The sequence below is a fragment of the Conger conger genome, chromosome 1, assembly GCF_963514075.1.
Source record: "Conger conger chromosome 1, fConCon1.1, whole genome shotgun sequence".
Classification (NCBI taxonomy): domain Eukaryota; kingdom Metazoa; phylum Chordata; class Actinopteri; order Anguilliformes; family Congridae; genus Conger; species Conger conger.
Window position 1 is genome coordinate 72,643,897 of NC_083760.1, and position 221,861 is coordinate 72,865,757.

At 41.5% G+C, this 221,861-nt stretch overlaps 7 protein-coding genes across 15 annotated transcripts; 6 read left to right on the forward strand and 1 right to left on the reverse strand.

Moving 5' to 3' along the window:
- The first annotated feature begins 660 nt into the window (after positions 1-660).
- Positions 661-20,203, forward strand: paqr6 (progestin and adipoQ receptor family member VI). Its single transcript, XM_061243271.1, has 8 exons — positions 661-805; positions 10,215-10,462; positions 10,846-10,973; positions 12,580-12,785; positions 13,163-13,289; positions 13,487-13,583; positions 13,902-14,046; positions 15,353-20,203. The coding sequence occupies exons 1-8, from the start codon at positions 769-771 to the stop codon at positions 15,628-15,630; spliced, it is 1,266 nt and encodes a 421-aa protein (XP_061099255.1). The 5' UTR covers positions 661-768; the 3' UTR covers positions 15,631-20,203.
- Positions 20,204-25,014: 4,811 nt separating this feature from the next.
- LOC133131319 (relaxin-3 receptor 2-like) lies at positions 25,015-26,265 on the forward strand. The gene has a single exon (XM_061246663.1). The coding sequence runs from the start codon at positions 25,015-25,017 to the stop codon at positions 26,263-26,265; it is 1,251 nt and encodes a 416-aa protein (XP_061102647.1).
- A 7,211-nt stretch (positions 26,266-33,476) lies between these two features.
- On the reverse strand, positions 33,477-58,394 carry ntrk1 (neurotrophic tyrosine kinase, receptor, type 1). Its single transcript, XM_061243257.1, has 17 exons — positions 58,341-58,394; positions 52,905-52,979; positions 52,031-52,102; positions 48,545-48,613; positions 48,276-48,430; positions 47,934-48,076; positions 47,384-47,522; positions 45,718-46,050; positions 45,570-45,587; positions 43,401-43,459; positions 43,070-43,172; positions 41,091-41,258; positions 40,656-40,786; positions 39,900-40,072; positions 37,669-37,909; positions 36,371-36,529; positions 33,477-35,085 (listed from the first exon to the last, which is right to left on the reverse strand). The coding sequence occupies exons 5-17, from the start codon at positions 48,292-48,294 to the stop codon at positions 34,900-34,902; spliced, it is 1,872 nt and encodes a 623-aa protein (XP_061099241.1). The 5' UTR covers positions 48,295-48,430; positions 48,545-48,613; positions 52,031-52,102; positions 52,905-52,979; positions 58,341-58,394; the 3' UTR covers positions 33,477-34,899.
- Positions 58,395-87,715: 29,321 nt separating this feature from the next.
- rbm8a (RNA binding motif protein 8A) lies at positions 87,716-92,673 on the forward strand. 5 transcript variants are annotated; one of them, XM_061253344.1, is made up of 6 exons: positions 87,716-87,845; positions 88,710-88,769; positions 89,930-90,010; positions 91,304-91,440; positions 92,026-92,162; positions 92,304-92,673. In XM_061253344.1, the coding sequence occupies exons 1-6, from the start codon at positions 87,785-87,787 to the stop codon at positions 92,347-92,349; spliced, it is 522 nt and encodes a 173-aa protein (XP_061109328.1). In that variant the 5' UTR covers positions 87,716-87,784; the 3' UTR covers positions 92,350-92,673. The 5 variants fall into 5 exon arrangements, with proteins under 5 accessions (XP_061109328.1, XP_061109330.1, XP_061109331.1 ...); XM_061253346.1 differs by having other exon boundaries at positions 89,933-90,010; XM_061253343.1 differs by having other exon boundaries at positions 87,754-87,851; positions 89,933-90,010.
- Positions 92,674-94,970: 2,297 nt separating this feature from the next.
- otud7b (OTU deubiquitinase 7B) lies at positions 94,971-135,513 on the forward strand. Of its 3 annotated transcripts, none has more exons than XM_061262275.1 (12): positions 94,971-95,140; positions 117,473-117,707; positions 118,155-118,325; positions 118,634-118,861; positions 119,287-119,388; positions 119,866-119,993; positions 120,633-120,745; positions 121,582-121,709; positions 122,047-122,196; positions 122,546-122,660; positions 123,669-123,753; positions 129,702-135,513. In XM_061262275.1, the coding sequence occupies exons 2-12, from the start codon at positions 117,623-117,625 to the stop codon at positions 131,172-131,174; spliced, it is 2,778 nt and encodes a 925-aa protein (XP_061118259.1). In that variant the 5' UTR covers positions 94,971-95,140; positions 117,473-117,622; the 3' UTR covers positions 131,175-135,513. The 3 variants fall into 3 exon arrangements, with proteins under 3 accessions (XP_061118259.1, XP_061118266.1, XP_061118277.1); XM_061262282.1 differs by having other exon boundaries at positions 129,705-135,513; XM_061262293.1 differs by having other exon boundaries at positions 117,645-117,707.
- Positions 135,514-142,966: 7,453 nt separating this feature from the next.
- mtmr11 (myotubularin related protein 11) lies at positions 142,967-181,275 on the forward strand. 2 transcript variants are annotated; one of them, XM_061220005.1, is made up of 18 exons: positions 142,967-143,499; positions 154,593-154,662; positions 161,259-161,395; positions 161,854-161,923; positions 162,126-162,265; positions 163,228-163,312; positions 164,352-164,499; positions 165,357-165,444; positions 166,050-166,138; positions 166,431-166,555; positions 168,905-169,021; positions 170,572-170,650; positions 171,098-171,168; positions 174,052-174,224; positions 174,524-174,694; positions 175,423-175,641; positions 177,740-178,042; positions 178,607-181,275. In XM_061220005.1, exons 1-18 carry the CDS (start codon positions 143,443-143,445, stop codon positions 179,018-179,020), a joined length of 2,556 nt encoding a protein of 851 aa, XP_061075989.1. In that variant the 5' UTR covers positions 142,967-143,442; the 3' UTR covers positions 179,021-181,275. The 2 variants fall into 2 exon arrangements, with proteins under 2 accessions (XP_061075989.1, XP_061075996.1); XM_061220012.1 differs by lacking the exon at positions 168,905-169,021.
- Positions 181,276-202,887: 21,612 nt separating this feature from the next.
- Positions 202,888-219,475, forward strand: sv2a (synaptic vesicle glycoprotein 2A). Of its 2 annotated transcripts, XM_061253321.1 has the most exons (12): positions 202,888-203,485; positions 211,550-211,730; positions 212,238-212,389; positions 212,816-212,949; positions 213,831-213,920; positions 214,333-214,440; positions 215,042-215,130; positions 215,768-215,932; positions 216,131-216,264; positions 217,596-217,799; positions 218,293-218,452; positions 219,267-219,475. In XM_061253321.1, the coding sequence occupies exons 1-12, from the start codon at positions 202,888-202,890 to the stop codon at positions 219,448-219,450; spliced, it is 2,199 nt and encodes a 732-aa protein (XP_061109305.1). In that variant the 3' UTR covers positions 219,451-219,475. The 2 variants fall into 2 exon arrangements, with proteins under 2 accessions (XP_061109305.1, XP_061109314.1); XM_061253330.1 differs by lacking the exon at positions 217,596-217,799.
- The last annotated feature ends 2,386 nt before the right edge of the window (positions 219,476-221,861 follow it).

Consider the following 221,861-nt stretch of genomic DNA (forward strand, 5'->3'; position numbering starts at 1 on the left):
ACCCAATTAATCATCACTTGCATGCAATTAATTAATCCATGCAATGACTCTTAGTGGATTCAGACCTTGAAGAAATGCTCTTAGACAAAAGACGTGCATATTCTGTAGTTCGACGTGAAACCGCAACAGATCGCTATACATTGGCTGCGTTACGATACTGGTGAAACGTGACTAATTTCCAATTGTTTTCCAAGAAACTTTGGGGCTGCTGTGGAACCATGTTTACGTTACCCAAGCATTCGAAATTATTTTATCTCACTGGATGGTTCTATGAAAATTGGCAAAAATGATTTTTAAGAATAAGAACTATGGGTTAGGCGTTAAACAATGTAGCCTAAACCTACCGTGCAAATCATAGTTGCAGCAGTTTGGAAGCATTCGCTGGCATGTTCTACAGTTTGCAATTCAAAGTACATGATTAAAATCCAAATAATCTCCAATGTAACTGAGAGAGGGACGTCATCATCATCAAATAAACCAAATCGTGCGTTCATTCTTTTTTTTTTCTTCTTGACCGTCTCCTGATTCCAAAAACAATGTTTCTTTCTCGTTCCTATCCAATGAAAAGGGCGATGTGTTTCGGAGGGTGGGATTTAGACGACGGGACTACAGTGTTTTCAATTTTCTTGCAGAGGAATGCAAAGTCAGACAGTCAGCGAACCGCTAGATGATAATTTACACTAGCTACATTCAGTGTTGTGATGGAACCGTAGTTTCACAAAAAACCCCGAAGTTGACATCTTGATCACTTCTTCTGTCCGTCAAGATATGCGGATATCATCTGGTGGACAAAATAAAGTAAAAGGTTTGTCTTTGCTTGTTTTTATTGAGGCACGATGTGTCTGTTATATTTTACAACATATTTGTGATTAATTGCATGCATGCTTTAATTCAGTTACGTGTTTCGAGACAGTTTGCGAATCAGGCTACTTCAAAGGGCACTGTATTCTGTTCTCATTTTGGCTCGTCTTCCTTTTTCAAAGCACGTTTTGAGACAGCACTCTTTGACCACTCCCACTGCCACTGGAAAACAGTTCTTATATATAGCCTATGTATAATTTAATAATAATAATAATAATAATAATAATAATAATAATAATAATAATAATACTTCGATTAGTAGCCTATGGCATTTAACTCTGTGCATTTGTGTCCCCATAGCCTAACTGTTTAATCTAAAAACAAAACACAAACAAAAAAACTTTGAGGGGGATGGAATGATAAAGAAAACGCTTTTTTGTCAGTGATATGCTTTCTATGGACACATGTAAATTGTATGTGCGACGAAACCACATGGGAATCTCGCAGAGTAACCAGGAAAACCAGTTTCCCTGGTTGATTTATGATGTTTCAAGGATATGGTGAGCATGCCCTAAAGGCTAAAGGGAATTGATTAAATTCACGAACACAACAGTCCTGCGTTTATTATTAGTGCAGCTGTCCTTGGGGATGTCTTAATTTCATATAAATGTACTGAAAATATTAATGTACAGCGTGAGCAGAATGGGTAAGACCAAACATTCCATTGTACTACCACTGCTTTGGTTCTGATATGGGGAAAGCATCGAAATTTGGGACTGTTACGTTTATTCTTAAACGTAGCATATTGTTATATTGTTTTTATTATGTATCGCCGAATAGGCTATTGGTCGATACGGATTCATTAGTGGCTACGGATGACAAACTGATCTAGCAGTTGTTACTGGCTCTGTTCTTTCAAGATATCCTAATGAAGATCCACAACCGCCTATACATGTTGGTTGTCAAACGGTTGTGTTTCACTTTACGAATCGTTGCTGCCTATGTAACGCATTTCACTGCTGCAAACAAGCGTGCTAATCACTTGGGCTACATCCCATTCTGAAAAGAAAGAGTTATCTAAACCAAGAAACATAGCCCCTCATTGATCCGAATTATAATGCGGTGTGTGTGTGCGCGTTGGAGACAAATGGAGAGTAACCGTAAATTTCGTTGTCGAGAAGGAATAACGTTCGTGCTCTGGAATGGCTGAATCACTCAAGTCGACGCACATGGACCGTGTTGTTATTGTAGCAACAGTCCACGTGAGCATAGAGGGATACATTGTCTGAATCCTCCAGGTTCCTTCGGTAAATAAGTTGATGGGCAGTCCCGATAGTTCCGCAGTCAGGGAGCGAGGCTGGCCCCTCGGTTTCCTGTCATTCCAAGCCTCCTTGCGCAACCCCGCTCTCTGCATGTCTGACTCCCACGTTGCCGTGTTGCTGGAAACTTGCTCCTAGCACTCACCAGCAAAATAGGAGGCCCATACCGAGGGATTTACGGCACGTTTTTATTTCCAGGGCTAGCGCTGTGTGTACAGTTGGGTGTGAAAAATGAGCTCGAGGGAAACTTCATGGCTGTTGTTACAGGGCTTAAAGAAAATTGCTCTCAAAGCCCAGACGGGGAAGGCTAAAAGTTGTGCCATTGACATGTTTTTTTTCTCTCGATTGCTTCAAGATAAAAAGCGAAATGGCGTGTGAATATTTTTTTCGATAGCGCATAGTTGTCAAGCCGTCAATGTAGTTTATGACCTATACTATTATTCAAACTGATCATTTAATAATTCGTTTTTCAACGGATTTCTTATTCGTTTGGAACGTTACACTTCTAAAAGTTACACCTTTTTGTCTGTGTGCAGCAGATGACGTTTCTGCTCATGACTAAACGTTACAACTCACATTACAGTATATGAACTGGAAGTAGAATATGTAGTATTGTCATTTGAATGCTTTTGCCATAGTGTCTGTGATGATTGATCAGTCTTCTTCTTTAATGCTTGCAAAGTAAGTCCACAAGATTAAACACTGATTATCAATAGGCTACCCAATTCAAGCCAGTTATAGATAAGACGAATATTAACTTGGAGGTTTACATTTATTTTGCACGATAGACTATCCCTGCTCATTTAAATGATGATACATACAGTAAATGACATTTCTGATGTATTGTAACAGTTCTGATGAAGATGTAAGATGAATGAGTTATCTGAACAGACGCAAGGTTTGAATTAATACATTCTATTTTGGAGTCTGACTGTCCTTTAGTTTATTCGGTGTGAATTTAAGAATTACATTTTTGTATTACATTTTTGTATTCATGGCCTCTGAGTCCAAAATGCCAATTGATTTGCTAGTTCGTGTCATATCAATGTATCTGTGTATTTCATTTATTAATGACCAAGCATTATGTCCTTGCAGCTAGTTTACTTGCTGGTGGTTTTTGGAGGAGTTGAGGAGGGAGGTGGGGTGGTGAGGCAGTCCAGACCACGCCCATACAATCCTGACATACAGAATTTATGTCTGACTTGAAATGTGTGTTATTATAGTTATTTACATTACTCTGAATATATATTTGGTGGATGTGTAGTGGATATATCCCTATGTGATCATTTATGGTTATTTAAACATTTTCCAGCCACTTTACAGTCATTTTAAGCTTTTGTGTACCATTTACATATAATTATGTAACTTGTTGTTGAAGGTTCAAGCTTGCCAAAATGAACTGTACCATGTACCATGATATAGAGTATATAAATGTGGATCAGAATGTTGGAGACTTTGTTCCATAATTTGGGCTACTATTGTGCCTTTGAATAAAGTTAATAATTTCAATAGCTTCAATAAATAGTTATCTGTTTATTTGTGAATGAAGGATGTGAACAAGCCTAGATGGCAAGCAAATATACACTCAGTTTAGGTATTAGGTACTAGGTATTTATTAGACTTATTGGTCTTCTGCTGCTGTTGCCTATCCACTTCAGAGGGTTGATGTGTTGTGTGTTCAGAGATGCTCTTCTGCATACCACTGTTGTAATGTGTGGGTATATGCATTATTGTACCTTCCTGTCAGTTTTTACCAGTCTGGCTCTTCTCCACTGACCTCTTTCATTGGCAAGGCATTTTTGCCCGCAGAACTGTTGCTCACTGGATGTTTTTTTGTATTTCACACCATTCTCTGCAAACTCAAGAGACTGTTTTCAATGCTTGAAAATCCCAGGAGATCAGCAGTTTCTGACACATTCAAACCACCCTGTCTGACACCAACAAACATTCCACGGTGAAAGTCACTTAATGTTTTACCTCCATCTAATTCTTTACACCAATCTGTGCTCAAAACTGCAGTTATCTGCATGCATCATGCTGAACCCACGGACGAGTGGCTTAGGAAAACATGAAAATGAACTTTCAGGTTCTGTGACGCATTATTTTGAGTTTTCTGCACAATGGCAAATAGAACAGCAGCGTGCTTAATATGGGTTTATGGTAGGTCAGAATTCAACCTGTGCTGTTGGGCTCTGTCACCTTCTGCTATTACTCTACATTAATTTGGTGTATCTGCTTGTAAATCCAAAAGTCAATTTCAATTGACTGTTTAATAACACATTTATCAGTTTATATTGTTTAATGTCAGTTTATTGTACATTGTTTAATGACTAAGTAGTATGTAGTTACGGGTACACATATTTCTCATTACTGTAGACTGCAGTAATGTGCAGTGGCACATTAGTATGCACTGTGCATGCACACAGATACAGGCATGCAGCTGTGTTCTGGGCATTGACTTCTCATTGTCAGTACTGGCTGATAAAGACAGCCATTGACAAAGTCATGTGATGGAGTCACGAGCAAGGAAAGAAATTTCAGAATTCAGGAGGGAGAGAGTGGGAAGGCACACTAGAATGATGGGTTCAGGACAGATGGAAAGAATGTTAGAGAATATACTGAGAACAAGAAATAGATTAAAGCAAATACAGTACGATTTGTGTGATGAGAAAGTATTGCGTGATCATGAGGGAGACTAGAATCAATTAATTGATATTTGTCTTTTGAGACAGCAAGTTATTATTTGTCCATTATAGCAAATATTGTGCCTATTTAATATTGTCCTCCGAACGTACTTGTGATGAAAATGAGAATATACAGTACTGTGCAAAGGTTTTAGGCAGGTGTGAAAAAATGCTGCACCCTTTGCCTTCAAAACAGCATCAATTCTTCTAGGTATACTTGCATACAGTTTTTTAAGGAACTCAGCAGGTAGGTTGTTCCAAACATCTTGGAGAGCTAGCCACAGTTCTTCTGTGGATTTAGGTGGCCTCAACGGAGGAGAGGTATTGCTTTTTGGCCACAGTTCTTCCAGGAAGACCACTTCTGACCAGACTTCTCCACACAGTAGATGGGTGTACCTGAATCCCACTGGTTTCTGCCAATTCTGAGCTGATGGCACTGCTGGACATCTTCTGATTGCAAAGGGAAGTAAGCATGATGTGTCTTTCATCTGCTGAAAGTTTCCTTGGCCGACCACTGTGTCTACGGTCCTCAATGTTGCCCGTTTCTTTGTGATTCTTCAACAGAAGTCCTGTCTTGAAATTTCTGCCTGGGAGAGACCCTGCTGATGCAGTATAACTACCTTGTGTCTTGTTGCTGTGCTCAGTCATTCCATGGTGTATGACTTCTGACATTAAACTGTCTTCAGCAACCTCACATTGGAAGCAGAGTTTGTTCCTCACCAAGTTTTAACCCTCCTACACAGCTGTTTCTGTCTCAGTTAATTATTGTGTTTCAACCTACATATTACATTTATGATCAATAGCTCCTGTTTGGTATAATTGGTTAATCACACACCTGACTATATGCCTGCAAAAACTTTTCACAGTACTGTATTTCTTTGCATTGCCATTTCCTTGCACTGCCATGGCTATTTCATAGATGAAAATCTAAAATCTAATAAATCACAGCACAGTATTTGCATGTGAAAGATCATTTTATTTACTCTTGTCATTGAATGATCAATTAAACAGGCAATGCACGCCACCGTTAATTGGGCAGTATTTCTCCTGTCTTAGCACATGGCTTTACTCTTTTCTCCAAACCTTTTATTTCAGTGTTCAGAAATTGCTGGTGTCCATTCAGCACACAGGTTCATAAGTGTTAAAAAAGGAATACTAAAGTATGCAATGTCTGGCTTTCAAATGTTTTCAGTCACTTTACAGACAGCTTTACAGTTGAAAAGTGTGAGAATGGGTCTCAATGGCAGAGAATCAAACCTGTTGATCCTATAAACTCTGCAATGAGATTTGTGTACTTAGTGAAACATGTTTCCTCACATTCAAAAGTGACCTCACTGCTGTGGGCACAATATTTTGCTTTTAGTAGTTCACATAACATAGCCCATGGAATAACAGGATTTTGTGGTTAATTGATGGGTGAGTGGGTCTTATTTAATTTTGTTGAGGATATCACTAGGGCTCGAGTTCATTGGATCCTTATGTAGCCCAGTGGAATCTACTTAAATTCCCTCCAGTCCAAATGTCTCCTCTCAAAGTCTTGATGAAATAGTGTCAGGCACATAGCAGAGCAGACTTATTCTAGTAGAAGACACTGTTCATGTTTCAATCCACTGTTAATCGACTGTTGGATAAACTCTCTGGCCAAAATATTAGTAATTTATTAGGTAAGTATCTGGAAATTCTTCATCATAACATTGTTGTAATCTGATAATGATAGAAACCGTGGGAAGATCTGTCTGTGTAAATTGTGCATTGTCTTGAATATGAGTGAAAATTTGATTTTAGCAAGTACTTATCATCTACATACTCAAAATATGAAATGTCCTTTTCTGTTTGGCCTTTCTTCTCTTGCTCTTCAGTATACATGATTGTAAGGGATTGTACAGCGGCAAAGCATGACATATGGGGATACATCCTTGAGAAATTGGATGAATATTATGCAATCAATAAGTATTAGCATGTCCTAGTGTTGTGTGGCATACTGTAACTAATCGATATGCACTTCATAGAATATCAAAGAAGCTTGGCAGGACTCTTGGCTCGGCAGTCTTGGTTAAGGTTCACCAGTCCCACCCAGCACTGGGTTGAGGCATGGCACAGACCATTTCCCTCCATGCAGCAGTAAATGGTTCCTCCCATAATGAATTCATCCAGAGACAAGCTTCACAGATCCAAGACTGAACCCTTTCCCAGTAATGCACTGTCACAGGATGCTCTGTCCCAGCAGTGAACAGTATTTACTTTGTGCCGTTGAGATTTCCTTAACCATCATTTGTCTCTTGTTTGGAACCAGTTATCACATTAAAATGCTTTCTGAGCTGCTGCTGGTACCAGTAGGTCAGTTACAAGAGTCTGAGCCAGGATTAACTGTTTGTACCTCATCCTCTCTTGTATGTTGTGTTACTGAGCAGCTGTGTGAATAGCTGCTCTTGGGGGGAAAAATATTATTGATTTGGCAATACACTCTGGGGAAATTGTGTTCTAATGTTTTTTTTTTTTTCGTTTTTTTTTCTACTGTATTATTATTTTTCTGCCATAAAAGTGTTTGTACAGCAAAAACTATGCATCATAGAACAACCAAATTTAGCAGGTTCCTATTCACACCTGTTACTGAGATAATAAAACTTTCAAAACCTTTTTTTTTTTTTTTTGAGAAACATTTCAAATGCTGCTTCTGCCACAAATAGTAGAATCAGCGTGCAGGTCAGAGCAAAATCTCTGGACTGACACTGGATACTGCTGATCTTTCTGTAGGCTATAGCAGGGATTCCTTCATATTATTCCATGTGGATATTTCCACTTATTCAGATCAGTGCCCTTTCAGTGCATTACTGTGGGGGTATGGGCAACAGTCAAGCTTCATGCCAAGTGTATGAGTAATAATCCCAGAAATAATAATGACGAAAGTAGAATCTGCCGTTATGAGCCTGTGTTAATGCAAATATACTATTTTTATCCATGTAATGACACCCATTGGGGGATCGCCGATGTTATAATGTTGACACGTTAAAATTACCACCGTACATGACGACAATACCTCTGATAAACGGAACTGTTTGCTCTGAGGTCGGACATCGGCAGTTAATTTCCCGAGGCAACGTTTGAAATCTGTATGCCTCTTTTTAATCGTTTTTTTAAAGAAAACAACAAATCTGTCCAATTTTTTGAATTACGGAACCGGGTTTTTTGTATTATATGCGTCATTTTGTGGATGTGTTAATTATACTTAATTTGATTTAAAAAGTTTCCCTTTGCTCGTGTGGAAACTGTGCTTATTAGTATTACTTATATAACCAAAGCTATTTCAATTATTGAAATAAAGATGGATTTGTAGATATGTAAATATGGTGTACACCTTTTCTGATGTGACTACTGTATTTTAAAGAATGACCAGTAAAAGATACCCTTTCTATGGGCTCGACAAGCTCAACTGGATCACCCACTATTCGGCTACATGTTAACATAGACGAACTTCTGGCTGTCACGGACCATTGTCCAGTTTTTGCATGTGCTTTGTGTGTGGACGGGAGCGCCTGCATTCCGTTGTTTGAGTCGCGCGGCTCATTTTCATATGGCGTAGCGCGTAACAGTCGCCCCTTGGCCCTTGTGTCTCTACAACTCACACAAGGCACACTTTGTTCATGAAAACAGGAGAAACGGCTTCAGCTGCAGTGACTCTGTGGAGTGAATCTTTCACTGCACCCACCAGTGGCTTAGGTCTGTCTAGTGATGGCAGAAAAAAACAGGCAAATGATGTCACAACTTGCTGGGGAGGAGGTGGCTCAAGCCTGTTTTGTAATACCCAACAGTAGTTCCCAACTTGGCCCGCCCCAGGGGTTATGTGTGCCAGTTATGTAATGTTGTCTAATAAGTGTTCTTTTCAGTATGCTTAAACATATATAAATGAAATCTAAACCCATTCTGGTTATCTGCTTTCCTATCTGCTATCTGTCTGGTATATCATCCCTGCTGATAAAAAGCTCAAGCTATATTTTGAAACAGCTGGTAGCTGGTATTTAAAGCTGGACATAGCTGGATTCTACACCAGGGATGTTTGCTTTGCAGTACAGACAGTAGCCTATTTTAATATTTGGTTCATTCCAGCTAAAATTAAAGCTGTTAATTTGTACTAAAGCTGTTAGTGTGTATGAAATGGATGGTTCTAGCCATCCGTAGGAAACAAACACATCTTGAACATAGTGTAAATTGCTGAGGATATTGCTCACTACACTCAGTGAGCACTTTATTAGGTATTTATTAGACTTATTTGCACTCTTGTGGTTATAGCTATGATAAAATCAACCAATTCTGAACTCCCCACCCCCATTGATATAATTGGACACATTGAAAAGTTGACTTTTTACATGTGTAACAGACACGTGAGCCCTCAGGCCTCTTCCTGTCTGCATGCATGAGAACATGTATTTGTATCGGTGTGCTTGCCCCTGCATGGTTTTGCCTGCTATTTATGTATGTCACATTTCCTGTTCTCCACAGATACACCAACACCCAAGTGTCCATATAATTGTTTTTCTTTAGGTGCTTTCTTTAACTGTGTTTGATTCCCTGTGCATTTCTATTAAGGGTTTACAAAAATTACAAATTGTAATTACAAATTACTGTTGGCTGCAACTTATTCATTTAAACACATTTATTGTACTCCTGCACATTTTCATTTTAAATGAAAATGTACAATTTAAAATGTATATTAAATAAATCAAAATACAATTATTCTGCATAGAGGCTGTAGCTTATAACAATGGCCAACAAACAGTAAAAGTGTTGGTGTCAGTAGACACAAAGAAATCCCTGAATGTTGTTTTGTTGCGCTTGCTTTGTCACCATTGCCACATAACAATGTGCCGTGCTGTCTTACTGGGAAGTGGTTACATCACTGAACAGACTCGCTGGCTCTCAGGCTGTCTGCCCTTGCCATCAAGTGTCACTTTATAAAAAATGTCAATCTCAAACAAAGGACTTTGATAAGACTTTGTTTTAAATTGCTTTTTTACATTAATTATTCCCATGTGTATATTACAGTATTATTGGTATATGTGAAAAAAAACTTGCCTAAGTTTCCTGATTATTAGAATGACTCATCAATCACTACCTACTGGCTACTGGCAGAAGATATGAAAATGTTTATTCTCCCGGCCAAAAGAGAAAAGAAAAAAATAAATGAATGGATAAAATACAAAGCTATGCATGTCTCTAGATTCCTGTGCTTTGGGATGTTAATAGCAATGCATAGTTATGATTGATGCTTTAATTTAATTCCAGAATGTTCACACAGGGGAGAAAATGAGTCCCCATGCATCATTGTGCACAGGGCATAGTGTATGAGTGAGCGTTTTAGAGAGACCCCTGCGTGTGCTCTAATGTGCTTGTTTTTGCCCCATTTCCCCTGCAGTGTTTCCTGAGTGGCGGGGTGGCTTCGGGGGCCAGGGCTGGGCCTGGGGGCGGTGCATGCAATGGGAGGATGACGGGGGAGGGACCCAGCCTCCTGGGTTTGAATGCCCGGTGTGGTGCATGCTCTGCCGAGGTGGCAGGGCCCGGCTCAGGCAGGCTTACCAGAGAGGAAGGGACAAGTTTCGGCTGCCCACAGACATGCTGAGCTTCAAACTCCCAGAGCTCTTTGACATCCACCAGGTGCCACGAGTGAGTGTGATCTGCTGTTCCAGATGACCAGCATGAACACAGCAAGCCAAACTCTGTCCAGATCATAGCTCAGTAGCTCAATACTGCTCCTGCTGATATGGTCTCTCTGACCCAGCATCCTCTATTTCTGAACATCTGCCATTACGTATATATTTAAAAAAATCTTTTGCATTGGGATATTCTAATCAACCACAAAAAGTAATTTATGTGCCGTACAGTACCTTCATGCAAATTATTAACTTCTGTTTCCTGTGCATGTTTGTTGCATGATTTGCACCCTAGAAACTTACGTGAACATACACACATACATGAAAAAGCCTCTTGTGCATGTCTTTGGTCATTCATAGTATTTGTAGTGAGTTATGATTTATTCTGTTCTGAAGGTGTTTCAGGAGGATGGCATCATATCTGGCTACCGTCACCCTCACAGCTCTGCCTTGGACTGCATCCTCAGCAGTTTCCAGATGACCAATGAGACTGTCAACATCTGGACCCATTTTCTGCCCACATGGTAAGAGCAACATGTACCCTTTTCCCCCGAACCACAGCACAACACCGTGGGCCTATAGGTTGTAGATCCTAAATAAACATGGAAAGCAAGGCCTGCTGCCATACCCCTACGATCCTACAGTGGAGCGCAACATCTGGACGCTGTGTGATGCTGTCTGTCTCGGGTAGTTTATAGCATTTTAGTTTTCAAGGAGAGCATATGCTTTGACTACTTCTGATCCAATCCCCCCTGACCAGTGACCGGCACCTGGTTTTTTATGGGATAATTATTTTAAATGGTTAACGAAATATATTTATTTTGCTTGAGGTTAATTTTGTGAGGCTAAACCTCCAGTTTGCCTGTGTCTTCTCTACAGACTTGAACCCACAGAAAGTTGCACTTAATGCAGAGGATGATGTCATTTCAATTACCTTGAAAGATTTAAATTGCAAAGATACTATGTATGTATTATGATGTATTATGAAGTATGACTTTTACAAAATAAATAGATTTAACACAGTGGACTCTTGTTATGTGTAGTGCTAACTGCTATTTTGTAAGTTATTTTCATCTCCAGCTTAATTTAATTTAAATGTACAAATCTGCATTTGCACGTCCATCAGGCTTTGTTCATTCAAATGCTTTTTAAAAAATTGTGCAGCTGATTTGGATAGAATTTGTTTGGTTAATTTTAATATGTTGTTCAGGAAAGAAGCCTACTATGTTCTGTGTCATAATGCTTGGCTAAATGAACTGTCCCTTTGACCCAGAGAAAGACTGACATTAAGGAAAGGCCGTACTGATACTTTGGGCATTAGTTTGACCTGCTTGTGAAAGAACCAGGCCTTAATTTCAATCACCAGATACCTACAGAAATATCGTTTACACTCATGTAAAACATTTCTTAAGATTTAACATCACATACACTAACAAAATCGAGAATATGATTATTGACTGTTTCTAAAATATAGTGGTAATATGCCTCCTGTGAACATAATAACTATTATAAATATATTGAATTACTCAAGTTAACTTTATGACATCATTGAATTTGAAATTCCATCCATATATCTGTCTTGTCCTATCATTATGTAGTAACAGTGTTTTTTTTCCCCAAATAGAAGCAGACTCACTGATGGGGTTGAACTTTGTTGTTATTCTTTTGTTTGTCCATGAAAGAATGTTGGACTGTACAGTACCTGCAATATCTCCATGGAGATATGTGGATTTAGGGGGGGTGGGTGTTCATCTGTTGCCAATAACAGCTGAAGAGACAAGAAGGAAATTATTTTCGAGTTCATACATCCTGCTCAATAAGGCACTAAAAATGAGTACCATGACAATATGGCCACATGATAACTGTACAGTATGTGTACATTTAATGTGTGATTAAAACAACGCTCTTGCAGTCCAAGATATTCTTATTCTGGACTGGTTTCAGTTGGTTTTACTATGAAGTTACTGTTCTGGTGCATAAACGGGCCCCGCCATAAAACCTTAGAGTTGGACGTTTATTGCTGTTCCATCTAAACTTTTGTCTGTTTCCCCTGCTTGGTTCTACCATTGGTTCTACCCCAGTTTTTGTTTTCATTGGTTAAACACATTAAGCTCTGTTCTTTGAAAACAGGTACTTCCTGTGGCGGTTCAGTCTCCTCTGCTCCTCCCTGGACTTCCTGTCGGAGAGCTACACCTGGCCTCTGCTTGTGTACATGCTGCTGATCTGCCTGTACCCCTTCACCTCCAGCTGTGCCCACATCTTCAGCACCATGTCTGCCGAATCTCGTCACATCTGCTACTTCTTTGACTACGGCGCTCTCAGCCTCTACAGCCTTGGTATGGGCTGCACACACTTAAACCTTCAGTGCTGCTGTAACAGAGCATCTCTCTGAATACTAATGCTGCTGTTAGTGTTACTGATACTGCTGCACTACAGCCAACACTACTGTTTGACTACTGCTGATGCAGCAGTAGGCCAATCTCAGCTGACCAACAGCCGTTTGCATGTTATAAAATATGTGATTTCTCACTCCCAAGATTTCAGCTTCAAAGAGCAAGGCTTTTTTTGCAACATAACATTTTAGTGTGCAGTGGTGACTCACAGATGTATGTGTCAATTATGTGTTAATTGGCACATACATTACAGCATTTCCTGCACCTGAGGTTGCAGCAAAAGTTGTCACAGATAACTTGTCCCTTGTTTTTGTGACCAGGTTGTGCCATTAGCTATGGGTCCTACGCCATTCCAGACTGCTGGGTTAACACTTGGCTTCATCGAAATTTTGTGCCCATTGCTGTCAGCAATACACTGTTCTGCACCAGTCTTTCCTGCTACTCCAGGTGAGGACAACAGTTACAGCGGGCGAGCTATACAGGCATCAGGGCCACTGCTTGGCCCCTTGCCTGGGGCCTGAGGCCTGATGTCCAGCTGCCACGGCGGGTTTGGCCCAGACATAAAGAAGACTGCTTCTGTATGTTTGAATGAAATGTGTGTCATGTTTTTTCATGTTTTTTTCATGTCTCTTTTTATTTTTTAGGTTCCTTGAATTGCAGTTCCCTTGTAAGAGTAAAGTTCTTCGCACAGCAGCATTCGTCTATCCTTTCATCTTTGACAACATCCCTCTCTTCCATAGAGTGAGTGTTCTCCGTCTCCCACATCTGTACGTTTACCTTTGAATACATTTGCTTAGGTCATTAGGATGCCATACTGTACATTACAGTATTACTAGCATACACTACAATGCAAAGGGTTAGATGCTATACAGTAGGCTCATCTACAAAGCACAGGAATGCAGCCGTCTTACTCTGTTTGTTGAAGCATGGGGACACACTTCTGTTACGTCAGCATTTTTGTGGTTGCCTGTTTTGAGCATAATCAGTGTTAGACTTCTCGTGTTTAGCCCAAAGTCTGACTTTTGGTCAGCAGTCTCTCCTCCCCTTTGCCCTATGCAGCTCTTACTATGCTGTGGTGGCAGCTGCAGCCATAACGAGGCCCTGCCCATCTACCATTACCACCTGATGTTTGCCTTCCTCACCTGCTTCCTGTATACCTCACACTTCCCAGAGCGGCTTGCTCCAGGTCGCTTTGACTACATTGGTACGTCTGTCCACCCGTAGCTTTTTAAAATTTGTTCATGCATGCTACTGTGCTGTTTCTCGCTTTCAGATACACAACCTATTCTGTAGCCTATTGAGGGCAAAATAAGGCTCCTAAGGCTGTTCTAGGAGTTTTACATACTTTAAAATATTGGAAAATATACAGTATGTTTTTGAAAAAAGTTCAATAGGTATTTGGTAAGGGTTAGTGAGCAAACCAGATTTTATGCATTTTTAATGTTTATTTGTACCATTGTGCAGCCACAGAAAAACTGTCGCTCTGCGACAAAGTTTCCACGTTTCGGTCAAGCTAAAGCTCTCGCCTGCCTACTGACACAAATCTCTCTCGTGAATCAAGACCCGCATCCAAAGAGTGTTTAAGAACATAGAGTTCAGTGCCCGCATCTGATAGTTTCTGAATCGCGTGGATGCGGATGCACTGTGTAGCTCTGCGTCGCTGCTTGCTCGCGAATTTTGGGCTACATTGTTGATAGGTGATTGATGGGCATCGTCCTGCATCGAACGGTTTTTCATTTTGACTCGAATGGCTGCTTTGCTGTGGAGTGATACTTGAAATAGAACAGTAAACAAGGATTAGAACGCGCAGCCGCAGAACACAGAACATTTATCACTGCTATGAACTAGATTGCGAGATTTGTCCCACTCGTTTTATAAACATTTATTCATGCTATATAAACATGAAAAGACATTGAATGACTTCCATTTTATATGCACTTCCTGTTCAGCTTACTGAAATTAGTCTCCCATAATGCATTTTCTTCTTCTCCGTGGCAACCCTCTCAGCGCAAAAACGCATGCATATGTTTACAAACAGAAAGGGGCCAAAATAGATTGCTCTCCATCTTGTGTAAAATGTAAAGAAATATTGCAGTAATCACTTCAATTGAAATTCCACATACAGTACATGTCAAGAAACCCCACATTGTAAGAAAGCAGCGCCTATTCATAAAGTAGAATGCAATTGCAGCTGTCCAGAAATGTACACTTATGCATTGCATGTTCTCTCAAAATTGTGTTTCTGGATTTTTGTATGAATTGTTTAATGGGGGAAATGGGGTTTTTTTTGTGTGAACTTGAGCCATGTTTGTCCAGATGTTTGTCAATCGCAGATCTTGATAGAGCCAACACACACATCCTCCCCGTTCTATTTAACCTTGTTGCCTTTTTAAATAATCATATTTTGACCATCCTCCTCCCTTTGAGTTTATCCATGCACCTATCCACCCATCCCTCCCTGCCATCCTGATCTTACTCTTTAATCTACTCTTTCTTCCCACCTCTCTTAGGCCACAGTCACCAGCTTTTTCACATCTGTGCTGTTGTGGGCACACACTTCCAGATGGAGGCGTTGCTGGCAGATATGACGTCACGCAGAGGCTGGATGATCACCCACTCGGCCATTCCATCCTTCCTGGGCAGTGTAGGTGCCCTGGCCGTGGGGCTCCTGCTCAACATGGGCCTCATTGGTTTCTTCAGTGCCATTTTACTATGGGCTCCTCAACACGCAGCTCTGTGCCACAGCACTAACAACCAGAAGCACTCCACTGACTGTAAGGATCACTAAAGGCTCCGACATCAGTTGTCAGCCATTTTTGAGAATTTGAGGTAAATCCTTAAATTGGTGCAGTGCTTGGATCAGTCTAATAGTTTGGATATCACTGTAGCCAGCTAATGCAAGGTTTCTCTAGAACAATTTTTTTTTTCTTTCAGCCATGGGTTTATTGGTGTCTATTATTTGTATACTAAGAGTAAAGAAGAATGTTTTTCAAAACACTTAATAACAAAATAGGCTCTTTCAAAATACCGGGATATTAGATCTCTAATATCTATGTTAGAGATGCTATGTGTTTACTGTTTTCTTTTCAGCTGAAATTTTGACATTTTTGAGCCTGTAATTAAGGAAACTTTTTTCTGCCTTTGTCCAAGAGGATACCCAGTTAAGTTTGTCTAAATTCACAGTAGTTTTAGAAACATATTGACACCTTTTGAGGCTTTGGGTTGAATGAAGCAGATTTAGAATAAAGCACATAACTAGCCAACCCTGAGCAGAAAAATGGCAACTGGTTGCCTTGTTGCCTAACTTAAAGCAGGGGTTTTATATTTGTATCCAAGTATCTTACCAAATTAACACCACTGATGTTACTGTTATTATTATGTTAAGCCCTTAATACATAACTATCATATTTATCCTATTAAATATAATTCAGGAATGTCCAAGTACATTTTTTGCTTCAGGACTATTGTGCCTTCAACAATAGAGTTATGTACTCTATGTACTAAACTGTCTGACATGTTTAACAGTTGACTCCATTTTGTCTCATCTCACCATTCTCTTCTACTCACCATTAACTCAGTTGGACTTTGACAGTTATATTGGCAAAGCATTTATTATATTTAAAGTATTTAGAAGATGGCACTTAAATGTAACTGGAGCTGGTGAGTTTCGCACTCCTACAGTTTGAATGCTAAAACCACAGTTAAGCATTCCGACAACCACCAAAGACCACAACAGAAAATGTCCATCACTGAAAGATGCATTTTTATTGTCATTTGAAATGACACCATTTCTTATATTACCTTTACAACAGCGTTACAGTGTGAATGTTCAAGGGGGTTTCTATAGAAACAATAGGTTGGAACAATGATTCTAAAAAAGCCTTTTTCCCAAAAAACTCATATTATCTGCAATTATTCATGCAGCACACTCCATTCATGAAAATCGCATTTGACCAAGGGGGGTTGATTTTTGGAATCAGGGACATTTCTTGTGGGATTATTTAAAAAGTTATTTGAATTAAAATCTTTACAGTAACTGTTGCTTTGATTCTCTTCTTCGAATGTACTGTGTATGTAAAATGAACATAGCAGAAAACGTATTGGGGTGATTTCTGAGTATAGCCATAAGTGTTCTTTAATTGTTTCTCATTCCAAGTGCATTCACATGGGAGAACTGGGTCACTTTTTAAACTGTGAATTCCTTTCCTGAAGATGATAGAACAGGTATTATTCCACATTTTGTTATTCTAACAAAGTATTATATAATCAAAATCCAAATAATGGATGTGAGGACCAAAGTGGTGGTATAGAGTGAGATTAAAATAACAAACACTTTTGTTTCTCATTAGGCAGGGTTATTAAGTTTTGTGATACTATGAAAATACATTATTATTATTATTATTATTATTATTATTATTTTATTTTTTTGCTGATCAGCATATAGTTTACATTGCAAATTTGACAGGAGCTTACATTGAAATTTGGGGAACTACTGGAATGTCCTGGCCCATGTCAATACATCTCACAGACCGTATCTGCTTTATGCTGGATTTCCTGGCTAGTGAATGAGAAATAATCATGTAACAGGACTTGGGTTTTATCATACAGGATCTGTTAACATACAAGGAAGGGTGAGAGGAAGAAGCACCTGCACATAATTAATTTTTTTCACTCACTAGCTTTATAAAGATTACAGAAGTAACATCCCTTTAAGATTAAATTTGATATCATATAGATATGCTCTCAAATAGGGCTACAACAATAAAGCCCCCTGCCTTGGTTCATGGTGCTGCTACTATGCTTTCTGTGTCAGGTTTACAGCATACAAAACATAACCATTGTTTTCTGTTTGAATAATACAATAGTCATTTGTTAACATTTGTCATTAAAAGTTTTTTGATATTCATCTTTGTCTCAATAGTTTCCATCTGCTGTTACTATTCAGTAGCTTTTCACACTACATTTGTCAAATGTTCAGTGTCCATTCTCACGGCTGTACAACTAATATATAATTCTGACATCATACTGTATGTACATACTGTCATCTTTATAGGGCTGTAAGCTTCTATTCTGTCACTATGTTATTTAAAACATTTTAAAGTCTAAAGTGAACCATAACTGGGAACTTCAGCTTGAGGGCCTTGAGACCTGAGGATGTCAAACTATGCCAAAACATTTGAAATCAATCAATTCGCAGTCCATAAAGTTATACTGTCTCATTGTTCATGTTATGTAAAGAAAAGGGCATGTACACTATTCGAGGTAACTAGAGGTTTCTGTACTGTAGTAAGTTAGTCAATATTTGTGATTTCCCTTAAAAGAGTTGAACTAGAAGGGCACTGAGAGAAAGATTTGACCCTGTACATGCTTTCCAAACGAGGTTATCTATGGAATAGTACTGGAATGACACATAAGACACTCATTTTTATTAATGATCAAATAGGTCCATTGCCATCAAAAACACATTCAATACTCTGAGAAGTGTTAAACAAGGCAGCACTGACACAGCATAACACTGGGCCTTAGAGCCACATTTTCTTCAATGTCTTGTAAGTTCTTTAGCTACTTGTTGCTTTATATGCATTCATTTTCCCAAATGATAAAAATGTCCCTTTGAACAAATGTTTCCCTGAGGAACTGTGTTCTTGGAAATCAGTTTTGTATGCACAAATAGATAAAGATAAAGATCCCTCCGCGTTGTGTAGTAAGATCTTGAAAGAGTCAGTGGGTTAGAATGGAACAGTATGTGTAGTAATGGTCAGTGAATGAGATGTACAATAAAGGTCTATCCTTAGTTTCTTTGTTATATCCAAAGTGGCAGTAGATTCAATACAAATATTATCTAAAGGGATCGAAGCCTTGCAGGATGCCAAGATGAGGGGGAATTGAACTGCTATGTGCAGAACCTAAGAGAGATGCATTTATTGAATTTCCTATAGACATGGTCAATGAAATGTGTTCATCTTCTTTCTTCTTCTTTTACTCAAGTTTGAGGAAAACAAAGACATACACTCAGTGATCGCTTTATTATAATATTTATTCAGCCAATCATGTGGCAGCAACTAAATGCATAAAAACATGCAGACATAGTCAAAGATTCGACTGTTTTTCAGACCAAAAGGTGACAGTAATGCAAATAACCACACATTACAATAATAGTATGCAGAAGAGCATCTCTGAACACACAACATGTCAAATCTCTTAAGTGGATAGGCTACAGCTGCAGAAGACTTAAGTCTAAAAAATAAGTAATAAATACCTAATAAAGAGCTCACTGACTGTACATCCAAAGGTTACATATCATAACACTAGCATTCCATTGCAATATGTGCAACTAAACTGCTTGCATACAACTGTATTGCTGTGAATGGAATGTCTTTGAAGAAGATGTATGCATGTAACATCACAGGTTGAGTGGCAGTTATTGGAACAGAAGACAACAACGTATGTGGGTGTCACAATAAACGTTCATTAGCACCCTGCTTTATAGCAAGCCAACAGTTGTTGATTAGAGATTGGAGTTTAACTGACTGCCTACATATGTATACACTGGACAAGGTAGACAAATCTACAAATCTAGTCTTCCTTTGTCCTACTGAGTAACCAGGGCCAAAGTGTTGTCCTAATGTCATGTATTGGCTGCATGTAACTGTTCTCTGAGTATGACCTAGATATACTGTGTACTAACTTCTTACTTAATCGTAAAATATGTAAAGTGATATGATTGGCCTTCGCAGATGGCCAACACCAGCCTGGATTTCCCTCATGTAAATGTTCCTGTATGTTCTGTTTGGACAGGGGCCTGTTCCAGCAGGAATACTGAGTTAGGCAGATAACGGCACTGAGTAAAACCTACACTCCACCCAAATCTCTAACATGGACGGGAGTAAAGAGAGCTGTTCTGGGTTTTAATTTGTGTAGTTATCCGGCTAAGTCACGCTACATTTGCAGATTAAACAGCATCCATTGATTTCCTCTAAAATAAGACACGTCATACAACTTGGAAACATAGCTTTAGTTGTCTTCAGTGTGCTTGCTCTTAGCAAGTATAAACAGAATGTATCTTATGACTTATATTTCAGGTGATGAAGATTCGTTAATTTTACCTTCCACAAGCCTCTTTTCTACTAATTCTGAAGCATGTTTTATCCAAGTCATATATGAGTTGAGCTGTATGGGCGCAATAACACAGTGCCTTACAGTGGGACAAAACATGTCAATGACAGTGGATGAATCTGTCTTTTTTATTTTATATTTGCTGTGTTGTAATAACATATACTAAATTGTATAAAACACATGTTTACCTCATAAAGGAAAAAAATGTAACAAGTTCTTGGAATAAAAACACTGACGACAACGTTGATATTTGTATGTCTGTCTGATCATCTTTTTAAGAGGAAAAATACTATTTTTGTACAGTGCTTTTTACAGAGAGACTTGGCTCATTCCAATCACTTCTTTTTCTATACTTCTGTTCTTTTCCTTGCTCCTGACCAGGAAATTGGATCAAGGTCCACCGTCTTTACAAACATTCCAACCCATTAAATGTTCTAGGAGCGATTCCCCTTCTTGACTTCTTTTTCTTGCCTCTTTTTCAAGCCAATCCCAATGAGTGGATCTATGAGCAGGAAAAGGAGCAATGAAAAATGAAAAAGAGCCCACTGTCACTAAGTTGCTTTATTGAGGGAACAGAAAGGAAAATTAGCCAAGAACTGGGCAAATGCCTGACCAGAAATAGGGTCTGGCTCCAGGATACAAAAACACATGTGGTGTCAGGCCACATACAAAGTAAGACATTTCTCAATTTCAACAATTAAAAAAATAAAACGACTGTATTTAACCTGCAAGACCTGCAGTACTTGCTTAAAACACCAGGTGACAACCTGTTTCCAATATGAAATGTGAGGACTTAGGCCACAGTGTAATCATCAAGTTTATTAATACCTACAGGATCACATTCAACTGAGGAAGATTTCAATAAATGTATACATTTAAGAAAGCTTTCAACAGGACTCAGTTCTTTCAGAATGGTCATTCTTATGGTTGTGTGACTTAGAATAGTGACATGAGTATAATATGAACTAATATATACAGTGGGCTGCAGAATTATTGGCACCCTTGATAAATCTGCAGAAAAAAATGATACAGTTATTGACATAAGCTTTGTTAACCAACATGCGTTAAGTTGTGTGCCTTATTAATGAATCAGTGGAACTAAGTCTTACATTAATTACATAACTGATTCCCCAATAATTTATGGGAAAGATGACAGCCATGATTCTTTTCCCATAATTTACAATAAGGTTAGAGAACACATATGAGCCCACTATATATGGAGGAGCCACATGATAATTATTAAATAGACCCAGACCCAAACTGGTAAGTCAGGGGTCTGCAACGTCAGTGTTGAGGTTTTTGTTCCCACCATAATCACAATCGCAGTATTTGAACAAAAACCCCAGGTCTGATGTTGCAGACCCCTGATTAAAGTAACCCGTGTGGGTCTGACAAGGTCAGACATACTGTTACAATCAAATTATCTTTGGGAATACAGTAATTGAATAAGAAAGCATATTTAGTCATTCGTATTAATGTGGTTAGCATTAATGACAAGTATAGACTTGTTAAACATCCACATTTACTTTTCATATTTAATTTTACCGTAATACAAACTTCCAACACAAAATAGACATTGTGCAACTGGGATACAACAACTGGTGAAAGGAAACGGGATTCTAGTTCAATGGTAAACCATAACAGTGATGAGAAAACCCAGAAATCTCACCACTGAAAGCCAGGCAATCAAATTACATGCGAGTGTGTTTGCAGGGTGGTAATTTTGAACAGACAGCACCTTAATAATGGAGTGGATTCTTTATACAGCTTCGCATGTTTGCATAGATAAGATAAGGAGATTGCTACAATGAAAAACCGCCTCATCGTCTCTCAGGGAATATCAGGAACTACCAGCGATTCAAATCCCTTTCAGGGTTTGGGGTTTTTTTATTATTTATTTGTGGGTTAATATTTATTTGGGACGGTTGTTATTTATTTATGGGTTATTATTTATTTGGGGGTTATTTATTTTGGGGGTTATTATTTATTTGGGGAGTTATTATTTATTTGGGGGGTTATTTATTTATTTGTGGGGTTATAGATTTGTGGTGTTATTATTTGTGGGGTTATTTGGCAGTATTATGGTTTAGGACAAACTGCATTCCTTAGCAGTTTAATCCTACTCTCATCTCAGTTATAAGGCAACTATACAACTATACAATATATTCAAATATTATGAAGTTTATTGTAGAGAGGGGCAATATACAACTTTGTATGTGTGGAGGGATGGGGGTGGATGTGATTCTTATTTTGCAAGCATTTATAGTTGTTTTACAGAAAGAACTGGGAGGGGGTCAATTGGTCAATATTGAGTCATGTATTTTACAGGCTTTTAAAAGAGTCTCAGATGTTCTCACAGCAAAGAAATCTCTGACCTGTGGGCCACCCAGGTGCAGACAAGGTCTGATATTTTATTATCTCCTGACTTTAACGAAGTAGTTGACCAAGATAATACGATTTCATGTTTGATTAATTAGTACAAATAGGTATTATTGTGCACTTTAATCTACGTTCCAATTTACAATGTCAGACTTTCATTAGTGGTTTACAGCGGAGAGTGATGAGTCCAATTAGTGTGCTAATCCCTCTGCTCATCCCCTCTCTTTATCCTTCCGCTCCCCTCCCTCACTCTCTCTATCTCTAATCTAATCAGCTCCAGTTGTTGATGATGACCTTTACAGTATCAGCACTGGCTCTCGCAATAAAGAGTCACCAAGCTGCGCTTTGTTTGTGCGCTAACTAATAAAAGTCAGGGCAATCTCTGCTAATCAAAAATAAATACATAAATAATCAGGGCTGATTGACAGTGGGTGTGAAGTGCATGTGGAAGAGTACTGTGCAAGCAGAAGTTAATTTTGTTTCATGGCTCTGTCTTATGAGGTGAAAGCGTTTGCTCAGCTGTGAAATACGTGAAAATGGATACATAAACATATATAAGCGGAATGTTACACATATTATTGTTGCCTTCTCGGACGCATACAGTCAAAGTACTTGCCAATTCTTTCCTCTGTTTTGATTTGTTGTTCCAGCAAGCATGATGAATTGGCTAATCAAAGCACTGATGCAAACTGAAAAGTTCTTCAGTGTTTAAAAAAATAAAGAAAAAGAAAGCTTTTTATGTCATGTCATGTAATGTAATGTAATATAATGTTGAGGTTAAACATAAGAGTGTGAGCAGACTTGATTCAGCCTGGAGTGGATTCAATCCATGGAAATAATGAACAAAGCTACCTTTTTAAACCACTGCATCATGTCCATTACAAAATAATTACAGACCTGTTATTGTGACATTTATTCAGAACCACAATATTAGCCTAGCATCCCAGGAGATCCAAGACAAAACATAAAAAATATTTTAAAAAGTACATTTTTATCATTAACTTTTTCCGTAGGAACTTGAAAGTCTGCTGTTTGTGCATTTCTGCCATGTTTAGTTGTGGTATTGCATGGTTGCAAAATTAAAAAGGGAACAAAATATGTTTCATTGTCCAGTTTTTGATATTTTAGTCAAAACACTTCCTTGTGGTAACTCTGTGGTAACAGCAATTAAAGACTCCATAGCTCACATGATACAGCCTACTACAGTTAATGGTACCTCACTGTCTCTCTTGTTACTGTGGTACTATCAGTGTGCTTTCTGTGACATCTCAGCTCAGTCGAACTCAGAGTGAAATAAGGCAAACGACAGAAGCAGTTGAAGTGTTGTGAACAATTACTCAAATGAAAATCCCTTCAATTTGATTTTAACAGCTAATTTTACAACTTTGCTAAACTATACATTACTGCATCTTGTAGCCATATTTGCTCATGACATATTACATTATTACAAACCTTATAATGAATCACTTTTTTAAAAAGAAATTCTAGATGTAAACACGTGCTACTAAGTGCTCAGGCTCAAATCGCATTTCCAGTTCCCTTCATCTCCGACGCTCGTGTTTGAGGGGGAGGGGACTGAGGCCAATATAAATCTGTGACACAGTTGCAGTAAAAATGGAATTTACTGCTTAACGTCCGTGCAAACTGAACAATGTAGGCTACTTAACGCAATGCGAAGACTCAACTCCGAATCTAAGGAAATTATTTGGAACGTCGAGCATTCCGGAACTTCGAAACCAGTCAGATAAGGTGATCATTTGTTTGTATTATCGCTACAGCATACTTAATTGCGACAATAAGTATACCGCTTCTGCGACCAATATTTGCACAATAGTTATATCTCTACAATCATTATAGATCATACTCTCCAGAAAAAGTATTTATGCTTCACTTCTTCTGACAGGACCGATTAAATAATAAAGAAACACACTGAAGAGCAATGAACAAATATTATTTTATCAAATTCAATGTGTAGTTTTGCCAAACATAAAATGTTAATAATTATATATCTGATAACAATAACCACTGGCAATCAAATCACAAGACAAACTAAAACTTTGTGTACACTTTTAGTATTCCATTGAATGGAAATGCATATTCCATGCTTGAATATTTTCGTATGTAGCTATTCATTGACATATGGTTAAACCTGTACTAAATTACAGTACAAATGCAGTGTAGTTATAACCAATGGACCATAGTTTGTTATATTTTTATTGCATTTGGGGAAATAATAATAATAATAATAATGCATTTTATTTATAGTGCACTTTACATTTGGAGACCAAATCTCAAAGTGCTACAGGGTAAAAACAGAAATATCTTAGTTTAGCTTTTTTCATTAGGCATTGGCAAACTTATAGTTTCTTACTAAGAAATGTCTAATAGTAAATACTCAGAACAAGCTGGTCTAGCATATAACAACATATTTCACATTTAAAGTAAAAAGAAACAAAAAATGTTTTTGGTTAATCCCATCTACAATTGAAAAAAATTACTCTGATTTTTGTTTCAGGAATGAGTGATGAGAAATAAGTGTGGAGACATGCTGCAACGTCATTTGTAACTGGTTAAAACACTTACCGAGCTACGCACCCCTATGAACCTATTCCGAGACTAGAGAGGCAATACGTCTGGGAGTTGCAACCACGAAGAAACAGCTACAGGGGATGTGAAAATGTCAGCCTCATATATTTTACAATTAGAACTGTTTAATAGGTCTCTCCATCTTTGCAAGACCAACCCACTGTGTGACCGCACACTTTTGAGGTACCACAACATCACCAGCCTGGACAGTGTGAACCTCCCGGGGGATGGCTCTCTTTTGATCCGTGGCATTATCTCCATGGTGATCATCATTGTGTGTGTCCTGGGGATGATCGGCAATATGACAGTGCTCTACCTTCTGCACTGCAGCAGGAGCACAACCAAGAGCACCATAAACGTCTTTGTCTTCAATCTGGCGGTTGCCGACCTGCTGTTCTCGATGATGCAGCCGTTCTGGGCTGTGGATGTGGCTCTGGACTTCAGCTGGCCCTTTGGGCTGTGTATGTGCAAGGCGGTGTCCCTGCTGACGGTTGTCAATGTGTACGCCAGCGTCTTCTTTCTGACGGCCATGAGTGTGACGCGCTACTGCGTGGTGGCCAGGGCGCTGCGGCCCGGGCGGCCCCAGTGCCAGAGGCTCTGCGTGCTGAGGCTGGTCACCTGCCTGATCTGGGCCGGGGCTCTGCTGGCCGCTGCCCCCAGCCTGCTTTTCTCCTCCGTGGCTGAGGTGAGCGGGGACAAACTCTGCCTCCTCCGTTTCCCTGAGGGCACCTTCTGGTTGGCCGTACACCACCTCATCCGATTGGTCCTGGGCTTCCTCCTCCCCTACGTCATCCTCATCGTCTCCTACCTGCGTCTGCTGAGCTTCGTTTGCAACCACAACCTGAGAGGGGTCAACCCTCGCCGCCAGGCACGTGTGTCCAACTCGGTGGCCGTGGTGGTCCTGTCCTTCTGTGTTTGCTGGTTCCCCTACAACATCATCACGTTTTGGGGCGTCCTGATCAAGCTGGACGTGCTGGAGTGGACTTCCTCCTATTATGTGACCCACACTTACGTCTTTCCCCTGGCCACCTGCTTGGCCCACAGCAACACCTGCCTGAACCCTGTCATCTACTGCCTGGTGCGCAAGGAGTTCCGCACAATGCTGAGGCAAACATTCTGGAGGTCCAGCCAGTCGTGCCTATGCAAAGTCTGTCTGGCAGAGGTGAGCTATGGCAACGTTACAACTCAAGAGAGCAACATCACCATTCAGCTCAAGAGAATGAAAAGCCAGACTGGACAGTCCTATACAAGGAAGTCCTTACTTTCCTCCACCACTCTCTCTGTAATGCCAACTCACAAAAATGCTGGTCCTTTAACTGACATAAGAGATGTTCCAATATAGGGTCTTTCATCAACATAATATCATTTCAGATTATTACAAAACCACTTAAGTGCTAAATAGATTACTCTGTCTCTCTCTCTCCCTCTACAGTATGTGTGTGTGTATGTGTGTGTGGTGTGTGTGTGTGTGTGTGTGTGTGTGTGTGCAAGTGTGTTACAATTTCTATGAAAATTGCCAAACAATACTGATGTACCAGTATAGTGCCATGAAAAAAGTATTTGCCCCCTTTAATATGTGGTGAGGAAATATGATTTCCTTACTGCATATTTGTTACACTGAATGGGTTCAGATCCTTAGAAAAAAATGTGTAAACCCAGTGTGCTATGGAGGGTTGAGAGCATGCAGGTTTTTATTCTAACCCATCACTACACCTGCTGAGTTCACTCATTTCAACCAGAGGAAGGAACTCATTTGTGAAATCAGCTGGTGTAGTGATGGGTTGGAATGAAACCCTGCATAATCTTGCCCTACCATGGTACATGATTGGGCACCCCTGACCTATAACATCAGGAGGAGGAGATTATACTTCCTTTAACATGTCTCTAATGTTAACAGTTGTGTACAGTTGGTTTTTTTTTTGTCACATACTGTATTTGCTCTGAAACATAAAAAAAAAAAAAATTGATATAACAGTATGGTTACCTTTTATCATAGGCAAATATGTCAGGAGGAAACATATTCAAAAATAAGTAACTGTTTTGTTGTGTCTGAGTTAACTACAGTGCAACAGGGGTGCGACCTACTACCGTTGTTTGACCTCAATAAAAATACAAGCTTACAATCCGTTTATTTTCATTACCTGTCATTGCTATGGAGACAGGGCAAAGTTCTTCTGTAAAACCTAACTTGGAGCCATGTAGCTACTCCAAGAATGTACAGTTGTGTTTTACAGCTGCAATATCAGGATTATGAAATACCTTTTTTTGGTGAATGAGTTACGTCAAGCAGATTTCATTGTTGCTGCTCATGTTTTAACAACGTTGGTCATCTCTATCTCTATCTGCTTTGCATTTAAAATATATGCCTTGTCTCCCATATAGTGTAAATGACAAATACAATTTGTTTATAATGAAAACATTTTGACATGCAATCAAATTTTTGTTGTCATTGCATAGAACAGTGTGTGGTGGAATTGCCTATATTTCCTGTTATGTCATGTTATTTCCACTGGAACTACCAGTCTACCAGTCTTCAAAGTAGTATCTCATTCTGTGTACATAGCAATGGGGACATATCTATGATGAAGATGTATGGTACATCAGCCTTGTCTTAAATATTCTGATATTTCCATCTGGAATGTTTAAAATTATTGATGAAAGAAGGAACTGAATTTGACATATGGATGGTCCTGTGGGCTTTCCTGATGTCAAATCATCAAATCAATTTTATTTATATACCTTTTTTTTTACAGAGATCTGTTGAAAATATGTACAACAGAAGGAAACAAAATAAAATTAAAATTGGGCAAAAAACAACATTGAGCCCCCAAAAGAAAGGTAAAAACAATTGTGTACTGTACTGCTCTGTACTGTACAGTGCTGTACAGTACAGTAGAGTACTGTAGAATAGATGGTAACAGAAAAGTTTCACAGCAAATAATGAAATGGGTTGACCAGGCACAGTTGAGGTATTCATCTAATTGGTAAAGAGGGGCATCAGGGACTCCAGGTGATGTCAAAGCGTGGCCATGAACCAGTGAACCAGGCTCAGGACTGGGCTGGCGTAGTCTGTGAACTGAGGATCAGGGCTTGGGACAGGGCCGGACTGCTCCTCAAACTCAGCTTGAGGGATCTGCCAAAATCATGACCATGGCTTGTTGTTCTGTTGTGGTCAGACATATCTAAGACTGGGATTATTATATTGCTCTAACAAGTACTAAATCTAATCTAACAACTGAAAGAAACACTGCCTGGATATAGGAACAATAGGTGCTCATTGTTAGGGCAGGTAGGCAAATATGAAGCAATATTCCTTGACAAGCTGCCTCTAAAAAGTAAATTAACTCAAAAGGTCCAGCACCAGGGAGATTATACCTTTATGGTACTTTTAGACTAATTCATACAGTACATTTTGTGCTTCAGTATAATGACACATTGGATTTTAATATGTTGGTAAACTCATTATTTATTTCTCAATTACTGCATTATTGTTCCATGCTGAAAAAAATAACCGAAGGCAAGCTAGGTTTTGAAATAACTGGTTGACAAGTTCAGACCAGCTCCATACTCAACAAGCTATGTTTGAAACAGCTGGTAGCTGGTCTTTTACACCAGGGTTGCCATCATTAGCTGAACAGGTATGCAGTTAATGTTTATCATTTCCAAGTCAAAAGAACAGGATTTTTGGATGTCTATGATGGATGGTTGCACAGTAGCTACATAATAAATCTATTAAATACTGTCTGAACTAGGCTCTGTTTTATACCCCACAACTTATTCAAGACTCAACTTAGTATTCAAGAATTTGCCCCATTCAGTTACTGTAGCAACTTAAATTATTTTACTCCTGTAGTCCCATGATGGAAGGGCATTGAAGGCTTTAGCCTGCCCTAAGTCCCCCAAGAGTCAGATACAAATCATTTTGTAGGGAAACAAAATAACCGTTTTTCTCCAATCCCTCAAGTGCCTGGCATAATTACAGTAAAAACACGACATTCAAAGTTCATACTGTATCTCCAGAATGATTTACTCAATCCCATCAAGTTATACCTAGTAGCTCTCATTCTATACGATAAGATGAGATGATAAATTGAAATGGTCACTTTTTTCAAAAACATGTATGTAATTTCTGAAGCATGGCGCCGGTCATATATTGCCTGCATTCACTGTATGTGGGCTAAAGGTATTTAAAAGGCCTGAGTGTGGCATATTTATGGACATAAACAATAATAAACTTGCATGAGCCTGCCTTGGTGTGTACATAGTCCTTCAAATAATCAACCTTCCCAGTGCCACTCTGTTTTACTGCCCAATTCTAGAGTGAAACATCTCAACAAACGATGCCACGTAAGTGCAGTTTTAGTCTGATGGATTTACAACTGTTCAGTGCAGGCTGCTTTAAATGAGTGATGTACAGATCCATGTGATGACCCATTACATCACACTCCTACAGTAAGTAAGGCTCATGCATTTCACTCAGTTCTAGATCCTTCCATTCCAACATGGTCACCACATGCTTGACATAAAGTAGCTGCACATAATAAATGCTCCAGGTCAATATCAATATCAAAGGTCAATATCTGCACCACGATCACAAATGGTGGCAAACAATGAAAAATTAAGCACTCAAGAATATACAGTGTATGAGTGGTTATAAAATAAGATATAAGAATAATCATAACATTTGAATAAAAGATACAGGTACAGTATATTTGTATTGTGTTCTACTCTTTGGATATTTGTAAATGCCCAAAATGTCTTTAAAAATTTATTTTTGAAGGAATCCAGCTTTACTCATTACGGTTGGTAAAATTGTTTTATCGATTTATTAGATAACTGCAAAAAAGCAATATTAATAAAATATTATATGAAATGTGAAATGTGGTTCATTTATATGTATTAGACATTATATGCGGACTGCCTCCTCTGCTCTTCAGCATCTAGATTTAGTGTGCCACAATGCTTTATAACCAATTCTTACACATCACTGTACCCTCCTGGTCATCCAGGAGACAGAAACATTCATATTTTTTTATTTATACAGCCATTTTTGGTAAACTCCCCTTGCCTGTCCAGTCTCCTATTACCCGCCACCATCTCAGATGTCTGCTCTACCGGGTACCCAGGGTCTGTTCAGAGTTTGAGAACACAGCCTTTTTCTTTTGCACCCTGGCCATGGAATAATATTCTGAAAGCTCTCCATTTTAATAATCTTGTGACTTTAGGCAAGTTCAAAGCCATTAACAATGTGTCTCATTAACAATGTGTTTCTGCCCGCACTGGATATATATATTTTTTGCACCATTCTCTGCATACTCTAGAGACTGTTGTGCTTGAAAATCCCGGGAATTACTCAAACCAGTCTGTCAGGCACCAACTATCATTTCATGATCAAAGTCACGTAGATCACATTTTTCATTTGGTCTGAAAAACAACGTCTGCATGCTTTTATGCATTTAGTTTCTACCACATGATTGACTGATTAAATTGCACTAACAAGCTGGTGTACAGATCTACCTAATAAAGTGGTCACTGAGTGTATATACAGTGCTTTCCAATGTACACCCTCATTTGATGCAAAAAATGAAGAAAACATGCTGGATAAAATTCACTTTATTATTTATCAAATATGCTATGCTCAGAAATATAAAGAAATATATGATCTTATGCTTCCATTTGCTCAGAGGGTAAAAATGGTGATACGGCAGGGATAGCCATTGCAGAAGTGTGATTCTGTGGACTTGGAAGAATGCCTTGGATCAGGTTCAGCCATGAACCTGTTTTAGCTTCCTGGCATAGGCAACCAGATTTTGCAGGGTGTGAACAGGAGACTGAGGCAGATAGATAGCTAAAGTGTTTGACAGGGTGGGGAAGCAGCAGGGTGGAGCAGGGTGTGAGCAGGGGGAGAGGAAGCTTTATTTGTTTGGATGGAGTGAAATTAAATAGTGAGACAGACATGAAGTGTCCCTGAGAGGTCTTGGCCTGATCGCTTCTGAGAAAAGTAATGAGCCAATGATTGCATTACTCAGAATCCATTACAACTCCCCAGGGCCTGTGAGTGTGTGTGGTATACGTAAAGTGTGTGAGTGTGTGTGAGCGTATGTGTGTGTGTGAGAGTGTGTGTGTGTGTGTTGTATGTAAAGGGTGTGAGAGTGTGTGTAAGAGTGTGCGAGTGTGTTTGGTGTATGCAAAGTGTGTGAGTGTGTGTGCGTGTGTGAGTGTGTGTGGTGTATGTAAAGTGTGTGAGGGTTGGAGGGAGGGGTTAATTGAGAGGGATTGTGACAGTTTAGGCTATGTTTGTGGGTATGTCTCAGACAGTAAATTAGGAAAGTTGCAGAAGAGAGAAATAGTAAGATAAAAATAGAGAGAGAGAGAAAGAAAGAGAGAGAGTGAGCAAGAGAGAGAGGGAGAGAGAGAGCAAGAGAGAGAGAGAAAGAGAGAGGGAGAGAGAGATGGCAAAGTGCAGGCACTGTGAGTGACAGCATGTAAAAGCAAAGCTTTCAGTTCTGCATTAGGCAACTGTGACTGAGACAGTGTTGTTGCTAAAGCATTAGTGAAACACTAACAGAAGATGGAAAGTGTGGCACTCTTATACATAATTCACCTCACCATTTGAAGCACTTCAGAAAATAGAAAATATCATTGAAAGATACTGAAATCTCGACCAAATGGCCATTGCCTGTTATTTAAGGCTGGACAATTTTCAAATGCCAGAGTTTGTCAGACCACAGGTTTTTAGAAAGTATTACACAAATAAGATACAAATGATCACAATAGTCAATGCAGTTCTTGGGGGTAGGTTCCTGTGCTGTGATATTATTTCAAACTGAAAGGATAACTGGCCGTTTTGAATCTGTCATATGTCCTATACACAGGAATGGTTGATGAGGCATGCAGTGGAATAGATCTGTCCTTCCTGCCCCTTTCTACTCAAAACAGAGGACTCCATTCATATTCATTTTTCATTTATTTTCATTCATCTATATTCCCACTGAAATTCCTTTGTCTTGCATTTGCTTTGCAGTCGTCGTTGCAAATATCCCAATTTCCAAATATCCAAACCCCAATATCCAGTGGAAATCAACCTTGCAACTTGCAGTTGCAGTTTCACCCTTGAGCACTAGATGGAAGCAATGTGCCATTTCTCCAAAAGTGGGGGTGAGAATAATTGATCAGGTTTATTTTCCATAGTTCTTCCTGGTAGATGAATATCTGTCGCAACTATTAAGATACATACCTACATTGTATCAGATTCAAGCGAAGTGGTGCTATTGGACAAAGCTTGACTGTAATTGTTTGTGTCAATGCACTGGATTGCAATAAAAGTAGCAAAACCATGGATCATTTTTTCAGGAAATACTTGAAACCTGCTGAATATATTTTATTACAGTGGCACTATTTCCTGACTGAATCAGAAAATCAATCAAAATATCAATCTGTTTAGTGCCCTCTCCTCAGCCATTGCATTCTACATTGATTTGTTCATTAATTTAAGTCCTCTTCCCTTCTTGGTGAGCCCACTGCCGACATGGCTCGGGCAGTAAGAGCAGTCGTCTGGCAGTCGGAGGGTTGCCGGTTCGACCCCCCGCCCGGGCTGTGTCGAAGTGTCCCTGAGCAAGACACCTAACCCCCAAAAATGCTCCTGACGAGCTGGTCGGGGCCTTGCATGGCAGCCAATCGCTGTCGGTGTGAGTGTGTGTATGAATGGGTGAATGGAGAAGGACCAATTGTACAGCACTTCGGATAAATGTGCTATATAAATGCAGACATTTACCATTTTCATGTTTGAATGTGAAATAGGTACAGCTCATAAGTGCTGTAAAAATATGTATGTGTACAGCAAACACGACAATACATTACCAAATGAAAGTAATTCCCCATTCTGACATTCGGTCTAAAAAAGCTGAACCTCTTGACCACGTCTGCATACTTTTATGCATTTCATTGCTGCCACATGATTGGTCGATTAAATATTTGCATTAACAAACTGGTGTACAGGTTTACCTAATACATTAACATTTTTGTCATTTGGCAGACGCTTTTAATCCAAAGCGACTTACAAGTGCATAGATTCTTCCACAAGTTAAAGCATCACATCCATAACTTGTGAAATACACATGAAGTGTTGTTCTCAACATGTAGTCCTCATAAGTGCTATTTTTTTTTTTTTTTGGGGGGGGTTAGACAAGAGGGATAGGGATATCAGAAAGGGGGGCGGGGGAAATCAGGAGAGGGGACTAATAAAGTGCTTGCTCACTGAGTGTATATTTCCCCTCATTAGATATCGAAATTAACTTATGTACAGAATATTACCACAGTTCATAACTGGAAGAATTGAAACTACTAATATCATGAAACCACATTTGCGAGCAAATATGCAATATTTTCAAATTTTGGGCTCTTCGAAGCGACCATTTTTGACAGCTGCTTCTGTATAATTGGAAATCAACTGCTTTATAATGACATGGAAGGGGTAGGCCCATAATTATTTAAATTGAAATATATTTCAATATACTGCTCATTGGACAATAGCCAGAAATGAAAAGAAGAGAATTCAAAGAAGACATATTGTATTTATTTAAAAAGCATATGGGCACAAAGCAGTCTTTACTGCTAACATGACAGGTGTGTAATATTAGAACAGTACTGTGTTTTGTTAGTAAATACCTCAGAAAGTATCAATAAATGTAAAGCACTGTTGTAAACAATATCAAAGCGGTAATATATACAATTGTTGCCTCCAACAGTTACCTACATTAAAAACACAATGACTGATGAACTCTGCTTGAAGAAATATTTATGATTCACACACGAGTAGGCTTTATGTACAGGTCCCTTCCGTTCAATATTGTAATTGTCATTAATAATCACACCGTAGATACTGAAACGATGCACTTCACTTGAAACGACTGACCTCTGATTTGCTTTTAAAAGAATCAGTTTTCAGTGGGAGAGTTAAAAGCAAAAGGATCGGGCATTTAAAAGCTGCTGTATCAAAGCAACAATATTGGGTTGCTTTGGAAATATAACCAAAACAAATAATTGATTGTGTGGTAGCAGCCGAATCATAGAAAATGATATATAGAAGACAGAGTGGTCCCTGATCAAAACCACACATCAGCAATGATGCTCTGTGGCACTAAAATAATTCCCTTATGCATGCAATAATTTCATATTCATATTACAAATTAAACACATTCCATAAATGCAGCTTGTCAAAGACTGAATAATAAATCAGTTTCAATGAAAAATGTTGGAGCAAGTTCAGTAGTCTTGGCACAAAACAGGGAATGTTATATCAATATGTACAACTTAAATGTACACAAATGCTTTGGCTATTTTCATAAAATTATTTTCAAATAAAAATGTATCATCATGTTGGGCCCTGTAGAAATTCCAACTCATTTGTAGGAACGCAGTGAAGTTGAAAATGCACTGTTTTATACAGATTGCTAGGAGAATGCTTGTATAGAACAGGGCACCATTCCACAAAGTAGGACTACTGAATTAGCTGGATAGCTGCACAAAGTAAAAGTAATTTTTACTGAGGTCCATCTCCAGATTTGCGCAGGGTCCAGATTTACACAGTACAGTTATCTGGCTAACGCAGTAATCCTGCTTTGTGGAACAGGCCCCAGATCACTGAGAATTTAGGGGGCGGTTTTTCACTCCTGTCGCAGTATGCCTCTTTTACACCTTCCCAAGCATTCTTGTTTCCTCCCGCAGTTTCAGATGGGACTTATAACATAAGAGTCTAAATAAACCAAACTATTACATCTCACAGTATGGAACTGCCCCCTCACACCTCCCAAGCACAAAGCCCCACACCATGTCTGGGACATGGAGGGGGTTCGCCACAGTGAGGCTGGAGCAGCGTGGGGGTTCCGTAGTGTTTGTGCATTGGGGGTCGGACCAGGGCTCAGGACCAGGGCTACCTCCTCACCAGCCCTGCCACCCCGGTCCCCTCGAGCCACTCCTATTCCAGGATGTCCAGGTAGACGGGTGGGTTCTTGACCAGGGCGATCAGCCGGCTGTGGATGTCCTTAATGACCAGCCTCTGCTGGGGCTCTCTCTGCCAGCAGCCCTGCATGAGGAGGTGCACTTCTTTGGGGCAGGTGCGCGGTCTCTCCAGCTCCCGGCCCTGCGTGATGCACTCTATGGCCTGCAGGACAGAGGAGCACAGCACAACCCAGCTCAGACACAGCACCTCCACCAACGCTGAACCAACACCAGCAACATCCTCATGTGTCTCCCATGTCACTCAAACACTGTGTGGCCATGGCGCGTCAAAGGACAGCAATAGAGGAATAAAGACACTTGCATCAATCATGAAGATGCACTCTGAACTCTTTGACAGGTGATCAAATTGATTGAATTCTATTGAATCAATATACAGTATATACATTTGATTATAGAATTAAATGGCATTCCCCTGTCAAAGGAATTGTTTTCCCTTAAGTGGATCAAAGACAACCCTCCTTATTTAACAGCAGTGAATCAAACACTGTCATCGGCTAAAATGGGGCAAATCATATTTCTGTCCAGGCTAATCCTGGGGCTGCTTGAGTACCCACTTTTGGGTATGGGTGACCTCACCCCCCACTTCTCCTAATCAAATAATCTGAAGAGCCTGTCAGCAGTAGACTGCATTGCGCTGTAATAGGCTTTCAATCACCGCAATGAATTTACAGAGATTTATATTGACTCATCCCAACATCCTCCGCCCCTCCCACAGATGAGTGTCTGAGGCCATCTATCTGCGCCCTCTGTAATTAGCCCGGGATGTCAATCATGGGCCGGGAGGGATTAGACTAACGAGGTTAAATAAAGTCGACCCAGGGCGAAGATGAGGGGAAATGGGATTAGAATGGAGTGTATGGGAAAGGTGATCTACCCCCACTCTGCAGCAGAGAGGCCCCTATTTCTATAATGGCAGTGCTGTGGTTTCACTGGAGTCCGCTCTTCTGGTGCCAAAACTCAACAGACTGGATTGTCCACTGTCCCTTCCACTGGTCACTTCTACCATTTCTGCCAAGCAATGCTGTGCCTCAACACTAGAAATACCGCTGCATTTTCTCAGCCTACATGTTTCCCTTAAAACGTTTCTGCCATTCATAGAACAATAGATGCAGGACCACAATACATTTATAAGCTATGTATTCAAAGTTAATTTGTATCATTGGATACATATAAAACACTGTCTGTTGGATGAACTTTATAAAATTGACCTGTAACGGTTTTATTGTGCCTTTGTCTGGTCCAACTGTACCCTTTCCTGGAGTTTTCTGTGACATTTTTTTCTGAAAAGTGTCAAGCTGAAACGAATGATGAAATATGTACAGTAACTTGCTTTAGATATACAAAGTAAAGCATGCTGTGTTCTCTATGCTCCTGTTCATTCAGAACATAAATCAGAAGTATTAGAGTAAAGAAACCATCTTGGGTACCTCGCTATTGGAGAGCTGGTACCAGGGCTGTTTCCCGTAGGTGAAGATTTCCCAGAGCACTACACCAAAGCTCCAGATGTCGCTCTCTGTGGTGAACTTCCTATACATGATGCTTTCTGGTGGCATCCATCGAATGGGAAGCATAGTCCGGCCTCCCACCTGACCGGTAGAGGAATGAGTGTGTTACATACTGTTTCTGTAATACGTAACGACGACTTCACACACACAAATTAGCATGAAGTGATTACTGAAAATAGAATATTACGTAAAGTATCGTAGGTACGTTTCAGTGTAAAACCTTTGCACTAATGATACCAGAAATGTCTGATGTTCTGTCTGCTTCAAGCACGCACTCTTAGTACACACAAATGGATATGCGTGCATGAATGTTCATACACAGAAGTACCCCCACACACAAAAGCACAGTAACTTCCTTTACGTGTGCATACACATGCGCACACAAACACGCGCAAAAAATAAATAAAATATACCCTGGTACGTGCCACGGGTTGCTATCATAATATCAAGTGGGTCAGTCATGTGTCAGTGCTGGAACAAGATCGGAGCAAAATTATTATTATTATTATTTTGTATTTAGCTGAGATCAGGCTACTAATCTCTGTACAGTGAATCCTGGATTGGTTCCCTAGACTATTCGGGAGTTCTGCAATACCTAGCCCATTTTAAAAGGAGAGCAAAGCTTGAATTTCAAGTTGCCAATGTTACTCACACTCATCTTCATTACCGTCCCGCAGGCTGTGGTGAGGCGAGGTAAGGCAATGCGTGCTCGCTATACGTATTTCGTTAACATTTCATTTGGATCCTAAAATGATAGCCTGCTATATCATAAAAAATCACCTAGTCTACCGGTTCAAATGAGATATCCACCGTAGATGTAGCTTGCTAGCGTTGCATGGGTTAAAAGACTGTAAGACCATCAAAGTTTTTTTCGAGTGTGACATTTAAAATTCAAACTACATGGTAAATACCTCATGTTCGTGCAGGCTCCCAAGCAACTGGGTTGCAAAAATGAACCTGTCAAAATAGCCTAGTAATCCGTGGTTCGTCTCATATAAATATAATTTTCTATGTAGTATAATGTACTGATAGCCCTTTCGGTTTCGGAGAGTTCGTAACTGCCGGGTGTGCAAACTACGAATTTGTCTTTTTGAAATAACGTTTATGGTCCCGTGCATGCCATATTAATTCTGCCTGCACGCGCAAATATATTTGCACTCATTCGCCCAAAAAAACGTATTTAATGTTTTATTACAGTATGCCTAGTATGTATGCCTCACCCTGTAGTAGTCAGTGCTGTATATGTCACGGGACATCCCAAAGTCTCCAATCTTCACCACCAGACCCTCTCCCACCAGGCAGTTTCGGGTGGCTAGGTCTCTGTGCACAAAGTGCAAAGAGGCCAGGTAGACCATCCCTGAGGCAATTTGAGCAGCAATCTGCAGCATCTGTGGCAAGGTCAGCTGACCCAAGAGTGGCATCTTGACCTCATCCAGAATCCGGGCATCAGGGCCATGAGCTCTGAGAGATGCAGGGAACATTACATTACGCTTTTATCCAAAGCCACATACAAAACAGTGCATATCAAGGTCATGCAACAAACAAACAAACACACCAGAAAAGGTACAATATAGCATAAAGCATTGGTTGTACCAAGACAACTACAACTTGAGGAACTGCACAAGAGTCCCAGATTAAGGTATAAAATGCAAGGGGTAAAGATAGACAAGTGACAATAGGTTAGGGGACTCCTGTAATGGGGTCAAGGTACAGTGTGAAGAGATGAGTCTTCAGACTGCGGCGGAAATGGACAGCGAGTGAGCAGTTCTTATGGGGATGGGAAAGTCATTCCACCACTGGGGAGCAAGGGTGGAGAAGCTCCGCAGTTGGGACATGGCTGGCAGGATGAGCAAGTCGGCCTGTGGCAGCAGAGTGGTCAAGGTGGCATGTGGGGCTGAATTATGTCCTGGAGGTAGGGAGGAGCCATCTTGTTGGTGGCAGCATAGGCCAGAGTCAGAACTTTGAATATGATACTAGCAGCGACTGGTAGCCAGTGGAGTGAACAGCTGGTCAGTGAGCTGCAACATCAGACCATGTAAACATGGCCATGTACATCGTTGACCAATGAAAAGCAGTGTCCTGAGGATTACGTTAATTAACATAATGCATTGCATTGAATACAGTTGTTATCCGTAATTGGGGTGACACGACGATAGTAATACAACAGGAGATGCTTCATAACCAGGGCTGCTCCTGCTTTCAGTCACTGTAACTGTCAACATGTGCTAAAAGAAAAAAACCCCCACAAATGAAGGTCATGAAAAAGGCACTTAGCTTAAAGGCATATGGTTTGTAAGAATACATTTTTATGAAACGTAATTACTTAAATTCACAGATTAAATGTTGGCTACTTAATAAATTGGCCCAAGTGTATATATCATATGTTACCCATCCCACTTCCATCAAACTTTGATACGCAAATGCATGTTGACCCATTTCCATTTGTCCTAATGATGTGCTTTCTGGCCTGTCGCTTGCGTGCTTCCCTCTGGTGTATATGGTGTCGGCCTCTTCTGTCAGGAAGTTGAACGTGTAATCACTATTAGTTTAAAAGGCAGGTGGCAGCATAGGAGCAGCTGCAGGAGCTGGAGCCACATCCAACTGTCTGCTGGAAATGTGATTTCTTCCATCGCACGATTATCATATAGTTTGTGAATGTTGCTCGTCCTCCCTATTTCCAATCTGGCCCTATGGACACATGGCACCCAGCTCTGGTCTGGATGCGTGTTGCTCTTTTGAGCCATGTCTCTAGACCCCACGCAGGTGCAAAACTGTCACGTGGACAGCTGGGTGCATGGACATGCCCTGGAGTGAACCGGACGCTTCCTAGCCAAAGTTTGCCTCTGTTCGTCTGTAGAATTTGAACTGAAAAGTCTAAAAAGCCTTTTTCAGCCATGATTCTTTCAGTTATTTATTCCTTTACTTTTTTAATAAGCCCCTTGCTTTTTTCATTTCTTCAGTGTAGAATCACTGGTTGTGCCACTTGGGCCTCCACCCACACTGTTGCATGGAGCATTGCAGCTAAAATGTGTGCACCCCTCAAATGTGCTGAGCCTGGGACAATTTGCCCCAGAACAGGACATGCAGCACTACAGGAGAGCTAGTTTCTACATTAAGAAACATATATATTTCCAAATAGCTGAATACACCGCTCACTCATGCATTTCCCCAAATTTCTTAAAATGGTAACTTTCAAAATCTTTATCAACGGGAAATTATTTTACTTGTTATTTCTAAATAATATTCCTTACTCAAGGGGAGATACAGAGCTACTTCATTTAAGGTACTGGCCACTTGTATTAATCATATTGCTGTGTGTTAGAAGACACCTATGCAAGTCAACTTGTTTTAATGCTTTAAATATGTGCATTGTACAACTTAGAGGATGTTCAGATGGCCACACTCATACACTTGGTCACAAGAGGGTGGATGCAGTTTGACAGTACAATACCTGAGGAAGCGGTTGAGGTCACCGTGCCTCATGTACTCAAAGACCATGGCCAGGGGCTCTCCGTCCGCACACACCCCGTAGAAGCGCACAATGTGCTCGTGCTGCAGGACTGTCAGCAGTTCTGCCTCGCGTTGGAAGTCCTGCCGAGTCGACTCATTGGCATCCTTGAGAGTCTGAATACAGAGGTACAGCCACAGAAGCACTAAGGTCTGGATTCAGCACACATTTCAAATAGAAGTGGATTGCACTCTTATTTCAGCCATATAATCATGTTACTGATGAAAGCTATGATAAAATGAATACTAAGAATGAAAAAAAGCAGTGTGGCTCTTTTAGGAACATCATTAATTTGCCTTTATATCTTACTTACAGTGTAAGTAAAGTAACTTCACATGTATTTAGTGAGTTAATGCTTGTAATTACAAAAAAATGTTTGTGAAGAAATGAAATGATGCACTTTACATATAGTTTGTATTTATATAGTTAAGGACACATTTTGATTGAATCAAGGACTTATTGTGCACAATACTTGGTGAATAACACAGCTCACATTCTTATATAGTAGTGTCACACCTGGGAATCAAACGGCAATTTATGGATCCCAATACCAGCTTATTGAGCACAACAGAATGTAACAATTGGTGGGTTCAAATGAATACAATGTGTAATATTATATAGCATGAATGTATAATGTATAGGGTTGTCCATCAGTATCATCATCTACTGCGGGTTCTGCATAACAGGGATGTGCTGTACCTTGATAGCCACCAGCATTTTGTCGCTGTCAGGGCTGAGGTTGGCACACTCTGCCAGGTAGACCTTGCCGAATGCTCCCTCCCCCAGCTCCCACTTGAGCACAATGTCCTGACGCTTAATGTGCTGAACACCTGTGGGCACATCAAGGTCTTGTTCACTGCAACATATTGTTCCATAAAAGAAGAGCATTGTGAAGTGTTACACAAGTTCTGCTAAAATGTTTGGTTTGTTGAAGTACCATGAATGGAAAAAAATTAAACTACTTCTAAAAGACAACTAGATTCATTAGGAAGTGGTAGAGTATTTGAGGATAAACTCATCTCAAATGGGCAGTGACATTACAACACTTCAGAGCCCTCATACTAAACTGTTTGCAGATAGTCAGGGACAGATATGAAAAAGTTGGATGAGCTGAGGATTTTTCTTTCCACTCACACATGTCCTTGTCCTTGATAATGCCACAGAAATACTGTGGATTCTCGACGAAGCTCGACAGCCCGGAGTCTAGGGTGCCCTCGTCTGAAGAGGGAGGGCTGGCCCCAAAGTTCATGAAGCGGAGGGAGACTGCAAGGTCATCCTCAGTGCCAAGGACAGATGCCTCTGCTTGTAGAGAGAAACATCTTGAATTCAAATTTTCTTCCTTAGTTACAAATGAAACTCACGTACATAAAAGCACTTAGAAATTAAAATGAAAAAAAGATTATGATGTATAAATAAAATCCATAGAATGGACTAAGCATTGAAACCTGATGATATGTATGCACTCACTGAGAACTTTATTAGATAGACCTGTACACCAGATTGTTAATACAAATATATAATCAGCCAATCATGTGACAGCAACTAAATGCATAAAAGCATGCAGACATGGTCAAGCGGTTCAGCTGTTTTTCAGACCAAATGTCAGAATGGGGAAGAAATGTGATCCAAGTGACTTTGACCGTGGAATGATTGTTGGTGCCAGGGTGTTTTGAGTATCTCAGAAACTGCTGATCTCCTGGGATTTTCATGTGTAACAGTCTAGTGTTTGCATAGAATGGTGTGAAAAACAAACAAAAAAACAGTGAGCAGCAGTTCTGCAGGCAAAAACACCTTGGTAATGAGAAAGGTCAGTGGAGAAGGGCCAGACTGGTCAAAGCTGGTAGGAAGGTGACAGTAGCACAAATAACCACACATTACAACAGTGGTATGCAGAAGAACATATCTGAAGACCAATAAGTGTAAAGAATAAGTCTAATAAATACCCGATCACTGAGTGTATATGGAAGTTGACATATAGTGTAGTACTGCTTGTCACATAGGTGGCTCTTTTTCAAACAATATAAATTCTGTACACACACTGTGTTCAGTGGAGCAGACAGGAAGAGCACTTAACACATTGATTTTCTATATTGGACACTGTCATTTTGATACAAGCTGCAGCTCTGAGTCTGAATTCACACTCTGAAACCATAAAAATGACAACACCTTACTTAATACATGTGCATGCTTGGTGATACATTACATAAATACCATATGTATTAATGTAGGGTATAGCTAAACTTCCAAGAAGTATTTGCCGTCAGCCTCTTTAGAAGTGTTTGCCTGAAGCAAACTTTTTTCAGAAGAGCAGTTCCTGAAATGGCTAGGATTGTCTCCACAGACAGGGTGGACCGCAAATGTTGCCCGTTTGTCTCCTTGTTGGGTTGCTAATGCAAAACAAGAAGTGAGGATGTCACTAACATGCTGCCGTTGTCTTGCGATGAAAAACCATTGGGTGGACAGTAAAACATTCTGCAACCAATTGAAGCTCTCGCTGGAACTATTAAAAGCCAAACTGGTTCCCAAATCCACTCAGTAAGTAACCACAGAGCCCCCAGAGGACAGACTGGATGGAGCAAAACAGGGAAATGAAGAAAGGAGAGGAGCAAGGCAATCAGACCCATTTAGACACCTTAAGTGGGGTCCGAGAGGACCAGCAAAGCCAGCATCCATCAGTCTTCTTTAATGGCCCTTTTCACCAGCTGTGGGACCTAATCATATTTACTTTTCATGCTGTAATTAAGACCTGCTTGTGTTTTCTCTGGCTTTTAGGGAGGGCATTGTGTACTGTAATGGCTGTGTACTTTCCCACTCCTGTACTTTGTCCGGGTAAAAATTTTAAAATATTTTGCGATGTAAAATATGATGTCTTGTCGAGATATAATCACTATTTCCAAACGTCGCAAAAAAAAGTTTGCCGAACCAGTGTTTCCGAACTTATGAGCTATTGCCGTTGTGTGGAAAACATCATCTGATCTTAGTCTCCTAACGTTTGGAGCTATTCCTTCACATCCTTAACATGTAAAACACAACAGCACCAATGCTCTGTGGGCATTTAGCTGTGCTATTGAATGAACCAACTGGTTGCTCGCGGTGAGGAGGTGAGGACTCACGGTGGATGCCAAATTTGGAGCGCTGTCCGCATTTGTTGATGACCAGAACCATGAGCAGCAGGAAGGTGCAGGCAAACACAGCCAGGCCGACAGCCACTGACACCTGTGGCCAGAAATAAAATAGGAAAGGAATACAAGAATATGAGACTACTGATGATGAGAAGAAGCCATTCAGCTACACCTGGTCTTGAATATACAGCATACTGCAGGATGAGTATGACCGTGCATCTGCTTTTATTCCACTTTGACAGCCAACATATTCATGATGACATCATGACAATGCAACAGACTTCACCATGCATTTAAAATGTGCTGTTAATGGCATGCTCACCCCGAAAACCCTGCTCTCCAGGTTCTCAGTGACATGGTTATTGGTTGTGTTGGTGGGAACTGGAAGATATCAATTAAGCTTGTTAATTAACATGAATTCACAAATTAAACCCTCATGATCATTGTAATATAGTAGGAAGATTTTGGAATTGATGTGAAATGTTAATTCAACCAGAAATGCTCTTCATTATCATCTATGCATCGACAGTGCTACGTTTATCAGTTAAATATAACATATTAATTGATTCCTATGTACAATGAACACTGTTCATACAACTTAGATTTAAAGTAACATGAAAATATTCTGTTAAATGTCAAGGTATTGGGACAGTGGCACCATTTTCTCCTGCTTTGGCTCTGTATTCCAGTACAATAGATGTAATATAAAACAAGAAATATGAGGATGTACATACAAAAACTACCATAAAGAGAAAACTACACCAGCATAACCTCAGAGTGTTCACCTCAATAACCAAACAGCTGGTGAGCGACTACAGAGTCCTGGACAAAGTCTTATGTATAGATGAGTATTAACCTCTACCAAGGTTATATAAAGAGTAGAGAAATGGGGCCAAAAAAGTTCAATGTTCTTCACTGGGCAAGTACTTCACCCTTCCTGAATCAAACTGAACGTGTATTTCACTTGCTGAAGACTGGAGGCGAAATGGCTGAGACTTCCCCTTAGCTCTTTCACCTATAACATCATTGGGAGGAGATGATACTTCCTTTCTCTAATGTTAACAGTTGTGTACATTAGTTTGTTTTTTTGCCACATATTTGCTCAGAAAAATATTTTTGAGATAATTATTTACATAACAGTATAGTTACCTTCTATCATAGGCCAATATGCCAGTCAGAAACATATACAAAAAAAGTAACTTATGTTGTGTCTGAGTTAACTTCACGGTCCAACCTGCTACCATTGTTTGACCTGGATAAAGATACAAGCTTACAATTGTTATTTTATGCCCTGTTCTCTGCCTTGCATGAAATTATTTTCAAAGACTGTCATTGCTATGGTGACAGGGCAAAGTTCTGCTCTAAAACCCAACTTAGAGTCATATAGATACTCAATGACTATGCAGTTGTGTTTTACAGCTGCAATATCAGGACTATGAAGTACATTTTTTGGTGATTGAGTTACAGCAAGCAGATGCTTGCTGCTGTTCATGTTTTAACAACTTTGGTCGTCTGTAATGTTCATTGTTACTGAATACTGCCTGGTCACATAGTACACGCATTTGTGAAGATTTTTTTGTTTGAAAGTATATTAATCTCTATCTGCTTTGCATTTTAAATATATGCCTTGTCACCGATATAGTATAGATGATACATTTTATCAATACATTTGTTTATAATTCAAACATTTTAGCATGCAATAACAATATTGTTGTCATTGCATAGAACAGTATGTGGTGGAAATGTATGTTCTGTATGTCATGTACATAGAAATTGGGACGTATCTATGATGGTGTATAGTATTTGCCTTAAATATTCTGATATGAGGCATTTCCATCTGGAATGTTGAAAATTATTGGTGAACAAAAAAGGAACAGAATAATTTTCCTATGGATCAATGCTCCTATGGGTTGTCCTCATATCAAATCATCAAAATAATTGTATTTGTATTGCATTTTCTGACAGAGATCTGTCCCAAGGACAAAAAACAGGTCTACGGAGAGTTCCTTGGACTTCATGGCTTGTTTTTTGTCCTGACAGTGTGAATTGTGGGACCTTATAGGCACAGGTGCCTTTCTAAACTATGTCCAATCAATGTAAATGAGAGATTTCAATTTTTAATTTTTTATAAATTCTAAAATTTCCAAAAACATGTTTTCAATTTGTCATTATGGGTTATTGAGTGTAGATTGATGGGCAAAAATGGAAATGTAATCAATTAAAAATGAAATCTACAGCCCAATAAAGTGTGCAAAAAGTGAAGGGGTCATAATACTTTCTGAAGCCACTGTAAACACCTTAAATTTAAGATGATATTTTGCACTAACTGTGTACTCATTGTTTTATTTCAATTGAGTAGAGAGCCCAAACAACAAAAATTGTGTCACTGTCCCAGTACTTTTGGATTTGAATGTACTTTGATGTAAAATATTCTGAGAGTGTAATTGAGGTATTTCATGCAGAGGAGAAAATAATCATGCAACAGGCTTACTTGGATCATCAATCAGGACTGGTATTTTAGAGAAAAGAGAACATTTTTCATGGTTAAAAACATGTAATTTGCAGGAAGCATCACAGGAACTTGTAATGGAATCAATATCATGGGAAATTATGATAAATGTTTTAGTTCTAACTCTTACCAGGGATAAGCCCCTCAGGATCAGAGGGCTCGAAGGGGTTGACCATGAAGTTTCCTATGGCTGTCTCTTTGGCACTGCCCAACTCATTCTGCACTATGATAGTGTAGTTGCCATTGTTGAGGTGGGTGGGCTTATTGAGGAAGAGACAGCCATGCTGGTCCGAACCATCTTCTCTGTCTGGGAACAACTGGGTGTAGATGAACGTTGACTCGGTTAGTGGTTTGCCTTTGTAAAGCCAAGTTATGTTGGGGGCTGGGTTGCCATCCACAGCAAAAGGGAAGCACCAGTGATGTTGTGCTTCAGCATTTCTCAGGTATATGATCCTCACAGGAACTGAGGCAGGGGAAGACAGGAAAAACAGGATGATTTGAGCCTTATTTACACCAAGAGTGGATTAACAACATGTAAATTCTGTATCCTTTTCAGAGATTAGGCCTACCTTCCAAGACCCTGAAGTACATTTATCAAATTGATGGAAAGTTTTTGAAGCAATTTGAAGTAAATAACTTTTTTCCTTTCCCAAAGGATTCTCCATGGCTCACTAGATACATGTAACAACAGAAAACACTTTGGATAATTGAATAATTCCTGTTTTTTATCTTAATCCTGAGATGAAGCCATTTAGAAATCGATTAAAAGAACATTTTTTGAAGGAGTTCTACACTTTTTGTGAAAATGGCCCTCAACTATCCCTCAGGTTTCTGGTATTATTTTCCATTAATCAATGTCTTCCATCTACACAGTAAACCTGTTGACCTAGTATGAATAATGGATCTCTATCTTGTGAGGGACCCTGACCACAAGAGTTACCTGGGAGCAAAGTGGACACAAGATGCAGGAAATTATTCCTCTGACTGAAGCAAGAGATGCTGATGCACAGAGGCCAGTCACTTTCGTGTTGCCTTCCATAGCTCTTAACCCATGACCCTACTCCAGAAAGTGCTTTGTATGGGGGATACCAAGACATTTAGCATATACCATCAGCAGTTAAAAAATATGCGGTACTGTATATGGGTAATTCAGTCACTATTTTTAAGGGTAATCTTGCGGTAAATGTCCTCAAACCCTTCTGCAGTTTGAGCACTGTAAACACCCAGCTGATCTCAGATGTAATTAAGGAAAGGCCGTTAACGAGCATCTGTCCAGCAGTGGGCTGATATTGACAGATGAGGACAGCCACACACTTAGGGCATGTCAATCAGCACTTGCCAATTTAGGTTTCCGGAGTATGAGGGCGAGGTCCATTAGCAAGATTCAAGCAAGATCTGATGCTTTTCTGAATTCTATCATCCCAACCTCCCACCTGCCCCCCATTTCCCTGGCATTAATTCACTCCCTTGATTGCTTTCCATCTGTCTGCAGTTTATAGCACTCCCATGTCCAGTCAAGTTGTTTTGCTATTTATGTTTTATCATTATAGTACTGCATGGAGGTGAATTCATGAAGTTATGTCATATTTGGCATAACATGTTGGCATTCTGTCGCTACTTATGAAGTTTATGAATGCATTATATATGCACAGTGTTCTGCTCTTCTGTGTGGCCCAAATTCATACATAGACTAGTTGCATCATCATTGTATTTGACTCTCAACTTTATCTGACAGAAAGTGTTTAAAAAGGTTGGCACGTTGTGTGTTTAATGCGTTGTGTGTTTTGGAGACTAACATTGAATGTCCAGCAGCACCATATCATCCCCAGGGCCTGCCCTGTTCTCGGCCTTGCATGTCAGGTTGTAGAGGTTGTCCTTGGCAGAGACATTCACCATATACAGGGTCAGCTCCAGTGTGGTGCCCCTGATCGCCTCCTACAGGTCAAACCATGCACCATTTTTATCACATCACCTGCTCAGCTTGCAACACTCTTTAGCATAAACAGCCATATTCACTCACTGTACCACAGACAGTTCTGCTGACATGAGTGATTTTGTTTTATTAGACATTTTTTATTTATTTATTATTATTTATTTTCACTATCAAATTGTGAACTACATACAGTGATTAAAGCAAATTAAAATTTATTTCAACATTTCATTAAAATCTTACAGATTTATTCCAGCAACAGGCCATGATTCAACAGAAAATCTAACTTTCTTGTTTTGAATTAGCCTGCTAAATTGTCACACTTGTTCGAACATGTGGCATAGTTAAAGCAAGTAAAATGCCTGTTGTTTTATGATGATTCCTGGCAGGCTGTCCTGCTTTGATCTCAGCCTTACCTGGAGTGTATAATGGGAATCCAGATTTTCTGTGTTCCACCTGACTGTAGGGATGGGGTCACCTGTCACCTTACAGACAAAGGTCAAGTTCCCTCCCTCTTTAATGGTCAGCTGGGGAGGAGAAATAGAGACCTGAGGCATACCTGTAAAAGACAATGACAAAGAGAGCGCATATTAACATCTGTAGCGTGATCCTTCTGGAGAACTGTGGTTTCTTTATGGAGTTGAATAAGGCAATCTGGTCTGTCTGATACATTTTATAATAAATGACACAACAGTTGGTGGGAAAAATATGTGATTCTGATTGATATGGTGTGATGGTAAAGGAAACATTCCACTCACTGCAATTATCTATCACCATGTCCTCTAAGGGCTTCGGATGTCCATTAGAGTGGCAAGTTAATGATTGGCTAATGAGGTCACCACGCTCAATATTCTGCCATTGCTGGAGCCAATAGATATCACAGGAGCAGGACAGGGGGTTGTCCCTTAGAATGCTGGAAGGAAAAAGAATCACGTATCATAATCAAAGGATGAAGGCATTAAAGGTCCTGATAATAAATGAAGGTAAAAGCAGTAGGCTCCTTGCTATTTGGGGTGAACACACTCACAGGTTTAGAAGTGGAAGATTATGGAACACCCTCCAGCTGATGTGTTCTAGGGAGTTGGAAGCCAGGTTCCTGTGTGACAATAGTAAACATACTGTAACGAAGGAACTTCTCTTAAACTGGTAAAAATCCTTCCATTATCACACGCCGAATAAGAATGGAAAGAAAGTGCTTTGTCGAGACAGCTTTGGTTATGATCTAACTCTTTCATTTGCAATTCCTTTGATACCATATTCTGTTCGGTGTTTTGTTTTGTCTCATGAATGGAGACACACTCAGATGGAAACATAATTGTGTTTTGACAGCAAGACACTGCTATCTGTGGTAGCTCAAAGACAGAGGGTAACATGAGGGCCCAAAATGTATTAAAATGGGATCAGTTAAAAGCAGTGCCTGACATACGGTGCGTGACTACATACATCCTGTCTCATGTGTCTCTATGGGGCAAGTGTATGAAAGCAGCCTTGCAGGGAGACATTCGATGAGATAAAAAAGGAATCAATTCAAACAGTTTACACTGAGCGCCATGGCATTTTACAGCATTGGCTCAAATACTGTACTATACAATAAATAGATCTATATGTTCTCATGGTGTACATTAGGAGATTAGCGAGAGGCCACTGAATGTATTGCTGTGAACAAAGCAGAACTACTACCTCTGAGATGCGCAGCTGTGCCTGTATTTAATAAGCAAGGAGCAGCTCTGCTGCTTTATTCTTTAGTGCAAACAGGACAGCTCCATTGATGATCCCTACAAGGAGCAAAGCTGTGAAAGCGGAAAATATATAGGCCTACTGCACATCTCCTATAGAGACCTATTCATCTGTGAGGAATACAGTTATGCTTAAATTTTACATCTGGTCATTTTTAAGAATGACAAGAAGAAGGAACCATTTTTCAACAATAAATAGCAAGTAAGGAGGGAATGATCTCTCCTGTGTGTTGGGGGCCTAATTCTTGATAAACCACGTGTATGGTCTTTATTTTGCCTTAACTAAATAACTTTAAATTGTTCATTGTTCAAGGCGAAGGTAACAGGGTTATAGATATGGTTGCGATACATATAGGAAGTGCCATAGTGGATAATCAGACCCCTGTGTAGATGGGGGAATGGTATATGGGTTGAGTGTCAGCAGCTCTTGGGCCTGACTGCGTCTCCCCACATCCTGTGGTTGTTGATGGATTTTGTTTGGAACTGCCATTGTAGATCAAGAGTAAAATAGCCACCCTACTCAGAGCTCACCTTGAAGTCACTGGCAGTATTTAAACTCATATTAAACAGGCTATTGATGAAATGGCTTCAATGAGCTAGCATGACACTATGTATGTACGTAGACCACATAACTTTGACTTGAATGAAATATTATTTATTTTGTTACATGAATGCTCTGATTACACAAACTTCAAAACACCTATCATTTCAGGATGATTACTACCTGCAGTTTCCAGAAAAAGTGCCTAATTATATGTTTAACGAAGATGCACATTGGCTGGAGATTAGTTGGAAAATACACTCAGTGAGCACTTTATTATGTAGACCTGTACCCCAGCTTGTAAATGCAAATATTGAATTAGCCAATCATGTTGCAGCAATTAAATGCATATAGGTTCAGCTGTTTTTAAGACCAAATGTCAGAATGGGGAAATCTATTTGATCTAAGTGACTTTGACCTTGGAATGATTGTTGGTGCCATACAGGGTGATTTGAGTATCTCAGAAACTGCCGGTCCCCTGGGATTTTCACACACAACAGTCACTAGAGTTTGCAGAGAATGGTGCAAAAACAAAAGGGCAGAGCAGTGGTTTTGTGAAAAAGTGTTCTTAATGAGACAGGTCAGAAGAGAATGGCCAGACTGGTCAATGCTGATAGGAAGGTGACAGTAACGCAAATAACCTCACATTACAACAGTGGTATGCAGAAGAACATCTCTAAACACACAACACATCAATCCTCTTAAGTGGATTGGCTACAGAAGACCAAGTCTCAAAAAAAATTCTAATAAATACCATGTAAAGTGCTCACCGAGTGTATACTAAAGGCAAAAGAAAAAAAAATCTCCATTGCTTTTTTGTGCAAAGTTATGATTTGTAACACTAACATCCCTTAAGGACTGGTGCTGCCGGGCCTCGTTACGGTTGAGCTGGTCTGAGTCACAGTCCTGGAATGCTCCCCTGCTGGTGTAGCGTGAATATGAAGCCATAAAGCACAAAGATAACGGCAGGCCACCACTTGGGAAGCGTGCCTGTGGAATTGATACATATCCATATTGGCAGGGGTAATGGGGGGCCATGAGGGGTTCAATTATTTGTTTTCCTTGCTCCAGAAAAGTTCATGTCAGACGGGTCAGCCATCAAGGCCTATCTGTTACCGGCTCGATTCAGATGAAAGCCACAGGGAGAGAAGGGCCGGGAAATGCAGCTGCTCCCCCTGGTTATATAGGAATGGGGGTGTGGGCCGGTAAGACGAGAGGAAATCAAGGGACAGAATCTGGAAAAAAATTAATTTGCAACCCCTTGAAAGCGACCCCCATATGGAGTATGCAAACGACCCCCACCATCCTGTCTCATGTGAGTCCCCCCTCCCCCCCATATGCCCTCTTTCCTTGTATCCACGGTAAACCCCCCCCAATCAGAGGCACATCTGTTACACTATGCAGCCTCTGTGAAATATTGATTAAGTGATAATGGACCCTTAGTGGAGTGTATTTATTATGCATCAATTGTCAATAATCTGCCCAAGTGAGCGAGTAAAAGGTGACTAGTGGATGTCTTCTCCAATTACTACAGACCCCCCCCTCCCACTGCCCCACCCCCTGGCTCCTTATCCACCCCTGCTCCCCCTACAGTACCTCCTGTCTTTCTACTGATCTACAAAACAAGGCATGGGACACGTAAATAGAGATAAGATAAGAATCAGACAATAGTGATCCCCGTTATGGGATTGAAATGAATCCAGACTACTTATTGAATAGAAAATGCTCTTAATGATAAAACAACAACTTGTTACTTGTTTGGCTGGTGCCTATAGAACACTGTCAGAAATACTGATACATGCATATTCTGAATAGTGAAGATATGTAGGTGTTTTTCCAATTGTAAAACAGCTTAAATGAGTATCTTCTTAAATTAGTATTCCAATATACTATATGTACTGTATCAGCCCTGCAGTGGAACTATTCAGTGGTAATGCAGGATTTAGTCATTTAGTGGACCTCTAATTAAGGATAACTGTTGAAAACTCCAACAAATTATCTACATAGTTCTCGTTTGTGAGAATTGCAGTAGGGAAAATCAAGGTTTTCTTGAAAACATGAGCTTGGTAGCAGAGACAATAAATGAACATGGGACATTCACACACATTGAATTCTGAATTAGAATAAGAGACAGATGGCGATGCCTCTCATTGATTGATAGCTGCAAACCATGAACCTCAAGTGTGTTTAGGACAAGAGAGAAAGATAATCCCCTTGTAAAGACAAGGACACTTACACATGCTGAAGCTTGAGGTTAGACTGAAAAGCCTTCACAGAGATGTGTACAAGCCGACAGTTAATGATCGTGCTGGTGAAAGGAAACAGGAAGCAGTATAAGAACAGGCAATACGGAGTAACTTATCTGATCATATCTGTACTGTGCTTGAACACACGCGTGCATTATGAACAATAAACACATGCTTAATACAATGAGCCTGGCTCGTCACAAGATTTAAAAGATACTGTAGCTCTTGGGAACATTAGAAGCAAAGCCTGCTCTACTGTTGTATTCAGTAAAGCATTGTGCCAAACCCTGCCTGCCCAGTCTGGCTAGAGAAATAGGTATTTTTCTCAGGCCATAGTTTATTATTATCCACACAAAAGCCAACAAACACTTTGCCCTTTGCTTACTGATTATATATCTTTAGAGATCTTTATAAATGTAATACATGTATACTTCAATTCACACAAAAGGAGGATTGATCTCCCCTTTCCAATGTATGAAAAATTAAGAATTTTTGATGAAGTTCATTGTGTGCTAATCTTTTACTGTGCTGAGGAGCTTGTCAGGGAATATTGCTGCCCTCCCCCCCAACACACACACACAAACACTGCCCTGAGGGCCCATTATCCCACCATTCTAACGTATATTAAAAACCCAACATTCAATACTTCACTGCATGACTCTAACCAATGTGGTTGCTGCTGCCCTTCACAACCGAACTGTATGTGAAATATGTATAAATAATCATATGGCTTTAACAGATGCATCATATACTATATATATATATACATATATATATACATATATATATATATATATATATATATATACACTACATAAATATATTTCTACACACACACACAATATGTAAACATAGGCCACTTACAGATTCTTCAGCTCTTTATAGCTGCCGAGATCTGTCTCCGTAATGTTTTCCAGGTTTGGTTGATATTCAATGTAGCTAGTTCATGACACATATGGAAACACACACACAAAGAGAAAAATCATTAGCATATGCAATAAAGTATTTATCTGTTTTTATATATTATACACAAAAGTATCCAATCTGATACAGATTTCAAACATGTAGAAAGCAGTAACTGGACCCTAAATGTGAAGTAACAGAAAGTTTACCAATTTAAACAGACTTAACCAAATGCCTCACTGTCGGCATTCTAGCTTTATTCATGTTTTTATCCCATGCAAACATTTGGGGAGAAGAGGGCAAAATAGAATAGAAAGAAAACCCACAACTACATGAATCCATAAACATAGACCATTCCTGTACAACAGCCCCTAAAGAAGTGAACCATGTCAGAGTAGCAAATTATAAATCTCTGCAAAGAAAAAATATTGTGATACTAGGTCATAATCAAAACTTTAAATGAGAGCTTTAAAATCACGTATTGTAGTGTGAAACCGTCTATTTGAAGGTAACATAATAGGATATTGCCAAATGCCCATTTGAGGCTTAAGTCTGACAACAGATAGCAAAGCCAGAGAACAGCGGACACCGTGAAATAAACCGCAAAGATAGTATTGTAAATAAATATTCTGGGGAGGAGTATCGACAGAACTCTCAAAGTATAAAAACTCCAGTGACATCATTGGCAAGAGAATAGAGCATTGATTAATATCATTTTTCACACTAACAGCTCTCACATAATAACCAAAGGCCTAATCTGTGCTCTGCTCTGCACATTTTCCCTCTCGTAATGGCAAACAGTTGTTGCATCTTCACTTCAGAAATGCAATAATATAGTTTATTTTCTGAAAAAGTACCCTTGGAAATTATGTTTAGGTGGTTGAGTGGAGTAGTGTAATGACTGAGTGTATTTTATATGTTTGTATTCAGATGCTGTATTGTTATATAGCCGTATCCCAAAGAGGATGTGTTAATGGTGTTGTGCTATTACTGATATGTCAATCTGCTATTACTGATACAGTACAAGGCAATACAATTGCAACAGCTATTACTGCTAGAAGCTCTTCCAACAATGACAATGCTACTACTGCTACTACTAGGACTACTTCTACCTTGACTCAACTACTATTACAATGCCATTACAACGATTTAGTAATACTAAATAAATTACTACCTTATACTATCGCTGTTATGTGGACTACTACAAAAAAGAAGAATATGAATCATCAAGATGCCAATCTTTATTTATTTATTAATTATTTGAAAATACAGTTGCCTTTATGTCTTTATCAATATTGGAAATGGAATGCCTTTCATTTGCCTATCGTATGGAGCCTGAGAGTGTTCCCCTGGGTTCCTCAGGGGAGTCAGTGTTTCAGTAATTGTCCTCCTGGTGGTATGACCTGAGCTCTAATTAGTCATTCCACTACCAGGAAGAGCCTTGCTGAGAAACACACCATCACATCACACACAGGGAGCTCTGGCTTCAGGCCCCTATCACTGCATGCACATCTTCAAGGGGACAAGACAGCAGAACCCAAACATGAACATGATACAGGTCTGTGTTGTGCTGCAAACGTCAAACACCAGCACTCTTCACCTCCCTGCATCATGTTGGTTTTCATGGTGGGAAGCTTGGTCAGATGGACATACTTGTATTTATTTTGTCTTGTTGTACATCACGCTCACTGTTGGGCAGATTACTTGGAAAATGTAATCCAACTCTGATTTGAAATTACATGACGGATACATTGAAAGGTTTAATCTGATCTGATTACTTTTGGAATACTTCCAGTTTCATTAACCAATGATATGCCTTAATAGATTTTTAAACATGAATACAGTTTGTTTGCAAAGTACATTTGTTTGTATGTTTCTGGCAAGACTGCAGTTTCTTTTTTCTTTGAATTTGAATACATACGCTCAGCCTCCTGTGTAGGCGAACATGTGGTGAGTGTGCTTGCATGTGTCTGGTGTTACTATGATGTTACTACGCAGTACATGTAGTATTCTTGTGTGTGTTTGTATGCGTGTAGCTATGATATGTGTATGTATATATTGGATGTTGAAGTAATCCAAAATGTAATCATGCAATCTTTAGAAAGGTAACTGTAATGCTGTTTTAAAAAGTATTTGGACTGATTGGTTACCTATTGTAATCCGATTACATACTCCAGATAACATGTTGTGGGTTATTACCCAGCACTGATCACCCTGATGGATAGTACATGGCCTGCATATGACTAAAATATAAGATACCAGAATAGATCCTTCCACATTAATGACATACTGCATGTTTCTATGGGTACTTAAAGTCATGCCAATTTGGGACTTTGACACTTGTATACATCAACAACACTGAAGTTGAATAATCTAATAGGATAAAAAAAAGCTTTGAATCTTTTCCAACTAAGAACATAATATGACTATATGCAAAATAGACAATATTGTTTCAATTTGCAGAAGCATGAATGCTCTACACAAGTAAAAATACAGACAACAAAATTTGTCTCCGATTGACCCGTTTAGTTGTAATTTAATCACGGAGCAGGTGGAACACGAATCACAACTCACCCAGGCTCATTGGATTGAGCCAAATGGGTAATATTTCATTTCTTGTTCTCAAGCGGGCATTCGTTGGCAATTCACTAAATTACATTTAAAATATAATGCATGATGAATCTCAGGTTCTGTGCCACTGATAATGGTCGTGTGTTCTCTATTTGTTCCCCAGGGCAGATATGTTTTCCCCATACTCTGGCCATTTCACAAACACTGAAAAGTGTTAGCTTTTACAGCCACATATCAGCACACACACACTATCAGAGTTATTGACAAAATGGCTTGCTGTAGATTGAGGAGTGTAGCACTGCAAGTGGCAATTTCTATGTAAATCTCCATGTAATGTCTCCATGCAGAGAAATGTTCTGGCAGTACTGTAGGAATGATTATAAATCAATAAGTTCAACAATGTAAGAAAATGTTTTGTTTACACAGAGAAATTAAAATGGTAACATTTTGCCGAGAGCATTTGCTTTCTCTTCCATATCGGCAAACATTAAGGTGTATTAAACAATCCCAGATAGAGCAAGACCCCTCATCTGTCCACAATAAAAGTTTCGTTGAAATGCATCTTGGCCTTTAAATGCACTTTAAGTGTTGGCTTGACTTTGACATATGATCCAGTGGTATACAGAGGGATTTTTATAATAAGGCTTTCATGAAGAGAGTACAATGGCAAGACCTCATCTGGAAATGAAACCTGCTCATTTGTGGCATGAACTCCTTTATTATGAGAACATATTAGTAGTCAGAATATTATAATATTGGATATTGCCAGTGATTTGGGGCTCTTACGCACTACCCTACACTACTGTTAAAATATGACACTACGGTTGGACAGGTTTTCAGTGATACATAATCGAAGCCCGCATTGCCCAAAAAAGTGTGTCTTTTCCATTAATGCAGTTTAGTTTGCGCTACAGGCAAGATGGTGTCAGACTAGACATCGCATCTGAAAGAAGTACCTGGAATGTAAAGCTCAGACTCTTCTCCTGACTACTGAGAATGGGAGTGTTTACAGAGGAATCAGCATAGTATCATTACCCCCCCCCCCCCCCCCCACCCCAGTCTCCACTTCCCTCTTATTACTTATCGATAGACTATTCTATCGATAGTGTATTCTTAGAGCTTGTCGAACTCAAGTACTGGCTGTGCACAACCAATACACCTTCCAGCCTGAGAACTGGACTGGTAGATCAAGTGGATTGAGTTTAGTCTGGATTTGTGACTCAAGTATGGCTACAGTATGTTAGATATCAACTACTGTTGCTGACACATACTGCAATGTCTGAGTAGAGACAAAAGGTGTAATAAGTATTAATAATTTGATCATTTTTTTTAAATGTATACTACATGAGATCCAAGTATGGATTATATTGTAACGAATTGCAGATATGATCCACAAATAGGAGTAACGCATCAGGCCAGAGCATACAGTAAACACTGATTAAAAACTATAGACCTTAATATAACTAATGGAGAAATATATTATGGTCTGACATATAGTCCTAGTGTGGCAGTTTTTGTGTAATCATCATTATAATGCTCTCATTTAGCAAAAATAAAAATAACTAAAAAACCATGGGATAAAAAACTGAGCTACTTTTAAAAGTAAAATAATATTCCCTTGTACCCAATTTGTTATTTTAGTTGAATCAGTATAGATTCTTGTAAAAGGTTAAATTACTTCAACAGTTCAATTGTTTTGAGTAATTCTTGAGCAAGGCCATGACAAAATCCACAGAATACGTTTAACATTTCACATTGAGACACTCTTAACTATGCAATAATGAACTATATTTCAGTATTCGTAGTCATATGCCCCACATATTTAGCAGAACTGAAAAACTGAAACAATGTTGGTGTTGGTTAAGTTTTATTTTATTTTATATAACATGACCTGGTCTGGTAATGAAAAAATGATAACCTGTTGGAACTGCATGATTTTTCGCAGATATACTCATGTAAATCGGGTTTAGGCTGCTAACGGTGAGAGCAGAACGTTTGGTGCAGTCTGTGCGTCACTACAGCAGCATGCATATCTAAATGAAAACATGCATTGAATGCATGAGCTGATGTTACTCACCGCCCTTGTATATTTATATGAATCCATCACCTTAATTGAACTCTACAACTACAGCAATTCCTTTATCTCTAGACCTTTGCGCGCCTTGTTTGCTTTGGAGTTCCAGTAATCATTAACTCAAGAGTACTGCTAAAATAAGATTTAGTTGGATCAAAGCAAAACCAAAGTAAAAAATTTTAACTTCCAGATTTTCTTACTTTTGAATAGTGGTGACATTAGTGGGTTTTAAACTATTGCCTAAAACAATGTTAAAGTTGTACCGGATTAACATCAACAAGAGGGTTAATTATGACACTCTGCCATGATAATCAGTACAATCATGACCAGATCACACAATATAAAAAAAAAGCATACAAAAAAATCCTTCCCAGTAAAGGAGACGATCCATCCCAACATAAGAACCGTGATATTTAACACCTCTAATTGCATCACGCAGAACACATAATGGTGCACCTCCCAAGATAATTCATAAGTGAAGCACTTGTTGTTCCAGAGGACTAGGAATGTAACCCAAGAATTAGCAACACTTTAATCAGAATATCATTATTCCGGATAAAGAAAAACCCAGCACCAGATGTGTGTAACGCGAGCCTTGGCTCTGGCAAAGATGGGCATGATTTGGAGGCGCCTTCATGGATGGGCAAAAACATTAGAAGCGAGTAGAATGCATTAAACTGAGAGAATACTAGTTGACCATTTAAAGCGACCTGAGTGCTAAGCTACGGTTTGTGTGAGAAAATGAAGCTTACATCTTACTTACATCTCGGTGACGTTCTCGCTCTCCTGTGGTGCCAGCACGGGGATGCTGGCCACACTGTCGGGCTCCAGGCACTGGAGCGTGGCGAAGGAACACCTGCAGGCGACTGGGCACCCGCACCAGGCTGGCAGTGCCAGGCAGAGCAGAGCCACGGCCACCCAGCACGCAGCGCCGCCCGCTGCCATGACGACGTCCTGGTGGATACGGCACAGATACAGCTCAGACCCTGTCCCTCGCACCTCCTTCCCTGGCCAGAGCTCTGGGTTCTGCTCCCGGGCAGGCACTGTGCTACTGAGCTGCAGCAGCGGGGCCCTGGGGACACCACGCCGGAGCCTCCTACCCTCCGCTCTCCAGTCAGAGATAGAGGGAGGGGCCAAGCAGTCCATTAGTTACTCTGTGTGTATGCGTGTGGGTGTGTGTGTGTGTGGTGGAGGAGAGCTGTGGTCATCAGACACCTATGACATGGAGAGGGAAATGGAGAGAGTGGCTGTGAGCGAGCGAAAGAGGGAGATGCAGGATGGAGCGTCGTCTGCTCCCAGGTGAGAGGTATCTGTTCCACAGGTGATACAGGTAAGCAGAAATGAGGAAGCATATCTTGTGAAAAATTGTATCATGATGGGAGGGCTCTTGTGTTGCAGCTGTTTGTTGCAGTTTTTTGTTTTTAAATCCATTAATTATAGCTGCCTTATACATTTGTTTTTTAACGTATTGTGGACACTTTGGATTTTTCTTAGATTGGGAGCATGAGTCCTCAATCCAAATTTGATTTCAATATTATTGTTTTTAGTTATAAAATGTGTGTACCAGGATTGGGAATTACCTGGAGTCCCTACCTCATATTGTCAGGTTGCAGTGGTCTGATCAGCCATGGGAAGCTCCACTCCACTCTTTCTAAAACGAGGGTAGGGGAACCAACACAACGCATATGCTGATATCAGACATTCATCGTACCCTTGGAGGGCTTCATAATGATCCCCTACTGTATTTGCATATCTATTTCAGTTTCTTTAAAATCCTCTTCTCTATAACAATTTTCCGTGTGGATGGTCGCTACAAGGGGATAGATTTACGCCAGTTGAGACTTGGGGTTGATAGCCCTAGAAATGATTTTATAGGCACAGGCTAGTGCCAAATGTATCACACACAGGAACACAACAAGCAAAAGTAGTCCTTATACAAGGTGACCCAGGATCAGGGTCGTACAGCCACGAGGAGAAGTTCCCCGACCTTGCCCATCCTTCCCTAGGAAGGCACGAGTACCTTACCTCCCTCCTCAGCCAAAATGTAATCCAGTGCCATTCTATTTTGCAGTGCTGTAGTATGGAGGGCCACCATCTCATCATTCAAGGTGTTTAGGCCTCATAACATTGCTGCGATAATTTAGCTACTCTGTAATTGGGGAAAGCTTCAGTAATACAATTTTTCTGTCGTTCTGAATTCCTGAAAGGGGGATGCTTTGAAATTCTGAAGTGAGGTACCACGTGTTCCACATACTAGCTGTCCAGTAAATTGGCTGAGGAGCAGCTGTATGGAAGAAGCGAAACACAGCAGGGTGATGGCTGTCCCCAGGAGACACAGTGGGTTACGTGTTGCTGCTGGTCTGTCACCTCGCATTCGGAGGGCTCTCGGAGGGCTGTGGGTGAGGCTGGCAATGTGCCAATGCTGGCCGTTCCTAAGCCTCATCAGGCTCCCTTACCTATTGACACTGGGATGCCTGTGCCCAGGTCTTCCTCCCTCTGCACTTCACTGCAGTAGGGGTGAGCAGTAAAACCCGGAAAGGCCCCTTCCACCATGGCTCTAAGGGACGTTTGTGGGTGAAATTCTTTGTCATCACCCAGTCCCCTGGTCCTAACGGGTCGTTATCTTTGCATTGTCTGTTAATGCATGTCCATTTCAAGTCCCTCAGTTAATGCATGTCCATCTCAAGTCCCTTTATGGGTGGGGAGGCAGGATGGGCCGTCCCATAATAATTTTATGTGGGCTGAGGCCAATCTTTCTGGCGGGTATGTTTCTCATAGCCATGAAGGCTAAGGGGGGAAGTCCATCCAGATCAGTCGCATTTCATCAGTAGTTTTTGCCAATTTCAGTTTTAATGGCCCGTTCAGTCTTTCCACCAGCCCTGATGATTGGGGGTGTAAACGTTGTTTTATTTGCAATGTATCTGGCCTGTGTAGTTGGTACACTCTTGCCTGGATTCAATTTCATGCTTATTAAGCAGGCATGTTAAGTATATAGTTGCCTACCATTCTTTAGCACAGGCTGATATCATGCTCCTTTTGGCTATTTTCAAACAAGTCAATAGAAAGATAAAAAATAAAAGTTTTAATGCCTGAAGTTTCTTTCTCAGTGAGTGGTGAAGGAGAACATTCTCTGGAGTGAGAGAATGAGGTCAGCCATTTGCCAACCTCATGAAAGAGCTGAGAGCAAGCTTTGTAGACAGGCTGTAGAGCTCAGTAACAGCACTGAAAGGAGGAGACAGGGTGGATTTTGCAGGGAGAGTACATACTCACTACACACAAGGCATGTAGCAGAGGTGGTAGTGGGGCATCATCGCATCGTCCAGTCCATCACAGAGACTATGAGTGGAGCCAGCATCCCCTCTAGGGACAAATATAAGGCCCTGCCCCCTATCTGTCTCAGTCACAATACACAGAGAGTCAGGTCAAAATGCCCTGACCACAATTACTGGCAAGAGCTGAATTGCCATTATTTTCTGCTACAGACAGGACACAGTGATTGCTCAGGACTTCCTCTTCGTCCGGCTGTTTTCATCTGCACTCAGTAAGTTAGGAGCAAATATTTCTGGTGTTTGAAACACGGGAGACAGTGGCCTTTTTGTTTCACTGCTGTAGAGTATTGGAAATCATGCACAATTTACTCCAAGTACAGATTGCAGCAAATGAGACAAGCCTCGCTACATCCAATCATCTTAGACTTTTGAAGAATTTAAAGAACATCAGTGCCTTGAACGTGTCTTCTGCTACTCCTGTTCTGAACTGTAATATGACTGTATTTTTATAACAAATAACAATTGCCTTAAATTACCCAGATACAGTATGTACAGTAAGCACATGTTATTAATAGCCTCTAATAATGAAGTCATAAAATTTGTATCATTGTGGCCTTTTTGACATTTCATGGATTGTTGACTCATTGAGTATATGTATAGCAGTGCATCTTCCACTTATTAAGATATATTACAGTGAGATATAGATTCATAAACACACAGTGTTGTTACTAATCATGACCATTCAAATTATACCGGAAGCTGTGTACTTTATTGTGCTGAGTGTGGTGTGCATGATGAAATACAAATTATTATATTATTTTGAGTTGGCTGTTTTCTCTTCTCCAGCTGGGATAGTTAAGTAAAGGAAGCCGCAATTAACTGAACAGGGTGGGTTGAACAGGATATGCTGAACAAGCCATATAATAAAAGCACTGAGTAATTCAATTAAGAGTACATACAATATGAAACACTCCTACACATGTGGTAAAGTCCCTTAAAACCACTGAATAAGTGCTGCCATTCAAGGTCCCCCATGGATGAAGATTAGCATACTGTTATCATAGTTTTCCTTTGGGTTATTTTATTTATAGAATACATCTCCTGAGAAACAAGATTTTGAGGTCCAACATATCTTACAGTGTAACTTAAGTGTGGACCTTCATTAATTCACAACTATAATTAATCAGGTCAATCACAATAGACAATACATTGAAAACCCAAGACAATTGTGTAGAAAAACACCACCGCAAACCAATATTCAAAAAAGTATTTAAAAAATCATTCAGCAAGCTTCAGAGAAAAAGGCCTTGCACAGCATGTTCATTGAATAGAAGGTGGACTGCAGGTTATGAAACGTTTTCATAACAGGCAACAGAAAGGATTCTGTACAAAGAGGAAATGTTTAATCAAATCAATGCCCATTATATACAAAAACATTTATTTTTTCGTAACAAATTTTCTTTCTGATAGGTTTATAATAAAACAACACACTGAACAACATGGAATCTAGAATCTTTGCTTTAATGAATAATTATTTAATTGATAATTGGTGGTACTGGTCACAGATCGGGGCAGAAGAGAGCTTCAGGTGTTCTGAGCATAGCCCCCACATTGCCCATAGAGCCTTGGGGCATGTTTAAATCTTCAGACCTGCGGGCATTGATTGCAAAGGCTGTGTGACAAGGTCAGAATTATACCCATCTGCATTCAGGGACTGTTGTCAAGCAGAACTGTCAGATTCCATTATGAGGCCCATGTTTAGATATGATTGATGGGCTAAACTCTGACAAGGCAAGGAAATGGTTAATCACCCATGAGTTCCCTGTCTGATCATTAATCCATCTTCCTCCTGTCCGCCTGAGTCAGCGGCCTGCGCTGGACACCGCACAGGCCAGGAAAAGGACTCCTTTAGAAATGTGCTGGTTATGATGCGATCTTTGGGTCAAACCCCAAACCACCTGCTAACCAAGCACATTTATTACACATAAGTACACATACTAAACTACATGTAGTTCCCAGATACACACAGTGAGCACTTTATTAGGTATTTATTAGAACCATTTTTTGGACTTTGGCAGTCTTCTGCTGCTGTAGCCTATCCACTTAGAGGTTTGACGTGTTGTGCATTCAGAGATGCTCTTCTGCATACCACTGTCGTAATGTGTGGTTATTTGTGTTACTGTCATCTTCCTGTTTGCTTCGACCAGTCTCGCCCTTCTCCTCTGACCTCTCTCATTATAACAACACATTCCTGCCTCACTGAATGCTTTTTGTTTTTTGCACCATTCTCTGCAAACTCTAGAGACTGTTGTACGTGAAAATCCCAGGAGATCAGAAGTTTCTGAGATTACCCTGTCTGGCACCAACAATCATTCCATGGTCAAAGTAACTTAGATCACATTTCTTCCCCATTCTGACATTTGGTCTGACCATGTCTGCATGCTTTTATGCATTTAGTTGCTGCCACATGATTGGCTGATTAAATATTAGCATTAACAAGCTGGTGTACAGGTCTACCTAATGAAGTGATTTATTCCCACATATCATTTTCTGTATAGGTGGTCTTACTGGCTCTCTATGGCAGTCACATATTTTGTAGCAAATGCTGCTGTACGTCCCTTTCTCAATACAATGTTCTCCATTACGGATAGTTGGGAGTTTTTGAATTTCAGTGTCAAATTTAGCAAAATAAGTTCTAATTTCTTTTATTTTTCACAAAAGAAAAGACGTTAATTTGTGCATTTCTGTTTCAACCACACCTGTCATATATATACAGTGACCACATTATTCTCTCCCATTTGGGTTTTCATGATTTATTTTCTCTGCCTTTTTCTATGGCTTGACCATGGTCATCGTCAGAGTTTGTGTACCGAAGTTCCACTCTAATTTCTAATTTATTCATCCTCATTTCAGTTTGGTCTGCGGTGCTGGCCCGAAATTAATGAGCAAAATTATGAACCAGTTCAATTAGTGGAAATCAGGATAATTCTGCCCTGCTTGCATTTGTTGGGGTTTCCTTTGAATTTTCTATACAAAATTCATAATGCAGGGTTTTTATTAGTTATTTATCCCATTTGTACTCAAATTTACTGAGTGAACCCCATACCTCACACCCATATTGCAAAATAGACACTGTCTTTCTCTGTCTTTCTCGGGACATTCAAAAACCTGTAGTGTTCTTCGATAATACATAGTGTATGGTTTGGTTTTGCCCTGGACTCTCTTTATATCTACAATTTTACTTTGCCACATTGTACTTTTTAACAATATTTTGGAGACAGGTCTCATTTTGATAGTATTATCAAAAGAAAAAACTGGCTTTTAGATATTTACACGGCATGACTGCATACAGTATGTTGCTTCCGATTTCATACCCTGTTCAGCCGACCAGAATCTGACATTTTAACAAGAGCCACCGTGAATTGTGGTTGCATCAGTGAAAAGTATATAATCCTTATGCATGACCTTCCTGCATTATCATTTCAGTCCGTTACACTCTTCCCACGTCTCTAAGTAAAACCAGGCATCCATTTTAATCAAAGATATAGTCAGAGTAATGGCAGCACCAAAGTAAATCTGTTTTATGAAGTAAAGCCGTCTGATAAAAGGACTGGCCAGCCAATAGCTCATGTCCATCAGACATTAAAACAACACCCCAGTCCACTTCAAATTAATGTCCTCCATCGGAACCTGGGAAGAGTAAAGGGAACCTGAGTAAATGCATACTTGGACCTGATACAAGGAAATGCTTTTACACCGAGAAGAGTTAATGCACTGAGCGTCTCTGCAGGTCGCAGCCCTGTACATCACACAGGCATTCTGGGAGCCTCCCATACGTCTGCTCCCAGATCTGAATTTGGCCACGGTAAACCAATACTCAAGTCTTCCATTGCGTAGGAACATTGATCCAGCTTACATTTGATGAATACTGAGGAATAAGTCCACGGCCTTGATGGCTTTTTCACAAATGAGATCAGAATACTTTCCCTGACTTAATTCCTTCTTTGATTACTTGACAGTAATTTGAGTAAAGTAGGTGTTCAGTCTTTTTTTTTTTTTACTTTTACCTTTTTACCTTACCTATAATATGATATTCGGCAAATTTGAAGAATCAAGCATGGTAAATCCCATGTGGGCAACTTCCACTAAGAGCGGCTACAGACCGGAGCTGTCCCAGGAACGAGGAAGCGGTGAGGCTTTTTATCTAAAAAGCTGTGGGGGCACAGAACAAAATCTCAGAGATCTCTAGCATCATTTAGCAAACGGCTTTTTGGATCAATACATTGCCAGGCAAAACAAAGGGTATAGCCTTCTCAGGTTCATACATCCCATTTTCTTTTCTTTTTTCTTTTTTTTCTTTTTTGCATTTTCTGCATTGTAGCCTTATCTTCCATCTACAGCATTGTTCTACCAGGGAAAACACAATCTCCCAAAAAAAGAAAGCCCATCAACACCCAAATACCAATATCCAGACTAGATAGCAAGCCGTGTTAGTGAAACTCACAGGGGTAAACCCAGGATCGATGGGCTGCAGCTTCTCTGGGTTTGGGTAATGAAACCCAATCGCGTCTCCCTCTCATTAGCAGCGTTCTCTGGTCGGCTGGGGAGCTGAGAGGCCTGTCCTCATGCAGATGAGCTGAAACACGAGCAGCTCCTGTGTGGAAGCGTTAGCCCCAGGACTGATGAATCCCCAGCCCTCCCTCCTGCTCCCCTCCTCACCAGCTCATCTCTCCAATACAAATATCTCAGTCTGAAGATTTGGGGAAGAAAAGGGAATTTAAAGAGCTTCCGTGGTTCTGGAAACATCAGTCGAAGCTGACCTATGACCTTTTTTTCTCCTCAACGCTCAGCTCAGGAGTTTGTATTCACAGGTATAGTGCTGTGCAATCATTTGGGAACCCCTGGTCAAAAAGCCTTTTACAATGAATATATAAGTGACCGGAAGTGAACCTAACCTCTAAATGGCACGACATTAAACATTTCTTAAAATTTTAAAGAAATGTGTCACTTTTTATTTCCATTTTTTACAGTTTCAAAATAATATAAAAGGGAAAAGGCCCCAAAAGTTTGGGAGCCATGTCAGTTAGTACTTTGTAACTCCTCCTTGGGCAACAGCTCTTGTTTGTTTAACATTATGTACCGGCATTAACACATGTTTTTCATAACCCATGGAAAATAATCGATTAGATATATATGAAGTACATAGCCTTCTCACTCTCAAAAGCTGACGCTAGGGCAAAATCTGCCACAACATAGGCAGATGCTTAGGGAATTACAAGTCCAGTTCCCCAAGCTTTATGCTGCACTGCTTACACATGAGCTTCAGATCTTGGCTTAGTGATTGGAATATATTACAGTATGTGCTATTATGTGTGTGGAAGGGGAATAATCCACTGGAAATATTGAGCAGATAGATCCCTCTTTTTGTTCACTCAAAGTTTCATACAAATGGTGGCCAAACCACAAATATCACTGTCAGGTTTCTGTATTTCTGCCTGTTGTCCTCACTAAAATGGATGACCAGCACTGTTCAGAATACATTGGAGGAAATTTGTGGAAAAGGTTTTAGGAAAAAACTGGAAAAAAGATCTTGAACATTTGAATACTGAATATTACTTTGCATTATGTATATTGCATTGCATTATGTAAGCCTAACTAGTTAATTATATTTCAACTGCAAACAGAGATGCAATTTCAAATATTAGTTTTTTTACTATGCCTCAGTATTCATACTGGCTTGTCAGAATGAATGTATGTGTGTATCATTCTAAAGGCATGACAGTCCTTGAAGAATTAAAACAAACCTTTCTAACTAAATGAAAGCTTGATCACCTAATTTCTCAGTATAGGTCTACCACATGATATCTCCAGTTGCTTATGACAACATAAAATACAATATACCATAACTACAAAAATTAATCTCTGACAGAGGGATAGGGGCTGGTGATCATTTGAACGGGGCATATAAAGCTGCCAATTGGCTCAGATGGATGAGCCAACCCATCTGTGAGAGAGTGATGGGGGCCGGAAGCCTGGTGGTAATTATGGCAGATTGATGGGGCTGTTTCCTCCATGTGTGGGGTCATCCTGAACACTGAGAAGCCTGAGGCGGTGGGCTGGGGGTGGGGTGCATGTCTGCAAATAGAGCCTACTGTTTTATTACTGTACCTTCAGCAGTGTGAAGCAGCACTTAGGGTGGCAGGTTTATAACACTGCAAGTTTCGTACAACCCTGGAGTGGACCTTTCACCTCACATTGCTTCTGGAATTAAAATAAAAAGTATGCGAAAGTTACTTGGCAAAGCAGTTACCATATCACATTTGTTGTAATTGCTGTGACCTTTTCCAGGGAATCATTGTTTGCTCACACACATTTCCACTATCAGTTGACCATAGGCATACAGTAAATAGGTATCATCATGCCACTGAAATTCCCCAATCCCGCACCAATTCAGATATGCTTTAGTAGCATGAACAATTTTTTTTTTCGAAAATGTACAGTTGGCAAGTATGATTACCATTCATAAGCTGCAGGTTCATGTTGTGTCCTTGAGAAAGGTTCATCTGAATAGCTTTAGTAAAACACTGGGCTGTATACATAGGTAGTGTATGAAAAAGGACTGTGTGAGTCACTCTGGATAAAGATGTCTGTAAAACAAACAAATAAATGAAGGAAGCGATAAATAAAGAAGAAGAATAGTTTCTAGACTAAAGCCACTCCTCTTGGCTGAGCCAAACCCCCATATCCTCTTCCATTGTGGTGCAGTCAAATGCTTGTGCCAGAAACTTTCTGTGGAGTGTAGAGCTGGAGGCTGCTGTCTGCTAATCCCAGTTCGGTACCTATTATGATGTCTGCACTTTACCTCATTAAATTGTGCCCCAGCCAGTGCCCCTATCTAGCAAGTCTGATCAGATGTCAGCATGCCAGATAAGTGGACACCCAACCTAAGGAGACAACATATGAGATCTGATTGCCTTCACTGGAACTGGTGAAAATGTGACTACTGTATTTATTATTCGTCCTGCAATCTCCAAGCACAGACATTAATCTACATATCATCAAATATCTATGTATTTGTCTTGATTGGAGCATTTGATATAATGTCAGTGGCCAGTATGTCATAGATGTACACTGTGATCAGAGACTCCACCAACTCACAGAATTCTAGCCACTGACACACTGCACATCTCTGACTCCATCTACTGACCAGCCGCATGCCCAATGAAACTTAGAGACATACACCTGAAATGCCTTCAGGTACACCTGACAGCTATAGCCCTCTCACTTTTGTTATGTTTTTTTTCCGCATCTCTCTCTGCTGCTACGCTCCACTGATCTGCCTTGCTGTTTGACAGTAAACACTGCAAGTCCAACAAAACCAAGTTATTAATGAGAGACTATGGAGAATGCGGTGAGAGCTGAGAAAGTGTTCAAATCAGCTCGTATTCACTTTTACAATAACACAGTGACTCTTCGAATTAATAATGAAGTACAGGCTGCATCACAGAGAAGTTCAGTGAAATATAACATTTTAAATGGTTAAAATTGTGTGTTACAAAATGTATGAATTTCATTCATTCATTCATTCATTCATTCATTCATTCATTCATTATCCTAACCCACTTATCCTGAACAGGGTTGCAGGGGGGCTGGAGCCTATCCCAGCATACATTGGGTGAAAGCCAGGAATACACCCTGGACAGGTCGCCAGTCCATCGCAGAAATGTATGAATTGCTATAGGTATTAATGACATTAAGATGATGATATTTGCCAGAAACACGAGCCTTTGTTTCTCCATTGCTCCATTCTCCATTTTGCTGCACAGGTCTATTGTTTTGAAACTCTTGTATTACAGGATCGACCGTGTGTCCAAACAGCGGTGTGACCCTCCTGACCCATTCAACCCCTGCCTTGGTCAGAACATGGATAGGTCGCCCCCGCCGGTCAAAACACTAACTGAACCATGGCCCGGTATTGATCAGGTCCAAATAGAGGGAGTGCTATCACTCAGAGGTGGCCTAAACATGTTTGTAGAACTACAGGGGATAAGATGACGAGATTCTAGATGATACAGTACACCCCCTTCCTCCTACTCCTCCTCCCTCCATTCTCTCTCCTCTCCCTCATTACTTATGCAGATGGATATAAACAACTGCAAGCTTGAAGAGAGTAGTGTGTGAGAAGAGAGAGAGAGAGAGAAAGAGAGAGAGGGAGGGAGGGAGTGAGAGTGAGAAAGAGAGACAGACAGAGAGAAAGAGAGAGGGAGAGAGCTAGAGACTGAGAGAGAGAGAGATGATTTGTGGGCCTCTCTCGTGTGCTAGCATTACAAGAATGGCCCTCCAGGGCCGCATGAAAGGGCTCTTGATTGTTAGGAGTGGTAACATGATATCAGAGCTCCTTGCCCTGATAGATTTATTTACATTTCAGCGCCTGGGTCTGATTCGAAAAAATAGTAGGGGGGCATCAATATTTGTAGTAATGACCAGCCTTTTTTTAACCCTCTCCACAATGTTTGTCTGACCAAATGCTCCTCTTAGCTGAATATAACCTTCTTGTGCCATTTGTCTCCCCAACTGGACCTTATTGCCATATTAATGGCCCTGCCAATCTGTCACCATGTGAAAATGTTAAAAGAGCTTGTGTAGGTAATTCAAAACAGGCAAAGCATTATGTCAAAGATAGAACATATACATAATATAAAATCAGTGAGCACTTTATTAGGTTGAACTCTACATCAGCTTAATGCAAATATTTAATCAGCCATATATGGCTGCAACTAAATGTATAAAAGCATGCAGTCATGGTCAAGAGGTTCAACTGTCTTTCATACCAAATGTCAGAATGGGGAAGAAATGTGATCTAAGTGACTTTGACCGTGGAATGATAATTGGTGCCAGACAGGATGATTTGAGTCTTTCAGGAAATGCTGGGATGCAGTCTCTACAGTTTACAGAGAATAATGCGAAAAACACTGGAAAATCCAGTGAGCAGCAGTTCTGTGGGCAAAAATGTGTTGTTAATGAGAGAGGTCAGAAGAGAAGGGCCAGACTGGTCAAAGCAGACAGGAAGGTGACAGTTACATAAATAACCACACATTACAACAGTGGTATGGTAAGTGGATAGGCTACAGCAGCAGAAGACCAATAAGTCATAAGTTATAAGTCTAATAAAGCTAAGTTCCATTATAAACCTTTTTGCAAGTTCATGGACTGAGGTGTATCAAATGATTCTGGCAGTTGAGCATAGATGTCATTGACACAGCTCTAAAGCTACTGTACAGCTGTAGCCTGCTGTAATGTTAGCGGTCACACAGAAGTTTTGTCTCTATTTGGCGACTGCAAAAAAAGAAAAAGAAAAAGCAATCTGACTTTGACAACTTGGCTACCTTGGCTACCTGCTGGTCCGTTTTGTCTAGAGATTTGATATTGATTTCACCATCAAAACTTACTAATTATGTCATCTGAATCATCACATTATTAAAAATAGACACTTGACATTGGAAAAAAACATACACAGGCATGTTTCCAAGCAATCTTTGCATATAAGAAAAGAGGACAATACTCATTTCAAAGAAAGTAGCCTTCCACAAATAATTGAATTATTAAGGTTTGCAATAGGCTGCATTCTCTGCACATGTTTGACATCTTCAGAGGCTATTGTAATTTTTTTTTAAAAGGTAACCATGAGATGCGGAAATCCACCCCCGCCCCAGCTCTGGCCCTCAATAGTGTTCTGCTTCATCACTCACATAACCAGGCTGATATTTACTGAAGGTTGCCACTTTGTTCATGGCAAGGCTATAGCTGTCTTTCTTGGAACTGAAAAGGCAGCCCTAAGTGCTGCTCCACTCTATGGACTAGTTACCAAGCAGCAGAGTGAGTTACAAGCAGCTTTGGATACTATATAGAAAACAAATGTAAGATAGATAATATCCTTTATGCAACTTCTACATGCAAAGCACCGAAACCGAACAGAGATTTAATCAAAACATTGGGTGTGTCAAAATCAGCTGTTCGATTAATTGTTAAGACGCAAGACTGCAGTGGTGAGCTAAGCAGTCGTAAACAACATGGTCGATCATGGACAACCACTGTAGTGGATGACCAAAGAATACTTGCAATTGTGATGAAAAAACTATTTTCAACTGTCAAAATGATCCAGGATGTCAGCATAGATGTGTCAAAAGCTACGATAAAGAGACAATACCGGCATAACCTCAAAGCATTCACTGCAATATGCGAACCACTGGTAACCAGAATGGCAATGTTAAAATGTATAAAAAAATAAACACATACAAAAATGTTGTGTTCTGGAACAAACTCTAGTGGACAGATGGACAGGCCACTGGAACTGGATAACTTGTATTTATTGATGAGGTGACGACTGCAAACAGAAGCACCAGGATGAATTATCTTACTGTATCTGCTCAGGTCTAAACAAATGCCTCAAAATTGGACAGCACTGGACACTGCAATTTTCAGGGCCGAAAGGGTGGCCCTTAGCATTCAAACAAAATTAATCCCAATGAACATGGGTTACACTTGCTGAAGACAAGACCCCAAAACAAATATAGAAATGAAGAAGCATTACCAGGGAAGATATCCAGCATCTGCTGATGTCTATGGGTCACAGACTTAAGGCAGTCATCAAATGCCAAAAGTACCAAATACGATGACTTTAAGATTTTGTTAATTTGTGCAATTGCTTTTGGTCCACTAAAATGTGAAGACTATGTATAAAAAAGGCTGTAAACCCTAAAATGCCCTTACATTAAATTACATTAATATTAATTGTTTCATTTCAAATACAATGGGTTGGAGTACAGAGCCAAACGGCTAAAGTTGCATCACTGTCCAAATACTTATGAACTGCACTTTGCCTCGAAGAATAATAGCATCAAATCAAATAAGTAATGCTGGCTTTACAACTACAGTACTTTATATCTTCTGTTACTGTGGCAACCTCAACAAGTACCGCCATTCCGTGCCCCACTCTTGTTACTCTATTTTCTCTCCTGCTTTGGCTGCTAGCCTCACCACTACTACAGTGCCTCCTATTACTGCCTGATCCCCCCACTAACGCCTCCTGCAGCATCTCTCAGGTAGCTGCTACTGGATGTGGGCAGAGACAGGGAGACAGAAAAACAAAAAAAAAGATAAAGCAATAAAAGCAGACAACAATCAGGCCTAAGTGGGAGAGAGGGGAAGGGGAGCAGCAGTTCCCTTTTAGGAGGGTGGGCTATTTACCCTGACAACCATTAAATATGAATTAAAAACCACACAGGCCTCTTTGCCTCCGAAATGTCATTACATATCTTTATGGCGAGCAATTGTTGAATAAGCAGTTTGCAGGCTTCCCTAGGGGAGGGATGGAGGGGAGAGATGGGAGGAGGAAAGTGGGGGCAGCAGCGTGTATTATCAGAAGACAGGTCTGGAAAATAGGGAGGCATAATTGCCAGTGAAATGGAATTTACATTAAGGGGCTCTAATAGAGTGGAACACTTCAGCTCCGGACTCTGGAAAGTACAGAGGAGAGAAAACACAGCATTGTCTCGGAGTGTATCTGTGGCTCTGTGTTTTTCTCTGTGGGGCTGTGGGAGAAATGCAAATGATGTGGGACAGAACAGACCATGAGACTGTTTCAGGACGTCTCTAACCAGTCCAAGAGAGGAGCTTTAAAGATGTAGCTTTTGCGGCATATGACGCTGCTTGAATCTGCATGAAAGTGATGCTTCACTGGTCAACTTTTTGGCGAGAGAATTTGATCTGTAGGGTTGCATTTGGTCCAGTGAGCACAAGAAAATGATATCTGATTATGGATAAGTGGCTTCAAATACTAATTGATAAATATAAAGAAAATGGGAGAAAAACATTTTCAAAACATGTACAGTGGGAAATAATAAAAATAACAAATATAATTAAAATAACAATCCAATTGTGAATCCAGGAATTGCCTTGACTAGACGAATATCTCTAGGGCAAAATGTTTTATCTGAATACATGGCTGCAAAAAAATTAGCATTTTAATGCTAAGCAATGCATAGCAATGCAGTTCAAGTAATAAAATACAAAGATGGAACTGAAATCTTAATAGAACATTTTTACTTGAATGCATTTGGGATTACAAAGTGATCATGTGTCTATACCTAGTTTGTTTAAATTACTGCTGGAAAAATGAAAATAATGGCAATTTATAGAATTCACATTTACACGGCTGCTGGTTTAAGGATCTCTTTAATTCATTTAATGCTACCAAGAAAGCTGAGTTCAATTTATGTTTTATTATTCAGCTACGGCATGACATAGAGAGCTGGGAGTGGTCTAAGCAGGATTAAAAACTATTTCCTATTGATGGGACCATTTTTATCATTCTACTATTACTATTTGTATACATTATTCATTGAATGTTACAGTTTTGTAATTGTCTTTGGATAGACTTAGAGACATCTGCAGACATTCTTTATGAATTCAGCTGCTGTGACATGTTATAATGTGCACTTATGTCATGTGCTTACCAATGCAATCAATACTATACATGCATCTCACACATGCATACATGTATGAAGTGCATGTATGTTGGCTGCTCATGCATAGTGGGGCACACCTCAGTAAGACTGTATAAACACACACACACACACACACACACAAAAAAACACCAACACCAGCAAAGCCAAAAGTCTTAATATTTCATATAAAACCCAATCATCGGTGCATTTAGGCTTTTCTCCCACATGCAGTTCTTACCATGATTTTAATATCAGGTTTTTGTCTTCATTCATCCACACATTTATTTTGATTACTATTGCTTGATAATTGACACACAATGTCAATTATGAGAAATCAACGTTGTGCTTAATTTTTCCAGTCATGCATGTTTGGGGGAGGTGTTCTGTCATGGTGGCAACAGATAAGTACTTTGAACAAAACTGATCTAGTGTTGTTGAACACAAATAAACATACACCTGTGACATGGAGATGTCAAAGAGGCCACAGGACCGTGACTCAGCTGATGAGATCAGCATATCTCAGTGGAGCACATAGCTGGGCTTTTAGTATTTTGGCATTGGTCTGTTAGTGAGCCAGTTTCTCACTCAACATTAGTGGCACCATTGAAGCTAAAAAAAACTGTTATCCTCAAAAGTTTTCATGAAAAACTTCTAGTCATCTTATTTTGGCTGAATTATTCACAAATCTGTTATTAATCATAATAATAATAATAATAATAATTATTATTATTATTATTATTATTATTATTATTATAGTAACTAATAATACATTTTCATCATTATCATTATCATAATTATTAGTATTACAATTACTTCTTCTTTTTGTTGTTACTGTTCATATAACTGCAACAATCACTTTTTATACTGTCATTGCAACAAACAACAACAAAGCTGACAAAATTATGATTTTGGTAATATATTTTTTTTTTCATAAACTATTTTTCTTGCATATGTACATTGTCTGAAATGCAGGTCTAACCACTGGGGGGCACCTGAGGAGAATGAACAAGGCACAACTGTGGGGCTGCAGACAGGAGCAAACTGCATTTTCAACAGTTGCGCAACTCACGGTGGTCTCTGGTTTGTAACACTGTCTGGGACATTATTAGTATATATCCCTGTACTATGGCTACACAAAAACAAAATGACTGTAACATTGAGTACGAACTTATTCAAGTAGCTTTTTGATTGTACAAGCCACTGGTACCCAAGGACCCATGGTCAAACATACATATACAAATATATAAAGATGGAAGGAAATTAATGAGATGAGCTTGCTTATTGATTTCTAAAATACTATTCAAACAGTGACAGTCCAGTCATCTAATAACCTCCCTGATTGTAGCGCCCTCTTCTATACCCCCAACTTACACCATGCATTACCCATTGGGGCAGAGGCAATGATTGCAAAGATTTTCTTCCATTTTCCACGTTCTTTTCAGGAAACACTAGCCTCGAAAAATGCCTTTTTTATTTTAAGATGTTACTCCCTACACAGCAAGACCTTTCAGTCCTACAATGACTTATATTTTGCACCTGCCGCTTCTAGTCACACAAAAGAACAGTGTCCTTCTTTTAAGTGGGCTTTTCAGAGTGGGTCTCTGCTGTCTCCCCTGCGTTTCTCAACCACAGTCAACTCACAGGGGCTTGACAAAGTGGTTCAAGCTCACCCAGTTCATTTCAGAGTCTGACAGGAACAGTGTGACTAAGCATATGTGGACCATCATAATTCCCTTCACTCAATTCCTAAATTAGAAACATACGCACATTAACATATTTCAGAATATAAATCTACAAACTAGATTAAAATATAGAGATAAAAAAGACTACAGAGGTGAAAAGGCCTATAAACAATTATTTTGAGTGTAATGCATATGTACAGGTAGTATGTATTGCATATGTATTGGTGTTTTCAGGGCACAAACATTGGCTCAATGTAAATTAACAACCATTGTAGATATATTACAGGATCTATAACAGCACATTTCTGGATTGAAGCATATTTATTCAAATGTTTCTGTTTAATGTAGAAATGCTGTGTATTTCACTCCAAGAAATAGTAAGTACAGTGGATGTATATTTTAGTTCCTTAAGGAACACATTTTCCAAATGTACCCTGAAAGGCACAATAATGTTCTTTATTATTGTTCTCCTACTGTATATTGTATGTACTACAAAAATGTATAAAAACCATAGTGAGGGTTGAATTTTAGGTACCTATTTTAGGTGGTATCTCCCCAGTGACAAACATTGCACTTTTGTTGATGGATTTTTGATATTGCTAACTATACTCTCACTCAACAGAGATAAAGGTATGGTGCATCAGATTGAAGGACATTAAATTACTAAATCATTAAATTGACAGTTCTTATTAAGAAAGCAGCTAGGAATATACATTCATTTTCATTCATTCATTTTTCAAGAAAAGAGTTCATCTTTTACAGAACTCACCAGTAATGCTATGCTGGTGTCATAAACCCCGTTATAACCCACACATCCCTGCCTTCGCCAGGCACTCAAAGCCCTTTGTACACAATTTGAATGAGTCTCACCAATATTGTGTACAATACAATACTGAGTCTCGTACTAAGGCACTGGATACATGTGAGGATGTCATAAATAATTGTGCCTCTTGGTTGTGGAGAAGTGAAATGAACAAGCAAGAAAATTTAAACTGTTGACATATAGTCTTAAGTTTCATAAGGTAATCGGAGAGAAAATCCAAATCCAAAACCTTTTTACTTCACTCTTGATTATCAATAGCTTTTAGTTGGACAATTTTGTTATCACCTTTTTGTTATCATCAGTTTTTAAGGCTGTATTTGCAGCACTATCTATCATGTAAAGCCCAGGGCACAGTTTGAACCAGGCTCAGGGACACACCTGCAATGTTCCCAATCCGTTACTTTTATCTTAAAGTGTCAGAGATGTGAATTAACCCACCCATTACTTATTAATTATCAAAACCCTTCCAGGAGTCAAAACCTTGTTCCATGGATTAATACAGAGCCCCCACCCCTTTTGCAACCTCCACCAAAATGAGCAAGATTAGCAGCATATTCAGCATGTTGATACATCTGTGAGGGCCAAGAGAATCACTCCCTATCTTTTATTCTTCATACATCCATGTCTTGTTTTTTGTATGTGTGTTTTTTGTTCTTTTAAACCCTTTCAAGGGCCTCTAGTTTCCAAGGAGGCCACTGGATTTCTTCCATTGCCTAGCAACCATCACCAAGGCCAGCACTCCATTGTTGCTGAGGCAAAGCATCTGCATTAGCTTCTGTCTGCCTCTACTTTCCTTGATTATACTGTCATTTCTGGAATCAGGGTGAAAGGATAATTAGACAATTATGGAATGAAACAGAAAGGTTTGAAAATCGGTTGAAGGAAGAAGAACTGTCATGTTTTGAATTGGAATATGCTAGACATACATTCAGGGTTACGTCTGTGTGTATAAACAAGGAATCTACAGTCCCTGTTCTAATAATCAATGTGAATTCTTGTTGATTTTTGTTGTTTTGCTTTTATCTTAGTTTCATATTCCTCATATATTGAATTATAGCACATAAACTGATATAACACTGAAAGGGTGTGTGTGTGTCTGTGGGTGCTTGCATGTCCATGCATGCGTGTATGTTTATACAGTATGCTATGTTCCTTTGAACATTTGCAAGTGTGTGCTCATATGTATTTGTGTGTTTATGAGAAAAAGCGAGAAATAGAGAAAAGTGTAAGAAAGGGGTGGGGGAGTGGCTACCCTACTGGATGTGTAAGGCGGGACTTTTACGCTGAAAGGGTTTTGATATACCCAGTGACGTCATTTTTACACCATTTCCTTGAATAGCACCTGTGTGCACTGTGTGTGTGTGTGTGTGTGTGTGTGTGTGTGTGAGTGAGTGGTGGGGGGAGTTCTCTGTTAGGTTTGAGTAAAACCATAAGCTATGCCTGTCAAGCCTATCAATCTCCAACCCTGCACACAGACAGCCAGTGCCCTGGTGCCAAAGGGGCCATAGCAAGCCAGGAGTTTGCCCATTCTGTGCATCCGGGCGACAGCTGGGAGCGGAAAACATGGGACCTCGGGTCTCCCCAGCAGTCCCAACCTCATCCTCTCCCCTTCCCCCTCTTCTTTCGCAGCATCTTGGGGGTTACGTTAATGATACTTTCCTTTATATTTCCCCCTTTTTTATTTTCAAGTGCAATTGAGAGTCAAGTGATTTGCCATCGCTTTTATTTCTATCGCAGTTACCATTTTTTTCCGCCGTGCAAGCCCAAATCACCAATTTAATGTGGTAAGTGCTTTATATTTTACTTACTGTGCGTACTAAATCTAACGTGCAGTTTTGTGTCATTTGTAGAAAGCGTGGTTGTCATTGCAGGTAAATGTAAACGTGCTATAACCCAGTTATTCATGTGCAGTTACATGCTCCTGTATTACTCGTATTCATCCTGGACACTGTCTTATTGTCTCATGTAATCTGATAGGCTGCATGCATTTCCTTGCTACCATCTGGTCTGTCTGAGGAAAAATCCTGGCACCAACTATCACCTGCAACAAAATAAGAAAAAAAACAACAGCCCATGATATTTCAGCGAATGCAATGCAGGGAACTTCGAGTAAATGTTGCAATTAACAATGATTTTCAGCACACAACAGCAACATTTTATTGATGTATTAATTTCTAAACACATCCAAACGAGGACATAAGCAAGCATATATGCAGATAGCCACCAGACCGTGCACTGGCGGTATCATTCACAGTCCCGGGAAAAGGATAATAGTAACAAGATAAACATGTAATGACATTGCATTAATGTACTTCAACTTCCACCAGAAACAAAGTAGGTGTTATCCTGAAAGGAAAGGAAACAAAGTAAGTTTTATCCTAAAATGAAGGACGTTTGGATTCTGCAAAGGAAATGGCTACCGAGCAGGCTTTATTGAGTCAACCGTACAGTACTGAAGGCTGGCTGAGAACATTGCAACCAGCAAGTATATTGTTACTGTTCATTGAGTTAGTCCAACAAACAGTATGGGGGGGAGGGGTGTTTAACTTCACAATGGCAGGACACCATGTTTGCTTTATGTACATCAGCTGGAGCAAACATAAATGTTGTGATCAGTTTGTGATTCATACTGTACTGCTGCTGATTTGATGTCATGGTCAAATATAGCTCCAAAAATATTCCTATATAGCTTATTGGCTTTTCGCATAAATAAAATGTATATCGCATATCATTTGACTTGTGATCCATAAACAGCTGAACATATTGCTTTGGCGGTATATTGAAAATATACTGTATAGTGTATACTTTCAAATGCTTTAAAGGAAGCAACAATAAATAATTTAAACTATCTAAAATCCAAGATGTTTTTTGATAATCAGTTTTGTTTATTAACATTATTCTTGATAGAAAACACCTGACAGCAATCACATATGGAATTATGGAATAACTCGTAGCAACATTATTTGATAGATCTTGGATTGTGTCCTTTGCTTAAACAGATCAGCTGTGTGCCTTTTTTTGAATGGACACTGGGAAAAAGGGATGTGACAGAACGTAACCAGTGGTTTATAAAAGGGGAAAAGCTCTGCAGATTTTACAAAGATGAGTGCAATTAGCACTACTGTCATTCAACAGAAAGCAGCCATTGTAGGAGGATGACTGTGCTATTTCTTCATGTAATTCAGAATGTGCTGGATAGACATGGTATATGAAATAACTATTACGTAAAGTGCAGTCAAGATCTTTTAGAACACCTGCATCCAGAAAAAATATCCTTACCTTCATGTAACGGGATAGGGATCATATGGAAGTGTGCAGAATCATAGTGGAGAATTATACCTTAATATTTTGGTCATCCGTAATATTATGACAATCCATGTGGATGATCCATGCTAAACCCAATAATTCCAATTATACATCAGGGGGCAGTAGAACAGTAGCTCTTGAACATTGGATTTCATGTATTCTGTTTTTTTCCTTCATGACGAGCCTTCAGTTAAATAAGTTTGACTGAGCTGCCAATTAAACACTGATTTGGATTTGAAATTGATTCGAAATTGTCAAAAAAGTATTGCCTTCATTGCCTTCATTGCAAACATTCCAGTGTTCCTAGGACCGAGTCTGAGAAACAGCTAGATTACAGTAAGTAGCAGTCTAGAAATGCATATTGAATATGATTTGGAAATATTAAATAAGCAGAGATATAAACATATTTATCCTCAGTCTGGGATCCTTCCTCTGTGTTCCTTACCAGGACGCATATGCTGCCAGCCTGGGTAGCCTGTCTCACAGGAGGTGTAAACATATTTTTGATTTATAATTGGCAGACACTTTTGGTCTATTTTAGGGCACTGAATCTATATCTGCTGGATCATATTTTGTAAGCTTGTTGTTTAAAAAGGGGAAAAAATCTATGTGGCCCCTAAGAAGATCCAAGAGTACCTTCTGATTCTAGACCAAATACATTAAAAAGCCTCATGATCATGGTAATGGAAGGGCAGAGTATATTCTGGTGTCTGCACAACTGTACTGTCAAAACATTATATACCTGCTTTTAAAAAAATCATTTGCAGAAGTATTTGTATTAGTATTACAAATATCTGTATACCATCTCACTTTAAACAAAAATATCTAATGTTTATCCCAATAAGTGTTCTCTCTTCATGCAAGGTGGTGTATAAATAATGTGTTTTCTCCTGACATGTTTTTGAGTCACAATGAAATTTGCAGTTTAGGCAGAGAAGTACATTTATTATTTACCAATGTGTATGAAAAGAGAACACTTATATAGGGACAAAACACAGTAGCAGATTTGAATTTGAAGCAGAAATTGAATGCCATTCTCTGGGTAATTGAGAACTGGTTTTAAGTCTGGCTACATATAAAACAGGGACACACACACCCACACACACACACACACACACACACAGTTGTGAACAAACAGATGTCCAAAAAGGGCTCTTGAGTTTTCTCTTCTGCCGACCTGCGTATCAATGCAGTGCACTGCTTGTGACTGCATTCTATGAACACTGCAGGAGGTTATCAGTTGTTCTTGATGTGAGCAGCTGGCCATGTATGTCAAATCGTCCTTCTACTTATCTGTCATAGACTGATAATAAGCCTTGGGCTGATTATGGGGAGTTACAGTACACCTACGCAAAAGCCTTAAAGTGGTTGTGTGGTCTTTCGTAGATCGGAGCAGAAATACAACAATACACCAGGACCTTCATGAAAAGTCATAGCTGGGTTGTCCATTTCTTCTGAAGACACTACTGGCTCAGCCAAGGTGAAATAAAACCAATATATCGCTCCAGTGTGGTACATATTGGTCCAATGCTCAAGTGGTGTCAAAGCCTGTATGTACGTACAGTATTAAACTGGAGCACATACAACCAATTTCTATTGGTGCCGACACAGTACATATGTAGGCTTACTGTGATTCCAGTATTATAATAATCATATTGCTCATAATAATCTTGGAAATCATTTTTGGACCTTTTTTGCTTCTTTTTTGGATACTTTTTAAAATCAAGTCAAGAATTATGTTTAACCTAGGACTTTCAAATATTAATTAATTCATTCATTCATTCATTATCCTAACCCGCTTATCCTGAACAGGGTTGCAGGGGGGCTGGAGCCTATCCCAGCATACATTCGGCGAAAGGCAGGAATACACCCTGGACAGGTTGCCAGTCCATTGCAGGGCACACACACCATTCACTCACACACTCACACCTATGGGCAATTGAACTCTCTTCATACATTGGACTCTCCAATCAGCCTAACCTGCATGTCTTTGGACTGAGGGAGGAAACCGGAGTACCCGGAGGAAACCCACGCAAACACGGGGAGAACATGCAAACTCCACACAGAGAGGCCCCGGCCGATGGGGATTCGAACCCAGGACCTCCTTGCTGTGAGGTGGCAGTGCTACCCGCTGCACCATCTGTGCCGCAATCTTTCAAATATTGCTATCCTTTTTTCTTCATAGGTCAACTATTCTGGAGATTTTCATACTGCATCTCAAGAAACACAAAAATGTAAAAAAATTGTTTTACAAATGGACCAATAAGGACCACATGCACTCTATTACAGTTACTCTTTAAGTATGTAGTGCATAAGAGTTAATTTACACAGACTATGTAGTGCATAAGAGTTAATTTACACAGACTATGTAGTGCATAAGAGTTCATTTACACAGACTATGTAGTGCATGAGAGTTCATTTACACAGGCTGTGTAGTGCATAAGAGTTCATTTACACAGACTATGTAGTGCATAATAGTTCATTTACACAGAATATGTAGTGCATAAGAGTTCATTACACAGGCTATCTGTTTTTTTTGTTTTATTTCTATGCAATATCCTCCCAAATACATAAATCAAATATTACTTGTTGAAGAACGTTTCTGGTTAAAAATGTATGAAGTGTTTGAAATACAGTGTGTATGCAGGGAAATTGTAGCAAAAGCTATCATGTGTGCAAGTTCTACAATTGGTGTTCAAGTGTTTCAGAATATGACTATAGCCCTGCAAACTTTGTATCAAGTCTTGTCTTTATAGTTATATTCTTACATCCACAATATCATTGCTTTAGGTTTTAAAAATGTATTCCAAACCTTTTCTGAACTTGGTCATTAAAGTTAATTTGTCCAAGTTTTGATGTGCTCAAGGCGATCTCTTATTGAAATATTTGGAAGGGCTTGGGGCCCATCTGTTATCTGTGGTACAGCTCCTGCCTTCGTACTTGAAAACAAATTCAAATTTACCCAAGAAGTTATCCATGCTGGAATATGGCCTGTCCTTTTCAATGTGTTTTCTATGCGTGGGAGGTGAGCGTGGGCTTCTGGCATTACAGCATTTCACATTATTGGTATTTGTTCATTTAAAATGGGGAAAGACGAGGTCATACAGGCCTGGCTCTACAGCATCTTCAGTATCTCTTCAGGCCTCTACAGCCTTCAGCTAGGGGGTCTATGGGCTGTTGTGATGGACAAGTACATAGCCTGAATGGGGCTCAATGACAACTACCTATATTCCAACAGGAGGAATAGAACATAGAAAAAATTAAATCAAGGAGGCCATTCTAAGCATAGGCTGTTTGTTACCTGGCAACAGAAAGGCCAAGGCTTGAGCTAGACCAAGCAGCTGGGACCATTCTTAAATTCCTTGAAAATGGAACATTCTGTGGTCCAGCTGATATTATGACATTTTCCTTCACTGATTAGTCCATTCAGGGTTAATGATTGTGGGGGCGCAGGGCCAGGTCATTATAAATAAGAAGGGCTCCAGCAAAAGCACCATATCATACTTTCCCTTGGCTGCCTGATTTTATACATTTCCCTGAACAAAAATATAAATGATCATGTTTTCTCTGAATCATCGGAAATAAGTCTCTGTTAGTAATAACAGCATTGATTGCTTTAATTTGTTTGCCTCTTACCTAAATGATAGATTGAAGCTATATTTGAAAATAAAATGGATTCCCTTTACTTTTGTCTTATCCACAGATGCAGAGGAAGAAGGGTTTTTATCATGGCTACATGCCATTGTTTTGTCTCTTCATTGATTTTGGTCCACTGCAGTGTGGAAGACTAGTGATTTTGTTGTTCTAGATGTCAAACCTGACAACAAGTCATAGTCTACCTCACAGCTGTGTGATATCTTCTCAAATACAACTTGATTGATATCAACTGAACAGCAAGCAGAATTAAAGAACTCCTGTAGGTCTGACTTATTGATGAAAAATACCTAACCTCCCTAGATAATATCATTTATTAACCTCTGTTGCCCTCTGCTGTACCAATGAAGTATAACTATAACTATGTATTTCCAAAATGCTTACAAAGATTTGGACAGCAGTTCATTTAATTAGTAAAAGTGTCCATAATGTAAATATAAGTTATATTTTAATCCTCATTAAAAATGATAATAATGATTTCTCTTTGGTTCATATTGTTCAAAAAGCTTGCATGTTCTCTGTCAAGGGACTTCGGAGTAAGAGCCTGGGCAGAAAAAGGCTTGTAGAGACCTTTGAGGACCTGGGATTCCAATTTGGTGCATAAGTAATGAATAATTCAGAGATTTACTTGGATGCCTGGTCATTAAACAGGTCTTAAAATCTATTCTACTAATAAATGGTTGTCAGTGTAATGAGGGCGGTCCACCACTGTGCAGCTCAGCAAGCACTGACAAGAAGTGAATTTATCATTATAATGTACTACATAAAGGAATCAAAGAGTAATACATTTAGAAAATGTATGGAGAATGAAAGTGTTCAATCCCCAGCCATTTTTCATTCTTCCACTTCTTATTTGGCTCTATCTCAGTCCTACTGGTACTTTAAATAAAAAAAAACATGTACAGTTCCTTCACTTTTGCATGTGTTGTTCAGACATTATAATTGTTGTGTCTTCTGTTCTGTGGCACACTCAGCAAACATTGTTTCTTTTGTTTTTTCCTGTGTATACATTTTTATTTTTATTTTATTTTTCCAAAAACTTTATTTTTTAGAAGGATGAAGGATGAAGAATAAAGACGAAAGTATATCAGATAAAATATCAGACCATCATACCATAAATAGTCCACAATCAAGGGTACAGCACACAATCAACTATTCAAAAGCCAACAACCGGCCAAAGTAAACCTGCAGTCAACCTATCGATTGCCGCAATATCAACAAAATACAACTGGGTTTTGCCTACTTTGGCTCCAGTCAGGCCTTCAGGACTGTAATAATTGAAAAATGATCTACACACTCAGAATAGTGGCCTGGAAAGCTCATCTTAACAGCTTCTTAAATGCATTACTGTAGGGCATAATAAACCTGACACACTTACAGTACTTAGATCATTATACCATGACCATGAATATATATGCTCATTGACCACTTTATTAGGTAGACCTGTACGCCAGCTTGTTAAGGCAAATATTCAATCATGTGGCAGCAACTAAATGCATAAACGCTTGCAGATGTGATCAAGTGGTTCAGCTGTTTTTCAGACCAAATGTCACCAAGTGACTTTGACCGTGGACTGATTGTTGGTGCCAGACAGGGTGGTTTGAGTATCTCAGAAACTGCTGATTTCTTGAGATTTTCAAGCACAACAGTCTCTAAAGTTTGCATGGTGTGAAAAACTAAAAACATCCAGTGAGCAGCATTTCTGACAGGAAGCTGACAGTAATGCAAATAACCACACATTATAACAGTGGTATGCAGAAAAACATCTCTGAACACACAACGCGTCAAACCTCTAACGCGTCAGGCTACAGCAGCAGAAGACTTAATAAGGCTAAAAGTGCTCAGTGAGTGTATATCATGAAGAACATGCTGACACAAAGACCTATCAGGCCTGCAGTTTGGAATAAATTTGGGATGACAAATAGTTAACGCTCAAGGACTTTATTCATGAAAACAATATCACGTTAAAAGGGCCAAATTGAACAGGTTAGTTCAAAACAGATGGAAGTCAGCATTGGAGTGATGGCTCTGCTGGATTATGTCACTGCTGGATCTAGTTGGTGAAGGATTTGGTTGTATCCAACAAGGTTTTCCAAAAGCCCTCAAGCTGGGGCTGGATATGGTCTCTAAATGCCTTGAGCTGGGCCTGCAGGGACTCAGCCAGAGGTGTGAGCTGCTCTTTGATTGAGGCAGCCAGAGGCTTCAGCTCTTTTTGGATCTACTGTACCAGAGGCTGCAGCTGGGCTCTCCCATCCTCAATATAGGCACAGCGAGAGAGCGGAGACTCTGTGACACACTCAACAAAACATAGTTTATAATTTTTGGTTCTATCCACAGATAATATACTATTTTTGTGATATCTAGCTTAACACAGTACAATGCAATTAATCTACATAAATACTATAACATACTGCTGTAAGCATGGATTTGATATTGGAGATGTACCTAGCTTTGCCAGTCAGCTCATGATTCTTTGCTCTATCTACAAAGCCCTGAGTGGTATCGGTCATCAGAGAGGAAAAGTCCAGGATGCATTAGAGTGTCAGAGAGTTTCAGAGACACAGACTCGCTTCCTACAAGGTAGAGAACCACATTTCATCAGTGCTGCCAGACAGTGAGTATGAACAGAATGGGACATTGCTTGTTTTTTAACCTACAACAATCAGTTGCAGCATTTGGATGAACACATTCCAACAATATTTTTGCAATATTTTGCAATATTTCAGAAACTACTGACTACTAAATTAAGCAAATAATCAGATTGCTATCTTGCTATTGTTTTCTATATTGAAGGGGCAGCCTGTAGCCTAGTGGCTAAGGTACATGACTGGGACACAGAAGGTTGGTGGCTCAAGCACGATAGCGAAGCAGCCATGATAAGATTCTGTTGGGCCCTTGCATTGCTCCTGGGGGGATTTTCCCCTGCATAGTCTAATCAACTGCAACTTAACAAAATAACAAATTATTATCATATTATTATTATATTATATTTTAAGGAACCCACTCTTACTATGTGCCAGGGCCAAAACCACCAAGAGAAACCTTCATCATAGCTGTTTTGTTTTTTTACAAGACACCTGAAAATTTTAAACAACATGTTTATCTAATTGGTCAACTGGGTGAATTCAAAGTTGTCTGATACTTTTAGCTATAGTATATCAATAACAGTTTGACCTTATTTTGTTCCTGTTTACTGGTCTTCTCAACAGATCATGGTAAGATTCTCTTGTATAAGGGCAAGAGACATCTAATTTCCCTGCTTGCACCCAATAAATTCATTATAAATAACAGATCAGATATTTTAGAATGAAAAATTTACACTGGTATGCAGTTCATTATTGAGTGTAGTTGTCAGTGTAGTAGTGCTTAATACATGCCTAAAATATCAGGTTTTGCAGCTTTCCATTAAATTCCTCAAATTCTGTACTCGCACAGTGCAAGTGAACACTTCTCAAAATGCACATTTTGATCTGACCAGCTAGATCTGTTTTTTTTTTCAGTAAATAAACAAAACTCATTCAATAAAATAAGAATCAAAGGATCATACCTTCCCTGTTGTATTCCTCACTTAATGAGCTCTCATGGGAGGAGGAAGATTCTTATAGGAGTTAGGGGCGGCCTGTAGCGTAGTGGTTAAGGTAAAGGTATGGGACATGCAAGGTCAGTGGTTCTAATCCTGGTGTAGCCACAATAAGATCTGCACAGACGTTGGGCCGTTGAGCAAGGCCCTTAACCCTGCATGGCTCCAGGGGAAGATTGTCTAATCAACTGTACGTTGCTCTGGATAAGAGCGTCTGCCAAATGCCAATAATGTAATGTAATGTAGGGGGCCTCAGAAGACAAGAGATGATTTGTCATTGCTGATGGCAAGGCGTCCTGCCATTGGGTGGTGAAGGCTGATAATTAAATTATGCTGCCATTTGCAATTTTCTTCTGTGGAGTGCTGACAATACAAACGCAAAGCAAGTGGTGAGAGTAGATTCCAATGGATATGATTAAAAGGCTGACTGCAGTCATTTAAAACTCAGACTTAAAAGGAAAACTAATGAAAATGTGTTTAGCACATATGTTGTTCCACATACTTTCCACCACAGGAATATTGTAATGATTCAATAATGTTCTCTTGACCTTTATTGAGTTATATCGGATAATATCCTATAATAACAGTATATCATAATAAGAGCATGTGTTAAGACAGAACCAGCAACTCATATATACATTTTCATTCAATATTTAAACTAAAAATAGTAGCACATATATTTGTAGAGAATATTGTAAATCTTTATTGAAGATTTTCTGTTTAATGCAGTCCCAGTTTTGTCATCCTGGATGTCCACATCATAATGATAGTGCCCATCTATCAGCCTGGTCAAATGCAGGTTTAATTTGAAGGATTTTCAATTAATTTAGTTTAATTCATTTTAAAATTATTCCAATTTCATTTTAGATTTGGATGAGAACTTCTGAGCATTCACTGTAATCACTAGAGTTAAATAAAATCTGTTTGGAAAGAGAACTACATAAAATCTCATGTTTGGATTTCTGTTCATGAATATTTCTATGAATTATCTCAATCTTGTGCACTAGAAAATAATATTGGCTACTATTAGATTGAGAGTTGTGAGTGTCAATATGAATTATGCACTACTAACTGACACTGAAGATGTCCATCTTTACATTGCATTCATTTAAACCAATTTATTTTAGCAATCAGTTTGCAAATCTCTGAGGTTGGTCAATTACAAATAATGCTAATGGTATGGTTTAACAAATAATTTGTACATTGCTCCCTATAATTTAATGCTGTTGTAACACATGATAGCATAGCGACCATGTGTTACAAGTTATGCAAAAGATGGGTGCAAATTTATCCTAAACTGTAGCCTAGCCTGCTGAGACACACTCAATATCCCAGAAGTCAGTCCACACGCCCGAGTTGTTTTCTGACTGTCAAATATGGCGGATGTACTGGACCTACATGAAGCAGGAGGCGAGGATTTTCCTATGGATGAGGATGGTGATGGTAGTTAATACTTGAGCTGCACTGAAACCCTGTGCTTTTCCACTCTTGCTGGACTTGTGACATGACATTCCCCCTGTTATTTGGACACCGTAACGCATGATGATTAATAATGGGGCACGTTAGCTGTCTAGCGAGCTAAAACAGTAGCTAACGTTATACTTGGATGAATCGTCGTAATCATAGCCAACCCGCTAAGCCAAATAGTGTAGCTGGTTTGTCGTTTTAAACTCTGGCCGTCTTAACAAGTCACAATAGCCCTATTAACAGAAATTGGTTTGTTCGCCATTTCTAAGGCGTTAGCTAACGTTACGTTATCTAGCTAGCTCTGCTAACGTTGACTAAGTTAGTTCCATGCTTACTGGCGCTGGAATGAGTAATGTTAGACCTACTAGGGATAGTATTTTAAAACTTTTTTTGGATTGGATTTCAGTAATTGGATAGAATTAAATCTCAAAATGTGTTATTTCAAAACTACTAGCTGTGATCCTGATCGTAAATTTGGAAACAATGTAGCAACTTCCAAAACAATATAATTCTAAGCGCACAATGAAATATTTTTAAGAAGAACCTCACAAAACTAAAAGTGGTCTAAAGAAAAGGGGGAAATTATTTGTAATAAGTGTTTGCTCGTTGGTATTATGATTATGATTATCTACCAGAAAACCTAACCTGCAACTGTTGTTCAGTATCTGCTCAGTATGCTCATTGAATGTGCTAATTTTATCTACATATCGAAATACCATTGTATTCTATGAAACTGCCTACCTCAAGAAATGTGTTCTTTTTTTTTCTCTCTGTTCACATTTTGGCATGCTTTAGTTTTGGTTTTTCACCAGGCTTTTGTAATCTTATCTTCAGAGAGCATCCATAAGCTGAAAGAAAAGGCCAAAAAAAGGAAGGGACGAGGTTTTGGATCAGGTGAGTCTTCCTGAATTTTGTTCTTGTTACATAGATGGGGCCATACATTTACCCACATATAATCCCCTCCAAAAGTATTGGAAGAGCAAGGTCAATTCCTTTGTTTTTGCTATACACTGAAGAAAATTGAGTTTAGTTCAAAATATGTACATGAGATTACAGATTTTATTTCCTTGTATTTTTATTTTTATTTGTTAACCAACTTACAAAAGGTCATATCTTCTATCAGGGCACCCAATTTTTATGTGAGCAAAAATATTGGAACATTGTGTTTCTTGTTGCTCAGATGTGTTATATTGATTGGTTAAACAATACATAGTTCTCAATGTCTACTCTGTTTTAGCCTTGGCTTTTCCCTGTGAAGACTACATTTGTGTTAGAAATTATAAACCAACATGAAGACCAGAGAGCTGTCCATTTTGAAGCTTAGAAAAGAGGGGAAATTTCCATGGAAATACTGAGGCAAAAAAAATGTAATCCTGAAATGGACGTTTTTCTGCCATTGGTAAAATATCTCTCAAATATGTGTCTATTTTTGTATGAGGGGCATTGGCACTTTGTATCCTTAATAACCATTCATCAAGCAATTTCGATATACATATTTATGTTCTTCCTCACTATGCCACATACCATCTTGGTCCTATGAAAATGACCAAAATATGGTACCACGCCTTGTTTTATTCATAATATCTTCATTTACATTGGTGGTAGAGACTTCAAATATTGACACAATTAATCAAATTTATTACAGATATTTGCAGAAGAAATACTTATTGAATGTTTTCCAAATCTAGGGCCTTATAGAAATGTCTAGGCATGCAGTACACACTTTTAATGCTCAAGTCATACTGAGAACATGTTTGTCTTCCATCCTACAAACTTTGGTGAGGCTAGGAATAATATGTTTCAAGAGGGTAATGCCCAAACATGGCTTCCCAGATGAGGCATTTTTGAGAATGTAAATTTGTAAAAAATATTTTCAAAAAAGGGCCAAAGAAATATAAAAACTTTGGAATTAAAGAAAACATTTTTACAGGCCTTAGTTTTGGGACCCAGACATTATATAGACAAACTTTGAACAAAATCTGAGATGGTGCTGCAACCACTTTCCTGGATTCTGTTGGATTTGACACCGAATAACCCGCTTGTGTTATTTCTAGTAGATGAGGGAGCCAGGTCTAGAGCCAGAGAGGACTATGACACTGTGGAACAGGATGGTGATGAGCCAGGCCCACAGAGATGTAAGTGCAAGAACACACAGGAGATAATTAGACTGTATACACCGTCTAGACAACCTTGGGACCTCTGTCTCCTCTCTTTCTCTAATGCTGCACTTCTCAGTCATGTCTGCTGTTATGGATCCTCAGTGGTGATTCCCATGGTAGTCATTATAGCATAGAGGGCCATCTTCTGTACTGTTACCTAGCTCTAACAAATAATAAGGGGTCACATTTCTTCCACTTTTTGTACTTGCTATCACTCTTGGGACTGTATCCATCCAAAATTACTGTCACTCTGGATCAGAGCATCTGTAAGACATAATGATCTGTAAAACATAATGAGCTGGGAATGGTATAGATACAAATACTATGCTGTCAAGCCTCCACTAGATCTGACACAGCACTGTACCGTGTTCTTATTTTCTCAGTAATGAATTTCAGCATATGCTACCTTTTTCTAAACATTTGTCTCACATAGACTTGAAGCTTATAAAGGGTAGGTGTGAGTGCTGGCTCATCAAAAATGTAGTGGCTATATTGTAAAGCACCCTTTTGGCTGGAAACTGTGCTGGGTGGTGTACCATTATTACATCCTTGAGCTAGGACTCAAAACCAAGATGATGGCATGGGCGCTGGAATGCATACCATTACCCCTGAAATAAACGGTTGGCTGTTGTAGCCCCCACCTGCCTGATTTAGGCTGATTTTTAGAATGAAGACACACTACAGGTTGTCTGGTAAGAGACTGTTAAATGTTGACTTTAATGAGGCATCTTCATCACCACTGTTCTGTTCACACACACACACACACACACACACACACACGCACGCAAATTCTGATTTCCCCCAAATTGGAATTATATGTGGTTAGGTTTGTACGGACAACTATTTGGATCTCTGCCGCAGAAAATTTCCGTAGGAGAAAGTGCTTAGAGTTAATTTAACTTTTTCCGTGATATGACCGGTGTCTAACCAAGTGATGATGATGCATCCCATAAGTCTCTGCAAGGGCTGATTGATGGCTTAGTCAACGAGTAGAAAAACTATTTAAACTCTGAACATTGACGAATACGCTTGGCCTTCTTAACAACCCCATTTGTTATGACATGCCATTTATAGGCATGTCATCTAAACCAATGAATAATTTGGAGGAAAACTACAATTCAGACAGGGGTTGATGCATTTAAAAAAAATATTGCATTGAAGTTGCCACAAAGTTCCAGGCAGGATTTGGTGTTTCAGTATTTGCGTTAGCGCAACCATTTTTGAGGAGACCCAATTGTTTAAGTTTAGCATGCGTCTACTTCCCTCTAGCGGTGGAGGGTTGGATTCTGTTTGTCACTGGGGTACAAGAAGAGGCCACTGAGGAGGACATCCATGACAAGTTTGCAGAGTTTGGGGAGATCAAAAACTTGCACCTGAACCTGGACAGAAGGACAGGCTATCTGAAGGTATGGAGCAATTCAGACTTCCCCAGACTGATTTAGTGTGTGTGACCTGAAATGGGCTCAACAATTGACATTAATGTGAGGAAGTTATGCTTTTTAAAAGTGAGTTTCAGAGAATCATTTTCTGTCCTACTGATCTTTGTGTCATTAAAGAGAGAGCATATTAATAGCTTTTGAATTGGTAACAAATGTTTTCCCCTTTCAAACAGGAAGAATTGCTCTACAGGTTTTAAATGGAAAATGCAATAAAGCACACAGGCAATTAGATCCAGTGTTTTCTTTTGTTTTTGTAGGTGTTGTGTCCTAATTTAGACAGAGGGTGGCAGTATGATGCCAAATACACAGTATTACTGGATGGATGGAAGTTATGTCAAGATCCAAGTGAAGACTGAGCTATCCATGAGTGCAAAAAATGTTTCATCCTCATATATATTGGCAAAATTGTATTCCTTCTTGTTGAATTAGTAGTTTGTTTTGTTTATTATCAGCTATGCTTGATAGAATATGTTTGAGCAAAGAAATTACACCTGTCTTTGTTGATGCCCATTTTAGTTTTTTGTATCTATAAATGTGTGTTCCCTTGTGCAGGGATACACACTTGTGGAGTATGAGACGTATAAGGAGGCCCAGGCTGCCATGGATGGACTGAATGGCCAGGACCTCATGGGCCAACCAATCAGTGTAGACTGGGGCTTTGTAAGAGGACCACCCAAAGGCAAAAGAAGGTGTGCTCTACCTACTGGTTGATCTCTTATGAATAATTATCTAATTTGCTTATAATGCTTGTAAAAAGGATTAAATCCATAGGCTTTCATCTGTTGGTACATTTATTTTTAGAGGAAAACCAATTTTCTCTCATTTAACAGGAGTGGGCGGAGACGCAGTAGAAGCCCTGACAGGAGACGGCGCTGATTCACTCCCAACTCCAATTTCACTGGCTACTGCCATACTGCTGACCCTTCCACCAACCAATGGGAGACTGACAAGAAGGTTTCATTCACAATAGGTTATTTTGTTACAAATGTCATTTTTATTTTGCAGGTCTTTAAAGTGGCAATAGATGGTCAATTTTCAGGTTTACACATTTTCTAAGGAAAATAAGTTATCCAATTTGTTACTCTTTTTATCACTGCATAGTTTAATCCTCTGAATAACTCATGGTCTTTGGTGGTTTGGTAGGACTATCAGTTCTTATTAAACTGTTTAAAATAAATAAATTGTTGATATTGGACCAAAGAGACTGACTGACTTTACTCTATACAGCCTTGTCAGCGGGCCTTGCTGTACGCATACTGTAAGGAAACATAGTTTTACTTTTCTTACCATTTTGAAATGTTGAAGTTGAAACCATTTCTAATTATCTGACTATAATTCTAAAACACATAATTTTTTATATTGTGGAATGGTTTTGTTTTGCACAACTTAGAATAGAATAAACAATTTATAAAAACATATTCCTTGTTTACCTCAACTATGGTTTTGCGAGTTTAGAAACATCAGCAAGACATTTATTGACATTATTGGAGATTTATTGTTTGTCTTGGAATTAAAATTGACATGTTGAAATGGCAAATGGTTTTCAGCTCAATCAACAGGTTTGTTTTAACCCGATACACTGTAGATCACGCATTGTTCACCGAAACAGATTAAGATTCTTTGAGACTAAACTGAGTTTTGAGAATCTCCATTCAAAATGTTAGTTAGTCTAGGCTTGGGCTTAATCTGTGTCTGTGAAACTGGCCTCATGGTGCAGTCCGTAAGTATTTGGACAGTGACACATTTTTTAATTTTTTGCTCTACTGCAGCAAATAAACAGTTGAAATAAAAAAATCACTATGTGGTTACAGTGCTTTCATTTGAGGATTTTTTACATCCATATTGGGTGAACTGCATAGGAATTACAGCCCTTTTTATACACAGTCACGAAGTAATTGGACAAAATAACACAAACTGAAATAAAGTAATCATATAAAAAATTTTGTTGCAAATCGCAAACCCTTTGCAATCAATGACTGCCTAAAGACACCCATAGATATCACCAGATGCTGGGTATCTTCCATGATGATGCTCTGCCAGGCCAGTAATGCAGGCCTCTTCAGCTCCTGCTTGTTTTGGGGGCTATTCAAAGCAACCAAAGCCTTCAGTCTGGTCTTCAGCAAGTGAAATGCATGCTCAGTTGGACTGAGGTACAGTGATTGGCTTGGCCAGTCAAGAACATTACACTTTTTGGCCTGAAAAAATCTTTGGCTGTCCTGCTACATGATGAAGCATCATCCAATCAGATGCATTTGCTTTGAACTGCGCAGACAAGATGTTTCTGTATACTTCGGCATTCGTCCGGCTGCTGTCAGCAGTGACATCAATGAACAAAAGTGAGTCAGTTCCAGTGGCATCATCTTATCTGTCCACTTTATTCCATGTTTTTTTGTACATTTTTTGCAAACGGTGTCCTGGCCATTATATTCTTGAGGCGTGCCAGGGGTTTGCATCTTGTGGTGAACGCTCTGAGGTTATGCTAGCATAGCCTTCTCTTGATGGTCAATTAGTGATGAAACTTAACACACATGTCCAATAAACATTTGAGCGGCCATGTACCAATTACTTTTGGTCCCCTAAAATTGGGGGGGGGAGAGGGACTATGTATAAAGATGGCTGGAATTCCTACATGGCTCACCCAATATGGTTGTAAGCTGAAAGTCTGCACTTTAACCACTCAGTGATTGTTTTGTTTCAACTGTTTGCTGGAGTATAGAGCAAAAACAAGTACATTCTAGAGGGTGGTATATTGGAAAGAGGTTCTGATGCCACTTAACATTCATTAACATTAACTCAGAGGGATTCACTCTTCATTGAGACAACCTTGACAAAAGCAGTTTTTATATATTTTCTGTTCTTAAATTATTTATTTAGGAAAATACTAGTCTATTTTAGCACAAACTAATGGAACAATGTAGCTATGAAGCAGACACAACAGGATTATCGAGCTCTTGGTTCCATTTCAAAGAAGGAACAGCTCAATACAAGTAAAATTGTCAGGTGCTACTTTTTCTATTGCCTCTATCTGACCTGACAGGTAGGCATTTTGTCAGAATTTCAGGTGACTCAGCACCCAGCAGCTCCAAAAATGCGTTATGTTCAGGAGTTGCAGCTGCTGGTGACAAATTTTCTTGCTTTCCTCTCAGCGCAGTCTCAGCTGCCATTCAACGTAGCACACTCCACTGCATAGGTTCATTTGAATTTATCATTGTGTTGTTATGAATACTCCTGTAACGCTCACACTGGCACGCTATCTAGTTTCATGAGGCTACAATCGCCTGTCTGTAAAACTGTTCTATCGTACAAATTACTGTTGATCAGTTTAATACCCACCAAAAGGCCCAATCCGAAAATGGGAATCCAACCTATGTTGTAAGGCCATTGGGGTATTTCAGTGTCAGTCAAACCCACCTTTTCACTTGTTAGTCAATGAGAGACGTTCTGTTCTCACAGATGGGCGGACTTTAGCAGTATCTAGCGACATTGTTGTTGTTGCAAGAATTTACCTACTTTATCGGTAGGGCTTTTTAATGCTAAATAATAGACAGCTTTGCGGGATTTGTACAAAGATAGAAACAAGTGGTCTGAAAAACGTGGACGATACTATTTAACGTCTTCCAAGAGAACCGGCCAGGCGATGAGAAACAAATTTGTGAGGCCGCTCAAGGTAAGTATACTGAAGCAATTCATAATGTGTTCAATCTCAGTCCAAAGAGTTCTGTCAATTCAGTTTTGGCCTAGCTAGCTAGCTAAATTGCCGACTGAATAGTTGGCTGTGCAAGTTAAATAGGATAATGTACAGCTCTCGACCCAAACATCGGTAGTTATCAAAAGACTGTTTCGTATAGAGTTACTTAACCCAGCAGACAGCCATGATAACTATTAACGCTGTACATCGGATGCGCTAGACCATGTTAGCAACACATTGCATGTTCGTGCTAACTCGTAGGTTAGCCATTCATTTGGTTTAGCAGGGCGTGTTGCTGTGCGTTGCTCCGTTATATATCCAGTTAGGGTCGAGCACAATTGACTGGATTGTCTAGACTGGCTAGCCCGCTAACTTTTATTAGCAACACTAGTAAAGCTATAGAGCAAGCTAACGATGTATTTATGTAACACGTTAGCTTTCTCGATAAGTATATGGCTAATTTGGATACCGTTAGTAGCTAGCTGCAGCTAATTTTGTGGATTTGTTGTGTTAAATAATTTGAGGTGAGCAAACTTACTTTGGAACGGAATTTGTAAACGTAGCTTGGTAATGTAGCTATATTGGCTTACGATCTTGCTTACGTTAGCTAGCTAGCTAACGTTGTCTGGTTAAAAGTTGGACTGTCTGGTTGGTTATACAAGGTAACTTATCACAACCATTGTGTGCATAGCCACTCAGCTAGCAACCTAGCTAGTTAAATGGGACATTTTGCATCATACGGGTTTTGGCTTTCGGAAATTGTATTTACCGTACTAACGTTAGCTACACATTGAATAGATTTGAACTTGTGGGCTTAGCTCGCTAGATACATTATTCTTGTTCCTTGTTGCCAGCCGGCTAACTATAGCTAGTAAGTGAACTCTCTTCAGCTAACGTTAGAATAGCTAGCTAACTAAGCAAGCAAGTAAACTCGTCAGCGAGCCAGCCACACCTTTTAAATGCTTTCATATGCCTAGTTATCTATGGTACTACTGTCTAATATGAGCATTACGTTATTAACGTTATATAACGTTTTTGGATGTCCTTGGTTTATTTTTGTACATTGAATTCTACAATTGTTTTAATTACATTCAACATGAAACTGCGCGGGTGGAATTCAATACTCATGCTTACTAAACATTCTACACGTATTAATAGCTATAATGCAAGCTAGCTTGCTTCAATAGTAACAAGGATTTACTACTAGAGAACAAAAAATAGCGGTCGGAGAATCCTCATAATGGACCTTACACAAGGGGGTTAAAATATGTTAACAGCAACAAAAATGCGTAGTTACAGATTAATGTGGTTTAACCGCATTATTTCATAATTATGTTCGGTCGAGTTTCACAGACACAGCCTAGCCCTAGACTAAACTCAATTTTGAGTGGAGATTCTCCATAGAAAACCTAGGTTAGTCCAGGACTAAGGTTGAATTGTATCTGTGAAACCGGCTCTTGAAGTCATAAAGTTTTATTCGATTTTTTAAATGTAGGCTTTGCGTAATTGTTAACATGTTGTGCATCGATTAACGTTACGTTTTAGTTCACCTGATGCAAATTGAACCATTATACTTATATTCTCTTTATTTGACACTAATAGCCACATGTGTATTATGTAGACCACTTTTACAGCCCACTCGTTCACTTCTGAAGATATTCATTATTTTATTCATGTCTGCGTGTGAAATTTGGCAGTGCACCGTTCGGTCCTGGCCGGGAATACTGCGAATATTGGTACAGCGTGATTAATATGTCACCCGAACAATTTCTGTAGCGAAGGATACAGTCTATTGCATTGATTCTATGTGACAAGTATACTTTTCTTGTATCCTGTTGGTCTCAAAGCTGACTTGAAATTTTAACCTGCTGTTTTTTTTTTTCTTTCTTTTGTCTCGAGTCGACAGTGCTTGCATCGTTTTATTAGGACAAAAGTGGGGATTGGAGAAATAACTAGATGCTGGATATTGATGATTTATGTTGTATGGTAGTTATGAAAAAAACATTTGGTGTCTGCTAATGTAGGATTTTGTTGGAAAGTGGTTGGGTCTGCAACTATATAGTACTCCAGGGCCAACACCAGTCCTGGTGGGCCGGTGTGTATGCTGGATTTTGCTTCCACCAGTTACCCTGGCTCAATCAGTCAAATAGCCATATGCACCATGACCGATTCACTCGTAAATTAGATCACAGTTAAACGCTACAGGTCAAGACCATTTATCAGCAGCCGTTTATATCACAGAATGTGGCTAAAAATTACAGATCGCATGAATGATTGGGCTAATTAAATAATTAAAAGCAGTAGTTTGTCTGAAATCCAGAAACTGATATGGCCTGTCTTGCCCATCCCTGGAGTACACAGACAGGTGACACACAACTAAATAGACCAGGTAGTATATTTTGGTTCCTAAACGTGTCTAGAGATTATTTGTGTCTTTCATGTTGCTGTTGCTGCTTGCATTGACTCCGCTATTAGTAAGCTTTTGAACTGCCATTGCATCAATCAATCAGGTCAGGTACAAATTTAAAATGACACTACCCCTGTTTCTAAGTTGGCATGTGCTGACATTAAACACTTGTTCCCTATATTCTGTATTAATGATACTCATAAATGTGTTTTAATGTTTTGATCGTTGAGGTCATTTCATTAAACCAGTATGGTAGAGAATGCATTTGCTTCTCACTAATAGTTCCAACAGGGAACAAAAGCCTGGCTTTGTTTTGCGGCCCTGGCCAGTCCCACTACAACAGAAGGGTAGTGTTACACTTCAGTTTAAATTATTCAGCCCTTTATTTACAGTATCCTTTGTCATTGTGTTGTCCAGTGTAAGCAGCCTGCCTCAAAGGAGGAACTGGGGCAGGTAAACAGTCTCTTGAATGTGGAGGCCTACAGGCCTTGTTGTAGGCCTTGAACGGGCAGTGTTTTGTTGTTGGTGTACCACTCTTGTTCATGTTGTTGTTCAATTTGCCTCACAGTCACTGAGGCCTAGATATTAATTAGGCACTCAATGCATAGTGACTCTCAGAACAGGCTGTGTTTCTGCAGTGCCACTGAAAAGCTTAGAGCTCTGTGCCAGCACAAGAATCCGACAAATGGGATCCTCATTTTCATTCATGGTGGACTGTGGATGAATGAAAACTGATGCAAATGACTGGCAAGGGAAATGTAGCTCTGAGAATGAATGGGTTGACCTGTCTGTCTCAGTCCTATTTTTGGAAAATCTTTCGAGCACAAGTTTCAATCAAATGTTTGAAATTGTGTAAAAGCAATACTTTAGATGGCGACTGAAGTGTTTTAGGTGCCTTTCTGAGAAGTTTCAGGGCAGCTGATCCCATGAATCCTCATTGGAGAAAACCAATTTTAACAACAGCCTGTAAGTAGTTTGGCGAACTTTCCTGGATGTTTGAGCGTTAAGTGTTTTAAGTATTAGCCTAGCCCAGTAGAACCACCCAGGAGGGACATGGCCTGTCGTGTGATGACTCAATGGCTTTACCCTGAGCCTGATGGATCTGTGTGAAATTCTGCTGCAGACACAATTATCACAGCAAAGTGACTCACTGGTCTGATGACTATGCAGGGCAGCTCCCGAATTGGAGTTAGTCTCAGTGTCACGGCAATTCTTTGCATGGGCTTTTCTCTGTAGGCAATAACTGTCAGGCAGCAGTTTTATTACATTTATTGACTCTAGACACCATCTTTTAAAATTTTTATCATTGTATATAGGCAACTAGCACTCCTAGCCTTGCAACATCCCGCGTTGGCTGTGAAGTTGTGAAAGCGGCAGGTGGACATGGCTTTGAAACCATCATCATAGAGACCCGTATGGAGCCATGAGATGACGGCCGCATGTGAGCGAGGTGTAATTGGAAGCGGAAGCAGGAGCGTGCTCAGGTTACCCGTGGCAGCGGTTTCATTGCGTCCGCGGCGCTGCTTGGTGGGCTGTGCGCAGAGTCGCCTGGAGGAGGGGCCATCCTTCTCGTCCCTGTGGAGGACGCGTGGGTCTACGGCGTGGAGTCCCACAGTCCGGCTCATGAAGCCAGCACTGGAGATGTAAACCCGAGGGGAGCGTTCTCCAGAGGACTCCTCAAACAGCTGCTGGGCGGGGCCAGGGCTGGGTTCAGGGATCGGTTTCAGGGCCGGGCCCAGAGAGGAGCTACTCCCATGGGGCTCCCTGCTTTCGAAAGACCGCGTCCTGTCCATAAGCAAGGAGCACATGAAATGCACTCTAGGTTATTAGGACAGAATGGCAAGGCTTCTCCCTTTCGTGTGCAGGCTGGGGTCAGACATGAGCCTAGGACTGTGTTAATGGAGTGCTTAGCTAAATTGCAGAAGACTGTTTCATTCAATTATTCATGAGTAAACAGTGGGGTTGAATGGTTGAGGGACCTACTTTTTTAACTTGGTTTGAATGTACTTCAAATGGCAAACTGCATGTCTTCATTGACATTTGACAAGGAATTGAGATGTGTATCATAACTTGGTCAGTAATTTAAACAACAACCCCCCCCCCCCCCCCACAGTGATTTCAGCCACTTCTAAACTTGCGGGGAAGGATTAATGAATTAACCCCTTTGCGTAAGTCCCCTACTGGCCGTGGTGCTGGTGTCAAGAGACTGCTGGACTCCGACATTCAGTGATCATGCTACCATACTGAGAGAGGAAGAAACAAACTGTGTTCTCCTGTTTCATTACTAAGGGAAAACAAGAAAATGATGTGAAATGTGGGGCTTCTAAGGGCAGCCATTGTCCATAGTTCTGCCGGTTAACAAGCTCCCCCTTCCCAGTCTCATCTGGAACGAGTGTGACCCAATGGCATTTAGCATTAACTCAAGGATATACAAATCTTTGGTGGTGAGATGTTCGTATTCTGTCATAGCAACAAGATGAAGCCAAAGATAGCCTCAAGGTATTCCAGTACGTGAAAAACACTGCTCACTGAATCACAAAGTAAACAAGATGAATTCTTATGCAATTATGCCATATCATTCTTCTATCAATATCTGTGATTAAAATTTGAGTACTTATACAATCTTGTTTATTTTGCCTTTACATGTATAGATGTCCAATTCAGGATGCAGTGGTCACTTTGTCTTGTATAATCAGTTTTTTCAAACAAAAACAGGTAAGGGGGGTAAGGCATTTACATTGCCCGTGCGTCGCACCCCAGTTGCTATTTATGGCGTAAACCCCAGAATGTTTTTTTTCCCACTACGGCTTTAGGCAGTTGTCTATAACGTTACGCAGTAACGTAAAGGCATGCGACTTTTCGTTATTCTTTTTGTGTGGTTATTGGAAGTCTTGACCTCTTTTTGCTGACTCATTTTTAGGCGTATAATATTAAACACCAGTCATGTGCTTCATATGTTTCTTTCTCAAAACAGAATAGCCAATTTTTCACTAACCTCGCAATGACACGTCCTCGCATTTTATGCAATTGAATTTGCAGTGGTGTAGCCCCCGGTGCACAAGGGGCTGGCCATTTGTTCATTAATAGTGCCATTTCCATTTTGGCATAGAGTGAAAACCGCTGTCTAACTTGGATATACATTTTACCTAAGACTGCAATTCCTCACTTAGCTATTCAGTCGACACCTGAAAAATCTGCGTTCGCATGCAGCTGAAGTGACAGGTAATGTGACAGAGATGAACACAAGTTTACACATATCAAAACATGCATTTCTATATGGCCTTCATAATAGCAAAAAGTCACAGTTGGTATTGATAATGATTTTCTTCATAATCACCGGAATCCTTGTTCGCATTCTCCTGTTCCTTCTTGCGTTTCTTTGCTACAATAAAAGTAAGTCCGGGCATTGTGTAGCGACAACTCCACAACTCACCCAAAGTTATCTTAACCAGCTAGCAAAGAGCCAATGGAATCACATAGGTTACGTCATTTTTATACATTTAGAAAAAAAGCAAAAATGTTTTAACCAAAAACCCTGGGGGTGCTGTGGAGGAGCGGAGCACATTTCTTTGGGGCCTACAGCACCCCCTAGCGGCCCCAGGGCAACGCCAGGGTATGCCGCTTACATTTAGCATCATAGTTATGCCCATCACCTTCAGATTTTGCACATTTGAGCTTATGACTCAAGTTTATTTCCTACCTGTTTGTAACTCAGTATTTAATTGCTAATTTATTTAATTTATATATATTTATATATTTAGAATACAAACTTAATTTAGTTTATTTTTATAAATAGGTATATTATAAAAATAAACTAATGTTTATTTGTCAGTGACTAAGAGCAATAGCAGTTTGTTTGAATGCCTCCTTTGAATGGAAGTGTAAGAAGATGGATAGAATGTTGCTATTTTTCGCTTCGTGTGAAAGAGGAAATATGGAAGCACAAGTGTTCAGAGGCTTATCACTGTCTGTGTAGTGTGCTCTGCCCATTCTGAAAACACAAAGAGGAGTTCGTATTACTCATGGCAGATGTGAAAACAAGTCAGGGAGTTCACAGGCTGAGTCCAGCAACCTCACAGCTGCTCTATTCTACAGGACAGGTTTGTTGCTACTTGATATTTTTTGGGGTTTTTATCACGATGCCAAAAAACACAGGCTTTTGGAGGTAGCCGTACAGTATCAATGTCTGTGCTTTCTATGATCAGACGGCTAGTGACGGCCAGTATCCGCTGAGCCTATAACTTTTTTTATGTTCATTGGCACAAACCAATGCACATAGGTTTGCTTTAAGCTTTATATTATTCAAATGTTTAGCCTAAATTGGCTGAATGGTAATCACATATAGCAGCTTTGTTGTTATTATGAATGCAAATGCCTAACTGATAAAAAGAAGAAGAAAAACCAGTTGAAAAGGAATGGGGCGTGAGTGCTGCTTTGGCCAAGCCGCAGTTGTGGGTTTGGGTTAGCCTCCGCGGGCTGTCTCTGCGGACTGGAAGCAAAAGTGCTGTGTACTTATTGGAGGGTATTTTAAATTCAAGGCGACAAGCCTCTTTCTGTGATATGTATTGTACCATCCTGGAGTTCACGGAAAAGGTGTGGCTCAAGAATATTCCACTCCCTTTTATGGTGGAAGGCCAAAGAGTTCCTTCCTCCGTTTTCCTTAATTCTTTCTATGCAGAATTACCGTGCGCAGAATAAATGAGTATATCTGGATTGTAATGAAGTTCCAAAGATTACAAAAGTGTTCTGGCATACTTGCATTGTGGTTATCACCAAGCTGAAGTTCAGGGGGCCTCCATAATTTCACAAACAAGGGGGCCAACAGGACATTTATATCCATGGGTCTAACTAGATGGCAACTCTCAGAACCATGCTTATACTGATCAATTCCCTCTGTTGGTTGATGCCTTGTGACAATGTATACTCTTGGTTGACAACAGCGACAGCCACACCTCCCTGACTAATTCTGCTTTAGCTTAGCATTAGCATCCTTAGCATCAGCTATACGAATAAAATCATGTTCGTATGAACATGTTTAACAGTTAATAATTCCCATGACGTGTATTATTATTCTTGTAGCTATAAGTATTCACCTCATGCCACAAACCTCATTGCAATAAATTGGCGTAGAGTGCTGCTTGATATGCTGAAAACATGTTATTACAGGGAGTGTGTTCCTGGTTAGTTTATCTGTCAGGGGGACAGGAAATATTTGCAGGGATTAACGTGCATTCCTGCACATAACCAAGGATGGTGGTTCTTCTGAGTAGAGATGGTTGTGGCTTGTAGGAAAAGCATTAATCTTCAATGCCCCCTGGTGCTTAGGAGCCAGCAGGCTACACTGTGGATGAACTGTGAAGGACTTTTACCACGCTGCAATCATGTTATTCCATGCAGAAGAGAAATCCCAGAAATTAGTGTACTAGTGTACTAAATTGGTTGTTAAGTGAATTCTTATTAATTTGGCTTGGTCATATGGCTAATGTTGCTTATAAGGATTGAAACACTAGATTGATGGCACTAGTTGATATATTCTTCAAGGGTTCAAATTCTATCTGTGGTCATGCTAGGACTCGGAAACTTTCCTCTTGGGTCCTCATCGCGCTTGTCCCTCTGTTCGATTTGCATTCATTGTACTGGATAACATTGCTCTGGATAAGAGCGTCTGCTAAATGCCTGTAATATCATGTATTGTAGACTGCTGTAGGTTGTAGCAAGCCTCAGCTTAGCTATTAGCTATCATGTGATCATAAAAAGTTTACTTTTTTTTTTTTTTTTTTTTTTTTTTTTTTTACAGAAGCTTGTTTGGAAATTTTTGTCCTAAGACTAAGAGGCATGGGTGGAGATGAGTACATTTCAGCATGCAGTGAGTGCATTAGAATGAGACGCTGAGCCCCCTCGTGTTTGTCCTTCAGCCTGTGCTGTAGATGACTTCTTCCCAAGCTCCCACCATGTGGGTGAAAAGGGCAGGAACAGACACCTGTAATTTGTTGTGATGTGTTGAAGAAAATGGCAAATACTGAGGCAATCTCTGTTAACCATAGGAAATAAATAGCCGATTCAGGTATCGTAAGCATCCTCAAATCCGTGATAATGCCTGTTCTGGTTAGATGTGGGATTATGGGCATTTTATAATGTGGCGTGACAGGTGTTCGCATGTGCTAGTGTGCATGTGTGGGGTTTGTAGGGAAATGCATGCCTGGGAGTCGTTTTTAAGTGATTCATTTGGAATTCTTGCTCCAGGGCCAACAAAATGCTCAAAGAATGTTTAAAAGCTTTTTGGAGAAGTTTGAATAAAGCCAAGGTAGGCATTAGCATGTCAGCTTCACCAATTTGAGAATGTGGCACACGCTCTGTCTGCTGGATGTGAGACCATCCGTTCATCATTTCTGTACGCTTTTTGTACCATATACACGTTTATGGGCAAAGAGCTGTTATCAGCCAATGCAAATGACTTACTTCACAATGCTGTCATTTATTGAAAATTTCTCTTGCTACTAGGTATACCTTTCGAAACATACGTTTTTACGAGCCTACTCATTTTCTAAATGAGTCCCGATGATGTCACTTCTGCCATTTACAACAAGTTTATCTTCATATAATGACATGTTTACTCTCAGGGGAGGCAAATGACAGCTTTGCTATAGAGTACTGGGTGATGCCTGCACTGGGTGTAACCGAGTTAATGATATTGTCTTGTGTTTTGAGTCGATAAATGTCCGAATCCCATACAGTGCTGTAGCTTTCCTTACATCCAGCTTATATCAGTATATTATGGTTTTCAGATTGCTAACTTTCAAATGTTATTGTGCTTCATTTCTTATAGTTGTGCTGTTACATTGGATGATACTAAAAGGAGGTAATTTAAACAATAGCAGAAGGTAGATGGCAATGGCTGATCAATTTGGGTATGGTGCAGGCGTAAAATCGTATCATATGGAACAAAGCTGGAACTTTTTGTCTGATCCTAACCCCCAGTCCTCCCAGGTGTTTCATTAATGAACTGGGTGTGTTGCCTTGACCCAGTGCTGTTCCTGAAACAGGTCATATTTGCTCAGTCAAATACCATGTACTGCTCAGCCATGTTGTCAGTGCTCTATTCCACGCTGGAATTAGTGTGACGTTATTCAAGTTTAAGTTCAGCTCTTTTTACACATGGACAGGCTACACATGCACACACAAGTTCTGGATAGCTAGTGCTTTTGCAGAATCTTGTAGGTTGAAGGGATCGTTGCGATCTTGTTGGGATAAAAAATGAGAGCGCTCAGAGTCGGAGAACATTCCGGTGAGCCGTGTGGATTTTTACGTATGCTTCTGTATCAGTCATCCACAGGTTCCTGTTATTGTGGCCCCTGTTTGCAGAATAACTGTTGATCTTTCCATCTCTGTTTTGGACACTGCAGCAAAAAAAAAAAATGTTTCCTAGGCTTGAAATGGCACCGGCTAAGCTTAAAAGTGGTACCAGAGTCTTTATTGGGGGCTTCTGTATGTCATTCCGCTGCTGGAGACCGTGCACAGATCTAAGATTCATTATAAAACACCGCTGGAAAGTATGATGAACTCTTACAGTACTTGTAAACTCTCACTAAACTATTGTGCATTGCAGCTGAATTTATTGAAATTGCACTTCACTAAAAATGATGCAGAAATGACTTGCAGAAAGGTATCCTGGCATGGTTCCTTTTAAACCCATAGTATTACACTGTGAAGTAATCATAGATTTTATGAACTGGAACTTCTATATTGTATTGGATGTTGTATAGAATGTGCTGTCTGGGATCCTCAGACCCCTCAGAATCTGCTGGTTGTGGTCTGTGTGCTGGCAGCTATATGCCCACTTTCCATCCACAGCGCTGCTGCTGCTGCTGCCTAAATATGCTGTGCACTGGTCACATTGTCCAATTTTATTCACTGTGTTCAATGGCTGATAGTCTGTATAATTCTCAATTTATTCTTAGACACGTTATTTAGGTAGGTCTTAGTAATAAATTACTAATAAATGAGTAATAAACACAGATTAATAACACATAGAGATGAAACTATGCAATAAAAAGGCTAGTGGCCCATGTACTGTGTAGGTAATCCAAAGGGCTGTGACCACGCTGCTTGTACACACAGAAGAGCATTGGAGATTGTGCAGAATGATTAATGTACCCCATTCAGTTCTCAGGCTGCATACCTCATGATGTGTTTACAACAGCGGCTTAGAGTTGTAAAAACATTTATAGAGAGCGTTAACTGATTTGGTCAAATGTTTCTTTCTCTCTGACATGGGTCTCACGAGACTACTGCTTTAAAGGGGCAGTTCAATTTGAAATTAAGGTATGTTTCCACTTTCCCTGATTAGCATGTCCATCCAGTTTCGCTGAAATGTGACGCTTTCGAGGTATTGGCTGCAGCTCACCCTGATGAGGCTCCTTGCGGGTCGCATTGCCCTAACGTCCCCGCCACTCAAGTTTCATACTCGTCTGCCTGTAAGAGACTTTGCGAAGAGGCTACGCAGTTGGCGTAATTTGGTAGTAGCTTGATGAAACCTTGCAGAAATTAGGCTCTGGATGACCGCAGGATTATTTCTGTGGAAGTTTCTGTGGAAGTTTTGCATTTTATCAGGAAAACTCGTCGCATTTCAGATAATGGGCCAACACCATGTATGTGGAAACATACCTTAATTACATTTTTTGGTTAACTGCCCCTATAAGAACAAGGTTTAGAAGGGAAATAAAACTGGTAGAAAATGAAATGAAAATTCTTCTCTAAATCCGTCTAAATGGCAGTGTTCTTGGAACTTGCAGAGTCATGGTTTTAGTGGCGAGATTTAGAGCTGCTGGCAGTATAGCAGGTAGAGAACTGGGCTGGCAATGCAGAGTTTTGTAGCTTTGCACCCTGCCCTGCTGCTCTTTTATCCTGGAGGTACTTTGCCTGAGTTACTTAAGCATAGGCTAGCCTACATCCATCTGTTCAAGTGGATACTGTGAAAAACTGTTAAGTCGCACTGGATGAGAGTGTCTCCTGCATTCACGTAATGTAGTGCATCTGAGATTTCTGCTGGAGATACACTGAGGTCCTACAGCCTTTTAATTGCCACTGAGCTCAGCTCATTCTTCTGTGCTTGATTTAGTGTACTGTCCTGGTATCATTCAAGTGAAACTGATAAAAAGCAAATGTGCTTTACTCAGTAATACACAGCATTGCTCTCTTTGTCAGCCTGTTTTAAGAGTGGCTTTATTACACTAATGACATGTTAATTACACGTCATGTGAATGATGTCATCAAACATTTTATTTGTATTTTTTTTGTTGAAGATTAAGATGTACATGTACACTAATAAAGGCACTTCAATACTTAAATTGTTGATTTATTTTCTAAGGGCATGTGTCAGTTTTCTCCCAACTCAAAATGCCTTGAATGTGCAAAAGATAATGAACAGACCGCCTCTATGCCTGTGCAATGCTGAGAATGAATGCTTGGTGTGGCAGTGTGGTTATAATTGCATTTTCAGTTCCCAGGTAGGACTCTGTTCCCAGGCTTTGTAACCTTCAGCAGCGTGCTTCAGTAAATATCCAGCTCTATAAATGGGTACTGTCTAAAAATGAGAGAGTTGTGTAAGTCTCTCTAGTTAACAGTGTCTGCTGAGTAATGTAATGTAAGATAATGGTCCGTTAAGACTCGATATGAAACTACCAACATCGTTTTTACAGTGTATTAATTAATTGCTATGTTTCTTTATTCATTGGGGTTGTATACTTATTTTTACCAGGTACTGCAATTTTCAGCAGGAAGTACATACGAGTACATGATTCCGTTCTGCCTTGTGATTTTTGTGGTATGATCATCGTGTTACCTGTACATTACTGTACAGTCTCGTACATTACTGTACAGTCTCGCACACTGCTTTGCCAAGGCCATGTAGCATACAGTAAGTAGCCTAATTCTGTTAACTTCCTTTATCATAATTGCGCAGAATCCATCAACATGAATGTGTTTCTGTGGTGTTGATGTACTGTAGAATGGAACTGTGCTGGGAGATCTATCTTTCCACTTCTCCCACACTCTCTAGCTTACCGTCTTTAATCAGAAATTGGCTCCCTTCATTTTTCTTGGAGTTTGTCAAATCCCCAGTCGCAAACTCAGAAAATGTCTGCTTTTTAGAGTTTCAGTTTCATGGAGTGACTTGTTGAATTCAAGTAAAGACCTGTTTAGAAAATACACGCCAACAATGCACTCATAGGGTTATGAATTCCCATATTCATAATATCCCAAATCAGCTGTTTACATGATAGAACATGTTTAATATTCAACTCCAAATATGCAGCTGAAACCCTGAAGTGTTTGGAATTTACCGCTTTATATTCTCCCTAATGTTCCATTGACGTGTGGAGGTCTAGACTGTTCTGCCTTACGATTGGAGCGTGTAAACCCGATACTGAAAGGACCATGAAATATTGCTGTTTCCCGTTTGACTCACATCAAAGAGTTTACACAGAGGCCATTCTGTAACCGTAATACGCACACCCACACCCAGCCCAGTGGTTAGTTTACAGTGAGGTCATCGAGGGAGGCTCTCACAGTTCAACAAGATAAGCACCTCCCCAACTCCCTTGTCTGCTGCCACGCACTGCCAGGGACTCCATTACAGAGCCCTGAAGACATTCAGCAACCCCAGGCCCGGCCCGGGTCGGCTGGCACACCAGTCAGCCCAATTAAGCTGGGTAATGACAGCCAATCGGCCTGTGTGGAGAAGTGACTCAGCCCCAATCTGCTCTTCCTTCCGACTCTTTCTGATGTGGGCTGCTTCGTGCTGTCCTGCTTACTCAGGGATCCAGTCCCAGCTGACCTGCTGTTTCTATGAAAAGTGTCTTTGCACCAAAGTCTGAATATAGCGCGCTAAGTAGGATGCAGAAGTTTTATATGAGTTACCAGCAGATATGGTCACCAGCAGATAATGACATCTGGTGCAGTGGCTTTCTGGCCAAATAATGACTTTATACAGGTGCTTTCTACGATGTTGCAAAAAGTAATAAAGCCGATGTCTCTCCAGGACTTGAGTGGCTTGCTGTTGCTATTACACCCAGTTTCTGTGTCTGAATTTCCTTTGGATTCAGCAGTATGGGGGTGTCCTGCACTAGATTAGTATCATGATCATGTCCACAGAATTACATTTTTCTTAAACCTTTGATTCTGTGTTTTCCTCCTGTAATTTCTTTGCTAGTTCGTGCTGAGATTAGTGCTTGGATGTGTCCCTCCTTTTCATTTGAAAACCCATTCAGGGAGAGCTGTTATTGCTGTTGCCGTCAGTCACACCAGAATGTTGTGAGAGGAAGCCCTCTCTGGCTCCTTCGCACAGAACGGCGATGTGCACAGCCTCCACCGATATTTTCTTTTCTTTTTTCTCTTTCAAAACTTCGGCTCTCAGACGCTTTGAAAAACAATTCCGCTGGAAAGCAAACACTGCGTCCATTCGGACCAGCTGAACTCTACTGCCACGGACACTCTGCTGCGAATGTCAACGAGAGGAAGTGGCCAGATCGCAGTGTGCCAGGCGATCGAGGCGGGAGCACACCCTTAACCCTCCAGCGTTCTGCTTGAGACCCACTATCCAGTCACTCTAACTGGATCCGCTTCACTGTCCATGTACTCAACCCCCAGACATTGTAGTTGCTGTTGTTGTGAGGTGAGTTGTGTTTTGTTGGTTTGCATTCCTTACTGTAGAGTGCTTGTCCATTAACACGTCTTTGTGTCTTCAGCTGGTTATATATATATATATATATATTTGTTGGTTCTTTGGTTTTCCTCTATTGAATAAGAAAAACATTTTTGAGTTCTTGTGCTTCTCACTTATCTTTTGCCATACGAGACTATTTTTGTCTTGGAACCGGAGGCCTTTTCATTAGCCAGTGAGCATATGGAAAATAGAGATAAGGAGTTTGGCGCACATGTCCACACCCCTTCTCCAAGATAGTGTCTCACGCATATCTTTTTTGCGATCTTGTTCAAATTTGCAAACGGAAACCTAAACCTTAGATCAGGGCTGTGTGTTTTTATTATGCAAACACAAGTAGGTCACTGCATCCACTGAAAACCGTCCACAGCACTGTGAAATCGTGATTCACAGGAGTGTCTCTTTCTCTCTTTGTCTCTCTCCCTTTCTCTTTCTTTCTGTCTTTCCCACTCTTGCCATTTCTCTCTGGACTCTGGCTAAACTGGAGCCTGTTGGCAGCCCTGGCAGAAAGTGCGCTGACGCATGGGGGCTTTCCGGATGTTCTGTGGTCCAGGAGAGGGAGGGAGGGGAGGGCATGATTGGGTGATGACCGAATGACGTGGCCCAACAGGGTTGTTTAATCGCCTCTGGATTATTTCTCAATGACACCAGTTGATAAGCTCTTCTGAGGAATAAACCCAAACTTTCTGTGCCCCTGTTTCTTACCTGATTCTCCTGGGCCTGATTTTGGTCAGTGTCCTTCTTACTATGTTATTGGCATGCTGCCTTCAAAGTGTCTTGTATTAACTCATAGAAACGGCACTTATCTTGAAACTATCCAGTAAGGATAGTAGGTAATAGTTTTTGAACCAGAAAATAAGACAGAAAGGTTTAGCATATCATGTGTTTCATCTAGTCACCTTGTCAGTCTTGTCAGATAAATTGGGAAGTTGCAGCCGCTGAATGTGAAATAAGACTAATTTCTCAGTACTCATTACTTGTTTAGCGCAGGCCGTGTTTAAGCGCAGACTGCAGTTGCAGTGTGGGAGTGATGTGACGTGGTGGAGATGTTACAGTCTTCTTCAGTGATGGCGGACAGAGCTCTGCACTAGCAGGATTCCACACCTGCGCCCTGTGAGGGGTGATCTTTTACACCCACTGTCCCCCTAACTCCGTGCTACACCCTGAGTGGGGAGGTCTTTTACACCCACAGTCTCCCCCGACTCCATGCTACACCCTGTGTGGGGTGATCTTTTACACCCACTGTCCCCCTGACTCCGTGCTACACCCTGAGTGGGGAGGTATTTTACACCCACAGTCTCCCCCGACTCCATGCTACACCCTGTGTGGGGTGATCTTTTACACCCACAGTCTCCCCCGACTCCATGCTACACCCTGTGTGGGGTGATCTTTTACACCCACAGTCCCCCCGACTCCGTGCTATACCCTGGGTAATTTTGGTTCCATGTGTTACCTATAAAAGACCAAGCAAGCATGTGAAATCTCATTCAGATTTTGTGACGATGTTGTCCAAAAGTGTGTTGCTCGCCTACACCCCACCCTGTCTCCGTGTTGCACCCTGGGAGGGGAGGGGCAGCGCAAGCTTCCCAGCAGCAGGGGAAACCAGGTCTGTCTTCATTTTCCCACTGTTCAGGAGTTGCAGCAATTAAGTTATACAAGTGTCCCAGGGTTCAGTAGACTAAACAGATTAAACAAGCGCATGGCGGTTATGGCAGTTAAGATGCGTGGCTGTTGGTTTACAGTCTTTTTAATTGGCGTTCTTTTGAGCATATTTATTTGAGCAGTGTTTTTCACAGGTTAGTCTAATGGCAATTCCAAGATGAAATGCAGCCTAAAGTGTTTCTTGATGCTGATCCAGGAGGGCTTGCAATTCTTGTTCTGGGTTTTCAAACTGCCTTTAAAGCCGGACTAAATGGGTTGAGTGGCGACAGTGGTTGGTTTAATCAGGAGTGCAGGCAGAACACAAGCTCACAGACGCCAAAGCTCCTCTGGGAACATGCTTGAGTGGCTCGGAAAACCGGAGTGGTGAAGAGGGGAATGTTCACCTGTCCTTTCAAGCCCCAGTTTTAGGAACTATGCTGGGCTTCTGTCTCTTGGGTGCTGACTGTGGCTTCCTGGGCTATTGTGCGCACTGGGGAGCTAATGCAGGCTGATAACCGCGGGGTTGCAAGTTTGATTCCCAGACGAGGCCCTGCTATTGCACACCTAGGCAAGATACTCCGCTTCATTCGCTGCTCACATGGATGATGTGTGAAATGCGTGCTGTGTAAGCGAGACTAATCACAACATGTAAGAAAGTCTGCTGAGCAAATAAACAAGGTAATTGTGTAAGCTGGTGCCAGTCCCCCTCTGTGCGAATGGCCTGACCATGGGCCCACAGCAGGGCGTTCTCTGGGATGTGAGGATGAGATTACACAGGCCTGTTCTCTAGTGGGTGCAGGGGACACAGAGGCAGGCCTGCTCTCCAGTGGGGACAGGGGCAGGCCTGTTCTCCTGTGGGCGCAGGGGCAGGCCTGCTCTCCAGTGGGGACAGGGGCAGGCCTGCTCTCCAGTGGGGACAGGGACAGGCCTGCTCTCCAGTGGGGACAGGGGCAGGCCTGCTCTCCAGTGGGGACAGGGGCAGGCCTGCTCTCCAGTGGGGACAGGGGCAGGCCTGCTCTCCAGTGGGGACAGGGGCAGGCCTGTTCTCCTGTGGGCGCAGGGGCAGGCCTGCTCTCCAGTAGGGACAGGGGCAGGCCTGCTCTCCAGTGGGCGCAGGGGCAGGCCTGCTCTCCAGTGGGCGCAGAGGCAGGCCTGCTCTCCAGCGGGGACAGGGGCAGGCCTGCTCTCCAGCGGGCGCAGAGGCAGGCCTGCTCTCCAGCGGGCGCAGAGGCAGGCCTGCTCTCCAGCGGGCGCAGAGGCAGGCCTGCTCTCCAGCGGGCGCAGAGGCAGGCCTGCTCTCCAGCGGGCGCAGAGGCAGGCCTGCTCTCCAGCGGGCGCAGAGGCAGGCCTGCTCTCCAGCGGGCGCAGAGGCAGGCCTGCTCTCCAGCGGGCGCAGAGGCAGGCCTGCTCTCCAGCGGGCGCAGGGAGCCCAGGGGCAGGTCTGCAGTTTTGTGGAGGGGAGGGAATGGCAGGGGCTCTCAGTGGCCAGCATCGTGTAGGCCTTTCTGACTCATTAGCCCTTCAGTTGTGTCCACTGGAGCAGAGCGGATTGCCTGTCTTTCGTCTGAGCACCACAGGACTTGGGCAGATGAGACGAGATTAACGCAGGCCAAATTTCTCAATTGTTCAATTTTTTGTGGATATTTTATTCCCCTCCCTCCTTTTAAAGGGACAAATCACACCATTTTGGTAAATTCACATGTGGTTACTTAAGGCTTATTGTTGTAGCTTCAGTCATCTTATGCTTGATCTTCAGATTGGCCATTAATGCAATTCCCATCAAGTGTTTCATCAGCCTCTGATAGATACAGACAAATACTATTCAGCATACTCCATTATGTCAGCTTGAGGCAAGGGAACCCACAAATGGACATGTACACTTTCTTTTGAAGTAGTCCAAAAGACAGAAACATCAAGGAACAAGTATCAACGCGCTAACTGAATATTTATGGCTGATTTTGAAGTGAACTATTTTTATTTAATATTTCTTCCCAACCGCCTCATGAGGAGTCTCTTGTTCACCCACCTTTTACCTAAAGGGGAGTTGTTGTTTTTTCTCTGCAGTTCTGAATGTTCTCTGTTAAGAGGAGCTTTGCTACTGTTATTCAGTGAGTACGTGGGGCCAACAAGTAACAACCAGTTCTTCTCGTGTGAATGACAGTGGACTGCCTCTCGCCCCAGGGCGATGGTAACTGTAGGCAGCTGCTCTTACATAATGCCGAGTAGTGGGACTGCTCCGCTTTCTCCTGGCGAATGAGCGGACAGTTTAGCACCGATGTGTCTCTGCGCGCCCTTGTGTAATGTGGGCTTAGCCTGGGACATTACGTTACACTGTGTACCCAGTGTAATAAGGCGGCAGGAGTGGGATGATGTTTTCTGCGCAGACCCTCGTTCTCTGTCTGACAGGCCTCTCATTTTCACATTCCCGTTTGTTCTTTGTGTTCCTCGGCCCTTCAGAGACCTCTGTGTGTCTCGCCCTGGTCTCCACCCACGGTCTCACTCAGGGGAAGTCCTTCCCCACACACACATTCCACCTAGACGATCTCTGACCTGATCTTCTCAAGGCCCTCCTGTTTGCCTCTGACTTCAGCCTCTCGAACCTGCTGTTATCAGAGTGGTCAGAAACTCATTTAACAGTGAGGCTCACTGAACCTCTGTCAATATCTCCCAGCAGCACTGCTAATCTTTACTGATAGTGCATTTCTGAGCTTGTATCAGTCTGAATAGTTTGTGTTTCTGCATAGCTGCGTACGTGCTCTGACGTGTCCCACACTATCAAGCCCTGGTACTTTATATAACTGTTTTCTTTATATATCCCACTCTGAAAGAGGTCTAGCTTATGGGGTGGTCTTCGGGTAATGTTAATGCAATTCCTGGTGGGCACCACTTGTCATGAGTCATGATTCTACCTTTTTTTACAGGATATATTGGATATCCCCTATGTGGATATGATGTATTACACATTTCTACATGCAGAGTACACCAGCTTTGACCGTGAGTGCAGACCTGCTGCCTGCTGTTTGAGGGTGAAGCCATGCGTGGTGTGGTCTGCGGCATCGTTACATAGCGCTGTGGGAAAGGCAGGCAGAGAGTCATGCCTAGGTCACCTGGGAAGGGCTCCACAACCACAGCATTTCTTACCACCACAGAAATGACTCATACCACAGGAGTTTAATAACGTTGTTCTTCGCCACTCCCATTTGTAAGCATTTGGCCATTTTTTTACCCTTTTCCAGTATTCAAGCAGCTCGCACTCTGTTATACACTGAAATCACATGTAATGCAGTTCCCCTCCAAAGTGTCACCTTTCATTGAAAAGGACTAGTCTGGTTTGTTATGCGTCTGCATGCTGTCCTTCCACATTTTCCCCAGCACTACTCACACAGTCATTGGTTCTTCTTTATAAGATGGACCGCAGTTGCTCAGCTCGTCCATCACCCATGTGGTCCTGAGGCCAAGTACAAACCTGTGGAAAGCGTATAGTTTTCCCCAATACAACACCCTGCTGTTTGGACCACTGGTAGATAAACTGAGGTCTTGCCTTAGGTGGTTTGGACTACCAGGGCTGCTGTAGAGCTGATGATTCTGACCTGAACTCAACACCGGGAACAGCCACACCAATCTTAGAACCGTTTGCAACCAAAAGAGCAATGGCAACAGTGATTTGATGATCAGCCTATATTTTCTGTGAGAACTTCCAGTCATGGTAAAATGGGGATGAGATGTTGAGGTATTCACTTTTATCATAGAAACCAGAGAGGCAGTGGCAGTTCGTCAGTATTCTTTATGGTGAATAATCCTAATTGTGATTGGTGTATGTATTTTGGCTTTGTGGCTGGATGTTGTTCTGTTGGTTGTTACTAAAATAGTCCATGTAGATTAGTGGACATCATGATTTGACTTTGGCGAACAGGCTCTTGCATTTGTATTGGCTCTAAGAGACCTGACTCGTGTGGTATACGAGTACCATCAGAGGAATTGTCTACATTTAAAAATCCACCACACCTAAAACGGTCTCTTCGGTGACTCTGGTGAACTTTGAGCATTATTGAATTTAGAGAAAATGAATTATGATGCTGATATCAGGTCAGCATAGCTTGCTTTGTGATAAGGAGTGTTTACGTTAGCCGAAGCGGTTTCTCTCCTCTGCCCGTATCTGCCCTTTCTGCTTCACTCTTGTAAACTCACTCTTGTGTTTGTCTCGTTGCACCGCCTATAAAGGACATGCCCTTTCCCACCGGCTTGCTTACATTTAGTGAAGTCCTGGGTCACATGTCCACCCGAGAAATGTAAACAATCAACCGATCTCCTCATTTACCATGTCTGTAATAGGGGTGTGAACGATTAAACGTTTAACCAGTTAACTGAAACCGATTTGGAAACGGTAAAAAAAAAAGTGATAACCGATATTTTTTTCTGAAGGTGAAATTGTAAGCTCAGTTTAAAACAAATGCACGTTCATCACCAAGCGTATTATTGCGGTTCTAAACTAGCAATCGACTAGCTTCAGTATTTCACGCAAGCAATCTGGCCATTTCAGGGGGTTTAAAATGCAAACACCACAGGGAATTGAATGCTACATTATAGAGTTATCAAATCATTTCTGTAGCTGTTGGTTGACTTATGGATTATTGTAATGTTATGTCGTTTCTTAAGGTTCACAGAAGATCCATGTTTATTCATTCAAACTACCGGCAAACTGAACTTCGCTTTCCACTATGCGGTATCTACATAAAAATAAATAAAGCATATAAAATGCATTGGAATATAAAATGCAAGTTTAGCGTTACATAAAAATATATTAAATTGTACAGAGACCTGCATTGGCATGAAAGTAAAATCATTAGACCAGCCGCCTATGCTAAAATAGACCCGGTGTTATATTATATCAGGCAGAAACATATATACAGATTTCATGCCAAACAAGTCTATCAGGCAGAAGCCATAGGGAAGAGGGATGAAAATATGAAGAATTATCATTTTAACCAACGCATTTTAAAAAATTACACATGGTAAATGGTTGGCATTTATATAGTGCCTTTATCCAAAGCGCTGTACAATTGATGCTTCTCATTCACCCATTCATACACACACTCACACACCGACACACCGACGGCAATTCGCTGCCATGCAAGGCACCAACCAGCTCGTCTGGAGCATTTGGGGGCTAGATGTCTTGCTCAGGGACACTTCGACACAGCCCGGGCGGGGGATCGAACCGGCAACCCTCCGACTGCCAGACGACTGCTCTTACTGCCTGAGCCATGTCGCCCACACATGATCGCCCCCACATGATGCACAATGTCATATGTCAATATGTAAATATTTAATTTGGCAAATAGGCTGACTTACTATTATCTGACTTACTATTTTGACATTTAACTATTGAGATGGCCCAAAATAAAGTTTGAAAATGCTGTTAAATTCATCAGTAATCCAGTTTAAAAAATAAAAATAAAAATAAAAAAAATAAAAAAAAAATTTTTTAAATGATACGACCCCTAGCGGTCATAAGCTGTATCGGTTAACCGGTCAACCGTTGAGAAAAATAGGATGGTAGTCGGTTACAAAAACTGATGATTTGTCACATCCCTAGTCTGTAATTGATGTGGCTTCAAACTGACACTTGAAAGAACAAAGACATTCCTTTTGTCATATACATTTTCCCTTGATTCCTCTATCATCTTATCCTTTCCTTGCGTCCTCTGCTGAGTGGAGCTAAGGAAATGAGAGAAGGGTTTTTAAAATTAAAGTACACACCAGTGACAGTGTCAGGACGGCCACTTGACTGCAGTCAAGCAGAGAGAGGCTACTATAGGGTCGACTCCTGAAATGCTTCTGCAAGCAAAACTGTCATTACCTGCAGTCCCACCACTTCAGTACTGTGCCTGTGTGTTAGACGCCACACTGGAGTAATGACGGCATACACAAAGTTAATTACTGCGTGGGAATGGTCGGATTCTGAGAAAGTGCAGTATTCAGTCAGTACGGCGGTATTCTGGCTGAAAGTGAACATCTGGCCGTTCAGTGAGGTGTGTTACACCAGGCCTGCTTACTCGGTGAAGAAAGAAGTGGAATGGGTAAAATGGAGGTTCTCTGAAAGTGCAGGTCAGGGCTGTGCTCTTCACTCGGGACTCGCATTCGCCATTGTTCCGCCGTCCACTGCTGTCAGCACTATGTGACGGTGGTCGGGGACAACATGTGACCGGCAAGGTCATGGGTTCAAACGAGTGTGGAGACGGGCCGCTGTAATCTTACAACAAATGATATGCTGAGGAGTGGTAGGGAATGCGTTTCGTGTGACTGCATCTTTAGAAATGTCATTCCACCATTCAGAATGTCGCTCTTAGCAGAGCAGCTCTGCCTGTCAGTCATTATTCATCATTTATTAACTTCATATTGTCATACAGCTTTGTGCAGTTCATTATTTCTTCCTGCCCAATGCAGACAGGTTGTTTTTTATTTGTATTAACGCAGTTGTTTCAGAAATAGTACTCCGATGGCTTTTTTTGAGCTCACCCTCTCTCTCTTTTTGTCTGTGCAGGTGTGGCTGTGACTGTTGACCCGAGCAGAGGAGACCGTGCCCCCCCCCCCCTCCCCCTCCTGTTGGCCCCTCAGGGAAAACCTCCCCCCTCCCACCACCCCTGTTTTCTCTGTTCTGATGGCCCCCACCACACAGTGAATTCATGATCACATGACTTTGGATATGGACGCAGTCCTGTCCCACTTTGTCCGTTCCACAGGAGCTGAACCAGGACTGGCGAGGGATCTGCTGGAAGGTGAGCGTGAGCCGTCTGTGAGCCTGAATTGGTCTCATTTACAATTGAGCAACTGGGTCAGAATGGCATGCTCTTCAGCCATGTTGAGTTGGTTATGAGTATTAATTTCAGATGGTAGTTTTTACTGGCATAAAAAGGGTCGTTGGTGCTCTCCATCATTGGCCTAGTGCTTAGTCGCACGTAGGGTCATTCCACTTATTTAGCTGACACTTTTTTCCCTTGGAGCACAGTGGGGATTTGCTTAAGGGCCCAACAGCTGCACTGATCTTATTGTGGCTACTCTGGGGGTTCAACCACAAACCGTCCAGGCATTAGTCAAGCACTTCAACCACTACGTTATGGCACGACTCCATGCAGGAAGAATACCTGCTTTTGTTTGTCAGTGACTTCTAACGGATTGGTCTGGTCCCTTTTTGACTGAACTGATATCATGCTTGTGATTTTTAGGAAAGAATTGGGATCTCAGTGCTGCCCTGAGTGACTTCGAACAGCTACGGCAGGTGCATGCTGGGAACCTGTCGTACTCTTTTGGGGAGGAGAGGGGACTCTACCCCTCCGAGAAGGAAATGGCCAGAGTGGTACGGCCCCCTCTGCTCCGGCAAGATGACGTGGTACAAGGTGGGAATGCTGGTTTAAATCTGATCGCGTTTATGGTGCTGTAAATCTCTGTGCTCGTTATGGCCCATCCTGTCCTCCTATGAAATATTTCACTGTTTCCTGTCTCGCCTACTCCTTCTCCTCAATCTAATTCTCACCCCTTTGCTTCACAAACCTCCCTCTGCTCTCCTCCTTCCTTCCTTTGTTTTTCCACCGTCTCTGATCTCTCCGCTCATGCCTGCCTGTTCCTCCCCTGCTTTTCATCCTGGGCTTTGTGCGACCCCCCCCCCCCCCCCCTGACCGACCCTCCCGCTCTCCCCTGCTTTCAGCCACGGAGAAGCGTCTGTCGCGGGGCATCTCCCACGCCAGCTCCACCATCGTGTCGCTGGCGCGCTCACACGTCTCCAGCACGGGGGGCAGCAGCAGCGAGCCCCTCCTGGACACGCCGCTCTGCACCTTCCAGCTGCCCAACCTCACCGTGTACCGCGACGACTTCCGCGGCTTCATCGAGAGGGACCTCATCGAGCAGTCCATGATGGTGGCCCTGGAGCACGCGGGTGAGCCGGGAGTCCCGCTGCTGACACCGACCTGTTTCCCCCGGTGGTGGGGCCTCCGGGTTTGTGCAGACATTTGGGAGAATGCGAATGGCTAAAGGCATGGAGAAATATTGTGCTACTGAGGATTGCACCAGGGCAATACTGAACCCATTTTTCAGAGATTGCTGTTTTTTTAATTTTTTTTTAATAAAAATAAGCTTGAATGACATTTTAAATTACATTTGCTATCAATAGCAAATGGATGTTGGGAATCCATAGCCATCACATTACACATCTCTTCAGGCTTGCTTCACACTTGGAAGCACAGTGTTTTTGCATCAACCTCAAAACCACTGAAGCATGCCGAGATAATGCACCACTCTAAGGAGGGAGAGCGGTAATGCGCTCTTCTAAAGAGAGGTCATCTTACCCTGTCCTTTCTGCAGGTCGGCTGAATTGGTGGACGCGGGTGGTGCCTAGTTGTCAGAGTCTGTTGCCGCTGGCGACGAGCGGGGACGGAAACTGCCTGCTACACGCAGCGTCTTTGGGTGAGTCTTCAGCTCACGGCTGGTTTGGCCACAGTTACGCAGTGAGTATCTCTGCTGCCTCTTCTATCACTGACATGAATTTCAGCCAGAGGCACAGGACAGCACTATGGAATGGAAGATCTTGGGTGTTTGGCCACTGTTTATGTACTAAGTGACTGATTACTGTCGCTTAAATGAGATACTAGAACTCTTTGAAACCGTAAAACCTAATGAATCTGTGTGCTCGCTGTGTATAATATAATTGTAATGGAAGTGCAAGTGCCGTGAAATGATGCATGTTAAGAAAATTAATGAGGTAATTTTTTACATAATAGAAAACTGCCAGGGGTGGGACAACATAAGATAATGGTTCGGAAAATTGGTTAGCAGCTGGCTAATTACCCAGTTGTTATACCCTTTATCAACACACACACATGAAGGGTTGGGTAAATATTCCGCTCTATAAATGAATAATGAGTAAATAATGTGTCTGTGCAGGGATGTGGGGCTTTCATGATCGGGACCTGATGCTGCGGAAGTCTCTGTACGCGCTGATGGACCACGGGCAGGAGAGGGAGGCCCTGAGACGCAGGTGGCGCTGGCAGCAGACACAGCAGAACAAAGAGGTGAGCGCCCGTTAGCACGTTGTGCTGCCCTCACATCCGGACACCATTCTGCTGTTCACACACTGGCCTGCGCTAATGAGGCGGCAGCACAAGCAGTGTCTGAGCGCCCGTTAGCACGTTATGCTGCCCTTGGACACAGTTCTGGTGTTCACACACTGGCCTGCGCTAATGAGGCAGCAGCACAAACAGTGTGTCTGAGCGCTTATTTTAGACACTCTTTTTGTGCTCTGTTTCTAAATTAGAAAGTCTACTACAAAATTTGCAATTTTAGAAATGGGCCTAGGTCTGTGAGCAAATTAACCGGTCGGATTCGTTCTGTCGTTTTCTGTGAATTTTTCATAATCTGTGAACCACTGTAAATTATTTCAGAGGCTGCATTATTTGATTATGAACTGTAATTATGTCTATTTTAGTCTGAAAATGTTTGCTAAGCAAAGAGCAGTGTGATTAATCCAAGCAGGTCTGCTGCTTCCGCATAGCCATGCGATGCTGGCGTCCTGTATCCAGCTGTTGCCATAGCAAAGAGTCCTTGTTAGACTGCAGCTGAACAGAAGCCTGTGTGTGTGTTGGCTGCTGTGTGAGCCCTGCTGTGTTTGTGTGCGTGTGTGTGTGTGTGTGTGTGTGTGTGTGTGTGTGCAGTCAGGTCTGGTGTACACTGAAGACGAGTGGCAGAAGGAGTGGAATGAGCTGCTGAAGCTGGCCTCCAGTGAACCCCGGATACACTACAGCACCACTAGCAGCAACTGCTCGGGGTAGGTCCTTACACCCAGCGCTGCCCCCTGGTGGGAAGGGTCTCAATTGTAAACCGCTGATATGTTTTCCTGTTACTTATGTGCACAGATACTAATAATGGCAGAGTATTGTTGAGCTGTGGTTTGAGACCCTGAGCAGTGTACTGAACCACATTCTGCAAAACATCCAGCTGTGTCAGTATAAGCTTTATTTATTTATTTATTTTTTATTAAGTTGGGGTCGATAAGGATATCTGCTAAGTACATGAAGTCATAACAATGTACAGTTGATACTAAGTTCTGCTTCTGTGAGAATGCAAACATGTTTGTATATAGAGCTGCTGGGGCTCTCGCGGTGTGTTCATTGTGTGTGTGTTTGTTTGTGTGTGTGTGTGTGTGTACGTGTGTGTGTACGTGTGTGTGTACGTGTGTGTACGTGTGTGTGTACGTGTGTGTGTACGTGTGTGTGTGCGTGTCTGTGCGTGTGTGTGTGTGTGTGTGTGTGTGCGTGTGTGCGTGCGTGTGCGCGTGTGTGTGTACGTGTGTGTGTGTGCTTGTGTGTGTGTGTCTGTGTGTTGTGCACGTGTGTGTCTGTGTTGTGCACGTGTGTGTCTGTGTGTTGTGCACGTGTGTGTGTGTGTGTCTGTGTGTTGTGCACGTCTGTGTGTTGTGCGTGTGTGTGTGTGTGTGCGTGTGTGTGTACGTGTCTGTGTTGTGCGCGTGCGCGTGCGTGTGTGTGTGTGTGTGTGTCTGTGTGTTGTGCACGTGTGTGTCTGTGTGTTGTGCACGTGTGCGCGTGCGCGTGTGTGTTGTGCACGTGTGTGTTGTGCGCGTGTGTGTGTTGTGCGCATGTGCAGGGTGGAGTCCTCGGAGGAGCCCGTGTATGAAAGCCTGGAGGAGTTCCACGTCTTTGTTCTGGCCCACGTCCTGCGCAGACCCATCGTGGTGGTGGCCGACACCATGCTGAGGGACTCTGGAGGGGAGGGTAAGTCCGCTACACGGGCCGCAGCCAGGACAGGGCTGTGGGTGCTACACGGGCCCCAGCCAGGACAGGGCTGTGGGGGCTGAGGTGTGGACCGCAACCTGGGAGCAGAAGTGGCTGACAATACCTCAAGTAGTTTCATACTGAGATTGCTGGTCGGCACGTGACCATAACTGGCATCTAACCACGTTTCAGATTATATACTATTATGTTATGTCATGTTGGAACAGCTTTAAAAAAAATAAAATGTATAACATAAATATACTACTTTCTTATAGCTAGAACTTGTGATGATGACAGATTGCAGATGAAAACCGTTAGGTCTGGTGTTTCTCCCCAGCCTTTGCACCTATCCCATTCGGGGGTATCTACCTGCCTCTGGAGGTTCCTGCCGTAAAGTGCCATCGCTCGCCTCTGGTCCTGGCGTACGACCAGGCCCATTTCTCGGCCCTGGTCTCCATGGAGCAGAAAGACGGCTCCAAAGATCAAGGTGCGGATTGGGAGAGTAATGCTACATTCTTCATCCTTTTCTTCAGTCTTTATCACACCTGTTTGCCTGTGAGGTCCCAAATTATTGACAACATTTCAATTTACATTTGTCCTGCCGTGCAGTGGTAGCCAACCTTTTTCAACTTTCTGAAAATGTAGCCTGAAATGTGTTGAGCTAATCGCCTCACCAGAGCAACCAGCAGGCCCTGCCCCACAGATTTCTACAGTCTAATTAATGTATTACCATTATCCATTAGCTTAGCTTAGCTTTCATGTCAGAATGTGGCGCCAACCTGACCGTGTGAAACCTGTGCTGCTGTATCCTGAACTGTAATGTTTCTGCCCGTTAGCTGTGATCCCACTGACGGACTCTGAGCATAAGATGCTGCCCGTGCACTTTGCTGTGGACCCGGGGAGGGATTGGGAGTGGGGGAAGGACGACATGGACAACGTGATGCTGGCAAGGTGGGCCACCCTGCCGGGGTCTATCAGACCGGAGACGTATCGCTGGTGACATACCCCAAGCCCCGGTGGTGTTCTGTGTCTGGCCTGGACAGACCTGCTCTCCTCACTGAGCCAGTCACCGCCATCATGCACACTGTTTCAGAATGACTTTAATTTTTAGGCTCATCTTGTGAATTTAAATTACTTCTTTAAAAAGATTATGCCCAGACAGACCACGACATTACACCATCACCATCACCACTGTGCTCCCATCCTTTAGAATTTTTCGGAAAACTAGAACTAGAAATTGATTTTCACTTTTCCTGTGCCAGAACAGGAATGTTACTTTTCAGTTCCATGAAAGAGACTGCATAAACAAATTAGCCATCAACACATGGGTGGAATTCAAACATCTGTGTGCCTGCTTTTAACCAGCAAAGCAACAGTCTCTCTGCCCTAAAGCCCTTTGCATCTAAGATAAACTCACCAGTTAGGCAGGGATTAGCACTAATTGCCGTCTGAATGGGGCTCCAGGTAAGCCAAATATAGCCCTGAACGCAGTGAGAAGGAAGATCTTTTTTTAGTGGTGGACTGTGGGCGTGCCTGGCTGCTGGATTCTCAGCAATGCCTTCCAATCAAGTTTACATAAGATAAGGCCTCAGATACTCTATAAAAAGTAACAAAGATGGTGGGCAGACAGCTTTACTTTGAAGTTCTGTCCCTGCACATTTCTATGACAGGGAGTCCTTAAATAGTTCAACTAAGGCCCTGGTTTGTCTGTACAAAGAGGGTACAGACTGTATTTAAAAAAAATAATTAAAATGATAATAATAAAATACATTGACAAATAAAATTGCACAGAAGACCAAATGTTCTGCTTTAAGCTTCAGTGCATAGGACAACAAAATGGCTAGGGAATTATTGCAATTAAACGCATAAAGTCGATGCTACATTAACCACACAAAACAGGGAAGAGTGGTGCGGTCATGACCGTTTTACTTCAACTGTGTCTCCTTTTCCCTCCTTCAGCGTCACTCTGTCATTAGAGGCGAAGCTGCACTTGTTGCACACCTACATGACGGTAACATGGCTCCCGCTGCCCTGTGACGTGCAGGTGAGTCTTACGATTCCTCTCTGTCACTCCCACAACATTTCAGTCAGTCTCCACAACCAGGCAGCTGCAGCAAACTGCTCAAACACAAGGGGAAATTACACTGCCTGATGGGAAACAGCTGCAGACATTTCAGGCTTGAACTGTCTGCAGTGAGTCTCCAAACCATCTGAAACGAGTCTCCAAACAGTGTGAAACCAGTCTCCAACCCATCTGTCTCCAAACCATCTGAAACAAGTCTCCGAACAGTCTGAAACGAGTCTCCAAACCATCTGAAACAAGTCTCCGAACAGTCTGAAACTAGTCTCCAAACGGTCTGAAACGAGTCTCCAAACGGTCTGAAACGAGTCTCCAAACGGTCTGAAACGAGTCTCCAAACGGTCTGAAACGAGTCTCCAAACGGTCTGAAACGAGTCTCCAAACGGTCTGAAACGAGTCTCCAAACCATCTGAAACGAGTCTCCAAACAGTCTGAACCCAGTCTCCAACCCATCTGTTTCCAAACCGTCTGAAACGAGTCTCCAAACAGTCTGAAACGAGTCTCCAAACAGTCTGAAACGAGTCTCCAAACAGTCTGAAACGAGTCTCCAAACAGTCTGAAACGAGTCTCCAACCCATCTGTCTCCAAACAGTCTGAAACGAGTCTCCAAACAGTCTGAAACGAGTCTCCCACCCATCTGTCTCCAAACCATCTGAAACGAGTCTCCAAACAGTCTGAAACGAGTCTCCAACCCATCTGTCTCCGAACCATCTGAAACGAGTCTCCAACCCATCTGTCTCCAAACAGTCTGAAACGAGTCTCCAAACAGTCTGAAACGAGTCTCCAAACAGTCTGAAACGAGTCTCCAAACAGTCTGAAACGAGTCTCCCACCCATCTGTCTCCAAACCATCTGAAACGAGTCTCCAAACAGTCTGAAACGAGTCTCCAACCCATCTGTCTCCGAACCATCTGAAACGAGTCTCCAACCCATCTGTCTCCAAACAGTCTGAAACGAGTCTCCAAACAGTCTGAAACGAGTCTCCAAACAGTATGAAACGAGTCTCCAAACAGTCTGAAACGAGTCTCCAACCCATCTGTCTCCAAACCATCTGAAACGAGTCTCCAACCCATCTGAAACGAGTCTCCAACCCATCTGAAACGAGTCTCCAAACCATCTGAAACAAGTCTCCAAACAGTCTGAAACGAGTCTCCAACCCATCTGTCTCCAAACCATCTGAAACAAGTCTCCAAACAGTCTGAAACGAGTCTCCAAACAATCTGAAACGAGTCTCCCACCCATCTGTCTCCAAACCATCTGAAACAAGTCTCCAAACAGTCTGAAACGAGTCTCCAAACAATCTGAAACGAGTCTCCCACCCATCTGTCTCCAAACCATCTGAAACAAGTCTCCAAACAGTCTGAAACGAGTCTCCAACCCATCTGTCTCCAAACCATCTGAAACGAGTCTCCAAACAGTCTGAAACGAGTCTCCAACCCATCTGTCTCTGAACCATCTGAAACGATTCTCCAACCCATCTGTCTCCAAACAGTCTGAAACGAGTCTCCAAACAGTCTGAAACGAGTCTCCAAACAGTCTGAAACGAGTCTCCAACCCATCTGTCTCCAAACCATCTGAAACGAGTCTCCAACCCATCTGAAACGAGTCTCCAACCCATCTGAAACGAGTCTCCAAACAGTCTGAAACGAGTCTCCAACCCATCTGTCTCCAAACCATCTGAAACAAGTCTCCAAACAATCTGAAACGAGTCTCCCACCCATCTGTCTCCAAACCATCTGAAACAAGTCTCCAAACAGTCTGAAACGAGTCTCCAAACAATCTGAAACGAGTCTCCCACCCATCTGTCTCCAAACCATCTGAAACAAGTCTCCAAACAGTCTGAAACGAGTCTCCAACCCATCTGTCTCCAAACCATCTGAAACGAGTCTCCAAACAGTCTGAAACGAGTCTCCAACCCATCTGTCTCTGAACCATCTGAAACGATTCTCCAACCCATCTGTCTCCAAACAGTCTGAAACGAGTCTCCAAACAGTCTGAAACGAGTCTCCAAACAGTCTGAAACGAGTCTCCAACCCATCTGTCTCCAAACCATCTGAAACGAGTCTCCAACCCATCTGAAACGAGTCTCCAACCCATCTGAAACGAGTCTCCAAACAGTCTGAAACGAGTCTCCAACCCATCTGTCTCCAAACCATCTGAAACAAGTCTCCAAACAGTCTGAAACGAGTCTCCAAACAATCTGAAACGAGTCTCCCACCCATCTGTCTCCAAACCATCTGAAACAAGTCTCCAAACAGTCTGAAACGAGTCTCCAAACAATCTGAAACGAGTCTCCCACCCATCTGTCTCCAAACCATCTGAAACGAGTCTCCAACCCATCTGAAACGAGTCTCCAACCCATCTGAAACGAGTCTCCAAACAGTCTGAAACGAGTCTCCAACCCATCTGTCTCCAAACCATCTGAAACAAGTCTCCAAACAGTCTGAAACGAGTCTCCAAACAATCTGAAACGAGTCTCCCACCCATCTGTCTCCAAACCATCTGAAACAAGTCTCCAAACAGTCTGAAACGAGTCTCCAACCCATCTGTCTCCAAACCATCTGAAACGAGTCTCCAAACAGTCTGAAACGAGTCTCCAACCCATCTGTCTCTGAACCATCTGAAACGATTCTCCAACCCATCTGTCTCCAAACAGTCTGAAACGAGTCTCCAAACAGTCTGAAACGAGTCTCCAAACAGTCTGAAACGAGTCTCCAACCCATCTGTCTCCAAACCATCTGAAACGAGTCTCCAACCCATCTGAAACGAGTCTCCAACCCATCTGAAACGAGTCTCCAAACAGTCTGAAACGAGTCTCCAACCCATCTGTCTCCAAACCATCTGAAACAAGTCTCCAAACAGTCTGAAACGAGTCTCCAAACAATCTGAAACGAGTCTCCCACCCATCTGTCTCCAAACCATCTGAAACAAGTCTCCAAACAGTCTGAAACGAGTCTCCAAACAATCTGAAACGAGTCTCCCACCCATCTGTCTCCAAACCATCTGAAACAAGTCTCCAAACAGTCTGAAACGAGTCTCCAACCCATCTGTCTCCAAACCATCTGAAACGAGTCTCCAAACAGTCTGAAACGAGTCTCCAACCCATCTGTCTCTGAACCATCTGAAACGATTCTCCAACCCATCTGTCTCCAAACAGTCTGAAACGAGTCTCCAAACAGTCTGAAACGAGTCTCCAAACAGTCTGAAACGAGTCTCCAACCCATCTGTCTCCAAACCATCTGAAACGAGTCTCCAACCCATCTGAAACGAGTCTCCAACCCATCTGAAACGAGTCTCCAAACAGTCTGAAACGAGTCTCCAACCCATCTGTCTCCAAACCATCTGAAACAAGTCTCCAAACAGTCTGAAACGAGTCTCCAAACAATCTGAAACGAGTCTCCCACCCATCTGTCTCCAAACCATCTGAAACAAGTCTCCAAACAGTCTGAAACGAGTCTCCAAACAATCTGAAACGAGTCTCCCACCCATCTGTCTCCAAACCATCTGAAACAAGTCTCCAAACAGTCTGAAACGAGTCTCCAACCCATCTGTCTCCAAACCATCTGAAACGAGTCTCCAAACAGTCTGAAACGAGTCTCCAACCCATCTGTCTCTGAACCATCTGAAACGATTCTCCAACCCATCTGTCTCCAAACAGTCTGAAACGAGTCTCCAAACAGTCTGAAACGAGTCTCCAAACAGTCTGAAACCAGTCTCCAACCCATCTGTCTCCAAACCATCTGAAACGAGTCTCCAACCCATCTGAAACGAGTCTCCAACCCATCTGAAACGAGTCTCCAAACCATCTGAAACAAGTCTCCAAACAGTCTGAAACGAGTCTCCAACCCATCTGTCTCCAAACCATCTGAAACAAGTCTCCAAACAGTCTGAAACGAGTCTCCAAACAATCTGAAACGAGTCTCCCACCCATCTGTCTCCAAACCATCTGAAACAAGTCTCCAAACAGTCTGAAACGAGTCTCCAACCCATCTGTCTCCAAACCATCTGAAACAAGTCTCCAAACAGTCTGAAACGAGTCTCCAAACAGTCTGAAACGAGTCTCCAAACAGTCTGAAACCAGTCTCCAACCCATCTGTCTCCAAACCATCTGAAACGAGTCTCCAACCCATCTGAAACGAGTCTCCAACCCATCTGAAACGAGTCTCCAAACCATCTGAAACAAGTCTCCAAACAGTCTGAAACGAGTCTCCAACCCATCTGTCTCCAAACCATCTGAAACAAGTCTCCAAACAGTCTGAAACGAGTCTCCAAACAATCTGAAACGAGTCTCCCACCCATCTGTCTCCAAACCATCTGAAACAAGTCTCCAAACAGTCTGAAACGAGTCTCCAAACAATCTGAAACGAGTCTCCCACCCATCTGTCTCCAAACCATCTGAAACAAGTCTCCAAACAGTCTGAAACGAGTCTCCAACCCATCTGTCTCCAAACCATCTGAAACGAGTCTCCAAACAGTCTGAAACGAGTCTCCAACCCATCTGTCTCTGAACCATCTGAAACGATTCTCCAACCCATCTGTCTCCAAACAGTCTGAAACGAGTCTCCAAACAGTCTGAAACGAGTCTCCAAACAGTCTGAAACGAGTCTCCAACCCATCTGTCTCCAAACCATCTGAAACGAGTCTCCAACCCATCTGAAACGAGTCTCCAACCCATCTGAAACGAGTCTCCAAACCATCTGAAACAAGTCTCCAAACAGTCTGAAACGAGTCTCCAACCCATCTGTCTCCAAACCATCTGAAACGAGTCTCCAACACATTTGCACATCTTGGAGAGCTGCTGTCATGTCTGTAAATGAGTTATGTTTCAGCATCATTGTATGGCTTGTGGCTTGTATTCATCAGTTTATTTACTTCAACCTTGCTTTGAGCAAATAGAAACTCAGCAGCTTAACTTAAATATAGCAAATATAGCTATTTTTGCACCCTTGTTTAGCCTATTTTGTGCATTTTTTAAAAATACATTTAGAAGACTTCATTATAGGTATAATGTGTCCGCACAGGAATGAGCAATTGAGCATTATGGAAAAAAAAAAGATTATTGGTAGTGCTTATTGGACTGCTTCATTAGTTACACAGGCACCTGGAAACATGGAGTATTTGCAGCCTTATTGGATACTGGTGTATGACCCCTAAAGAAAAGCAGCCTGTAAAAGCATTCCGCTTCAGACAGCTCCAGTGTGAATTCCCCTTTTGTACAGCACCATTCAGTGTTCAAAAGCATCACGCGGTAATGAGATTTCCATGGTCGAGCCAAAGCTGTGTCAGCTCTTAAACAGTCTGAGTTTTTTGGGGTTTCTTAAATTCTCCGACAACATTGGTTTTAATCTCAGCACTGTAAACCCAGCCTTTCCAAGGTAATAATTACGAGTCCCTGCAAACAAGCTTGACATCATGAAAGGTTCTCAGTTGATAGAAATTGCTCAGTTTGTAGAAATAATTTTTCTGACCTTATTATTGGCTTATCAATTGCAACTTGCATATCTAACATGTTTTACATTGATCGGCCTAGATTTGGAGGTTTATGGTGGGGTCTGCGAAAATTTGGGTACCCCGGGTAAATGTCTGTTACAATGAATCTGTATGTGATCGAAAGCAAACCTGAACTCTAAATGGAGTTAAACATGAGACCTTTCTGCAAATTCTAAAGCAAGATTGCTTTTTCACATTACCTTGTGAGCAAACACAACCAGAATTTTAAATATCCCTTAATCTTCTGAACCTTAATCTTCACATGGCTGCCAGTTCACTAGTTCTTGTATTATTTTTGCAGTGTTTGTTTACTTTTTGAATGGGGGGGAGGGTAATCATGCAGCATTCTGAGAGAGAGAGAGCTTGTTTTTATAGTGGTTACTTATCAGGTTAACATGCTGTTGTCTGTCTGTCCATCTCCAGCAGGCTCCGCTGGCCCAGCCAGAGTCACCCACAGCCTCTGCCGGAGACGATGCCCGGACACCTCCGGACTCGGGCGAGTCGGACAAGGAGTCGGTCTGTAGCAGCACCAACGGTAACTGTGACAGCAGTGCAGCCAATGGGAGCGGAGCGACGACCAAGGCGGGCGGGGGCTCGTCTAGCTCGTCCAGCTCGTCCAGCTCCAGCTCGGGGGGGACGGGCACCGGGACGGGCAACAAGGAGAAGGCCAAGAAGGACAAGGACAAAGACAAGGACAAAGACAAGGACAAAAAGAGGGCCGACTCTGTGGCCAACAAGCTGGGCAGCTTCGGCAAGAGCCTGGGCAGCAAGCTGAAGAAGAACATGGGCGGGTTAATGACGGGCAAGGGGGCGGTGGGGGCCGGGGCCAAGCAGGCCGGGGAGAGCCAGGAGAAGAAGAAGAAGGGCTCTCTGAAGGGACGGAAGGGCAGCAAGGAAGGCTCGCCCTCTGCCCACGGAGGCTCAGAGGATTCTGGGAAGGACTCGCCGTCCTCGGGCAGCGAGCGGCAGAAGGCGGACGGGTGTGGCGGAGGGGACGCCTCCAGGTACGGCGCCGAGGTGAAGGTGAGCCTGGGCATCCTGCGGGCCGCCATGCAGGGCGAGAGGAAGTTCATCTTCGCCAGCCTCCTCACCACCAGCAACCGGCAGCCCTTCCAGGAGGAGATGATCCAGCGCTACCTGGCCGACGCAGAGGAGCGCTTCCGGGTGGAGCAGGAGCAGCGGCGGGAGGCGGAGAGGAAGGGTGGGGTAGGGGTGGCGGGGGTGCCCCCCGGGGCCCAGCCCAAGAAGGAGGGGGTGGAGCCAGGCTACCGCTGCTATGAGCCTCGAGACGACCTCGGCGACGGCTCCCCGCCCTCCTTCAACCACCTCAAAGCCTCGGCCTTCAGCCCTGCCGTCTACTCTGGCGTGGTGCCCATCCCCCGGCCCACTGTCATCGACAGGACCCCCGCCTCGCTCTCCCCCCACCTGCCCTCGCCCGTCTACGTGGACTCGCGCCGGCAGCTGGCAGGCGGGTACCCCGGCCTGCCCTCCTACGTCACCCTCCCCCGCCACTGCCCCCTGGCGCAGGGCCCACCCCGCACCCAGTACCACCCCCCCAGCCTGGGCAGTCCCGCCCGTGCTGCCCCCAGCCTCGCCCCCTACCCCCTGGCGCAGATACCCCCGGACTACCCCTTGGAGCCCCTGAGGGCAGGGGACACGGGCCCCGGCTACAGCAACGGCTTCCGCGAGGCACGCTCGGGCTCAGAGGGCAGGAGCGGACCCCCGCCCGTCAGGCACTACTCTCTGGGCAGTGCTGGGGGCCTGGGCGGCTCCTCCAAATGCAAAACTCCCAGCTGCAACTACTACGGCCACCCGGAGACGGGCCATTACTGCTCATACTGCTATCGGGAGGAGCTGAAGAGGAGGGAGGCAGAACCGCCCATCCACCGGTTCTGAACGGACACGGCCCAGGCCACCCCCCTCTCAGTCATTCTGTCTGTCTGTCTGTCTCTGCGTCCCTCTCTCCGATTCTGCTGTTCGATCGTATTAACCCAGCCCCTCCAGTAAGCCACGTCACGTCCGGGTTAGAAGGGAGTGCCACACAGCCTTTTTAACTGGAATGCAATAATGATGATGATGATGTTATCAGTGTGTGGAAGGGGCAAGCGTAGGGTAATGTCTCGTGGCAGCCGGGGAATAAAGGCGTGTTACTGTAGCTGTGGTCCGTACTGTACCAGGAATCGGGTGAGAACTGAACCTGCTTTCAGGCTGCTCTGCAGTCAGTGCTCGACTGCTCCTCCTGGTGGAGAGAATGCCAGCCAGCAAACACAAAATACCGAGCACAACTGACTGCAATGCACCGCTTTTCCTCTCCCTCACACATACACATGCACGTGTGCACGCATACACACACGCACCCACACACAGGCACAGATACACACACACACAGGCACAGATACACACATACACACACACACACACACACACACAGAGGCACAGATACACACACACACACACACACACACACATATACGCACCAAACAACCAGAAACTGCTTATGGTACAGCTGCATATTCTGTCTTTTCTAGGTTAACGATATTCATATAGGCTTTAATAACACACAGGCTATTGCGTTTCCCCCTGCACTGTCCATCAGTACAAATACGAGTGATTACTCTTTGTGGACATCAGAGATGGGAGCCCAAACAGACCTAACCTGTGAAAATGACAAAGCAGTACACGTTTATTGCATGCTTTGTTCTACTGCCATAGAATGCAAGTTAAAATGGAATGGAACATTCTCTGAAGCGGAGAGCTATGCAACAGTGCTGGGTTAACATTACACACACCCTTTCATTACCACAGATAATGATAACAAACAGTGCTCACTATCATTTAAGGCGTGCCTTTTGTTACAGAATGGTGCTGTCCTACACAAACATCTCGCTCTCTGTTGACTGCACTTTGGCGTAGCTCAAAGCACATATGTTAACTTTCTATCGAGCATTTTAATGAAGTAGGAGTTCCCACCCGATTCCCTGGAGAATTTTGCAGAAATTGACTTTGAGCACAACTGACTGCTACTTGTGGGTGTTTTGTGTGGAACAAATGACCACACTGCCTATGACAGACAAACCCAAACTAGCCAATTTTGCTCTTCACATTTTTTTTATGTGTATGCGTGTGTGTTGGCAAACGAGCAGTATTTTAACGGATGTGGCTTTTATGCAATTTAGCTTCGGACAGAAAGTGCTTATAATGGCCCGTTTTAAAGGCGAGTTTGAGAAAGCCGTGCGATTGGGACAGGCTGCTGGTATTACTAGTGTAATAGGACACGGGGGTGTCCTAAAGTTCCTGTCCAGGTGACTGAATGTTATTTTAACCATGTATAAATAGAAGGATGTTGAATCACACACTGTGTAATACTGCTGGATATTTTGAGATCCTTGAACTTGCGCCCGTGCTTTTCAATAATCATGAGTCGGTTATTTATTTTGCATGGCTGTGGCATTCAGCAATCTCCTTAAAGCAGCCATCTTGGAAATATTATTTTATTCTGGTTGTTGAATTTGGCAAGATTGCAGTATGTCCAAGATGACCTCTATGCATTCAGTTCTCATGGTCCCTGTTAAGGTGAATATATTCATAGCAATTATATAAAGAGTGCTTCAGGGTGTACCATATATTAGGTATGTGATTGTCCTGGTCTGGAGGTGTATGCGTTGGTCCAGCATAACTGGAGTACGAACATGTCAAATTAAGGGAGTACACATTGTTACAGGAGATTGAAGGCACATGATGGTGTGCACTGTACATGCCTTCCAGTGCAGTCCAGGGCCCCCTAGGACAGTGCAGAACGGTTCCCCTGACTGGCAGCACTCACTAGAGCTCTTTCTGCACAAACCCAGCACTTTTATAAGGGGCAGACACTTAGGAGCTGTACGCATCAGGTCTGCTAGACTGCTCTGCTGCTGTGCTATAGGGCCTTTCCCAGCACTGCAGAGTCTGGCTCTACTGGGGGTCAGTGTGGCTTTGGGTGCCACTCAATAGCATGTTTAGCCTTGTCCGTGTCTCTCTGCCCTGCCCTGCTCTGACTGCTGCAAGGAATTCTGTCCCTCTTCACCTCTTATTTTATGCTGTTTCACAAGGTTTTTGACATTTGTTCCTATGTGCACTAAACGTTACACTGTGCGGAGATGTTCTGGTTGGTTTACAGCAGTGTTGTGTCGCTGCACTGTATTTACCCAGTTGTTGTTTTTCCTTGTTCATCGTTTTTCGTGTTCATCGTAGCGCTAGCATGTACCTTGCAGTGGCATCAGTATTGAGATCATCACATTTTTGCGATCCTTCCTGTTTTTTGTTTTTTTTCCATTTGAAGATAAGAAGGCACCCAAGGCTTCTCAGATGGAAAGTACTAGGTTAAATGTTTTTGTCTGATTTGCAACACATTTGAGGTTTCACCCGTTCATATAAGTTGATTAAGTTACCTGTAGCTCAATAAGCAACAGGAATGGATTCTAAAACCCAAAGACATCCGTAATTGGAAAGCGAGTGAGTTTGAATACAGTGTATTTGGGGATGTGTACTTTCTTACAATAGGTATCCTTATGTAAGCTTTTCAAGTGGGTGTGTGTAGTTCCTGCTATTATCAATAATTATGCATAGTCTGGGCTGTGTAGCAAAAGCTACATTTAGACTGAATTCTCACATGTAGTCTTCTGCTCCTTACTGCAGGTTCCTGTGGCAAAAGGCTACGCCTCATTCCAATACAGTTCAGCAATATAGTGCCAGTAGGGGGCACACTTGCACTGTTCTTCAGTGTTAAACAATGTAGTGCACTGCTGGTAATGGGTGGAAAATGTGTTGAATGTGTCTTGGATAAAGTCACAGATTCCATTTAAATATGTATACTTCTTAGCAGTTTGATAGAAAGGATACACGTTTGGGCCTTGAAGGTGTATATTAGGGGACAGTAGCATGAGGAAGAGAGTTTGATATAAAACCTTATCTCATTTATTTAGGCCATATTCTCCTCCAAATACAGCTTAATTGAGCTAGAATCATACCCTTTGTGTTTTTGGAAACAAAAACATGATTCCTAGAAAGTCGTAAGTCCCAAAGTATTTGTGTGTGTGTGTGTGTGTGTGTGTGTACTTGTGTGCACACATTGTATCTGTATAAAGTCAGCTTTCAGCTGAAACAGCATAACCAGTGGGGTTTCAAAAGTGTGATGATTGCTTAGTTTTTAAAATTCCTTTCTTGCGTGTGCATTTTTGTTTTACTTTATAATTACAGCTAACAACAGCAGCAACAACAAACGGATTCCATTCACTCAAGGAATGGAAAGCTTAAGATTTGATTTCAGTACTTTTAACTTCAAGACTGCAAACAGATTTTTTGTATTTGAACAAAAAAGTTGTAAAAATGTTATCTTCAAGTTATTTTTTTAAAAATTAAACAATGTTTTACAGTGTTTTTAAAGATTGCTAAGAATGTAAATTGTTGGACACTACGGACACAAACAACAGAGTAAAGGACTGCGTTTCTGGCAGGAGCCTGAGCTGGTTTCTGAATTGGTGATCACTGGGAATGGACACTGACTTTCAGCCATGACACACATGGCCTCTCCAATGTAAGGTTTCCAGTGATCAAGCTAATTCGCTCATTGACAAACTGACATGGTGAAAATGCTTGAGTGTGTACGTATGGTCAGATTTCTCAGTAATTTTTTGTTTGGAATGTTCATTTTAAGGAATCGAGGATGCTCACCCATGTCTTCATTGTATTGTTCTTTGTTGATCATTGTTGAGCAGACCTGTTTGGGAGGGGAAAGGGATGTTGAACTATTGCATACTGACTACAGTTATGAAGTATGGACATGTTTAACAACCAAAGCTCTTACAGAAATCTCCTTTTTAGGGATGTGTTTGCTTTGATTTTATTAATACTACATAGCTGACCCGATATTTATGTTTTGCACATTTTGGTCTTTGGTCATGGCAGACAGGGACCTCATTGATTGAACAACCTAACATGGCATATTTTAGTTTGCATTGTACTGAAACTTTTGCATGGAAATGGCATACGCAAACAATTTTAACCAAATATGTCGCTATTTTAGCTGTATCAGTTAAACAAATTGGGCTAACCCTGTTCATTTTGCCCCGATTTAGTGTCATTTTCTAAAGGTTAGATGATCTCAGGCTGTGAGGCAAGGCAATCTGGAAGGACAGAACACATAGTTTTATGCCCTCAAAGTGTTTTGCGTCATTGAATAAATTCACATTTTCTTTCAGTGCCGTTATTGTGTTGTCGTTTGTTTGATTTTTTTCTGAAAGACCAGGCATTTAAACAATGTTTGATCACAACATTCACTCTCACAGTGTTTGGCAACCAGTCTAAAACTATTGAAATTATATCTTAGAGGAATATATTAAAGAATTATAATATTTTCATGGGTCTGAACGAACTATACTGTACATGTCTGTAACGTATATGTTGGGATTGGGGCAGAATTGCTTTTTACCAACACATTTCTGGATTCTGGATTCGGCGTACTAAACCAATTCGGCGTGCTTGGTTATAAGATATACCATTTTCAACTTAATGAGAGGTTTGATGTTGACTATTTCAAAAACATTCTGCTTAACAAATCGGATTGCTCCCTTAATATGCCTGTGTTATAGTTGTGTTTTTGTGCATTGTGGAACTAACTTTTCTATTACAGTTGGTGAGGGGGAGATTTTTCCAGATGATGTAAGCACTAGCGTCTGGAACCGTTTAGCAATGCTCACTACGTCTGTCAAAGAAACTCGAAACATCTTATGTAATATCAATTTTAAATGTGGGGAAACTTAGAGCCCCTACCTCCTTATCGTTGAATCCCTCTTTTATATTAAAAAATATTAAGTTAGACCTTGTTCAGTTTAAGAACTATTATGCCTACATTTTCATCCATTTATCCAACGAGCCAACTGCCACGCATCTGCAGAGACCCAGGCTTTGCGGTCTACTTTCTTAGTCCAAAATGGAATTCCATGGTATTCTCCTGTCGTCTTCTGTGAAGACATCTCGGTAGGCTACTGCACTGCTCTTTGGATCTGTTCCTGTTTATTTACCATTTAACAGGACAAACTTTCGATTTATTCACATTTACATAATGAGAATTTAACACAACTGTAATTGCTTGTGGTGTTTGTGGGGGGGAAATTCTGTTCCACCTGTAGTAGGCTATGTAGTCGGCTGCTTGGGGAAACGTCTTAGGATATGGTTTTTAAAAAAGTAATTGGTGGACGCAAGCGCTATTGCTGGTTGTGTACATGTGAGAAATCAGTGATTTGTCTTAGAAATATGTCAACCCTATCCTCTTTCCTCTTGGTTTCTTCTGGTGACACATTAGATTGTTTTTCAAACTGCCCAACTGCTTTAAATCCAAGTCAAGTACTTCCTGTCTGGTAATTTCCCTGTGGCTTGTATAAATGTTTAAATGCCAAAAAGTATGCATGTGACTGCACATTGTCGAAAGTTGGTAGCTTGCTTGTTTGGTTCTCTGTTACAAACCAAAATGGGATGCGAAACATCAAGAACTGCAAGACAAAGTGACCTCATCAAATTGATCTTCAAAATGGGTCTTTATTTTAGCGATTATCTTTGGCAGTCAGTACTAGCAATTCATTGATTTTTTTTTATTTATTGGAGGTTCCAGTAAAGTTTCAGTTATTATCTATGGCCAAGGCGTGTTCGTACTCATCTTAAGAGTTTTGTTTCCTCACAATGGCTTCCCTACATTTTTTGCACGGATTATCTTTCCCACAATCCTTCTCTCCATTGAGTTTAAGCAAATTTGTATTTTACTTGTCGAGACCAGTAGGGTACAGTACGTTTTATTGGTAAACAAATATACCAGCTCAGAGGACCGATGCCCCAAAGCGTTGCAGTATTGCAGTGTTTTGAATATTCAAAACGAAACCACTGAAGCTAGCCTGTGATTTATAATAAATGGGAAAAATTGGAGGACAAAATCCGAATTTATGCTAAGGATATTCCTTTATTTGGATATATCGGTAAAGTTTAGAATTATTTTGTTTACATTTCTATACCCATTTATTCTGATGGAGGCAATGAGGTATTGGACTTTATTCAAGTATAAGGACAGCAGCCCACCTGGGGATTCAACATGCCAAGTTCTTTAAAGGAATACACAAACATTTTTGGAAATACACCTTTTTTCCGACTACCCAAATTTAGACAAATTTTTCGTGCATTGACTGGCTCGGTTTACATTTTAGCATAACGTGTTAGCTTAGCATAAAAACTCGAAGCCTTGTAGGAGTCAGTAGCATACCTGACTTGAATGAATTTATTCAACTTGAAGAAATACACCTTACAGCAACTTCGAAGCTGTAGGTATCGTGTATTTCAAATACACGTGCGGGAAAAGAAATTGTGAAAACGAGAGACATTGTTTTCGCTAAGTGCCCTCACTCAAAACAATAAGCGGACGAATTAAGGATACGTGTGTTCAGCGGTTATACACTCACCGAGCACTTTATTTGGAACATCTTTTACTTTTTTACACCTACGTATTCATGCGATTATCTAATCAGCCAATTGCGTGGCAGCAGTGCAATGTATACAATCATGTAGATGCGGGTCAGGAGCTTCAGTTAATGTTCACATCAACCATCAGAATGTTTTGTTTCTTTAATTAACGTGGAATGGTTATTGGCGGCAGTCAGGGTGGTTTGAGTATCTCAGAAACGGCTGATCTCCTGGGATTTTCACATCCACTAGTTTTTTTGCTAAAGAATGCTGCTCCAAAATCCAAATAAATCCAGGTGAGCAGCAGTTCTGCAGACAGAGGAGAATGGTTAGACTGGTCAAGGCTGACAGGAAGGGGGCAGTAACGCAAATAACCACACATTACAACAGTGGTATGCAGAAGAGCATCTCTGAACACACAATGCATCATAACTCTGGTGGATAGGCTACAGCAGTAGAAGTCTAAAAATAAGTCTAATAAAGACCTAATAAAGTGCTCGTGAGTGTAGTTAACTACTGTTAAACAATGCATCTTGTTTTTAAAAAACAATTCTGCACATGTATTTCAAATACACATGATGCCTCGTGTAAATATGACAGGTAGGCTACTGACTCCTATCGGCTTCAAGTCTTTATGCTAAGCTAACATCTTATGCTAACATGGAAACCAAGCCAGTGAATGCACAAAAATCATCTAACTACTCTATCACGCATCTAAAATTGTATCACTTCCCATGTAAATCATAGTCTGCTGAAGTATACCTAAAGTATTGTATTTTATACTTGTACTTGAAGTAGAATTAAAGTTTATATCGAATATGCTTAGTATACCACTTTTTCTCATGTTGGAATCGCTTTGACGTCCAGCTTTCATCTTTATATTTATAATTTACAACGGAATGGGGGTCCCAGTAGTTTATTGGGTTGTGGGGGAAGGGGAGTTTGCTGTACAGCACAAGAACATCACGTGAGTGTTGTCGCTGTTACGCTAAATAGTATTTCATGAACAAAAAAGTATATAAAGGTTAATGTATAAAATACTTCACTTCCATGTAAAAGGCTACTTCTGGAGACTAAAATTTTATTTTTCTCTGGATTGGAAACATTGATATCCATAGAAGGGAGAACAAAGATGAAAATGAGCGAAAGATGTTGTCCTGGCCAAGACGATGTATGAGGGAATGTTAGTGATTTGAGGTTCAAGGTGGGTTGCTCAATTGCATTGTGAATGGCAGACTGGGAACAATTATTCTTTTTAGTTAAAATATTTTTGCTAATGGGTAAAATGGGTCACAGATCACATATATTGCATTCTTAAAAATTCATTCATTCTCCTAACCCACTTATCCTGAACAGGGTCGCTGGAGCCTATCCCAGCATACATTGGGCGAAAGGCAGGAATACACCCTGGACAGGTCGCCAGTCCATCGCAGGGGGCACACACACCATTCACTCACACACACCTATGGGCAATTTAGACTCTCCAATCAGCCTAACCTGCATGTCTTTGGACTGTGGGAGGAAACCGGAGTACCTGGAGGAAACCCACACAGACACGGGGAGAACATGCAAACTCCACACAGAGAGGCCCCGGCCGACGGGGATTCGAACCCAGGACCTCCTTGCTGTGAGGCGGCAGTGCTATCCAATGCACCATCCATGCCGCCATTCTTAAAAATTATTCAAGTGTAATAGCAGTAATGTAAATAATAATAACTACAGATGCATTAAGTTGTTGTTGTATTATTAGCTGTTACAATTAGGCTTCGGCTGGATTTATAGCCAAAGAACTGAGAAAATTGAATGCATGATGCACAGTAGATTCCCCTGGAAAATTGTAAGAAGCATATAGATCTACATTGGTACAGTTTTGCAATGAATTGCACATAATTTTACTCTGCCCTGTAACTGCTGCTCCACTGCTACAAATTCTGACAATGTTGTGAGACCTTTTCCAAAGTGCTCTCACATGTTCATACACTACAAGATTGTAATTAAGTTGAATGATCTACTGTTATAAAATAACTTAATTGAACCTTAAAAATGTCCAATATTTCACTATATACAGTGGTGTGAAAAAGTGTTTGCCCCCTTCCTGATTTCTTATTTTTTTGCATGTTTGTCTCACATAATGTTTCAAATCAACAAACAAATTTAAATATTAGTCAAAGACAACACAAGTAAACACAAAATGCAGTTTTTAAATGAAGATTTTTATTATTAAGGGAGAAAGGAAATCCAAACCTACATGACCCTGTGTGGAAAAAGTGATTGCCCCCTAAACCTAATAACTGGTTGGCCCCACTGGTTGCAGCAACAACTGCAATCAAGTGTTTGCGATAACTTGCAATGAGTCTCTCACAGCGCTGTGGAGGAATTTTGGCCCACTCATCTTTGCAGAATTGTTGTAATTCAGCCACATTGGAGGGTTTTTGAGCATGGACCGCCTTTTTAAGGTCATGCCACAGCATCTCAATAGGATTCAGGTCAGGACTTTGACTAGGCCACTCAAGTCTTCATTTTGTTTTTCTTCAGCCATTCAGAGGTGGACTTGCTGGTGTGTTTTGGATCATTGTCCTGCTGCAGAACCCAAGTTCGTTTCAGCTTGAGGTCACGAACAGATAGCCGGACATTCTCCTTCAGGATTTTTTGGTAGACAGCAGAATTCATGGTTCCATTTATCACAGCAAGTCTTCCAGGTCCTGAAGCAGCAAAACAGCCCCAGACCATCACACTACCACCACCATATTTTACTGTTGGTATGATGTTCTTTTTCTGAAATGCAGTGTTACTTTTACGCCAGATGTAATGGGACACACACCTTCCAAAAAGTTCAACTTTTGTCTCGTCAGACCGCAGAGTATTTTCCCAAAAGTCTTGGGGATCATCAAGATGTTTTCTGGCAAAATTGAGACGAGCCTTAATGTTCTTTTTGCTCAGCAGTGGTTTTCGTCTTGGAACTCTGCCATGCAGGCCATTTTTGCCCAGTCTCTTTCTTATGGTGGAGTCATGAACACTGACCTTAACTGAGGCAAGTGAGGCCTGCAGTTCTTTGGATGTTGTTGTGGGGTCTTTTGTGACCTCTTGGATGAGTCGTCGCTGCGCTCTTGGGGTAATTTTGGTCGGCCGGCCACTCCTGGGAAGGTTCACCACTGTTCCATGTTTTCGCCATTTGTGGATAATGGCTCTCACTGTGGTTCGCTGGAGTCCCAAAGCTTTAGACCTTTTCCAGACTGATAGATCTCAATTACTTTCTTTCTCATTTGTTCCTGAATTTCTTTAGATCTTGGCATGATGTCTAGCTTTTGAGGATCATTTGGTCTACTTCACTTTGTCAGGCAGGTCCTATTTAAGTGATTTCTTGATTGAGAACAGGTATGGCAGTAATCAGGCCTGGGTTTGGCTAGAGAAATTGAACTCAGGTTTGTTAAACCACAGTTAAGTTACGTTTTAACAGGGGGGGTAATCACTTTTTCACACAGGGCCATGTAGGTTTGGATTTTTTTTCTCCCTTAATAATAAAAACCTTCATTTAAAAACTGCATTTTGTGTTTACTTGTGTTGTCTTTGACTAATATTTAAATTTGTTTGATGATCTAAAACATTTAAGTGTGACAAACATGCAAAAAAAAAAAAGAAATCAGGAAGGGGGCAAACACTTTTTCACACCACTGTAGAAGGTTTCATATCTTAAAGAGTTTTATTCCTTTTTTGCTGTAATTAGACAATGAAAGCAATAATGGACTCTACCCGTTCACTGTTAAACTGTTAATGCCCTATGTAAAGTCCAGTAAACTGCAGGGTGTCCTGTCGTGTCTAGGAAACGACAGAGTCCAAATCTTCAATTTGTCGAAAAACATCTTCGCGAGGGAAAAGACGACACCAGGCAGCAAGATCTTCAGGAAAATCAGACTTTATTAGCACACGTGCATAAAGCCGGATCAGCTCTCCAGAACTGAACCCCGACTGGCATTTGTACACCCATTTTATACACAGTTACTCCACCTACAACTCCTCCTCAAACCTCATTCTGGCAAATCACCCACACTTTTCTTATCGTAACTCCTCCCAACGCTCCTCCCACAACGTCATTGTGGCAAATTGCCAACGGTCCTTATGCTCTGCCAACTCTGTACAAAGTTCAGGGCATTCTGCCAACTACGTGTCCTCACTTCACCCCGCACCTGCTCTTGGCAAACTACCAGACCTCAGAAAGTTCTGGATGCCCTCCCTCTAACACGTCATCCATACACGTCACTCTGTATCTTTCGCTTTTATAAGACGAACTAAGCAGCAGTAATCATTGAAAATATACAGACAAACTAAACATTTCATTAATATTCACTTCTAATATACTTTTCTAATATACAGACATACTAAACATTTGATTAATTATTCTCTTCTAAGGGAATAAATGTACGTAGCATTCTTTGCTCTCATTTCAACAGTTTTCACTGTGGTTTCTTGCATTTTCATAAGCTCAGCTATAATTAAAGTTCTAGGTCAAATAGATACACTCCTGGCATAAAACATCGAGAGTCCCGGAGAACTCAGCTGTACAGTCATATCTCACTCTGCCCGTGTCCTTGACAGTTTGGTCTACACAGTTCAAGACGGGCCCCCCCCCCTGCCAGCTGGCTGGGCTCACTGTGTAATCCTGGCACAATTTAGCAGTTAATCAGTTTGAAACTATACAGGGTACATATCATACTTAAATACAGATATATTGATAAACTTTTAGCACACATCGTCGAGAGTTTTGGAGGAACCAGCCTGCTCACTAAGGTGGAGTCTGATTTTGACTTGTGATTGGTTATCATGCTTTTAGGAGGGAGATCTTTCGTTCTGTGAATTTTCCCCTACAGTCCATTTGTTCAATTTCAACATTTCAACAAATTGGATAGCAAATCAATGTGCTCATTACAGATGTACAACAACCCCTTCTTTGTTCTTGGTTTAGGCATATGCGTCTCATTGTTAAATAGTAAATTCTGTGGCTGGAAGTATTTTGATTAACTATAAACATAATGTTTTTTGTCTGTAGGCCTACACATTTAATACAAATGAATATTTTAGGACTGAAATATAATTTGAGAGACAAATAGTGAGTTATTATGTTAATTTGCTTAGTTGTGAGTGGCCCTTTAAGAAACGGAACCGCAACCTCCCCCTCTCTCTTTTCCACTGTGTAGATACAGTGTGTCATTTTCACTATGGCGAGGAGGTAAACAAATCGAACGACAGACGAGGACTGGACAAGGTGTAACTTCTCACCTTTCAGCTAGCCTTTTTGTTGCATCCTGTTTTGACCAGAGGGACAAGTATGTGACTGTTCTTCGTTTGACCCGTGGCATCGAGAAAAGTGACGTAAGGAGGGAATAAAACGGCTTCGCATCCAGACTAGGATGGTTTCTTTTGTGAGAACAGAACGACGTTTGAAACTAGTTGGATCTTTGCGCTATGGAGAACACCTCGACATGCATCAATGATGCAGCTGGTTTTTTAAAAGAAAAGCATTCGTTTTCATTGGGTCCCTGTCCAAAATGAAGCGGATGAAAACCATGTTCTTGAACTGTCCCTACTGAAATTGTCGCCTCCAACTTAGTTGTTATTCGGGTGTTCGTAGCTTTTCGATTTTGTACTGTAACGCGTCTTCAGGAGAGCTGAACCAGGAGACGTCAAAATGTTAACGGGATCCAAGACTACCTTCAAAGTCAGACAGATCGTCCCAGATATGAAGGTAATGGAAATGCATTTTACACAACTGGTCTGGTTTTTCAACGTAGATTAACTTTAATACACATATTTCGCTGATGTTGTAATTGTCTATTAACGGAGAAAAATTGAATTGTGTGGGTTTCTCCTTTAAAAAGGTTTAATGTAGCCTACCGGTTATCAGTAAAAGTTACGTTGTTGTGTTTGAATTAAATAACGCACTTTTCCTATTGCCAACAGGTAGCAAAAGCAAAAAAAAAAAAAAGTTATGTTTTCATTTACTAAGGGAAAGGCGGCTTTGTAAATTCAGGACTGTTAAGTGAATTCTCTATTTTTTTAACCGTGGCACAATTCCCATAGTCTAGGCGAGCACAGTCTGTTCTCGCTGTGACTCGAAGTGTATTACATGTGGTTCTGTGTTTTGCTCATTGGAAAAGCAAATTATAGCCCACGATCGGCATGTAGCCTATTACCTCACTCCTAAATGTTCGTTGCCTACCCAGGCCTACATTAAGAAGGAAGGAATCCCAAGGCTAAAGCCTTACCAGTACAGTTTACAATAACATCAGGGTGGTTTATTTCACGGTTGTAGTTGGAATTGTCTTGTAAACCTATAGGCAAATTCATTGGTGTTCTGCTGTGTTCACCGACACATAATAGCGTAGCCTATTTTGAGCAGTTAAATAGGTTATTAATTCAACAACATATAACCAAATATAAATACATAAAATATAGGCAATAGCCGTTATGGTCTATATTGTCTTGTGGGGAAAAAACTGAATGTGTATGTAAGGAGAGGCATACTAGGCTATAGAAATCACGAAACGGAAACTTAAAATCACACTAAACACTACCACATGAATGACTGTCGTACTATAATATTTCCAATGCATAGTGACTAGATAACTAATTACTGGGATATTGTTGACTTGGACATTAACCCCCATCTCAGTCACTCAGTAGCTCTTTTTTGTCAAAGGTGGCTCCACGGTACGGCGCGTATGCATATTCCCACTTGTTTAACATAAATATGCACATGGTATATATTCTGTTACTTAATTACTATTTTCCTGATCTTTGTTTTTCAACCCTTCTCAAGTTTTGAATGTGTGGGGTAGGTTGTGTAGACTATGGGCCCGGTGGTTTGAATTCTGACCATGCCAGTCCAGTAGCCCTCGACCAGAGTTAGGAACGTTAGTCTGTCGGGATCCACATCTCATCTTTTTCTAGTTATTCTCTCTGGTGGATCTCTCTCTTGGAATTTGCTTCATATAGCTGCACATTAAGTGTTTCCCTCCGATGATGTCTTTGCAAGCTTGGCTTGTGGGCTGCGGGGCAAAATTACGCAGTTGGAAACATCACATGCTTTGGAGGAGAACATGCGCTCGTCTACTCTCTCCCACATGGAGATTGCAGCATCAGTGTGGCTGTATATGACTGGCCATTCTAAATTGGGGAGCGGATTAAAAGTTTTAAGATTTCTCGTTTTGAGGTAGCTTTCTCCTCCCATTGTAGCATTAAATTATTATAGAAGGTGATAACTACATATCACAGTTATCCAAGCAGCACTGTGAGCTAATAATGTAAACTGTAGGATATGCCTTATTCTTTAAGTGTCCACACGAGCACACAGAGCATGCAGGTGTGTTATAAAGCAAATATATCAGTAACCACAGTAAAAGAATAGAAAGAACTATATTGAAATAAAGACTAAAGTCATTGTGTAGAAATGTATAATGGGGGAATAACCGGGCTCCAGTGTTCCATTATCTTAAAGGAGTGATTTTCAAGATGACATTTGACTTGCAAGTTTCAGTGTTTACAGGGTTTATAATGAACAGTTAACTATTTTCAACCTTGGGATGATGTATATTTATGCATATGAAAGAGAGAGGACAGATGAACGTGCGAGAGATCATTTTGTGGTATTGCTCATTTTGGCTCGTCCCTACTTGCTCTTTTTTCAGCTCAACTTTGTTTCCATGGTTATTTAAAGGGGCCACAGGAGGAACGGTAGCAGATGCTTTTGACCATGTCCTCAGTCATTACTCATGAGTGTCGGGTAGGAATGATGTGCACAACATCTGGATGTTACCATGGTAACAGTAGTCAGTGGAAAATTCAGTGTTTTTCATTATTATTATTATTTTTATTAGTCAATGGGTCACATACTTTAGACTACTAGTTCTAAAATAGCATATTGGATTAGTAGGGACCTACTGAGAAATAGAATTCAGAAAATAAGACTTAATCCCCTGATCAGTGCTTCTAAGTAAATGTCTCTTAATGCATAATATGGGGCAAAATGAGTGAGAAATAATTATTTATTTTACAGTAAACTGCTCTACACATTTTGCCTTTGTTTTTAACTTTATAGTATCAGTGGTTTCAGGTTTAACTGGACACATTTGTCAAATTTACTCATAGGAGGAGAATTCTTGCACCAACAGAGAATGTGCTGAATAAGTGTGTTTAAAATTGAAGCACCTAGGTATTAGCCTAAAGACATGGGAGCAGATGTCATTTAGTCTGCTGATGTTGTTGCTGTGTTTTTATTGCACACAACTGTTGTGCAGTGTTTAAGGCTAATTAGGGCGAAGATTCATGCTAAATATGCAGTCTTACCGAAGCTGAACTGCAGCATGTGTGGAAGATGGAAATACTTTTAGTCAGTACAGGCACATAAAAACATGATTTCAGCTAAACGGAGTCCAAAACGCAAAACAACCAGCTCTTCTAGCCAACAGTAATCACAGAGGAGCCCCCTTACCTGACTGGTTATCTTTCCCTCTGGGTATTTATGGCACTGCTGATGTATAAATAGGCCTACCAAGTCTACAGAGAAAGAGGATAAGAGAATAAGAGGTAGAAAGGACAATAAATCCTTCTGGTTAGTTAGCAACAGTTACTAGGCATGGAATCAATTAATTTAGTTTGTTATATGCAGGTTGGTTGCAGGAAACTGGATATTTATTCTCAGATTTATTCTCAAATAACTACCCTAACATCACATGATTACTAGATTTCCAAATTATCTCACCAGCTAGCTGAATATTTCCTGTCACTTAATTACTGCTAAATGTAGGCCATATCTAGGCTATGATATTATCTATATTTAATCATTTTATGGTTATAAGGCATTTGGGATGTGAACTGTCACTTTAAGACCAAGTTCCATTTATCTTCCCGTAGAATGGAGGCCCAGGCAAATTTCAGCAAAACAAATATGCTATCAGTACAAGAAAAACGTCAGGGACACACCGATGGAGAACTCCTGCTGTGGCAGTGTGTTGGTGTTTTCCAGTGTATTTCTTATAATGTGTGTACTCGGTGAAAGTCAGCAAATAGTCATACAGGGAAAAAAAGTTACACGGTTAACATTTCCGTGAGGGACAGCCTCACTAACGGTTGTGTGCAAGAGAAACACCCAAACAGTGTTAATAAACAAGCTTGCTGCTGAACATCAGGCCAGATGTTTTTCAGTGACAGTCTTTACCGTTGGAGGCTGCAAGAGTGACATCTGCAAAGGATTTAATTATTTGGAAGAGAATAAGATTTTGAATACACCCAAATCTCCAGCATACTAGAAATGTTTCCTCAACTTCAGTAAGTATAGCTAATACTGGAGTCCCAGGGACATTTATATTATTATTATTTAAGTAATGCTTTAAAAAGATATTCCATGTTTAAATTGCATGGCCATGGTTCAGACACCAGCCTGTACATTTCTAATAAAAAATGAATTGGAGCACACAAGCAATGCATGCTCGCGTTGTAGTATATTAGAGTATATTGATTATATTTTTTCCATTGTTACGGAAATATAGTGATATAGTGCTTAGCTTTTATATAATATAAAAATGAACTCTTTACATGTAAAGGACATTTGGACATTGCCTATCAATATTCTTTCAATGACCTGTTATATGTGCAAGTGGTCATAAACGGGTCCCGTATAAAGATTTTAGCAAATTTACAAGCCCTTTGTACACCCTGCCACAACGCCCAGTTGATCATATGAATCATATTTCTGTTCAGTGTATTATTTGTACAGTTTTTTTTTTCCCATTGAATGACCAGATTTCCAGGCTACATTTATTCTTCTCTCCATATTACACATTATGACAGTTTAACACGCAGTGACTGGAGATGGACACACATCTGTAACTCCAATTGGAGCTAGGGAGTGTGCTGATTATGCCCTCTGCCACCTCTCAACACTGAGGACATGAGACAGAGCACAGACACATCAAAGTACTGCATTTCAGTCCTTTATTTTAAAAGTGAATTTGTGAACTTGCAGTGATGTTTTCCCGTTCATGTCATTTCTGCTTGCTGCTCTGTAACTGTATGCATTACAGTATATCCAGTCTAGATTAAACTAGTATACAGAGCTGTTGCAGGGGATGCTCAAAAACCTCCCAATGTCTCTGAATGAAAGCAGTAAATAAGAGTGGGCTGAATTCCCTCCACGTTGATGTGAATGAATGATCAGATTATAGTAGGAATTTGTTTGCTATTATTTGGTGGTGCAACCAGTTACTAAATTGAAGAGGGGCAAATACTTTTTCCACAGGTGTATTTGATAACTTTTTAATTTTAATAATTTAAAAAATCTGTTTTGTATTTACTCAGGTTCTCTTTGTCTAATATTACATTTTGTTCAGAAAATCAGGAAGGGGGAAAATGCTTGATTAAATTGCAGATTCAATTTCATGGCACTGAAGATTGAAATGATGCTTAATGAAATGGTGAGCTCATTAGAGAGATAAAAATGAAAGGGCACTTTAAGGATCCTGGTGGTCTCTTCTTGTTACATCCTATGCAAGATGTAATATATGAGTGTAAGGAATGGTCGTTAAGGGAAAACCTGTGCATTTCGTACATATTGTGGGCTGGGGAAAGGGTGTTCTGGGACCGCCTGGTTGCTTAGTTTGCAAAAAGGTACCATGAGCAGCTGTGTAGGAAAGGTTCCTGCAGGCTGAAATGGCAGAGTGCTGCTATGGAGGTTTCCCCACATTGGTAGATTATGTGGGCAGATAAAAAAATGTTGCAGATACACACCCGGTCCCAAGGGGCCAAGTCTTGAACTGAAAAACCATGTAGGCTGTGCATCTGATTGGATGTGAAGAATAGCCTCTTCCTCTGCTTCCTTGCAGTTGGACGTACTGTACACAGCTGGTTGCCTCCCACAGCAACACTGAACAGAATGGATTATTCTGTCTCCCTGAACATCGCCTTACCACTCACATATGTGTCCTTTTAGGTTTGCATTTCTGCAGAGACCTTAAGTATCACCGGAGACTCAGGCAATAAGGACTAATTTCACACTGGCACACTTTCTTTCATGCTTCATGAGTTTTTATTCTTCCTTCTTGTATTGTCTGTCTCTCAAGTCAGGCTTTCAGAAACTTTAGATTTATGAGTTTACTCAGGTTTAAGGGCACGAGTGGCAGAGGAATGAAGAGCAGTAGTTTGAAACTTGAGACAGTAATTACTATCTAAGCATGTGTAATAGAAACCTACTTAAATAAATTTCAGCTTTCTTGGAAAAAGTCATTAAATATTTGAAAGTGAACTCTCGAGACTGTTGTAATTTAAGAGGATGTCCCAGGCACATGTAATGCAATGGCACTCAGAAGACTTGGCCAAACACTTCCACAGGGTATCATATTCTCATGTATTGACCCATGTTGGCATGCATTAAATGCTAATGTTTAATAAAAATGAGAATAATCACTTGTGAAATTCATTTCTGAACTACATTTTTGAATTGAGAACCTTCTGATCACGTGTCAATGAATGGCCATAGCTATTAGTCCACTAGAAGAAACCTTTCTTACTGTTCTCACAAAAATCTGATGCACAACTGTAGTCTGAACACTACAGTCATACAGTATTACTGAATAACTGGACTATAACTGTAGTCTGAGCATGAAGACAAAACTGCACAATGTTTAATGTGTTTGGTGGCGTGAGCTGCAGAAAGTCTAAACAGAGATTGTTCAGAAGTGAAGATCTTTCATTCACTACATGCATTTGCAGTTCAAACAGGAGGGCTGAAAGGGGTCCAGTGTTAAAAGCCTGGCCTTGAAGTGTAGACAAATCCAACTTGTAGTTGTGCTTTGTATAAGTCTCCGTCTTCACACAGCTCTCAGTCCATATAAATGTATCATTGATCTGAGAGGAGAGATCCACTTTCACTGGATAACAAATTCTTATTTTAAGAGGCTATGATTTGGTGCACTTCACAGCTCAGTGACCAAAGTAAAACCGAAATGTCTTATGGGGACAACACAAAGCTTTATATAGTATGTGCAGGAGTGAGGCATCAATTTCACATAGAGGGCTCCTTGATGTATTGCTATTTTGATGCCGCTGAATGAGTTTGCACTGTGCCTATAGGCTACTGCAAAACTGCACACTCCTGTCACACATGCAGGTACACAAATAAACATGCATTACATATCAAGATTACAATGTGAATGATTATTCTTGTGTATTTCTATAATGAATGTTTGAAATACAACATCATAATGGGTGATCAGGATAGGCTATTGATCCGAAATAGACAATCACAGTAATGACAAATAACACTGGCCAATGGCTAATTTTGGAATAATGGCTATCCATGAAATACGTGTCTTGAATATAGTGCCCAAGTTTATTCAATGTAAAACTCATGAAAACATGCACTGTAGCCTAATACAGCAGTTTTGTAGTAGGCTAATGAAAATGCACTTAAGATGTATGCATACGGTAGGAGGAACATTACAACGCAGCCCTCAGATGACCTGGATATTCAGTGCTTTTTCTGACATTCTGAAAAGGCATGGCTGTGTCAGACATACATGGTAACACATTACAGGACTTGAGAAATTGCTGCTTCATCAAATTGCTGCTTCATCTGTTGCCTGGTTAGCAGACAGAATGGTTTACTTCATTCAATACATTCCAAAGCTTTGTCCAGCCTACATTCCTTTTCTTTGGACAATATATTGCAGTGTTTTTCAAATAGGCATTGGTCCCGAGGATTCACTGTGCATGACGAGTTTTATAATTTGGACACGATTCTAACAATTTAATTAATTTGATTGTCACCATTTTAACGGGTTTTTAAATTACAGTGACCAAACTTCCATACTTTGACCTATTAAAAACCCCGGTGATTTCACCTGTTACTCCATAATTGAACGAAACTAAAAACTAAAAGTCTAATTAAGAAAAATAAACCTTAAAACTGAACTGAAACAAAAACAAATGTATACTTCAGTATACAATTCAGACAATTTCAATGCACACTTGCAGGAGAGGTAAATATTCTTGCTACAATAAATCCACCATCATATTAACAGCCTGCCAGGGGGCAAAAATGCAGTTGACTTCAAAGGGAATGGAAGATGACATTCTGATTGGGTATGTTATACCCAAGACACACTTATTAATAAATTAAGCCACTAAGCTTGCGCCTTATTTTGCGCATGAAGTATCCGCCATGAAGCTAGAAAAAGTGCGCCTGACCTCACCCTCAATGGCCTTGTGTGCTGCACTGTAGACTTAGCGATAAGACCATGAAGAAAATAGAGCCCAAACAACTGCACAAGGTTGTGTTGGTTTTCTGTGCTGTTTTTCTGAGGGCCTGAAGGATACAGCACATTCTATTTAAAATTCATTATTTCATTTCACGAGCAGTGGGACTCGAGGGAAAAGCCTTCAAAGTGCGCATATTTTTAGAATGCAGACCTCCTTCTGACTGTTTACATTTTTAGTGGTGCATGAAGGCCCTTCTCAGACAGATACGCAGTACTGGGTACCACAAAAACAAAATACTGCGTGCCAACCAACCAGTAGCTCTGTCCTTTGAAGTATGCTAAGTGAGTGAGTCTCAGCACTGTGACCCACTTTAGGTGAAACAGGCCCATTCCTGTTTGATTCTGACAGACAGCAGTGAGTGTGAGCTGACACTCACCTTCCACTCGCCTCCTCTCGCCTGCCACTCCTTCCCCTGGCCGCAAGGCGTGCCTCGTTAGGAGGGAGAGGTGGAGGTGTGCCTCGTTAGGAGGGAGAGGTGGAGGTGTGCCTCGTTTGGAGAGAGAGGTGGAGGTGTGCCGCCTCATTAGGAGGGAGAGGTGGAGGCGTGCCTCGTTTGGAGGGAGAGGTGGAGGTGTGCCTCGTTAGGAGGGAGAGGTGGAGGTGTGCCGCCTCATTAGGAGGGAGAGGTGGAGGCCTCCCTAGTAGCTTACTCCCCTCATCCATATCCATTTTCCCATATTTTATATTTACTGCTCTGTTCCCCTCATTCTCTTTGATTCTACTCATGCTTAGGCACTGTCACAAAGCACAGCCCTTGGTGGATTGAAATAATCATTATTTTTCTGTTGCACTCTTATTACTGTGTTTAATTTCAAACCGTTTGGTTAGTTTGGGATTGTACCAGTCCCAATGGTATACTGAATGTGTTTACTGGACTTTTCAGTTAAACAAAGCAGAAGATTTCCAGAAACAGGGTTTGCCTATCCCGGTAATTCCCAAAGGCAGTAATACAGGATACAGGAGGAGTGCTGCTTATGCAAAGAACTGGGGATGCTTTATAACATTTAGAAAAGACTACAGGGCTTTGAATTACTTACGGTTTGTGTGCTCTGGATCTTCAGAGGAACTGACTCAGTCTCTTGGTGCGCGTGTCTGTAGTGAAAGGAGTCAAGAGTGCAACAAGTGTTCCGCTCACGGCAGCAGGGATTCGGTTTCAGAGCGTATCACTTCCAGGGAGAAACCGGCAGAAACGCTTTGAACTGCCTTACTTCAGAGCAGAAATCGAACACCTTCTACAGTTTTACAGGAGTCTGCCCTGCAGAGTTGAAGGCTGTTTTTTTGTCTAGATTTCAGCTAACTTGGGCAAAGGTTAAGTCAATAAAAGCAATGGAACAATGACTCTCCCCAGGATATCTTGGTATGACCCTAGCAATTAGTCTTGCTTTCTGTGCAAATAATCTTCCTGCAGACATTGGATTATCCCATGTTGTTGTTTGGGGGTGGTGTTCTGGCGTCCATGTGTCATATGTGCTTGAGATGAAATGTGCTGTTTTCCTCTGGATGACTTCATCTGAGCGTTCAGCACATGTGAGCTCTGGGCTGCATTCCGTCCGGTTTCTTGCCACACTTCTGTGATCCTTCTCACTCCATCTCAAAGGTCTAGGGGAAGATTCATCTTTAAGTGGAAATAAAGCACTGATTTATGACAGTCAAATGGAGAAAACAGATATCACATGCTCCCTGGCCAGTGAATTTGTCTCAGGCCAGCACTTACACCAGAGGAAATTTCTGGAAAAGTCTTTGCCAAGCTTGTGTCTGGGGCACTCACTCACTTGGAGCAGCATGGAGCTCACAACTGAACACCACAGCAAACCTCTCTATCTTTCATGCTTTGGCCTTTGCTGAATAGGCCAATGAGGTAGCTATGGGACTGTGGCCAGTGGAATTGTGGGTTAATTGCCTGGGTGGCACAGTGGGCAGTACCTTCATCTCTTGTTTCTCTCTCATTGACACCATAATTTATCCTGCTGGATGTGACAGACGAGAATATTGGCAGGGGAAATCAATAGGTTGAAATGCAGTGTAGATGAATGAGAATCCAGATAAGAATTTAGGAGGGGTATACGTTTCCTTGTCTTCAGTCCTATAGCTAAGTATCATGTAGATAGTCTTTGCATAGCTGGAAATCAAACCAGCAAGGCCCAATTAGACCACTACACCCTTTTCCTTTGATATTAATCTTACTGCATGTAGGATAATTATAATAATTGTTATTACTGTATTATTATAATAATGTTAAAGTTCATTTGCCTTGACTAATGTACCATAGAGTTTGTTTGCTATGTGTTTGTTTCCCTTTTGTGCGTCACCATAGGAATATCTTGCAATAGTTGCTCATGGCATTCAATCACTGTTCCACAAGTGTCTGGTCTGTTGAAATAGCTGGATGTGTCAGTTCATCCAAGACAAGAGAGGCCAGAATGAATGATCAGTTTATTACCCTGAAAATGTGTGAAAGCTGCTCTGTACAAAGTAGATAGTGGCGTTAGAGGTTCTGGACATGAGGTCACAAGACTAACAATTTGTTTTAATGGGGCAGTAAAGTTTAAGGATTTTATTTAATTGACATGTAGCCAATATGAGAACCTCAAAGGCCTTTTATTTTTCCTCATTCAGTAAGATCTTATTAGCTGAGTGAAATTAATACTTTCCTTATGAATTTAGAGACAAAACAGTGAGTCATGTCTCTGTTGACTCTGCATTTACTGAGGCTATACCTTCAGCTGCCAGAGCCCAGTTCTCCAGTGTTCCACATCAGTTCAGAGATAGTCACATCTCCAGCATCAGTGTTGGAACTCATTTGTTGCGATCGTTGATCTGATAATAGCCTGTAACCCTACCCCTACCCTTACCCTGAGTGCCAGTCAACTTGAGAACATGTATCTACATATGTGCTCATGCATTTTGTGATTAAGGCTCTTGGTGGCCCTGGTTCATTTTCTGCCGGATTGTTTTAGTTTCCACTGCCAGGAGCCTGTATGGCAGCAGCAGGAGCAGATTGCAGGAAAGGCTTGGAACTGTTCTCATCTATTTCTTTCCTCTGTAAAATAAATGTGGTCAGGGGATCTGTCCATAAGTGGGCCCACATGTGTGAGCCATTGGACTGAGAATAACAACTTTTGTGGGATTGGATTACGGGGCCACTGAAAGAAATGGGAGGGGCTTTATAGCTTCTTACCAGGCCAGAGGCCATAATAATTTATTTACCAAACAGAAAATGCAGAAATAATTTTATGATGGAGCTGTCAGTCATTGGAACATTTTGGGAATAAAATAATTATTCTACACATATATTTCTTATGCAACATGCTAAACTAACACCTGAGAGTTAGATGTTATTAAACCACCATCTGCATTTGAGAGCCCTGCAGTGGTTCCTTCCAGATGGTGTTTTATTTATACCTGAATTGGTATCAGTGGAAGAACATGAATGTTTTTCTTCTCATTGAACGAAGCGTTTAGAATCTGAACACTGAGGGACAGCTCTAAATATGCACGCCTGTTTCTGTGTCTCCTGTCCAATAGGAGAGGATGCTGAGTCATAGTGGTCTTCACACACGAGGAAGAGATATGTTTGGTCTGCGCTGTTTACCAGGTGAGTGCTACACTAACAACTGAATATAGAATGTCATACTGAATGTAGTGCAACAACACAGCAACGGGTACACACATACAGTGCTAACACTCAGCAGCAACCAATATATATACTGGACTTTATGTGTAACTTCACGACAGCAGATGTATTTCCAGGATCTTTTACTTCTCAGGAATATGTGCTTTAACAGTACAGTAGAAGCACCAGTTGCCATAAGGCAGTATATTTATGTGCACCCCACTTATTTTCATTTGCATTGAATGAATTGAATTGAATTGAATGGGCCATATGGAGCTTTAATGTTAAGTGTTGATAAGTTGATAAGGGCGGCCTGTAGTGGTTAAGGTACATGACCTGCAAGGTCGGTGGTTCTATCCCCGGTCTAGCCACAATAAGATCCGCACAGGTGTTTGGCCCTTGCGTAATGCCCTTAACCCTGCATTACCCCAGGGGAGGATTGTCTCCTGCTTAGTCTAATCAACTGTACGTCACTCTGCATAAGAGCGTCTGCCAAATGCCATTAATGTAATAAGCTTGACCATGGGAGAGTTTTAAAATGTCGCCTGAGATTTTCAGCATAACGGTCCATTGCATCTGAGTAATATTGGTACAGATACGATCAGACAGACAGTTCAGTGTGTATGTAACCTATGCTACTTTGTGTGAAACAGTGGCTCTCATCCAGGCCAGCTTACATTCATGTGTAATTATCCTGTGACAATTTGACAATTCAGGCTGAGTATGCGGTGCAGCAGTAGTGTGTCCCCCGGGATTTGAAGCAGTAACACGTGTAGCTCCCTGAGCTCTGCAGCACACTGCTGGCCCTGTGTGTGATCCATGAGAACAATGTCTCAGTGTGCTCTGGAGTGTGGCACCGGCCCCTGCCCCTTGTCATAATGTTGGTGTCAGCACTATACTATTCCAGGAGCTTTGCTGAGGAATGTTGGCAAGCCAGGGGCTCGCTGAGGCCAGGCTAATCTTTAACTTCTCACGTCAACACGCTGCTTTATAGTAGCACCTCTGCAGGACCTCTCCTTTGCCCCCTCCCCCTTATTTTGGGGGCCTTTTTCCCCTCTCGTCCGCTCTCAGTGTTACGGGTTTGCTCTCCTCCCCCCTCCCCTTCCCCATAGGCTGTCAGCTCATCCTCGACATCACGGACCGCTCGGCTGTTCACAACCTGGGCTCGCTTCCTGGTTTTCTCAACAGATGACTCTGGGAACAACATGTCTCTTTCTCTGCCTCTCACCGCTCTCCTCCCTGTCTGCCATCCTTCTGCTCCTCCTCCCCCCAGCCTCAGAACACTCCCAGGCTCTAAAACCCATGTTACACTGGGCAATAAAAAAAGTAAATATGGAAAGTGCTTTTATGGTTTCTGTTTGAAGAGCTCTCGTTTGACTGGAGCAGTTTTTTTCTGCCAGTCAGACCCGCCATGCCTGGATTTAATAACTCACATATTTATTTACTTCATAACGCACATATGGAGCTGAATAAAGTAAAGCTGTAAGTTCCGTCCCCTCTGTGTAGCCACTCAGATACTGGGGCAAGACTGCATTGCGTCAGTGATAGACACACACAAACACACACACAGCATTTGACGGAAGCAAATATTTGTGACAGTAACAAGCTCACACACACACCAATATACACTAAGTTATAGATGCAGAGTGTAAGGCCCCACTAGCAGTCGTCACATTCTGAGATAACACCTGTGCTCAGGACATCTGAAACAAAATCAGCCTGGGGAGGTGAAAGGGCCACCAGTGGACAGAATGATAGCATCACTCTAAACACAACGATAGCATCGGTCTGAACACAACGGTAGCATCGCTCTGAACACAATGATAGCATCGGTCTGCACACATGGATAGCATCGCTCTAAACACAACGATATCATCAGTCTGAACACAACGATAGCATCCCTCTGAACACATGGATAGCATCGCTCTGAACACAACGATAGCATCCCTCTGAACACATGGATAGCATCGCTCTGAACACAACGATAGCATCGCTCTGAACACAACGATAGCATCGCTCTGAACACAACGATAGCATCAGTCTGAACACAACGATAGCATCACTCTGAACACAACAATAGCATCGCTCTGAACACAACGATAGCATCGCTCTGAACACAACGATAGCATCAGTCTGAACACAACGATAGCATTGCTTTGAACACAACGATAGCATCGGTCTGAACACAGCGATAGCATCACTCTGAACACAACGATAGCATCGCTCTGAACACATGGATAGCATCGCTCTGAACACAACAATAGCATCAGTCTGAACACAATGATAGAATCGCTTTGAACACAACGATAGCATAGCTTTGAACACAACGATAGCATCGCTCTGAACACAACAATAGCATCGCTCTGAACACAACGATAGCATCGGTCTGAACACAACAATAGCATCGCTCTGAACACAACAATAACATCGGTCTGAACTCAACGATAGCATCGCTCTCAACACAACGATAGCATCAGTCTGAATACAACGATAGCATCGCTCTGAACACAACGATAGCATCAGTCTGAACACAACGATAGCATCGCTCTGAATACAACAATAGCATCAGTCTGAACACAACGATAGCATCAGTCTGAACACAACGATAGCATCAGTCTGAACACAACGATAGCATCAGTCTGAATACAACGATAGCATCGCTCTGAACACAACGATAGCATCAGTCTGAATACAACGATAGCATCGCTCTGAACACAACGATAGCATCGGTCTGAACACAACGATAGCATCACTCTGAACACAACAATAGCATCGCTCTGAACACAACGATAGCATCGCTCTGAACACAACGATAGCATCAGTCTGAACACAACGATAGCATTGCTTTGAACACAACGATAGCATCGGTCTGAACACAACGATAGCATCGCTCTGAACACAACGATAGCATCAGTCTGAATACAACGATAGCATCGCTCTGAACACAACGATAGCATCAGTCTGAACACAACGATAGTATTGCTTTGAACACAACGATAGCATCGGTCTGAACACAACGATAGCATCACTCTGAACACAACAATAGCATCGCTCTGAACACAACGATAGCATCGCTCTGAACACAACGATAGCATCGGTCTGAACACAACGATAGCATCAGTCTGAACACAATGATAGCATTGCTTTGAACACAACGATAGCATCGGTCTGAACACAACGATAGCATTGCTTTGAACACAACGATAGCATTGCTCTGAACACAATGATAGCATCGCTCTGAAGACCCAAGTCAAACAGCCAATGCAGACTTGCTTAATGTGCTGTCATTATTTCCAGGCTTTGGCTGGCTGGATTCATCATGGCAGCACTTCCTGAAGTGACTGAAGTGTGAGAAGAGCGTAATTGGATCCAGGAGCAGCTCCATAATGTCTACAAATATGAATACAAATTTTCACTGTTTCACTTTCACTGACATTATATATGCAAAGAGAATTCTCAATGGATTTGGCCTCAATTTAAAAACATATTGCCACTTGATGGTTATGTTTAGAATTTATTTAATGTGTCTGTCTTCTCAACATGTACAAGCCACCCTGAAAATAAACAGTTTGTAGTTTTACAAAGCGCACCCGGCATCGTACAAAAATAACTGTCAAAAGCAAACACCATTGAGAAGATGTGTATATTTTGGCTTCTGTGGCTGGACATCTGTCACATTGAATAGTTTTTGTGGGAGTGCTGTTCTTTACAGCTCTCAGCAGGCTCTGAGCAGACTACAGCGTAGTCCAGCCAGGTGCCATTACTGTGTTAATTTGCCGAACAGGTGTCCTGTCTGTCCATTTGTACACATGGGACAATTCACCATCAGTAGCTATCACAGGGTGGCTATAAAAGACCTTGTACATGTGTGTATTTCATTCAGGACATTACAGTGCCATGTCACAGGGTGAATGCCCTTGGCATGGACCAGTAGCAGTGTCTACATGCCCCCAAAACTGCATTTCCTTCCCAGGGCTGTAGCCTTTTTAAGCCAGAAGTGTTGCTTAGACATGCTTGTGTTTGTACACCCGTGTGTTGTGTTTGTAAGTGTGTAGCTCCTGATTGGTAGCGGAATAGCTGTACAGAATGAATACCACTGCCTACGGTGCTCTGAGAGGGTGGTCCTGTTTGAACACCATGTTTACTAAGACACTGGAAAGTGGCCAAACATCCATTTATAGCCCAGATAGCACCCAGGGGAAATCAAACTTCATCAACACCAGGCATTGTGCTTCAGAATAATAGCGCCTGCGACTGCTTTGGCATCTCCTCCTGGTTGCGCAATCGATAACTTGTCTTGCAACAAAAGCAGATTCAGTGCTAGTGTGTTTGTCCTTCTCGGTGTAGGTTAATAATCGCGGGGCAGCTTGCCTCAGCGGCCTCCTGCAGCAGTCCGAGAATGAGGCCGGGTTCAGTAGACAGGTTCAGAGCACAGACCCCTGGCACTCTGGGGCTTTAAGCGCCGGAGTCGGACGCCCCTGCGGCTTGTTTGCAGGCTCCCCTCGCTTTCCACTTCCTCTGCCTCCAGCAACATCTGCGTCCCATGATGACCGAAGAATTTCAAGCTCTACTGCACCCTTGTGACACATTAAACAAGCCCTTCAGACAATCGGAGACTGTTTGTCCAGGGAGAACAAGGGAACACAGGCTAGAGGGCTTACTTGTTTTAAATGTGCCCCATTGTAGTGGTGAGGTCAGTTCTTGGTGTGAGTCAGTGCTGGTACAATTGACCATTCTGCACTGATTGCATTGACTTTGATCATGCCCTCTAGCTTTTAGGCTCAAATTGGGTGTTGATTGGCAGGTTAGATAAACAACAAGCGTGAATTATGCCATTGATTCGGTCCCCCTCTTGGTGTCTGTCTTTCAAAACCGTCCCACGGTGACACAGTTTAACAAGCCACAATGGTGTGCTTTAAGAGCCACCCACCAGTGGGCATTTTTGAAGATGGTGACCTTGCCCGTCATGGTCCTCAGCAGGCCAGTTTAAAATGAATGATGCTGGGCAGAGGAAGGGACTCCACATCTGCTGTTCTCCGTGCACATCAGCCATGAGCAGCACCACACATGGATGGCAGATGTTGTTTTCCCTACATTTAAAGGAATGTAGCCTTCCCTCAGTTTCACAAAGTGTTTTTCTCAGTGTGTAAAGCATATTTTGTTCTCTCTCTCTCTCTCTCTCTCTCTCTCTCTCTCGCTCTCTCTCTTTCCAAAAATATTTCAATTATTATTCAAAATATTTTATTATTATTGGCATGACAAATTAGGACACTTGTATCGCCAAAGCTTGTTGGATGAACAACAATGAACAAAAAAATCAATTGTAAATCTGAATGTAGTATATTAACATAGTATATTATATATCTCTCTTTCTCTCTCTCTCTCTCTCCCCCTGCTCTCCCTCTCTCTCTCAACTCACACACTCCTCTCTCTCGTTCCTTCCCTCACAATCTCTCACTCCCCCCTCTCTCTTCCTCCCTCCCAGTCTCTCTCTCCCTCTCTCCCTCCCTCTCTCTTTCTCTGTCTCTCTCTCTCTCCCTCTCTCTCTCTCCCTCCCTTCTCTCTCTCCCTCTCTCTCTCTCCCTCCCTTCTCTCTCTCCCCCCTCTCCCTCCCTCCCTCTCTCTCCCTCCCTCCCAGTCTCTCTCCCTCTCTCTCTCTCTCTCTCTCTCTCTCCCCCTCTCTCTCCCTCCCTCCCAGTCTCTCTCTCTCTCTCTCTCTCTCTCTGTCTCTCCCTCCCTCCCTCCCTCCCTCTCTCTCTCTCTCTCTCTCTCTCTCTCTCTCTCTCTCTCTCTCTCTCTCGCTGTGTGGCTGGTCGAGCAGGAGCAATGATTCTTAAAGGGATAAAAAGGCCTTTCTGTCCCCTCAGCCTTGCTCGGACTCTGTTTCCATGGAAACACGGCCTAGCTGGCAAAGGCTTTGTTTGGCTGCAGGAGACCACTGAAAATGTTTGGCCCCCAACAGAAAGGGTGGGTGTTTGTATGGGAGGGGGCAGGGATTTGGGAGCATTGCTAGCTGACCTTTATACTATTTAACAATATTTTTTTAATGTTAATTTAAACATATATCTTTGTGTGATCCGACAGGAAATCTTATGTGTGTTTTCACTTTATATCTAAAATGGATTTCTTCATTTCATTGCAGATATACTTTTTATGCGTCTGAGTTTCATAAATATGCACATTGGATATGTATAAAACCGCCATGACACCCATGTACAAAATTAATTCTCAGGAATTATGCTGACATTAATGCTAAAGGTCAAGGAAATCAGTGTGATTCTATTTATTGTTTGTTAGTGGTTATTAGGAGTAGTTGTTAGTAGTTAGCTCTGGTTGTCATCACCTGTACCTTTGCATTTCCTTGAGAAATTCTCAGCCAAAACATACAAGTGATTCTATTTTTACACGTGTATATTTTTAGGTATACTTTATCCATTTGCCAAAATAACATGGTTTAGTCACATGTGGTTTAGAACTAAATTTTAAAAGCAAATTGTGCTAGATAACGCCCCTGCTGTGTGTGTGCTGCTGAGACAGCAGCGTGATCCACACACGCTGATCTGCCCTGTCTCCCCCAGGAGAGTGTGTCCTCCAGAGGGCGGTGTTGGTGCGGAAGAAGCTCTCTGCGCGGGAGGGGGGTGGCTGGCTGGCGGGGACGCTTTTCTGCACCCATTTCCGCGTAGCCTTCGTGCCCCAGGATTGCCACAAGCCCGATGTAAGCAGCAGACCCGCCATCCCCTGTGGCCTGAGAGCCTGTGGCCTGAGAGCCTGACTGTCTCGGGACAGTCAAAATGGCCTGACGGAGCAAGGCTGCTGCACACAGGCTCAAGGGCAGATGGTGCTTTTCATCACCATGGTTACAGTTATCAGTGACAAAATGCACACAGTCTGTATCTCAACTGTCCCGTGTAACTTAATTGTTATTTTGATTAGTACTGACAGGGAACAGTAGTGGTCTGTTAGTTACTCATATAGAAGCTGAGTTCAGTCAGCTTTGCACTGACTATTTGTAGTGTTGATGCCCACTCTAGCCTTGTTATTGCCTTTGGTGTTGTTTGGCATAGTGATCTTGTGAGTGTCTGCTGAATGACTAAGTGTGATTGGAAAGGTGAAGACAGTGATGATGTCAGCATGATGGACAGCAGCATCCTGACCCTATGTTTCTGTGCCCAGGACAACGCTGACCCTGTGCTCCTGGGTGATCATGACGTGGCTCTGGCCTCCATAGAGAAGGTGGTGGCTGGTAAGACTGGCCTCTAAACTAGGTCATCCTGAGACTCAAGGAGACTCCAGATTGGTTTATTGATTTTCTGAGCAGAACCTAATCTGGAGAGGCTCCCAGCTTGCTGTTTTTTCAAACTGCTATGTATTAGCCAGAGTAATGAATCATTCAACAACACAAGCATCTGCTTGTTAATCCACTTTGCCTGTCTTTTGTGCTGCAGTCGGGCCATCTCGGACTAAGATGGTGACCCCCAACTCCTCCCTGAAGTTCACCCCTGAAGAGCTGGTCCTGTACTGCCGAGATCTGCGGGTTGTCTGCTTCTTGTTTGACCGGCTGACCCCTGAAACGCAGGCTGTGGAGGTGAGTGTGTCCCAGACAAGGGGCTCCAATCCTCTCTAATCCCCTGAAGCTGCTTCAGTGAGTTTTATCATTCATCACATACAACCTCCCAGAAAATAATACAGCTCTACAGGAACAGTATTCTGGAGTATGCTTCAAAGAACTATTCATCACAATCCGTTTTGAGTCCTGAATCTCATGGGGATATTGTCCAAGCAATTCTATTTTAAGTTCTCCATTCAAAGCCCAGAAACCTCTACCCGCTCAGTCATAGTCACTCATTATAGTCTAATTTGACCTTTCAAACTGTTTCTGACCACACCAAGGGTTGCTCCTGCCATCCCTGATTAATCCTGCTTTTAACTGCCTGCTTTCCTCCTGTGAATCATTTTCAGTGGTTTTTGTGGCTTTCACTGAATTACCTACTCCCACTTTGTACCTCTCTTACAGTATCCTTTTTCCCTTTTGTTTTATGCTTGTTTCCTCACCAGTTGTTATTCCACAACCCATGAAAACCAGTTTATTTTCTGTTGCCCAGAAGATCTCTAATTTTGACATACATAAGAGTGAAGTGTTTATGTCTGAATATAGTCCTTTCTGGTTGAGTGCAAAATTACTTCCTGTGTGTTGCACAAAGAGCAATTCATTGGTTCAGAAATACACTATGAGCAGTTCGGGTTTCTGCATGACTGACTGAATTAAGGTTATCAAATCCAGTTCAGTGCCTTTATTTGACTTTACTCTGCCAATTGACTTCACAAAAGAGGCTGTGACTGAATGTTCTCAGGCTGTATTTTGTTCCTAAAATTGCTGCAAATGATGTTTGAGACTGAAAAACTGAACTAAAAAACTGTTCTGCTTCACCTGGGTTTTGGAGTTGCATACATATTCCCTTCCCTCCTGAAATTCCCATGCTCTTCATTTGAGTCCTGCTCCATGCTCAGGTTGTACCCTCCTGAGGGTTCTTTCTGTTGCTCCTCCAGATCACCTATTCTATCGCTAAGACTTACCAACCCCTGAAGCCTGGCACCGTGCTCTCCTTCCAGAACGCAGCCCTGGGAAGTGTTGGTAAGACACAGTGCAGTTTACCTGATTACCTGCCCAGCACCCTGCCACCCTCCATTAAGTGCTTCTCCAGATTGGGGACTTCTATCACCAAATCCATACTTTGATCTATACACTAACAGCTTGTTTCAGATCCCTGAAGGGCTTTTTACATTTCCCTTCCACTCATTAAAAACTACTGTGCTTCAATGTGCAATTAGGGCTGGTAAATCACAGTAATTATACCAAGGTGCTGTGTTTCTGTAGGATATATTTAGATCTGTGCTTCATCTCAGCGGATAAAAAAATCAGGGAAGTGAAATGTTAAACACGCAGACTGCTGCAGGACTGTACTTAACGATGAATATCCAAATGAATGACTTTGCAGAATTTATAATGAGTCATACATTTCATCCTTTCACCTGGCTTGGACCAGTCATCTTGCATATCTTAATGTGATTAAGCCAGAGCACATCACACATTTTACATTCTCCAGATTGTCCACTCACACCACCGGAGATTCTGTGAGGCCATTTCAGGCTCATGCTGAAAGAAGAATCAGCACTATACTGCCAGTAATGTGATCCTGCAACCTTTTTTGAGGCGTTGTGAGGAAAGATTCCTCTTAATTACTTCAATTGCTTCAGCTTTCAGGCAAACTAAGCAGTAGGTACACTTAGGGGTAGGAAAAGGTGAGCATTGCTGGGTTGAATGGCCTGTTGTGTTATATTTAATAGTGATACTATTTATTGAGTGTTTTTTTTGTTTTTTGAATGCGCTTATTTGATATGGCTTTAAAGCATGTACCAACAGGTGCAAACATTACCCTGATGTTTGATTGATTTACTGTATGTGTGAATAAGGTGAAATGTGATTACTAAGTGTGCAGGAGTTTATTGTAAACAATAGGCCTAACTTCTGCTATCGGTTGGCTTTTGTAAAATGGTTGCAGATTATGCTTGAGGAGCCTTCAGCCAACGCTTTCGGTCAGTGGCACAAGACTGGTCAGGAAGAGCGTAAAATCCCCCTGTTTCTGATCCTTCACCTGCTGCTCCGTCTGCAGAGATGAAGCAGTTCCTGAGCAACCGCAGGCGTGACCCCCAGATGAACTGGTTTGAGAGCCAGGCTGACTGGGAGAGGGACCTGGAGCGGACAGGGGCCACGGGCTGGAGGGTTAGTGCTGTAAACGACCGCTTTGAGATGGCCACCAGGTATGCCTCAGAATGACTCACGCTTAGTTTTGAGGTTATAATACGTAATTTTATGGTTCAAAACAAGTTCTTGGATTTTGTACAAATATTATATTATATTATACAAAATTGTAACAATTTTTTTTTTTTATACTGCCCTGTTATTAATAAGAACAATGCTTCTGTAATTGAAATTGCAGGCATTCACAATAAAGTTGTTCATCTGTCTAATGGTGTAAATATCTATGTGTGTTAGGTGCTTATGAGCAGTAGTTGATCTTGCAAGCAGTACATTTCTTGCAGGTCAGAGAATATGCTCACTGCGTATTTCTGTCAGGTTTGATGAGGTACGACAGTCAGTGGCCTTTGAACAATAAACAACCTCTAGCATAAATTGCAATCAGGAAGCAGCTATTTCCTGTTGAAACTCAGACAGAGAGATGGCAAAAGATAAACAGAAAGACGTGGTAGAAGATGCATGGCAACAAGATGCATGTGTGGGCTGAAATGTAATGTATGAAATGTGAAAAGTAATTTTGAAACAGTGTGTGGGTGCATTGCTTGGCTCATCAGATGCAAGCGCCAAGCTGAAAACACATGATGCGCAGAAGATGAAGAGCTTAATGAGCTGTGACAAGATCATGTGTATTTGACTGAGCTACAAATGCATGGCTAAGACATGGAGTGAAACTCACAGTACAAGTTTTCCAGGCTCTCCCTCTCTATGTTTAATCCCAGCTTGCATTATGTGTGCTTAAACCTGAAGGACATGTGTTACCTATAGCCCATCAGCTGTGGGCATACTGTATGTAAAGTATAGAGATGGTGTGTGGTCAGTGTAATATAAAGTGCTCTTCTGTGTGTTTCTCTGTCCTCAGTCTTCCCAGGTTTAATGTGGTGCCTCAGAAGGTGCTGGACACTGAGCTGAAGAAGACTTTTGCCCACTTCAACGAAGGACGCATCCCTGTGAGTGCACTTCTGTCTCTTTGCTGTTGAAAAACACTTAAACCCACCTGTCCAATGTAATTCATATCTATTATGTCACAAAAATCAAAAACAAGATCTACTGCGTCTCAGAATTGGCAAAAGGCAACAGTAACCCAAATGCAAGTGTCTTTGCTAGTTTCAGACAGACACGGTTGTCATTTTCTCATCCAACTGCTATGCCGTTAAAATAGCAATTGCACCATTGCACAACAAGTTTCTTATTAAGGGTTTTTAAAAAGCCATATGTCCAAAAGGCTTTCTGTAGTTATTTATTGAGTTTACTCACACAATTACACAGAGGGACTTCTAAAGAACAGACTTTATTTATTTAACAGGAAATGTAATGCAGCAGTTTATATCTAGTATATTGCCCAAGGGGGAAAAACAGCCCTGCCTTAACTTGGATTCAACTACTTGAATGACTCACTCTCCCCGCCACGCTCCCTCACCAGTGCATCTCAGCCATCGGTGAGGGAGGCTGAGTCACAGGTGGAATGTGTGTTCAGCCCGCTCATCTGTCAGTGCTCCAGGTGTTGCTGTGTGTGACCGGCTTGTTTGAGGTGTGTGAACGCTGTCTGTTCTAGCGCTGGTGCTGGCATCACCCCCGGGGTAGCAGCCTGCTGCGGATGGCCAGCTTCCAGAACAACATCTACCACGAGAAGGACGACATCAGGTGTGCAGCTGGCCCTCAGCTGACTGCGGGGCTGATAGTGTCAGATTACACAGGGCTCTGTCGCACACGATACCTATCACTTACATGTGCTTTATGTCGCTACACTGCATCGCCCTTAAGCTACATATTGAAAGTGAACGTTCACGGTCGTTCTGCACTTGAGACATATTGTTTTAATGTTCAGCTGGTTATGTAAGCGTAGTTTACATTGCTGGTTTACATAAGCATAGCTGTGCGCAGGGCACACGTGGATGCTGTGCTGACTAGCGCTGGTTTCCTCTCCCGGCTGAAGGAACCTGGAGGCGCTGTTGTTCGGGGGCCAGCAGCAGTGCGTTGTCGTGGAGCTGGCAGAGGACATGCCCACTCCAGCGGACATTCAGCTGGCTCACACCCGCCTACGGGCGCTCTGTCTGGGCGGTAGGTTTCCGCCGCCTTCTCTTCAACACGCTCACAGACGGCGTGTTTGCTCCTTATCGCACGTCACAAACGTTATCGGTCTGTTTCAGATAATGCACCTGCAAAGGGCCAGGAGCTGTAGTTTATTAAACAGTTTATTTTGGTTTGTCCTACCTGTATTTCTTTTTACTGTTTTTTGTCATTTCTCAGCCTCATACTGGCTTTTTTTTGACAGTCATTGGCATAAATCTGGTGTTCACAAACACAAATAACGGACTCCAGAGACAAAAGCCTAGAATCAAGACTGGATACTCAGAGCTTTCTTATACTTTTACTAAGGAAGCGATTGAATACACCTGATTAATCAAAACAGCCAAAAAGCTAAATGTCAAATTACTTTTGTTGTCCTAAATGGGGGGACTATGTCCAACCCTCATATTAAAGGTGAGAGTATGCACTTTAACCTCATATTCATTGTTTCATTTCAAAGCAAATGTCGTGGAGTACAGAGCCAAAGGGACAGAATTTGTACCTCTCTTCAAATACTTATGGACTGAACTGTACCTCAAGCAGTTTAGTAGTTCACAGTTCAGTCAATTCAGCAAAGAAATAAATACTTACAAATGACTCCTCACAGCAGTTTGAACTGCCATGAAGGCAGTATTTATTGTTCCATGAGCTATTAGCTAAAATGTGTGTTGTTTTTGTATTAGAGTGTGCTCAACCTATATAGGTGGTCAACTGGGGTCAGCTGGACACACCTGTGATGATATGGTCTTTTGGTATCTCTAAAACACCCTTTGAACACAAAGGTTTTCACTTTCAGGCAGGACAAAGTTGAGATGTTACATATAATGATTCTTTGAAAAAGAAATAAGAAATTATTTTTCAAATATTGTCTGAGAGTAATAAGAAATCCTTTTGTTAATGTGACTTGACAAAAAAGCATAGAGTTGACAAAAAATTGCCTTTGGTTCAAATACAATTCTATAAATACTAAGCTCAGCACATTTGCAGTGGAAAAAATGTAAGGGGTTTGCAGAAATAAATCCACCCAGCAGTTATTTCACAAAAGCTATTCACATCAGTTTTTAGGGAACATTATGCAAACAGTAATGACTGGTATGTTCTCATAAGATAGCGTTAACATAATGGATATAGAAATAGGCTTGTGAAAAACTAAACACAAAAGTGTTTAGTCAGCAAACCTTATTGGAATGTAGCCAAAGATACTTACAGAAGAGATTTAATAGAGACACTACTGTATAAACAATTTACACCAATCTATTTTGAAATCTGTCTACAAAGACTTGAACCAATACAGGCAATATGATGCTAATATATGAGGCTGTACATGGGATGGCATAAATCCAGGAAACAACATACCTAATTATAGACCTAATGATTGGGTATGTGCTGGAGTTATTCATTAATATCCGTAGCATTACTGCAGAGGGATTATTCAGCATGAATTTTAGAATACAAAAGCATGGATATATCAAATCAGCATTTTTTCATAATTATTTATTTGGATTTTGCATAACCCCCATAAAGGTTATAGTGACCATTATTAAACCACTTTTGGAATAACAAAAGAATACAATATACAATTATATTTATACCCTTCCACACGTTGTCTAAGACTCTGACCCTTGAGATTTCTGTCTGCATCTTTCCATTGTCCCAGTATCCTAAAATCCAGTGGCTAGGTTTCTTTTCCACTGTTATTTTTCTGCCGGAAACAGAACTGCAAACATTGGGTTAGTGTTTAGTGTTTTTGACAGCACCACATCTGGAAAAAGAGCATGTGAGCCATTTCCACTCACTATAAGCTTCTAGATGATAAACATTGGACAGAATATTCTGGGTAGGAAGAAATCATACAGTACATGTTATTTTCACTTCAGTCAGCAATGTTCTCAATATGAGAACAAACAGTCAAATAAGTGCTGTGCTAGCAGACATGGTAAGCTCCAGTAACTGCTTGGAGACTTACGGTATCACCAGAATGCTACTGTGCCTCTTCAATGATGCAGGCTGAGGGTCACAACGATAGAAACAGGCTCTCACTCTGGAAAAAATGTTGACCGCTGCTACAGTACTTTATTGGATAATTGTGAGAACTACAAATAGTGCTGTGAAATGAATCTTCATTAAAAAGCGAAAACTAAATAAGTAATATCGTGGCTTTGAATTTAAGCCTAAAAATGACTTAAATGTTCCTACAATAACAGGCCGTGCAAACAGCATACTGCAGTGACCAGTCATCATGTCCTGATTCAGACACAGTCCCGCGGGTAGTGACCCTGAAGAAGAATTCATCATCCTCATCAGTGAACGTTTCACTTAAACCCTGACTGTTCCCTGCAGGCACGTCACATGGTCTTGTGTACACTGCACGCTTTATAAAAAGGCTGATGGGAAAAGCGGTTGCAGGCCAATTTCCATCCAATGGTGGTGTGTCTTTGTCTTATAGCCACCCTGCTGGTATGTATTTCCCTTAGAAGAGTCCTGTCCCATCCCCAATATGTATAACGATCCTGTAGCTTGCCGGCAAGCTAAACCGCTATAAAGCAGCCATTGAAATACTCACCAACTGACACTGTTTCCCCCTGCTCATTACTAAAAGATGAACTAAAATTTTTATGAGTCCACCGTAACCCACGCAGCGCTAAAAATGTTCTTTAGTCCTGCCTCCTCTGAATAAGAAAAGGCCAATGAGTGTCAGTCACACAGAACATGCTTATTGTGTTTTGCTAATTGTGGTTGAGTTCCAAACACCAGGCCTATTTTTACGCCTTCAAGATAGCATGTTGTCACTTTCAACTTGCCTTTTATGGAAGTGCCATTAAAAGCCTATACAGTACAGCAGCATTCATTTTCTTAAAGAGACAGTGCTTCTCTCTTATGACCGTCTTAGACAGTAGTTCAAATGCTGTATATTATAATGTCTTTCCATGAAATGTATAATCGTTGAAACGACATACGCGCTTCATTAAAAGTATTTTAAAGGAAGTGTGATTGCTGTCATGCCACTGTCATACCCAAACATTTTTGTCATTCATTTTTTTACACACAGTAAAGGTTCTCATCAAGCTCCCTTTACTGTAGTTTTAGCATAATGCACCAACCAACAAAGTTGAAACCATATTGTTGTTATTTGTACATTGAAAGGAAAAAGCACTTGGGTATACACAGTTTTTGAATGGCATCAAAGATATGAAAAAAATACATACATTATTTATTTAACATGTATGTATTACCCACATATTTATTTATATTAAAAAGGACGTATTATTCAAGCTCATTGTCTGCCTCCCTGTACATATGAAATGTAACAGTATGCAGTCAGTCTCCATCTCCCCGAAGAGCTGGCTCCCACAGCACATTCTGCGGCTACTGGGGCCGCAGTGACTCACCACAGAAAAATTGAGTGTCACTCCTGTGCTGTGCTCCATGTGCCTCTCACACAGGGCAGGGAATAGCCACGTCCCTCCTTCATGCATTGTTCTCATAGCTTCACCCTGTCGTGTGGAGCTCGGCAGAGCCCAGGAATGTGGCTGGGAAACGTTGCATTTCCAGCATATGACAGTAGTAAGGCCTTTGATCACACAGCTAGAAGTGTTTGTGAAAAATTGATCAGAGAGACTGCTTCTGTACTGTAAGTGAAATACGGTTAGTGAGAACTGCCTCAACATCTTACACTAACATGTACACCAAATTGCTCCTACAGGGTGAGAATTTGAATAGGTTATTTATTATTTTTTATTTTTCTTGGCCTGAAGATACTCTAAAGAAATGAAGCAGTCAGTAGAAGACAATGGAATATTTAATCACAGGATGTTCAGGAGATATAGTGTGAATGCAAACAGTATAAATACAGTCGATGTAAAGGGTTGTCACAGTCAAAGAGTTTCACTATTTTCTGGTTATAGATGAGGACACCCTTAGTACAGTAGACAAGGCTGTTTGGCATCTCCTAATGTTAAACCTAAAAGCCTAGGTCACCAAGGAAAGCATATGTTATTCCCTGGCAGATATTTCCACATCTGTGTCGGTGCCAGATGACAAATGGCTGTCCACTCTGGAGGCGTCTCACTGGCTGGACCATGCCAGGTAAGAGCTCCTCATGGGCCAATGAGAGTTCTGTCTCCTTTACCGCCATTCGGCCATAGCAACCTGCTCCTTAATAATGTAAGGATATGTAAATGAGCAGATAAATACTATATAATACTGTTGCTAAGTAATACTTAGTAATACATTGACACAGTTTTGCTCAAGCTGTAACGACTCATGAATAGTGCCTGTTGTGCCTGCAGGCCTCTGTTGAAAAATGGAAGCTATATGAAAGGGTAAATTATAACATATTCTAAGAATGATAATATGGCCCCTTTTAAGTCAAACAAACTCCTGAATTACAACCCATACAGGAAACCGTAAATTAAGCAAAACCTTAAATATCATGCCATTTCAACCAGTGCATTAGAGACTTTTTTCCACCGGTAGTGCAGGCACCTAGAGTACAGCGGATCCTAGGATTACCATGTCTCTCTGCGCCCTCAGGTGCTGTCTGAAGAAGGCTGCAGAGGTTTCCTGTCTACTGCGAGATGGTCACATGAGCGTCATCCTGCAAGGTCAGTCACGTGGTCCAGCCGAGCGGCTCCATGGATCTCTGCAGGAAACTGCATGCTGAGCAGAATCTCATTCCTTTATGAAAGTCATGTGAAATGCCAGTCGCCCCCCCCCCCCCCCCCGGTCCACCCCTGTCAGTTCGAATGCGATAAGACAAACAGGCTGCGTACGCACTGCCAGATCCACAGCTGCAGATGTAATGGGACTGGCCATTAATGTGTTTCTCAGTTCTGCATGGCAGATTCTGTGGATTAATATTCAGTGTTTATGTTAAAACTGGGCCAGGAAAGGACATGCTTTCATGCATTCAATACTGGTCCAGTGCACTTCATTTTTAAAAAACATTCAAGTGAATGTTTGTTTATTTTCATACTTTTTGCAGTCACCTGGGTAATGGGGTTTTGTAATTTAATAATACATGATACTTTGTTGAAGTGCATTTTAATCAAATTGAAGTGGGCCTTAGGGCTGAAGCTTTTTGTGATGGATATATGCCTCAATAGGGGTCATATCTTTCAAAGGGGTATTTATATCTTAAATTGTGCTTGTTAGTACATTGTAGACAGCCATGCATGGAACTATTTGTATAATTGATCAATGTGAATGTCTTCAGTCTTGTACAACATAGAACATTAAATTGAGTGATTGGAAGTATAAACTTATCAATTTAAAGATGTAAATGTTATTTTTATTTGGCTATATTTGCTCATTAGTTAGCTAATTGCCTCTAGGATGATGGATGTTGACATAGGTTGGGCTGCCTTCTTAAGAATGTTAAAATCTTAAAGATTTAATGAAATAGAATTTGAGGCATAAGATAATTTGATGTATTGGTAATTGTGGGTTAGACAGGTATGCTTGTCTCCAGGTGTACTGTGCGTGTTGCATCCTTTGGTTTTCCATGGTAAAATATTTTGTTGATTAACAAAGAAGAGTTAGTGGATAATAACAAATAAAGGTAATACTTTGCTATGTCAGTTTAACCAGCTATTACTACTATTATCATTATTTGCTTTTCTTTAAGCTATTCATAGTATTGCTGCCCCTTCCTTTAACATACTTTGATAGCTGTCCTGTGTATTGAGGTCATGTAACCTTCGTAGCTCACATTCTTGTGGAGTATTTTTGGTGAGTGAATATCATGCAACGCTGTTCTCCAGAAGCCGCAGAATGCGCAGTGTCAACTCCAGAGCTAAGTAAAGGAATACGTCCACAGTAGTCAAGCGAGTGCAGGCATTTCTCCCCACAGAATTGGCTCACTAGATGTGCATCGCACTTTCATGTAATAGCACTAGGTGGCACTGTTTGCCAAATACAGCTGTACTGCTGTATTTTTCTTCACATTGGTCTCGTGTACACAGAATTTGTTAAATATGTATTTCATAATAATACCCAGTGTACACTGAGCTTTCTTTAGTACTGTATGGACCCTTGACAGCACAAGGGTGTTTGTGGAACTGTAGTATCAGATTGGTATGAGGTGATATGGCTATGAACTCACTCAACAGTGGCTGTTTTATGGCTTATAATAAGCCTCCACTCAATGTCAATATGTAATTATTAGATTCTTGGTACTTGCCAACATTGTTCAATATGGACTACAAAGTTGGTAATTGTACTCAAAACGGTGTGAAGACGCTGAGGCTGATTGGAACTGTGGGATATTGGAGTGGATTGATGTGAAGTCTGTGTTGGATGGATGTGTAATTTGTGCTGGATGGATGTTGGTTGGATTGCTGTTGAAGGTGGATTGATATGAAGTCTGTGTTGGATGGATGTTGGTTGGATTGCTGTTGAAGGTGGATTGATATGAAGTCTGTGTTGGATGGATGTGTAATTTGTGTTGGATTGATGTTGGTTGGATTGCTGTTGAAGGTGGATTGATATGAAGTCTGTGTTGGATGGATGTGTAATTTGTGCTGGATGGATGTTGGTTGGATTGCTGTTGAAGGTGGATTGATATGAAGTCTGTGTTGGATGGATGTGTAATTTGTGCTGGATGGATGTTGGTTGGATTGCTGTTGAAAGTGGATTGATATGAAGTCTGTGTTGGATGGATGTGTAATTTGTGCTGGATGGATGTTGGTTGGATTGCTGTTGAAGGTGGATTGATATGAAGTCTGTGTTGGATGGATGTGTAATTTGTGTTGGATTGATGTTGGTTGGATTGCTGTTGAAGGTGGATTGATATGAAGTCTGTGTTTGATGGATGTGTAATTTGTGCTGGATGGATGTTGGTTGGATTGCTGTTGAAAGTGGATTGATATGAAGTCTGTGTTGGATGGATGTGTAATTTGTGCTGGATGGATGTTGGTTGGATTGCTGTTGAAGGTGGATTGATATGAAGTCTGTGTTGGATGGATGTGTAATTTGTGCTGGATGGATGTTGGTTGGATTGCTGTTGAAGGTGGATTGATATGAAGTCTGTGTTGGATGGATGTGTAATTTGTGCTGGATGGATGTTGGTTGGATTGCTGTTGAAGGTGGATTGATATGAAGTCTGTGTTGGATGGATGTGTAATTTGTGCTGGATGGATGTTGGTTGGATTGCTGTTGAAGGTGGATTGATATGAAGTCTGTGTTGGATGGATGTGTAATTTGTGTTGGATTGATGTTGGTTGGATTGCTGTTGAAGGTGGATTGATATGAAGTCTGTGTTTGATGGATGTGTAATTTGTGCTGGATGGATGTTGGTTGGATTGCTGTTGAAAGTGGATTGATATGAAGTCTGTGTTGGATGGATGTGTAATTTGTGCTGGATGGATGTTGGTTGGATTGCTGTTGAAGGTGGATTGATATGAAGTCTGTGTTGGATGGATGTGTAATTTGTGCTGGATGGATGTTGGTTGGATTGCTGTTGAAGGTGGATTGATGTTTTCATGCAGAGCCGGAGGACAGGGATCTGAACTGCGTGGTGTCCAGCCTGGCCCAGGTGATGTGTGACCCACACTGCAGGACCCAGCTGGGCTTCCAGGGCTTGGTCCAGAAGGAGTGGGTCATGGCTGGTCATCGGTTCCTCAGCCGGACTAACTACCACCGGGAAAGCGATAAGGAGGAGGTGAGAGCTGTGTTTCAATCCTGCCAACACTGTTTATATCCCCCTCCAACTATCGCTTGCATGCTAGCGGTTATTTAGGCTGCTAAGACATGCTGGGTCTGATTCTAATGAAGCCAAGCCGTTCACATGCTGGGCTGAGATATTGAACGGGAGCAAGTTACAGATGTGGAGTGGAATGGCAGGTTTTAGAAATACTTTCTGAACAAGGTTAGAGTGGAGGAGCGTTTGGTTGAGGGGCCCAGAGTGGGCTATTGCAGTGGGGTCCTCCACCCCCCTCACTCAGCACCCTCACCCCTCAGGCACCGGTGTTCCTGCTCTTCCTGGACTGTGTGTGGCAGCTGTGGGCCCAGTACCCCTCCCACTTCCAGCTCACAGGGGACTATCTGCTGGCCCTCCACGACAGCGTCCACCTGCCCCTCTTCAGTAGCTTCCTGTCCAACTGTCAGAGGGAGAGGAGCCGGCGTTCACAGGTAACACACTCCTGCCTTTATTACACACACACACACACACACACACACACACACACACCTGTACACACACACACACACACCTGTACACACACACACACACACACACACACACTAACACACACACACACACTGTGCCTGGGATACCATTCACCAGAGTAGGCTCAGAGAATCAGTCTTTCTCCAGAATTCTCATAAGTAGGTGACCAGTAGGTGGCAGCAGTACGAGGATGCTCTGGCATAAAGGGCCAGTTTCATTGACACAGATTAAGTCCAGTCTTAGACAAAATTCAATTTTGAATGGCAATTCTCCATAAATAAAACTGTTTAGACCAGGGCTAACCTTGATCTGTCTCTGTGAAACTGGCACAAAGAGATAACCTCATTGTCTGTGACTGATACTCATATTCTAAATATAGCTTTCAAATGAAGTGAAAAATGAAGTCCCTTTGTTTCTTTGAAAGTGTTGCTATGCTGTCTGCGGAAATTAAATTTAAAAAAAGGAAAAAAATGAGTAAAGGGAAGAAAAAAAAAACATGCCTTGTGTTTATTTGTGTGCTGAAGTTAACCAAACATGTTAATTGAATCCAGCTGCTTCCAGCTGAAGTTCTGGATTGTGCAGAGTATTCCTGTTTAGTAATTATGCATCTATTTCAGGCAGGGTAGCTGTGGGCATGCAGCACAGTGCATGTGCAGATGTTACAGATGTGTAACTGCCGGTGTTCCTCCAGAGGCTGTCTCAAAGCTACACCCCGGTGAACGGCTGGAGGGAGGTCCTGCCCAGGGACAGCTCTCAGGACGCAGTGGACCCTCCCCTGCCCCCGGTGTGGGACTGGTCCCTGCAGTACAGCTGTAACAGACGGGCCCGGTTCACACACCCCGTGTCCCAGCCCGTCCCACCCCAGCTGGTCCTGAACGGCAACCTCAATGCAAACCCAGACTCCCACAAGGTGAGCTGCAGCCTCATGGAGTCGCCGTGCTGGTTCACAGTCTACGTCAGGGATGGACAACTGTCCTGGAGGGCCGGTGTGTATGCAGGGCTTTGCTGCAGCCAGTTATCCTGGCTGAATCAGCTAATAAGCTGTATTCACTAGTAAATTAGACCACAATGAGCAAATGCTACAAGACAAGACCATTTATCAGCTGCAGTTTATATCACGGAATGTGGCTAAAGTGATTGTAAATGTAAATGTTGGGCTAATGAAATAATTAAGAGGAGCTGGTCTGAAATACAGGAACTGATATGGCCCTCCTCGCACATCCCTGGTCTGCATGAACAGAGATTATGTGTCCTATGCAAACAGGCCGGAAACTGGCACCTTGCAGCAGCACTCATTAGGAGAGTGCTTGTGAGTACAGGCTGAAGCAGTGTCAATGCTCAGACTGAGAGTCTGTTCTATATTATGATCTAATTTAATCTGAGGTAAACTATGTTTCTGGCTTTTTGTTGTTTTTTTGTATTGTTGTACAGCAGGTTTCACCATACATCATGGCATAAATGGGCACTGCAGTCTCTCACAACCAATTTTCCATAGCAAAAAAATATTTTCACCCAAACTCAGAAGACAAGTAATACCAGTATGTATTTTGATCAGACACAAGAAGACAGATAGTAAGAGGAAATGTGTGCTCAAGCGTAGAGGTTGATTAAAATAAATTAGAGGTCAGAAACAACTTCAAGGGCTCTTGAAGGAAAAACAGCTAACTGCCCAATGAACATTCATGGAAACTGTCTGGAAAAAGACTTTTCCATCTTCCTGGCTTACTGGCCTTCATATTATCCCTGGGTGTGTGTAATGTGTGCCTTTTACAGCAGGGCTGTACTTACAGCACCGTGTATACCAGTGTCATAACACAGGCAACGCTGAAATATGAGCATGTGTTCTGGGAAAGGGAGGGGCAGTGTGGCGCTGTGGCACAGCAGCTGGGCTGCAAGCCAAAAACATGGAGATGAGTCCCGGGGGGGAATTACTTTGCTATTGTACCCTGTAGCATGGTACTTAACCTGGCCTGCTGCAGGGAGCATCCAGCTGTTTGAATGGATAATAAGAATGTCAAATTGAAGCGGTGTAAATTGCCCCAGTTAGGGGTCTCTGCTGAGAAAACAAATAAAGGCCCAGCTAATTGTGCATCAGGGTTGTAATCGGTGTAGCTTGCCGGTTTATTGACAAGCATTTGCCCACCAACTTTTAATCAGCAGCGTTTAATCACTGGTGACAGTACATTTTCCTCAGTCAGTTAAACAAAGTCTATTCTCCCTCTCATGAGAAATTTCACCTATGTTTTACCAATACGCCACTTGCACAGAGGACTGTATTTTAATGTGGACACACTCTAGATGCAGGACAATAATACACACGCACGCACGCACACGCACATATGCACACACACATACATACACATATTTAGTATGCACATACCTCAGTTGTGTTTTGCTTTTTGTTTTGTATGTTTCTTTGAGTTCAGTTTGTATACTCATCTCATTTTGTTTATATGGTGTGCTTATCTGGTGTACTATGCTCATGGGAGGTTTATTTATTGGGTTTCTTTATTGTGATAAAGCAATTTCTGAACAGCTTGTTTAGGCTATAACTTTCAGCGCAAGTTTATAGATATGAATGAGTGTCGTTTGCACATTGCTTGCTCTCTTGGCAGCATTTTACTAAAACAATTGTATCTTTAAAGTAAGCACATTTGGTTATGACGCCTGTAACATTTTAGTAATGTCTACAAAACACATGACTAGTGTTCCTATTAAGGCCCAGCAAAAGCTCTTTTCATCTAGTCATCTGTAATATGTTCATTATTGTTCCTTAATCATCTGTGGATTTTAGATTACTCCTTATATCATCCTGATTATTACCATCCACTCCTGCTATGCATCTCATCTCCCAAGGGCAATGATACGATTCTTAAATGTTATGGAACCTGATTACTGTACTGATGATGATGAACATCGCTGAAACAACAACATGAATTTATTATTATTATTACTATTGTAGTTACTGTGTATGAAACGAGTGTCCCTTGTCACTGTGCCTGTCTCAGCTGCCTGACGGAGCTCCAGGCTCAGTGCTCCTGCTGTCTCGGGGCACGTTCTCGTCCCCCTCTCACCTCCTGCCCTGGCGCAGCGGCGGGGGGTCGGGGTCTTACCGGAAGAGCCACAGACGGGCCCCGTCCTCAGAGAGCCTGCCAGGCCTGGAGCGCGTGGTGAAGGCGTGGTCCCTGAGCGAGGCCTGCAGACCCCCTCCCGCCCCGCTGGACCCACACGAACCCCTGCTGCCGCTGCTGCTGGGCCCCTGCGTCCGCGTCTGGAGGGACTGCTACCTCCGCGGGGCGCTCCAGGCACAGGTAACGTGAACGCCCCCTTCACCTCCGAGACAGTCACGGCAGAGTGAAGCATCAGCCTCAAGACGGTTTTCTGATTGTGTGCGGAAGTATTCATTGAGATATCTGGGCTGAACAGATTTGAACCGCAGTGGATTTGGACCCAGTCAGTGCTGTCAAATTATTTAAGTTCTGTCAAAAGTATTGTGTAATGAAGATAAATCTTTCTTTACAAATCTTTGTTAGAATTATTTTTGAAAACATTGTCACAAATGATGCAAGAAAATCAGTGATGCAAATAAAGTACTGTTTTTGGTACCCAGTCAGCACTAAAACTGTCAGAATTTATTTAAAAACATTCCATTGTGTTATGAATTATAAAAGATTTTATCTTCTAGAGTGTTCTGTAATATGCATAAACACAACAAATGTATTTTTGTAATGGTAGATACTACATGGCTTAATTACCCTGTTTAATTACACCTGAAGGCACTTGGTGGTGGTGCAGCAGCAGTTCTAGTGTTAGTAAATGTAATGAGGATTGGCTGTGAGGGAAAGATGGACACATTGGGTCTGTTGTGTTCACAGGCTTTCTGCCACCCCACACCTGCATCCATGTACCACCCTGTGGACCAGTTAGCCTGGGAGGTCCAGCAGCTCAGAGACAAGCTGGCCTCAGTGTCAACCAGGAACGCTACCACCACAGCTAAAAAGCAGGAGTCTCGGAGGCCTGACGCCAACCTCAATCAGAACAGCAACAACGGGACCTTCCTGTTCTCTGCCCCGCGACCCTCCATGGCCACGCCTCGGAGCCCTCCTCCAACAGCCACCCCACCCAGGGCCCCAAATCCCACTGGAGCCCCGCCAAAGCTCGCCGGCCGGGAGGCGGGCAAGCGCACCTTCCTCTTCGGCCACCCGACCGACGGTCGCCCAGACCAGCGCTACGCCCCCACGCCCAGCGCAAGGCTGCCCAAGAACAATGGCCCTTCCCTGGGGTCATGAACTCTGGACCTCAGGGTTGACTCTGAAAGCACTGCACAGTGAACAAAGAGCATAGAGCAGTCATTCCCCTGGCAGTGAACTCCATATGCAAGGCTCTCTCAGCTAATTTCCTCTGTCGTGCTGCAAACTCAAACTAGGTTAAAATGCAGGTCTGCCTCCCTTAATACAAGTACGCTTGCGCAACTTGACCAATATAAATGTATTAGAAATGTGAGGAGCACAGCACAACACAAAAGTATTTGTTATGCATTCTGAAAAGCTGATGTCTACAGATATAACCAGATTACTTCAATTACATAATGACAGCATCTATTGCTTAAAAGTATTTTGATACTTTGTTTTATCTTTCTTTTGTACTCATTAGGGAAATCCTAATGACCAGCTTTCAAAGCTAATTTAAATCCTTTGTTTAAACCTAAGGGCTGCTCTCAATTTTGTCAATTGAGTAGTAATAATATGTATATAATTCTGTCATGATCGGTAATGATGATTGCCCCTATTTCTGCTGGATCCAACTAGAACACCACTGTTCATTTTATTGGAACCTACCGCACTAAATCTAAACCCATGGTTTGAATGCTTATTAACGTTAAATTGCAATTCGTTTATATTTGAATTTTCAGTCTGGTAAAATCAGGCGGATAGTGGGTACTTTGGATTCTGTCTATGAAAGTAAATGGAGAAATTAGGCTGTTGACCTTTTAGTCAGGACTAATGGTAGTGATGTGCAAGTGAAATCACATAGTCCTGACTATGAAAATTACGGGGAGATATTTAAGTCACACTTTTGTTTGAGGAAAATATACAGTACACCTTTCCTGAGCTTTATTATATGTGACTTGATTTGGGCCTCGTAAGATACTTTGCAAGAGGAGTGTTATGAGGAGAGAAATATCCTGGAATGAAAATACAGGGGGTTGCTTTTCACCCAAACTCAGATCTATACCACACACTCACCAAAAATGTTTTTTTATCCAACACACTTTTTGTGTTACTAATTCTGCGTTACTTTCAACACATTCAACAAGTTACTACTTTTATGTTACAAATATACAATTTGTTACAAAGGGAGACTTTTGAACAGACTGTGTTGAAAGTAACAAGAAATGTGTTGTCCATAACTAGACGTGGGGTGTGTTACAAAATTACACATTATGTGTCATTTTTACCACATCTGTTTTGAGTGTAGGTTCTCCTTTACTCTAGCACATTTTCATTTTCATGATTACCCTTGAAGTATTAATCAACAGGTAAACATTTTACAGAATTTAAATAGAAGATGGATCAATACGATAGCCCATTTATATATTTGCATATTATCATTTTTTAAAATCATTTTTATACTTGGTTGAATGTGTTATTATACACCCATTTGGTGACTTAAGTACATTGTTAAAAAAGGATAACATTGAAAACCCTTCTCGAAGTACTCGAGGGAAATGTGTACAAGTATTAATAATTATGATTATTCATATCCTTGCTGTAATTAGGTTAAGCAGTAATTGTTTTTGCCCGTTTATATTTATGTATTTTGCACATGTATGGTACTGTTAGATGTAGCATTTTTTAAAGCCATGCTAGTGGCGTTCTGGCTCAGATTATTTTAGGAAGAGGAGCACTGGGCCATGAAGAGTACATCAAGACCTGTTTCAATGATGTGAATTTTCAGTCATCAAAAGTACTAGGAACATTTCCATGAATAGTGTTAATCAAACATACTCCAAGGGATTTTACCTTAGAAATCAAACCTACTTTAATCACAACTTTTACCATGGTGCAACTGATTTTATTTGTTGTTTTAGACAAAACCCTGCAAATTCCAGTTTGAGCCTTTATCTTATTTTTTCGATTAAAAAGCATCAAACCATTGATTTTGATTCACTTAAGCAATTTGTTTTTAAATCTAAAATGATTTGTGAGAAGTTTACTCCGTAAAAACAGATAATTGGAAATACAGGAAGAATAATTGTAAAGGCTGTGGTTTACATTGTGGTGTATAGTACTTCTGCTGCCTAGCTTCTACGGACGAAACAGAAAGGTGACATTTTTGCTGCCAGCATTGTCTTTGTGGAAAAGTACCATGTCTTCAGGTGAATGTTGGGCCCAGAAACACTCCTTTGACTTGATACTACTTATTATGAACATTGTAAATCTGGGTTTTGTTTTGGTACGAATGACCAATTAATTTGCCAGTATGTTTTCATATCAGCAGCTTATTTAATGCTCAAGAATAATAAAACTGAATTTTATCCCAATCTCAGATCTGATGTCAGTACCTCTCTAATGTGGGTTAAGGAACATATAAAATGTAATATACTGCCATTCTTCAGTTCCACAGTTCCAGTTTCCACAAAAGAAAGCAGACATCACTTCTCTATAGCTTGTTTTATTCTTGTTATTAAAAGAAACATATTTACAAAGTGATCTTTAATTCTGAAGAAAGAAGTCTGATCATGCCTTCTACAAGACAATATAAAATACTATACTTAAAATAATTTAAAATAATCTGTATATACAGTCACCTTTAAATATAAATCACCAAAACCAGAAATTGATAAATGTTCATGTAGTATTAGTAATTTAAAATACTTTACATTTGGAGTATCTGACCCCAATCAGATACCCAGCTGATTCTGAACATTCCTCACACTGCATCAAACCAAAATCTGTATGAATCAAGATTGTTTCTGCGAGTGTATCCCAGTTTAGAATGATGCACCACAGCACATTAGTGCCCGTAACCTTCCTCCCTTATAACCTGCCTTTTCAGGATCTCCACGGGAGTGACGAGGGGCGTTCCCATGCCCAGCGGGGTGGTGAGGCTGCCCAGCTGGTGGATGGACTTGCACATGGGGCAGGGGTAGTCCGAGAGACCCTCGATGTCCTCGAAAGCCAAGTTGACGATATGGTCGGCACAGGTGTCGCAGTAAAAGTGGCCGCAAGACAAACGCTTGAGGCGCACATCGAAAGAAATGCACCACTGGCAGTGCACGGATTCTATGCCCTGGGAAGAACTCAGCGAGCTGCTCTCGAAGCTGGCAGAGCGTGTAGCTTTGGGATTTGGAGGAGACCTGGGGAAACCGTGTGAAACATTCGTCAGAAATCCAGTATTGCAGAGGGATGGTTATGCATTTGGGCTTCTAACTGTATTATACGCTACGTTCACAGGAGCTGGTTCTGTATACGGGAGATAGGCTGGATACCTTTGAGAAAAACAAAAATAAAAAGTAACTGCTAGATCTGCAGTTTCATTCAGAAGCCTACTGCTGCTAGTCTTATAGAATATGCACTAGAATTACACCAATTTCAGCAGGACTCAAAATAAGACCCATTACAAACATACAGTGCAGAAGACCTATGCACAAATTTTCAGCTTTAATTAGTCGTCAGATATGGATAACCACGCCTTTTCTAAGTATGATATGGTCGTGCATATTGGCTAAGAATTTGCATTTATTTCATCTACAATTGCCTATACATCCGTTTAAACTCACAATGGCCAACAAGTAGACCTACGTCATTACTCCCTTTTAGGCTACTGAATTTCGTATAATAATAAAAACAAGAAATATAGAAAAAGTTACCACAACTTCACGAATGTGTAAACAAAGAAGGATGTGTAGACAATTTACGGAAAACAGTAGCCTACTGCACATACACCAATGCATTGTAACAAATTAGGTATCTTCAAAATGACGAGCTGTGAAAAGCGTACCTTACAAAAATACAAAAAAGTAGGAATAAACGTATTGATTGACGATTCTTTTCAGGACTAGCCTACATGTTTCAGCAAAAAAAATACACACACCTCTGTGCTGAGTATGACGCTCGCCTCAAACAATCGAAGGTAAATGTGGAAAAGATCCTCCACAGCAGGGTCATGTTGTTGCTTTTCATGATGGTTCCAGTGACTGATTGATCATCAACGTCTACGATCACGTCCAAAACCGGGTGCCCAGTATTCAACTGCCGCCAAATGATAGATTTTTCACACGCGACTGTATTTAGCGTGGTAGAACGGTCGCTCATTGGCATAGCAAGTAGACAAATCGGCCCCCACCAGCCAGTTTCAATTCGGAAGAGGCTAGTGAAACAAGTAGCCTATAATTACTTTCTATAGTCCAATGACTTCTTCTGAAACCACAAATGCGTTGTGTTAAAACAGGTACGACCTTTTGTCCGAGTAAATCGTCGTCAATCTGAGTAGTCGCCTCAGTTAAGAAAAGCGAATGGGTTGATACGTTTCAGGTGGAGTTAACTGGGTGTAGGCCCAGTTGATTTAGTCGCCAGTAGCCTACACGGACTGCACATAGAATAGATGCAAGAATAATAAACATGAAATAGCAAAGGGGTGGCTCTAAATCAGGGGTGGGCAATTCAGTTCCTGGAGGGTCGGTGTGAATGCAGGTTGTTGTTTGCAGAAATTACCCCGGCTAATTATCTTATTTCATTCATGGACACAAGAACGGTCTGTCTTGCGCTTATTGGGAATCTAGTAAACATATCGGGTAGTGTAAAGTTTGGGCTAATCGAATATTTAAGGCCAAGTTGGCACGAAAACCAGAAACGGATACACCCCTCGCCCACCTCCGCGCTGGTTGGGGGTGCCCAATCATGTGCCACTGCCATGCAGGGCCAAGGGTATGTAGGTATTTATTACAACCAATCTCTACACCTGCTGATCTCACTAATTAGTTTCATCCTCTCTGATTGAAGGTGTGTTAATTTGTGAAATTGGCAGGTGTAGTGATTGGTTGGAATGATAACCTGCATACTTTCGGCCCTCCACGCACACTATCGGGACCCCTGTGTTAGGTGAAGGGTGAAACGCAAGGCCAGGAGGTTTCTTTGACTCGTGTAGTTGGGTCGGGCGTTGTGTAGCATTCGACGAAAATGACGGTCATACGATTTAATAGTTTTAAATCCATATAAACTACCTTCATACTGTTTATACCATATTATTGAGCAGCAGTACTCAACTGCGCGTCCCGCATTTGCTTCAACCATGCGCAACACAACCTGATTTAACTCATTTTACCTACTTGGTTGAGATAATAAGCTAATTGGTGAAATCAGGTGGTGTAGCGCATGATTGAAGCAAAAGCTTGCAGATACTGCGGCCCCCAGTTGAATAGCGCAGTTATTGAGGATGAAGTATTGCTTTTTGTTTAACCACAGGCCTAATCATGTTTAAAATGCAAAGGTTGAAATCCAGGTTCACAAAGTAAAAGTCCTCACCGGGATTGGCTAATTAGCACAATTTTTCAGCCAGGAGGTAGAGCTAATTAGTCAAATAAGAGGGCTGATTTGGGAGAAACACATGGCAGGACTTTTAATTTCTGAGCCCTGGATTTTCTAAATAGCTAGCCTACTTTTTGAAGAATACAAAATACCAAAAAATGAAAAACAAGTCCTACAGTATGTTAGTGATTCTGTGAGCTGGGCTGAAATTATGGGGGTGAAGTGAGTCATTAACATTCCTATACCTATTAATAGGCCATCAAGTGGAGTGAGCATAGGAAGCAGGACCTCCTACGAAGCTGTGCAAAAATGTCCTGCTAAACTACTTTTCACACTGAGTTTGCTAATGTTTATCTGACGTCTTGGGGACAGCTTTATGTCCTGGGAGCGAAGGCTAGAGACTGGGTGGTCTTTTCATCACGTCTGTAGCTAGAGAAATCATTATTTTTCATTGCAACTCAGCTTTTATTTGAACAACAACTTTTGCACAGCAAGTGAAAGTGCACTACTGCAAAGATGCCATAGACAGTGGAGTGTGTTTGTGCCATGGTTACTTCATCCTGTTTAAAGCTGTGCATTGTTTTTCTGATTGGTGACTGGCAGTTATGCCTATGTGCCACTAGCCAACATGTGCACTCCTATGCAATAACCTGCAAATCAGTAATTAATTAATACTTCTAGGATTGCAGACTGTGGGTAGCAGATGATGGGTACCTGGAGTTTTGTTAGGAGGACCTAATGCAACAGTAACCCGAGGAACTCAAATAAGAAACCCAAATACCTCTGGCAATATAAGAGCATGTCCTATGACTGTGACATAATCAGCTAATGACACACTTGAGGCTCTGTGACTGTGACTATGAAGCTTGACCTGCAGTAATAACAAACACACTTACTGACTGGAGCACTGACTCGGAAGCCCTGTCTTACATTTTATTTGCAGTATGCTGTTTATATACAGTCCAATGCATTTCATTCTATTGCATCATTAGCCGTTTGTGTATTTCTACAGTTTCACTGGCATGTATTTGTCTATAACAGGTGAAAGATATCAGCACATCCTCACATGTATTACAAAGGTTTTTGCATTACATGTGGGAAATAACCTGTAGTGGGTGAGCAGAAGTTCTCCTCTAAAGCAGGAGTGTCTAGTTCCCTTGTGAATCATTTTGTCACAGCTTCTCATCACAACAGCATTGTTATTCATGAGTGAGCCCCTTGGTGGAGTGGTTTCACATTCTACCATGCAAGTTTCAATCACTGTTGGGGGGGGAGTGGACAAGTGCTAGTGTGGTTCAGACTTCTGCAATGCAATGCATTTGAAGAAATTAGATTTATTGTCAATATTATTGTTCATAAATGGTTAAATCCATAGCTAGTGTTCACATTTGGACCCCACAAGGATTTGATATGTGCTGCTCATTACTCATTAGTCATTACTATGTCAAAGTGGGATCTGCTACAACGACTCTCTGTCCACTACTGCCCCCTGCTGATATATACTTGTTCTGCACCCAAATTGTAGGAGAAATCTGTCGGAGGTGTTATACTAAGTGGTCAAATAAAGGAGGGATCCTCTTTGTCAGGGATGCTTTCAGAGATTTCATCTGTTTGGGTCACAACTTCTGGAGGTTATTGTTGTTCTGTGAGTTCTGCAATTTATTATATATATATATATTGGACTGAATGAGGGAAAGGGTCAAGTGCATTTCTTAATTTTATGTAGTACATAACGAAATTGCTAATTTTACTAGGAAATACTACTATGTTCCTGTCTGTGAGTGTACTTTGAAAAGTACTTCAAAATGTTGCTTCTCTGTCTCACTGTTTCTTTAATAGCTTGAGCCACCCTTGCTTTTGGTGGGTGGCTCAAGCTATTGTGCACATGGAGGCAGGGGCACATGGAGGCAGAGTGATGTGGAGGAATCAGGCCAGCCATCAGGGGAGTAGGCTCTGTCTTAACCGGTTAGCGTCATTCCTGGAGTCATGTTTACTGTGTGTCTGGTGAATCAGCCCCTAAATAAAACAGCCCTCTCACTGTCCAGGCCCCCACCCGCTCACCTCAATAAGCTCTCCATCTCTCTCCAGCCCCCATTGAGAGCTCCAGAATTTGGCCAGATGTTGTCAAATGGTGATGGTGAGTGTAGTGATGATGGGAGATGTGGTTGGCATGACGACAGGCATTGCTGGCAACTGCAGGTTGGTGTCTTTATCTTTGTCTGTTGGAGAGATTAATATGTGAGTTGTGTCTGTAATTCATCTCAGGGAGTTTGTTCCCAGAAAACCGCTGTTATGTGTGCTGAAACAAGCTTTTACATATGTGACGTTTTGCTGCAGCATCTAGAACAAATGTGATCTATAGGCTATGCCTTGCTGACTTTTGCACTTTGGTGAAAAAAGTTACCCTGTAATCTATAGTTTATCAGTTTGTATTAATTGGTATTAATAGTTATAGATTCTAAGATCAATTAACTTGACCAAATGTTTGAGGGACATAGATCATAGATCACAGTGGACCTTATTATTAATGTTAAAAGTTACCCATGTGTCAATTAAGGCGACTGTAATTTGGAATTACAAGTTATTTGATCATTAGTGTTGTCCTGAATGAATACTGTAGTTGGCATAAGACTTGTATTATTTATCCGTAGAAGATACAACTAGTGGTGACCCTAATCCTTCAAACCAGCTTCATGACTGCGCTTGTTTTGCCGCAAATTATAGCACGAGTCACAGCACGTGAAGGTTGTGTGGCATCGACATACTCAATACGTCTTCAACAGACATTCCTGTATCTTCAAACAATCCTGTTTTTTGTTCAGTTGCATGTTGATTTCAGTTCGTAACTTTAAATTAAGCTTCTCGACACAGTTTTGTTTTACATCCGATGTAAAATATTTATTCTAGGATATCCCGGTAAATATACATCAAGAATAGCCCAAAATGACGCATTCCTGGGCAAAATATAGTTTTGTAAAATAAATTTTCCAAATGCTACATGGACTCTACTAAGTAGCCCAAACAGGGGGGATGTAGATCAGACCGGCGCATAAATGAATAAAGCTTCCGTTAAAAAAGTGAATAATAGCGAATATAAATGGGCAGTTATCTTGCTCACGAATATCGCAATTCGGTGACAGACCTCCTCTCGGAAGCAGGTGTACTCTTCCAGATTAACGTAAGAAGAAGGGGAGGCTCCAAGGGGTATTTTGTGTAGTGTGGTACCTCTCCTATTTCTTCCCTGACTCGCGCTGCTTCCTATAGGAGCCGGGGAAAGACAGTTCTTAGCATCAGAACCCTTCATCGCCGCGGCTGTATATTTCTTAGGAAAGAAAAACACGACAGAGACATAAAAATAGAGCGACCCTTACAAAAAAGGTAAGGGGTATATTGTTGCTTATGCAATAAGCTACGCTACGGAAACCATCGGTTGTTGTAATCAAATGATGAATAGTGCGCTTTATGGGTGACAGTAGCCTAATGATGGAATGAATATTGCATCGTGCAGCCTAATTGTCATTTTCTAGACTACCGAAACCTTGCCTCTGGCGTGTTCCGGGAAACTATAAACATAAACCTTATTTAGGCTGTCTTAAACTGTTTGATTCGGAACATAAGCCGTCTTAACAGCAAAATAAATGAGGAATGCTGTTTTTGGTCAGCAAATGGAACGGCGGAAAATTACAAATTAATATACTCCACAGATAGAAAACAATAATTTGGGATTTTGTCAACATCACATCATATTTCTCCTATGTTAATACATTCAATATTTTGTATTCGTGCGTCATAAGGAAAATAACATACAAAATGCATTCTTGTTACGGCTGTGTTCAAACCGAATTAGTCTAATATACATTCTTGTGACAAGGTTAATGGTTATCAAGCATTTAACCTCATTTAATTTTCTTTTTCATTTTTCGTAATGGAGCATGTCAGTATCCGAGTAAGGACACATAACTCTTGGTCTTATTACGGGTTGGTAGACACCAGTCGAATAAAATAGCCTTTTATAATTATTTGATTAATTGTTGTCGTGAGTAATTGTCGTTAAGGGTGTTTATAAACAATACTCCTCCCCTCTTCGCTCGTCACCTTATAGGCTACCGCGTAAGATTTGTAGTGTTTATGGGAGGGAGTAGGGGTGCCAAATCCAAAATGACATCAATAATGGCTATGTTCTTAAAGAATGGCGTGACCTTGATTGAAACAGGGAATTGCTAACAGGGTAACATTACATTCCCTTTGAAAGAAGGACAGCATGGTTATCAGATGAGTATCAGCTATAGCCTTGGTGTTTATTTTCTTCATGGGGTGTGGTTAAATGACCTTATGAGTTGTGCTGACTCTGAACTTGTCATTTATAGACCTTCCTCCCAAAACGTTTTGCCCATTGCCCTGGTGCTTTAGTTCCGCTACAACGACCTTGTCATTTCAAAGGTACATGCACCTTTACTGAAGAATGATGTAGAATACTGCATGCTAGTTTCCCAAAGATTGCTGGGTTGTTTCAGATTTGTGCAGTAGAAAATGTATTTCTGTGTGTGTGCGGGCGTGTGTGTGTGTGTGAACTATGTGTGTGTGCTTAAATGCCATACACATTGTATAGCCATGCCCGCATATGCATGTTGTATCAACATTTTACATTAAAACATGTCCATATTTGGCACACATTTGACATTCATCCATCCTATTATCCTTAACGAACATCATGGGGTGTTTTTTTTTCTTATCCTACTATACAGTGGCACCCAGTGTTACTTCAGTTTGTAGCTACGTGAGTACATGGAAAACATTCTGTAATATTATGCTTCAGACAAATGCGGCAATTGATTTCTAATAAAGTAATAATGAAACTATTAATTAAAAATACATTTGATATTGAAAACAGAATATTGCAGATGTATTCCAATAATGATTGTTTAAGAAGAAGCATGGTATGTATAAATATGATATATAAAAAAAACATGGTGCAGCACAGTAGGTTAAACAATGTGAAAATATTTTCATGTAATGTGGGAAGTGTTTACTTTGCACCAATTCGATGGAAGGGGTATGTGCTGTATGATCCAATACCGCCTAAAATGCATACTGTTGAATCGCACCATGGAATGGACAATGAGTGAATTAGCTTGCATCTGCTGAGGTATGGAATGGCTCACATCCATGAAAAAGGAAACATATGTTTATCTCTGTGAGTTTACTGTAAGTATCTCCTGTACTTCAAATTCACACAATTACAGTACCTCACAGTCCAGACCATGCCTAGTGTATATTACTGATTTACAGGACACTGGTGTGTTGGATATTTGCTGTAATTGTAGCAGTGCAGCAGCACTTTTTCACTAATTGATTATTTTCTCATTTGTTACTTGCTTAATTGATTATGGTTCTCATTTGTATAGGAGATCACACATTACTGTTAGTCTTAATCACTTACTTTTTCAAATAATCTGAACCATTTACTGAAACCGAGAATGTATTCACCTTTTCCCTACTGTAGACAAAAAAAAAACTTGTGAATGTGAATGACTCGAATGTCCATAAATAATATTCTTTCCCACACTCATGTAATTCTTGTAATAATTCTCTGTCTCCTTGCACAGCATTGTGCTGTTCTTTTTAGTGCAGCCTTTGAAGTAACCCTGCGAGGCGCAGAGCCTTGAACAGATGCTGTGAAAAGGCTGTATGGCTGTGCTGACTGCTGCACTCACACAGTGAAGAGGGTGGCTGTTAATGTTCTCATTCTCAGTCTGTTATCTATGGTGATTTAGGGCCAGCCTTCAGCCAGCATCAGATGTGAATAGGACTCCGCCTAGTGCCAAGACTCACATAGCTGGCCTCTGCGTTAAAAAGGCATTGACATCTGCATTGATGTTTATCATTATGAACCTGTTAAACTAGCCGTCAGCCTGGATCCATATAAACATGGAATGTCATGCACTCTATGATGTTGACAATAGTTTGTTGACATCAGTGGTTCTCACCCCTGTCAAGCCTTTTACTAGCCTGGCATACTGTACGTTTCCGTATGGAATTATATTTTAGCACATATTAAACATGTTACAGTACACTGTAACTAGTGCATGCAACAGTTTCTGTTTGGAGTTTGTTGGTGAGTACATTTAAAATCCCTATTGTTATAGCCTTTTTTGTTCTAACCATATTATTACTAAAACCCTGGATCTCAAAATAAAAACATGCCTATTTTATTAATAAATGTATTCACTTTGGGCTTTAAACCACAAAGGTTCCGTTGACATGCTTGAATACTCATTATTCATTATTGTTATTATTATTATTATTATTATTAATGATTTTCTCCATTTAAAGAAAGGTACTGCAGCTATTCTGCATTATCTCTTTGCTGAATGCAGTGACTCTTTGAAGCAGTAGCAGCCTTGCAAACAGATAGTGACAGTATAGTAGTGAACTACATTTTAATTAAAATATCATTCTGTTTGAAGCAACAAAACAAGAGGTTGGGTTTGAAGCCAAATGATTCGCCAAATGTTGCAGTCTCCTTTCTGAACGGTGTACATGCTGAATAATGTTTGAAGATATCACCCTTAATTTTTGCTTTGCACAATGCATAACTGTGTGTAACTAACTTGTTTTCACTTTTTGCCTAAAGTTATTTGAGATATAAATACACACTAATTTATTTTGTTGCACTGACAATCATTCTTTTAAATCGCTCACAGATGTTCACATTATATATTTTTTAATCACATTCAAGTGAGGTGTCAATTGACTAAACAGCTTTTGGACAGTTGCATTGTTGTATAGGATTTTGGCAAAAGTAGCAAAAGAGCCGCCTAATTAGAAAGTTGCATGAGAAGAAAGAAAAGGAATTGCAGTCCGTTGGAAGATTTGTACAATGTGAGGACAGAAGTATACCATCTAGCATTGTGTAAAAGGTGTCTGCAGACATGATACCTACCTCCTGTCATCGGTACAGCAGGTTGTAGTGAGGGTGATTAATGCTGGGTACTGACATTTGTGACACATGGTTGACCTGTTAATTTAAGACTCTATCCTTCATTTTGTCAGGTCAAAAGTGGTTATAGTATACCTGAATATATTCGCTGCTTCCTTCTCAATATGTTCTGTCTGTTTTATTGGAGTGTTTTGTGCTTTTGTGCTAATTGTATCTAATTGATGTCTCAAGTTCATTGAAAGGGGAACCATTACACATCTATAATGCCAATCCATTATTTCATTTTTACCGTTGTACTCCCCCCAGTTATGATAACAGTAATTATGAAATGAGCCAATCATGGTTGAAGGCAGACCGAAAGCACAGTTGACATGGCTGAATGGATGTTTTTGTGTACAGTCACTCTTAGTCAGGCACCTGTCAAGCCAGGATGTGAGCTGCTGGTGCTTTAGGCAGTCTCAGTACCTCTCCACACTCTCAGTCTCAGTACCTCTCCACACTCTCAGTCTCAGTACTTCTTCACACTCTCAGTCTCAGTACCGCTCCACACTCTCAGTATCAGTACTTCTCCACACTCTCAGTCTCAATACTTCTCCACACTCTCAGTCTCAATACTTCTCCACACTCTCAGTCTCAGTACTTCTCCACACTCTCAGTCTCAGTACCTCTCCACACTCTCAGTCTCAATACTTCTCCACACTCTCAGTCTCAGTACCTCTCCACACTCTCAGTCTCAGTACCTCTCCACACTCTCAGTCTCAGTACTTTTCCACACTCTCAGTCTCAATACCTCTCCACACTCTCAGTCTCGGTACTTCTCCACACTCTCAGTCTCAGTACTTCTCCACACTCTCAGTCTCAGTACTTCTCCACTCTCTCAGTCTCAATACTTCTCCACACTCTCAGTCTCAGTACTTCTCCACACTCTCAGTCTCAGTACTTCTCCACACTCTCAGTCTCAATACTTCTCTAGACCCTACTGCTGTGCATGCTACAGCACTGAAGGTCTGCGTGACTGGAAACATCTTGCTACTGTTATTTTCATTATAAATTCTAACTTATTTGACAAAATGTACCATCTGATAAATGTAGGCTATTTGTAGTGCTTTTATCCAGTGTCTTAGTACTACTTTCATGCCATCATGCCAAGCCATAAGGGTCGCCACCAATGGTAGCCATTAATACATAACTTACTTACAAGTAATAAATACAAATGAAACAAAAGTTAGTAGAAGCAGAAGGGAGACTGAAAATGTAGAACCTCATAGTACCAAATGAGTTGGATATGGCTTTGGATTTATATAGGTTTTAGCATAGTGAGCTTGTAAAGGCAAGCTCTGATTTATTAAACTGAGTGTGTGATCGAATAGACACACACTTGGTTTAATTACATCAGAGCTCGCCTGATGCTGAACATTTATCATTTGTGGTAAGCCTATTGTTTAGCCTATGCCTCTGACTGATTTTTTCTTCTTCTTGTTTTTCTGCCTCATAATGACTTTCTTCACTTTAATTCATACAACTTTGCCTCTCATATTGACAAATGCCAATAGCAGGCTCCAAATGCAAACAAATGCATAAAATCAAGAACACTGAAAGCTTTCTTATGCCTTTAATAAGGAAGGAATTGATTACAGCTGATAAAAAAGGGGATGCAATTCTTACATAGATCACCTGATATGGATGCCCTTTAACCTCATATTCATTTTTTCATTTCAAATAATTTTCATTTAAGAAATGCAATATAGATTTTTTAATGTCTCTTGTGGGTTTCTGTAATCCCATACAATCCACCACAAATAGTCCAAATCACTTGGGGCTTAGCTCTCCACAGAATGAAAAGAATCAGAACTGGGGTTCTTCCTGTACTGTGGGAAATAATCAATGAATGTACACTCTGCTCATGAGGATCTTTCCTTTTTAGCTGTAGTATTTCTGGTTGGTGGTACATTCCTTCTATAAGATCATGCAATTTCCAGCCCAAGATTTATAACAGACGTGTTGTGTCAATCAACCTGCATTACCTGTCCACACAAAAGCATTCACTTCCTTTCCACTTGGTAAGAAAAGCAGCCAGTGTGATGCAGTTAGCATTTCGCCTAATGTATCTTCAGTCAGTGATGGAATCTGTGGCTTTATCACAGCACCAATCAAAATCTCTCTCCTCTCTGCATAGGCAAGTCCCCCAACCCCCATCCCCCCTGCCTGGCATCTCAAATTGCAACCCCCCCTCACCCTCAGCCTGTGATCATCATAATCCATTTTCTTTACTCATGAAAGGTGATTCCTTTGAGCCTGGCTGGGTTTCACTGGGTTAGAAGTGGTTGCGACATCACTGGTTCCTCATAGTTTAGCGTGCAGTTTTATATTAGTTTATTATATATTATAATAAATAGTAGTATATTAGTTAATTGCCACCATTGACCAAGACCATTTCCAAAGCAGTTATGTGAGCATTTTTATTTCAAACAAACAGTCTACATCATTCCATATCGATTGAACTGAGGTCCAATTCCAATGCATCTTTGTGTCATTTGTGGAAGAGCATTCTTTGGCAAGACCACCTATCTTCAGCCATATTTTTGGACCGTTAGACCCCTCTCAAGTCCGCTCTACCAGGCCCACTTCTGTTCTGAGTGTGGAGACAATCTGGTCCCACGGAGGGGTCAGTACTGGCCTGTGGGCTGACTGCCCACTCTCTTCTGGCTCGTGAGTCTGGTCTGTTTGAAGTGAGCTCTGCAGGAATTAGCCAACAAACACCTACACTGGTTCAGTGTCACCCGCACAGCACAGCGCTGACGTCAAGCACGGAACAGAAAGAGGATTTTATCTATTTCCTTCTTTATTATACTAAGAAAGTGCTCATGTTTTACTGACTGACTGTGGACAAAGTCAGGAGGAAATATTATTAGCATTTATGCATAACCTGAGAAATCAGGTTACATAATGCATTTTCAGACAGATTTTGGTGATGTGATGCATGATGCTGTCCATGTTCTGATGGTTTTACAAGCCTTAGGATGTTATTTGGCATCATAACATGTTGGACGCTGTTTCTGAAACAGATCAAACAACTGTTAAGAACTGAAAGGAGGATTTATCGATTGAAAGGAGGATTTATGGATCATGTGTAATCTTCTGGTGATTGGAGAAAAAAACGTTTGGTCTCTGGCATCAGTTGCTATCATTGATTTTTAATAAGCTATTTTTGATTTTTCATTGATTCCCAAGCATGAATAACCAGTGCAGTTGTGGAATGCTAGCTTGATCTGTGGTCTGTTGACTCACCTCTCCCTCGTGTCTTTAAGCGCTGTGCGGTAACAGCCTATAGCCAGCCTAATGTTGTCATCGGGTCATCAGGGTTTGGGGCAGCAGTGATCAGGTGACAGGGTAGGATCATTAAAGGTCTGCGTTTTAAAGACACAGCTCTCTAAAGTAATGGCATTGGCTGTTCACAGTTTTGTCTTTGGAGCTTCAGCTGAAGTTCATGATTTGCTGCAAAAGTCAGGATTTGTAATCCATCCATAGAGAAAGTGTTTTGTGCAGGACCATGCTCACACCAGGTCAAACACTCCTGGATTTTTAAAATCTTGTTTTAAATGCATGCCCATTCAGCAAGCAGTGAGTTGTCTTGCAGGGTTGCTATGGACACAAATTCCACAACTGAACATCAGTATTTGGGAGATATTTGGAATTAAAAGTGAACATTAAATTAAACACGCATTTTAATGCATTTCTTGGTATGTTCTCAGATGCATTGAACTGAAATTGCCACTGAAAGTGCAAGGTAAACACATTCTCACAGGGATTCCTTCACTGTAGTGTTATCTGTCCGTTACAGTAGGCTTCTCAATGTTTAATAATAGGCCCTGTGCAAGTAAGTAGGAAGTACAGTGAGGAGTGAGTACATTTTATTTACAACAACAACAATAGTTGCATTAAAGTGCTGTACAAAATATGTGCATATGAAATATATACATGTATGCAAACATGAAAACATAGGACAAAAATATAAACATTAAAAACACTACATTTGAAAATGCTAGGCCAAAGTGGTGTGTAAGAGAGATTTTGGGGCAGGCTGGATGTCCAGTAGTAAGCTATTCAACAGCCTCGGGGGAAATGTTCAACCTTTAGCTTTAACCGGGACTGTGGAACAGCCAGGAGTAACTGATTTCAGGGCCTCAGAGACCTAGGAGTCAAATAAGGGAAGAATAGGTTGTTTATTTAAAAACAAAAAAGTAAAACCTTAAAATGGTTTCCAAAATGGATGGGAAGAAACCACTGTGTGCCACACTCACACTTCCTGCTGCAGTCTCTCTCAGTGGTACCCGACAGACCTGCCACATCTGCGCTAGCTTTTCGCCAGGATAATTGACTTCTCAATGACCAGCTAATAGTCCAGTCTCTCAGTATGTCTCTTTCTCCTTTCCCCTGTTTTTTGGTTATTTTTGCGAAGAGAACTAAGGCGGTGATTGATCACTGAGAAAATGCCGTAAGATCGATGATACACTGCTGCTCTCTCTCTCCCATCTATCTTAATCTTGACCCTAACAATTTCTATCTCTGCCTCTCTAGACCTTTTTGAAATGGGCTGCAGATTACTAAACATTTACAAAACATTTTTTTGGCAAGCAGCATTTGCAAGGGTATAAAGATAGTGGGGATTTTTACCAGGGCCTTTAAAATATTAGCCTTTGCTGTGTGACTCGGAGAGGTGAGTGTGCTCTTTTATTATTTGCTTGCCTTTGGAAGAGACCTTTCTAACCACAAAGTTTTTATTGCTTTCAGTGCCTTGTGCTGCAGGTCAGCTACAGTATAAAGGGCATTCACATTTGCCAGTAGTCTTGCATTGAGAACCATTTCCCCCTGGCACCATTTCAGTCACTTAACTGGAAATTTCATTACATAATTTAATTTGGTCTTTCATCAGTGGTTGTTTGGTTTTCATGTGCAGATTTAGAAAAATGATAATCAATTTTCTGTGTGAAGATTTCAGGCTTTGAGTTTTACTTTACATGTGGATGGATAAATCTTGGGGTAGTTTGAGACTAAATGAGAAACCTTATGAAATATAATAAAAGGACAGTGCTACAAGAAATAAGTTTCATATTGTAATATGTATGTTATGGTTAAAATCTACTGCAACAATGTTTCCATGTCACAGTAGAAAATGGAAATGTGATGACAAAAACTAAGCACAAATAAGGCAGGAGTTTCTGGTTCTGACAGATTTCTCAGAAAGCAAGGGAAAAAATGCCAGATGCAAGCCCGTATAATATAAAATTTAATATAAGAAGTTGGTCTGTTTGGGAAAGTTGCAAGTTTAACTTTCATATCATGTATACTATAATACTATAATCTCATTTAGGGCGAGTTGAATTGATTCCTTGAGAACAACAGTATACTAATGGGTTTTTGAAGGGGAAGGTCATGCCTAACAGTCCACTTGGATTTCTTTAAAGAAGCCGCAAACTGTTTTGATTCAAAACAGGCAGATTTTATCATATATTTAGACTTCCAAAATAAATTTGATAAAGTCCCTCATGAGAAATGTATTCAGTGAAGTCATTCAGAATTATATGAGTTCTTTCAGAGTGGGTTCAGATCTGGCTCCTGTTTACAACAGAAGAAGTAATGGCAGGAAGGAACTGTGCAAGGTTCAGTGGGAGATGGAGTTCCACAAAGGTTGGCATTGGTACATCAGCTTTGTATTTACATAAATGAGCTTGATAAGGATATTCATTGGAAGTTGGTTAAATTTGCAAATGATACACACAGTTTGGAATATACTAATGTAATCCAAGAAGAGTTCAAGTGAATCTGTTGGTGGAAGTCTGCAAATTATATTCAATCTACACTCCACTCCACTTTATTTGGTAGATCTGTACAATGGTTTGTTAATGCAAATATCGAATCAGCCAATCCTGGGGTAGCGAGTCAATGCATAAAAGCATGCAGACATGGTGAAGAGGTTCATTTTTTTGTTCTGACCAAACATCAGAATGGGAAATAAATGTGATCAAAGTGACTTTGACCATGCTTGTTGGTGCCAGATGAGCATTTGAGTGTTCCAGAAATGGCTAATCTTCTGGGGTGGAAGATTAGCCTATCTTCTGGGATAGAGTTTATAGAAAATGGTGCAAAAAACAAAAAAAACTCCAGTGAGGGGCAGTTCTGTTGGCAAAAATAATTACTTAAAGTAAGCTGTATTGCTTTTATGCAGTGCCTTTATGTTATCACACTTACAGTGTTGTGTGGAGTTCTGGGAACCTCGCTTAAGTAAGATAAGGAAGTTCTGGAGAAAGGTACAAAGAAAGGCAACTAAATCATGAACTTCAAGTTTCAGGTTGAGTTGTGTCAGTAGAACAGGGGAGCATAGGTGGAAATTTGGTTGATTCTGCATGTATGTCAGGGAGTACTTCTTTACACAGAGAGTCACCAGTGTGCGGAACAGCTGGGCACACCATGCCGTAGAAGTTGTGTTCTTTGGGGTATTCATGAACAGGTTTGATTTCAGTCAAGTGCTTACATTTTGAGCCTTGATGGGCTGAACGGCCTGTTCTCATTACTGCATACACAAATGTTCTTACGTCTCAGTGGAGTGACTTGGAAGCCAGGTTTGGTGGAGTATAGCAGATGCTTGTTCACCAGCGTACCGGATGATAGCTGTTTGTGAGCAGCCTATGTATTCAGTGGGTTTGTAGCCTACAAGGTGTCGAGAAGGGCCATTAAGCAGGCCAAGGGGCCCGCTTTCGGGCTATTATTTTGGCCCATTTTTTCCATTGGAGTTCATTCATGTTTAACCACAAATTCAAAATATTTCTGCTTGTCTACTGATGTTAAACCTATGCTACATATATTTTATTATTTTTTTGTGTTATTTTCTTCTGAGGTCCGATCCCTATAACACACAGACAAAGATATAGTTTTATTTCCTAATAAATGCTCTTTATTGCTAAATCTAGTGTGCCCTTGTTTGGCTACTGCCCAAGAATTTCTCATTGGTTCATCCACTGTGCATGTAATTTACTCTGCGCTTTTTTCATTGTGCACGTGACCAAGGACACAAATGAGCATGTGCAGTGAGCGAACATGCTGCCCTGTGTGGCGGAATCTTTCCCCGTTGTTTTCTATTGGCATCGCTGTCTCTATATATTTTATACAGACGGGTAGCCTGCTCTTTCGGAGGAGTGAGAGAGTGAAGAGAAGGGCGGGAGGAAGGGAGAGGAGAGGCAGGAGCTCCAGGTGATCAGTGGGAGGGAGTGGGAAAGAGCTGAGGAGCCAGTGCAGGCGAGCTGGGCGGTAGCATCGGCAGGCGGGGGAGCGGAGCAGGTGGGAGGCGCGGGGGCTGTGTGTGGGGCCGGGTCTCGGTCCGAGCGCGTGTTTGTTTATCCGAGCAGGGCGAACATAAGGAGCAGAAGAGCCCGAGATCAGCGGCAGACTGGGTCCTTCTCCATCTGTCTCCTGATACGTGCCGCTCCTGCTGCGTGAGTTCAGCAGGGAGGCGAGGTTGGGGTGGGAGGCTGAAATCCAGGCTGGTTCCTGAGCGCAGGTTATCTGGGGAAGCAAAGGGAGGTGAGAGAAATGGCACTGTCAGGAGAGACACACAGCACATAGCATGCTTACAGTGACCTTAGGCTAACGGAGTGGTCAGATCGGTCGAACATTGGACGGGTTTGTCCTCTTCTGTAACTAGATATTGATTGATGTTTATATTACATTGTGTATTTGTTTTCAGGGCACGTTTCCAAGTATAAACACTGGCCATACATCATGGAGGATTTGACTGGGGCTATCATTGACCGGAAAACTAATGCATTTTTAGTGAGCACCATTTTAAACTGAGACCCCTGTAGCCTTTATAAGTCTTTATGATTGTCAAGCACTCTGTGGTCTGTCAAAAAATGCCTACCAGTTGGACCATTGCCTCAAGAGTCTTCATATTCAAGCTGCACATTTGAATACATGAAATATTAATATGATTAAATATAGTATCTTTCCAAGCATGATATATTCATGTTTTTGTGGTACATTGAATATGTCATGGTTATCCCAATAGTCTCAATTGGAGAGTATTAAAATATTCAGTCCACAATATTATATGAACTCAGTGGTTGAAATTTGTGGAATTATGTAGGAGACATTTATATTAATGCATATATTTAAATAAATGTGTTTTAATGTATTTAAATTTGCCTGCACAGCCTTCTAGGTGCTGCATTTCCCATAAATGATTGAATGACTGCTTGACTTTGCAGGTCCCATATTCACCCCAATGCGCAAAACTATACAGTGGAGTCCTGTTTTAGCCGGCACTGAGACAGAAGAGCTCTCAGTGCACACTGGTAGCCCGTGGGCTCTAAAGACGTCCATTTTACTTACTTACAGGATCCTGCACTTATGCTAATTTCTGTATGAGCAGATCACATGCATCACCATGAAGTCATTCACACACTGCCGTGCGCCTGTGAGTGAGCCTGCTGCTGTCCTCCCCCACTCTTCCACACTAGCATGCCTCAATCCACAATGCCTTCCTAAAAATAGAGCCTCTTTTGCACTCCTGACAACACTTCTGATTGAACCATTTTCTTGCTCAGCCTGGTGATTAGAGAAGTGTGTTAACTTCCAGATACTGCAATGCTTGCTTGCCAGATGAAGGAGAGAGAGAAAGAGAGAGAGAGAGAGAGAGCGAGAGAGCGAGAGAAAGGAGGGAGGGGAAGAGATTTTTCTTTCATTTTCCCCACTCATGCAAGCTGATGGGTTCAGTAGCCTGAGGATTATCCTACTCTTGTAATGTCACCAGCATGTTACAGTTCTGCTTCATTCTGTAACCAGGAGTTGAGTCTGTAGTTGCGTTTTTTGTTACCTGCACCGGGTCCTGAGACCAGCTACAGGTAAAGGAGTGGATAAAATATTGAATATTTGCAGCATAAATTAATAGATGCTCTCAAACTACTGTGGTGACAAGCTTGTTGTTCTGTATGTTTGATGTGATATTTAGTGATCCCTGGGCATCCCCTTCAGTAATTATGCTGTTGTACTGCATGTGCATTGTATGGTAGATAAGTCTTGTGAAAAATTAAGCGATTGTGCCCTGTCTCTCTGAAACACCCTGCTTAGCTGTGTAGTTCACATTGCATGAGGTGACCAGTGTCAGTGTGTTATATTATGAGAAATCAGTGACTCAGGGACTCTCTATCACTCACATAATGGAGCATCACAAAGAAATAAGATCTTGCATTAATATGAGTAGCAGTTTGATTTGTGCACACATGAGGGTGAATCTGACTCAATGATAATGAAGAGGAAACAGAATTATGTGGCATAGCCAACACGTCCCTCAGAGCTAGGGTTGCTTTGCCACGTTAGGCCCCGTGGGACAATATTGTTTGATTTCCATTTACTTTTAAGGTTGATCGTACTTTCTCTAAGAAACAACTGCAAAGGGAAGAGTGAGGACTGCAAACGCCCCTGCAGTTAGGATGGGGAGGTCTCTCTGCTTTGTGAGTCTCACTGGTGACTCGATTATAGATCCTTACAGTAATACTGCAACATGAGGCCGCCCGTCTCCAGAAGGCATTCATCCTGCTTCCTTCACCAAGCGACCTCATAAGTGACCTTTTACTTTAACATGCTAGGGGCAGGACTGACCTTGGAGAAAATAATGTGAAATAATGTGAAAATAATGAGATTTGAAAACAAACTGGGCCTTCTTGGACTGCATCGGATTATTATGGACTAGCTGAACAGCCTTTAAATATCTATAACCTCATTCCCTACCTGTTCCTTTCTGAGATTAAGATTTTTAAAGCCTCCATGGTATTTGCTCTTAGTCTTGATAGCTCAGTCCCTTACATGTGTTTTTGTAAATGTCATCTTTTTATATACAGTACTGTCAGACAGACTTTCATTTATAGGCAAGTGCATCTGCCACATTTTACTGTATCGGTGGGTGATTCTTTAATACAGTGACATTTAACCAAAGGGTGCCCACATTATTCAGTGTTCATATTCCTTAACTGTCTGTAACTCTGTGGTATGGACCTATCAGCACCCAGTCTTACTTTACATTTCAGTTATATTGGGACTTTGAGGCTTGAATTGATTTTCTGGTCACGTATTTTCAAGTCGCTTGTTGGTTATTTACTAACCTGTCAAACCGATGTGCGATGTGGTGGTTTGTATGTGTTACGGGTTAGTGAGAGAAAGTGACACAGGGCAACTAGATGAAACACTCTGTGTAGAAAAAAGGATCTGGCCACAGGTGCACGTCAGCCCTTTCCCCCTGCTGGTGTTGTGCTGCCTCTGTCTGATGTTGTTGCCAGTTGATTATGTGGAGGGGCAGTGGAGCGGAGCTGGAAGATTGAGCAGCAGTGCAGGGCAGGTTAGTGGCTCTGGATAGGCGGAGCGATGGAGGAGGCGCAGGCTCACCCTGAATACCAATCTCCTCACTTTGAGATGACCGCAGGAGGGATGGTGTCCCCATACAGCCGGGGTCAATGGCGGTGTCTGTGCTCTGGACTGATATTGTTTAGATACCTACTAATTTCATAATAAGAAATAATTGAATGGACTGTAATATAATAAAAATTTTATTTGAAATGTGTCTCTACAGAGTTACATGTTTGCAGTGTACTGAATACTTCCACACATTCATGGATACAAATAGCACTGCAGAACACCAAGATAGAATTGCCGGAATATGTGACATGTTTACTAGCTCTATGGTTAGAACAGTATGTTTTTTTAAATTGCTATTGTTCTAAAGGACCAGTGAAGGGGAAACGTTTAATGTGCCATCTTATTCCTGTACATGAACACTGTATTTACAAAGGAAGTAGACAGTGTTTAACTTTCAATGATCAGCAGCAGTTTCACTACTTATTTACTTATCAGCCTCTGCACACAGATGGAATGGTATTTATCTGTGGGCTGGGCTGTTGGGGTAAGCTGTCTGAGGATATGTGCACTGAAAGGCAGTCTGTCATTCCCCTTCCTGTCTCCACTGTTTCCATGGCATACAGTTTTGGGTCGAGGCACAGTACAAGCCCCATCTGCAAGCCACTATAGGCTGATTTGTTCTTTAAATGAAATACCCCAAGCCTGCAATAGATATGAGATATGCAAGTGAGTGGTTTGTCCAAGTGATATGTTTCCCTGGGTTTTGTTACTGTACTGCATATTTGATCAGATCTTTTCTATTCATCCTCTTTGGACCACATCTGTGTTTATTACTGGTAATCCTGTAAGTCATCCATACTTTTGTGGAAAATATTTTCTGGATCAAAATGTTGTTGTCTGTTTGCTGTAGAGATAGAATCATGAATCATGATTCTAACTGGAAGCATGAATCTGAAGGCAAATACATATATGAGTCCAAAATAATAAAAGGTTCATTAAACATGAAAGGATACTAAAAGGTGCATTCTCTGTAATAACTTCTCCAGGTTTTATACATTTATTTTGATATATTTATGTCATGAAAACACGGTGTACTTTCTCTCCTTCTCAGACTCACAGCTGGAACTGTCCAACACAGCAGGAGCTGAATCTGCTGTCTCAGGTTCTGAATCCCAGTCGAGAGCCCCCTGCTGTGGACGCAGCACGCCCACGCTTTTGGGGCTCCTGAAAGCCAGCCACAGCACTCCTCAGGGTTCCCCACTGCGACGCCGGCCATTCCAACATGGAGGACGGCTACCGAGACCGGACGGCCTTCATCCGCGGCGCCAAGGACATCGCCAAAGAGGTGAAGCGGCAGGCGGGGAAGAAGATGGGCCGCGGCGTGGACAAGATGGCGGACGAGTACTCCAAGCGCTCGTACACGCGCTTCGAGGAGGACGACGATGACGACTACCCGGTGCAGGGCCAGGACGGAGGGTACTACCGCAGCGACAGCCGGGCGCAGGACGACGAGGGGGCCCACAGCGACTCCACCGAGGGCCACGACGAGGACGACGAGATCTACGAGGGCGAGTACCAGGGCATCCCGCGCCCGGACCCGCGCAAGGCCGACGGCCAGGCCGACGGCGTGGTGCCCGAGGGCGCCCAGTTCCGCGACATGGCCGAGCCGGCAGGGGAGCGGCGGAAGGACCAGGAGGAGCTGGCCCAGCAGTATGAGACCATCCTGCAGGAGTGCGGGCACGGCCGCTTCCAGTGGACCCTCTACTTCGTGCTGGGCCTGGCCCTCATGGCCGATGGCGTGGAGATCTTCGTGGTGGGATTCGTGCTGCCCAGCGCCGAGAAGGACATGTGTCTGTCCGAGCCAAACAAGGGCATGTTGGGTAGGTCACAGCCTGCTTTTCTTTCTACTTCCAGGTTATGGAGGCCGTGAAGACCGAATGCAAATTCAGCCAGTAGGTTAATTGCAGGAATTAGGTTTCTTGTAGATTTGAGCTTTGAGTTATTTGGGGGTTGTTCGTTTTCTGGATTCACGTATTTGTACAGGAAACTGGATTTCATATATATCTATTTCAAACATGTTTGACTGCCCCACCCCCACTCTGCTGAGACTCTGAATCTCAGCTCACTATCCCTGCTGACTGAATAACAGCGCAATGCACAAGTGTGCGAGCCTTTCTGTGTGAAACCCACTGTGAGCTCCCTCTCTCCCCCACACCCTGCGCAGATAGGGAATGTCCTGAGGCAGACACCACTCACTTCATCTTACACTCACTCTGTACAGAGCGCTGCTTTGCTTATCCGCCCCCAGGTATTGCACAATAATGCCTCTGTGTGTCTTATGATTTACAGTGTGTGCTTTGGAATGATAGAATTAAAATCCATATGTTTAGGCCTGCTGCTTATATTGGGAGTGTACAATCCTGGGAGACCAGTGACTCTTCTGATTGGCCATACTTGCATGGGCAGGAAATATGCTGCATGATTTAATTCCAAAATCATCCACTTCAGTGACCACCTTCACATCATGTTTCGAATCATACTAGTATGTAGTGTGTGTATGTATTGTGTTTATTTGTAGTTATTGTGTCATTTGTGGAGTGACTCATGCTGATTATTAACTTGAAGGCATCTTGTTGGGGTAAATGAGAATGACAGCTATGGCTCTCACTCCACCTCTCAGGGACGGATGGTACAGTAGTTTTGTGTATTTCGTTGTATGATGTTTTTGTGTGTTTTAGTAGCTTAATGTGTACAGTCGGATGAAGGGATGACTCATCCTCAGATGATATTCTGTCTGTCATACAGATGAGTTGCTGCATCTGTGCTGCTTACTTGTTCACACCTTATCCTGTCTGTGGGGGAAAGAAACAAATTCATTTTGAAACATATAGTTCATTTAGGTTTCATTTGTTTAATTTTGAAATGTCTAATTTATCTATTAACAATTATTGGCCAGGCTCGCCCATCTGCACTCTCTTTCTCAACCTGTCTGTGTGAGGTCTGTTTTCCTCACACACTTGCCTGCCTGGTTACCCTCACCTTCTCCATGGGCACATACCACATGTGCTGAACATCCCCACTGTTCTACATTTCTTAGAACAGAGGTTTAAAAAAGAAAACATATTGTAGAAAAAGAGGTCAAATATATTCACTGTCCTATAACTCACTCAGACTTTAAACATGCTGTACTCTTTTAGTGTTGTTGTAGACCAATATTCCCTAATGGTTGTGATTCAGACAGTGACAGTGCACATTGAGGGCTGTTTGTCTCCCGTTCTTTTGTGTAGGTGTATGTTCTTCACATCTCTGGATGGTTTTGACAGAGCTGTGTAATAGACACACTTCTTCTCAACAGGGTGGTAAAATGAGGTGCTTTTACTTTGGAAAGACTTATGGTAGCACAGCAATTAGACCTTTGAGCTGAGCTTTTATTTTGAGAAGAAACGCGTTTGAGCGCGAAGCTGTTGATTAAGCAGCGTTAATAAATAGCTATAAGGGAGAGGGAGAAAATTAACTGTGGAGCTGTTAGTAAATCCATTAGTTCTGCTTGTATGCTGAAGTAACTGACAACGGATTTTTGTGTATATGCATGTGTATTTATGTGTGCATTTGTGTTTGTGTGCACATGCATGTGCATGTGTGCAAGCATGTGTGTCTCTGTTCCTATGTGTGCAAGCCTGCCCATGTTTCACTAAAATGTATGGGTGAATTAGAAAGAGATTATGTGGGGAAATGTGTGGAGAAATTTGCATGCATTTGCAGGTTAATGTGTATTACTGGACATTAGTGCATAGTATTTATCTGTTTCTCAGTCCAGATTCATGGCAACAATTGAGCAAATGAGGATTCAATTTCCCTTTAACTCTGGCTTGGCGTGTCTCCACTAGAACACCATGCTCCCTGTTGACCTGTTAATCAGCCTGGCCAATTATGTACCTCCACAAACCAGTGTTCGTTAGCACACTAAACCCTCTGATGGGGAAATCCCACTTCATCTGTGTGCTCCCTGGCAGACTGAAAGGCTGGGGGTGGAGCAGTGTGGGGCAGGCATGTGTTAATATGGATGGAGCAGTGTGGGGCAGGCATGTGTTAATATGGATGGGGCAGTGAGGGGCAGGGAGATGTGTTAATGGGGATGGAGCAGTGTGGGGCAGGGATGTGTTAATATGGATGGAGCAGTGTGGGGCAGGGAGATGTGGTAATGGGGATGGAGCAGTGTGGGGCAGGCATGTGTTAATATGGATGGGGCAGTGTGGGGCAGGGAGATGTGTTAATGGGGATGGAGCAGTGTGAGGCAGGGAGATGTGTTAATGGGGATAGAGCAGTGTGAGGCAGGGAGATGTGTTAATGGGGATAGAGCAGTGTGGGGCAGGGAGATGTGTTAATATGGATGGGGCAGTGAGGGGCAGGGATGTGTTAATATGGATGGGGCAATGAGGGGCAGGGATGTGTTAATGGGGATGGGGCAGTGTGGGGCAGGGAGATGTGTTAATATGGATGGAGCAGTGTGGGGCAGGGAGATGTGTTAATATGGATGGAGCATTGTGGGGCAGGGAGATGTGTTAATGGGGATAGAGCAGTGTGGGGCAGGGAGATGTGTTAATGGGGATGGAGCAGTGTGGGGCAGGGATGTGTTAATGGGGATAGAGCAGTGTGGGGCAGGGAGATGTGTTAATGGGGATGGAGCAGTGTGGGGCAGGGAGTGCAGGGCTGAAGTTTATCTTTCAGAGACGCACGGGAGAGGAACCCTGCTCCTCCTCAGCACAGCCCCTCATACACATCTGACACACACGCTGATGCTGCAGGGACAGGATATATATAAATAGCTCGCCACACACCACCCCCCCTCCCGCCTTCCTCCACCCGAAGCGGCAGCAGCGTGTCATTCACAGGGGCAGCACAGATCCTCAGGCTGCCTTCCCTGTGGACTCCATCCTCAGGTGCTCACCCAGCAGACCAAACCCAGGCAGAGCCTGCTGAAAACCAATGGGTTTTTTTCCCCCAACTTTGACGGCCATTGAAATTCACAGACTTTTGTTTTTATGTTTAAGAAATGCATAGTTTGCCTTGTATTTGTCAGTGTACCGTAGGTGTATGTTATTCTCTGCCAAATTTCAAAATGGCTGCTTATTTCAAGCATGCTGTATTTGAGCTTTTGTTAATCAAAAGCAGAATGAGGTCCATATTTCTGCCATACACTTTTCCGGTTTGTGTGTATCCTTTATAATAGTTAATCCAATGTCTTATTATTGTCGGTTTGTCTATCTCAGAAATTGCAGATCTCCCAAGATTTTCACGCACAACAGTCTCTAGAGTTTGCAGAGAATGGTGCGAAAAAATAAAAACATCCAGTGAGCAGCAGTTCTGCAGGCAGAAACATGTTGTTAATGAGAGCGGTCAGAAGAGAAGGGCCAGACTGGTCAAAAGTGACAGCAACGCAAATAGCCACACATTACAACAGTGGTATGCACAATGTGTCCAAACCTCTAAGTGGATGGCAGCAGAAATAAAGACCTAATAACGTGCTCATTGAGTGTACAGTGGTGTGCTTCTTTTTGCTGTGAAATCGGCAATGTGTTTGGGTGCCCTTGACTGTGACCCTGAATACAACACTCTCTTAGCATCGCTCACCAGATGTCTCACTTTCCAGGCTCTAATATCAGTTCAGTTAAATATCCAGAGTTAACCTTCCTGTCCTTGGTTGACAGAAATAAGGAGTGTTTCATTGTAAGGGCCGATCAGTGTGCAGTGCCCCAGACAGCTCCCTCTCTCAGAGCAGGATTTCCTCACTTTGGCTGGAGGGTGGAAGAAGATAGCCGTGCCTGCATTGCGGTGATGGCTGTCGTGCCGAGTCATTGTTCCCTCTCCTCCTCCTCCTCCTCTCTGCGGTGGAGGCTCTCTGTTAGGCGAGGAGAAGAGGAGGGCCGCTATTGACACCTGCCTCTCTCCGCCTTCAAGGTCACCTTCAGCATGAGGCCGAGGTGCTGAGCGCTGTAGTCTTCCCACACTCAGCCCCATGCCTGCAGTGGCTCTCTTTTTAAAAACACCAGAACAAGAATAGAAGCTAAAAGGCTGCAAAACACAACCAACAACAAAAAACTATGGAAACAGGTGGGGTGGGGAACTCAAAAATACAAAAACAAAAAAATAATAGCTGTTAAAGTGTTCACTAGCAAACAACTCAAAGGGGCAGAGGTTGCCCTGTTCATCCTTGTCATCATTCTCTAAAAAAAAACAAGTTTAATGTTATCTGAGAAGGTAGGTTTTTCAGCGTACCACAGATTTCTGAGAAGCTCTGTAGGCATGAACTTGGTGTGTGCTTGGAACATTCTATCCGTGTTTACTGATTATTTGGAGAGAGCGTTTCAATTAAATTATATGTACAGTTCCATCCAAATGCTTTGATGCCCTGGATAAACTGCAACAAAAAAATAGGCTGCCCTCTAGAGCAAATAAAAACAAATCCACAGGAAAAGGAGCCTTTTAACATACAACCAACATATCTACACCACACCCTTGGAAAGGTCGGTCCTGGCTCCTGTCCCAGCTGGGTCATTAATGACCTTGTTAGCCTCTAGTGGATGAACAGGGCAGCGTTAAAGCATCCTTCTACACACACCAGCCGGAATGCCTGCATCAGCACTGCAGCCAACTGCGTGCCGCTGAGCCGCTAATCTGACATGAAAGACGAGAGTCATGAAGGGAACGAGATTCCCACATTCCCCCTCGGCCCTCCAGGGAGCCCTCCAGAGCTGTGCCAGCCCAAGCGAATGCTTCAGAGGGAAAGATCCGGAGGCTAGCTGGATGGCCAAGCCGCGGGCCAGCCTCCGAGGCTGGGAGATTAACGCCGCTGTCCGTGTCTTCAGTGACATGCAGTATCGTGTGCTGTTCAGTCTGCCCACGCCACTGGGCAGTCAGTCATTGAAAACAACAAATGGAAACGGTCTGCTTCTGTAATTCAGTCCTTGAAGCCAGTCAGTCCCTCTCTATTGCAGTATTTGTTTGGTTATGTTATTTCGGTTTTCTTTTCTACTGTGGCCTCTCTGTAGTATTATTCTGTTTTTGTTATTTCATTTGTGCAGACTTCTTGTCTGTTGTTACACTGTGGTCCAGCTGCTACACTACGGTTAAAGGATACCTGCTAGTCTAAGACGTGTATTGGGTACATTATACTACACATTCTACATACTACAGAACACTTAAATGGAGGATAGAAGAAAAACAGTGGGAGTGTGGCTTAAATTGCTCATTTCTACACAATGTACTAAATATCTGTTGACTAATTGATCGGTAATGGGTGCAGGTGTTGAAGAACACTGTTCTGTGTATAACAGGTCACTGGAAAAGAGTCTCAGTGATGAGACGGGTGCGTGGGGGTTGGACCCAAAATGCACGACTCAGAAACAATAGTAATATAAAGACCCCTCAGGGCTTTATTCGGGACGAATCCCAGGAGAGTAGTCAACACAAGCAAAGTCCATACACGTAGATCCAGCCAAACAAAAAGTAAACAAACAAAAAGCACGGTGCCGAGGGAAGAGGCAAACTCGTAGTCGGTAGACGTGCAGGGAGGTCCGGTAGCAGGAGAGCTGTCAGCGGGGCAGATGAACAGACGGACGGCAGGCCGAGGCGTAGTCGTGGACGAAGCGGGAGTCGAAACCATGAAACAATCAGCGAAGCAAAAGTACAAAAACGGTAGGCAAGGACGAAGTCAAAAAACAAACGAAGGTCACAAAACAGAAATCAATAAACAATGGTCGGTAAACAGGCGTGGATCGTAACGTGTAATCAAACAGTAAATAATGCTCAAGAGTTGCGTGGTAAACAGAGGCAGACAATTTCGCAGTGAACAGTTGCGCGACTGGGCTATAAATGCAGGTGTAGACAGGTGTAGACAATTAGTAGAGCGTAGCAAGGAAATGGAAAACAGGTGCGATGGATGACAAGTTTAACAAGGAGATTAGTAATCGTTAGTAATAAACCTATCCTGCCCTAGCATTAGTAAATTAGTAAATGGCATGCACGAGAAACGTAAGGAAACATAAACACATGATTAGTTTGTTAGTCTCTACCCAATCCTGATCTAGCGTTAGTAGTTTTAGTAAATAGACAAATAGAAACAATTAGGAAGTGAATGACAGAAGGAGAGAGAGAGAAAAGGCGGAACGCAAGGTTTGCGGAAAAACATGTAAAAGTGTATGCATAAACCGTGACCAGTTAACGTAACAAAAAACATAAATCAAAACATGACACAACGCGAAACTAAGACGATAACCACTAAACATAACCAGGAATATAATCGTACGAAAACATAACTAGACATGACAAGAAAATAAATCGTAACGAAACATGACTAAACAACATGACGAACATAGACAACATAATACATGATAAGACAATACAAGACTAATACAAAATGAATAAACATAAAACAAGGCGAGACAGACCTGAAACGTGACAAGTGATGCAGTATGACACCAGTATGTAGCTTAGAGGCATGCTTTGATTGTGGCTTCGTCGAGGACGCTTATCATTCTCTGAACAGGAGGTAGAAATGTATATTCATGGGCTGACTTGTTATTTCCAAACCCTTAGCACCCTAACGCCTCCTCAGCCATGAAAAAGAATGCATAAATGTAGTTGTGTGTGTAAGCCTGTGCAGGTCCAGTCACTATAATGTGTTCAAGACTGTAGCTAATACGCTGTGAATTATTGCTTCTTACAGCAGCACAGAAGCCTACGTTTTCAGAAACACTATGTCTGCTCTGTTAGGGATCTTAGAGTATCACAGCTCTGTTGGATGAAGGTCCACTGAAGCGAATGGTTGTTACCTTTAGGGCTGTAGGTTATCATTTAGAGAGCTTATTCTGTTCTGAAACTAGTACCACCACGCCACGCTGTGATTTTGCAATTGCATATCCGGCTTCAATATTTAACCACTTCTGTGTGTCCTGGACCGTGATAAATACGGATATAAATCAAGAGTGGCAGAAACTCACTGCCATGGAGCACTCAGAGTGTGACTGCCAGTCACAGAAACTCACTGCCATGGAGGACTCAGAGTGTGACTGCCAGCCACAGAAACACACTGCCATGGAGGACTCAGAGTGTGACTGTCAGCCACAGAAACACACTGCCATGGAGGAGTCAGAGAGTGTGACTGCCAGCCACAGAAACTCACTGCTTTGGAGGACTCAGAGTGTGACTGTCAGCCACAGAAACTCACTGCCATGGAGGAGTCAGAGAGTGTGACTGCCAGCCACAGAAACTCACTGCTTTGGAGGACTCAGAGAGTGACTGTCAGCCACAGAAACTCACTGCCATGGAGGAGTCAGAGAGTGTGACTGTCATCGACAGGAAGTCAGCGATACTGTGAACCTGGCATCGGCCTGGTGCCGCCACGCTCCGCGCGTGAGTCATCCCTGGGTTCACACCTCCCATCACAGGGCGTGGGGAGCCAGGCAGAATGTGCCGTTTACACCGTCTGATCCTCAGCAGACAGTCTCCGTCTGTGGCCCTGCGTGTTCACACAGACACACTGCTTTCACACGAGTCCTCCCAAACAGCAGCTCTGCTCCCCGCTTCCCACACCTGCTGCTGCTTCTGAAAACACTGCTGAGGCTGCACCAAGAGCACTTTTAACTATTCATCTGCCATTGTTTCCTGAAAACAGGGTTAAACAAAGTCTTTGGTAATGTTACATCCTCCCATTATTTCAGGAACTTCTACCACACACTTAAACACCCCCACTAGGATCCTGTATTCTGTTATTCAATTAATTATTAGGGAATTGTTACTAGGGATATTCCCCCCATAAGCACGTCATGCTTTGTATTTAACTCCCACATGCTTTGGTTAATCTAGCCCGAGGTGTATGAGAATGCTTTGGCAGTGTGTAGGAGGGATAAGACATTGTCATTGACCCTGTCCTGCCTGTTTTCCAGGTCTCATCGTGTATTTGGGAATGATGGTGGGGGCCTTCCTGTGGGGGGGCTTAGCGGACCGGATCGGTCGAAGGCAGTGTCTCCTCATCTCCCTCTCCATCAACAGCGTCTTTGCCTTCTTCTCCTCTTTCATGCAAGGATACAGCACCTTCCTGTTCTGCCGCCTGCTGTCGGGTGTGGGGTAAGACCTGGCATGGCTGACCGCTATCAGGAGTGGCAGTAGTCTGCTTAAATGACTTAGTCAGCCACTTAGTCCACAGCAACTTAGTCAGTATTCTTACACTGAGAAACTTGCAGCACGAAGTTATAACTTAAATTGCCGATGCGGGCACGGAAAGCGGTTTGATTTGCATTCTCCATGACAACCATGTGGCTGGTAAAAGCCCAGATGTTAATGTCTACTGAGCACACAGACCCGGTCTTAGTGATTGTGGAGCTTACAGTACAGCAGAGGGACATGATAGGCCAGTGAACCCTATTATGCACACCTAGTCATTTATGCATGGAAATAACACTACTATTTTAAGCACTGACATAGACTGTGTGCGGCATGTAGGCAGGCATGACTCAACAGTGCGTTAATGCAGTGCTGCATACGCACGGCCAACTGGGAGAAAGCAGCACGCCTCACTGCGGCTGGTCTGGTTCCAGTAGAAACGTCCTTGTTTCTCTCCCCGTGTCTCCCCAGGATTGGGGGCTCCATCCCTATCGTCTTCTCCTACTACTCAGAGTTCCTGGCCCAGGAGAAGCGTGGGGAACACCTGAGCTGGCTCTGCATGTTCTGGATGATTGGGGGAATCTATGCCTCAGCCATGGCCTGGGCCATAATCCCCCACTACGGTACTGTAGCACACCACCGCTGTCCTCAGTCCCCCAGGTCACTGCTCACACCCCATCTGTTGTGTGGAGGCCTTGTGTGAGCTTGGCCTTCTTTTCACAGAATACTTTTATATTGGAGGTGGGCTGTTAAAAAGGTGCTGGTGGGGTCAGTTTGGAGCTTGTCTTCTGCTACTTCTCAAGTCTCTGCGCCGTTTCTGAGGCAGCCTACATGGCTGAGCAAAGGAGCAGGGCGGACAAGCCTAAGTGGCAATTCTGCTTTATACAGACACTCTGCATTAAATATTAATTGCTTTTGATAACCCATTCATTAAGCTATTATTCCTACCTGTCTCCCTCTTTATATCTCCATAGCCCCACTGGGTGATAAGATCTCAATCTCTAGTCCCAATAATCATAGTAACTTTCTTCCTCTGTCTCATCTCCCAGGCTGGAGTTTCCAAATGGGCTCAGCCTACCAGTTTCACAGCTGGCGGGTGTTTGTGCTGGTCTGTGCTTTCCCCTCCGTGGCCGCCATTGCGGCTCTGAACACCATGCCTGAGAGCCCTCGCTTCTATCTGGAGGTGAGCAGCTCTGCCCGTGGCTGTTCAATGCTTTTCACGAGGAAATTGTCTTGTGAATAGGGTCCTTATAGCAGATGGTGAAAACTTTTTCAGACTCATTTTCAGTGCAGGGCTCCTTGTCCTTGCCTTTGGACTGACTGCAGCTGCAGCTATTTGCTGTTTATATGGAAGGCAGTTAGAAGGCTGTCATTACCCATTGACATCTGTGATTGGGTTTTGAAATATTCAAATCTCTGTGTGGGTTTTTGAACATAAGTTTATTAAATATGGTTCCTTTTTCTATTAGCCAAGAATAATTGATTTCCTTCTGGATCCTTAACAACATACAGAAATTATACGATGATGTAGACAAGTTAATCAGAATCATAAAATCTGATTAATAAAAAACAAGTGAAGGACAAGCCAACCAGGGTATAGATAATTACCAAGACACAGGCGGTGCTGTAAAAAATGCAGTACCTGCATAAATCTCTATGTACCTGATAGGAAGGCAAGACTTTGGGCATAGCTCCGGATAACTGTAGTGTAGTTGATCTGATACCCACCACACAACTGATCAGGACACCCCCTTGTACATGCGCTGCCTACTACAGTGTATATAATACGCCAACTGACTATTGTTTGTGATGCATGTAATGATCGGCAATACAAATAATCACTTCAATGTTTTCTGCATGGTGTACATGTCATGTTATTCATATGCAAAATAATTATGGATTATTTCTGATGAATAGTTAGTCGATATAATGTGCGATGTGTGGTTTAGTTCCCATGTACTGGCTACACACAGGCTCTGTAACTTCCGTGTATAACCACTTAGCGCAGTCTGTGATGTGTGGGTCTGACTCCAGAGTGCTGAGGGTTTTTGTGTTCTGTGACAGAATGGGAAACACGATGAGGCCTGGATGATCCTGAAGCAGGTTCACGACACTAACATGAGGGCCAAGGGATACCCTGAGAGAGTGTTCTCTGTGAGTGCCACTGAGGCCAACTGCCCTGTCCACACCTTTCAGCTCCTGAATGTGATGAGAAATGATTCAGTGATTCACTGATTGGCCTGGATGAGTCTAAGGCCTGTCTCTGCCAAAGTAATGAGTCATTACGTGCATCCATCATCTGAGAAAGAAACAGCCAGCCAGTCTAATACACTTGAAATTTATCATCATATTTCATGAGAAAATCATCAAAATGATCATAATTTTCCCCATGATGTTTGAAATATGTCAGTAGATTATATAAAAACAATGATGAACTATTGTAATTACCTACTCATATTTTTCATTTATGAGTCTTTGGTAGCATAGTGGGATGGATGTGCGTTTTCAACTCTTCGACTTTAACTCCATATGTGAAGTGACACTCTTGGTCTGACGCTGTGCCCAGGTGACCACCATTAAGACAGTGAAGCAGATGGATGAGCTGGTGGAGATGGGCAGGGACGCGCCCTGGCACAAACGCTGGAAAGCAAAGCTGACCAGTCTTTTCCATCAGGTACTCTGAAGACATTACAGTACCATCACAGTGCCCACGTTACCCGTTTACATTCCTGCTCACTCTCTTCTGTTGGATAACCAGGCCTTCTTTGGGATACTTACTGGATATCACAACTGTTACTGTGTGATCATCAATCACTTTTATGCTCAATTTCATGAGAGTAGGGGTGCGCTATCTCTCCACTCAGTTTTATAGCATTTTACTCATAACACTGTGTGATCCCACTGGGAGCACTTCTGCATAAATCCCAGGGCCATCATGAACTACCTTGTAAAACAGCAGCCAGTGACAGGACAGTCTGACTGTGGCAGGAATATTGCTGATGGGAGAGAGCTTAAGGCAAGGAATTGATGTGTCTGGCTCAGGTAGACATGAAAGAATGGCTGTTATTTCATGTATTGCTGTTAATATTATTTTATTTAAAGACTTAGTAAACCTTTGCTTTGCACACTCCTTACCAAAAGCAACAAGGGCTATTGTAATGCAAATGTTACAAGTGTTGTTTTTACTGTGTGCCTATATATTTAAGGGGTATACAAGTGCTCTTCTTCTACTCTCCATAGTGTGTGGAATAACTTCCTTTGTTTGGTCCCTGAAGGTGTGGGGAAATTTTCAGGCCTGTTTCTCCCCTGAGTATCGCCGCACCACATTCATGATGATGGCAGTATGGTTCAGCATGTCCTTCAGGTGAGAGAATTGGCTCTGTGCTCATCTCGGCAACATACTCATGCTAGGCTCCACTGCATGATATGTACAAGCACATGATATTACATTTGATTCAGAACATAACACTGTTTGAGATAGTGGACGCCTTCATGAAAGGCTGTGCCTTTCACTTTAATTTAATTTTGCCAAGATCATATACGATGATACGACTTGGAATGGAAATCATTTTCTTACTTTGGGATTCTAGGAGGAAAATGAGAAAGAAAAGAAAGAAAAATGTGTGACAAAACTTTTGGTTCTGCATAAAACAAATATTCATCAGATACTGTCTGTATTAGTCAAAGGCCAGTAGCACAAAATGGCAAGAGACTGAGACAGAGCAAGCAGTTTAAAATGATTCCATTATGTGGAACATAATATGTCTCCTGATGCTCTTTTTTCTTCCTACATAATGGTGGAGTTTTAAATGTTTTTTGAAATTGATTTCAGTTACTGAACTGAATCCAGAACCGATTAAGGAAGACATCAGCACTTTTTATTGGTTTGTTAGACTGAAAATACACCTCTTATGCAGTTTAAGAAGGCCATAAGGTTCTATTGCCCATGATGATGTTATGGGCTTGTAACCTCTGCAACCCTTTGCTCTAATCTACTGCAGTTACTATGGTCTGACTGTCTGGTTCCCCGACATGATCAAATATCTTCAGAGGCAGGAGTATGCCTCACGCACCAAGGTCTTCATCAAGGAGAGGGTGGAACATGTCACCTTTAACTTCACCTTGGAGAACCAGGTCCATCGCAATGGTCAATACTTCAATGACAAGTGAGTCTTGCCTGCTTATACTGTATGTCCATGTTAAGCAAGTGTCCTAAGAGACCCTGGACAGCAGGAAACTGAGGAATGGCCACCAGTTAATGGCTCTTGACTGTTTTTTTCCCATCATGAGATGGGTTGAAGCAGGTGAACATGTGAGAGACTGTGTTTGGATGTGCATGGTAATCAACTTTTCTTTCCTTGAAGGTTCATGAACCTGAAGATGAAGTCTATGCTGTTTGAGGACTCTGTGTTTGAGGAGTGCTACTTTGAGGACATCACAACCAGCAACACTTTCTTCAAAAACTGCACCTTCATCTCCACCCTTTTCTATAACACAGGTGAGACTCAGATCTTTATTGCTAATACTGTAAAAGGATGGAGAGGCTCCACAAAGCCTTTTCCAATCAAACATTTGATTTACATATCTAATCACACTGATTGAGTATAATCAGAGACTCCTTCAGGATACAATAATAGCTTCACCCACTTTGGGGATCACAGAGCCTTCAACATCACCTCACTACCTATGATCTGTGCTTCAGTTATTCTGTTATGTTGGTAGTAGGGTCAGTAACTATTGAAATCAGTTAATTTAGTCATTTATCCTCTAGCCAATGTCATACGCGTCACTATAAGTGGTAGGATTAAAATTCAATGAAGACTTTTATCAAGGCAAAGACACTGACATTTAAAAGTGACTATGACATTTAAAATTCTTTATTATTACTCTCATTGTCTCTGTTTCATGCATAGGCGGTTTCTTATTCATTCAAATCAGTTTTTCAGTTGTAGCTTAGCAACCCAGGCCAGTTGCCATCCAATTTACAAATGAAAGCTGAACTGCAACACCAATTCCAATCACGGACCGATTGATCTTTCCTAATGCCAGGATGAACCCCACAGTCTGGTATGAATCTGGACTGTGCCAGCCTGCAGGCTATGCAGATATGGCACCCAGGAATGGGATGGGTTCAGTCGGCAGGGATAACAGTCTCACCACTGACTGTCGCGACCTATGGTGGTCAAGCGGGGGGCCACATGTCTGCCTGTTCAGCTACATAAGAGTCTTCCTCCAACTCATGTCAGTGTGAGCCTGACTTTTGAACTGTGATAAAAAGTGTGATGAGAAGTGGTGGTGACGTCATGTGCTTTGGGGGAGACCACATGCTTGTCTGCATTCACCAAAATCAAAAGCAGAGGCTGCAGTGACTTGAGAAATATAAATATGTGATTTGGCATTCCAAAATGGTGAGAAAAAGTATGCAATATGGTTTGAATATTGTGTCTATCTTACTGTCATTCCATGTAAGTTTTGATATCTGGTCAGGATTTGGTACATGATAAACAGATAATACAGACTGTACAGGGCAGTCATATGAAAACATTGAGTCATAATATTTGGCCGTGCAATGTGAAGAAGGAGCCATTCATTACAAATGTGACATTAAATTGTCACCTATTATGAGAGTATAAGCACCTTCTCTGGAGATAAAAGCAGAAGATAAAGGTATCTGTCATAACTCCCCTCCAGTTATAGTAATATAGAAATGAAGACATACTACAGTTAGTGTTCCTAGAAATCTGTCTCATGTAGCCAAATCTTTCTCTCTCTCTCTCTCTCTCTCTCTCTCTCTCTCTCTCTCTCTCTCTCTCTCTCTCTCTCTCTCAGATCTGTTTAAGTACAGGCTTGTCAACAGCAAGCTCATCAACAGTACTTTTCTACATAATAAAGAGGGCTGTATATTGGACTTCAGCGATGACAACAACGCCTACATGATCTACTTTGTCAGCTTCCTGGGCACGCTAGCAGTGCTGCCGGGGAACATTGTGTCCGCCCTGCTAATGGACAAGATTGGACGGCTAAGGATGCTGGGTATGAGAATGGTCACCCTAGTATCGGCTGCTGACATAATACATTCAAATGTGTGGGCCCATTATGCTGACCAGAGAAGATGTCAGATGTCAGGTCACAAATTAGCTTCTGAATATTGTTCCCTAACATTCTTTATTTCACTCTGGAAATAGAAGCGCATCCATTTTCTTTTCCTTAAATGTTTATGACACATGGGCTGCTCTGGTCTGGAGGAAATGTTTGACTTGTCTTCTCGCTTATTTACTCTTTATTAGAATTGCTTTTAACCGTAAGCTAATTACCCGGATATGATAATGAACAGTGATAATGAGCAGCGATTAAGATAATGAACACTAGTTATTTTGTACGTTTTTAAAGTCAAGCAATTAGCGCTCGGTCTTTAGTCTATACTAATGATTTCCCCCACCTAATTCTGGCCTATTTCTAGTCTTCATGTGCTGTTCTGTAATCATCCTGTTCTCTCCGCTTCCTGCCTTCCCCCTGCCCTCCACAGCGGGCTCCAGCATGATGGCGTGCATCAGCTGCTTCTTCCTGTCGTTCGGCAGCAGTGAGTCAGCCATGATCGCCCTGCTCTGTCTCTTCGGGGGCATCATCATCGCCTCCTGGAATTCCCTGGATGTGCTGACCGTGGAGCTCTACCCTTCTGATAAAAGGTAAGCCTGGAGCTGGACCTCTTATCCGGGCAGTCAAAATAGGACAAGCTGCTTTCCGTCCAGTGTGAGCCATTAGCTCTTCTGTCTCAAGGAGATTCTACACCAAGTCACACCAAGGAATGCTATTTGAAATCTGTTATTTCACCATGTTAATGATTAGCCCTGCTGTAGAAACTTTGCCAATAAATATTTTGCCTTTGGGTTCCAACTCTGCCGAACAACCATATTCTTGTCATATTGATGCGAAACAGAAATAGGCCTATTTGTCTGAGTAAATGTCAGGCTTGTATGCCTAAGGCAAACTCACACAGCGACTGCATGCTCAGAGTGGAGAAATAGCTCATCAAGCCATATCACAGCACCACCCTGTGGTTGGGCTGCACTTCTGCAAGTATTTCAGCAGCATTGGTTTTAACAGTTGTTCCCAGTTGGTTTCCTGCAGCTGGTGGTTTTTTGGTGGCCAAAGTAAGCTAAAATCTAGGAAAAACTAAATTCAATGTTAAATAATAATGCCTATTTTCACAATATAGGTCATATTATATAAAATTATATCTGCAATAATACTGTATATTTTCATGACAGTTAGCATACAGGTAGCGTCTTGTGAAATCATTATAGTAGCATTGGCATTGTAACCTCATCCTTGCCTACGTCCTGGTGCATTGAAGGTACAGGGACATTCTGCCCACCCTTATTACTTCTAATTTTTATCATTGAAGTGTCCTCAACATCTTTCTGTTTATCAATATAGAACATGGCAATACAATTGAATATGCAGTCGCACTGTAAACCTAACCCTCTCTTGTGTTTATAGGACCACAGCATTTGGTTTCCTGAATGCTCTGTGTAAGCTGGCAGCTGTCCTGGGCATCAGCATTTTCACGTCTTTTGTGGGCATCACCAAGGCTGTGCCCATCATGTTTGCCTCAGGGGCACTGGCTGCGGGCAGCTACCTGGCTCTAAAACTGCCAGAGACACGGGGCCAGGTTCTACAGTAGTGTGCCACAACTTACTGTAATTACTTTTTCCCTCAAATCCCTGGTGACTGTGAGTATAGAAATATCTGTCAAAACTACAAGTTCTGGTTGCCATCACAATAGTGATATAAATTATGATGTATACAAACCATTTCGCAGTGTAATAGCAACAACTGAAATCAAGTGTTCTTTATACTACCCTTCAGCCTGCCCTTCCCAAGAAATGCTTGGACATTGACATTGTGGTGTAATGTTGTGTTTCATGGTCGTCTCCATTTTTACAAAATCTTACAACAGAACCGCTTAGTGATGTCATCTGACCACAAATATATAGAATGTAATAAATGGTGGCTTCCATGAAGTTAAGAAATGCCAGCACTCAGAGGATTTATTTTTATGTAAGGGAGGCCAAAAATTTGAAACGACTCTGAAACAGTTTCTTTTTATTACACACTCATTGCAATTATTTTTTGTTTAAATCATTTACATAGTGTAAATCATACAGGAAATGTGGGTCTCAATGACCTATAACAAGAAGGCCTAACAGCACTTTGGTCTGTGGTTCTGTCTAGTCCTGATGGGAACCCACATTTCCACACCCATTATTAATGTAAAGTCCGCTCATCTCCTCTTCCTTCAGGAAGTTTGTCAAGTTGCCAATTTCAAATCAGAGTGGTATGCAAGAACTGAGCGGAATCAGTACAACTACAGTATGTGGTCAGTTTATGTCTGCTGATTTCTGGCCTACATGTTTTGAGATGGGCTTTGGCTGTGGTAATGGGTTCCACCACCTTGTTATTTATTGTCACTTATTCCATTTATTCTTGGTCACTTTCTAACCTATTAACTAACTGCCATTTTATAGGCGTGGAACAATCCAGTTTTAGTTTATTACTTTCAGAATATGGGGATGAACCTTTATAAATTGAACTCTCTGCTTTTATCCACTTAAACGCATCACACGAGAACATCAATTAATTAGATTTAAGCTAACGTTCATGCTAAAAAAATATATTTTCTGTTTCTGTTTGATTTTTAAATATTTTCTTTAAAATATATATTTTTTATATTTTGTTTGTATTTGTGTGTGAAATTAGCCATTTGTCATTGCCAATATGGATGCTTTGATCTTCCTTCTCTTATGCTCACAGTATGGTTGTTTGTCGAGGATGATGACAAAGGCTCACTGCATGGAAAAATAGTCATTGAAGTCAACAATTTGCCCTGCATTTAAGTTTTCTTCACAGTTCCAGTCCTTGATATGCTCCCAGAATTAAATTTTTACTTTGAAAGTATTTGTTTTCTTGTAACAAAGTATGCATATATGGCTGTAAATATTTATCAGCAATGGCATACTATCACATACTATCAGTAAATATATTATAGGTCACAAACATGTAGGTGCAAAACACCCATTTTGAAATACAACTAAGCGTTTTAGTAATAAATAAATGTGATTAAAAACAGGATGTGTAAATATTTTGTAAACAGTGTCCATGCAATTCAGCTACAAGCAACAAGGGAATCTATGTAAATAGACAACCAAAACTGTAACTGTGCTTTCAATATATTGATTTATGCAATTGTACCATAGAATGCAAAAAGGACAATTATGAATTCTGTATTTGGCATTCTATTGGCAATCTGATACTGTATATTAATTTCCACATAGTCAGTAAGCTCCTACCCAGTTCTACCTTTTGTGACATATAATTCCAAGGAATATACAGTATAGCATACAATATGGAATTTTACTTGTTTCAGGTTAATAATGTAAACATATGACACATTGCACACACCTCTTAGCATGTCCCCAGTCAACTCATACTGTAATTAGTGATGTGTTTCAACATATATGAAATCTTAAAATGTAGTTGTGATCCATAGATTAAACAATTTTAGTCCAACCTAATTGAAGAGCACAGCATAACATCAGTACTTCATCCCCTCAAAATCATGTTTTCATTCTTATTTTATTTCGTCTTCAGCTTAAAATAATTTACAAATTAATTATTACATCATATTGCAAATAAGCACTCGAAGGCACTGAGACTGCTTGCTTCACCAATAAATCAAAAGATTATAATAAGAACGAATACGAAACTAAGCTCAAGGCAGTTTGACAAATACAGCAAAGTGTTTTTGTTCTGTTGTATATCTTGTACAAAATACTTACAGTGCTGCTCATTGGTGTTTGGACTGTGACACAATTTCTGTTGTTTCGGCTATGTACTCCATCACATTGGATTGGATATTACTCAATCAATATGAAGTTAATGTCCAGACTGTAATCTTAAATTTCTGGGTATTACATCATTTGTGGGTATCACAACAGACATGGAGTCTGATGCTGTCATCTCTCAACACAAGGACCAAATAACTGTCAAAGCCAGTTACACAGACCAAAGACAGAGACACAGACAAAGAGACAA

Excerpts from the sequence above, each read along its gene's own strand:
- paqr6 (XM_061243271.1), top strand. The coding sequence starts at position 769 with ATGCGGATATCATCTGGTGGACAAAATAAAGTAAAAG. Across the intron at positions 10,463-10,845 it reads ACATCCACCAGGTGCCACGA|GTGTTTCAGGAGGATGGCAT; the intron begins GTGAGTGTGATC and ends TCTGTTCTGAAG. Across the intron at positions 13,584-13,901 it reads ACATCCCTCTCTTCCATAGA|CTCTTACTATGCTGTGGTGG; the intron begins GTGAGTGTTCTC and ends TGCCCTATGCAG.
- LOC133131319 (XM_061246663.1), top strand. The coding sequence starts at position 25,015 with ATGTCAGCCTCATATATTTTACAATTAGAACTGTTTAATAGGTCTCTC.
- ntrk1 (XM_061243257.1), bottom strand. Across the intron at positions 40,787-41,090 it reads TATCAAGGACAAGGACATGT|GTGTTCAGCACATTAAGCGT; the intron begins GTGAGTGGAAAG and ends ATGTGCCCACAG. Across the intron at positions 37,910-39,899 it reads GACCTCAACCGCTTCCTCAG|AGCTCATGGCCCTGATGCCC; the intron begins GTATTGTACTGT and ends TGCATCTCTCAG.
- rbm8a (XM_061253342.1), top strand. The coding sequence starts at position 87,785 with ATGGCGGATGTACTGGACCTACATGAAGCAGGAGGCGAGGATTTTCCT. Across the intron at positions 90,011-91,303 it reads TGAGCCAGGCCCACAGAGAT|CGGTGGAGGGTTGGATTCTG; the intron begins GTAAGTGCAAGA and ends ACTTCCCTCTAG. Across the intron at positions 92,163-92,303 it reads CCACCCAAAGGCAAAAGAAG|GAGTGGGCGGAGACGCAGTA; the intron begins GTGTGCTCTACC and ends CTCATTTAACAG.
- otud7b (XM_061262275.1), top strand. The coding sequence starts at position 117,623 with ATGACTTTGGATATGGACGCAGTCCTGTCCCACTTTGTCCGTTCCACA. Across the intron at positions 118,862-119,286 it reads GGTGGCCCTGGAGCACGCGG|GTCGGCTGAATTGGTGGACG; the intron begins GTGAGCCGGGAG and ends TCCTTTCTGCAG. Across the intron at positions 119,389-119,865 it reads GCTACACGCAGCGTCTTTGG|GGATGTGGGGCTTTCATGAT; the intron begins GTGAGTCTTCAG and ends GTGTCTGTGCAG.
- mtmr11 (XM_061220005.1), top strand. The coding sequence starts at position 143,443 with ATGTTAACGGGATCCAAGACTACCTTCAAAGTCAGACAGATCGTCCCA. Across the intron at positions 154,663-161,258 it reads TGGTCTGCGCTGTTTACCAG|GAGAGTGTGTCCTCCAGAGG; the intron begins GTGAGTGCTACA and ends TGTCTCCCCCAG. Across the intron at positions 174,225-174,523 it reads GGGAAAGCGATAAGGAGGAG|GCACCGGTGTTCCTGCTCTT; the intron begins GTGAGAGCTGTG and ends CTCACCCCTCAG.
- sv2a (XM_061253321.1), top strand. The coding sequence starts at position 202,888 with ATGGAGGACGGCTACCGAGACCGGACGGCCTTCATCCGCGGCGCCAAG. Across the intron at positions 203,486-211,549 it reads GCCAAACAAGGGCATGTTGG|GTCTCATCGTGTATTTGGGA; the intron begins GTAGGTCACAGC and ends CCTGTTTTCCAG. Across the intron at positions 214,441-215,041 it reads TGACCAGTCTTTTCCATCAG|GTGTGGGGAAATTTTCAGGC; the intron begins GTACTCTGAAGA and ends TGGTCCCTGAAG.